Source organism: Cupressus sempervirens, chromosome 7 (genome assembly GCF_028749045.1).
Source record: "Cupressus sempervirens isolate cs-2001-9-10 chromosome 7, ASM2874904v1, whole genome shotgun sequence".
Taxonomy (NCBI): Eukaryota; Viridiplantae; Streptophyta; class Pinopsida; order Cupressales; family Cupressaceae; genus Cupressus; species Cupressus sempervirens.
In genome coordinates, this window is record NC_143124.1 from 51,121,809 (window position 1) to 51,410,166 (window position 288,358).

Sequence of the window (288,358 nt, forward strand, 5' to 3'; positions counted from 1 at the left end):
CATCACTAGATCTTTAGATATATTAATTGCACTTGCATTGTCACAAAACATAACAAAAGGTTCTTTGATTTCCCCCTTCATGCCTTCCAATAATTGTTTCAACCAAACAATATTAGAAAAATTTACTACTGCTACAATATACTCCACTTCTGCTATGGACTGGGATGTATAATTTTGCTTTTTACTTGTCCAAGAAACCAACCTCTTTCCAAGAAAGAATGATCCTCCACTTGTACACTTTCTATCATCAATGTTTCCTGCCTAATTTGCATCAGTAAACACTTTCAAATCTAGATTACCTCCACATTTGTACCAAAATCCATAATCCTCAGTGCCTTTCAAATATCTCATGATCCTTTTGATTGCCATCATGTGATTTTCTCTTGGTTTTGCTGAAAATCTTGCTACAATACCAATTGCAAGAGCAATATCTAGCCTTGTATGAACTACATACTACAACATTCCAATCATAGATCTGTACAACATTTGATCTACCTCCTTTGATTCATCATCCTTGGTAAGCTTCAGTCCAGTACACATAGGAGTTCCAACTAGTTTATAGTCTTCCATACCAAAAAAATTTAGTATCTCCTCAATGTATTTAGACTGAGTGATGTAGATACCATTCCTACTCTACTAAATTTGAAGACCAACAAAGAATTTGATCTCACCAAACATTGACATCTCAAATTCCTTGTTCATTTTCTCTAAAACTTCTTTGCAAAGATCATCATTTCCTGTGAACAAAGAATCATCCACAAATATTTTTACCAAAATAGTCTCATTATCTGGTCCTTCCTTGATATATAAGCTATTGTTATCATTAGTTCTCAGAAAACCAATCTGAATAAGATAGTTATAAGGGTTTGTTTCAGACCATACAATGCATTGTGTAATTTGCAGACCATATCCTTCGTATCTAGATCAAAAAAACCTTCATGTTGCTCAATGTCGACTTCACATCCATCTGATAAACCTTAAATCCTTTGTATCCAACATATGCAAGTAGGGTCCTAACACCTTCCAATCTTGCAATAGGAGCAAAAGTCTCTCCATAATCTATTCCTTCTTCTTGATAGTATCCTTTGCATACTAGTCTAGCTTTATTCCTTAACACCTTACCATCTTCATTCAACTTATTTTTGAATACCCACTTACTTCCAATCACATTTTTATCTTTAGGCCTAGGTACAAGAGTACATGTTTTATTTTTCTTTATCAGCTCTATCTCTTAATTCATAGCCTCAATCCAACTTTCATTTTCTAACGCATCTTTGACACTTCTAGGTTCAAAACTAGCAAGTAAACATGATGGGAACACAACCCACGCATAGAATGGACACAACAGGAAAAGAGAAATTGTATTAATTGTGAAAATAAGCTATTACATTCAGTACAGAGAAAATAGACTTCAAAACATGCCCTAAGGGCTTACAATAATATAAATCTGGAGATAATCTCTCCTTTTAGTACCTCCTCTCAAACTCCACTCTGAACTACCTTTTATAATGCCAGAAATGTCCTTAAATAGACCCCAGAGGGTTAAGGACTAGGAATACATTCTAGAAAGTGCTAATAGGCATCCACTAACCAAGTAAAAGGCTCCAGAAGCTGCATTAGAAGTTGGTGCAAATCTAGAAGAATCAAAAAATGGTAACCGAACTTTCGGGAGGCATAACTTTTGAACCGTAGCTCTGATTGACGAATCATTTACATTTTTGGAAAGCTCTCGAAGTGATCTATAGCCCTATGGATGAGCTTTGCTCATCCCCCATTTTTTGGCCCTTTTCAAGGTCATTTAATTCCCCTAACCTAACTTTGAAGCATTCTTAGGAGGTCTCCAAAACTTGAAAAACTGCGATAACTTTCAAACCATGGGGCCTTTTGACCTGATTCTTCTTTTGGAATGCTCTAAATTACAATTATATTCATCTAGCCAATTTACACCTCCTAGTTCACCAAAATGATGGCTCAATTACATACTCCTTTTTTTTGGCATTTACATGAATCCCAAGGTGTTCAAATACTCTATCCTAGAACACTGATAGTGGAACTGTGAGAGTTGGAACCTTTATTTGACCCAAATGGGTACCCAAAAATGAAAACACATGAAACAGAAACTAAGTCTTAGTACATTTTTTTGGGTGACACAGGATTGCCCTTATACCTCTAGATGCTCCTGCATCAGACACCTAGGGTAGATTGAAAAGTGACCCTATTACTTTATGAATGGTAGAGGAAATCCCAAATGGGAAACCTTAGCTACTAAAATCCAGGTTGAGTCCTCTATCATTCGTCCTTTCCACTTGACCAAATACTCTTCATACTACCTATTTCTGGTGCTCCTACCCACATGATGATCTAGAATGTCTTCTATCTCCTCCTTCTTAGAAGCAGGAATTGGAAATGGCTCTAACATCAGTTCCTCATCTGCACTATCATCATGATACTCTGTTAAGTCTGCAATATTGAAAATAGGAGAAATGTGAATACCATCTGGCAACTCCACCTCATATGCATTTTCTGAGTCATGTTTCTTTATAATTTTGCAGAGGCCAAATTTCTTCATTTTCAGCTTGTTGTAAGTACCGACTGCAAATCTTTCTTTTTGTAAGTATACCATGACTAGATCCCCTACTTGAAATTCAGCCCTATCTTTATACTCTTGATTCATCTTGGTAATGTGTTCCTGAACCTCCTCATGTAGACGCTTGATATATTTAGCAAATTCTTCAGCTTCAGCACTTGTCCTTTCCCCTTGCTCTATCTTCCTCAATTCTGGCGCAATCCTTGGGCTACTTCCATATATAATGTGGAGTGGTGATCTACCAGTACTCCTATTCATAGATTTATTGTAAGCAAACTCATCTTGTGGTAGAATCAAATCCCACCCCTTGGGCTTATCCCCAACTAAACATCTCAGCAAATTGTCCAGACTTCTGTTTACCACTTCTGTTTGGCCGTTAGTTTGTGGGTGATGTGTGGAACTAAATTTCAAGTCTCTTCTGAACTTTTTCCACAATGTTCTCCAAAAATACCCCAAAGATTTAGTGTCTCTATCAGAAACTATACTTCTTGGAAGACCATGTAGTCTTACCACTTCTCTGAAAAACAAGTCTGCAATATGGGCAGCATCATGAGTTTTGTGGCATGGAATGAAATGTGCCATTTTGGAGAAACTATCAACCACCACAAATATTGATTCATTACCCCTTGGTGTCCTCAGCAATCCAAGAACAAAATCCATACTTATGTCCTCCCATGGCTTTGATGGAATGGGCAATGGCTGATATAATATAGTATTGTGGCTAAATCCCTTGGCAACTTGACAAACCTGGCAACTCTGTACAAACTTCTTCACATCTTGTGAAATCTAAGGCCAAAAATAATGTTCTCTAAGAATGGAAATGGTCTTATCTCGACCAAAATGTCCTACCATCCCTCCACTATGTTTCTCTTTAATCAGATTTTCCCTCATGGAACTCCGTGGAATGCACAATTGGTTGCCCTTGAATAACATACCATCCTGAATCAGATAGTCTAACCACCTAGTTCTATCTATAGCAACAGGCTCTTTACAAGCTTTCCACACTTCAAAAAAATCAGGATCTTCAGGGTATAGATTCTTGAGTTCATCAAACCTAACTACTTCAACCTGCATTACTGTAAGCAACAACTGCCTCCTGCTTAGTGCATCTGCAACCTTGTTAGATTTTCCACTTCTATGTTTCAACACAAATATATAGCTCTGCAAGAACTATACCCACTTCATATGCCTCTGATTCAATTTACCTTAGCTATTTAGGTATTTTAATGCTAGGTAATTAGTATACAAAACAAATTCCTTTGGCAATAAATAATGCCTCCATTTATTTAAGGCTTGAACTATTGCATAGAACTCTTGATCATAAACAAAATACTTCTTCTTTGCATCATTCAATTTTTCACTAAAATATGCAATAGGCTTACCTTCTTGGCTCAATATAGCCCCAATAGCACTGCCACTAGCATCACAATCCACCTGGAACACATTTCTAAAATCTAGAAGTGCCAACACAGGTTGGTCTGTCACCTTCTTTTTCAACAATTCAAAACTTCTCGAAGCTGTTGTAGTCCATTTGAACTCTTTTCTATCCCCTCTTATTGTGTCAGTTAGGGGTGCACATATGCCACTAAAATTCTTAATAAACTTCATGTAAAAACTAACCAGACCATGAAATGATCTTACCTCAGTAGCAGACCTTGGAATAGGTCATTCCAAGATGGCTTTTACCTTCTCTGGATCTATTTTGAGACCTTCAGGTGATATAACAAACCCCAAATAGACTAACTCCCTTTTTGCAAAGATACACTTCTTCAAATTAATTAACAGTTTCTCTTCCCTTAACCTTTCAAGGACACTACGAATATGAAATAAATGTTCTTCCAAAGTCTTACTGAAAATTAAAATATCATCCAAATAGACAATAACAAATTTTCCCAAGAACTTCTTAAGTACCTCATTCATAAGCTGCATGAAGGTGCTTAGGGCATTTGTCAATCCAAAGGGCATGCCTAACCACTCATAAAGATCCTCTTTGGTCTTGAAGGCCATTTTCTACTCATCTCCTTCTCGAATCCATATAGGGTGATAACCACTCTTGAGATCTATCTTTGTGAAGTACTAAGCTCCACTCAAGTAGTCCATAAGATCATCCATTCTTGGCAAAGGAAACTGATATTTGATGGTTATCCTATTTATAGCTCGAGAGTCTGTACGCATCCTCCACTCTCCATCCTTCTTTGGTGCTAATACTGCAGGTACTACACATGGACTCAGGCTCTCCCAAATCAAGCCCTTCCTCAATAGCTCCTGAACCTGTCTATTTAGCTCCTCTATTTTAGTAGGAGTCATCTTGTGAGCAGCCTTATTAGGCAAACTAGCTCCTGGAATTAGATCTATCTGATGACTGATTTGCCTTACTGGTGGCAATCCTTCTGAAACATTATCAAAGATAATATCTCCAAATTCACCTAGTAAATCTGCGACTTCAAGTAGTATTTCACTACTACCTTCTTTTTCTTTCCTAGGAATCAAAGCATAGCACATATGCTGATGTTTCATTCCATCTAAAAACTTTCTTCCATCAACAAGACAAATCCTAGCACTGCTACATACCTTTTCACCTTCCTTTTTCATGGGCTTCAATTTGTGGTGAACTCCATCCTTTGTTAGAGAGTATGTGTTTGCATGACCATCATGTACTACATGTCTATCAAACTACCATGGTCTACCCAACAATAGATGGCAAACATCCATTGGAATAACATCACAGAAAACTTCATCATGGTAACTCCCAATTTTGAATTTCACAAGACATTGTTCACTTACCAAGACCTTATGATCATCTTTCACCCAAGCAATTCGATAGGGCTAGAGATGTTTCTCCCTCTTGAGCTTCAGCTTAGAGACCATCTCCACTGACACCAAGTTGTCAGTGCTACCACCATCAATGATCACATCACAAAATTTTTCCTCACATTTGCACTTGGTACGAAACAAACTCCTCCTTTGTCCTGGTTACATCTCACCACTTAATAGAACCCTTTCATTTACCAAGGTCTCTCCTTTTTTTGCATCCTCTAAATGTGATGACTATGCATCCTCATCCACATGAGCAACCCTAGCTTGACCCTCAGCTCTCCTATCTATCCTTCCTTATCGTTGAGGGCATTCAAAGGCACGATGACCTTCTTCATTGCAATAGAAATAGGTACCATGAAATCCTCCTCTTCCTTGTCCATGTCCTCTACCTCTTCCTCTCTAATTTCCAAAGTCTTGATCACGTGAGCGGTTGAAACCCTCATTCTTCTAGTTCCTACTAGTACCCACATCTTCATTTTTCTTTTAGGTTTCATTTCGACCTCCAGATGACCTACCGCTTCCCCTTCCTCCTTGAACATGCCCTCTTTGTCTCCCTTCAAACCTCTTATTCAGATTCTCTTCAACTCATAGGGCAAACTGGTATGCCTCTTCAATGCTAGTCATTCTTACCAAACTTAATTTCTCTTGGATGTTAGGTTGCAACCCACTGATATAACGAGAAACCTTCTCCTTATTTGCTTTTGCATGCCCTACTCTAATTTAAAGTCGATAAAACTCCTCTATATATTATTGGACTGATCTTCCTGCTTGCTTTAGCCCATGCATCTTCTTAAACAAATCAAGCTCATAGTCCACAGGAATGAACTGCTTCTTCAATTTGTCCACCATGCAATCCCACCTTGTGATCTTCTCCTTTCCTCTTCTATTTCTTTCCAATTGAACCTCTTGCCACTAGATTTTGGCATGGCCTTTCAGTTTGGCCTTTGCAAACTTAACCCTATCTGGTCCCTAATATCCTCATACTCAAAGTATTCTTCCAGTTCATTGATCCAGTCGATCAACTCATCTAGTTTTAGATTTCTTGAAAATACACCCACATCAATTGTAGGTCTTTTCCCAAATTTAGTAATGGCCCTAAAAAGCCTTTCCTCTACCTGATTTAGAACTTCCCCTTCAAATTCCCCTTATGGTCCAATTTCTTCTTCTTCATTGTCATCCTCATTGTCATCACCTGTGGCAACATTTGTTCCTCTATAGAGCTCCTCCTGCAATGCTTGTACCTGCCTTTGGAGGGCTCTAACCTCCTTGGGATTAATAGCTCTAGCCCTTCCACCATGCTCTCTTCATGGAGGAATCTTCTTAACTCAAACCCACAACCACACAGGCCTGGTGCAAACTGCCTCACAGTCGGCGCTCTGTCTACACACTCAGGAAAACCAGCTCTAATACCACTTGATGGGAACACAACCCATGCACAAAATGGACACAACAAGAAAAGGAAAATTGTATTAACTATGAAAATAATCTATTACATTTAGTATAGAGAAAATAGACTTCAAAACATGCCCTAAGGGCTTACAATAATATAAATCTGGAGATAATCTCTCCTTTCAGTACCTCCTCTCAAACTCCACTTTGAATTACCTTTTACAATGTCAAAAATATCCTTAAATAGACCTCAAAGGGTTAAGGACTACGAATACATTCTAGAAAGTGCTAGTAGGCATCCACCAACCAAGTAGAAGGCTCCAGAAGCCATGTTAGAAGTTGGTACAAATCTAGAAGAATCCAAAAATGGTAACCGAACTTCTGGGAGGCATAAGGTTTGAACCGTAGCTCCGATTGACGAACTGTTTACATTTTTGAAAAGCTCTCAAAGCGCTCTATAGCCCTATTCATTTTTTGGCCCTTATCAAGGTCATTTAATTCCCCTAACCTAACTTTGAAGCATTCTTAGGAGGTCTCCAAAACTCGAAAAATTGTGATAACTTTCAAACTGTGGGGCCTTTTGACCTGATTCTTTTTTTGGAATGCTCTAAATTAAAATTACATTCATCTAGCCAATTTACACCTCCTAGTTCACCAAAATGATGGCTCAATTACATACTCCTATTTTTTTGGCATTTATACGTATCCCAAGGTGTTCAAATACTCTATCCTAGAACACTGATAGTAGAACTGTAAGAGTTGGAACCTTTATTTGACCCAAATGGGTATCCAAAAATGAAAACACATGAAATAGAAACTAAGTCTAAGTACATTCTTTTGGGTGACACAGGATTGCCCTTATACCTCTAGATGCTCCTGCATCAAAACAAGTACCTTTCAACTTACTTCTTGTCATAGTTCCTTCAAATTTGTCTCTAATAATCTAATCTGGTGCATGATGTCTCCTAACATACTTGGCTAATATAGGTTCCTTGACTTTTGAATGCATTGCATTCTCTTCCTCTTGCACTTCAACTTTAGGTTCTGGCTACTCTGTCTACTGCTCAGGTTCTTTAGACTCAGTAGGCATTGGCTTGGTAGCATCTGAATGTGACTCAATTTCCTTCAACTCAGTTTGAACTTCCTACAACTTGGTTACTGAAGACTCAGGAGTAGAAGATTCCTAATTGATAGGTGTATTTGGCACTATATCAGGTTCAATGAAAACAAATCTCATGTATTCTTCTAGTTCTTTTTTGCTTTCTTCTTCAGTCCTTTCTTGAAAACTCATCGACTTTCACATGTGCACTTTCTATGACTTTGTGAGTAGACAAATTCAAACATCTATATGGTTTACTCTTGCAAGAATATCCCAAAAATATTCCTTCATCACCCTTCACATCAAATTTACCTTTTCTAAATTCTTTCAAAATGTAACATTTTCTTCTAAATACTTTTACGTAACTTACATTGGGTTTATAGCCATACCATAACTCATAGGGGGTTTTGAATGAGTCCTTCTTCAATTGTACTCAATTTAAGGTATGAACTATAGTGCTGATAGCTTCCTTCCAGTATTTGATAGCAATGTTCTTTTCAATCATTAAGGTTCTTGCACAGTCCATGATAGATCTATTCCTTCTTTTAGCTAGTCCATTTTTCTCAGGATTTCCAGGGGCTAATGCTTGTCTTCTGGTCCCTCTTTCAATGCAAAATTTATTGAACTCATGGGAGATGAATTAATCACCTTTGTCTAACCTCAAACATTTTAGTTTTGTGCCTACTTCCTTTTCTACTCTAGCCAAATACCATTTGAACTTCTCAAAAGCTTCTAATTTCTCTCTTAGGTACATGATAGTCATCATTCTTGTAGTGCCTACCCTCATTCACATCTTTCTAGACATGTTGTTGCTATTATTATCAGACTATGTTAGACTAGTTTTATGTTGATGGATTAGTAGCATTGTTTCAAGACTATCAGACATTATGTTATGGATTCAGTTGATATATGATGAGATTAATTAGACTTTACATTTCATGTATGCATGATGATCATTACATTGCTTTTAGTTATTGTTGATGATTAGTTAGATGGTTTATTATCACATGTGTTTTATTATGGATACTTACCTCATACTTGAATGTGTATGGTGTGCATGTTTGTTCTTATTGTATGGCATATCTTATGTGGTTAAGGAAGGGAGTTGTAGTCACCTACTAGTCGGGATCTACATGATGCACCACGTCTTGCCATTGCCTATTTAGCTTAGCATTATATATATTGTATGTACATGCATAGTTTTTATGCAAGTTGTAGGTATCGAGTATCGACTTCCTTGAATTGTCAGGATGAGCGTACCCTATTACACTATCTCAACGATAAGAGAAGGGGGATAAATTCTCAAGTCCAAATCCCAAACCCTTAAAACCATTGTCCTAGAGAGATAGGACAAGTATCTAGATATTTTAACCATCGAATGTGTCAGATGACATAATTCCTGATTTTTAACCCTTTAGACTGATTTTGTATGGATTGTTCTATGATGGGTTTTTGTATTTTATCTTGGAGGTCTATGGTGAATTTTTCTATTAATTAAATCTTAATAAATAGATTTAATTAATAAATTAATTAATTGGATAAAATTAATATTATATCATGGTCCTTGATATTTTGACTATAATTAATTAAATGAGAATTAATTGAGAAAAGAATTAAATAAAAATAATTAATTAATAATTAATAATAATAATAAAGTAATAAATAAATAATAATAATAAAAGTTATAATAAATTTAAAATAAAAGTTATTAAAATTAAAATAAGAGTTATAAGCTTGCCTAGGAGTTAACGCACCTTTTTATTTCTCATATGTCAACAACACGGGGGTTAGCGCACAAATTAAGCACATGGTGTCTACAACCTTATGACTTATCTAGAAGGTTGGAAAAAGCGTGTGCTTTGTTGGCAACACCTTTTGGTTGTTTCTAGAGACATTCTAGGTGCTTCCTGAGAGTCTTTTATATTCAGGCACTCCTAGAGGCTTAGAGAGAGCGTTTGGAGCGTGTTGGAGGACTCAAGAATGTTGGAGAAGGGAAGAGCTTGTTCTACAAAATTTTGAGGAGAAAAATTTTAGCATCAGTGTCCAAGTAGACACTTGTGACATTGCTTATGTTATTTCCATATCTTGCACTTCCTGTCTTCTTCATGTCTTCCACATGCTTTCTGAGGGTTTTTCCAATTTTGGTTGTATGCATTCTTGATATGGGTAGTTAAAATCTATTTGAGAAACCTTATATGTGTAGATCTGAGGAGATTACTGAGCTAGGGTTTAAATTTATAGCCAAATCCATTAGAGGAATTATTGGGTAAATTTGGAGAACAAATATTTTATGAAAATTCTTAAAATTGAAAGCCTTTATTTTAAAATTGTGTAGATAAAGACATGTTTATTCAGATCTGCATACATACATACATACATATATATATATATATATAGACATATATACATTTAAATATAAATATACATATATATATACACATTTAAATATAAATATACATATATATATATATATATATATACATATATGTATATATATATATACATATATATATATATATATACATATATATATATATATATATATATATATATATATATACATATATATATATATATATATATATATATATATACATATATATATACATACATATATATATAATAAACTGCATGTTAAAGTCACTGCAGAAAGTATACATTTGAAAATCTGAATCGCAGTGGATAACAAACATTTTTTGTAAAATGTTATAATATATATATATATATATATATATATATATATATATATATATATATATATATATATATATATATATATATCATATTGCATAGTTTTGGGGGGGAACGAAACCCATACCCCCATACTCGCTGTCCTCGTGGGTACCTGTTGTCGCAGGCACTGTGATGACAAAGGGTACAAAGTACCTACTGTCGCCACAGGCCCTATGACCGTAGGGTACCACATGCCGACGACAGTACTTCATTTATATGTGTTATGTGTTATGCAATTTGATGGGGTTGAAATCAAATTTCTCCATTCAAATTTCTTAAAACATTTTAAAATATTTATCATTGAATATTAATAATTATATATATATATATATATTTATGTATGTATGTATATATATATTTATATATAAATATATATATATGTATATATGTTATTAGTAATTAATAATTATCATAATTTGGTAAATGATTTGAAATAAAGGATCATCCTTTATAATAATAAATTATTTTGTAATATTACAGTCTAACTATATAGATTTAATTAATTGATTTGGATTATGAAGAAAAGATGTTTATGAAATTAATTGGTAAATTCTCATGTCAAAATTTACTAGAGGACGTTTTCAAATAACATTTATATAAACAAAATATCATTTTAATAATTGGAAGATTGATTTTTTTAGAGTTATAAGGGGAAACCTTTATTTACCAAACATATACATGGGTTAGAGAAAACGTACAAAACATTCCTCCATTCAATATCTAAAATTGGAAATGGAAACTGAGACCTCCTCACTTGATTCAATTATGTAATTTAAGAAAAACCAAAACATATGCTTGCATTGTGTATTCTCTATGCTTCTATTTTGGGTTTTGGGTTGACTATTGTTGACTAGTTATAGGATGTCTACCAGAGGCTTGAGTTTATGATTGTGATGTCATAATGATGTATTTTGATTCTGATCTTTATAAACCAAACCATGGTCATGTGATGGAATGATCTATGAAATGTTTGTATATATTGATTGTTACTATGTTCCAATCTTCTTGTGTGAAGCTGAGATTCTTATTTATGAGACACTTGACTTAACCATTTTGAGTCATCGATCAATTATACTTGGATTATTTTCTGGTCATTTGATGGAATTGTAATTGTTATCTGATCTTGATGATGTCATGTTGTGATATGTTATGACTCAACCACTTTGGAGTCTTCGATCAATATTATTTTGAGATGCTTTTTGGTTGCTTGTTGAGAACCAATGATTATTGTAATTATTAGGGATACCTTTAGTTGCCAATAGAGAACTGTTGTGGTCATGATTATCTATGGATGCTTTTCTTTTGCTCATGGAGATATGATGATTATATTATGGATTATCTTTTGGTATTTCAAATGTGATTTATGATTCCATGAGCTTAGGGTAGGTTATCTGCTTGTAGTATCAGTAAGTGGCTTGCAATGGGGGCCAGGGCCCTAAGAGGCTACCAAGGTAACTCATTGTAAGTTGTTTTAATAAGTGAAAACATTCTCACCTAATACTGACTTAATGAACCTAAAAATATAATTGTTTGTTCTTGCCCATGCCTCGAGTGCTAGTACAGACTAGGATGAGAGTAGAGAGAATGCTTGGTTGCGACCTTTCATTCCATAGTATGCCTTGTCAGTATGAGAGGATACTAGTGGCCGCATAAGGATCAATAGGGACCCTAGAGTCCTAAGCTAACTGCTAGGGTAACTTCTACATGATTTGTGCGATGCCACTTTCCCATTTGCATAGTAGGTATCCTACATGTCATTATGTGCCTCTGGGATTAGATGACAATTTTGTGATTGGAACCTTTGAGTTAGTATACTTTTAGGATTCCTATACTCAGAGAGTATTTATACTTTGTGATTGTTAACCTATTTGGGACTTGAGATTATCTCCTCAGCACGGTGGGAGTGGACCACTTAGGTTCCACATGGTCGGGTGGTAGTTTTTTTCTACTCTTATCATTTGAGATCTGTTTGAGACACTGTGGCTGATGTGTCCTTTATGATGGTGGATATGTATCATTTCATTGATGATTAGCATATGTTAGATGATGTTATCTTATGCTTATATTTACATGTTATATTACTTTCTATATATGATGTAGTATGTATAGTTGTGACATTCCTACTATGTTAATACCGATGATCTCTTCGATAATTTGGAATGTTACGCACGGAGGGATGGCTAGGACCCACAATGGTCTAATGATGCTATTTACAATTGGGAGGAACCATGCACTTAGTTTATTATGTTTGATCTTTTATGATGGATGTCTATTTCTTCTATGATGGTGTATCATGTGTGACATGTGATTATCTTTACTTTGTTGCATCATGGATTATAATAGGATGATGTACCTTATTTTCACATATGTATATTCTTTTAAGATTTTCATACTCTGTGACATGTATAGTGGATGATTGAGCATTTAGAGATGTAATGTATAAATAATGGACTTATCATTGTTATTTCATGTGGATGTTGTATTAGATGAATGTAAATATGTTAGTTGATTTAGATGTAATTTCAATGTTAAGGGATCCTTAAAGAATATAACTTGTTATGTTTACTTTTAGATGGACATTTCTATTGCTTCCGTTATTTATGTATAAGTTGTAAATGGTTTTACTTTCATGTTTTAAAAAAAAATGCTACCAAACTTAGTGAAATTTTAGGTTAATTATTTGGATCCCTTCGTGGGGCATTACAATTCTTGAGCAATCATCAACAAAAAGAATGAAAAACTTTTCCCCAATCTAGCTTTCAATTCCAATAGGTCCACACAAATTAGTATGCACAATTTCTAAAACTTCTTTAGATTGATAGTTCTTACTTTTAAAGCTAGTCTTTCCCATCTTAACTATCTGACAATTCTTGCATAGACCAACTTTAGGTTTCTTTATATAGGAATGCCTCTTACTTTTTTGAATTTTCTTATTTTCACCAAGTTATCAAAGTTCACATGACACAACCTTCTAAGCTATAAACAACTTTCTTCAACTTGAGCAATAAAACATGAACATTCACCAAGTTCAAGATAGAACAAGTTACCTTTTGTCTATATGTCTAATCCAATTAGCTTTCTTTTGTTATCTAGAAATCTTTATTTTCCATGCATGAATTTCACTTTGAATCCATTATTAAGTAGTTGTGCCACACTCAACAGATTGTGTTTTAGTCCTTCTACCCAATATGCATTATCACATACAAGCTCTTTGGTTAGTGAGATTCTTCCTCTTCCTTTTATGCAACAAGGTTCATTATTACCAAACCCCACACTACCACCATCATAATCTTCAAAATGTTTAAACTTAGTTTTATCACCAATCATATGATGAGAGCAACTACTATCTATAATCCATGTATCATTTTTTCTCATATAAGAGATAAGTGTCATTTTCTCATTATTATCATATTCATCTTTCATAGCAATGTAAACAATCTCATCAAAATCATTAGAATCATTAGAGTCCTTAGCCATGAAACATGTTTTCTTACCTTTGTCCTTGAATGACTTGAAATCTTTCTTGCTATTGCACTTGTGACCTTTCTTCTCATCCTTCTTTTTCTTATTTAGGCACCTAGCATCAATATGACCAATTTAATCACATGAAAAACAAATTAGAGGAACCTTACCTTTGCATTTTCCTCTACTGTAATGTCCTTGTTTTGGAGGAGTTAATTATTTATAAAGTTATCAATAAAAATATATATTACAACGTAACTTTATATTTAATTAAGTGATATACCTTATAAAGTCATTAAATAAAATAATGTTCTAGAGGTTGCTGGAAGGAGCAAAGAAATAATTTTAAAAAAGAGACTAACCTATTGAGGATAAAATAATAAATAGGCATTGAGGGCTCATTTCCTATCATCAAAATTTATTATTAATTTTTTCTTATGTGTGTTGTGGAGCCTAGGGTTTCTGCAAGTAGCCACAATTGGCCATTGAGAATGAAAACTCTCAATTTGTACGTAGTTTTGAGGGTGTGAAAGATCACCTAAATTATTGCAGCTATGGGAAGGATATTTCAGTCCTTTCACTTGTGCTTAATTGCTGATTTGGAATTTCAAGTGGAGTTGCACTTTCACCATATCATCTTCAGCAATTAGTCTCTAGTATCGGATAAATCCAAGTTCTTCATTTAAATTTGTAGTTGTAACAAGTTCTCAATTGTATACAACCAGTTAGGGTTTGTCTATAATGTGTCATGTCATAATGTTTAAATGCTGAAAATTGCCACATCATTTGTAATAACATTTGGTTTTCATTGAATAAATACATTGGCACTATTATTTTCTTATTTCAGCAATATACTTTAGTAGTGTATTAAATTTAGGGTTTTGCTTAGTGGCCCATTGGAAAGGGTCATTACATCTGCCTCTAGAATATTTCCTAGCTAGTAGAACTTCAACCACCTCAAGATCACTATCAGAACTCTATTCTAATTCTTCTTCACTTTCTGACTGAGAATCTTTTATCTTCTTGCCTTTTTCTTTGAGTGAAAGCTTGGCTTTAAATGTTGATTCAATTTTCTTGTAAGCTGGAACATAGTTATCATAGTTATCTAGCTCAAATGTAGTTAATCTTCCTACTATGGCTTCTAAATTTATCTTATGATTTGCTTCACATCTTCTTTCTTGAATTGGAGAAACTCTAATTGCATAAATGGGAAGTAATGTTCTAAGAACTTTACTTACAACTATTTCCTCCTCAATGTCTCCTCTAGAAGCCTTGATTGCACTGACAACTACTTTGACTCTTTCAACATATTTGGCAATGTTTTCATCCTCATCTCATCAAATTTTCCTCTTAGACTTTTTCTTTTGGCTCTTCTCACATTATCATCACCTCCATAGATATCTTTTAGCTTGTTCCACATTTCAAAGGTAGTTTTGCAGTCCTTGACATCATCAAATTCTTCATTGTTTAGGGTAGATGCAATGTCTATCATCATGGTGTTATGAGTCTTTTTCTCATAAATGTCATTTATAGATAATGTGCCAAAAGGAGTTCCATATGCTTCATCAAGATATTTCAATCCTATGTCTCCAATGGAACCTAGATGGAGTCTCATGAGACCTTGTCATGCTAAAAAGTTATCCCTATAAAGCCTTGGAATTTTCCTCTTGTAAGACATCCTGATCTTTGGCTTAGATCTTTGAAATCCTTCCTACAAACACCAAAAGCTCTGATACCAATTGTTGGAAATATAGATGGAGTAACTGAGAGAGGGGGTGAATCAGTTACCGCAAAAACAAATCCACAGATCCCTTAGATGTCTTAAATAACTAGTTAGTGTTTTCATTTGGTAGCCACATAGAAAAATACTATAACTTGGTAGATGAACTATGTATTAACTTGTTACTAATCTTTAAGCATTCACAATTAACATGCACACAAAAGGAAATAACATGAACACAACAGACACCAGATTTAATGTCAAAATCCAATATGAGAAAAATCACCAAGTAACTAGCTACCAATTTTCACTCTTCTGAAGTGAGCCCTATTAGGAGCCAACCCTATTAAAGGTTACAAAACACATTATTAAGTGTGACCTTGTTAGAGGATTTAATCACCCTGCTAGGAGTGGCATTTCTAGGGGACTTTAGAACAATTCGGTAGAACTATCCACCTTGTTAGAGGATTTACAAATGGCTATTAGACCAACTCTGTTAAGAGATTTAGGAATTACTGCTACAATGGTGAGAAAGTAACAATAAGTGACCTAAATGAGATGAAACTAAACTTTGTTGGTACAAATCTCTGTTCTGCTTCACTAGATCCTCTCTAATCAAATACAACTTTGCAACTCCTCAAGGACATCTAATCCTTCTTCAAAATTTGCTTCACACAATTAACTCACTTGCATGCTCACTCATTCATTCATACATTTGAATTCACAACTTGACCTTTTATATATACATTACAAATTGTCAAGTCGGCTCATCTAGACATTACATTTACCAATAAATAATACATCAGTCAGCTACAAACATTATATGAAACAATTAACCTTTATATCCCAAAATAATGGAATCCTTCATTGGCCAACCCTACTCGGTAAACACTACTCCAGAAATGATTACCAGTGTTAACCAAGTGAAGCTCAATAAACACTGCAAACTCTACAAAATCCTTTGGAGATTGAGTGAATTCGGTAAGAACTAACTTTTCTTTGCTAACCTTGCAAGCTTGGTAGAAATTGATTTCGGCCATAGAAGTCTTTAGTGCCCAAGTGAGCTTGATAGAAACTGTCTTCATAGTGTAATATTTAGGAACACTTGGTGGACTCTGTAGTTCAATTTGTTTACTATTTGAGCTCAATAGACTCTGTCTTTTTCTTTGTTAAGATTGGTAGACTCTATCTAATAACTGATATGACATTTGTGTAACATCAAAGATAACACACAATTAAACAATTACATCCAACTATATATATATACACATGTTTTAAATTAAATTTAACTTTTAGTTTTATATGCACTTACATATATCTTAACTCTAAATTTATAGATAGAGATCTTCTTTACATATGATTATGGCATTTGGTACTAGTGGTGCACCTAAATCCTCAAGGGAGGCTAGTGTTCAAGGAGGGGATCATAGTGCTAGGTTAGGCACAACATGTAGACTGATATCATCCTCTAAGGAGAGACAACATTTATTTAGAGATACAGTTGCTAGGTTATCTCATGCTATAGAGTATCTTGATTCTACACTTTTGGCTTCTACCACTCTCCCTAATAGGGGGAATATTATTTCTATGAAAGATGAGTTATGCCATATGATCGAGATGATAGAGAAGTACAACCCATTTGATGATATCAGTATTGAGACTTTTTACTCTTCCCTTTCTCATAGTGTCACTGACATTGTGAAGTATACAAAGATTGATAGAGAGGTCTCCACCGCTATGGTGAAAAATATGTTTTCCTTTTATATAGATAGGCCTAGGGTTAGAGGTTATTCCACTATGAAGTGTACAGATCAGCTTGTTGCATAATTATATATCCTCATAGGCTAGTTGTGCATCAGAGGTGGCCATAGAAGGATGAGTTTCCTCTTTATTTCCACAAACAATTATTTGTAGAATTTTATTTACATCATGATGTAGATTATACAGATTTTCTAAGTCATGTTGGACAGGGCCTAAATAGATTTTCAAAGAGATTTAGACCTATTGACACCCCTGCGACCATTAATAAATGGGAAATGGTGGGTCCAAACCTTTTGGTCGGCTCCACAAATGGTTTTTGTGGGTATGACTATTTTAGATGATACAATCAAGACTTGGATATATTCTAGCATTACCATAGTTGCTATGTAGTTACAGGAGATGTCTTCAGATCAATGTGGTAGTTATATGTTACGATCTCATGGTACAATTTCGACAATTGCATCCTCTAGCATAGGAGTTGATGATGTGTATGAGATAGTAGATATACCATCTCCACTAGAGGTTTCTACTATATTAGATGTGGATGCATTGTGTCATATGACATCCTATTTAGCATCTGATCTTCTTGGTTCATATCAAGCATTATTGATCATCACAGTGATTCCTCTTCATGACATTGGTGGACACATCAACCGTATTCTCTCATGCATAGTAGGATCACAGCCCTCATAACATTGGCATTTAGTCCAACAATTCCCCCTCAGTGTTATCTAAGGAGATTCAAACCTATGACCAAGCTCTAATACTACTTGCTACAAGCTAGGTTTTTTATTGCACCAAAAGATCAACTTGTTGATGCTTGATACAACCACTAGACTTATAGAACACATGAGGTGGTTAACCCATGTCATGAATCTCGAAGGGGAACATTGGTGGTTAGTTCAACATAAGATGCAAAGTTAGAGATTTAGTATTAAGATATGAAGAGTGTTTAGTTCATTCATGGCATGGTAAGAAAATTGAGAAAAAGTTCAAGTTACTATTCATTCCATTATCTTGCAAGGAATTTTACAAAGACTAGTTGGATAGCAAGTTTGATGGTCTTGTCCTAAAGTTGTTTGGGTAGTGGGTCCTTCTACCTTTTACTACTCTTAATTGGGTTGGAATCTCCTTACATGGAGTCAAAGTCTCCTAATAGGGAGTGTACAGTGAATGGATTTCATAGACTCCTAACAACGTCCATCCTCCTGCAAGCAACTTTTATATTAGTACATCATTTTGTGGGTATCATCTTGATCGGGGTTTTCCATCTAATCAAGGATTTCCCTTGTTAACATATATTTTGTTATTGTGTATGTGTATCTTCTTTTGGTTTTTGGTTATATTGTTCATATGGTTAAGGATTAATAGGTTTGATAAATATTCTATTAGTTGGATAATTGATTCAACCTCCCCCCTCTCAGTTATCTTGGTGGACTTTACTTTCTAACAACTTTGGTCTCTAAGCATCAGGTCCTTGAGGAAAAAAACTTAACAACTTGAGGAAATCAATAGTGGGTCATTTTAGAAAAGATAGCTTGAAATTTGATAGAGTATATTATGGTAGATGAAAGGAGAAACTTGAAGTGTTTACTAAAGTTGAAAGAGACTTGTTCATGTGTAACATGCTTGCCAAAGAAGAAATTTTTTCAGCTTTTCCTAAAAATGAATTTAGTTAAGTAAAATCCTTAAATATTGTTGGAATTATGATATATTTGTCATTAGTTACAACACTTATTTGATTTTGAATGCTTACCGAGCTCATCACTCAGTCTACAGTTTATAACGAGCATTCCCTTGGAAACTGAGCATATGGGAAGTTCAACAGTATCTACCAAGTTCTCAATGTTTATCGAGTGATCAAGGTAAACAAAGGACTTAGTGTTTACCGAGTGATCAAGGTAAACGAAAAACTTAGTGTTTACCGAGTGATCAAGGTAAATGAAGGACTTAGTGTTTACCAAGTGATCAACATAAATGAAGAACTTAGTGTCTACCAAGTAAACAAGGTAAATGAAGGAATTAGTGTTTACCAAGTGAAGAAGGTTATTAATGGATTCATTTTTTACTGAGTGATACAATATTCACTAAGTCACCAATAGTTATCCAGTTCCAAGCTACTTAGAATGATTAGTATGGACCATGCCTCTACTCTTACCAAGTGCATGATGATGCAATGTATTATAGTGGATGCCGAGTATCAGAAGGTCACCAAGTCAGTTTGAGGAACCTGAGTTTTCTACCATCTGGCCAACTCAGTAATGTTTTGATCACTTGTGTTTGGCCGACCTTGCCAATGTAACTATTGGAATGATATATATCACTTGAAAAGAAGTGATGTTGTATGTTGTTGTTGTTGGTGTTGTATGGCAATTTTTGAGAAGAGGGAATCACTAGTAGAACAAAGGAATACAGCAAGGTCAACATTGGTGCAGAAAAGTCATATCTATCACATCAAATGATCGGCACATAAAGGATCTTATCAACAATCAGTTGTAACCAGATCCACTGCTTCATTCTAACAAGTGAATCAGTTTGTAAATCCTTTAACAGGGTAGACAGTCTTTTGTAAATCTCCTAACAGAGTGCATACTTCATTGTATGTTTGTAAATCCTCTAACAAGGTGGATCTAGCAATCCTACTTGCTCCTAATAGGGCAAATCATCAGAAGTGATCATTGTAAGCCTTAACAGGCCAACTTTATACTGCAGTATTGAAGTTTTGTGGGCATCATCCCCACCCCAATTTTACTTTCTAATTGGAAGGTTTCTAGGTCACCAAATCAGTGTGTTCATGTGTTATAAATGTTTATCTTTTCATGCATACAGTAGATTAGATGGATGAATGGTGAATATGTTATTATTCAGAATTAATTTAAAGTTTTAGAGTTACTGATTCACCCCTCCCCTCTCAGTAACCTTGTTAGTCTTGATTATTTCCAACAATTGGTATCATAGCATTGTGGTTCTTAGGATAAAGTTTGATAGCTTGAGCAAAGATCAAGGACAATGGAGATATTCAGACTTGACAAAGCTATTAAGAATGAAAAGCTAGATCTAGAAATGGCCATGGCTCAACTCAAAGAAGCAAAGGAGCATCTTTCTCAATCTCTAAAAAGAAGGAAGGAACTTGCAAGAAAAATGAATGATCATTAGTATATTGAAGAAAAGATTGAAGACCTTTTACCATCAAGCACTTCAAATGAAGATAATGAAGCAATCAAGGAACTCCTAGCAAAGAATGGTTCTTTGCAGGAAGAAGTAAGAAAGCTCAAAAGAGAACAAGAAATCCAATCCATTAGGCTATGTGAAGTTTTGGAACAAAAAAAAAAGGCAAATGAAGACTTAGAGGTAAGAAATAATCAATCCCTTCAACATGAAGATCTTGTAAGTTAACTATCTAAATCAAATGAAGAAATTATGAATCTAAGATCTGAGAATGAAAGTTTGAGAAATGATTTAATCACTAAAAGACAAATCAATGCAAGCTTACAAAGTGATCTGAGATCTGAAAGAAAAATCAATGAAAGTTTGGAAAATGACTTAAATGTTGAAAAGAAAGTCAATGAAAGGATGATAAAATCTCAAGAAAATATGGATCAATTGAATCAGCAAAATGAGCAGAATTTTCATAGAAAAAAAGGTAAAACTAGCCTTGGATACAAGGAAGAAGGTGAAACCTCCAAACAAGGTGCTCAAAGGAATCAAAGACCCACTTGCAATCACTATGGAAAGATAGGACATACATCAAACAAATGTTGGAGCAATGGTAAAGGAAAATTCAATGGTAAATGCTACAACTGCAATCAGCATGGTCACAAAGAAAATGAATGCACAGAGAAACCAAAATTTGAAGGCAAATGTCACAAATGCAAGAAACAAGGTCAAAAGGCATCTGAGTGCAGATCTAAATCATTCAATCCAGTAGAACAAATTTTCAATGCATTATTTGGTTGGGACTACAATACTTCGTGCAGATATCATTATTGTGGAGAATATGGACATATTGGAATTAACTGTGCAAGGCATCACCTAAGGAAGAAAGATACTACTATAAGATGTTATACATGTACCAAACTTTGTCATATATCCAAGAATTGCATGAACATAGGAAGAATTGAAGATGAAAATAAAGCCAGAGCTGAAAACATTCGAAAACAGATGAGACAACAGTGGATTCCTAAATCTACCAAGCCAGAAAGTTCAAATAATGGCAATGTCACTCAAGAAGTGGGTGACTCCACCATTTCTAATTAGACTCATCAAGAAAGATCAAGGACTGCATCTTCAAGCAACATCCTAAGCAGTTCTAGAATGAAGGAGTGCAAATGGCAAGTCAGTATATCAGATATAAGACATAGTTCACTGTGGTGCATCTACCAAGCAAGGTTGGTTTTAGACTTAACCGAGCTAGGTCAAAAATATAAAAAGTTTTGTTTGTTCACTGAGTTGCAAGGTTTATCGAGTAAGTCGGTGACTATCTAAAAAACCCTAGATCATCTCAGCTACCTTTGTACCCGAGCATTAATGGTAAATTTTTCATCAAAAAGGCAAAATTTGATCTCATTTTTTACCTCAAATTTAGAATATACAGAGCGAAGAGATCTCCACGAGCACGAAAATGAGTTCAAGTGATTTGAAGTAATTTTCTAGCAAAGAATTTGTTTTACGAAATCAATCACTCACCAAGCAGCAATGGCATCCACAAGCACCAGCAGCAGCAAGGCAAAGAGAGGCTCTAAAATTCTTGTGAAGGGAGTGGAATGGAAAGCACCTAGCTTCAAGCTCATTCCCGCCATAGTTGAATCGCTCAACCTGCATGAAGCCAAATCACAGATTCCACCAAAGGTACTACTTATAAATGACATTTGTACTCATTTCAAATACATTGTTCAAGAGATAGGGAAACTAGATATGGATAATGCCCTAGCCAAGTTATGTGTGGATGGAACCCTCAAACCTAAGCACAAGCATCTAGAAACCAAAGGTTTGACCCATATCCCGCACTTGCCAAGGAACTTTCAAATGAGATGGATAAGATACATTTTAAGTTGTGTGCATAATGGTCAGTTGTGGTTAGAACAAACCATCCTAATAACAAAGAAGATGATTCATAAGATCATGAGTTTACCTATGTTGAGCAAATCCAAAACCACTAAAACTCTAAGTCGGGATGAACTTCGGAAGTTAACCCTAGCTAAATGGTATGGCAAAGGATTGAAACTTAACAATGTATCTGATGCAAAGCTAAGATTTGGAATTCATTTAATTGCATATAAGATGTATAGTTCTAGTAGATTGAATAGTGTGCCCTATGAGGCTATGGACTTAGCCTATAAGATTGTGAAGAAGAATATGGAGTTTGACCTAGCAGATGTGCTGTTGAAACAACTAAATAAGAACATGGACAGTATAAGGACCTCAAAAACCAACTCTTGTAAATTTGGTTCTTTATTAGTTTGTTTATTTTTCTATGTACAAAATTTTTTCCCTTCTAAAGGTATAGTTGTATGGAGAAAAGATATTCCAGTTTTGTATCAGATAAATGAGTTTATTGTAGAAATGGGTATAAATTTTGATAAGGTAATGGATAACTATTTTGAAGACTTCAAAGAAAGGATGAATAACAGATTCAAAATTCCTCCCAAGCTTGTTGAAGATTATAAGGATGATGTATGCTTCATGGTTGACTGTGACAAGGTATACATTCAGGCAATCAAACCTCGAGTTGCATGGGTGAAACCTCTTCCCTATGAGGTAAATATTGATGAAGCCAGAGATATTATAGAAGCATGGGTAAATGAGCCAGTAGACCCAAGGCAAAAAAATTTTAGAACTTATGATGAAGCTAAGGCCAGAATTGAGCTTGAAATCAAGCTACCACAAGCCATAAGCAAGGGCAAGAGGAAAATAGCCAAATTGAAAACTTCAACTGGTCCTCTTATGCTCACCGAGGGAAAAGGTGAAGATGAAGTAGGTGAAGAAGAAGAAGGAGGAGAAGAAGAAGGAGAAGAAGAATTTGCAGAAGAACAGCCAAATAAGAAAGGTAAGGTAATCATTACCAAACCTAAGAAAAAGCCTACTGCAGTATTTACTCGAAGAACCAGAAAAGGTAAGCAAGAACCTATACTAGTCAGGCCTGCACCCACATTCGAGAAAAGGCTCAAACAATTGGAAGAAGGAGCTGGCATCACAAATTTCAAGGTATTGAAATTTGAAGTTAGAATAGATGTTGAGAAAATGCAGATTGAGGAACTGGTACTCAATAAGATGGGTAAATGGAAATACTCCCCAAACCAGATTGCCCCTCAAATCTGAAAAGAACTACTGGAGAGATTGCATCCGAGATGGGAGTCAACCACCCAAATGGTAAAAGATATTTATGAGTAATCCCTAAAGAATCTTCAACCAAGTCTCACTGGAGCAGAAGTAAAAACTGAAATGAAAAGCCATGAAGGTAAAATGATGATCAGATTCCACACCTGTTTGATTTTGATTAAAGACATTGAACATGTTGTAAATGATGCTACAAACATGTGGAAAAACATCTATCATCTACATAAGCCCAGTGAAGACCCAGTAGAAATCAAAGATGATGATAGAAGCAACGATGATGAGATTGAGAGCACTCCATCCATCACAGTCTCACCAGGAGAGCTACATGCATTAATGGAAGATAAAGAGGAAGAAGACAAGGATGAAGAAGCTGAAGAGGAAGATAAGGAGGAAGATGATCCGGTAAAAATTACAGCAGCAGTGATTGCATCCCTTCCTCACTCTCCACCTAAAATTGTGACATCATCAAGGTTGGAGTCAGCTTCAGCAGGTTTGATAACATCTACATCAGATTTATCATCTGCACCTACCACATCTCAACTCTAGGTATCAACAATGGAAGTGTCTACCACTTCATCTACCGAGTTGCATCCCTCTTCTTCAACTACCAAGCTAGCCTCCTTAGCTCCATCATCATTAGTGGATATAGCAGTAAGTTCCACAATTTTGTCAATTCCAATTTGTTCTACAATTTTGTCAGAATTATCTACATCTACTTCAGACCCAGTTAGTTCAGATACTGCATTATCGAGTGTATCACCATTTTTGGCAAGTACTCTAGTTTTTCATCTGATATATACTCCTATTGGCACTCAACCCTCAAGCATCCCAATTTTCACTGCTAGTCCTTCCATCTCTACTATTGTGTCTATTCCTAAGGTCAAACCAGTCATCACAGAAGTCAAAAAAAAGCAACCATTAAGACTTATGATCACTGGAAAGGAAATTCTTGAAGATATTGACTTAGACACAGAGATAGTAATCCCAAAGATTAACTATGAAAATGCTGCCATTGAAGAAATGAGGTATGCTAGTCAACTAATTGAGATGAAGGTTACAAAGAAGCAACGAAGGTCTGAAAGGGATAAGGAATATAGAATAATTGAGAATGCCAGAAATATAATTATAGAAGCTATAGATGTTGAAGTAGATTCTACTCAACACATTTTGATTTAGTAAGAAGAGGCTGTAAATAAATTCAATAAGGACACCTCTAGTCAAGAAAAGTTGATGGAGAAGGCAGAAAAGAAGTTTGATAATAAGGTGCTTGAGCACATTGCTCAGCATATAGAAATAAAACAGCTTGAATTAACCATAGTTTTAGCCAACAATAAAAATTCTTTTAATAATGTAACATCTATTTTTACTAAGTTTTTTGATGTTACCGAGTATACTAAGGAGATAAGAGAGAAATTGAATAAGATAGATGAGGATCTAAAGGCAAGCGCACAAAACGTGAAGCTTGACCCCAGTTCAAGCTCATCTCATCACCTCAGGATCAAATTTTTGTTAGAGAAGCAAGTAGAATTGTTGAGGGAAGAGGCAAGGATCCAATCTACATTGTTAGATATTCAGAATATGATCCTTCCCATCATGGACACAATGCAGAAGCACATTGCACATTCAAAAACATTGATCCATGACAACAATTTCTCTGTTGCAGAACATGTGATTGAACTCTTCGTAGAAGTTCAAGTAGCTCTATCCACATGCAAAATCTTGCAAAAGAATTGGGATAAAACTCTGCAACTCATTCTCCAGGTACATTCTGAGTTTATCTCACATTTTGGTGTCTCTATGTAAATACATTATTTTACTCTTTGGCATTATTGTCAAAAAAGGGGAGAAAGAGATACTCAAGAAGAAATATTGGTGAGATAAATGTACAAAAGGGACAAAGAGATACTGTAAATAAAAGTCATATAACTCATGTAAATACCTTGTGTATATTGTATGGGGGAGTTATATGTAAGGAAGCCATGTATATTTAGCTAAATTAGTCGTCAGTATGTCAGATATTGTATATAAGTTTTGGCTCATAAGTGTTTTTGGTCACTAATGCCAAAGGGGGAGATTGTTGGAATTATGATATATTTGTCATTAGTTACAACACTTATTCAATTCTAGATGCTTACCAAGCACATCACTTAGTCTATAGTTTATAACAAGCATTCCCTTAGAAATTGAGCATATGGGCAGTTTAGCAGTATCTACCAAGTTCTCAATGTTTACCGAGTGATCAAGGTAAATGAAGAAACTTAGTGTTTACCAAGTGATCAAGGTAAATGAAGGACTTAGTGTTTACCGAGTGATCAAGGTAAATCAAGAACTTAGTGTTTACCGAGTGATCAAGGTAAATGAAAGAATTAGTGTTTACCAAGTGATCAAGGTAAATGAAGAACTTAGTGTCTATCGAGTAAACAAGGTAAATGAAGGAATCAGTGTTTACCAAGTGAAGAAGGTTATTAATGGATTCAATTTTTACCGAGTGACACAATATTCACCAAGTCACCAATGGTTATCGAGTTCCAAGCTACTTAGAATGATTAGTATGGACCGTGCCTCTATTCTCACCAAGTGCATGATGATGCAGTGTATTGTAGTGGATGCGGAGTATCAGACGATCACCAAGTCAGTTTGAGGAACCCGAATTTTCTACCATCTGGCCAACTCAGTAATGTTTTGATCACTTGTGTTTGGCCGACCTTTCCAATGTAAATATTGGAATGATATATATCACTTGAAAAGAAGCGATGTTGTATGTTTTTGTTGTTGGTATTGTATGGAAATTTTTGAGAAGAGGGAAAGTGAATCACTAGTAGAACAAAGGAATACAGCAAGGTCAACATTGGTGCAGAAAAGTCATATCTATCACATCAGATGATCAGCGCATAAAGGATCTTATCAACAATTAGTTGTAACTAGATCCACTGCTTCATTCTAACAGGTGAATCAGTTTGTAAATCCTTTAACAGGGTGGACTTAACAGTCTTTTGTAAATCTCCTAACAGAGTGCTTACTTTATTGTATGTTTGTAAATCCTCTAACAAGGTGGATCTAGCAATCCTACTTGCTCCTAATAGGGCAGATCATTAGAAGTGATCATTGTAAGCCTTAATAGGCCAACTTTATACTGCAGTATTGAAGTTTTGTGGGCATCATCCCCACCCCAATTTTACTTTCTAATTGGAAGGTTTCTGGGTCACCAAATCAGTGTGTTCATGTGTTATAAATGTTTATCTTTTCATGCATACAGTAGATTAGATGGATGAATGGTGAATATGTTATTATTCAAAATTAATTTAAAGTTTTAGAGTTACTGATTCACCCCTCCCCTCTCAATAACCTTGTTAGTCTTGATTATTTCCAACAAAATACATCTCATGAAGTTTGGAAACCTTTAGCATCTACTTTTGAAGGTGATAAACATTCAAAGAGAATTAGATTATAGAATTGGATATGTTTTTTTTAAGAAGTTAAAATGATGGAAGATGAATATGTGAGAAGCTATATTAGAAGAATTTCAGAAATTATTGTAGGTATTAAGGCTTGTGATAGATCCAAAGATGAGGATGAGATCTTATGGAAAATCTTGGAAAACTTTGACATCACCATTCAACAAGAAAACATTGATGATTGAGCAAGTAGTACCATTTATTGAGTAGTTTTCTAGAGAGACTCTTACTAGAGGATTGGAAGCAACAAAAGTAAGTCTGAAATAAAGTGGAGATCTACCTAAAATTGAGGTAAACTTTAGTGCATTAAGTGTTAAACCTAATCTAACTAGGAGTACAAGCACAAGTGGAGACTTTGCTAGCAACAATGTATCTAAATAAGAAGAAAGAAACAAGATGAAGGAAGGAATTTCCTTCCTTATGAAGAGAGAACTAGATGGTAAGAAAATATTTAAATGTTGGACTTGTAATGAATTTGGTCATTATGCCTCTAAATGTCTAAAAGAGTTAAGAATTATAGAAGTAATTTTCAGTCTAGAAGACCTAAAGAGTGTTTTTATACAAATGATTATGATTAATCAAAGAAAAAAAATTCAGATTCAAAGTGATGATGAACTAGGATTTGTTTCTATAAAAGAAGAAATCCCAAATAAAGAAGTTACAGAAGAAAGATCCCTAGTGTCACATGTGTAGAAGAAATCTTATTGGAACATAGATACTGGTTGTTCACATCATATGACTTGTAACACAAATAAATTTGTTAAGTTTAATAGTTATGATGGAGGAACTATGAGAGTTAGAAATAATGCAACTTTCCATATTAAGGGAATGGGATCTATTACTCTTGATAATAAAACTAATATTGATGATGTTTTTTTTTTTATGGATTAGTGTTGGAGAGTTGATTGATAAGTGATATCAATTGTAGTTCACAGAGAAGACATGCACTATCAAAGATAAGGATAGTAAGACAATTAGTTATGGTACAAGATAAAGAGGTAATGCATTTCAATTGAATTCTACTAAAATAACATTGTGTTTGGTTTCTAGAGTTGATAACACTTGGCTATGGCATAAAAGGTTTTGTCACATAAACTTTGATAACATTGTGAAAGAAAGTACTACATTTGTAGTAAGAGATTTTCCTAAGATTGTGAAGCCTACTAATTTTGTACGATTGAAATGTGTGATGCCTAAGCATAAGAAAGGTTCTTTTCCTAGCAAGATGTTCACTGCAACAATAAAGTTGGAGACTATTCATACAGATTTGAGTGGTCCTACAAAGGAAAGATGATTCTATGGTGAAAGGTAATATATGATTCTTGTTGATGACTTTACTAGAATGATGTGGGCAACATTTCTTGGAGAAAAGTCTAACGAATTTGAGAAGTTTAAAGTATTCAAAAATAGAATTGAGAATGAATATAGATTAAAGATTAAGTGTTTGGGATTTTATAGAGGTAGATAATTTACTTCAAAGGAGGATAATTTACTTCAAATGAATTAAAAAAATCTATAAGGAAAATAGTATTAAGAGACAACTTATAGTCCCTAAAACACCTTAGAAAAATGGTGTATCTAAGAGAATAAATAGGATAGTAACAGAAGCAACAAACCTATGATGTTTGAGAATAATGTATCGAAGACATTTTTGAGAGAAGCAATAATACAACTATATATACAATTAACAGAGTATGGATTAGAAAATGTACAAACAAGACTCCCATACAATTATCATTAGTTATTTCAAATCCTATTTGCACTAGATACTTGTGAAGTCTCTCATACCATGCTCTAGGTGCTTATTTCAGACCATAGAGTGCTTTATGTAGTTTACAAACCATATCCCTGTTGTTCTCATCAACAAATCCCTTTGGTTGTTCAATGTAGACTTCTTCTTTCAGTATACCATTTAAAAAAGAAGACTTTACATCCATCTGATAAACTTTGAAATCTTTATATGCAGCATATGCAAGTAAAGTTCTTACTCCTTCCATTCTAGCAACAGGGGATAATGTTTCCCCATAGTCTATTCCTTCTTCTTGAGCATAACCCTGGCATACTAGTCTAGCTTTGTTTCTAGTAATATCCCCATTCTCATCTAGCTTGTTTCTGAATATCCACTTGGTGCCAATCACATTCTTGTCAACTGGTCTAGGAACCAAACTCCAGATTTTGTTCTTCTTTATTTGATCAATTTCTTTTTCCATAGCTATATACCAGTCATCATCTTTTAATGCATCATATACTATTTTAGGTTCAGATCTGCTAATCAAACATGATTCATGTCTTAGTTTGTTCCTTATCATTGGTCTTGCATCTTTGTCACCAATAATCTGTTTAGTAGGGTGATGTCTTTTTACATATTTGGATAATCTTGGTTTTTTCCTTGTTTCCATGTTTGATCTTTCTGATTCAGGGTCACTATGTACTGAGTTGTCAAGTTGTTCTTCATTTATTTCATGTGTACTGAATTCAGTATCAGATTGTGCATTTCCTTCAATATCAAAGTTTACATTTGTACTTTCCACAATTTTGTTAGTGTTAGTATTCAAACACTTATATCCTTTACCTCTAGTGGAGTAACCAAGAAATATGCCTTCATCACCCTTTGCATCAAATTTTCCATTTCTAGCATCTTTAAGGATAAAGAATTTGCAACAAAATACTTTGAAATGTTTTACATTGGGTGAATGACTATACCATAATTCAAAAGGTGTTGTATTTGTACCTTTCTTGACTTGTATTTGGTTCAGTGTATGAAAAACTACACTTACAGTTTCTCTCCAATATATTAGAGCAACAATCTTTTCCATCATTAATGTTCTAGCACAGTCAATCATAGATCTATTTCTTCTTTTAGCAATTCCATTCTGTGGGAGAGTTCTAGGAGCTAACGTTTGTCTTTTGATTCCTTTGTCATTACAAAATATCTCGAATTCTTTTGATGTGAATTCACCACCTCTATCTGATCTCAATCATTGCAAGCTTTTTCCTATTTCCTTTTCAACTCTAGCCACATACCACTTAAACATTTGAAAGGCATCAGATTTTTGTCTTAAGAACATAATAGTCATCATCTTGGAATAATCATCAACAAACAACATTATGTACTTATCTCCTCTATAGCTTTGTACTTCCATTGGACCACATAAGTCAGTATGAACTAACTCAAGTACTTCTTTAGATGTATAGTTTTTGCTTTTGAAACATGACTTTGTCATCTTTTCTAGCTGACATTGTTTGCACATGATATTATCAGGCTTCTTCAATTTTGGTAAACCTCTGACTTTCTTCATTTTACTAATATTGACCAAATTGTCAAAGTTGACATGACATAGCCTTTTGTGCCATAACCATTCATCATCAAATTTTGCAACAAAACAAGAGACATCATCCATATCAAGGTAAAATAGATTACTCCTTGTTTGATCTCCTTTTCCTATCAGTTTACCATCAGTATCATAGATTTTTGCAGTTTTGTTTCCAAATTCTACTTTGCATCCTATATTGCCTAACTGTGAGACACTCAGCAAATTGTAGTTTAATCCTTCAACATAGTATGCATTATTACATGAAATTTTCTCTATGAGCTTAATGTAAACTTTTCCTTTGATTTGACATGGAGCATCATTACCAAATCTAACACTATTTCCATCATACTGAGTAAAGTTAACAAACTTACTTTTGTCTCATGTCATGTCATGTGAGCATCCACTGTCTATGATACATCTGTCATTCTTGTTCATACATGTTACCATTTTTGTAGGATCTTCTTCATCAAATTGGTCCTTCATGGCTACATAAACAACTTCATCATCATTATCATTAGAATTCTCTTCAGCAATATGACACTTCTTGCCTTTTTCTTTGTAATCTCTCTTATCATCTTCTCTTCTATATTTGTATTTCTTGCCATCCTTTTAATCCTTTTTCTGTGTACACCTTGCAGCAATATGTCCTACTTCATTACAATTGAAACAAATGATAGGCATCTTACCTTTGAATTTTCCTTTACCTCTATGAAATCTTCTAGCTAGTAGTGCTTCCAATTGTTCCACATCTTCCTCATCAATGCTACTATCACTGGATACATATTTCATCTTTCTTCCCTTTTTTTATTTTACCTATTCAGCATCTTTCAGTGATAGCTTGGCCTTGAAATAAGATTCAACATTCTCAAGTCTATAGTTGTCAAAGTTAGATAACTCAAATGCAATGAGTCTACCCACTATACCTTGAAAACTTAGATTGTTTCTTGGTACACATCTTAGTTCTTGTATTGCTGGTACTCTAATAGCATAGATAGGGAGCAAGGTTCTTAAGAACTTACTATTAATAGTACCTTCATCCAATTGACCACTCAAACATCTTATTGCACTTACCACTTCCTTTATTCTTGGGCCATACTGAGCAGCATTCTCATTTTCCTCCATTTTTATATCATCAAACTTTCCTCTAAGGCTTTCTCTTTTTGCTCTTTAGACATTATGATCTCCTCCATAGATGTCTGATAAGGATTTCCACATTTTGAATACAGTGTCACATCCTTTGATATCATCAAATTCAGCATAGTTGAGTGCAGAGGCAATTTCCAGCATTGTCTGATTGTGTTCCTGTTTAGTTTTCAAATCTTTTGTAGTAAGAGTACCAGTTGGATCAACATGTTTAGTAGCAATTGAATTTTGGGCATAATCTCCTATGGATACAATATTTAGCTTCATCAAACTTTGTCATGCAACAAAGTTGTCTTTGTTGAGCTTGGAGACTTCTCTCTTAGGCATTTTGATCTTTCCTGCTTATAGTTCCTTTAAACTGAATCAATAGTTTGGCTCTGATACCAATTGTTAGAATTCTTTAGAATAACTGAGAGGGGGAGGGGGTGAATCAGTTATTCAAGGTCCAAATGCCCTAATAATACTTTTTCTCTACTTATGATGAATCCATACACTTTCCATCCATCCAAACTTAAATCAACCATCTTAACAAGTTATAGAAAATCAACATGCAAGAATAAAATATGCAAGATCAACACATGACACAATGATTTACATGGAATTTCAATTTGAAAAAAACCACTAGTAACATGCTACTTGATTTTCACTCTTATAAAGTGATGCCCTGTTAAAAGCTTGCCCTGTTAAAGGCTTACAACACACTATTAAATGTGACCTTGTTAGAGGATTTCACCATACTGTTAGGAATGAATGGGCCTGATCAAAGGACTTTAGAACATTCACTTGGAATGTCATCCTGTTAAAGGATTTACAACATGGCTATTAAACCAAACTAAGTCCATAGGATTTAAACTATCTATTACAATTTCTAGAGAGTAACAATAATGGATTTTTGATCTGATACAACTTCCAACATACTTTGCAGATTTTAGATCACTCTTCAGTTTAGTCCTTTTGCTTGTCTTTTAATCACTTCAATTCTTACAGCTTGTCATCTCAAGCTTCGTCTCCTTGAGTCTTCTTACTCATCATACCAATGCATCCATATCTTTGATCATCTATTAAAGCAGAGTAATTGTGCTTTCTTCCTCCTTAGCACCTCCTTCAGAACTTTATGCTTTCATGCTTGACCTCTTCTCTTTTTCTTCATGACCTTATGATTCCTTAAATAGAAATCTGGTTTGCTTTTGCCGCTCGATTCTCCCTTTCCAACTTTAGGGTTTCAAATGGATTAGGTAGGATATAATGTATCTACTTTATATCTTTCTTTTAACTAGAAAACTTTTTCTATAGTCTAGTTGTATTCTCCAAAAATGTTCTACATGGTGTTCTGTGCCACTAGCTCATCATTCTTATCTTCCATTTAATTCACATATTTCTAGATAACAACCTTGTCAACTTAGATCTGGAAAATCTTTGATTTTTGAAATAATGTAGCAACTCTGCACTATTGGTTTACTGATGCTCGGCATCTCTATGTTACTCAGCACTTGTATCTACTCAGCACTTGATTCTGCTCGGCACTCAGCACTTGATTCTGATTGGCACTTGATTTTGCTCGGCACTTGATTCTGTTCGGCACTCGGTTCTATTTAACACTTGGCACTTGATTCTACTTGACATCTGAAGTTCACTCGGCACTTGCTCAACTTCAACTAGGAATCTGTTCAGCTCCTTAATGATCTCAATTAGTCTTTACAAATGACTTAGCTAAAACCTTACATCTTTGATATGTTTCAATATGCCTATTCTCTATGTCTTAGAGTATGTCATCAATACACTTTTTCATCAATGACTTAGCTGATCCTTGGACTTCATTACAACATCATAACTTCAACCTTTCTCTAGGTGTTCTAGTTACATCTTATTGATTGCCTCCTCCTTGTCAATCAACCAATTGATAGTATTTGGATCACTAAAGCAATTGTCATTCCTACAAGTAGCAAGTTTGACATCAATGACAAAATAATGGTTGAGAACATTCTTTACCAGTTCCATATAATCATTCCAACAATTTTCCTCATGATCTTTTCAATCATTTCCAACAATCTCCCTCTTTGGCATTGATGGAAAAACCAAACTGATCAATTGATCAACTTAGTTACCATCAAGATTGTATACATTGTCTGCTACTTTTCCTAGTTGCTTGCATCCTTACTACTGATCTCATATATCTCCCTCTTTCATATATATCTCCCTCTTACTTTGTATTGATTAGGTTTCTGCATATTTGTCCCTCTTTGACATAAATGCCAAAGATGTAACATCTTTAACATGTGAAGTATAAGCTTTGGTTTCTTGATGTCTTCTCCCTCTGTCACCATGCTTGTGACTAATTTGGAGTTTTTGCTCTTGCTGTCATCCTCTGCATCATTCTTTTGATATTTCAATGATTTGTTCCTATTGATGTAGGGCAATATCCTTGTTGCTTTAAACTGCTTGAGTTAGGGGTATTACCCCCAACTTGCCTCTAAGATATTCATAAGCATCCCTGGGCAATGGTTTGGTGAAGATATCTGTAATTTGTTCCTTTGTGTGAATGTATTCCAACTTCACTTGTTTGTCTTCTACCAATTATCTGACATAATGATACTTGATTGCAATATGCTTCATTTTTGCATGCATTATTGGATTTTTGGATATGTTTATAGCACTTGTATTATCACAATACAATATCACAGGTTTTGTTACCTCTTCTTTCATTCCTTTCAATAGATGTGTGAACCATACAATGTTTGTGCAATTGACTGTAACCGCCACATACTCTTATTTTATAGTGGACTGGGATGTGCATGTTTTTTTCTTGCTAGTCCAAGTAACTAGCCTTTTACCTAAAAATAATGCACCTCCACTTGTGTTTTTTCTGTCATCAATGTTGCCTCCCCAATCTGCATTTGTATATGCATTGAGTTCAAACTTTCCATTCTTTTTGTAGTATAGACCAAAGTTATTAGTTCCTTTAGATACCTCATTATTCTTTTTATTGCTATGAGATGATTTTCTTTGAGATTAGCAGAGAATCTAGCCACTATTCCAACTACTAATGCTATGTCTAGTCTACTATGTTCAACATATTGTAGTTTTTCAATCATGGATTTGTACATTGTTTGATTGACTTCAGCTGATTCATCATTCTTGGATAGCTTATTTCCCATTGCCATTGGTGTGCTGACTGATTTGGACTCCTCCAATCCAAACATTTTAAGTATCTCTTTGATGTACTTTGATTGTATCACAAATATACCATTTTTTAGTTGATGTACTTGCAATCCAATAAAAAATTTGATCTCTCCAAACATAGACATTTCAAACTCATGTTTTATTTTGTCAGCAAAGCCTTTGCAAAGCACTTCCTTTCCTCCAAACACTATGTCATCCACAAAGATTTCAGATACAATAATATCCTTACCTTCATCTGATTTGATGTACATGTTGTTGTTATCATCAGTTCTTTCAAATCCTATTTGCACTAGATACTTGTGAAGTCTCTCATACCATGCTCTAGGTGCTTGTTTCAGACCATAGAGTGTTTTATGTAGTTTACAAACCATATCCCTATTATTCTCATCAACAAATCTTTCTAGTTGTTCAATGTAGACTTCTTCTTCTAGTATACAATTTTAAAAAGCAGACTTTACATCCATCTGATAAACTTTGAAATCTTTATATGCAGCATATGCAAGTAAAGTTCTTACTCCTTCCATTCAAGCAATAGGGGCGAATGTTTCCCCATAGTCTAGTCCTTCTTCTTGAGCATAACCTTGGCATACTAGTCTAGCTTTATTTCTAGTAATCTCACCATTCTCATCTAGCTTGTTTCTGAATACCCACTTGGTGCCATACACATTCTTGTCAATTGGTCTAGGAATCAAACTCCAAGTTTTGTTCTTCTTTATTTGATCAATTTCTTCTTCCATAGCTTTGTACCAGTCATCATCTTGTAATGCACCATATATTGTTTTAGGTTCAGATTTGCTAATGAGACATGATTCATGTCTTAGTCTATTCCTTTTCATTGGTCTTACATCTTTGTCAGCAACAATCTATTCAGCAGGGTGATGTCTTTTTACATATTTGGATAATCTTGGTTCTGTCCTTGTTTCCATGTTTGATCTTTCTGATTTAGGGTCACTATGTACTGAGTTGTCAGGTTGTTCTTCATTTATTTCATGTGTACTAACTTCAGTATTAGATTGTGCATTTCCTTCAGTATCAAAGTTTACATTTGTACTTTCCACAATTTTATTAGTCTAAGTATTCAAACACTTATATGTTTTACTTCTAGTGGAGTAACCAAGGAATATGCCTTCATCACTCTTTGCATCAAATTTTTCATTTCTAGCATCTTTAAGGATAAAGCACTTGGAACCAAATACTTCAAATTTTTTTACATTGGGTGAATGATGATACCATAATTCAAAAGGTGTTGTATTTGTACCTTTCTTGACTTGTACTCGGTTCAGTGTATGAATAGCTACACTTACAGCTTCTTTCTAGTATTTTAGAGCAACAGTCTTTTCCATCATTAATTTTTTGGCACAGTCAATCATAGATCTATTTCTTCTTTCAGCAATTCCATTCTGTGGGAGAGTTCTAGAAGCTAACATTTGTCTTTTGATTCCTTTGTCATTACAAAATATCTTGAATTCTTTTGATGTGAATTCACCACCTCTATCTGATCTCAAGCATTTCAAGATTTTTCCTATTTCCTTTTCAACTCTAGCCACATACCACTTAAACATTTGAAAGGCATCAGATTTTTGTCTTAAGAACATAACAGTCATCATCTTGGAATAGTCATCAACAAACAACATTATGTACTTATCTCCTCTATAGCTTTGTACTTCCATTGGACCACATAAGTCAGTATGAACTAACTCAAGTACTTCTTTAGATGTATAGTTTTTGCTTTTGAAACTTGACTTTGTCATCTTTACTAGCTAACATTGTTTGCACATGATATTATCAGGCTTCTTCAATTTTAGTAAACCTCTGACTTTCTTCATTTTACTAATATTGACCAGACTGTCAAAGTTGACATGACATAGCCTTTTGTGCCATAACCATTCATCATCAAATTTTGCAACAAAACAAAATACATCATCCATATCAAGGTAAAATAGATTACTCCTTGTTTGGTCTCCTTTTCCTATCAGTTTACCATCAGTATCATAGATTTTTGCAGTTTTGTTTCCAAATTCTACTTTGCATCCTATATTGCCTAACTGTGAGACACTCAACAAATTGTAGTTTAATCCTTCAACATAGTATGCATTATTACATGAAATTTTCTCTGTGAGCTTAATGGAAACTTTTCCTTTGATTTGACATGGAGCATCATTACCAAATCTAACACTATTTCCATCGTACTGAGTAAAGTTAACAAACTTACTTTTGTCTCATGTCATGTAATGTGAGCATCCACTGTCTATGATACATCTGTCATTCTTGTTCATACATGTTACCATTGTTGTAGGCTCTTCTTCATCAGATTGGTCCTTCATGGCTACATAAACAACTTCATCATCATTATCATTAGAATTCTCTTCAGCAATATGACACTTCTTGCCTTTGTCTTTGTAATCTCTCTTATCATCTTCTCTTCTATATTTGTATTTGTTGCCATCCTTGTAATCCTTTTTCTGTGTACACCTTGCAGCAATATGTCCTACTTCATTACAATTGAAACAAATGATAGGCATCTTACCTTTGAATTTTTTTTTGCCTCTATGAAATCTTCTAGCTATTAGTGCTTCCAATTGTTCCACATCTTCCTCATCAGTGCTACTATCACTGGATACATATTTCATCTTTCTTCCCTTTTTTTATTTTACCTATTCAGCATCTTTCAGTGATAGCTTGGCCTTGAAAGTAGATTCAACATTCTCGGGTCTGTAGTTGTCAAAGTTAGATAACTCAAATGCAGTGAGTCTACCCACTAAACCTTCAAAACATAGATTGTTTCTTGGTACACATCTTAGATCTTGTATTGCTGATACTCTAATAGCATAGATAGGGAGCAAGGTTCTTAAGAACTTACTATTAATAGTATCTTCATCCAATTGACCACTCAAACATCTTATTGCACTTACTACTTCCTCTATTCTTGTGCTATACTCAGCAACATTCTCATTTTCCTCCATTTTCATATCATCAAACTTTCCTCTGAGGCTTTCTCTTTTTTCTCTTTGGACATTCTGATCTCCTCCATAGATGTCTGATAGGGCTTTCCATATTTTGAATGCAGTGTCACATCCTTTGATATCATCAAATTTAGCATAGTTGAGTGTAGAGGCAATTTTCAGCATTTTCTGATTGTGTTCCTGTTTATTTTTCAAATCTTCTGCAGTAAGAGTACCAGTTGGATCAACATGTTTAGTAAGAATTGAATTTTGGGCATAATCTCTTATGGATCCAAGATGTAGCTTCATCAAACTTTTCCATGCAAAAAAGTTGTCTTTGTTGAGCTTGGGGACTTCTCTCTTAGGCATTTTGATCTTTCCTGCTTATAGTCCCTTTAAACTGAATCAACAATTTGGCTCTGATACCGATTGTTAGAATTCTTTAGAATAACTGAGAGGGGGAGGGGGTGAATCAGTTATTCAAGGTCAAAATGCCCTAATTATACTTTTTCTCTACTTATGATGAATCCATACACTTTTCATCCATCCAAACTTAAATCAACAATCTTAGCAAGTTACAGCAAATCAACATGCAGGAATAAAATATGCAAGATCAACACATGACACAATTATTTACGTGGAAACCCAATTTGGAAAAAACCACTAGTGACATGCTACTTGATTTTCACTCTTCTAAATTGATGCCCTATTAAAAGCTTTCCCTGTTAAAGGCGTACAACACACTGTTAAATGTGACCTTGTTAGAGGAGTTCACCATACTATTAGGAATGGGCCTGATCAAAGGACTTTATAACATTCACTTGGAATGTAACCCTATTAAAGGATTTACAACATGGCTATTAAACCAACCTAAGTCCATAGTATTTAAACTATCTGTTACAATTGCTAGAGAGTAACAATAATGGATTGTTGATCTGATACAACTTACAACGTACTTTGTAGATTTCAGATCACTCTTTAATTCAGTCCTTTTGCTTGGCTTTTAATCACTTCAATTCTTATAGCTTGTCATCTCAAGCTATGTCTCCTTGAGTCTTCTTACTCATCATACCAATGCATCCATATTTGTGGTCATCTGTTGAAGCAGAGTAACTGTGCTTTCTTCCTCCTTAGCACCTCCTTTAGCACTTTATGCTTTCATGGTTGACCTATTCTCTTTTTCTTCATGACCTTATGATTCCTTAAATAGAAATCTAGTTTGCTTTTTCCACTCGATTCTCCCTTCCAACTTTAAGGTTTCAAATGGATTAGGTAGGATACAATGTATCTACCCCATATCTTGGTTTTATCTAGAAAACTTTGTCTAGAGTCCAGTTGTATTCTCCAAAAATGTTCTACATGGTGTTCTATGCCACCAGCTCATCATTCTTATCTTCCATTTAATTCACAAATTTCTAGATAACAACCTTGTCGGCTTAGATCTGGCGAATCTTCAATTTTTGAAATAATGCAGCAACTTGGTACTATTGGTTTACTGATGCTCGACATCTCTGTGTTACTCGGCACTTGTATCTACTCGGCACTTGGCATTTGATTCTACTTGGCACTTGATTCTGTTTGGCACTCAGTTTTGTTCGGCACTCGGTTTTGTTCGGCACTCAATTCTATTTGACACTCGACACTTGATTCTGCTCGGCATCTGAAGTTCACTTGGCACTTGCTCGGCTTCAACTAGGAATCTATTCGGCTCCTTAATGATCTCAGTTAGTCTTTACAAATGACTTAGCTAAAACCTTACATCTTTGATATGTTTCAATGTGCCTATTCTCTGTGTCTTAGAGTATGTTATCAATACACTTTTTCATCAATGACTTAGCTGATCCTTGGACTTTATTACAACATCATAACTTCAACCTTTCTCTAGGTGTTCTAGTTACATCTTATTGATTGCCTCCTCCTTGTCAATCAACCAATTGATAGTATTTGGATCACTAAAGCAATTGTCATTCCTGCAAGTAGCAAGTTTGACATCAATGACAAAACAATGATTAAGAACATTCTTTACCAGTTCCATATGATCATTCCAAAAAAAAATTTCATGATCTTTTCAATCATTTCCAACAAAAAGTACAATGAGTATCCCTAAGAATCATGTGTTACATTGCAAGACTAAGAATATATCTATTAAGTATCATGTTTCAAGAGAGAAAGTTGTAGAGAAATAAATCAAATTGGAGTATATTAGTACAAAGTAGAAAATTGTATATATTTTTACTAAGTCATTTCCTAAGGGGTACATTTGAGTATTTGCATGGTATGCTTAGGGTTATGCCCTTATGTACCTTTGAGTAGATGATGTAGAGAATGCATCATTCTAGTGGTACTAAGAACTTCTTTTCTTCTTGACTGAATGTTGATGCTACTTTTATGGAGGCATATTTGTGATGAGAAGAGTCATCAAGGACTCTTGGTAGATGGTATGAAATAGTGTCCTTGGATACTATAGTTTGTTGAAGACATTAAGTTGTAGACGGATATAATAATGCCTTTATCATTGATGTCAATGGGGGAAAGAGAGTGCATGAAAAACATCTTCTAATAGCATGGGGGAGAGAGCTTGTATTATTAATATTAATGGGGGAAGATGAGTATGGCTTGTGGTATGACAAGATAGGGGAGAGATGTACTCAAGATGAGTACATTAAGTTATATAAATGGTGGAGAAGTGTGAAAAAATGATGCTCATCTATATAAGAATAATGAAGCACTAATGGACAGTTGTTCCAGTGAGTTTTATATTTGATTGATGAAGAGGATTGAAAAGAAGATGACTACAATTACAGTGATACATTTGGTATCCATGGCACTTAGATTTCTGTCTATGTTCTCATCAATGCCAAAGCGGGAGATCGCTACCATGAATGTTTATGGTATTCCTTTGGGGGAGTATCCTTAGCATTGTTGGAGAAGATGAGAGATTGACATGTTTCATTCATGACTATGTTTGTCATTGATGTCAACATAGTATTGTTTCTATAAATAATAGCAGAGTAACATTAAATGAGTGACGTAATATGGTTTGTGTTTGATAGATGAGGATATGCATAATTTAAGAGATTTTATACAATGTGTCTTAGTCATGCAACTAAGTGCGTGTATGGGAAGTCAAAGATTGGTAATGTATATGCAAGATTTGGTATAGACAATTTGAAGACAAAGTTTTCAAGAAAATATTTCTAGTAATTGGGTTTGTAATACCCCAAAATTGGCACATTGCCATGCTAAACCAATTCTTGTCTATTAATTAATCATAAGTCCTATTTTACTAGGCAATCTTGATTCTAATAATCGCTACTTGACCTGAGTGTCAACTACTGAAAATCCCTAATTTGTCTTAATTAAATTCTTTATTTAATTCCTAAGTATTGACTCAAATTAGCAAAGGTAAACCTATTAATTAATTTAATTTAATTGAGTCCTAGCACTTTAATTAAATTAAAGCTACCCCTTTGGCTAAAATACACATTAAGGAATTAAATGTATTTGATTTAATTAAATATATCCTCATTTTAATTATTGAATTTAATTATTCAATTAATTAATATTATACATTTATGAGGTCATATTTAACTTTATTAAATTAAATACACTTCCAAAATTCTCTCTTCAGTTCAGAAAAGGAAACTCTAAGTGAACTGGAATTGGAAATGGAATTAACTATGTTACCTCTATCTCACATTCAGAAGAGAATCAATTAACTCTATCTCTATTGGAATATTCAAATATGGAAAGAGTACTTATGAGAGGGGGGGGTGAATGTCATGTCCCCTTTTCAAATAATTAAAAAATAATAATCTTTGCTAAGACAGGCAGGCCCAAGAAAGTGAAGTTTTGGAAAAAGGGAGTTAATCTTTGGAAACCGTTGGACTAATAAATGATAATTATTATTAAAATATGTTTCATTAACCTCTCTTGGATGTGAGTTACAGTTATGCCCTTTTTAAAGAGGTTTGGAGGCATTTTGGGGGGGATTCCAGAACTTGATTTTTGCTGATTCTTTGTTATTCTTCAGAGGCTGCCAAACCTGTGGAGAAGGAGACCCAAGAATGGGAGTTTGCAGGTTTCTAGGGAGACCCAAGAATGGGAGTTTGCAGGTTTCTAGGAAGGCTAAGGATGGGAATTTGAAGCCATTCCATGTACATGCTCATACAGAGTATGCCTTTGTGCCAAACAGTGCAGATTTGTGAGTTTCCGGGGGTGTTTTTGTATGAGTTTGGTGTTTACAGTTGAGTATTTCATATCAGTTTGGGTTGTTGCTGTATATCAGACTTTTAAATGTTAAAATAGAGCTGAATATATATATTGGGATGTGATTAAACTTCTAAGATAGATTATTAGTGTTTTTGTGGTGTTTTCGGGCATATTTTGTGCTATTTCGGGAGCCCGATGAGCATAGTTTTGGTCCTACATTTTCGAGCTGTTGTGTAAAGGATATACGGATCTGGAAATGTCAATTTGTAGGCTGTTATGCTGCTGAAATTTTTGTAAAAATTTCCATTTTCAGATTCATTAATAATTTGTGAAGTTGTGAAGCTTTTAGCACTATTTTCAGCATACCCGATTTGGGGTTTCTTGAGGAATTGGGTGGATCTTTGGGATATTAGCTATTTGATTTTAAAGATCTGATTAGAGGTTGGAAATATCATGTAAAATCAGAAAAGGGACATTTCAGTGAATCATAAGTATCAAACTTTAGCCAATAAAATTTTAACTGAAAGTAAATTGTATGCATATCAAAGAAACATGTAACAAAACACATGCATCAATAACTCACAACACAAAAATTTTGGTAACCCAGAAACCCTCCAAGAATAAGAAGGTAAAACTAGGGTGGGGATGATACCCATAAAAATTACTACAACAATATTGTTCAACCACTTATGATGGTTTGCCCTATTAAAGGCTTTACACTATGTTAATAGTGACCTAGTTAGAGGATTTACAAACACTTAACATGAAGTGTCACCTAGTTAAAGAATTTTAATCACCTAATCAAAAGGTTCTTACAAAATAGCTGTAAAGCTAACCTATCACCATAGGATTTTTATTCTAATACAATTGCTAGAGAGTATTAGATGCAATAAACCTGATAGATTACAATCCTTGATTGCTGAATGCAGGCTCCTTTTCCGCCTTCTCCTGATCTTGATCCTTTGTGATTTGATAACTCTTGCTTCTAAAAATAGATTTGCGCCCTTGTATGTCCTTCAATATGTCTCATCTCTCCCTATTACAATGAAATTTTGTCTTCCTTATAAAGACTCCAAAGACTTAGGGTCTATTTTGGATCTACGATTCATATTGAATCTCAATTTCTGGCTCAATACTTAACTTTTGCTGATTGGTTGCATGTCTTTTGCATTTTCTTAATTGGTCGCATGAAAATTGCATTAAAAGATTTGATCTTATCATTCAATCCTTTGAGATTTACCTTCTATCGACTGCAAAAACCGTTTGTATCATAATTTTTGCAATTCCAAACTTTTATGCTATTATACTGAGTTACTTGGCTCCTGAAGTATTTCTGACACTCGGCACATACTTTTTTCTGGATAGCTCGGCACTTGAACAAAAACTGTATCACTCAGCACATGTTGTGCTCGGCACTTATTATCACTTGGCACCTGTTGTCACTTGGCACTTGTTATATCACTCAACACTTGTTCTTGATCTTGGTTAAGTGTATTGATACTCAGTTGTCAAATTTATTCTTTAAGCTAACAATCTCCCCCTTTGACATGAGTGGCAAAAACACTTAATTAAGATCTATGTGACTCAGTAATTTATCCTTTATTCAAACTTTTCTCCCAAAATTTTCTATCTCCCCCAAAATTTCACAAAATTTTCTATCTCAACTATCTCCCCCTATTATTATACTTATCATTTCATTCCTATACTCAATGCTATCTCCCCCTTTTTGACACTTATGTCAATGGTCTTTACGGTGAAATGCCATACTTGGCCAAAAATGAGCTGTTTACTTCAAGGAGTACCTTCAAAGCTGCATCCCAATTTGCTAATGCAACATCCAATGTCTTATGCTGGATGGCAATCTCTATTGCTAGGTGTACAAGTCCATCAGATGAAGAAAGGTTGGGATCTTTCCTGAGGACTGTCTCTGCATTTATCTGCTCCTTGTGAAGTAACTCCAAATGAGGAGTAATTGATGATTGAATTTGTATCAATTTGGCTTTTGTGGTTGCCTCCTCTGCTGCTAAAATAGTTAGCTCTCTTTGTGTGTGAAGCGATTGGACAAAATGCTTCAAACTCTGAGCTGGATCTGTGGGGAGTTGCATGCTAGAAGTTTTCAGATTGTTTTCCAATCTCAGTATTTTATGGCTAGTGTCTTGTGTGAATGTGGAAAAATCACACTTGTTGTATAGGGAAAAAATGTTTCCTAGTACAATTTTAACTGTTATAACTTTCTTTGCCAGTTCTTCTTGTGATAGTGCTATATCACCGGATATTTTACTATTTACTTTACCTTGGAACTTCTCTTCAGACCATTCAAGCAATTTGGCATTTGTTTCCTAGTCTTCATTAGTCACCTAGTCAACTATATCAAATAGTTGTTCCATGATTGGTCTTGACTCATCTGGAGATTGTAAGCAAAAAGCTTCTGTGAATGTCTTTAATTTCATTTAATGTAAGCTTATGCTTGTATTCCTTTCTTAGTGCTTCTTGTCTCCTTCTTTTGTCTAATGCACTCTGAATTTCATTAATCTTTTCTTCAATAAGAGTGCTAGATTCATAATATGGGATCTTTATTTCTTCATCAAGCTTAGGAACTCCATAGTGAAGTCTCCTGACTGCCTTTGATGAGCTCGAGCCTGGTGTCCTGATTTGCAACTGTAGTCCATCTGTGCTCGGCTGCTGAAGAGTTTGTGTAGGAGTACCAGATTTTGGTAATGCAACCAATGTTTCTATTGCAGTCTCCTCCTTTTTCTATGTCTCTTTTCCTTCAGCTTGAATATCTCTTTTATGAATGCTAGGTGGGGTTGAACTTGTTGATTGTTCAAATGTTTCTTTTATTTCCCCTGCTACTGTACTCAGCACTTGGACTGTATTAGTGATTATACTTGGTGGAGGTGGTGGTGGAAGGAATAGAATACCAGTAGTTTGTGTGGTCAAAGGTGGCACTTGTGCTTTTACCTTGACTTTTGGTTTCTGTAATTCATCAACACTAACCAATACATGATTTGAACTTAATTTTGCTACAAATGATGATTGGTCAAGGATTTCCAAATCTTCTGCAGTTAAAGGATTGATGTTTAGATTTGAAGTATCTGTAAAATCCTTTATTTTGATGATATCTGTAGGTGTGATAGTGGCATGAGGAGGACTAGGAGGAGATGCTTGTATGTCTTGCATACTTTTATCTTGTGGCTCAACTGTATCTTTATCTTCCTCTTTCTCCTCATTGTGTGCCTCTTCTTCATTTTCTTCTTTACTCTCCTTCTCCACTAGTTTTTTCTCTTTTGTTTCTGATGCTTTCTTTTCCTTTGTCTTGGCAATTGCTTCTGCCTTATATTCTTCATTATATACATCTTCAATTTTCTTGTAAACTATTTTCCACAATCTTGTGGATTTGGTAACTACCTCTTCAATTTTATTCTGCAATATACTAAATGCTCTATACTTGGGAGTGAATCTATTATTATGCCTTTTTACGGCATTTATTATTTGATCTTTGGTCAGATTAGGAAACAATCTTGCTAATGTAGACTCCCTTATTTCTTTTTCCATTTGTAAACAAAAAAGCCATTTATCCTCTACAATTTTATACAATTCTCTCGGCATAGATTCATCTAATTCTAGAGGTGTATGCTTATACTTGTAGACACCTAAATTTGATTACACTGCTTTGGTAATCTAATTTAGTCATCTCTAAAGGCATCATTAATTAAATTCTCATTTAATTAATCCTTTGCCATCCCTAGTTGATTAATTTAATTAATCATCTATAGTCCTAATTGATAAATCAAATAATCTATTATTTATCAATTAAATCCTATTCTTCTATCTAATTCCAAAATTCCCCATTTATTAAATAAATCTATTTGATAAATGAAATCCTCAAATTCAAAAACCCCTAACCTATCTCTAATCCTCCATTTAGCCTAATCCACCCCATCCACCCATACTAACCAAGCTTAGCCACTAACTCACCCACCCTCATTAATGCCATCCACTTGCACATCTCTAACATCCCTAATCTAATCCTAAACCCAAGCCTAATCCACCCCCTAATGTTGTCACATTCCTTAAACAAGTTTAAGACTTTCCTAATCCAAACCAAAGTCTCCCCTCAAAAAAACCCAACCACTAAGTCATGAGTGCTCTTACAAAACATAAAGACTCTTACAAGCCCACTCATGACTCTTACACCCATCTTCCACACTCCTCCCTCTTCCACACTCATTTCTCTTACATCCCTCTTACATACTCAACCCCACTCATCATGCCTTTAACCAACCCTTTACCCTACCCTCTCACACTCATCCTCCTTATGACAAGTGTCACCTTCCCATTGGTGCTAAACAAGCACAATCCATGTGCTCTCCTTTGAGTGCATCCTAGCCCTCCTTAAGCCTTCATCCATCCTTGCATCTAAGCCCTCCATCCCTCTACCCCTTAGCCTATAAATTGAATCCCATCCCAAGCCATTTCATCAACAATCTTTGAGCTAAAGTTACCATGCTATTTTGAGAACCAAAGCCATCAATATTACCCTTATAATGCCAAATTGAGAGCTCACAAAGCTACCAATTTGCCATTACCCATCTCCATTTAAGCAACTTTTGAGCATCTTGAGCATACATCCACAGCAAAAGGACACATCTACATAATCAAGAAAGCATGGATTGTTTTCTCTTGTGAGGTTTGCACTTCTTGTTTGCTTTCTTTGTCTAAGCATATATGTGAATTTAGTTTTTGGTTTGTGAATGTTTACTTTATTTGTTAATGTTCTTTGCACACTGATTCTGGTTCTACAATACTCAGCCATCATAGCATACACATATTCCTCTAGTTTATTTTGCTCTTCTTTGGTGAGCTTAGAAAAATTCAGGTTCTTTAGACCTTTTAAATCATTATTTCTAATTTTTGAACATAATTTATCAACAGCAGTCTGAGGTTTGTGTCTTACCACTTGAAATTGATTGTTGTCCTCTGACTCTATTTTCTCCTCATCTATTTTAGGTTGGGGAATAAACTTCCTTTTCTTTGTCTCAGCAGCAGTCTTCTTTGAGTCTTTCTTCCTTCCTTTTGCCTCTTCTTGGGCTTTTTGCACTATAGCCCTTGTGGTAGGTCTCTTTGATGCAGGGGCAGCCACTTTCCTTCCTTTGGATTTAGGAGCAGAGGGAGTTGTGGTCTTTCTCTTAACTAGTGCTTCCTTGGCTTCTTCTACCTCAACACTTTCCTCTTTGTCTTCTCCTGACCCTTGAGTCTGACTTTGAAGTTTATCTCCTTCTTCTTCAATGTCTTCTCCTTCTTCTTCTGTTGTTCCTTCTTCTTCTTCCATGCCAAACTTTCTTTTGATTTGTCTCACCATTTTCTCTTTCTTCTTTACTACTGAAGCAGTCTTCAAATCTGTTATTACCTTTGATTTGACAACATCATAGGTTCCAAAAATTTGTGCATTTTTATCATCTTCTTTTGCAAGTAGATCTTTTATTGCTACAGAGGCTTGATCAACATCAAGTTCATAACCTAGTGGCCTAAGCCATCTTATTCTAGGTATAACTGCTTGTATGTAAGTATAATCTATCTACAAGAAAACACATTTCTTTTTCATAATTTTCAATCAGTGAGACTAGAATTCTCATTCTTTGTTTCATGGACTTTTTGAAGTCCTCAAAATAACCTGTCATTTGGGCATCAAAATTTTCACCCATTTGTTCAATGTATCCTTTAATTTTTTCAACAATTGTTTTATCTGGATTCCATTTTACTTTCCCTATAGAAATAAATTCTTTTATCAGATAGAAGAACATACACATCAAAACTTATCCAAATTTGCATTGAGCTCCCTTGCTTTTCCTTATAGCTCCTAGATTTTCATTAATCTGTTGAAACATGAGCTCTGCTAGATCATAAGTGTGATCTCTTTTGATTATCTTTAATGCAACATCAACTGCTATACAAGGTACACTGTTCAACCTGCTTGATTGATAGAATTTGTGTGAAATAATTCTCACAGCAAAATCTAGTAGGGGATCTATGACTGTGTTGATAGTCATTCCTCTATTGTTCCATTTGGTATCTGTATTTTTCTCTATTGTTTCCCTTTTGTCACTTCATAGGGTCTTTGGCCGATCTAGGGTTGGAATACCAGTAACCCTATGAACAGTTTTCTTGGTAAATTTTACTGGCCCTGACTCTAACCAAAAAGCTTCGTCATTTATTCGGCTCAAAATTATCCATACCCATTCTGTTTTGAAAACAGTCAGAAATGCTAGGGTTTTGGTCAATCCTTTTCTTTCTACTATTGAAAACTCATTTTTCAGTACTTTGTTTTCACACAATTTATCATATGCATTATGAATTTCTAAGTCTCCTATGGCACCAATTTTGCAATTGTAACATCTGCGAACATCTTGTACCATAACAACCTTATCCAAAATAACTAATAATGCTCCTGCAGGATCATTCTTGTATGCTACTTCTGGAATGGGCTTAAATTCAAGTTGTTTTACTTCGTTACTGACCAACTAAACTTCATGACTCTCTAAACCCTTGGTGGTTCCTGACCCAGATGCCATTGTTTGCCAAACTAGGGTTTATAATTCAAACAAGTTTATAAGTCCTATGTAGCTCAACACTTAAGTAAAATACCTTAAATCGACGAAATTTGTCTTGAATCGTTGTTGAAATCTTTTACGAATGGCTTCTGAGCTATTCTTGATCTTCTCCACTCCTTTTTCGGCTTTGCTTCTTGTTCAAATGGTGAGAAAATGATCAAAAATTAGATTTATGTACCCCACAAAATAGAGTAATAAATACTTAGTATGCTGCCAACTGTCTACTCGACTCTTGAAAGGTTTCGTCATAACTCGGCTCCCATTATGTTTTACTTTACTCGGCTCCTATTGATATTTCATAGCTCAGCATCAACTATTAACTCGGTCATTAGCAACTCGACTCCTGAAGACAATTTTGACATATTTTCACAAAGTTCTCAATTTTGACTTAGCATCTTTATTTATGCTGATTTCATTTTTGCAGCTCTTATATGTCTTGGGACTGATTTATGATGTAACTCGGTTTATTGATGAAGTGTGATCACTTGACCTATTTGGTGAAGTGATCTCTATATTTGATGTGCTAGACTCATCTTTATGAAGGATTTGATCAATACAAATCCACAAAGCCTTCGAATACCTGCATGCAAAAACCTATCACAGAAGAAAAAGACAAGAGAAGGCAAAGGGTTTTGCTCTGAAAAAAGTGCTAATGAATTTTCAGCAATGAAAGAGATAATAAAATACAAAGGAGATCAATCCTTATAAAAGGAGATCAAAACCCTAAAAAGGGTAACCTAAAAGGAAAAGCTATTTAATAATTAATAATTAATTATTAAATAGAGATGCAAAAGGTGCATAAAGTAAAATCTTAAGAAGGGAGTAAAGCAAATTTAATAAATTAAATTAAATCAACGCTTTACTCTAACAACCCCCCTTAAGATGAGCAACAATGCAGCTACAAACAATGCAAAAAAAGCAAGGAAACTACAATACAAAGCCTAAAGCAAACTTGGGTCCCGGCAACAAGGCCTGATGAGGTACCCAATAACAACTAAATCTCTATGAAATGGAGAAATAGAGAAAACCCAATGGGAAAAACTCTACTCCAAAAAAAGATAGCAGTCAAAAGAAGGAAGGAAGGACTCATCACTGAGACCCCCCAAGGACAACTTCTTTCACCCCAAGCATAGAACGCAGCTTAAGATACCACGGGGATGCAAAAGGTTTAGTGAAGATGTTTGCAACCTGCTCAGCAGTAGGAATGTACTCCAAGCTCAAATCACCATCCTGAATGAGATGCTTGATGAAGTGCATGTGAAGCTCAATGTGCTTGGTCCACTGATGCTCAATAGGGTTGCGTGAAATGTGTATAGCACTCTGACTATCACACCATAGAAAGGTGGGACTATCAGGAGGAGATCCAAACTCTGTCATCAACTGTCGAAGCCACAAAACCTCCTGACTAGCTAATACAGCTGCCCTGTATTTTGCCTCTGTAGATGATAATGCGTGAGCATGTTGCTTTTTGCAAGACCATGTGATAGGACCAGAACCAAGACAAAAAACAAAACCAGAAGTAGACTTGCGATCATCAATGTCACCAACCCAGTCTGAATCTGTGAAACCAACAATGTGAGGATCCCCTAATGTGTAGTGAATGCCATAACATGTTGTACCGCTAATATACCTTAAGATACATTTGGATGCTTGCCAATGACTCTCATGAAGATTATGAGAGAATCGAGAGACAAGTCCAACCGCAAAGGAAATATCAGGACGTGTGTGTGTCAAGTACAACAAACTACCCACAAGCTATCTATATAGAGTGGAATCCACTGTAGGAGTAGAGCAAGTGGTAGATAAAACAACACCTGACTGAAAAGGTGTGGGGGCAGGCTTGCAATCAAGCATGCCGAATCTCTGAAGCATATCATGAGCATACTTCTGCTGGAGTATGGCTATCCCATCTGAAGACTGAACAACCTGTAGGCCCAAAAAATAGTGCAGAAGGCCAAGATCTGTCATCTCAAACTGCTCTCTCAATGCTTGTTGAACACCCTATATCATGGAGAGTGAGCTTCCTGTGATGATGAGGTTATCAACATAAAGCACAAGTATCAATAAGTCAGTCCCATGACACTGAATATAAACTGTAGGATCAGAATGACATTGTGTGAAGTGGGAAGCAAACAAGAAGGAATCCATCTTCTCATACCAAGCCCTAGGGGCTTGTTTGAGACCATATAAAGACCTCTGAAGCCGACATACCAATGAAGAGTCCTGCACAAAACCATGAGGCTGCTCCATATAGATCTCCTCATGTAGGTCTCCATGCAAAAAGGAACTCTTCACATCCATCTGAAAAATTGTCCATTTCTGTGAAGTTGCTAGAGAGAGTACAAGGTGAATAGAGTTCATCTTGGCAACAGGGGCAAAGGTTTCAGAGTAATCAATACCCTCAACCTATGTGAAACCCTTTGCAAAAAGACGTGCCTTGTACCTATCAATAGAACCATCTGCAGCATACTTGGTACGGTACACCCAACGGCACCGAACCAACTTTCTTCCTTTCGGAAGAGGACACAGATCCCATGTGTGGTTCTTCATCAAAGAAGAATACTCCTCAGCCATTGCCCTATCCCACTCTGAGTGTCTTGTCGCCTGTGAAAAATTCTAAGGATCATCAGAAATGGCATGACTCAAAAGGCCACTACCTGCAGTCTGAGAACGAGTACGACAAACATCTGTAGGATCACCTGCCAGAGGTCCTGCTGCATCAACAATATCACGAGCCCACTTGGGCACTCGCGGAACATCTGGTGGAGGAGGGAAAGGGGGATCAATCTCAAGATCTTCCTCAAAGGAGGCATAATCCTGTAGAAGAGTAGATGAAGTATTGGGTAGTGAAGAAGTAGCTAAAGATGGAGGATCCATAGAAGGATAACGCTCATCAAATTGAACATCTCGTCGAAACAAGACATCTCTGGAATCAGGATCAAACAACCTGTACGCTTTCACATCCTCACAGTAGCCAACAAAAATGAGTGGTCAACTCTTCTTCTTCATGGCTTTTTGTTGAGCATCTGGAATAAATGCCCAAGCCTCACTACCAAAAATGCGGAAAGTAGAAACATCAGGCTTGACATGAATCCAAGCCTCTTCAGGAGTCATGTGTCACAATGCCTTATGAGGCATTCGATTCTGAATATAGTTGGCACAATTGATAGCCTCAGCCCAAAATGAAGAACTCATAGCACGAGACTGTATCATACAATTGGCCATCTCCCGTAATGTCCTGTTTTTTCTCTCAGCAACCCCATTCTGCTGAGGTGTATGGGGAACAGAGAACTGATGTTGTAAACCATGCTCAGTGCAAAAATCTCTAAAAAACTGATTCACATATTCCCCCCCATTGTCAGTGTGGATACGCCTGATGAGAAGACCAGACTGCTTCTCCACAAAGGTCTTAAAGATTTGAAATGAATCAAAGACATCAGACTTGTACTTCAAAAAGTACACCCATGTGCGTCTAGAGAAGTCATCAACGAAGGTGAGCACATATCGAGCACCTGAAAAAGATGGAGTGGGAAATGACATAAGATCACTATGTATCAACTCCAATGGTGCCTTAGCACGTGTGGATCAACCTACTGGAAAAGGATCTCTATGATGTTTGCCAAGTGCACAACCGTGACACACACCGTCAGTAGAAGAGATTTGAGGTAATCCAATCACTAGCTCCTTTGTACTCATCTGCTGTAAGTATCTGTAGTTGACATGGCCAAAATGCTCATGCCAAAGTTTGCTCACTGTGTCTGGATGAGCAATGAGAGAAACACCTATAGAATCAAAGCTCTCAAAGCCATCAAACTAATATAAGTGAGACTGAAGATCAACACTCCCTGTAGCAATAACAAAATCAGGATCATGGAGGTCTCAAATAACCACATCATGTGGTGAGAACTCAACTGTCTTTCCAGAGCCTGAATGACAAATCTGAAAGATAGACAAGAGGTTCGTAGAAATGGCTGGAACCAAGAGAACATCTTGTAGTGAACCACCCTCTAAAGAGATAGTTCCTGAACCTGTGACTGAAAGCTGAGAAGAATCACCAACTGCAATCTGTGTAGTAACACTCTAAGCAAGTGAGGTAACCAAATCAGGTGAGTGTATCATGTGATGGGAAGCTCCAGAATCAAGAATCCAAGGAGCTGGAGAAGACAATGCACGTGCAGAAAGAGCATGTCCTTTCCCTGTAGGTGGAGGTGGAGGCTTTGGAGAAGCAATACTAGACTATTGCATAGCCTCTTCTAATGCCTCAAGATGTTTCCAACACCTGGAAACTGGATGTCCATCCTTGCCACAAAAATTGCAAGGTTCACCTATATACTTCTTAGTCTTGGAGGAAGACTCACCAGAATTAGAAGTATTACCCTTTTGAGAGGGTTTTCGAGCATCTGATTTGGGAGGAGGCTTGGAGGAACTCTCGCTGCCTATTGAATTTGTCTTATGCTTCAGTTTCGGCTTTGGCTTTCCTGTAGATGTCTGAGCTACCAATGCCTTTGTCTTAGAACTAGTCATAGTATCCAACTGTGTGAGTTTTGACTACTCTCTAGTCAAGCGATCACAAAAGACCTGAAAAGAAGGCATAACAAATCGATTCCCCAAAGCATCTTTGGTGGAATAGAATGTGGAAGCAAATATCTAAAAATTCCCTTGAAGCTTTGAGAGAATCAAATAGATGCACTCAGTATCAGTCTTCATCTTTCCACAACTCTATAACAAGGATCTCTATTGAGTAAACTTCATCAAGAAGTCATCAATAGTAGGAAAGGAATTCGGTGCAAGTGTTGTAAGCTCCGTCTCTATCTGAAGTGCTCTGAACTCATTCACTGTACCAAACAAGCCTTCAAGCTTGGTCCACATAGCCAAAGGAGTATTACACCCATCCAAATGAAACTGTAAACTATCTGATACCTGTAATGCAATCAATCTGATTGCCTCATCCATTTTGTTTCGATGCTGCATGATCTCAAAAGGCCTTTGAAGAATAGGCTGAACAACATCTAAACATGACCACAACCCTTTTGACCGGAGAAGCTGAGTCATTGAGGTCTTCCAGGTGTGATAATTATGAGGGGTCAGAAGTTCTAGAGAAGAAGAGGTCTCGGCCATTGTTTTAGAAAGGGTTTTTTTGCGTTTTTTGATATATTAAAATAATAACAGAAAATAATATAAAAATGCCCCCCACAATGCAATAAACCGAACCCCTTACTTACAAATAGATTGCGTAAATGAGATAAGAGCAAAAAAACTTCAAATAAAAATCAAAAATACCTGGTACCAAATACTGGTCAAAAGACTGAGAATCTGGAAAGGGCTCAAAAAAATCTTTCCGGTGCTTTTTTCGGATCGAAAAATGGAGCTATAACGAAGAAGTTATGCCCCCCGGAAGATAGAAGTCATCAATGGACTTCAAACGCCAAAATAGATATCAATCTAGAAAAAAAATCCAAAAATTCCTTCTCCATCATCTCCATCTCAGAATCAGCTTTCCGACACTTTTTTCAAAATTGAAAAAGACCCCCGTATGCGAGAGTTATCACAAAAAAACTAACAGGGCCCCCATAAGCTTGAAAAAATTTTATTTTTTTAAAAAAATAATTTAAAAAATCACCGAGCGGCATGCTGGCTGAGCCGCCGGCGGTGGTGGCTGTCCGGAGCGGAGGAGGGTGGTGAAGGAGAAGCGCCACCTGATCGGAGGTGGGGTGGCGCTCTGGTTGAGCCGCCGGTGTTGGTGGCGACCGGAGCGCAGGCGGTGGTGGCCGTCAGAAGTAAAAAATCAGCGCCTGAAAAAAATACCGCCGGTATCGTCGCCCTGCCGGTAAACAGTTGCCCCCGCTGGCAAATGGGTCCAATGTCAGAAAATGGCCTGCGGCCATTTTTTTATTTTTATTTTTTAAAAAATCGATCTGCGTGCAGAAGGCCGTACGACCCTGCTGGGCAAAAAAATTTTGCCTCCCGGAGCAACGTTGTCCAAATTGGACAAACTTTATATGGAAACAGGGGTTTTGACACCTTCTGGATCCATCTGTGATGTCCGTTTGGCCTCAACCTGCTTCAAAAATCAGTGACCCCCCTGTTTTCTCAAAAAATACCCAAAAAATTCCAGATCTATTTTGTCAAACCCTCATTCTCCTTTTTCTCCAAATAATGAACAAGCTGCAGCAGATCTGGCTCTGATACCATGAAGGATTTGATCAATACAAATCCACAAAGCCTTCGAATACTTGCATGCAAAAACCTATCATAGAAGAAAAAGACAAGAGAAGGCAAAGGGTTTTGCTCTGAAAAAAGTGCTAATGTATTTTCAGCAATGAAAGAGATAATAAAATACAAAGGAGATCAATCCTTATAAAAGGAGATCAAAACCCTAAAAAGGGTAACCTAAAAGGAAAAGCTATTTAATAATTAATAATTAATTATTAAATAGAGATGCAAAAGGTGCATAAAGTAAAATCTTAAGAAGGGAGTAAAGCAAATTTAATAAATGAAATTAAATCAACGCTTTACTCTAACACTTTCTTCCTCCATATCTTATTCATTTCACTTCTGATATGTCCAACATCTATCTTTGCCTTTCCATTGTTGAACTCAGAACTTGATGCATTTGACCTTGTTGGGCAATTCATGCTGACATGGCCAGTTTTTAAGCAACTCAAACATGTGGTTTGACTCAACCATCTTTTCTAGTTCCCTCTAAAATGTGTTCTTATGCAATTCTGTGGGATATGTCCATATTCTTGACAATAGTGACAGCTGTTCCTAGTGTTGTAATCCCAAAATTCATGGTTTGATGTCTTTGCTGGTTGATTTATTGTCCACATAGGTTTTGATCTGCATTGAAATGCCCTATGTCCATTTTTTTGCAATTATAACAATGTCCATCAAATCTTTGAGTCCTTGTAACATTGGATTTGTAATTTTGAGTCATATGTCCTTGCATGTTGCACTTGTGACAAAAACTTTTGGGTATTTTTGATTGATTGAATCTTCTACTCCTGCACACATTAGTTGTATGTCCCTTCTTATTATAGAAATGACAAGTGGGTTTTGAATTCTTACCTTTATCACTTCTTTTTTCAGCACTCTTTGATGATTCTCCAACTTCAGTGCTATTGTATCCTAGTCCTGATGTATCATGGGTAGATTTTGGTGATTTCAGCAACTGTTCAAAATATTTGATTGCTTCACTTGATTTGTTGAGATTCTCTGCTACCTCTTTTTCCCTGTTCAATTCATTCTGCATTTGTTCATTTTGCATCTTCAATGTAGAGATCTCAATATCCTTTACATTAAGTTCATGATGAAGGTTCATCATTTGCGCAAGTGTATCCATCTGCATGTTGAGATCCTTGTCAGTTCAGTACATTTTTCTTCAAGTCTGTTTGCAAGATTCCTTTTTTCATTTTCCATCATGACCTTATCATCAACTGCTCTTTTCTTTTGTTCAGTAATTTCACATATCATTATAGCCTGTGATTCATGTTCCATCTTGAGAGTTCTTATTTCTTCTGCTTGAATTTTATTTTTCTCCATTAGTTCTGCTATTTATGCATCAAACTCTTTAGTGTCTCCACTAGAAAATACGTTGGTGGTGTCAATCTCCTTGTAGTGTATATCATTTTCAGATATGGCTAGATCCTTCCTCTTTTTTAATGAGTTTCTCAATTTTTTTCTGAATTCCTCCAAGCTATGTAGAGCAAGTTGCACATCTATCACCTGATTTTCAATGATCTTTCCAAGTTTGAAAGCTTTCATCTTTAGATCTTTACCCTCCAAGCTGTTAGGCTATTTCTTGTGAGAACCTGACAGGCTCTGATACCAATTGTTGGAATATTCAAATATGGAAAGAGTACTTATGAGAGGGGGGTGAATCATAAGTATCAAACTTTAGCCAATAAAATTTTAACTGAAAGTAAATTGTATGCATATCAAATAAACATGTAACAAAACACATGCATCAATAACTCACAACACAGGAATTTTGGTAACCCAGAAACCCTCCAGGAATAAGAAGGTAAAACTAGGGTGGGGATGATACCCACAAAAATTACTGCAGCAATATTGTTCAACCACTTCTGATGGTTTTCCCTATTAAAGGCTTTACACTATGTTAATAGTTACCTGGTTAGAGGATTTGCAAACACTTAACATGAAGTGTCACCTGGTTAAAGGATTTTAATCACCTAATCAAAAGGTTCTTAAAAAATAGCTATAAAGCTAACCTATCACCATAGGATTTTTATTCTAATACAATTGCTAGAGAGTATTAGATGCAATAAACATGATAGATTACAATCCTTGATTGTTGAATGCAGGCTCCTTTTTCGCCTTCTCCTGATCTTGATCCTTTGTGATCTGATAACTCTTGCTTCTGAAAATAGATTTGCGCCCTTGTATGTCCTTCAATATGTCTCATCTCTCTCTATTACAGTGAAATTTTGTCTTCCTTATAAAGACTCCAAAGACTTAGGGTTTGTTTTGGATCTACGATTCATATTGAATCTCAATTTCTCACTCAATACTTATCTTTTGTTGATTGGTTGCATGCCTTTTGCATTTTCTTAATTGGCCGCATGCAAATTGCATTAAAAGATTTGATCTTATCATTCAATCCTTTGAGATTTACCTTCTGTCGTCTGCAAAAACCGTTTGTATCATAATTTGTGCAATTCCAAACTTTTATGTTGTTCTACTGAGTTACTCGGCTCCTAAAGTATTTCTGACACTCGGCACATACTGTTTTCTGGATAGCTTGACACTTGAACAAAAACTGTATCACTCGACACATGTTGCGCTTGGCACTTATTATCACTCGGCACCTGTTGTCACTCGACACTTGTTATATCACTCGGCACTTGTTCTTGATCTTGGTTAAGTGTATTGACACTCAATTGTCAAATTTATTCTTTAAGCTAACAATCTCACACTAAAAAATTAATTAGTTAACTTCATTTGCACAAGGAAGCTTCCATTCTAACTGAATCTCATTTCTAATCTTGACCATCCATCCGAATTGATCTTGATCATTGATCAATTCAGGAATTCTATTTAAGAGACTCTCAATTCCTCATTTTGGGGGATGCACATGAATTATATCAAACCTATGTTGAAATAATTGCTCATTTTCTTATATTCATAGCTTTGATTTTATTACATTTTAATCTCAATTTATCTTTAAAATGTATTCATGTAGATTAAAATGCTCTCTTTACTTGAAGATTAATATTACATCTCATATAGATTAATCTCGCATCTCATTTAACTATAAAATCCTCCATTCTAGATGTTTGGTTGCTAGCTTCTTGATCTAAGAGAAATATGCAAAATCATTCTAGTTAGGAGGTAACAAATTGACCTATTGGTCATCTTGGATGGATAATTCCATGTATATTCTTGGACAATTCTTTAGATAAATATCATGTTGAAGTGTATGTAAATCACAGAGGCCCACATTTCCCACTCACATTTCTAGGATGATTACATCATTACATCCTTCAAAAATGGCTTCAACTCAATCAAAATATTATGTCGTCATCACTCAAGGCATCTTTTCCCCTCTATCTTCCATCATACATCATCTATCTCATCTTTTAATCAACTGATCACATTTGTAATAGTCCATATTAGATTTCAATGGATAGGTATCGATATAGTCCAACCCTAACTCCTAAGGATGAAGCCTCATTCTAGGGATGATTCTATGACTCATTATTGGATCTTGTTATCTTTTATAGACTAGTATTCAAGTGTTCTATTTGTACTTTAGGGGATTAAGCTTCGTTCTAGAGATGATTCCAAATTCTTGCTAAGGATTAAGCTTCATTCTAGAGATAATCCTAACTCTTGCTGAGAACTAAGCTCTGTTCTAGAGATAATTCTAAGCTCTTACTTTCAATCACTATTCAATGGATAACTATCAGGATAGTCTAACACTAACTCCTAAGTATTAAGCCTTGTTTTGGGGATAATTCTATGATTAATGATTAATCTTGTTAGCTTCTAATATACAAGTATCAGGATAGTCTAACCCTGACTCCTAAGAATTGAGTCTCATTATCTGAATGATTCTATGAAGTGTGATAATATTTGGTCTATCAATTTTTCTATCAAGGTGTTCTATCTAGATCCCCTAAGGTTAAGCTTCATTCTAGAGATAATCTTAAAAAGCTTATTGACATCGGTATCTAGGTGTTCTATCTAGATTCCCTAGGCTTAATCTTTATTCTAGAAATAACCTTAAAAAGCTTATCAATTGGTCTACATATCATCAATTTTAGAACCAATCTCATTTCTTGATCTATGCATCATACTTCTGATTTCTTTGAATCAAATGTATTACTCGCACATTCATTCAAAGAGGGGCAAGTGTAATATGCCAAAATTGGTACATTGCCATGTTCAACCAATTTTGGTCTATTAATCAATCCTAAGTCCTATCTTACTAGGTAATCCTAATTTTGATAATCGGTACTTGACCTAAGTGTCAAATGCAAAAAATCCCTAATCAGAATTAATTACATTCTTTATTTAATTCCTAAGTATTGACTCAAATTAGCAAAGGTAAACCTATTAATTAATTTAATTTAATTATGAGTCCTAGCACTTTAATAAAATTAAAGTTACCCCTTTGGCTAAAATACACATTAAGGAATTAAATGTATTTAATTTAATTTAATATATCTTTATTTTAATTATTGAATTTAATTATTTGATTAATTGAGATTATGCATTTATGAGGTCATATTTAACTTTATTAAATTAAATATACTTTCCAAATTCTCTCTTCAGTTTAGAAATGAAAACTCTAAGTGAACTGGAATTGGAAATGGATTAACTCAATTAAATCTATCTCACATTCAAAAGAGAATCAGTTAACTTTGTCTCACACTCAAAAGTGAATTAGTTAACTTTGTTTGCAAAAGGAAGCTTCCATTGTAACTAAATCTCATTTCTAATCTTGACTATCCATCCAAATTGATCTTGACCATTGATCAATTCTAGAATTCTATTTAAGAGACTCTCAATTCCTCATTTCAAGGGATGCACATGAATTATATCAAACTTATGCTGAAATAATCACTCATTTTCTTATATTCATAGCTTTGATTTTCTTTCATTTTAATCTCATTTTAGCTTCAAAATGCATTCATTCAGATTTAAATGCTCTCCTTATTTTAGATTACTATTGCATCTCATATAGATTAATCTTGCATCTCATTTAGCTATGAAATCCTTCATTCTAGATGTCTGCTTGTTGGCTTCTTGATCTGAGAGCAATTAGAAAAGTCATTCTAGTTAGGAGGCAATATATTGGCCTATTGGTTATCTTGAATGGATAATCCCATGTTCATTTCAAGATGATTCCTCAGATAAGGATCATGTTGAAGTGTATGTGAATCACAGGGCCCCACATTTCCCACTCACAGAGCTATATCTTCTAACAAAGATAGAATCCAATTTAGTAAAGTTAGATAGATGAACAATACATCTTGATGATGATGTCAGTGAGTGCACAAAGTATGAGGTTGGATGTATTGAAGATTTGAGAAGACTATGAGCTGATAGTGGTGTATAATTATGAAAAAGAGTTTATCTTAATAAAGTCCTATTATAATTAATTGGGAAAGCCTCAAGGATGAATCATGAATTTTTTTTTAAGGAATTGGTATAAAGGAAGGTTATTTTTCTTAATTGATAATGTGTATTGAGAAATTTATTGTGTGATATAAAAATAAGATTGGTAATGGAAATAAGTGATCTAAGGGATTATTAGATGCAAAGTTAGAGATCTGTTATTAAGATCTAAAGAGTGGTTGGTGTGGTCATTGAATAGTAAGAGGATATAGATGGAGTTCAAGTTACTATTCATTCTATTATTCTACAAGAAATAATACATAGGCTAGCTGGACATTGTGCTCTATGGTCTTTCCCTAAAGCTATGTGGATAGTGTGTCCTTCTACCTTCTACAACTCCTAATAGGGTTGGAATCTCCTCACTACACTTAAAACTCTCCTAATAGGGAGTGATATATACTAAATGTAATTCATAGACTTCTAACAAGGTCCATCCTCTTGCAAGGAAATTTTATATTAGTACATCATTTTGTAGGTACCATCCCCATTGGGATTTTCCCTCTGATCAAGGGCTTTCCTAGTTAACTTATCTAGTGTTGTTGTGTATGTGTATCTTCTTATGGTTTTTGATTATAATATTTACATGGTCAAGGATTAATAAGGTTGATAAATATTTTATTAGTTGGATAAATGGTTCATCCCCCCCCCCTCTTAATTATCTTGATGGACTTTACTTTCTAACATCTTGTTGCTTGGATGCTTAAAAAATGCTTGAATGCAAAAGACTTAAATCTTCACTAATGAGCGAGAGCTTGAAAATGAGACGTTTGAAGTTCATGAGATATGAGATTTCTTGATGATAAAATGAGGCCTCCAATTCTCCTTATAAATGATTTTTAAGTGGGAAATAATACAGGTCGACTGAATAATGACCAAAAACTAATTAAACCCCTGAGGACTTTTGGGCCTCGAGATTGAGAACTACCAGGGACTAGGTCAACCTCAATCGACCTAGTCTAGGGCTATGTTGACCTAGGAGGACTAGGTCAACTTGGGTCAACCTAGTCTCAGAGGACAAGTCTTGGGTGCCAAAAAGATCCAAGGTGGATATGAGAGAGATAAGGTGACAAGATGGAAGAGAGAAGAGGAAAAGGAGACAAAAAAAGAGAGAGCACAGTTATATCCATGGTCCAGAGAAAGAACCATGAAGAGGAGGGAGCTAAAAGGTCTTAAAAGGAAAGTGCATCCATTTTAAGGTGATACATTTAGTGCCCAATTTAGTAGGAGTATGAGTTTCCTTAACTCACAATAAAGTAGATCAAGAGAAAAAGAGAAGATCTTATTATGATTAAACATGAAAGAAATCATCAAGCCCCCAACAGACTTGAGTCTTAATGCATCTAGAGTCAAAATAAGAGAAATAAGTGCTATAAAAAAAGGGGTGTAGTTTATTTCCCAATAAGATTCAAGTGTCTTATTGTGAACAACATAAGGAAAAGGAACAAGGATAGAACCAGGGAGAAAGGTCTCTACAAAAAAAGGATGGCATTGAATAGTCTAGAAAGTGTGTGTGGCATGCTAGTCAACTCATTAGAGATGAGCCAAATGGTCTGGCAAGTGTGTCTGACATGTTAGTCAGTCCATCAAAGGATTCAAATTCAAGGGAATTCCATATCCCAAAAAGAAGAATCAAAAGGTAATTTGAGCACAAGGATGTCTGTGTCCTTACAAGATCAAGATTGAGCTTCCTAGACTATTAGTAGTCAAAAGAAGGATTAAAAACAATGATCAAGCCTCCCAAACTGTTAAAGTTCAAAGAGTGATGCAAAAAGAGACCAAGCCCCCAAGAACTATCCAAAGTTCCTAGAAACTAAACTTTTTTTTTTTTTTTAAAAAGAGAGGATAAAAGGCATGAAATAAAAATGCATGCATTTGGGTATACTTAGAAATCATACCAAGCAGTAAGGCTGAAGTACTCCAAGCTATACACATAATCCATATTTTTATTCCAATGAAAAAGGATGAGCAAAGTGTATGCCCCCATGTTAAAGGGATTGGAAATTCCATAATGAAAGCAATATCTTCAAATGAAGCATACATGCATCCACAAATTAAAATTTCCATTATGAGATGCCCCCAAGAGGAGAAACATGTCAAGGGAAATGAGCACAACAAGAAGATAGAGCACAAAAGGGATCTACTAATAAAGGGGCCAATAAGATCATATAACAATATCTAATATTATGTTAAGTATGATAATATCCTCATTCTCGAAAAGAAATAGAACTACAACACAATGGAGGAAAAGACACAAACGAGATATGAAGAAGACTCTTTTTGTGCCAATAATGTGGAGACAAAAAAGAATTAGTTCTACCATATCATAAGTGACCAAGAATACTAAAAAAGCACACTAATACAAACAATAGCATATGCACAACATAACATAGAATTAAATATAGAAGAAAACAGATACAAATAGACAAATGACAAAAAAAAACCCAACATGGGAGAAACACAATACAAAATAGCAAAAAAACTATTATGGATGGAGTTCATGTAAAGCACTCTATGTGCCCCCATGACCCCCCTACACTATCTCAATTAGAAATTCTAGGGGAAGGATGGAGAATCGTGAGAGGAACCATATCCATAATAGTAGGAATCACAATGAGTTCGAAGAAAGGACTTTGAGAGACACTATGCTCATTACTAGAAGTAATTGTAAGCTACATAGAACATGTTAGGTAAATCATTAGCTACAATACCTAAATTTTCATTAATACTATCATCTAAAGTATCTTCCATATCTAGATTAAAAGAATCTTAAAAAATAACAAAATTATCATGTTTATCCAAATGTATAGTGTTACCTTGTCAAACATCCTCCAAAGATGTTTGTAGGGTGTGATCAAAGGAAGCTAAAGGTTGAGATGAATATTTATTATGAGCAATAAGAGAACAAGCTTGAGTGTTAGCTTTAGCTTGACATATCTTGCTATATTGACAAGCATGTTGATTATGAATAGTTTTATGAGGAAAAGTAGAAGGATTCAAATCAACTACCATACATTTCAAAGAACGAACATCAATGGTTTGATATGAAAAAATAGAAGGAAAAACAAGTGTAAAAGTAGAAGGTGTAGATGAAGTAGGCAAGACAAGTGGAGGTAAATAACCCTTAAGAAGACTAAGCTCCAAAATCTTAGCTACTTTATGTTGTTGATAATTTATATAAATATGATCAAGGAAAATAGGTGGGTTTTCAGGGCAAGATGGCCAATAAAAATCAATCATAGCACAATCTCTAGGATGTTATGGTTTATAAAGTGAATGATTAATAGTAAAAATGACTTTTTCATGAGGAAAACTAAGACACTTATGAATAGGAGAAGCAACAACTTGCATGGAAGAAAGTCATGAAATTAAATACCAAGCTTAACTTGAAATTGATTAGAAGTAGAACTAACCATAGAGGTATTAAAAATAGTTTTCTTAAAAATATTAATAGATAAAGTGATAAAACCTTGAGGTTGGTAAAGAACACCATTACAAGTTTGAATCCATATAGGAGTTAAATCATAAGTATCTCCATGTAACCCTTTATTAAAAAGATGTTCTTCAGTGATAACATTCACAACAGAGGAAGGATCAACCAAAGTGCCATGAGAAGGAATTATGAGCCACTCTAGTAGTGATGTAAAGAGGACCATTAGGTACCTCAAACATATTAGAATGACTAAAGCTAATAATAGATGGTGTGGGATGAGGATCAGGTGGAGAAGAAATTAGAGGTTGAGACACTAACTCAAAAAGATTAACCACACAATTCACTTCTTCTATCTTCTCATCATAATAAATATGAAAATTACAAGAAGATGGTTGATTAATGGCATTTAATGAATGTGAAGGCAAAGGATTAGTGTAAATATGAAAATTCTAATTCAATGATGCAAAAAACTTATTTGTATGATTAACTTGAGCATTAACATAAATAACCTTAGAATCAACAAGGTATTGAATGGCATTCTTCAAACCATAACACTTTTGATTATTATAACTTGGTTGACATTGGTATTGGTAGACAACATTAGAATCAAAAGACTTAGGAGAAGGTCTACTAGGATCAATCAGACAAATAGGAGGAAGATTAAGAACATGAGAATGAGTCAACTTAGTCATCACCTTAGACAAAGGCTTGAATAAGTTAGTATATTGACAATTAAGATGAAATAAAAAGGAAAACATAGCCATACCTCAAGATGTAGTAGCCACTTGATAACCATATGTATGGGAATATTTGATTTTGATAAAGTTTTTAGATTTAGAGAAATTATTTTAATGTTTGGCAGCATCAGTCTTATCACTAGAAATAGGAGCCACCAGAGTAGAGCTCTCAAGTTGACTCATTTACAACTAGTAATGGTGAAGCATTGCACATAGGTGTGAAAAGGAAGTATACTCTGAAAAGAGAGGTATACTCAAAAAGGAGCACAATATATAGTATGTTTCAAGCACCAGTATGTACCAAGTAGACAGTTAGTGCTGAGTCACTCCAATGATGAGCATGTTAATGCATGCCAAATGATTTAGATGTCAAGTGAACAATGGATGCTAAGTCATTCAGAGGTCATGTTATAGCATTGAATAACTAGTGGATGCTAAGCATGAGAGGCTTCAAGTGCCAAGTAAATAGTTCTGGATATAGTTGTTTGTAGTGGCAGAAACTCCTATGTAAACTATTTTTGGTTCAACTTGAGGATTGCTTTGCAATTCTCAAAGATATATATGAAGGTATATTATGAATCCCTATGCAGTACATTTAACCAATTAGATTGAGGGATGTTCTAAGTGGAGAAATAGGTGAATCATAGCCATTGATTCGTACCTAACCTTAGGTCACCTATGTCTTCTTAAGGAGGGAAAACCCTAAAGAGTTTATGTGCAAAGAGAAAAGTTTGCATGTGCAAACAGAGAATCCATGGTGACTAAGGAGTTGTGAGAAGTATATGAATTGTAGAATTAGTTAGAGAGAATAGAGGAAAGTAGAGAGAGGACATAAGTGATACATAATATTAGGAGGATAAAGTATACATTAGGAAAGAGGTGATCTAATATCTAGCACAAAGGTTCTAATCGAAGGATCAAGGCTGAAACATTCTAATAGGCAAATCAGTAAAATATCTTAACCAAGTAGTCCTAGCAGGCTTTTGTAAATCATTTAACATGGTGCTTAATTCATTATAAGTTTAATTCCTTTAACCAAACACACTTCTAATAGGGTGTTGAAATCCTTTAATAGGGTAAGACCTAACAGTCTTTGTAATCTTTTAACAGGGCATACCTTTACAAGGTAGATCATAGTTTATGATCAAATAATTGTAAGCTTCATTGGATAAACTTTACATAATACTAAATATTTGTTGGTTTCATTCTCACTCCAATTTTATCTTCTCCTTCGAAGGTTTTTGGGTAACCAAATATCTTGTGTCATATATGTTGAATGTTTTTTTCTTTCATGCTATGGATGAATATGTTTAGTTTGGTATTTCAATTACATACAAATTGTGAGATGGATGTGTGGTGAATGTTGTAAGGACTATATTTTTGAAGTACTAATTCACCCCCCCTCTCAAAGTTTAATTTCCTTATTGTTAATTCCAAAATTTTGTATCAAATCCTTGTTTTTTAGAAAGGAAAACTTTGCAACTTTGAGGGAAGATCTTGAAGATGGAAGTCTACAAGTTCGGAAAAGTTATTGATAACTAGAAGATTAAAATATAGCTTTCCCTACATTAGTTGAATGATGCAAGAGATGAGTCGAAGCACTTATTAAAGAGAAGGAAGGAGATAGCTATTGAGGAGAATGGCACACACTACCAAGAAGAAGATACTACTGAATTTTTTGTAGATGGAAACTCAAGTGAGTTTGATGCAGTAGTTTCAAGTTTAATGGAAAAGAATGGTACCCTAACCAAAGAGGTCAAAAATCTTAAGATAAAACAAGAATTCCAATCAGCATTTTTATGTGAGGTGACTGAGTAGAAAAATAAAGTCAAGGAAGAAAAAGTCATCATTGAAGATGACAAAAGGAAAGTAAAAAATAGACTAGAAGAGAAGACAACAGAGGTATAAAGGATTGCTAACATGCAACCAAAAATAATGAATCAAGTGATGATTGAAAATCATGAATTGAATGGTAAGGACATTGAAATCACAACCTTGAAATTATAGAATAAATGACTAAGAAATGATCTAAGAAGAGAGAAAGAATTTGCTAAAAGTTTCAAAAAACCAAGTGAAGCCATCTAGTACTTTTGAAAAATTGATGAGATCTCCTACATCTAACAATGATATTACTGGATTGGGATACACTAGTACTAAGGAATGAGAATAATCTAAAAGTGGTGAATAAAGAAACAAAAAAAGGTAAGAACTACAAACCCACTTGTCATAATTGTGGAAACTTACGTCATATAGAAAATGTTTGTAGGAGCAACAATGCAAATAAAAACCCTAAGAAGAAATTCATGGGTTGCTATCATAAGTGCAACAAGAAAGGACATCGAGAAACTAAATACAAGACCAAGACTTCAAGCACATAAAGATTTGATGGTTACTGCTACAACTGTGAGAAGTGTGGACATAGAGCATATGAGTGTAGATCCAAGCCTAACTAGTCATCAAACAAGCAAGCAAAGGTAAACCATACTGACAACTCTTATAATTGGGATTACATTACAAGGTGAAATGTCACTATTGTTAAGAATATGGACATGTTTCTAAGAATTGTATTATAACACATTTTAGAAGTTATTATGGTAGGTAGTTGAGTCAAACTACATGTTTTAGTTATTTGAAGACCAATCACATTAGCAGAAACTGTCCAACTAGGTCAAAGGCACTGGCATTGAATTCAATGAAGGAAAAGGGAAGGTTGATGTTGGGAAATTCAAAGTGTAGATGAACAAGACATGGAAGAAAAGGGAAGATTGAAGCACACCAAATTTAGGGAGGTCACTTCATCCAATGGATCAGGTGATCACATCACCTCCAACTAGGCAATCAAAAGGTATGTGGGATTGATATTTTAATTGATATAATCTACATTAGTTCCAAGAATCTAAGCTCTAAAAAGATTATATACGCATGAATTAAGATGCAATTTATTGGTTAGAACCTAGAAGGAATCTATAAGTTTTGTTAGTTTTCATGTTGTTGCCAAGCATGAAAAGTCACAGTTGTTGACAAGTGAAAATGAAATTTTAGTTGATGTCGAGCCTGTTTTGGTTTTTGAGTGTAGTTGAAATCATGTGTAAGCTAAGTGATTTGAAATTTATATGATAACTAAGCTTACATTTGTGTAAGCACTAAGCATTTATTGTTGAGTTTTAAGGGTTATATGGTCAATTTTTTACTCATTTGTATTCATTCAAGATCAAAGAGAGCATGAAGAGCATAAGGATAAATGAGAAAAAGGATTAAAACATTTGTGAAATGGATTCAATTGCTACTCATCACCAATCATCAAATTAATAAGGTATCTATCATGTGGTGAGCTACATTATCTAAATTATCACAAACCCTAGTTATTTTAAATGGTGTCTAGTTCTTCTACTACTATTAGAAAGGAAATAAATGAGGTTTTGAAAGTTTAATTAATAAGTAATGAGATTAAACAACCACCCTTCTAAGCTATTCATGAAATAATGTACAAGGGAGATCCTACTGGTGCATTATCGATGATACAACCACAAGTTTTGATGATACAAGATGTAAGATGTTTCTATACTTGTAAGTTTGGTAGTATTGAAGGCATGAAAATTAGGGACTAAACTGTGTAGATGAAGTGTTGGAGGAAAATAAAATTGTAGAGAGAAAAGGGTTAACGTGTGCCCTAGATTTTCCAAATGTATTCAAAATAGAATGGATTAATATAATACTAAGTAGAATACATGATAACTCTATATGGTTGGGAAATAGCCCTACCAAGATCAAAAAAAGGATCATTCGAAAAGTAATAGGGTATCCTACCCTTGGAAAACCCAAGACCATGTGATGTCATGCTAAGGAGGTAATTGAGAAGAATATGAGGGTTGTATGGAACAAAAGAGGAATGAAAATAGACACAATTTCAAATCCCCTAATTGCATTTTTAGTGAGAATAATTGCTTACAAGTTCTTTTAATCTAGTATATTGAATAATGTGTCTTATATGGCTATGGATTTAGGCTACATGATAGTGAAGAAGGATCGCTCTTATGACCTTGCCGAGTTAAAACTCTAGCAGTTATCAAAAAACTTGGGAGCCACAAGAAAGATAAAGAGTGCACAGTGCAAATTTGGTTCACTATTGGTTTTCATACTCTTTTATGTGAAGAACACATTTCCTTCATTTTTAAAAGTTTCTTTTAAGACCAACAAATCTATTGCAGTTCAAATTGGAGATTTCATAGAGCAACTTGGGGACAACTTTGAGTCAATAATGAAAAGTTACTTTGAAGACTTTAAGAAGTCAATGAAATGGAGACTGAGGAGACTAGTGTCACTAGTGGAAAAATATTATGATAATGTTTGTTTTCTTGTTGATGTTGATCATACATATGTACAAGTAGTTGTTTCTAGGGTTAGATGGCTCAGGCCATTGTTCTATGAAATCAATGTGGATGAGGCATCAACAACCATCAAAATATTATTAGAAGAAGAAGTAGACAAAAGTGCAACCTCATTTGGCAATTATGAGGAAGCCAAATCAATAATTACTATTGACTTGAAGACAACTTTTGTGCTGAAAAAGAAAAAAAAAATTGTGAAGAAGTTAAAGGAAAGATTTGGTGGAGGAGAGGAAGAAGAAGAAGAAGAAGAAGAAAATGATGAGGATGCAAAAGAAGATCAGCCAGCTCAATGCCCACTTGCACTAGTACAATGTCAAGGAGAGGACCAAGAAGATGAAGTAGAACATGATGAAGGGGTCTAGGAAGAAGAAGCCAATGAAGCACCTAAGCCAATAGAAAAGACAAAGAGGAAAGAAAAGAAGCAAGAAGATAGTAAACCAAAGAAATTTATGAGATCTACACAACAAAAGCTAGTAGTACCTATTACCAGGGCTAGTACAAGAGCTACTACAAAGAAGGGTCAAGAAGCTAAGAAGCCTAAAGGAAAAAGAGCTATTGAAGCTACAAAGGAGGTGTTGGTGTTTTAAAACATGATGCCTCAAATTATCCCAATTAGAACAAAATACATCTAGGGGTCACTACTTCCCATCTATAACATATCCTTTTAGACACTAGGCCAACTATAAGGCTAGACCCTTCTTCTACTTTAAGCTCTACAAAACCTAGGCTAGTATACCTCAGATTCATTCATATGGTACCAGTTGTTCAAAAGCATACACTGAATCTAAACAAAGTAGAAAGAACCTTTATATCTTATGTACTTATGCAAAGATCATAGACATGAAATAGCTAATAACATGACCTAAGAAATTGATAAGCTATGTAAGGGAATCCTTTCAACTCTTAAATGGAATGGGAAATGGATGGTTATAAGTTTGATTTCAGAAAATCACCAAATATGCAACAGTAAGAACAAGTTGATCCTAGAGGTGATCAGTGCCTTATCTATAGGGGAGTTCCACAAATTATACACATACATCTATGATACCAGTGACATATTCCATTCATCAAGGTATTTGATCTATCCTATCACTTTGTGAATAAAACATCAATGTTCATAAAGACCTCATTCTCATGATGTATCCTTCTCAAATAACCAACAACCTTGTCAAAAAAATCAAGCATTTACTTGGCTCTTTGTTCCAATAGCAAAACATACTAGACATAAAACCTTAAGGGGATGCAAAAGGGTCTAAATTCTTTGTCCCTAAACCACAAAACATTACAAATTATAAAGGAGAGAAGAATTTGAATGAAACTAAGAAGATTGTTGCTCATTGTATTTATTTATTTGAAACTATATATTTAAGATGCATGTCAATAACTCCTAAAATCACTAAATAGATCAAAAATATCTATGTTAGCTTTATTTATTGTTCTTCATGCAAGAGAGAAAGCTAAAGAGAATGGTGGAAATACAGTTTTGGATCCAACCTTGTGGCATCACAGACTAACTACAACCAACATGGTATCACAACAATGAAAAATAAATAAAAAACTAGAACCTCCTTCAAACAAGAGAGAAGGAGAAAGAGATATGAAAAGAATGAAATCCTAGATCTGATCTAGAAATGACATGTGTCCAATTAAATCTTTATTCCTTGCTATTGCAAAACATCTCTCCTCTCTCTACAACCAAAATCTGAAAGGAATCTCATCATTATCTGTAACAAACTTTGAAATATCTCTTCTTAATGATGGAAAACCCTTATCCTCACAAAAACATCAAATATACATCTAAAATGCTGATAAAATCCTCACTAAAATAACATAGAGGTGAGAAAACCTATCCCTAACTACATTCCTACTGCCTCTAGCATTACCCAGTTCACTATTTCATCATAAATCAAATTTGAACTGTCATAATTGAATGTGGTTAAAAAATGAGCATCTAGTACAAAACCTTGTATAGCTCCAACATATGGAATCCTATACAAAAACAAACTTCACAAATGGAAATTTCATTCTCTCTTGGTTCTGATGGTATATGATAGTGCTATGTCGGCATACTAGAAATGTCGAAGAGATCATTTTGAAAATCAAGCCCCTAGACTAGTTCACAAGTCTGCATATCATGTGAATGCTTTATGCAAAAATTTAATCCCCCTTTAAAGTTTAAGTTTTAGGATATCACTTTCTTAAATTTAAAATGTGTGTGTATGTGCCATTTTAGAAAAATAACAAAATAATAAAATATTGCATTTTGAAATTTCCCCCTTCATTTTCCATTTGAGTCAAACTCAAGTTTGACCACTTGACACATGGCAACATGTCATTGGTTGGACCTCTACATCGTCACCTACCTCTAGGTGCCACATGGCATCCTTTGATTGGAACCACCTATTACCTAACATGCTACCATGTGGCAACTTTTAATTGGCTCTCTAGCTACTCGGTCACCACCACATCATCATCTATCTAGCGCCTGCCATGTCATTGTCATGTAGCACCTTGTTATTGGCTTGACCTCTCCCCCTACAATGTCATCACCAAATGAGGCCCACTTCCATGTGGTGGCTAGGTGCTTCCTTGCATTGCCTAATAGTTGAGAAACTTCACAATGAGGGGAAGCACCGACCGTCAAATTTTGCCACGTGGCAAAATATAGAGCATTGAATTTTGGATCTACCACTTCATCTCTTCTCAAAGTATAGGCCACATGTGGTCTTATGATTCACTCTCATTGGTTGCCACTTGTTAATTTTCAGTTCTTCTAGTGGGTCCATGTCATCATACCTCTTCACTGCATCCATTCAAAAGTTTTCTTAAGGTCACCAAAATGGCTAGTCGTGGGCCCACATGAACTTGCATTAATTTGCCAAAAGATTTGTATCTTTAAGACACTTAATAGTAGAGCACTTGGATATAAAAATTCTTGAAATACCCTTCACACAATGCATGTGGGATAATGAGAATGGAAGAAAAACTTCAAAAGGCTGCCTTATAGGCATGTTCATGCATATTATCCATCTTTTCTATGCACACAAGCTTCCCATATTTCACCATTCAATATGTGCAACAAGAAAAATCTTCCAAAATTAGGCTACTCCCTGTACATTACCTTCTACTGAGGAAAATGGAAAGTGAGTGGTAGGAATCCTATTCATAGGTAGGTAAGATGTGGTTCTTCTCCCATCACAAAATTCTGCCAACAAGGCCTCCACACGGGCTTCTACTTTAAACGCATGAGGTCTTCAAGGTATTTTTGGATATTTGAAAGAGTTTCTTTTGTTTCATGATGACAAGATAGAGGGGTTCTCAAGGAATACAGAAAACTACAAAGATCTTATTTATGTGTTGATAATCTTGTAACCTCATGAGAATTGAAGCTGTATATGTTTTGGTTCCTAAAATGTTGTGCATATTTTTTGCATATTTGAAAGAGTTTCTTTTGTTTTATGATGATAGGAAAGAGGCACTCTCAAAGAATACTAAAAAATGAAAAGATCTTCTTCATGTGTTGAAAATGTTGTGACCTTACCAAAATTGAAGCTATATATGCCAGATATGTTTTGGTTCCTAAAATGTTGTGCATAGATGAATTACGAGATCATTTGTGTTGACCCTGGAATTGAGAGGAGAAAAAAGCTTAGCTGGAAATGGTTTTTTTTAATCTCTAGGATTATACCACTGCCACGAGTCATCTGCATAGATTAGTGTTTTGTATTGTAGTATGTGAGAGGAAATTCTTGAAAAACCTGTTGATATGCTTATGAGTCATGCATTTGTTGCAATTTGATAAAGTTTGTGATAAATATATTTATAGATTTTTGTTGTTGCAATCTTCATGTAGGTTGCTTCTCTTTTCTCTCTTGCTCCCTTCTTTCTACAAATGAGGTCAGGTATGGACTTGCTTGGGCATTTCCCTCCTGTGTTTCTAATAGAACTACTCAGGGAGGTGTAGGGCCAAGTGAACCTCCAAAACATGGGATATTTTGCTACATTTTAGACATCTTCACATGCATGGGAACCTCATTCCTTTATCTGCACTTATTCCAAAATATTGGAAGGAAAAGAAGTGAGAAACCCTACATCCATGTGTTCTAAGAAACTTACATGACATCCCTTCCCAAAGTACTACAAATTGATCTTTGGTATGTCTACTTCCTCTTATATCAAAATGACATGTTTAGTTATTTCACCTAGCCAAAGCTTCATGAAGAGGGCCAATTGCTAGTCACTATTTTCTACCAAGTTAATCAACACAATGTGGAAGTGCATTTTATCTAACAATTCATGAAACGCCACCATATGTGCAAACATTTGACAAGAAAAGTGTGGAATCCTTGAATTCTTTCTCTATGTGTTTTGCCAATTCTTACATGGATGCTAGAACTAAGATTCTAAGAAGTTTCCTTGTTCTTCTACATTGATTGTTTTGTTCATTGTCTTTAGCTAGTGCACATTTTGTCATCCAACCCTCTTCATCTATTTGAAAAAGAAAAAGGATGATATATGCATACTATAACATGTTAGTGATTGAAAACATTATAATCCCTATTTTGAAACACCCTCCTCATACTTTAATGATCAAAATGAAAACAAATTTCTTAATGTAGATTCTATAACATCTTGAATCTCCATAGTTTAAAAGATTTCTTGAAGTTAGTTAGACCCCAAGGCAAGTCCGACTAAAAAACTTTCAAACTAAAATGCTTGACTTCTAGAATCCACTAATTTTTTGTCTAGAACTGATTAGATTGAAATTGGATCAAAATCAACCATCTATTAATCATTTACAACTTATTTTAACACTTTCCACAAACTATGAATTTCATGTCAAGAGGTCCTCTAACTAACCTTAAAAACTGACTAAAACCAACAACTGGGCCCTAAGATCTGATATACTACTCTTTTTTTCTACATTCTCACACCCTGTTAGATCTTGTGCCATGATGACACCTAGGTCAAAATATATTGACCATCAAATTTTCCTTCTCAAAACTGCCTACAAGCAAACATGTCAAAAAACCATAAAATGCATTCAATTTTGGCTTCAAAAATAGGTCAGACTAACACTTGGGGGCACAAAAATTGGGGCATTGGTTCACTATCATGAGGAGAGTATAAATCTATTATTTGGGTTCATGAAGAACAATGGGGTGCAATTGGGAAGAGTTCAAAGTTAGCTACTCAAATTTGCAGGACTAGGAACAGTGGCAGAAAAGTGATTTTCACAAACAAAATGGACCTAGGAAAGTATGTAGATGGATTCATCAAGACTTTCAAACTAGCACACTTGAAGAATTTTTAGAGTATAACACAATGGTACAATAAATTTGGTTTAGGTAATCATGGATTCAGAGCTATGACATCCCAAATAGAGGTACTAATCAATTTGCACTTTTGGACACCAGTAAAACTTTAGAAATCGTATTTGGAATCGCATTTGAAAATTGATCAAACAAATTTTTCATAAGCTCAAATCTGAAACATAATAATTCTCTAACCTCTAGAATGCAATTCAAAAGGAATATTCTCATTTCACTCAACTAGGTCAAGTTATAACTGATCAACTAGGGCCTCCTAGAATTCTGAACAATTTACATCAGCATGACAACAATAAACAACTGACTTTGAGGGATTCAAAACCTAGTCAAAACATGTCAAAACAACTTGAAATCTAAAACATAGGCTCTTTTCTATGTGCACTAAACATTACCATAGCAGAGAGTCATGAAACATTACTAGGTGCAAGATATTCAAATGTAACCTAAGCTACCTATCATTGTTTGACACTTAGGCAAAAATGTCAAATTGAACATTGCTCAAAACAAAACTTCATAGAATGACTCAAAATGATAATTTATCTTCATGGGACACATGGACATACTAAATGTAAGGTTTTAGAAACATTAAAACCTCTTAGGCCTCAAATGGACATCCAAGTACACATGTATTAAAGTGCGCTTATAAGGCTTAAAAGTTTGAAATGGTAGTCAAATTGGGATGGTGATTTTGAGTTCCAACAATGGCTCTATCTGAGGATGCATGTTCCTTGCAGGAATTTCAAGGATTCAAAATCACTAGAAGAAGAAAACCACATACATGACAACAAAAACTTCTCTCAAATAGCTTATTGAAAGCAAGGAAATCTACTTCTAAACTGTACAAACAATGGCCCTGAGCCACCACACTTTAACAAAAACTTTTACCTTTATCATAGATATGGTTTTCATCTTAACTTCATGATGTAAGATAAAAACATCTCTTCTACTAGTTTCACTATTTAGATTAACATTTTGATTCATCTCACTTGGCAAAACAAAATCTACATTTTCACTTTCATAATGCGTATAAAAACTAGAATCATGGTCTACAACTTGCTCATTATGAAAGTATCAATCAACATGCTCAAAAAAATTAGAATCAAAATAAAACTCCTCTTCATCAAATGAATTATGCATGCTATTAATCTTGAGTATGGTGATTTCATATTTAACTTGGGGAAGAATATCACTAATAACTTGAAGTTGTGTTTCTTCATGTATAGTTGAATGGTACTCGAATGAGAGATCGGTTTTATATTCACAAATGTCATCCATGTCAATTTCTAAAACTAATCTGAAGTCCTCTAATGACTCTTTGCAATCAAAAAATGGATTAGCCACCATATTAGAGTATTCACCACAAAACTCATTGCAAAGTGCATGTTGATTTTCAATCATAACTTCATCTAAAACCTTGTTATTAACATCATAAGATGCAATATCATTATCACTTTCACTATCACACATAGAAGAAGAACAATCAAATCTCTTACAATAGTAAGAAAATGTATCATCATCAAGATCATCCTCAACTAAATATGAAAATTCCATGTGCTCTTCAAAAAGAAAGTTAATGACTCCATGCAAAGCTCCCTTGTAGATGTTATAACAAGTGATGTGTTGATCAACATCAAATTCTTCATTGTACATCAGATTAATGAAAACCTTGAAAGCATTTCTAACATCACTATCATGAACACTTTCAGCATATGGAGAAGAAAATATAGAATCACTATCTTTACATAAAGACACACCATCCACTCCATCAATGAAGCATGTGGAATATAAATCAATGTTATTTGCATTGTCTTCAATATGATGATTCATATGTCTTGAAAACCAATCATCTTTTAGCTTATAAATAGGTGTTGATGCATTAACCTTAGAATCACTTGCATGTTGCTTCTTATTACTGCATGCAACCTCATGACATTCACCTACACAACTAAGTAATTCATCCTTGTAGATAATCTCTTTATCTTCATATTGTGTAGAAAAATCTTCTCTAAAAGTTTCAACCTCAAGATAATTCGTATGATTTTGAGACGGAATTTCATTTTTAGATTTAGAAAAACAACTCATATCTTTACTTGCATAAGAGTAATCACTATTCTCATTGGTTTCTTCTTCCCAATTTGTATCAAATTCATATGAAGATGTACATGTGTTATCACTATCCTCCTCTTGATTCGAGTAACCACTCTCATCATCCTCTTCATATGATGCTTCTTCATGGTATACCAAATCAATGACTCTTCCTTCATCACTTGAAACATAACTTTAAGCCTCTTCATTCTCATACTGTGATACATGTCCTTAAACTTCATGATTAATAAAATTCTTAGCATAAGGCAAACCATCAATAGGAATAGGAGTGACTGAAAGTTCTTCTTGCACATATAATTGATCAAGTGAATTAACTCCGTCATCTATTGCTATAACACTACAAATGTATGCATTCTTTTCAACAAGACTAGGATCATCTTTCCTTTGCAAAAAAAGAAATTCATCTTCACATGTTTTTACTTCTGAGTTTTCAACAAGATTTTTTACAACAACATAGCTACCTACATGTTGATCTGAAATCAAACACTCTACATGACATTGATTTCTTCTTTTGGCTTCACCTTGCTGCCAAACATTTGTAGAGAAATGACTCTTAGTTAAGCCATATTTTATATTGTTTTCAATCTTGATCTCTTTCATAAATGTATGATGCAAAGTCTCGAGCTCTTTATCCCTCAAAAGATAGCTCATCTTTTAACCAAATGCATCAAGATAAACCAGTAGACATAATTGATCATCTAGTCTACATTTCTCAAGAATCTCATTAAAGATCTTTTCAAATCTAATATTGAATGCAAGAATAAGTTCACCATTCCTAATTTGGATCTTCAAGAACTTCACAAAAGAATCAAATATTCTTATTCTTTCCCTAAACTACTTCATGAAGGCTAAATGTAATTCATCACAAGATGAAATAGAACATACTAGCAAAAAGGAAAACCAATCTCTAGCATCACCTTCTAAACTTTGAACAAAAAAATTCATATGTATGTCTTCATGAGCAATCTCAAAATCACCAATCAAATCACTGAACATTTGAACACAATGATTGGTTGAATCCAAATGGTTCCTCCTAAACTTAGGAAAATTCTTTATAAGATTATACAAAATAGGTTTTGGGAAACCATGAATGGCATCAAAAAGTAATGGCATGTACCTCTTGGAAAAAATAGATCTACAAATTCTATCGATAAACCACATACTAGGTCAAAAGAAATTTGTCATTTCTAACAAACTTATAACTCATTCACCACAAATAACTTTCAGAATTCATTACTTGCAATAGATTTGAAAACTCTTCTACCAATTCAATCTCCAAACATACTTCAAAATGTAAATACATTTTTTGAATCTATCCTTTGAAAAGTATGCTGAGACATCTCATAGAACTCTCCTATTTAGTGCTGAAAATACCACTTGATAGAGAAAATTTTGTAGAATTTACTTTCATGAAACATAAATCTAATGAAAGTGGAAAATACCTTTTAGTGTTGATGTCTACAAACCAATTCAATGCTGAAAACAATAGTAGATTCAAATCTTATCTTGATTTAGTAACTTTTGCACCACACACATAATCCTTTCAACCATTACCAAGAACTTGATATCATCTCTTCAAATTTGCATTCCAATTGTTGTATCCTTCATAATACCTTCAACTTCACAATACATTGTTATAGAGATATAACTTTGAATCGCCACTTACTTAGTGAGTAGAGATTTTCCTAACTTGCAAGACATAACAAGCTAGTTCAAAAATTATAGCAGGTATCTAAAAAACTTTATACAACAACCTTGGAATTCACACTCTTGACAAAGTGAAGGACTTATATTCTTGACTCTTAAAATTATAGTAGCACTTTCATGGTCACTTGGATTTAAACATGAGAACTCACAAGTGGTCTTACAAACATTATTCATCACTAATCTTCAAAGTTATTGCTATCAAGAATAAGGCATAATTGGGAAACTAAATATTCAGCAAGGGTATGAAAAGAACTCAACAATTCCTCACTATTGTATTACTTTCCTTATGTCTATCCCTAGTACAGTTATCATTTTGTTGGTGTTTTAGAACATGACACTTCAAATTATCCTAATAAGAACATAATACATCTAGGGGCAGCTACTTCCCATCTACAACATATCCTTTCAAATACCAGGCCAACTATAAGGCTAGACCCTTCTTCTACTTCAGGCTCTACAAAACCTAGGTGAGTGTACCTCAGATTCATTCATATGGTACCAATTGTTCAAAAGAATACATTGAATCTAAATAAAGAAGTTAGAACCCTTATATCTTTGGTACTTATACAATGATCATAGACATCAAATAGCTAATAACATAACCTAAGAAATTAATAAGCTAACTAAGGGCATCCTTTTAGTTCTTAAATAGAAAGGGAAATGGATGATTATAAGTTTGATTTCAGCAAATCCCAAAATATGCAATAGTAAGAACAAGTTGATCTTGTAGCTGATTAGTACCTTATCTATTGGGTAGTTCCCCAAATCACACACATAAATCTATGATACCAGTGACATATTCCATACATCAAGATATCAAATTTATCCTATCACTTTGTGAGTCAGGCATTGATGTTCATAAAGACCTCATTCTCATGAAGTATCCTTCTCAAATAACCAGCAACCCTATCAAATACATCAAGCATTTACTTTGCTCTTCATTCCAACAACAAAACATACTAGATATATAACCTTAAGGGGATGCAAAAGGGTCTAAGTTCTTTGTGCCTAAACCATAAAACATTATATAATATAGAGAAAGGAGATGAGAATCAAAATGAAACTAAGAAGATCGTTGCTCATTGTATTTATTTCTTTGAAACTATACATTTAAGGTGCATGTCAATAACTCCTAAAACCACTAAATAGATAAGAATTATCTATGTTAGCTTTATTTACTAGTGTTCATTGATGTAGGGGCATTCGAGGGTCAAGGCTATTAACTCATATGTGGTTTTTGGTCAAGATTTACTTATGGGGGTCATAACTTTTGACTCAGCTGTGGGTTTTGGCTGAAATTTTACATGTTGTTGCACTAGATGGAGTTATTTGGATTTTTGATGGAGCTTAGCTAGATAGGTGGCTATTTCAACATTTTTTCGGCAACCTAAAATCTCATCTTGACCTCCAAAATTGGTTTTTTGTGTTTTTCCCATTTTTTTAGAAATTTGTTTTTGTAATAAATTTGAAATCATATTTTTGATTTCATTGATTAGTTGGCAATTCATCTTGCCTAAGTTAGATGCTTTTCCTGGGAAAAATTAGGATTTGTTGGATGACTTTTAAAAATTACCAAAAATGGAAAAATCTATTTTTCCAAAAAATCTACCAAATATGGTGATTTATGGAATTGTAGTAAGTAGGTGTTGGTTTTCATTGTAGAGGTAGAGTAGAGTTACAAAAGTTTTCGTGAAGAGTTATGGTATTCTAAAACATTTATCTTGTGTCAATTTTTAAATTATGCTTTGACAAGATTGGGTTACATCATTTGGTATCAGAATAGTAAGATGGTTGAGAGAGGAAGAGGAAGAGGAAGAGGAGGCATCATGCTAATGCAAAGATTGGTACTAGATATGCAAAGGGAGATTGAATGAATCAATAAGCAACTAGATAATCAAGGAATACAAAGAGGAAATGAATCTAATGAAGAGGGAGAAAATGTAGGTGAAAGACTGGGAGAAATGAGTTAAAAAGATAGAATTCTCAAGGCTTTAGAAGGAAGGAGTAAAAGAATAAAGATTGATGTTTCAGACGATGCTAGTAGTCTTAAGCCAGAAGAACTACTAGACTAGCTAAATGAGATGGGAAATTGTTTTGAATAGAAGCCTATGACAGAAAAAAAGAAGATGAAGTTTGCATGCACAAAACTAAAAGGACATGCAATGATATGGTGGGATCACCTCCAAAAGGAACAAGTTAGAAATTACAAGGAGAAGATTAAGACATGGATCAAAATGGAGAAAAAGCTGAGAGAAAAATTCTTACCCATGGATTATTCACAAACCCTCTCTTGTAGATTCTAGAATTCGAAGCAAAACTTGTCTTTAGTATAAGACTAAAAAAATAAGTTCTACAAGCTATCCATGCACATAGAGCATCAAGAAAATAATGAGTAGATGGCTACTAGATATGTGAATGGCTTGAAATTCTCTATTCACGATGAAATGAGAATGCATCATGTTAACAATATGGAGGAAGCTGACCAATTAGCTCTGAAGGCTAAAGAAAAGTAGAATAGGCAATATAACTAGAGGAATAGAGATGGTCAAAGGGGTACCTCAACTCCATTTTGGGGAGGTTCTAATAATGGCCAAGGAGAGAGTTTTCAAGGTTCTGAAAAAAATATAGATGCTAGGCAGGATCCTCCAAATCAAGAAAGAGGAAGGGGGTTTTAGTGAGGTCGAGGCTACAGAAGTGGAAGAGGTTGGGAAAACCAAAGAAGGTCTTTCACTTGTTTTAGGTGTGGAGAAGATGGCCATAGGGCTTTTGAGTATTCCAATTATAACATGCAAGGTAGAAATCAAGGAGGGCCATCTAGAGTGAACCTAGCCTAGGCTAACAATGAATCTGAACAAGTAGTATGTCCAGATATGGGAGAAAGTCTCATGATGAGAAGGACAATGGTCATTCCAGCCAGGGAGGATGTAGAGGAGAAAGGCATTCATGATTCATGGCTCAAGACCAACATATTGTAGACAAGGTGTACCTTAGGGGCAAAGGTATGTCAAGTAATTATTGATGGAGGTAGTTGTCAGAATATGGTTTCTAAAGAAATGGTAGATAAACTAAATTTGTAGTGTGAAAAGCATCCTCATCCTTATCAGATTACATGATTTGAAATGGGAAGTGAAGTCACAATAGATAAGAGATGCCTTGTTAAATTTTCCATAGGGAAGGTCTAAAAGGATGAGCTATGGTGTGATGTGATTCTAATGGACACATGCCATGTCCTCTTGGATCATCCCTGGCAGTATGATAGAAAGGTTATTTGTAATGGGGAAAAGAATACTTACACCTTCTGGAAGGATGGATCTAAGGTAGTCTTATTACCTCTCAAGGGTGATGGAAAAATTGAAAGTATGATGTTTGAAAAGGAACTTTTCAAGGAGATGAAAGTGGTTGGGTGTTGTTATGTATTGGTAGTACAAAACGGAAAAGAGGAAGAATTGACTATATCACTGGATGCAACCACAGTGTTGGAAGAATATTTAGATGTCATTCTAGAGGAGCTACCTAATGGACTTCCCCTAAAATGAGATATCCAAATTCATATTGGTATTATTCCAGGAGAAAGTCTCCCCAATCAAGCAACATATAGAATGAGTCTGACACAACATGTAGAACTGGATAAACAAGTGATTGAGCTCATACAAAATGGCTTAGTACAAGAAAGCATGAACCCCTATGTTGTCCCAGCATTATTAACTCCAAATAAATATGGAACGTGGAGGATGTGCATAAATCATTGAGCCATCAATAGGATAACCATCTGGTATCATTTTCCTATCCCACGTTTGGATGACATGTTGGATGTTCTTGCTAGAGCAAAGTATTTCTCTAAGATTGATCTACAAAGTGGGTACCATCAGATCTACATCTGAGAGGGGGATGAGTGGAAAATAACTTTCAAAGCTAGGGATGGTTTGTATGAATGGAAGGTTATGCCTTATGGTTTATCCAATGCACTTAGTACTTTTATGAGACTCATGAACACTATGTTGCATCCCTACATTGGTAAGTTTGTAGAAGTTTGTTTTGATGATATATTGATTTTTAGTAAGGGAAGGGAAGAACATCTGCAACACTTGAGGATCATATTGGGTGTATTGAGAAGGGAAAAGCTTTATGCTAACTTGAAGAAGTGTAGGTTCATGCAAGAAAGCTTGGTTTTTCTAGGATTTTTCATTTCTGGAAATGGTGTCAAGATGGATCCAGAGAAATTTTGAGCCATTCATGAATGGCATAGTCCACATAGTATCATTGACATGAGAATTTTTCATGGCTTGGCTACTTTTAATAGAAAGTTCATTCATAATTTCAGCAGTATTGTAGCACTTGTAATAGATTGCACTAAGGATCGCAAGTTTTCATGGGCCAAAGAGGTTGAAGAGAGTTTCTAATACCTAAAGAAGAAGGTCATTGAAGCTCCAATACTAGCACAACCAAATTTTGACAAAGTGTTTGAAGTGGACTATGATGCCTCACATGTGGACATTGGTGCTATTATTAGCCAAGAAGTTAAGCCCATTGCCTTTTTTAGTGAAAAATTGAATGATGTGTGAAAGAAATATTCTACATATGATATAGAATTCTATGCAATTGTGCAAGCTTTGTGGCATTGGAAGCATTATCTAGTAGCCAAAGAATTTGTGTTTTTTACAAACCATATTGCTCTAAGATACTTGAACACAGAAAAGAAATTGAACACTAGGCATGCAAAGTGGGTCTCTTTCCTACAAGGGTTTACCTTTGTTCTAAAGCATAAATCAGGGAAATAGAATCAAGTTGTAGATACCTTGAGTAGGCGAGTTGTTCTTCTAATCATCATGGAAATAGAGGTGGTTGGCTTCAATGCAATCAATGGCTTGTATGAATCTGATAGTGACTTTTAAGAAGTTGTTAATTAGTTGAAGAATCCAATACCTAGACATGCAGACACTATTCAAGGTGATTATCTAATGTAAGATGGTTACTTATTCAAGGGAAAGTAGCTATGTGTTCTTATAGGCTCAATGCAAGAAAATATTATTCAAGAATTTCACAGTAGTGGTATAGCTAGGCATTTTTGGAAAGATAAAACAATAGCTTTGGTGGCAGATAAGTACTATTGGCCAAAGATGAAGTGAGATATCACCAGGTTTGTGGAGAGGTGTCAAGTTTTTCAAGTAGCCAAAAGGAACTCCTAGAACACTATATTGTACATGCCATTACCAGTACTAGTTAGACTGTGGACAAACTTGAGTATGAATTTTGTATTGAGATTGCCACATACATAGTGAGGTAATGCATCTATCTTTTTAGTTGTGGATAGATTCTCAAAAATGGGTCATTTCATTACTTGTAAGAAAACTAGTGATGCTACTAGGGTGGTTGAGTTATTCTTTTCTAAAATAGTCAGATTGCATAGGGTTCCAAAAATGATCACTTCTGACTGAGATACAAAGTTCTTGAGTCATTTTTGGAGGATATTATGGAAGAAAATAGGAACCAAATTATAGTTCAATATTGCCTACCATCCACAAATAGATGGATAAATAGAAGTTGTCAATCATAGTTTGGGTAATCTATTGTGATGTATTGTTGGAGAGAAGCCCAAACAATGGGATTTGGCATTGCCTCAAGCAAAATTTTCTTATAACAGCTCAATGAATAGGTCAACTAGTAAGTCACCATTTCAAGTTGTTTATGGACATAACCCTTAGGGTGTTCTTGATTTGGTGCAGCTTCCTTTGGGTGACAAAGTCAATGATGATGGAGAAGCCTTTGTAGAGTAGCTCTACCAGTTGCAAAAAGATGTAAGACAAAAGTTGTAGGACAGCAATGAGTGGTACAAAGCTTCTACAAATGCTACTCAAAGGTATCAGGTTTTTTGTGTAGGGGAACTAGTGATGGTTTATCTTAGAAAGGAGAGGTTTCCTACTAGGACTTATCATAAATTGAAATATAAGAAAATTGCTCCCTGCAAGATTTTGAAGAAGACTAATGATAATGCTTATGAGGTAGAGATGCCAAGTGGTCTTGATATATATCCTGTGTTTAATATTTTTGATTTGTATACTTTCCATGGTGATGATAACTTTATTGAAAAGGAGGATGAGGTAGACTGGACACACACCATACCCATCAAAAAGAGAGAAAAGGTTGCATAGATTCTAGACAAGAAAACTATTCAGACTTGCTAGGGTGACTACAACAGATATCTCGTGCAGTGGGAAGGGTTGGCACCGACAGATAGCACTTGGATTATGAAATGGGAGTTGTAGAAGCTAGATGAGCCTAAATGGAAGCAGTTTGAGTACCAAAACTCATAGGAGCTTTGTTCTTTTCAAACATAGGAGAATGATGCAGGGGAATCTGAGGGTCAAGGTTGTTGACTCAGATGTGAGTTTTGGTTGAGATTTACTTCAGAGGGTCATAACTTTTGATTTAGATCTGTGTTTTGGCTGAAATTTTATAGGTAGTTGCAATAGAAGGAGTTATTTGGATTGTTGATAGAGCTTAGCTTGATAGGTGGCCATTTTGACATTTTTTTGGTAGCTTGAAATCTCATCTTGACCTCTGAAATTGGTTTTTTGTATTTTTTTCATTTTTTTAGAAATTTGTTTTTGTAATAAATCCAAAATCATATTTTTAATTTCATTGATTAGTTGAAAATTTTTCTTGCCTTAGTTGGGGGCTTCTCTTGGCAAAAATTAGGATTCACACGATGACTTTTAAAAATTACTAAAAATGGGAAAATCTATTTTTCCTGAAAATCTGTCAAAGATGGTAATTTTTGGAATTTTAATAAGTAGGTGTTGGTTTTCATTGTAGAGGTGGAGTAGAGTTGTAGAAGTTTTAATGAAGAGTTATGGTATTCTGAAACATCTATCTTGTGTCAATTTCTGAATTATTCTTTGACGAGATTGGGTTACATCATTCATACAAGCAAGAAAGATAAAGAGAATGGTGGAAATACAGTTCTAGATCCAAGCTTGTGGCATCATAAACTAACTGAAATCAAGATGGTATCACAATGATGAAAAAATATAAAAAAAGGAACCCTCTTCTAACAAGAGAGAAAGAGAAAGATATATGAAAGAAATAAAACCATAGATTTGATATGGAAATGACATGTGTCCACTTGAATCTTCATTCCCTGTTGTTGTGAGACAGATCTCTCCTCTCTCTAGTATCAAAATCTAAAAGGACTCTCATCATTATCTATAATAAACTTTGAAATATCTATTTTTAATTATGGAAAACCCTTATCTCACAAAAACATTAGATATACATCTAAAATGTTTATAAAACCCTTACTAAATTGACTTGGAGGTGAGAAAATATGTCCCTAACTGCATTCCTACTACCTTTGGCATTCACCTAGTTCACCATTTCATCATAAATCAATTCTAAACTGCCACAATTGAACATGGGTGAAAAATGAGCATCTAGTACAAAACCCTAAATAGCTCCAACATATGGCATCCTGTGCAAAAATCAACTTTAGAAATGGAAAGTTTGTTCTCTCCTAGTTCTGATGGTATATGATAGTGCTATGTCATCTTACCAAAAATGCCCAGTGGATTAGTATGAACATTAGGCCCCCAAACTAGTTCACAAGTCTACATATCATGCAAATGATTTATGCAAAAATTTAATCCCTTTTTAAAGTTTAAAGTTTAGGATATCATATTTTAAAATTTGAAATGTCTGTGTAAGTGCCTTTTTAGGAAAATAATAAAATATTGAAATCTTGCATTTTGAGATTCCCCCTTCATTTTCTATCCAAGTCAAACTCAAGTTTGACCGCCTGAGATGTAGCCACATGCCATTGGTCAAACCTCTAGATTGTCACCTACCACTCGGTGCTACATGGCATCCTCTGATTGGACCTACTTGTTACCTAACATGCCATCATGTAGCAACTTTTCATTGGGTCTCTTGCTGCTCGGTCTCCATCGCATCATCATCTATTAGGCACCTGTCATGTCATCACCACATGGCACCTTGTTATTGGCTTGATCTATGCCCCTACAACATCATCACCAACTGGGACCCACTACCACGTAGCAGCTAGGTGCTTCCCTATATCGTCTATCGGTCAAGCAACTTCACAATGCAAGGAAGTGTCGACCATTAGATTTTGCCACATGGAAAAATCTAGAGCATTGAATTTTGGATCTACCACTTAATCTCTTCTTAAACAATGTCCCAAGTGTTGTCTTACAATTCTCTCTTGCTAGTTGTTGCTTGTCAATTTTTGGCTCATCAAGTGGGTCCATGTCATCATTGTAGTGCCTCTCCCATTTGACTTTTGTAAGTCATCCTGATGGATGCAACCTTGTTGATCTTTTGTTGTGATGGATCATGATTGTGACCTTGAGTGGTCTACACCGTCGAGGTGTTTGGATTTATGTTTCTGTTTCAGTTGCTTTGTTTATGCTTTTGACTGATCTATGAGATTATGATGTGATTTTTTGGTTCACTAAGGTTTGTGCCAGTGGTTACCAGGATCAATGTGGTATCATGAGGTTGTTTTGTGATTATCTTGAGATGTGTGCAGAGATTGCACTATGTACTATTACCATGCTACACTGGACTAGGTTCCTATAGCAGTGATTTGTCACATTTATGACTATGTTTTCTTTTGCATTTTAAGTGCCTTTTTAATGTTTTTTAAACAATCATTATTAAATGCTTAAGTAATTAAATGGATTGTTCATGTTGGATTCTTTGGTTCTACACTATAGACATTTACCTTGTTATATTTTGATCTAAGAGATATCTGTTACTTATGTGATGTTTTACTTTTGAGGCGACCCAAGGGTTAGATGTTATAACTTGATTTTAGTATCATAGATATTAGACTACTATGCTATTCAATTATTCATATTGCATGTTGATGCCATTTTGAGATGACAGTGTGTTTTTATGATGATATTTGGTTATCTAGTATTTGGACATACCTTTGATTATGTTAGGTGATGGATTTAATGCTATGGTTATTTACTTCATTCTTGCATTGTTATGCTTTATGCGAATGTGAGTGATGTAAATATATTATTTTAATATAATTAAATAAATTGTTAAATTAGGTGATTTACTGCATTTATTGTTTTGGCTATGTTATTATATGCAATTGCACTTGATTGTGTTGTTTAGTGTGCAAGATTTATATCCCTGGCAGTGGCACGTAGAGTTAGTGATTCAGCCTTTCATATTTTACCAATTTCGTCCTTGTATGGTTGACATATCCTTAATTAAATGTTTAATTTAAACCTTTCGGTGATTATTAAATCCAAACTCATTTGCATTATGTGATTTAACCAGTGAGCATGTCTATGCATTTAGAGTTTTGCATTATCACGAAAGTTGTTAAGGAGATTTTTGTGTTTTTGGATTTTTGGGCTTTTAAATTATTTTATTTTAATTTCTGGCAGCTTTACCATAGATGAATTCCTATTTATAGGAATAGCCTATTTTCGTTTGGGTGGATTTGGGGTTTAACTAGGTTGGCTGGTTATTTGCCCTAATCATTTATTCACTCGAAAAGTGAATAAATATCCAAAGAGGAATTTAATTCCTCACTTCTCACTTTTGAATTAGAAAATCTGAGAGAAAAACCCAAAATTCTCTTCATGAGGATTTACTGTTTTGTTCGTTGTGGGAGCTACAGGCGTGGGATCGTCATGAGGTTGAGCTCTTTGGATCTAGCTCATGGAAACCTTGGATTGCCACAATTTTCAGCCACTTCTATAGGCATTTTATTTTCTAGTTTAGATTCTCATTTTGCCCTTTTGGCTGTGAGGTAGGGCTTTCCTGTTTTATTATTTCTGCTCCATTTCTACTTCTATTTTTGGTATCCATTTGTTTGGAGGTTGAGAACTAGTGTTCCCCTCCGTTTCTGTATGTTAGTTCTACCCGGTTGGGAAGGTATGCACATTTCCTTATTTTTCTGGATGAGGGTTTGGGATTTTACGCCATTATGCTGGCCATTTTTGCATACGGTGTTCGATTCCATTTATTTTTGAATTTTTGGGATGTTTGTGCCCAAAGGCCAAATGGTTTTTAATTTTGGAATTTTTCTAAAATTTGAAGTTTTTACCTCATTTTGCGCACCGCCCTATTTTCTCAAGTTTTCTTGGCACAATGTGGGTCGTGGACTTGGATGATCCATTTGGATATCAATGAGACCACTTCTGCACTTTTATGTTCCATTGGGATGCATGTTGCATCCGTACTCCCGATGTTGTGTTCGGTTGAGTGATTTTATACCTGTGTTGTAGTTTCTTTTGGACCTTTTCTTTGTTTCATGGATGTTGGGATTCATGTAGAATCCATACTCTTGAATTGAGGCCGATTGAGTAAGTTCATGACTTTTGGTCTTGTTACATCATTGGGATTCGTGTAGAATCCATACTCTCAGATTGAAGCCGATGGAGTGATTTTATGATGTATGGTTTTATTAGCTTTGGGATTCGTGTAGACTCCATCCTCTTGAGTTGCTTTTGGTTGGGTGTTTTTTTTTGCATTATGTTCTCATCCTGTCCTTGTGTTATGATCTTCGTGATGGTGGTGCGCCACACATGAGTACGTGTATGTACGTTTGTTGGAGGACTTGTGAGTCTCGACCTTCCATGTCTTTTCTAGAAGTTTTGATCATTGGGGTTGGGATGGGAGTATGCATGCCCACGGGCACTTGTTGTAGGATGAGCATGGGTAGGGTAGGGTAGCATATGGAGGGGGCTTCTATCTCGCAACTCAGCATTTATGGCGTTGGAGGTTGACAAAGGATATGAAGTTTTAAGTAAGAGATAACTAAATTTAAATGTGTGAGTGTTAATAAAATTTAAGATAATGAAAAGATCCTCATTCGTGTGATGGTTCCAAGGGAGTCCCTTGAGATTGTTGCCACATGTGATTCGAGCTTGGGCTTTTGGATTCCAAGTGACTCTCCATGATGTCAACCCCTACTTAGTAGCCTTTTGAGTGTTTGACTAGGACCTTTACTCCGTGCATTGTCTTAGGTTCTTGGATCAGCCATCATACTGTCTGGTGTGAGTGTTAGCCATGGATGTTGTTTTGTGTATTTTTGGTTGGATCTTTATCTCCATCAGCATGGTGGGTGTCTACCTATGGGTACCACATGGTTGGGAGGCATAGCTACCTTCACTAGTGCTAGGGATCAGTGTACAGAGATGATCTTTTGTCCTAGTGCGACCATTGCTAGATGCTTTTACTTGGTACTTTGGGTTCTGGAGTATGCTTTCTTGTGATTTATGCTTTCATTGGGATGCTTGGATATTATGTTTAGATGATGTTAGTTTATTTGATGCATTCTCATATTATGATGTTTAGCATATGATTAGATGATGTGAATTGTTGTATTAGCATATCTATTGCTTATTGTTGTTTAGAATGTATTAGGAGATGTTATCTACTTGTAGGATTATCTGATGCTTTACTACTAGCATGTTAGATTTTCTTATGCTTTTTTTGGTAGCATGTTTAGTAGTGATGTCCCTATTACGACAGTACTAACAATTTGGTCGGTGGCTTGGGATGTTACGCGTGGGGGATGGCTAGGACCCATGATGGTCTTATGATGCTATTGACGATTGGGAGGAACCACATACTTAATTTGGTTGTTTTTTTATTGCGATGTTGCTTATATTTACTGTAATTTTGCTTTCAGTACATTCTTTTCTACTGTAGTTTTAGATGGATTGATATATCTCCTTCTGGATCTTGGTATCTTGTTGATTATGCACTCAAGTGTTCACTCCTCAATCTACGTGGATCCGGTACTCCCCGGTGTGGAGGTTTTTATCTATGTTTTAGCTTGTTGTTTGTCCTTAGAGTTTTTTTGCTTTTTCTTAGGTGACATTTGTTCAGCATGGTGTGACATTAAAAAAGTATCGCACGCCTTCTTGGGAAATGTCATACGATACTGTAATGTATCGCACGCTTTCTTGAGAAATGGTGTATGATACTGTAAAGTATCACGCGCCTTCTTGAGAAATGTCATACGACACTGGAAGAGTGTCACACACCTTCTTGAGAGATGTCGTATGACATTGGAAGAGTGTCACATGCCTTATGGAGAAGTGTCGCCCTCCCTTAGTAAGAAGTGTCGCACGATTTTTTGTAAAAACCTACACAGGCCTGCAACGGGCACTTTTCATCGTGTTCCAAACCTTTTGAGGGTTGATTTGGCTACCCTTTTGGGTGTTCTTCAACCCTATGTTGTTGCATTTTGAATTCTGTCGATTTCTCTTGAAATCCTTTTTTCATGTTTATGTTTTAGTCTATTGGGGTTTAAAATATATCTTATAGTTAAGATATATTTTAATATATGTGACAAATCTTTTGAGATAGGTTTCAGACCTCTCTGAGTTAAGATATAGATTCTAGGAGTTTTCAAGGCTTTAGAAATCTAGACTTAGCCAATTTTTAGGGCTTTAGGATTTCAGGCTTAACCAGATTTCAGGATTCTGCATTTTACCCTAGCTTGGTGTGTGTTGATGAGTGGTCATTTCTTGTGCCCTCATCATGTGCATTTGTCATTGTTTGCTTTGTTTGGGTGTGTTAGTTTGGTAGTGGTGTTTGGAGATTCGTTGGTTGCCGAGATTGTGGTGAAGTCTTTCATTGCGATCTTTGTGATCCCTGTATGATTTTGTCATGTGCATTAATACTTGTAAAAAAAAAAATCTTGCCTTGTATTTCATCCTTGTTTCCAAGGATCTCCAGGCAGGGCATTACAATCATACCACGTCACTACATCCATTTAAAATTTTGCTTAAGGTTGCTAAACTAGTCGGTTGTGGGCCCATGTGAACGTGCCTGAACTTGCCAAAAGATACATGTCTTTAAGACACTTAATAGTAGAGTGCTTGGATATAAAAATGCTTGAAATTCCCTCCACACAACGAATGTGGGATAATGGGAATGGAAAAAAAACTTCAAAAGGGTATCTCACAAGCTTGCTCATGCATGTTATCTATCTTCTTTATGCACACAAGCTTCCCATATTTTTCCATTTAATATGCACAACAAGAAAAAGCTTCCAAAATTAGACTATTCCCCATATGTTCCCTTCCACTAAGGAAAATGGCAAGGCAGTGGCAGGAATCCATTTCATAAGTAGATAAGATGCAGTTCTTCTCTCCTCACAAAGTTCTGGTAGCAAGGTCTCCACCAGGCTTCTCCTTTAAATGCATAAGGTCTTTGATGTATTTTTTCATATTTGAAAGAGTTTCTCTTGTTTCATGATGACAGGAAAAAGGCACTCTCAAAGAATATGAAAAACTACAAAGATCTTCTTCATGTACTAAAAATGTTGTGATTTCACCAGAATTGAAGCTATATATGCTAGATATGTCTTGGTTCCTAAAATATTATGCATAGATGAATTACCAGATCATTGTTGACCCTAGAATTCAAAGAGAATAAAGCTTAGCTAGGAATAGTTTTTCTTTATCTCTCAGAATATAGCACTACCCTGAGTCATCTACATAGATCAGTGTTTTGTATTACAGTATGTGGGAGGAAATTATTGACAAACCTATCGATATGCTTATAAGTCATGCATTCTATTGTATTTTGATAAAGTTTGTGATAAATTTGTTTATATATTTTTTCTATCATGTAGGCTACTTCTCTTTTCTCTATTGCTCCCTTCTTTATGCAAATGAGGTCTAGTATGGACCCGCTTGGGCACTTCCCTCCCACATTTCTGATAGAATTGCCCAAGGAACTATAAGGCCATGTGAACCTCCAAAATTTTGGATATTTTGCTCCATGTTAGATGCCTTCACATGCATGGGAACCTCATGCCTTCATATGAACTTCATCCCACAATATGGGAAAGAAAAGAAGTGAAAAACCTTACATCCATGTGGTTGGAGAAACTTGCATGACATCCCGTTCCAAAGTGTTGCAAATTGATCTTTGGTTTTTCTTCTTCCTCTTATGTCAAAATGGCATGTTTAGTTACTTTTCCCAGCCAAAGCTTCATGAAGAGAGCTAATTGCTAATCACTGTCTTATGCCAAGTTAATCAATGCAATGGGAAAGTGCATTTTATTTAGCAATATAGGAAATGCCACTATATGTGGAAATAGTTGAGAGGAAAAGTGTGAAATCCTTGAATTATTTTTCTATATATTTTGCCAATTCTTATATAGATTCTAGAACTAAGATTCTAGGAATTTTCCTTGTTCTCCTACATTGATTATTTTCTTCATTGTCTTTAGCTAGTGCAAATTTTGTCATCCAACCCTCTTCATCCATTTGAAAAAGAAAAAGGATGATATATGTGTACTATAACATGTTATTGATTGATACCATTATAATTCCTCTTTTGAAACACCCTCCTTATACTTGAATGATAAAAATGAAAACAAATTGCCCAATTTAGATTCTATAACATCTTGAATTCCCATAGTTTAAAAGATGTCCTAAAGTCAGTCGGACCCCAAGGCAGGTCTAGCTAAAAAAAATTCAAATTGAAATACCTAACTTTTGTAATCCACTAATATACCCTCCTAAACTAATTAGATTCAAATTGGATATAAATTTGCCATCCACTAATCATTTAAAACTTATTTTAACACTTTCTACAAACTGTGAGTTTTGCATCAAGAGGTCCTCTGACTGGCCTTAAAAACTAACTAAAATTGATAACTAGGCCCTAAGATTTGACATACTGCTTCTTTGTTCTACATTCTCACACATTGTTAGATCTCATGTCATGAAAACACCTAGGTCAAAAGATATTGATCATCAAATTTTCCTTCGAACTGCCTACAAGCAAACATGTCAAAAAACCATAAAATGCATTTGGTTTTGGCTTCCAAAATAGGTTAGACTAACACTTGGGGGCATGAACACTGGGGCATTGGTCACTGTCATGAGGAGAGTATAAATATTAGATTTTGGCTCATGAACAATAATGTGGCACACTAGGCAAGTGGTCAAAGTGGGCTACTCAAATTTGCAGGACTGGGAATAGTGGTAGAAAAGTGATTTTCACAAATGGAATGGACCTAGGAAAGTTTGCAAATAGATTCATCAAGACTTGCAAACTAGCATAGTTGAAGAATTTTTAGAGTAGAAAACAATGGTACATTTTTTTTGGTTTAGGTAATCAAGGATTCGGAGCTATTACATCCCTAATAGGGGTACTAATCAATCTGCACTTCTGGACACTAGTTAAACATTAGAAATTGTATTTGGAATTGCATTCAAAAACTAATCAAACATATTATTCATAAGCTCAAATATTTAACATAATAATTCTTTGACCTTTATAATACAATGCAAAAGGAATTTTCTCATTTTATTCAACTGGGTCAAAGTTATAACTGGTCAAACAAAGCCTCCTAGAATTATGAACAATTTACATCAGCATGACAACAATAAACAACCCACTTTGAGGGATTCAAAATGTAGTCAAAACATGTCAAGAAAACTTGAAATCTAAAACACAGGTTCTCTAATATTTGCACTAAATATTCCCAAAGTGGAGATTCATGAAAAAATATTGGATGCAAGATATTCAAATACAAACTAGGCTACTCGTCATTGTTTGACACCTGACAAAAATGCAGAATTGAACGTTGCTCAAAGAAAAACTTCACAAAATGACTCAGAATGAAAATTTATCTTCATGAGACACATGGAAATACTTAAGGCAAGGTGTTAGAAACATTAAACACCTCTTAGGCCTCAAACAAACTTTTGGGTACACATGCGCTAAAGTGTGCTTATAGGGCTTAAAAGTTTGAAATGGTACTCAAATTGGGATGTAAATTTCGATAGGAGGATGAGATTGAAAAGAGAAAGAGGGGAAAGTTTTTAGGTCAAGCTGAATCAAATGAGGAGAGGATAGAATCAGATGACAATAGCCAATTCCAAGTGGTAAGACACAATCCCTCTTTTGATTTAGACAACTTGTGTGACAATATTAAGAATAATGCAGATTTATCTAAGTTTAGACATGTTGAGTTTGATAAACTTGGAAAGGTAGAAATGAATAAGGTTGAGGAATATGTATATAAAATGATGGCCACATTTAAGAACATACCTATTGAGCTTTCCAACTCATTACCCAAAAGTCTATATGATAGTGTTGAGCAAAGACGGTAATAAATGAACTTAAATACTGAAAGAAATATAAGGGAGACTACTCTAGCCAAAGTAATGCCAAATTTGGATAATTCATAAATGACTAAGGCCATAAATAAATACAATGGGATATTTTCTCCCAAATATAGAGCCTTTAAATATAAGATGATGGCCACATTTAAGAACACACCTATTGAGCTTCACAACTCAGTACCCAAAAGTCCATATGACAGAGTTGAGCAAAGATGGTAATACAGTTCAACTAATGAAAGAAATATAAGGAAGACTATTCTAGCCAAAGTAATTCTACGTTTGGATAAATCATCAAATACTAAGGCCATAAATAAGTACAAAGGGAGATTTTCTCTTAAATACAAAACCTTTAACATTTTGCAGAATAATATTGAAAAGGTTGTTCAACAAAGCACCCAGATATGGAAAGTTATCTATGGGTTGACAACAAAAAAAGTAATTGAACAAGCACTAGAGTAGGTAGGTGGAGAAAAAGCTGAACAAGAGGTAGTAGAGATTACCAAGGATGGATCTTTCAAAGATGGACACAAGGGAGGCACAAAGAAGGGGAGCAATGAGATCAAAATGTACCCAAGGTACTTATGCCAAGTGCCATTCACCATCATGTGGACCTAGTAAGTCAACATGACACAATTAAGATAAAGGATGTTTCTGATAACACAGTGTAGAAAATCAATCCTTTAATAGAGGATGATTTGAAAACGATATTAGAGGATTCTACTTTAGCTACTAAACTATTCACTAATCTTGTATTAGTCAGCATAGATGAGTTTGACAAAGCATCAATAGGGGAGAAATAGAACACTGACACATCTAGTGTACCCCCTACATCTACATAGACAAGAGGTCCAGAAGCATAATAGGTTGTCATCACTGACACACATTTTTCAATGTTTTTCGTGATATATCAAACAAAGGACACAGTGACATAAAATGTCAACACATTAGTGCCAAATGCTTCATTGCAAGCAAAATTGAAAGTTGAGTAGGGTGGGACACAAGTCCATATAGGTTAGGAAGTCAGTCCTAAACCTATCTCACATATACAAGGTGAAGAATACAAAAAGGAGAAGGATAGGAAAGAAGAGTCAGCTTGGACTAGAAAACCAAAGGAATAAATAGCAACTCAGACATTGGTTACCCTACCAATCTCTGTGTCTCCTATTCCTAGTAAAAATATTCATAGGCCGAGTGTAGATGCTACATCATTGCAATCATCAAGGCCTAGTCCTAATACATCTAAGGTTGGAGAAGGAACATCTTATGGAGATGTCAACTTAGATGAGGTGGTTGAACTTCCAAAGTTTGATCATACAACAATCACCATAGAAGAGATGAACATATTGTGGGAAGCTCTAGCAAGGAAGAAGAATTAAGAGTTACTCAGAAGGGAGCACAAGAAAAGAAAAGTTCTACATGGCATCAAAGACATATTTCTTGATGCATTTAGCCTCCAAGAACCTAATTAAGATAAACCTATTATTGAGCAACCAGTGCATATAGTTGACAAGATAAGTGATACAAAGCTAGACACAAATACCAAATTACTAGAATGGTCTAAGAAGAAGTTCCAAACAAAGGTCAATGAAAAGATTTCTAGTGTCATTACACTAAGATAGGTTGAGCTTGCAACCAAAATGGAAGATGTGAATAAGGTGTTAGAGAATATATTTTCTCAATACAAAAATTTTTGTGATGTGAATCTTTTCACATAAGAAGTATGTTAACCAAGTGGAGGGAGATCTGAAGATTTTAGGTAAAAACTTAAAATTATCTCCTACTTAAAGTCATTCACATTTTTTTGATACTGCTATCTACTCAAGGTTAGCTAGCCACATTAAAAATGCAAGATGCTAACATTCACACTACCTTGATCAACATCTAATCCATGTTGACTTGACACATGGAAGTGTTACACAAGGAACTAACCTTTACAGAAACTTTGATGAAGAAAGATTCTCATCTTTCTACTCATGAAGGCTTAGTAGACCTTGCTACCAAGATAGATGTTCAGTTTCACTCTCTAGAGGTAGTGTGCAATAATTGGGATGCAACACTCAAGATAATAATGGAGGTCCACAAAACATTTTTAGACAAACACACTATTCATGTACCACTGATGACATAAGTGTCAAAAAGGGGGAAATTGAAGAAAAGGGGAATTGAGATAGAAATAGAGAGAATACCCAAAGGGGGAGTATATGCAAAAATAGAGGATGAAAATAATTAAACATATTTACTCATTAGGAGTATCAAATTTAGATAGATCATTAAAAAATCAACTTAGGGGGAGTTATGAAATTTTTGACGTATGACTGATAAGTCATAAGTTTTGCAAAATTTTGACAATTTTTTGAAATTTTGTATGTGAGCTAAGTAAAGCATATAGAGTATTTGAGTTATGCTCATCAATTATGATTATATATGCATGAAAAAGTTTATTTTCCACTCATCTCAAAGGGGGAGATTGTTAATCTTAGATTTTTTTGACATATGAGTGACTACACACTTATTCATATTCATAAAGTGAATGTCAAGTAAGGAGTGCATGTCAAGCACAAGTTTTTAGATAATGCATGTTGAGCGTATACAGTATGTGCCGAGCAAAAAAATATTGTCAAATCACTCCAGTGATGAGAAAGTTAATATTTCATTCTATGGATGAATATTTTTAGTTTTTAATTTCAATTGCATGCAAATTGTGAGATGGATGTGTGGTGAATGTTCTAAGGGTTAGAGTTTTGAAGTACTAATTCACCCTCCCCCCCAACCCCCACCCTCCCTCTTAGAGTTTACTTTCCCTATTGTTACTTCTAAAAAAAAATGTTTAAATCTACCAATAAAATTAGTTACTTTCTCTTTAATATTCTACTTAGAATGTATTAAATCAATTAAAGAAATTGTTGAATAAAAGCATTACCAAGAGTTTGAAAATAATCAATAGAATATGAAGGTAGAGAGTAATACCATTGCAAGGCTCTATCCTAAAAGGTGCATGGAAATAATTTATCCATAAGCCTATAGCCGTGAAAAAAATCACTACATATAGTTTGAAAAGTTTTAACATTAATCACAGGATCCCCCTTATCTTTATAATTCTCAAGATGGGGTACCCCAACATGTTGCAGAATAAAAACACGAAGCATATCTAAGAAAAGGGGATTAGGAGCATCACATGAAGGAATATTGTATTTAGATTGGGTTAAATGAGAAATTTATTGTTGTAAAGAAGAGATAGTTTGAACCAAGGTAATAATAGTAGGATCATAAACAATACTTGTAACCATGGGTATGCTAGATGGATTATGAAAGGTATTAGAAGTAGAAGGAATATGCAAGGATGTTTGTGGAAAATTAGAAGGAATAGGTAAAGGGTTCAAATAAGTAAAAGGAATCACATTATACAAAGGAAATGAAGAAGGAATGGATGTATGAGGAACACTCATAAGAAGTGAAAGACTAGGAAGACTAACACTTAAAGGAGTGGAAACTTGTGTAGAATTAGTCATAAGAGGTGGAGCATATGTAGGTATGTTATAAAGAGTGGTAGAAATCAAGATAGAAGGTTCAACAGTGATGGAAGATGGAGGAGGGCATCCTAACTCTTGAGCACATCCTGTCAAAGGCTTAGGATGAATATTAATAAGGTGAGATATACCATGCAAGATAGAAATATTGTTATGATCATTATTAACAAGTTTCTTAAGAGTTTCAACAACAACAACACTATTAGGATTCTAATTTTCTTGAGTAAGCTAAGTTTCCAATTTATCAAATCACTAGAAATCTTATCAACTTGTGAAGGAGAAACTCTTAAGGCATTATCCTCATCATGAGATGAGTTAGAGGAGTTATGCTCCATGATAGGATTAAGATCATGAGAAAAGATGTGAATATCATCAAATGAACCCATGAGTCTACAACTTCACCTAAAAATTATGCTATAGGTAGGACTTCATATAATTAAGCTCATAAAAAGGGATACCAACCCTAATGAGATCTTTTAAAAAAATGAAAATCCAATAAACGAGGGAAAGATATGAAAGATAATCCAACACTAAAAAGGCAAGGGGTTCGCATCGGCTTCACCAAAATGTTTAATAGTAAAATAGAAGCACTTTAATAGGATGTAGGTCTCTACTTTAGAAAAATTGAGCCATTTAAATATGTGTATGAGAGGGAAAGAGGGTGATTTCTACATATGATTCCACCTATGATCTAAATTAGATTAGCTAGGACCCAAAGAAAGAAAGGTGATAATACTAAATTCAAGTTGTAAAGAGGAATGCAATATGAAGAAATACACTCTTTTAGGCCCTTAATAAGAAAATTTAAATGTGGAATTGGACTAATTGGTTAGGAAATGTAAATCTGGACACTATGTGAAGACAATCAACTCAATTTAGATGCAAATCTAGGGTAAAGATATTAAATGAAATGAAATATAAAAGACTCACCTTGAAAAGTATAGATTAAGTTGTATTTATTCTTAACAAATTTCAAATTCAATTTTTTTCTAAACTTTTGTCTATGAATCTTGGAATAAAATGGCAAAAGCAAAGAAACCCAAAAATCTTCCCAAAATCTGAAACTAAAGGACTAGGTTGCCATGGAAGGACATCTTACAACTAGGTTGATGTAATCTGTGGCTCCAAAATTGACGTCTTTAGAAAGCTTGTGAAATGTAGGTTCTAGATCTATAATTCCTTTTGCTCTCAACTTGTAAACAAACATAGAGAAGAAAGGTTTGGGGTTGGGGTTGGGGTTTGATGATGATTTTCCTTGGTCAAGCTCTAGGTTAAGGAATTTACCATAAATGAGAAATATAAATATAAATGACTATAAAGAATAAGATAAATGTTAGGATTCAACTTACCCATGTGTATGTAATGTAGATCTTAAATTAGGGGTGTAGGATATCTCCACACCTTATAATGGATCTATTTGATGTAGTTCAAGGTGGGAGGATCCCCAAAGAAGATGTCTAAGTCCCCAACCGATAACCAAACTACAAAAATACAACAACAATGCAAGATTTGATACCAATTCATAATGCTTTATTCATAAAATAATAGTTTATATGAAATGTACCCAATTGTAAGGCCTTCTAAGTTACGATAAATTACAATAGGAATTACATTAATAGTTCTACAATATCCCTCATGATCCAACCCCAAACCCCTTAGCTAGTTTAGAACCACACTTTTGCAAAAACCTCCAAGGAAGATCCAAACTTGTGCTTTCAAGCCCACCAAGCAATCTCCTTGTTTCGCAGGTTGCAAATGCTAGCTTTTTAGAGTTCACCCCTCTACCATATCCCCTTCTTCAACCTAGATGATTATGACCTAAGAATCCACAAGACCCCTAACTCATACCCAACTAAGCCACAAGTTGGTCTAGCAAATTAAAAATTAAATTAACCCTTACATTAAATACATGTTGAACCACAAGTTAGCCTCCAACAAATTTTAAATACCAAATACCTTAAAAGGCTCACAGCAGTCATTAAATACACATAGAACAAATAACCAAGATGCAAATAGGTCCACACAAACTCCAAATATTGATTCACATCATGACCTCAATCCTCACATAATAAATTCACCATGATAGCTAAGAAAATCCATGAGAACTCCATCCCACAAACCATAGTGTCGAGTGTCAATAAAAAATCAAAAGCATTGTCGTGTTCCATAGTACATTTTCAAAAATAATATATGATGAGTCCACCAGAAACTTGTCCCCTTCATTAATTGAGCTACTTAACTAACACTGCAACCAATCATTGTTGAGCTCCCAGTGTATGCCAAGTACTCATAAGCATTACTGAGTACCTTAGCGACTGAGCTCCAAATCCAAAATCCCTCATACATACAAGATTGCTAACAACCCTATGATGCTCCTACATAAAAAACCCCAAGTGTGGAAAGATGCTCTCACTAGATGGAAGAACATCTTCTAGGATTCAGCACATAAATCCCAAACTAGTTCTTTGTATACATATCCTCCAAGTCCTAAGCTTGCACTCTCTATCCTTTTTTTCACTTGTTCTTCTTTATATCCATCCTCGGTGACTACAAGTTTTCTTTCCATGTTGATATCTAACCCTCTTAGAATCCTTCAAACTAAATTAGTTGCCAATACTCAGGTTCCTCCTACTGAGTTCTTCATTCTGCAAAGGAATCAAGGAATGATTACTGCCACATTTCTAAAGAGTAATCACATTCTTGACAGAATCATGCACAATCCTACAATCATACTACCAAGGTCTACCAAGTAATATGTGATAACTACTTATGTCCACAATATCACAAGCACTTTATTCTTATACTGGAAAATCTGAAAAATCAACAAGACATTGCTCCCTAACTTCCAAAATATGTTCATTTTGCAGCCAGCCAACCCTATAAGGACAAGGATGTCCCATTCTCTTTAGAACAATTTTATGACCCATCTCCTCAGCAACAAGGTTATCTATACTACCACCATCCACAATCACATTATAGATCTTACTTCCAGACTTACAATGAGTCCTAAGAAAATTCCCTCTCTAACAAGATTCTAGCATCCTTTCACCAAACAATACTCGCCAACCCAACAAACTCTCTCCCTACTCATGTTCACTGATATGATCTTGAACTTCATTCACCATAGTAGTTCTCCTATCACCAACTTTATATGAACTTTCATAAGCTTTGTGTCATGCTTCACTGCATCTATAGCAAGTACCATTAAATGCACCTTTTTAATAGGTTTTGGTTCATCTTTAGCAATCTATTTATTCTTCACCTAGTGATCATGCTTCTCCTTCCCTCGAGGATTACCTTGATGTATCCTTTTGTAAGAATTCCCCTTAGGGAAAAATTCACCCAAGATCAAGGAACTCAAACACAAGCACAACAGTAGACCAAAAAGAGTATGATTAGAATAACAATATGCACAATTGATTTATTCTCATTCAATTCAATGTGAAAGTACACTGGGAGTGCCTATATATAAAGGCCTCTGGAATGCTTCTAGAATGCCTAAGAATCAACAACATGATAAGTCATACAACTAGGCACATATCCATTAAGCATAGGAGTAAGTGTGATGATAAGAGGATAAGCCTACAAAGGTGTAGCATGCAAAATAATGTTGTAGACACCATGTGCTAAAATAGGAGTGTGAATAATTGTGTTGTCTATATGACAACTCAGTTAATTATGCAAACTCCACTATTGTAAACACCATGTGCTAAATTAGAGTTGCTTACTTATGTGTTGTCAACATGACAACTCATAAGACTACGCAAACTCCTAAGTGTCTCACCTAAGAAATAATAAAATAATGCATAGACCTAAGTAAACTTGTAAAGTTTAATAAGTAAATACTTATTTACACCAACAGCTCCCGTTAAGTGCAACTTAAGGGAATTCATTTAAGCTTATGAAAGCTCGGATGAAATGCAAGATGGGTCACAGCTACTAGGCCATGTTAGGTACCCATGTACAAAAATAATGAAATCTCTCATAAAGTGGAGAAAGAGGGAAAACCTCATGGGAAAAACCCTCCCCCAAAAACAAAGATGAAGAAACAAGATGCATGGATGGATGAAGTAATCAAGACCCCCCCCCCCCCCGCATTACGACATACATCAAGTATATACAAAAGAGAAGTAGAAGGACAAAACTACATAAGAGGAAAAAGTTCCCCCCATAAAAGAGAAGAAGGAGACAAGGTAGTCCCCCCCCCCCCCAAATGTAGAGTACCGCACAGTGGTAGCTGCTCCAATGTAGAAGTTGATCCATGATTGTTGAATAATGTTCCTCCCCTTTAGAAGAAACAATGGCAAAGGTAAAAGTGAGATGCTTTCCCTATGTGTAGAAAGAATCTTGATGATGAAAGGTGTCTCTAAAACCTACTCAACTGTCTCTGTATTGATACTGATGGTTACTCCTTCCAATGTTGCTAAAAGGAATAAGTGAAAATCTAGCAAGGATGGGTGTAGAACCTGCTCCAAAGAACAAAGTGTCTTCTCAAATGATAAAGAGACCTCCTACAACTATTGTACATAAGGATCCACAACCACATCAATCTGTGAAGATTGATCATCTATAGAATGGACATGAGGGTCAGAGTGAGCCCTCACAACAACTAGAGAAGGATCTTCTTCATCAAAGAGAAGGTGTAGATCATCAAGAATGTCTCCCAAATTTTCTATGTGTGATTCCATGAAGAAACCTTAAATATATTTCAAGAAGTCATCTACTAATGCTAGAACTAGAAGACAAGGTGTACCCTATTGTGCTAAAGTACATGAATCAATCACTGTGGCAATGGATGAAGTATTCACCTCAACAAAAGAAGACAAATATCATCGATAATGTCTCCCACATCTTCAATTTGAGACTCCATAAATAGCTCTACAATGTTTGAAAGGAAGTCATCCCATGGAGCTAAAGTAGGAAGACATAGTTTTTCTTGTTGCACTAAATCTAAAGCATCTATGGCTAGAACTAGATTAGGAGTAGCAACAGGAGCATCTAGAGGTGCGATCTCATCTAGAGAGGATACAGCTGCAACTGGAGGTAAAAGAACATTTGGGAATGGAGGAATGTGTGGATCTCCATACAACTCCCAAAGATAGATCCAATAATCATATAAATCAGATGACTTCATGTCATCAAGTGAATCCATAACTTCTATATCCATATAGAGAAAAGAGTGTATGACAAATGAGGAAACTAATGTCACTATCGTATGAAAGTCCTTTTTCATATGGTAATGCATTATGCTAACTAAGATAAGTGATAACTAATTGACTCCATTGTTGATAGTTTTATGGTGTCAATTTAATTAAATCTTCCTCTTCCATGATGAACAAATCAATGTACCCCCCAAAATGAAAAAGAAAAATCAAACCACACCCCCCCCCCCCCCCCCTTCCAAATGTATGATTTAGTGCTTTATAGGTAGTGCATGTACAAGAGGCCACTTGTCAAAATGTATAAGGTGGACTTCTAACTTTTTTGGTTACAACTACCTTTTGAGGCCTAAATCTAGCACTAAACATTGTAGCTTAGATGTACAATAACTTTTGAAAAGTAATCAAAATAATATAATGTAGAAAAGGCCCTAAGTCTAAAAGTGATATTTTTGTCCACACAACCCTATAATCTGATGGCAAATCTGGAAAATAAAAAAAATTAAGCACTTTCAAAAGAATGGAATTAAAAATGTGTCCAAACGAGCCCGTAAGGAGTGTTTTAAGTTGCAAAATATAGGATTGGATAGGTACAATTGCCAAAAGACAATTTTTGACAAATTTGTGCACCAAAACTATAAAAGAATAGCACCACTAAAGAGTTCAAGAAATTCTACCCAAAATTTTAAAAAATCACACCAGATTTGGAGTCTGGATGACTGATTTATGGCCTCCCAAAGTCAGACTGCCAAATCAAAACTAAATCTGGAGAGGGGTTTGGGTAGCAAACTTCTTGGTTAAATTTGACAGTCAAATAGCCATCACAACAATTCAAAAATGCCTTTAAATGATGGTCAAATGACCATCAAATTTAATGTCATGAAATGTTGACATTAACCAAAACTTAGCCCTTGGATGACATTAGCAATGATGTGTCCTATATGAAAAATGATGTCAACATGTATGGAATCATACAAAATAGTACGGAAAAAAATAATGTATTCTATGACATGTTATCCTACATGGCATTTGCTAACATGTACCTATCCAAGTTGGCACCACGTGGCAGTTTGGGTTAGGTCTGAGCTAGGCTAAGGTGTATGCTTGCTTGCATGTTAGATTCTCCATGTGGTGGGGGCTGAATTGCTTTCATGGCAAAAGGAGTTGTGCCATGGATCCAAGTCAGTGTCAATGCATTAGAAAAACTCCACGAGTTGGAAGGAGTAGCAGTGGATAGAATTATACCAAAAGGTGGAAAGCAACACTAGGGGTCTTATTTTCACTGTGCTAGAGGATGCTTTGCTGATGGTTGGAGAAGTCTTCAACTGTAGCCAAGAACATGAAGGAAGGTGGTAGGTGCCCAAAAATTGGAGAGTGGTGGGTTAGAAGTCTTCACGGGGTTGTAGTAATAAATGTCATGGTAGAGAAGTAAACACCCACTGAAAAGTGGAAGCATGATAGTTAGGAGTCAAGTTAAGCATGCTAGAAAATCCAAAATGTGGCCAAAATGTGGGGTTTAGTCCCACATTGAGTGTGGTAACACCCTTGGGGTGTATAAAAGGACTTTACCATAGACCGTTTAACAAAGGTAGGCTAGTGATGGAGTATTGTGCCCACTGGTTATTGCAAGGTGCTAACCAAAATTGTGAAGCCACTCTGAATTTGGCCACAATTTTTTGGAAATGTAATGTTAGTTAATGTGATGATCACATGCCAGAAGTTGCAAGAAAAGAGGAGGAATTTGGTATAGCTATGATACCAAATAAGAAATTGCCTTAATTTTGACTATAGCCTAGGGCAGGCATATTTATAGTCAAATTTCACAAAATTGACGTGTTGGATGAAATGGTGAGGTCTGCTTTGGCTCTAGACACTCCCAATTATTGTGATACTCCAAATCTAAGTCAAGGTCCTCCGAGAGGTGAAGCAAGAAGATGATCTCCAATGGCTATGTGAAGAGAAATTCCCTCAGCTCTGATACCATGTAAGAATTTGGTATTGCTCTGATACCATGTAAGAATTTTCCTTAGGGAAAAATTCACCCAAGATCAGAGAACTCAAACACAAGCACAATAGCAGACCAAAAAGAGTATGATCAAAATAACAATATACACAATTGATTTATTGTCATTCAATTCAATGTGAAAGTACACTAAGAGTGCCTATATATAAAGGCCTCTAGAATGCTTCTAGAATGCATAGGAATCAGCAACATGATAAGTCATACAACTAGGCATATTTCCACTAGAAGCGGATTATCCTCCATTAAGCACAAGAGTAAGTGTGATGATGAGAGGATAACCCTACAAAGGTGTAGCACAAAAAATAATGTTGTAGACAACATGTTCTAAAATAGGAGCATGAATAAATATGTTGTCTACATGAACTCAATTAATTATGCAAACTCCAATGTTGTAGACACCATGTGTTGAATTAGAGTTGCTTACTTCTGTGTTGTCAACATGGCAACTCATAAGAGTATGCAAACTCCTAAGTGTCTCACCTACAAAATAATAAAATAATGCATAGACCTAAGTAAAATTAAGTAAAGTGTAATAAGTAAATAGTTATTTACACCAACACCTTTTCAACTTCTCTTTTTCTCTTAAAGCGTACTGATAAGCATCATCAATTGAAGGAATACTAAGCATACCAACCTCATCGTGAATATTGAATCTCAAGCCATTAATATATCTAGCCACCTTCTCCTTAGACAATTCTTTATGCCTAGAGAAAATAGTCAACTTGTAAAACTCCCCTATATAATCTTTCATAGTCATATCCTTCTATTTTGGATTTTGCAACTTCTTAAACAACACAAGTTCATCATTTGTAGGAATGAACTTAGCCTTCGGTTTAGACACTATCAATTTCCATCTAGTGATCTTTATTTCACCTTCCTCTTCTTTATCTCTTTGCAATACATTCCACCAAAGAGAAGCATGTCCCTTCAGCTTATTCTATGCCAACCTCACTCTGAGTAGACCCCCAGTATCCTCTAACTCAAAGTAGTCTTCCAATTCATCAATACAATCAATCAAGTCTTTGGGATTCAATGTATATAAAAAATTAGAAACCTCCATCTTATGGTTCAGCTTCAACTGAGATCCAAATCTATCAAAATGACCAACCCTATTTCCCATAGGTCTCTCTAAATGATCAATTTTTTCCTCACCACTCAATCCAGCAACATCAAAGTCTTCAACAACTTCCTCATAACCATCTTTAGTACCTGCATGTCAAGGTACACCACCTATAGCACATACAATTTCAATAATCATATCACTCATTATCAATGTCATCTAACATCCTCCCATGACTTCTCTGGTATAGGCAATGGTTGATATAACCTTGAATTTTGATTCATTCATTTCTCCATCTAACATATTCTACCACTCTGTACAAACTTTGTCACATCTTGTTGTAACTGTACCTAGTAATAATTCTTAGCAACCAAAGCAATGGCATTTTCTCTTCCAAAATGTCCACCCAATCCTCCACTATGCTTCTTCTTATTTGAGATTCTCTCTCATAGAACTTTTGGGAATGCACAAATGACTTCCTTTAAATATCATTCCATCTTGAATTATGAAATTTAACCACTTTGTCCTATCAAGTGTAATAGGTTCTATACAAGTCTTCCAAGCTTCACCAAAATCAAGATCCTCTAAATACAAATTATTGAGCTCCTTGAACCCAACTAGCTCAATCTACATTTATTTCAGAAAAATTTGTCCTCTACTAAGAGCATTTGCAACTCAGCTAGACTTCTCACTCCTATTTTTCAAAACAAATGTATAACTCTGTAAAAACTCAACCCACTTCAAATGCCTTTGGCTTAATTTTTCTTGACTATCCAAACATTGCATAGCTTTATGACCAATATAAAAAACATACTCCTTAGGAAGAAGGTAGTGTCTTCACTCCTTCAATTCCTGGACTATAGCATAAAATTCTTGATCATAAACATAATTTTTTCTTTTGACATCATTCAACTTCTCACAGAAATAAGTAACATGTCTACCTTCTTGGCTCAAAATAGCTCCTATTGCATTACTGCTAGCATTACAACATACTTGAAATGCCTTGTTAAAATCTAGAAGTTCTAAAATAGGTTTCTCTATAACTTTCAGTTTCAATAGATTAAAACTCTTATCTACTCCTACAATCCACTTAAATTATTTCCTATCACTTCGATCACTATTTCAGTCAAGAGTCCAGAAATACTGCTAAAACCTCTTATGAATTTTATGTAAAAACTAGCCAATCCATGAAAAGATCTTACCTCTATAGCACTCTTCGGAGTAGACCATTTAATGATAACCTTCACTTTCTCCTAGTCTATTTTTAGACTTTTTGTTGAAACTACAAATCCTAGGTACACCAACTCCTTCTTCACAAAACTGCACTTATTCAAGTTTATCAATAAATTTTCTTCCCTTGACTTATCAAACACCTTTCGAATATGCATAAAATGCTCCTCCAACATCTTACTAAATAACAAAACATCATCTAGGTAAACAATGAAAAAAATTACCTAGAAATTCCTTCAGTACCTCATTCATGGGCCACATGAAAGTGCTCAATGTATTGGTTAGGCCAAAAGGCATGACAAACCACTCATGCAATCCTTCCCTTATCTTGAAGATAGTCTTCCACTCATCTCCTTCTTTGATGCAAATCTGATGGAATCTACTCTTTAGATCTATCTTTGTGAAATGCATAGCTCCAGTAAAACAATCCATAATATCATCCATCCTTGGCAATGGAAATCTATACTTGATTGTAATCTTGTTGATAGCACAAGAATATGTGCACATCATCCATTCTTCATTCTTCTTTGGTGCTAATATAGCTAATACAACACATGGACTCATACTCTCCCAAATAAACCCCTTTTGCAAAAACTCATGCACTTATATTTTCCACTCCTCACTTTCTACTGGTGTTATTCTATGCACTACCTTATTTGGAAAATTGGCTCCTAGAATCAAATCCATCTAGTTACTAATCTTCCTTAATGGTTGTAATCCATCGGGCACATTATCAGATATAATATTTGGAAATTCTTCCAACAAATCTATAACTTTTGTAGGTACTTCTTGTACTTCTTCTTTGTCATTTTTTGGAGTTATCACAAAATACACATGCTCACGCTTCATACCCTCTTAGAAATTATTTCCATCAACAAAACAAACTCTAGCAACACTACATACCTTTTCATTTGTATCCTTCAATGGCTTTAGCTTATGTTTTATTCCATCCTTTTTCAGGGTGTAGGTATTTGTATGTCCATCATGTATAACATGCCTATCAAACTCCCACAACCTACCTAGCAACATATGGCATATGTCCATAGGTATGATATTAGAAATCACCTCATCCTAGTAGCTTCAAATCTTGAACTTTACTAAGCATTACTCACTGACCATGACCTTGTGGTCATCTTGCACATAGGCAATATGATATGGACACAGGTGTTTCTACCTCTTCAACTTCAACTTTGTGACCATCTTTTTTGACACTAGGTTGTCAGTTCTTCAACCATTAATTATCACATCACAAAACTTACCTTCACATTTTCACCTTGCATGAAACAAGCTCCTTTGATCAGGTTCACTCTCCCCACTCAACATGACTCCTCTGTTAAGTAGGACTTCTCTTCTTTTAGCATCTTTGGAATGTGATGATCTAGTATCTTTATCAACATGCACAACTCTAACCTAGCCTTTGGTTCTTTAATCATGGGTGAAAGCACAAACCTATGTCACCCTTTTGTAACAAATTAGGCTAACAAAAGTATAACTATTCACCTTCAATGACATAAAAGTGGTATTATTATTTTGAATTTGAAAATAAAGTAAACTAATGAAATGTGTAGAGATGGATGAAGTTTAAGATTATAATTTTTAATAATTATTTGGAATAAGAATTGATATATTTTTCTAATTTTTAAAGACAATTTTTTAGCTACTGAAAAACACTGAATATTGGGGGTCTAGTTCCCACCACAAAACTATAGGGAAATAAATTTATTTCCTTTTGATCTTAGAGCAGGTTATAGATAACATATATAGCTAGAACAATCAAAAACAAAAATCAACTTTAAACCTATATTTTCTCTTTTATAATGATTCAAATTTCAACTCACCTAAAATCGATAATTTTCATCTCCCACCACATTTTTAAAAACAAATCTATTCTAACCAAGAGAAAAATTATACATTCTAGAAGAGGACTCTCTCCTCTAGAACATCATATAATTTTTAGATTTTTTTGATATAATTTAATTTTCTTTCTTTCTCAAAAGTGACATCTTTTCAAGTGTTAAAATACGTGCTTGTAGAATTTTTTAATTACAATATAATATATCTAATTAAAACACTATAAACTCTATATGAGAATATTCTTGACTCTGAGCTATATAAAATGGTGTTTATATGTTATTAAAAAATATCATAAAAAATAGTAAGAGTTATTGAAACACCATTTTTTTGAAATAATTTTATTTATTTAGTAATTGGATACAAACTAGTATAAAACATGCATTTATTAGTCATTTTCAATTGGAAAAATGTGAGACCATATATAACTTAGCTAGAATAAATTTATCTAGATTATATGTTTTAACAAAATTCATTTTTAGATAGAAATAGTCAAATTCAATCATTCTGATAAGTCAACCTGAAAGGTGACACAACTTTGTACTTTTACCCTCATTCCTTCCTTTTCATTGGGAGAATTCAAATGTTCTTTTCCCTTCTTCTCCATAGTGTAAACATTTTCCACAAAAACTTCTTTTTCCGTATCCTTGCCCTCTACCTCTTCCTCTTTGATCCCTATTATTCTAGTCATGGAAATGATTGGAATTATTTCCCCTTTGGTTTTGACTACTACTTCTACCCTCATCCTTGATCTTATTATCATTATTTCAGCCTCCATAAGATCGTTCACTTGATTGTTCGTTGTAACCTCTTCCACTATTCTTGTTATCATATTTTAGTTTCATCTTCTGCTCAAATCTTAGGGAGAACTAGTACGGCTATTAAATACTGGTCATTCAAACTAGACTCAAATCCTCCTGAATGCTTGGCCTTAACCCATTAAGATAGTGGTCTACTTTCTCCTTATCATCATCTTTATGACCAATTCTTATGAGAACTCAATAGAATTCCTTGATATACTCTTGAACAAATCTTCCTGCCTACTTTAACCCTTGCATTTTCTTTAGTAGATCAAGCTCATAATCCACAAGAATGAAATATAACTTCAATTTATCTAACATCTAATCCCATATGGTAATTTTTTCCTTTCTTCTTCTATTTCATTCCAATTGAATTTCCTTCTAGTAGATCTTCACATGTCTATTCAATTTCACCTTCACAAACTTGACCCTATCAAGTGTAAAAACTTGAGCCCAGAAAAATAAAGATCATAAAAAATGATAAGTGCGTGCCAAAACTGAAATAATAAATGCTAGTAATATGCTGGGAAAACCCTTCTAAAATGAAGAGAAAAACCCAGCCACATAACAAAAACATCATTTTATTGATGATAAAATTTCAAGTGTATAAAGCCTATTGCTTAATGCGATATATATAACTTAAGGAGAAACTCTTCACATTCCAACTAAAGGTCTCTCCAAATTCCCAAAATGAGAATCTTTATTACAAATACAATAACAACTCTTTGAGTTTCCATGCCTCAATGTATGTCGAATGACACATTTAATATTACAATTTAAACATAAGTGTCATTTTAAGCTAAACATAACAATAATAGTAATAAAGTTCATATTTCTAGAGATAAAGATCTCTATCATAGCTACCATCTTCAACACTCCCTCTTAGCTAGAGAGAGATCTTTAACTTAACAATCATATAAGACTACAACCAAAATGTCAATGATAATATCTTATCATATAGATCCTATAAATTTCATGAAATCACTCAACATGAAAACCTCTAATAATTAGTCATTGTTAATAATCATGGAATCACTCAATATGAAAAACCTATAACAATTACTCATAGTTAATAACCATGGAATCACTCAACATGAAAACTTGTAACAATTACTCATTCATGGAATTACTTGACATGAAAAGATTTGCAAGACTCATAGCTAAGCCTTTGTTCATGGACACTCTCAACGTGAACTATCATGGAATCTCTCAACATGACATCTAACTCCCATCATAGAATCTGTCAACATGATGACATCATGGGCTTTCTCAACATGATGTTCACTATCTCATAGTGAAAGAGTTATCATAGCTAATCTTACAACCTCATTTATTCACACAAGAATAGAAAATAGGTATAAAAAGACTTAGTTCCATTTAAGTCTCAAATTTTACAAATACCACAAGCATTACAAGCACATATGAAAATGAAAGATATTTCATAAGCACTCCCTCTTAATTATGAAGCCTCCCTTTGAAGCTAAAATCTCCTTATAAAGCTCAACATCTCCCTCTGGAGTTGCGATCCTTATCCTGTTGCATCTTGCAACCAAATCAACTATCAATGCTAAAAGTAATCTCTTTGTGGTCTAATCTCAATAAACACACATACACAAAGAGATTTAGAATAATGCCTCTACAACTATTTCCAGTTATATAATAAGAATTTGATAAAATAAAAAATACTTATCTCTAATTGGCTGAATGTATAAAATATAAAGAAAAATTGTACCAATTGTTATCTCTTAATATTCAAAAGAAAAATGCCCTTATATGAAATGTCTTAATCAGATGTAGAGATAGTTGTGTAGCATTGGTCTTCTTGACTCACATAGTGATGAAATCTCAAACTTGTAATTCACCAACAAAATAAAAATTCACCAATTACTCCCTCAAAGATGCCCATCTATAAGCTTTGCTTCATTAAAATTGATGTCTCAAGGGAATCGACATGAAAATAGATAGGAGAGAAAGATGGTGGAAAACTGTTGCCAACTTGAAAATCAAAACTAAAGAGGAGCTGGCAAGAGCCAAGAACAACAATATACATAACTAGTGAAGAAAACTCAACAATTTATCTTGATCATTTATGCAAAGGCACTCAACTAAAATAGAGAAGAAAATGTTCAAAAATAGGGAGACTTGAAACTGATACAAGGGCAAAATGGTATGCTCTAGCAGGTCATCTAAAACTTCACCACATAAATCACATTTGATATTAGATGTCTCGCTTCTATATCAACAGTTACAGGAGCACAACAAACTTTAACATGACCTTACAAAACCAAAAGAAAGAATGTTATATAGCCATAGAGTATATGAAAGAAAAAAATCTATTGTTACATGACCCTTTTGATGTCTCTTACAAACAATGTTGGAGACCCATTAAAGAGAGAAAAGTTTGACAATAAAAAAGAAATAGAAATCAAACCATACAAGGGCATAGATAATATCATGAAACATCAACTGACAACAGTGAATAAAAAATAGTGTTGAGATGGAAACATCTCTAATATCATATGATCCACTTATAGATCAAGAAGTATAACCAAGATCAAGACAATTCCAACAAATTTAGTAACATAATTTCAAAGCTGCATAAGACCATGGTAGAATGAACTTGGGACTCTATGATTCTACACATAATATCTAAAGATTATATGTATGGGATGAAAAGATAATGATGATCCCTTGAGCTAAACTTTGCCAATAAATTTAAACAACCAAAGAAACCTCTAAAGAATAAATTGAAAGATTTAAAGCATCTTCGTATGCATAAAATTGAGACATGATAAATTTGACTCTCCTCTAAGCTTTACAAATACAGAGGAAATATATAACCAAAACCAAGATAGGAACAACTTCTCTATAATAAAATTACAAAAAATAGCCAAATAAAATTGAGATAGAAGCATCCAGAAACAACACATATCGAAGATATATCTTTATTGTTGTATTAAATTAGCTCTAATATCATGTTAAAACTTGAGCCCAAAAAAATAAAAATCATAAACAATGATAAGAAAGAACCACAATTGAAATAATAAATACCAGTAATATCCTAGGAAAAACCTAGCCACAAAACAAAAACATCATTTTGTTGATCATAAAAGTTAAAGTGTACAATGCCTATCACTTAATGCACTATATGGTTAAGTGCACCAAGTTGTGGTGCCAAAAGTGGGGTATAAGTGGCCACTTCCTTTCTAAAATCAACAATTTCCAAACTTCAACAAGAATTTGAAGATAGTTACGCTCAAAATTTTAAAATATGACAAAAACAAAAGTAGTAGTCTTTTGAATCTAGTTTCTAAACTACTAATTTTTTCCAAAATGGTTTAGTTTTAGATCCTCAAAAAAGGGGGCCATGGAAAGTGGTACTATTTTTCAAAAAAAACATAACATAGTGCAAAGTGTGGCCCCCCTAAAGTTTCAACTTTTTTTCTGAAATTCTTTAATCGCTCTAGTCAAAAGTTACCTAACACCATGTAATTTATTCTAGATTTTTTGAGGAATTTTATAGTGTGTATTTTTTATTATGATTTTAATTAGACACATCCCAAAAATTTGAAATATTTGTGTGCTCCCCTTAGAAATGATTAAAAACTAATTTAGAATCAAAACTTCTATTTTTCAAAGTGTGTAGGATGGAGTATAGTTTCTAAGAAACTAAGTTTTGAAATTTGATGTAGAGCTAAAATCTACACCCCAATTAGTACATAGTGGTTTTTGATAGAAAATGGGCATACATTCAAAAGAAATTATAGTTGAAAAGCTCAAAATAGTTTAAATTCTAAATAAATTATATGGTTATATAGATAACATGAAGATCTACAATGTTATGTAACCTAATTTTATCGATGCTCAACTATTGGAATTACAAATGGGAAATATACTTCTGAGAGGGGGGGATGAATGAGAAGTTTTAAAATTTAACCAATAAAAACTTTTAACATAAATCAATACATGAATGAAACATATTAAGATAACATAGAAAGTAAAAGTATGCATGTAAACACTTGACACCAGATTTGATCACCTAGAAACCCTCTAATGAGAAGGTAAAACTGGGGTGGGGATGACACCACAACTTCACTACTACAACAATGTGTAACTTGTCAAGGTGACAAAGTTTGACCATGAGCCATGGTTTGCCTTTTGACAGGCGTGCCCTATTAAAGGCTTACAAAGGATGGTTAGATCCTACCTTGTTAAAGGATTTTACATCCTACTAGAAGTGTACCTATTTAAAGGATTTATAGAAATTCACTTGGAATGTCACCTTATTAAAGGATTTCTCAGTAGTTGTTAAGCCAACCTAAGTCCATAGGATTTCATCTTGTTGATACAATTGTTAGAGAGCGTAGTAGAATGTTTTGATCTGCTTATATATAATCTAATATTTCTAAATTCAGATCCTTGTTCTATCTAATCTGATCCTCATTGATCTAACATATAACTTTTGCAATGTTGATCCTTTGTTCTGTCAACTAGTTCTGCAATTATGTGTTGAAATCTAATTGAAAATATCATTATTGAAGAAGGGAGATTGTTGAGAAGGAAGATTTTTGATAAAGAATGTTTTCAATCATTGTTTTGTCATTAATTTCAAACCTATTATTTGTTGCAATGACAATTGATTATAAGATCCAAGTACTATCACTTAGTTGATTGATGAAGAGGATTTAATCAATAAGATGTAACAAAAGCACTTAAGGGAAAGGTTGAGTTATGGTTTTGTAATGAAGTACAAAGATCAGTTAAAACAATGGTAAAATGATGTATTGATAATAAACTTGAAGATATAGAGGTTGGCACCACTTAGAAACTTTAGAAGAACAAGTTGTAATAAAGCGGTCCACAAAGCTTGACTAAATTCATCAGTGGGTGCAAAGCAAGCTAGTTCATGTCAAGCAGATTTTTAGTAAGAGTTGAGAAAATGCAAAATCTAGTGTGTGCCAAGTGAAACAAAAGGAGCCGAGCAAGTTCAGGTGTCAAGCAAGTAATAGGTGTCAAGCATAAAAAAAAATTAGTTGATGCTGAGTGAATCCATAGTAAGTGTCGAGCATCAGTAAAAATTAGTTGATGTTGAGTAACACAATATGTGCTGAGCATCAAAAATTCAATAGTATCAAACTGTTACATTATTTGAAAAGTCAAAGATTCACCAGATATGAGCCAACAAGTTTGTTACCTTGAAGTTTGCAAACCAAATGGAAGATAAGGATGATGAGTTGGTGGCACAAAATTTTAGGTTAACCATTTTTAGGCAAATACAAGAGGATTCTTCATGATGTTTCTAGAAGAAATAAGATAAGAAGTAGATTCATTGAATCTTACCTAATCCATTCGAACCAAAATTAAGAGTGGGAAGATTAGAGTGAAAAAGTATTCTAGACTTCTATTTAAGGAGTTACAGGTCAAGAAGCAAGAGTTGCCAAGTGGTTGGTTGGAGATAATATGTGGTGTTAAGAAGAAGACATCAAGAGGGAGGAATAGAGTGTAGAGAATCTACTTTGATAGGTGACCATAAAGGTGATTGCATTGGCACAATAAGCATGGAGACTCAAGGAGATGAAGCTTGAAAGGAAGACAAATAGTCAGAGCTGCAGAGATTGAAAGCCAAGAAAATTTTTGAGCTGAATTGAGATCTAAAACTACAAGTTATGTTACAAGTTGTATCAAATTAAAGCCTTTATTGTTACTCTCTAGCAATTATATTAGTTAGGGTAAAATCCTATGGACTTAGGTTGGTTTAATAGTCATTTGTAAATCCTTTAATAGGGTGACATTCCAAGTGAATGTTCTAAAGTCCTTTGACTAGGCCCACTTCTAATAGGGTGATTGAAATCCTTTAACCAAGTCACATTTAATAGCATGTTGTAGCCTTTAACAGGACAGGCTTTTCACAGGGCATCACTTCAGAAGAGTGAGAATTGAGTAGCATGTTACTAGTGGTTTTACCCAGATTGGGTTTCCAAGTAAATCATTGTGTTATATGTTGATCTTTCATGTTTTATTCTTGCATGTTGATTTATCAGTAACTTGCTAAGAAGATTGTTTAGCTTGGATGCACAATTAGTTTAATGGGCTCACTGTAATTAGTGAAAGAGTTTTATCAAGACATTTGGACCTTGGATAACTAATTCACCCCCCCCCTCTCAATTATTCTAAAACATTTCTAACAATTGGTGTTAGAACCATTTTCCGATTTGGTTTACAGGTACTAGAAGCAAGAAGATCAAGATGTCCAAGAGAGAAGCTCCCAAGCTCAAAAAAGATAACTTCACTACATGGAAAATTTTAATGAAGTTGCACCTCAGATTAATAGGTGATCATGCAAAAAACCTCAATTGAGGTGGAATATGTTGATCCAGCTAGTGCCCCTACTGTAGAAGATTTGAATAAAAAGGAGCACAACTAGGCAATGTTGGAGATTGCCTCTGCCCTCAACTATGATGAATTTGATGACATCAAGGGATGTGACTCTTCATTAAAGATGTGGAAGGCCTTGATAGATATTTATGGAGGAGATCAGAATGTCCAAAGAGAAAAAAGAGAAAGCCTTAGAGGAAAGTTTGATGACATGAGAATGGAGGAAGGTGAGAACAGTGCTCAATATGCCTCTAGAATAAAGGAAGTAGTAAATGTAATAAGAAGTTTGGGTGTTCATTTAGATGATGATACTATCAATTGCAAATTTTTAAGAACTTTTCTCCCCATCTATGCTATTAGAGTTTCAGCCACCCAAGGGTTAAGATGTGTACCAGGAAACACACTAACTCTTGAAGGTATAGTGGGAATACTTACTTCATTTGAGTTATCCAACTTTGATAACTATAGACCTGAGAATCTTGAATCTACTTTCAAGGCCAAGCTATCATTGGAAGACACTAAGGAGGTGAAATCAAACAAGAAGAAAAGAAAGACAAAATATGCATCTAGTGACAGCAGCACAGATGAAGAAGATATAGAACAATTGGAAGCATTGTAGGCTAGAAGATTTCATAGAGGCAAAGGCAAATTCAAATTGTTGGAATAATCAAATGTGGAAAGAGTACTTATGAGAGGGGGGGAGTGAATCAGAAGTATTAAAATTTGTCATATAAAACTTTTATGTGGAAATAAATTGCATGCATGTAAATACATTAAGTAGACATGAAACTAACACATGCATCAATAACACATAACACCTCAAATTGGTAACCCAGAAACCCTCCAGGAATAAGAAGGTAAAACTGGGGTGGGGATGATACCCACAAAAATTACTGCAGCAATATTGTTTAACCACTTCTGATGGTTTGCCCTGTTAAAGGCCTGCCCTGTTAAAGGCTTTACACTGTGTCAATAGTGACTTGGTTAGAGGATTTACAAACACTTAACATGAAGTGTCACCCTGTTAAAGGATTTAATCACCTATCTATAGGATCAATGAAATAGCTGTTAAGCTAACCTATCACCATAGGATTTCCATGCTAATACAATGGCTAGAAAGTATTAGGTAAAATGAACCTAATAGTTTACAATCCTTAATTGCTGAATGCTGGCTCTGTTTTGCTTCGTCTGATCTTGATCCTTTGTGATATGATATCTTTCGCTTCTAAAAATAGTATATCAACCACTCTATATCTTCTCCTCTATATCATCATCTTCATCATCTCCTTCTCTATCATGTCTTCTCTATGAGATATCGTCTTCCTTACAAAGACATTTGAGGATTTAGGGTTAGGTTTGGATCTACAATCCATATTCAATCTTCATTTCCACTTAATACTTATCTTTTGCTGATTGGTTGCATGCCTTTATCATTTTTCTTATTGGCTGCATGCAAATTACATAGAAAATATAAAAGATTCAATTTGATCATTAAATCCTTCGAGATTTCCTTATGTCGGCTGTAAAGACTGTTTTCATCATAGTTTGTGCGATTCCAAACTCTTATGCTAATATCCTGGATTAGTCGGCTCCTGAAATATTTCTGTTGCTCGGCACATGTTGTTCTACTAAGTTACTCGACACTTACACAAAACTGTGTTACTCAGCATCTAAACTTTACTCGGCACCTGATCTTCACTCGGCATTTACACTTTACTCGGCACCTACACTTTACTCGGCACCTGAAGATTACTCAACATCTATTGCACTCGACACCTATTCTTGATCTTGGTTAAGTGTATTACCACTCAGTTGTCAAATTTATTCTTTAAGCTAACAATCTCCCCCTTTGACATGAGTGGCAAAAACACTTAACCCATGTGACTCAGTAATTAATCCTTCATTCAAACTTTGCTTCCCAAAATTTGCTTTCTCCGCCAAAATTCCAAAATTTGCTTATCTCTGCTATCTCCCTCTCAAAATTTCAAAATTGGCTATCTCTGCTATCTCCCCCTTTTATTATACTTACTCCCCCTTTTATTATACTTATCATTTCATTCCTGTACTCAACTTCTTTCTTTAATTACTTATTCTCCCCCTTTTTTGACACTTATGTCAAGGGTCTTTACAATGAAATGCCATATTTGGCCAAAAATGTGCTATTTACTTCAAGGAGTATCTTCAGAGCTGCATCCCAATTTGCTAATGCGACATCTAATGTCTTATGTTGGATGGCAATCTCTGCTGCTAGGTGTACAAGTCCATCAAATGAAGAAAGATTGGGGTCTTTCCTGAGGACTGTCTCTGCATTTATTTGTTCCTTATGAAGTAATCCCAAATGAGGAGTAATTGATGGTTGCATTTGTATCAATTTGGCTTTTGTAGTCACCTCCTCTACTGCCAAAATGGCTAGCTCTCTTTGTGTGTGAAGCGATTGGACAAAATGCTTCTCACTCTGAGCTGGATCTGTAGGGAGTTGCATACTAGAAGTTTTCAGATTGCTTTCCAAACTCAGTATTTTCTGGCTAGTTTCTTGTGTGAATGTTGAAAAATCACACAACTTTTTGTACAGGGAAAAGATGTTTCCTAGTACAATTTTAACTGTTGTAACTTTCTTTGCCAGTTTTTCTTGTGCTAGTCCTATATCACTGGATATTTTACTGTTTACTTTTCCTTGGAACTTCTTTTCTGACCATTCAAGTAATTTTACATTTGTTTCCTAGTCTTCATTAGTCACCTGGTCAACTATATCAGAAAGTTGTTCCATGATTGGTCTTGACTCATCTGGAGATTGTAAGCAAAAAGCTTCCGTGAATATGTCCTTAATTTCATTCAATGTACGCTTATGCTTGTATTCCTTTCTTAGTGCTTCTTGTCTCCTTCTTTTGTCTAGTGCACTCTAAATTTCATTAATCTTTTCTTCTATAAGAGTGCTAGATTCATAATATGGGATTTTAATTTCTTCATCAAGCTCAGGAACTCCATAGTGAAGTCTCCTGACTGCTTTTGATGAACTCGAGCCTGGTGTTCTGATTTTTAGCTGTAATCCATCTATGCTCGGCTACTGAAGAGTTTGTGTTGGAGTCCCAGATTTGGGTAATGCAACCAGTGTTTGTATTGCAGTCTCCTCCTTTTTTTGTGTCTCTTTTTCTTCAGCTTGAGTATCCCCTTTTTGAATGCTAGATGGGGTTGAACTTGGTGGCTGTTCAGATTTTTCTTTTGTTTCCCTTGCTGCTGTACTTGGCACTTGGAGTGTATCAGTACTTATACTTGGTGAAGGTGGTGGTGGAAGGAATAGAATACCAGGAGTTTGTGTGATCAAAGGTGGCATTTTTGCTTTTACCCTTGCTTTTGCTTTGACTTCTGGATTCTGTAATTCATCAACACTGACCAATATAGTATTTGAGCTTAATTTTGCTACTAAAAATGATTGGTCAAGGATTTCCAAATCCTCTGCAGTTAATGGATTGATGTTTTGAACTAAAATTTCTGTAACATCCTTTATTTTTATGAAATCTGCAGGTGTGATGGTGGCATGAGAAGGACTAGGAGGAGATACCTGTATGTCTTGCATACTTTGATCTTGTGGCTTAGCTGTATCTTTCTCTTCCTCTTTCTCCTCATTGAGTGCCTCTCCTTCCTTTTCTCCTTTACTCTCCTTCTCCACTAGTTTCTTCTCCTTTATTTCTGATGCTCCCTTTTCTTTTATCTTGGCAATTGCTTCTGCCTTATATTCCTCATTATATACATCTTCAATCTTCTTGTAAACTATTTTCCACAATCTTGTGGATTTGGTAACTACCTCTTCAATTTTATTCTGTAGAATACTGAATGCTCTATACTTGGGAGTGAATCTGTTATTATGCCTTTTCATGGCATTTATTATTTGATCTCTAGTCAAATCAGGCAACAATCTTGCCAATGTTGACTCCCTTATTTATTTTTCCATTTGTAAACAAAAATGCCAGTTATCCTCTATGATTGTATACAGTTCTCTCAGTATAGAGTCATCTAATTCTAGAGGTGTGTGCTTATATTCAGCCATCATAGCATACACAGACTCCTCTAATTTATTTTGCTCGTTTTTGGTGAGCTTAGAAAAATTCAGATTCTTTAATCCTTTCAAATCATTATTTCTAATTTCTATACATAATTTATCAACCTCAATCTAGGGTATTTGTCTTACCTCTTGAGATTGACTGTTGTCTTCTGACTTTTCTTCCTCCTCATCTGTTTCAGGCTGGGGAATGAAATTCCTCTTCTTTGACTCAGCAGCAGTCTTCTTTGAGTCTTTCTTCTTCCCTTTAGCCTCTTCTTTTTCTTTTTGAGTTGTGGCCCTTGTGGTTGGTCTTTTTGGTGCTGGGGCAGCTACTTTCCTCCCCTTGGATTTAGGAGCAGATGGAGTTGTGGTCTTTTTCTTGACTGGTGCTTCCTTGGCTACTTCAACCTCAACACTTTCCTCTTTGTCTCCTTTTGACCCTTGAGTCTGATCCTAAAGTTTTTCTTCTTCTTCTTTTTTAACGTCATCTCCTTCTTCTTCTGTTGTCCCTTCTTCTTCTACACCAAACTTTCTTTTGATTTGTCTTACCATTTTCTCTTTATTCTTTACTGCTAAAGCAGTCTTCAACTCTGTTATTATCTTTGATTTGACAACATCATAAGTTCCAAAGATTTTTGCATTTTTGTCTACCTCTTCTGCAAGTAAGGTTGTTATTGCTGCAGAGGCTTGATCGGCATCAAGTTCATATCCTAGTGGCCTAAGCCATCTTATTCTAGGTATAACTACTTGCACATAAGTATAATCTATATCTACAAGAAAGAAAATATCTTTTTCATATTTCTCAGTCATTGAAACTAGAATTCTCATTCTTTGTTTCATGGACTTTTTGAAGTCCTCAAAATAACTAGTCATTTGGGCATCAAAATTTTCACCCATCTGTTCAATGTATCCATTAATTTGTTCAACAATTGTTTTGTCTGGATTCCATTTAACTTTCCCTATAGAAGGAAATTCTTTCATCAGATAGAAAAACATACATATCAAAACTGATCCAAATTTACATTGAGCTCCTTTGCTCTTCCTTATAGCTCCCAGATTTTCACTAATCTGTTGAAGCATGAGCTCTGCCAGATCATAAGTGTGATCCCTTTTTATTATCTTGTATGCAACATCAACTGCTATACAAGGTACACTATTTAATCTGCTTGATTGATAGAATTTGTGTGAAATAATTCTTACAGCAAAGTCTAGTAGAGGATCAGTGACTGTGTCGATAGTCATCCCTCTATTGTTCCATTTTGCACCTGTATTTCTCTCAATTACTTCCCTTTTGTCACTTCACAGGGTCTTTGGCCGATCTAGGGTTAGAATACCAGTAACCCTATGAATGATTTTCTTGGTGAATTTTACTGGCCCTGACTCTAACCAAAAAGCTCCGTTAATTTTACAGTCAGAAATGCTAGGGTTTTGGTTAATCCTTTTCTTTCTACAATGGAAAACTCATTTTTTAGTACTTTGTTTTCACATAATTTATCATATGCATTATGAATTTCTAAGTCTCCTATGGCATCAATTTTACAATTGTAGCATCTGCGAACATCTTCTACCATAACAACTTTATCCGAAATAACTGATAATGCACCTGCAGGATCATTCTTGTATGCTACTTTAGGTATGGGCTTAAATTCAGGTTGTTTTACTTCGTTTCTGACCAACTGAACTTCATGGCTTTCTAAACCCTTGGTGGTTCCTGACCCGAATGCCATTGTTTTCCAAACTAGGGTTTTATAATTCAAACAATTTTTTGAGACCTACGTAGCTCGGCACTTAAGAGAAATACCTTGAATCGACGAGATCGTTGTTGGAATCTTTCATGAATTGCTTCTAAACTTTTCTTGATCTTCTCTGCTCCTTTTTCAGCTTTGCTTCTTGATCGCGATGCGAAAAACTGATTGAAATCGCGATAATATACCCTGATTTCATCGCATTAAATGCTCAATTGCCAACTCGGCTTCTGAAGAAATTTCAACCTAACTCGACGTCTACTAAATTTCCTTTCTACTCGGCTTCCATTGAAGCTTTTTTAACTTGGCATCAGTTATCAGCTCGATCGCTGTTGGGAGCTCGGCATTTGTTTTGAGTTTTGAATTGATATCCAAAGGTAGCTCGGCATCAACATTTAGTTTTCATCTTGACATCTTGTTTCATGTAGATTTATACTTTGAATTGCTTCTTTGTCTTGGGACTGATGTCTGATATAACTTTGTATATCAGTCCCATACACTTCTTATGCTTAGTTTGATGAAGTGTGATCACTTGACCCATTGGGTGAAGTGATCCCTTCACTTGATGTATTGCACTCATCTCTCTTTTTCCAAGTCTTGTTCATTTGCCCCCTTATCTTTTCAATATCAATCTTTTCTTTTCCTTTATTCTCTTCCGACTTGGGTGCCTTTGATCTTGTAGGACAGTTTTTGCTGATATGACTAGTTTTCAGACAACTGAAACATGTGGTTTGGTTCAACCATCTTTTGTAGTTCCCTCTAAAATGTGTTCTTATGCAGTTCTGTGGTGTATGTCCATATTCTTGACAATAATGACAACTGTACCTGGTATTGTAATCCCAATGATGATGACTTTCTTTTCCTTCTGTTTTTGCTGGTTGATTTGATGTCCACATAGGTTTTGATCTGCATTGAAATGCCCTATGTCCATACTTATTGCAATTATAACAATGTCCATCAAATCTCTGAGTTCTTGTGAAATTGGATCTGTAATCTTGTGTCATATGTCCTTGCATGTTGCACTTGTGACAGAAACTCTTACTCTTGGGTGTGTTTGGTTGATTGAATCTTCTGCTCCTGCACACATTAGCAGCATGTCCCTTCTTATTACAATAATGACAAATGGGTTTAGTATTCTTACCTTTGTCACTTCTTTGTTCAGCACTTTTTGATGATTCTCCAACTTCAGTGCTATTGTAACCAAGTCCTGATGTATCATGGGCAGATCTTGGAGTTTTCAGCAACTGTTCAAAATACTTGATGGCTTCACTTGACTTGTTGAGATTTTCTGCTACCTCTTTTTCTCTGTTCAATTCATTCTGCATTTGTTCATTCTGCATCTTCAGAGTAGAGATCTCAATGTCCTTCACATTGAGTTCATGATGAAGGTTCATCATTTGAGCAAGTGTATCCATCTGCATGTTTGAGATCCTTATCAGTTTAGTACATTTTTCTTCAAGTCTGTTTGCAAGATTCCTTTTGTCATTTTCCATCATGACCTTATCATCAACTACTCTTTTCTTTTGTTCTGTAATTTCACATATCATTATGGCCTGTGATTCATGTTCCATCTTGAGAGATCTAATCTCTTCTGCTTGAATTTTGTTTTTCTCCATCAGTTCTGCTATTGCTGCATCAAACTCTTTGGTATCTCCATTGGAAAATATGTTGGTGGTATCAATTTCCTTGTAGTGTATATCATTCTCAGCTATGGCCAGATCTTTCCTTTTTTTTAATGAGTTTCTCAAATTGATTCTAAATTCCTCCAAGCTATGCAGAGCAAGTTGCACATCTATCACCTGATTTTCAATGATCTTTCCAAGTTTGAAAGCTTCCATCTCTAGATCTTTTCCTCCAAGTTGTTAAACTTTTCCTTATGAGAACCTGGTAACGCTTTGATACCAATTGTTGGAATATTCAAATGTGGAAAGAGTACTTATGAGAGGGGGGGGTGAATCAGAAGTACTAAAATTTGTCCTAGAAAACTTTTATGTGGAAATAAATTGCATGCATGTAAATACATTAAGTAAACATGAAACTAACACATGCATCAATAACACATAACACTTGAAATTGGTAACCCAGAAACCCTCTAGGAATAAGAAGGTAAAATTGGGGTGGGGATGATACCCACAAAAATTACTACAGCAATATTGTTTAACCACTTCTGATGGTTTGCCCTATTAAAGGCCTGCCCTGTTAAAGGCTTTACACTGTGTCAATAGTGACTTGGTTAGAGGATTTACAAACACTTAACATGAAGTGTCACCCTGTTAAAGGATTTAATCACCTATCTCTAGGATCAATGAAATAGTTGTTAAGCTAACCTATCACCATAGGATTTCCATGCTAATACAATGGCTAGAAAGTATTAGGTAAAATGAACCTGATAGTTTATAATCCTTGATTGTTGAATGCTGGCTTTGTTCTGCTTCGTCTGATCTTGATCCTTTGTGATCTGATATCTTTCACTTCTGAAAATAGTATATCAACCACTCTATATCTTCTCCTCTATATCATCATCTTCATCATCTCCTTCTCTATCATGTCTTCTCTATGAGATATCGTCTTCCTTATAAAGACATTCGAGGATTTAGGGTTAGGTCTAGATCTACGATCCATATTCAATCTTCATTTCCGCTTAATACTTATCTTTTTTTGATTGGTTGCATGCCTTTATCATTTTTCTTATTGGCTGCATGCAAATTACATAGAAAATATAAAAGATTCGATCTGATCATTAAATCCTTTGAGATTTCCTTATGTCGGTGGTAAAGACTGTTTTCATCATAGTTTGTGCGATTCCAAACTCTTATGCTGATATCCTGGATTAGTCGGCTCTTGAAATATTTCTGTTGCTCAACACATGCTGTTCTACTGAGTTACTCGGCACTTACACAAAACTATGTTACTCGGCATCTAAACTTTACTCGGCACCTGATCTTCACTCGGCATTTACACTTTACTCGGCACCTACACTTTACTCGGCATTTACACTTTACTCGGCACCTACACTTTACTCGGCACCTACACTTTACTCGGCACCTGAAGATTACTCGGCATCTATTGCACTCGACACCTATTCTTGATCTTGGTTAAGTGTATTGACACTCAGTTGTCAAATTTATTCTTTAAGCTAACACAAAACTAAGTTGCATTTCATTTTTTCTAAATGCAATGAAGTAGGAGAAATTGCTACAAGGTGCACATAGAAAAAGAACTATAGAGAAGACAAAAAGTACAAGAACAAAAGAGATGATGATGGCAGAGATTACAGAGACAAAGGAAAAAAGTGCTACATTGTTGAAGAAGAGGATTCTAATGAAAATGGTGATGAGCTAGTCTATGTAGCCATGAAGGATGAGTCACATGAAGATGAGACAACAACACTGGTAACCCGTGTAAAAAAATATGATAGGTGGATCATTTGGTGCTCACATCACATGACAAGAGACAAAAGTAAGTTTATTACCTTACCTCAATATGATGGAAATAGTGATAGATTTGGAAATGATGCTCCATGTCTAATCAAAGGAAAAGGTTCCATTAAGCTTACAGAGAAAATTTCATGTGTTAATGCATATTATGTTGAAGAATTGAACTACAATCTACTGAGTGTGTCATAGTTAGGCAATGTAGGATGCAAAGTAGAATTTGAAAACAAAATTGCCAAAATCTATGAAACTGATGGAAATCTGATAGGAAAAGGAGACCAAACTAGAAATAACCTATTTTACCTAGATATGGAAGATGCAACCTATCTTATTGTTAGATTTGATGATGTGTGGCTATGGCATAAAAGGCTATGTCATGTTAACTCTGATAGTCTGATTAGCATCAAAAAAATGAAGAAAATTAGAGGTTTGCCTAAACTGAGGAAGCTTGACAATATAATGTACAAATAGTGTTAGCTAGGAAAGATGGCCAAGTCAAGTTTCAAAAGAAAAACCTACACTTCCAAAGAAGTATTAGAGTCAGTCCATACAGATTTATGTGGCCCAATAGAAGTGTAAAGCTACAAAGGAAGACATATATATAATGTTGTTTGTGGATGACTATCATATTCTTAAAGAAAATAGGGAAGAGTTTAAAATATCTAAGATTAGATAGAGGAGGAGAGTTCACATCAAAAGAATTTGAGACATTTTGCAATGATAAAGGAATCAAGAGACAAACATTAGCACCTAAAACTCCCCCATAGAATGGAATTGCAGAGAGGAGGAATAGATCAGTGATAGATTGTGCTAGAACATTAATGATGGAGAAGAATATTGCTCTAAAGTACTGGAGAGAAGTTGTAAGTACTATTATCTATACCCTAAATCGAGTAAAAGTCAAGAAAGGTAAAAATGCAACACCTTTTGAATTATGGTATGGTCACTCACCCAATGTAAAACATTTTAAAGTGTTTGGTTGTAGATATTATGTTCTTAAAGATTCTAGAAATGGAAAGTTTGATGCAAAGAGTGATGAAGGCATATTCCTTGGATACTCCACTAGAAGTAAAGCATATAAGTATTTTAATGCTAACACTAACAAAATTGTGGAGAGTGAAAATGTAAATTTTGATGAGAATGCAGAAGTTCAAGTTGATGAAACCAAGAAACTAGAAGAGTATAGATCCTTTGTATACTTCTATGAAGGAATGACTTCTAAAGAAGGAGCTGCCAATCAAGTTGGGAATCAACAACGATTTTTAGTATCATCTGAGTCACAACCTGTAAATGTTGAGTTGCATTTAGAAGCTGAGTTGTAGAATGAAGAAAATGCACATTCTGATTCTAAAATTAGTACACATGAAAGAGATGATGAAATACTGAAAAGAGATGTGCAGAGTGACTCTGAAGCTGAAAGACCAAACATGGAAAGGATAGAACTAAGATTATTCAAGTATGTGAGAAGACATCACCCTATTGAACAAATTATTGGTGACAAGGAAGCCAGACTAATGACAAGGAATAGACTAAGAAATGAATCATGTTTGCTAAGCAAGATTGAACCCAAAATAGTGAGAGATTCACTACAAGATGATAATTGGTGTAAAGCTATGGAAGAAGAGATTGTGTAGATAGAAAAGAACAAAACTTGGAGTTTAGTTTTAAGACCAGCTGATAAGAATGTGATTGGTACCAATTGAGTTTTTAGGTACAAGCTAGATGAAAATGGTGAGATCACAAGAAATAAGGCTAGACTAGTTTGCAAAGGTTATGCACAAGAAGAAGGACTAGACTATGGGGAAACATTTTTCCCTATTGCAAGGATGGAAGGAGTAAGAACTCTACTTGCATATGCTATTTACAAAAAAAATTAAGTCTACCAAATGGATGTAAAATCTACTTTTCTAAATGGTATACTAGAAGAGGAAGTCTACATAGAACAACCAGAGGGATTTGTTGCTGAAAACAACAAGAATATGGTTTGCAAACAGCATAAAGCACTCTATGGTTTGAAACAAGCACCTAGAGCATGGTATGAGAGACTTCACAAATATCTAGTGAAGATAGGATTTGAGAGAACAGATAACAACAACAACTTGTATCTCAAGGTAGAAAAAGGTAAAGACATTTTCATATCTGAAATCTTTGTTGATGATATAATATTTGGAGGGAAAGATGCACTATGCAAGGAGTTTGTTGATCAGATGAAATATGAGTTTGAGATGTCAATATTTGGGGAAATCAAATTCTTTGTTAGATTGCAAGTACATCAACTAAAACATGGCATATTTGTGACTCAATCAAAATACATCAAGGAGATACTCAAAAAATTTGTCTTAGAGGATTCAAAACTAGTCAGTACACCAATGATAACAGGACATAAGTTATCCAAGAATGATGAGTCAGCTGAAGTAAATCAGACAATATATAGATCAATGATTGGAAAGTTGCAGTATATTGTATACACTAGGCTAGACATTGCATTATCTATTGGAACTTGGCAAGATTTTTTGCAAACCCAAGACAAAATCACCTTATGGCAATAAAAATGATAATGAGGTATCTAAAAGTAACAAATGACTTTGGCTTATACTACAAGAGGACTGAAAAGTTTGAGTTGAATGCCCACAATGATGCAGATTGGGGAGGTAATATTGATGATAGAAAAAGAACCAGTGGAGGAGCACTCTTCTTAGGTAAAAGATTAGTGACTTGGACTAGCAAAAAACAAAGTTGTGCCTCACAGTCCACAGCTGAAGCTGAGTATATTGTTGCTACTATCAACTGCACCAATATTGTATGGATCAAACATTTGTTGCAAGGTATGAAGGAACAAATAACTAAACTTGTGATACTCTATTGTGATAATACAAGTGCCATCAACATATTAAAGAATCATGTGATGCATGCCAAAACAAAGCACATTGCAATTAAGTATCACCATGTAAGAGAACTGGTGGAAGACAAACAAGTGAAAATGGAATATGTCAACACAAAGGAACAAATTACTAACATCTTCACAAAACCATTACCTAAAGATGCATTTGAATATCTTAGAGGTAAGTTAGGGGTGATACCCCTATCCAAGGTTGTTTGAGTAACACCAAGGCTACCTTGCATCAAAAGAGTTGATTGTTGAAATGTTACAAATTGATGCAAAGGATACTTTAGGTTCTTACCTAAAGTAATTAAAGTACTAAAATTCCAAACAAGTCACAGGCAAGGTGACAGAGAGAGAAACTAGAGTTCCTATAAATGTTACACTTGCATAATAAGATGCTGAAGTAATATGTCTTTGGCATTGTTATCAAAGAGGGAGAAATAGAAAAACCGATCAAGGTGGTAAGCTACAAAAAAGAGGAAGAAATAGAAAATCTATAGGATCAAATGTGTAGAGGGAGAAAAGAAAAAAAAATAGTAGAAAGAAAGGAGAAAGGAAATGGCAACTAAGCAGGAGAAAATAGCACAAACAAGAATCAATTAGGTAGACAAGATCAAAGAGGGAGCAGAACAAAAATAAATAAAAAATAGTGTATCAACAAAAGAGATATCCCTAATACTCTGAAAGAGGGAGTTACTCACAAAATCTAGAGAGAGTCATAAGAAGATCAAAGATGTTAATAGAATGAATAGTTTTGGATACAAAGTTTTATTTTTTGCATTTGACTTACTATTTTAACCTAGTTAGTATTTTTGATAACTTGGTTGATCAATTTGGTCTACCATCAATGCCAAAGAGGAAGATTGTTGAAATCTAATTGAAAAGATCATTATTGAAGAAGGGAGATTGTTGAGAAGAAGGAACATTTTTTATAAAGAATATTTTCAATCATTGTTTTGACACTGATGTCAAGCCTTCTATTTGTTGGAATGACAATTGCTTATAAGATCCAAGTACTATCATTTAGTTGATTGATGAAGAGGATTTAATCAATATGATGTAACAAAAGTACATAAGGGAAAGGTTGAGTTATGGTTTTGTAATGAAGTACAAGGATTAGTTAAAACAATGGTAAAATGATGTATTGATAATACACTTGAAGATACAGAGGTTGGCCACACTTTGAAACTTTAGAAGAACAAATTTTAACAAAGTTGTCCGCAAAGCTTGACTAAATTCATCAGTGGGTGTCGAGCAAGCTAGTTCATGTCGAGAAATTTTTTAATAAGAGCCAAGAAAATGCAAAATCTAGTGTGTGTTGAGTCAAACAGAAGGAGCCGAGCAAGTAATAGGTGTCGAGCATCAGAAAAACTTAGTTGATGTTGAGTGAATTCATAGTAAGTGTTGAGCATCAGTATAAATTAGTTAATGCCAAGTAACACAGTATGTGTTGAGCATTAGAAATTCAATAGTGTTGAACTACTACATTATTTGAAAAGTCAAAGATTCGCCAAATCTGAGCTGATAAGTTTTTTACCTTGAAGTTTGTGAACTAGATGGAAGATAAGGATGATGAGCTAGTGGCACAAAATTTTAGATTAACCATTTTTAGGTGAATATAGGAGGATTCTTCATGATGTTTCTAGAAGAAACAAGATAAGGGGTAGATTCATTGAATCTTACCTAATCCATTTGAGCCAGAATTAAGAGTGGGAAGATTAGAGCATAAAAGTATTCCATACTTCTATTTAAGGAGTTACAAGTTAAGAAGCAAGAGTTGCCAAGTGGTTGTTTGAAGATAATATGTTGTGTTAAGAAGAAGAAATTGAGAGGGAGGAAAAAAATATAGAGACTCTACTTCTATAAGTGACCATAGAGGTTATTGCATTGGCACAATGAACATGGAGACTCAAGGAGACGAAGCTTGAAAGAAGGACAAGCAGTCAGAGCTGCAGAGACTAAAAGCCAAGAAAATTTGTGAGCTAAATTGAGATCTAAAATCTACAAATTATGTTGTGAGTTGTATCAAATCAAAGCCCTTATTTTTACTCTCTAGAAATTTTATCAATTAGGGTAAAATCCTATGGGTTTAGGTTGGGTTAACAACCATTTGTAAATCCTTTAATAGGGTGACATTCCAAGTGAATATTCTAAAGTCCTTTGACTAGGCTCACTTCTAATAGGGTGGTTGAAATCCTTTAACTAGGTCACATTTAACAATGTCTTGTAGCCTTTAATAGGGTAGGCCTTTCACAGGGCATCACTTCAGAAGAGTGAAAATTGAGTAGCATGTTACTGGTGGTTTTTCTCAAATTAGGTTTCCTTGTAAATCATTGTGTTATGTGTTCATATTTCATGTTTTATTCTTGCATGTTGATTTATTAGTAACTTGCTAAGAATATTGTTTAGCTTGGATGCATGATTAGCTTAATGGGCTCACTATAATTAGTGAAAAAGTTTTATCAGGACATTTGGACCTTGGATAACTAGTTAACCCCCCATTTTAGTTATTCTAAAGCATTTCTAACATTATGTGCTTCTTCTAAGTCAACTTTAGTATCTTGTATTCAATTCACCCCTTTTCTCCTTCTATCCTTCACTCATATTCTCTCTGAACTCTTTCTTCTACTTATGAATTATGGGGTTTCGATCTCCTTAAAAAGATTTCATTACTTAGGATTAGGTATGAATCTATGACTAAGATTCATCCTTTTTGCCTCTTTAGCATTCCATTTTTCTGATTGGTTGCATGTTGATTGCATTAGGCAACCAAATAGATTTGATCTTACCCTTTGAGCTTTAAGATCTATCAATTAGTTGGCATGCAAATGGTTTACATATTTATTAGTACCTCCACAAACTCTTATGTCAATTTTGTGTTGCTCAACACTTGTTAAATACTATTGCTCAGCACTAACTAAAATTTTGTCTAACTCGACACCTAAACTTGCTCGGCATCTATTGTTCACTCGCCACTTAAACTTGCTCAGCACTATCTGTTTTCTTGGCACTTACTATATTTCTTACTCGACACCTATTGCAACTCGGCACTTGTATATATTATACTTGGCATATATTGCTAACTCGTCATGAACTTAGCAAATAGCTTAAGTGTGTTGACACTCAATTGTCAAAACTATTCTGAGATCAACAATCTCCCCCTTTGACATGAGGGTCAAAAACACTTAACTATACATGATGAGTCTATCTCCCTTAAGTATAATACAATTACAGATTGGTATATACACAAAACTTCAAAAAATTTCAAAATTTTGTGAAGGACTATATACCTCAAAATTTTGTGTCTCCCCTTGTGCCTTTTTCTATGTCTCCCCTTGTGCCTTTTTCTGTATCCAAATTTTTACTCCTTTGAGTGGATTTGCCTTATGCTGATACTCTTTGTCTGATATGCTCTATTTTCTACTTTTCTAATGTTTACTCCCCCTTTGTTTGCTCTTCTCTTTCACATGTCTCCCCTTGCAGATTGTCTCCCCCTTTCTTTTATCTTCCCTTTTATTTATCTCCCCCTTTTTGACACTTATGTCAAGGGGTCTATACGTTGTATTTAGCTAGAAAGTTCTTATTAACTTCCATGAAAATCTTCAAAGTAGCATCCTAGTTTTGTATAGCAACTTCTAGGGATTTAATTTATATTATTGTCTCTAATGTAAGGTGAACTAAGCCAACTAATGTTGAAAGATTAGGATCTTTCTTTAACATTGTCTTAACATAGTAGTACTAGTTCCTTCTATAGTATCTCCATGTGAGGGGTAAGGACAACTTTTGTTTGTACTAGCTTGGCTCTAGTATTAGCCTCTTCTACTATGAGTACAACTATTTCCTTATATGTGTGTAGCACAGTATTGAAGTGCTTTTCACTCTGAGCTAGGTCTTGTGATAATTGCATGCCTGCTACTTTTAGATTTCTCTCCAGGCTCAGGAAACTCTGGTTGTTCTCTTGTGTAAAGGTGGATGGGTCACACAATTTTGTGTACAGTGAGAATATATTCTCAAGTACCTTCTTCACTTTTTCAATTTTATTTGCAACCTCTACTTGAGATAGTGCTATCTCACTAGATATCTTCTCATTGACCTTTACTTGAAATTTATTTTCTGATCATTCCATAAGTTTGACATTAGTATCCTGGTCCTCATTTGTCACTTGTTCAACAATATCTAACAATTGTTCTAATATGTTCTTTTCTTCATCAAGTGGTTGCAAGTTGAATGTGTCTAAGAAGATTTCTTTAATTTCATGAAGTGCTTGCTTTTTTTTATACTCATTTCTGAGTATCTCTTGTTTCTTTTTCCTTTCCAATCCCTCCTACATTAGATTTATCTGTTTAAGTGTAATAGTTTCATTGTCATATTTTGGGATGACTATTTCCTCATCTAATGTGGGGTCTCCATAATGAAGTACCCTTGCAACTATTTTGGAGCTCAAGCCTGGTGCACAAATTTGTAGTGGCATAACATTAGTGTTGGGCTTTTGAACCATTCTTGTAGAAGTCACAGTAGTTGGTAGATTTACCAATGTTTGAATTGCTTATTGCTCCTTTTCCTTTGGATTGTCCTTGTCCTCTTTTGATTTGTCTTTATCAATAGCAATTATTTATGGGGGTGCACCTTGTACTTATGCAATAGGTACAGAAGTATCCATCTATCCTATTTGTTCTTTTGTATGCTCTCTTTCCTCTACAGTCTGAGTTTGTTGTTCAATCATCATGACTTTGAGTGTGTTATCAACCTTGGTAGATGTATCTATTGATCTTTTCATTGTAGGTTGTCCACTTGTAGCTATAGGGATGACAAAAGGTGGTTCTTGTGGATTCACCTTGTCCCTTGTTAAATTAGCTACAACTTTCTGTAACTCATCTACACTAACCAATACAGGGTTATTACACAATTGTGCTTGTAATGTAGATTGGTTTAGGATCTTCTTAAGATCCTCTGTATTCAATGGTTTGATGTTCTGACTAAAGTTATTAGGAACAACCTTTATTTTTATTGTATCTACAAGTGTAGAGGTGTCATGTGGAGGGCTCAAAGGTGGTAGTTGTGTGTCTGGCACATTTTGTTCTATTTGTTGCTCCTCAACTATTGCCACTTCATCTTTTCTTTGTTGTGTCTCCTCTACTATGTTAATTATCATTCTTCTCCTCTTCCTCATCATTCTTTACCTCAAAGGGATCTATCTCTCCTAGTTTAACAGTAGTCAATCCTTATATTAACTTCCACATCTTGGTGGATTTATTAACAACATCTTCAATGTTTTTTTGGAGACTGTTGAGGCTCTATATTTGGGAGAAAATTTGTTCCCATGCTTCTTATTAGCCTTAGTGATTTGACCTCTTGTCAGTTCTAGCATTACTTGAGCCAATGTAGACTCTCTTATTTCCTTCTTTATATTAAGGAAGTAATGCCATTTATTTTCAACAATAGAATAAAAATATTTAGGCATTGAATTATAAAGTTCAAGTGGGGTGTTCTTGAACTTTTCCATCATGGCATACACTAATTCCTCAATCATATTCTGCTCATCTCTACTTAACTTACCAAAATCAATGTTCTTCAAGCTAGTTAAGTCTGCATTATCCTTAACATTATCATAATTTTTTTCTAAATTGGATTTGGATGCATGACTTACCACTCTAAATTGGCTTGTGTCTTCTGACTCGGTCCTTTCTTCATCAAAGTCAAGCTGTGCAACATACTTTCTCCTTAATTTCTTCTTCATTGGACCTTGTTTCTTGGTAGCCTTCTTCTTTTCTTTGATTTTCTCCTTAGCCTTTTTTTAAGTTTCTCTAGTGGTGGCTCTTGTTGTTGGAGCTATGAGCTTTACAGGGCTTGGCTAGACTATTTTCTTACCCTTTGGCTTGGCTAGAGGCTATGTGCTAGCCTTCCTCTTCTTGGGCTCTAGTTTAGTTGGTGCTTCCTTGGCTTGTTCCTCCTCAACACCTTATTCTTCTTCAACATCTTCTCCCATGCCTTGTGTCAAGACAAGTGGCTCCTAGCCCTGTTCTTCTTCTTCTTCATTTTCATTATTATCTCCAACAGTTCCTTCTCCAAATCTGACCTTGAGTTTCTTTACCAGTTTTTCTTTCTTCTTTAGTGTTGATGTTGTTTTCAACTCCATTTCTACTTTTGATTTCACAAGATCATAAGTGCCAAAAGGTTTTGCACTTTTATCAATTTCTTCTACAAGTAATGTAGTGATGGTAGTTGATGCTTCATCAATACTTATTTCATATTCTAGTAGCCTTAGCCATCTAACTCTTGGTACTGCTACTTGAATATAGGTATAATCAATATCAACTAGAAAGAGAATATCATTGATGTGTTTCTCTACTAGAGAAACTAGAATTATTAGCCTTTGTTTCATAGACTTCTTAAAATCCTCAATGTAGCTAGTCATAATTGTCTCAAAATTGTCTCTCATCTACTCTTTATACTCATTTATATGTACAGTAGCTGACCTATTTGTCTTCCATCCTATCTTACCAAATGAGGGACATTCATTCTAAACATAAAAGAATGTACATATCAAAATTGAACCAAACTTACACTAATCACTTTTGGATCTTCTTATTGCTCCCAAATTCTCCATTATTTGTTGTAGTTGCAGTTCGGCTAGATCATATGTATGATCTTTCTTTACAATTTTTTACCCTGCATCTACTGTAATGCATGGCACACTATTTAATCAACTTGACTGGTAGAATTTATTTGATATGACCCTCACTTCAAATTCTATGACTGGATCTTTGATAGTTTCAATAGTCATCCCTCTTTTGTTCCATTGTGCCCTTGTGTTCTTCTCAATAACTTCCTTGGAGTCACTTCGTAGGTTCTTTGGCAGATCTAGGGTTGGATATCATGTGACCTTATGTATGATTTTCTTTGTTTATTTAATAGGCCCTCCTTCCAACCATAAGCATCCATCATGGATTTTGCTCAAAACTATTCTAATCCACTCCATTTTGAAGACCGTAGGAAAATTTAGGGCACGTGTTAGTCCCTTTTTCTCAACAATGTTGAATTCTTCCTTCAGTACTCCATTTTCACACAATTTTTCATATGCATGACGAATCTCCATGTCACCAATCCCTCAAACCTTACAATTGTAACATTTCATAACATCTTGTACCATCACAACCTTTGGTGGAATAACAAATAAAGCTCTTGCTGGATTGTTCTTGTATGCAACCTCTAGTATGGCCCTAAAATATGGTTGCTTAACTTCATTGCTAACTAGTTGAACCTCAAACGGTTTCATATCCTTAGGGTTTTTATAAATAGAGGCTATTTTTGTAATCTAGGGTTTTAGCAACTTCGAAACTACATAACTTGGCACTTGAAAAATACCTTGAATCTATGAAATCATGCTCGATTGCCGCTGGAATCTGCTCAAATGTTTTTTTCTTTGCTTGAAATTTGCTTCTTCACTCTACTTTCCCTTGCTCTTTGTTTTTAATAATGAGAAATGATCAAAAATTTGACCTTATACCCTTTAATACATAGCATTTAATGCTTAGTGCATACATAGCTGTAAACTTGGCTTCTATGCATTTATGTTTCACTCGACATCCATTGATCTTCCTTCACTTGGCAACTATTAAAGTTACCCTTACTTGGCTCCAATAGAAATTCTCTTTACTCGACAACAACTAATATTAATTTTGCTTGGTAACAACTACTCACTTGGCTCCAACTAGCTTTTGCTGGCAACTCGAGACACATTATCATTCCCTCGGCATCTAAAGGAAACTTTCCTTACTTGGCAACAATGTGAAAACTTAAAGATTTAACTTTGGATTTTTCTCATAAACTTGCATATTTATTCATGTTAATTTTTATCCTTTATAGTACTAACTTATCTTGGAACTGATGTATAATGAAGCATTTAAATATTAGTCTGCATACCTTCTTTTACTTAGTTTGATGAGGTGTGATCACTTGACCTATTAGGTGAGGTGATCCCTTCATTTGATTAGCTACTTCCATGTCTTTTTCATTTCTCCTTTGATGTGTTCAACATCTACTTTGCCTTTGCCTTTGTTGAACTCTGAGTTAGGTGCCTTTGACTTTGTTGGACAATATCTACTAATATGACTAATCTTTAAACAGCTAAAGCATGTGGTTTAACTCAACCATTTATTGTAGTTGCCACTGAAATGTGTTCTTATGCAGTTCTCAGGGATGTGTCCATACTCTTGACAATAGTGATAGCACTGCCTAGTATTGTAGTCCCAATTGTAGTGATGTCCATGACTTCTTGTCTCTGCTGATTTGTTTGGTGACTATTTAGGCTTAGATCTGCACTCAAATGCTCTATGTCCATACTTTTGACAATTGTAGCAGTAACCTTCAAATCTTGGTGCATAAATGGTTTTGGTCTTGTATTCATGTGCTTGATGTCCTTACTTTTTGCATGTGTGACAGTGACCCATATTTTTAGGTTTGCCATGCTAAATGGCATTCTTGCTCCTACATACATTAGAGGTGTGTCTTTTCTTACCACAAAAAGGACAAGTGGATTTTGAATTCTTACCTTTGTCATTCCTTTCTTCAGCAGTTCTGGATGTTTCTCCTTCTTCAGTACTGGTATAGCCTAGTCCTACTGTGTCATTGTTGGATCTGGGAGATTTCAGCAATTTCTCAAAGTACTTAATAGCTTCATTGGGCTTATTGAAACTTTTTGCAATCTCTCTCTCTCTCTTCTCAGATCATTTTACAGTCGTTCATTCTATGATTTTAGTGTGGTAACTTCAATATCTTTGACATTTAACTCATGATGAGCATTAATCATTTGGTTGAGGGTATCCAATTGCATGTTGGATATTCTTGCAAGCTCAGTTGACTTGTCTTCCAATCTGTTGGCTAGGTTTCTCTTGTCATCTTCCATTATTACCTTTTCCTCCAAGGCTATCTTCTTTTGTTCAATCACTTCATATAGCATCATGGCTTGTGATTCTTGTTCCAGCTTGAGTATTTTGATCTCTTCAGCTTGTGTTCTATTCTTCTCCATCAAATCTACTATTGTTGCATCAAACTCATTTGAGTCTCCATTTGCAAAGAACTTAGTGGTGTTAATCTCCTTGTATTGTGTGTCATTTTCTGCAATGGAAATATCCTTCCTTCTCTTTAAGGATTTTCTCAATTCCTCTCTTGCTTCATCCAATGAATTTAGAATGAGTTGGATCTCAATTCCTTGGTTCTCTATAGTCTTTCCTAGTTTGTAGACCTCCATCTCAAGATCTTTTCTCTAAGCTGAAATGCTTCACCTGATAAGAACTAAGCTCTGATACCAATTGTTGGAATTACAAATGGGAAATATACTTCTGAGAGGGGGGGGGGGGGGGCAGGGGGTGGGGGGTGAATTAGAAGTTTTAAATTTTAACCAATAAAAACTTTTAGCATAAATCAATACATGCATGAAACATATTAAGATAACATAGAAAGTAAAAGCATGCATGTAAACACTTGACACCAAATTTGATCACTTAGAAACCCTCTAATGAGAAGGTAAAACTGGGGTGGGGATGACACCCATAACTTCACTACTGCAGCAATGTGTAACTTGTCAAGGTTACAAAGTTTGGCCATGAGCCATGGTCTACCTTATGAAAGGTCTGCCCTATTAAAGACTTACAAAGGATGGTCAGATCCTACCTTGTTAAAGGATTTTACACCTTGTTAGAAGTGCACCTGTTTAAAGGATTTACAGAACATTCACTTGGAATGTCACCCTATTAAAGGATTTCTCAATAGTTGTTAAGCCAACCTAAGTCCATATGATTTCATCCTATTGATACAATTGCTAGAGAGTATAGTATAATGTTTTGATCTGCTTACTTACATTCTAATATTGCTGAATTTAGATCCTTGTTCTATCTAATTTGATTCTCACTAATCTAATATATAACTTCTGCAATGCTAATCCTTTGTTTTGTCAACTAGTTCTACAATTTTGTGCTTCTTCTAAGTCACCTTGAATATCTTGTATTCAATTCACCCCTTTTCTCCTTCTATCCTTCACTTATATTCTCTCTAAACTCTTTCTTCCACTTATGAATTATGGGGTTTTGATCTCCTAAAAAATATTTCGTGACTTAGGGTTAGGTATGAATCTACGATTGAGATTCCTCCATTTTGCCTCTTTAGCATTCCATTTTTCTAATTGGTTGCATGTTGATTGCATTGGGCAACCAAATAGATTTGATCTTATCCTTTAAGCTTTGAGATCTATCCATGAGTTGGCATGCAAATGGTTTACATATTTGTTTGTGCCTTCACAAACGCTTATGTCAATTCTATGTTGCTCAACACTTGTTAAATATTGATGCTCGACACTAACTAAAATTATGTCAAGCTCGACACCTAAACTTTCTTGGCATCTATTGTTCAGTTTGCACTTAAACTTCCTCATTACTATTTGTTTTCTTGGCACTTGAGTGACTTGGCATATATATTATATATGCTAGCACTATATGCTATATGCTAGCACTAGTACTATTTGTTTGCTCGGCACTTGAGTGACTCGGCATCTATATGCTAGCACTTGAGTGACTTCTATATATTATACTTGGCATATATGCTAGCTCGACATGAACTTAGCAAATAGCTAGAGTGTGTTGACATTTAATTTTCAAAACCATTCTGAGATCAACATCAACCACGAGGAAACTTGAAGGAAAGCACACAAGAAAAATCAATCATTTTGTGTCTATTTTTTGCAAAACACGTCTTAGACCATCTTAAAGACTCCAAGCCTTTGGGTTAGATCCCCAAGGAAAAAATAAGCCTAGAATCCAAAGCTTTAAATAGCGTGTGTGCACCATAGCAAGCATGTGCTATTTAAAACATCTTTAAATTTAGGCTTACATAGTGTGTATGCACTATAGTGCACATGCACTCTGTAAGCCTTAATTTCAATAGAGAGGGAAGGAGAGAGGGAAGAATATAGGGAAGGAGAGAGGGAGAGAGGGTAGAGAATGAGAGACTAGAGGATGGGGAGAGAGTAGGAGATGGGGAAGGGTAGGATAGGGAGAGAGGGAGGGATAAATAGAGAGAGTAGGGGATGGGAGAAAGTAGATAGGGATAGAGGGACAAAGAAATGGGGGGAGAGAGAGAGAGAGAGAGAGAGAGAGAGAGAGAGAGAGAGAGAGAGAGAGAGAGAGAGAGAGAGATGGGGATGGGAGAGGGAGAGAGTGTGAGAGAGGGAGAGTAGGGGATGGGAGAGGAAGAGATTGAGAGAGAGGGAGAGTAGGGATGGGAGAGGCAGAGAGTGAGAGAGAGGGAAAATAGGGGATGGGAGAAGTAAAGTGTGAGAGTGAGGGAAAATAATGGATGGGAGTAGGCATAACAAAGGGAGAGAGAGAGATGTGTGTGATAAATATAGAGATGAAGATCAAGATAGATACATGAATATATATATATATATATATATATATATAGAGAGAGAGAGAGAGGGTGGGAGAGGGTGGGATAGGAGGATGGGAGAGGGTGAGAGATGTAGGGCCCATTTGCCGTTGCACCAAAAGCCATGACTGTTAGTGAACATGGAACACCACGTAATTAACCACCTGTGGGCAGGGGAGCGCATTGCATCACCCAACAATCTCCCCCTCGACATGCATACCAGGTGCTTACGCAGGTCGAGAAGGCACTGGGGAGATTTGAACCCATGACCAGGCCAAAACCAAGCTCTGATACCAATTGTAGGGCCCATTTTCCGTTGCACCAAAAGCCATGACTGTTAGTGAACATGGAACACCACATAATTAACCACCTGTGGGTAGGGGAGCGCGTTGCATCACCCAACAATCTCCCCCTCGACGCGCATACCAGGTGCTTATGCAGGTCGAAAAGGCACCGGGGAGATTTGAACCAATGACCAAGCCAAAACTAGGCTCTGATACCAATTGTGGGGCCCATTTTCCATTGCACCAAAAGCCATGACTGTTAGCGAACATGGAACACCACGTAATTAACCACCTATGGGCAAGGGAGCGCATTGCATCACCCAATAAGAGAGAGAGAGAGAGAGAGAGAGAGAGAGAGAGAGAGAGAGAGAGAGAGAGAGAGAGAGAGGGAGAGAGAGAGAGAGAGAGTTAGGGATGGGAGAGGGTGGGAGAGAGTAGAGGATGAAAGACTAGGGGATTGGAGAGGGTGGGGGTGGGGGGGAGGGAGAGAGAGAGAGAGAGAGAGAGAGAGAGAGAGAGAGAGAGAGAGAGAGAGTATGGGATGGGAGAGGGTAGGATAGGGGAGAGAGAGAGTTGGGGATGGGAGAGGGTGGGAGGAGGAGAGATAGATTTTTCACATAGTGCATATGCACTATTGTGTGTGTGCACTTTATAGTGTGTACATGCTATAGTATGTATACACTATATGAAAACACCAAAAAATGGTTACAACAAAAGTTTGGGTACCTATTGACCCATATTCTATTTTTTGTCTATTGTCTATTATGTTGTTGGAAGTTAGCAAACACCAAATTCAACCATTGGATACACTATTTGAAAGCTTTTTGAATATTTTTTGATTCTATTGAAAGCTATCAAACACCAAATTCAATCATTGGATACACTATTTGAAGGCTTTTTAAACATTCTTTCATGCTATTGGAAGCTAGAAAACACCAAATTCAATCATTGGATACACTATTTGAAGGCATTTTGAACATTCTTTCTATAGAAAAGGTTAGTGTGGTCCTTTTTAAATATTCTTTGTTACTATAGAGACAAATTTCATTGTAATTTGACAAGTTGTTTAATATATATTGTGTATTCATTGAAATAATTATAATTTGTATATGTATTTGAATGATTTGTAATTTACAAATTGTAATAATTGAGATGTTTGAATAATTTGACATATAGAAATCATCATCATGCCAAGGAAGAAACCAAAAACTCAAACAATGGAAGAGAGGGAGAGAGATTTGGCAATTAAAAGAGAGAAAATGAAACTACTACATGAACAAAGAAAATTGCAATGCAATAATGAAAAATTGCATTTTGAAGAGGAACAAGAACCACCAATACAAAGAAACAAAGAGGAAGAATTGGAAAGACAAAAAGAATGAATGAGAATCTTACACTCAAGAAGAAAATTGAGTTGTGAAGCTACATCATCTTCCAATGTTGGAGTCATATCATCATCTCATGTTGAAAAGACACTAATTTCTACATCTTACAGTGTACACACTCCATCATCTCATGTTGAAGGTGCAAAATCAACATATCAAGTAGGTGATATTCCATATTTTGCATCTTATTGCCAAGACATAATATCTTTGGTTTAAGGTACACAAAATACTCAACCTTATGTTGATATTCAAAATTTTGCAAGAATGGAAGAGATTATAACACCTTCTAAAATTTTTTTAAAAGACCAAAATATTTGATTTATATTGATACTAACATTTTGAAATGAATGCTTGACAAGATTAACAAGCGTACTTGTCAAAGAAAAGTTAATTGTATGTGGAGATTATTCTTTGAAGAATTAAATATTACAAGGCAATGCCAATTATTTGTTGAAATGATAAGAAATTTGAAATTTAGGCCCATCATGAAGATTCTTGGGCTAAGAATGATGGACGACTCAAATGAAAAAAATATTGTAAAGAATCTAATGAGTGCATATGACAAAGTGGGTTCTAAATCACACACCAAAGCTAGTAATGTCACAAGATACGTACATACATCAACAATAGTAAGTACTCAAATGAAGAAATCTTGAGTCATGAGAAATACAAGAAAAATATTGAAAATTAGTAGAGGTACTCTAAGGAGAGCCATGATAAGGCGTGAGAGATTGGAAGATCCAACAAAAAATAGGTTATGGATATTTAGCGATAGACTACCGCCAAAGGATAAAGAAATTAGTGAAGCTTTAAAATCATTGATTGAATATTTTTGGACAAATAACATGTGTGTTTCCCCTAATCAAAGAGATGTTGTAAGAAGGAATATTGGTAGCCAAAATTGTGACTCACATTTGAAACATTTTTTGGACTCAACTCAAATACAATTTTTTGCAAAATTTATTGGTATGTATCCTCAAATTTGAATAAGTCAAATATTTTTTGAGATGGGTAAAACTTTTTATGTGAAGATAAATACCACATGCACAACTTGTTGTTGTAGGATACATATTGAATTTTCTAACCATTTTAAAGTTTTTAGGCATATATATGTGTTTTTGCATTCTAAGCTTGTTTTGCAAGATTGTGACATTGACGAGCCACCTAGATCTTCAAGGGAATTCATATCCAAAATTTTATGTGAAATAGGGGATGGTCAAAAAATTTACAAGACATCATGCTTGGATGGTGCATGCTTATTTTGTGGTTCTTTGCATCTTTTATTAACTTGTGAACATATAGATAGTACACATGCAATTGGAAATGAAATAGTAGTTTATGAAAAACATAAGATAGTGACATATGCTCTAAAAGATGGGAAATAGGGTAAAAGATGTTATTTAGTCATTGAAAATATTCCAGTGTATGAGCTCATGAAGATTTTTTATGAAAATATTATTTACAAGTATACAAGGCATACATATAAAGCTTGATGGCTAGATTTGCAACTCAAGTTGTGCAAGGATACTTTTCCACTAGATACCATTGTTTTGGTTGTAGACTTCATAGAGAACTACACACTACAACCACAAAATGAAGTGCAAGAAAAGTATTATACTTCTCAATAGGTTTACATATTTGTTCACATAGCATCCATGCATTCACCTACAAGTACAGAGGATGACATGAAGATATTGAGGGAGTACCATTTTTACATCAACAATGATCGATCACATTCTATGGAGTTTGAACATGGTTGTTTTCAACTATTTTATGGATATTTGGCTAATAGGGGAATATCATATTGCTAACACGTTATTTGGTTAGACAACTGTGCATCTCAATTCAAGAATGCATGGATGTTCTATTGGTTGAGTAGGATGCACAGGTTGTCTAGAATTCAATATATATGGAATTTCACAGAGGCTGGTCATGGAAAGGGAGAACACAATGGTGTAGGTGCATGCACTGAAAGAGCCTTAGATCATGAAGAACTAAAGTACAAGATGGAGCAACATTGACAGATGCAAAATCTATCATCCAGTGGTGTAATCCTACAATGGATCCAGGTAAGGAAGGTGAATCTACAATTCGTAAATTTTTTTGGTTGATAGATAGTACTAACATTGCACCATATGAGAATTATTGCACACTAACGTGATCAAGTGAGTTGCACTCTTTTACAAGCTCTAATGCAAATTCATGGGGTATCCACACACGAAAAATTGCATGCTATTGTCCATCATGTGCAGAGAAAAATTGGGATGAGTGTGAGTGACTGAATGGGTGGACAAATGGGATATACAGATTTTGGACACTCAATTGACACAAGTATTGTCCCTCTCAAGCACTGGAAATGGTAGAGATGGATTCATCCATTAACTTTGACCAATTGTCTAATCTAGTGCAACTTGGTAATATATATATATATATATATATATCTTTGTAAATTCAATATGTAACTTTGTAACTTTTACTTAAGTATTTGTTGAATTAATGACCACATTTTGTACATTTATCACTGTTGAACATGTTTTTGTTGTTATTGCACCTAAACACAATGAAGAAGGGAAAAATTATTATTTGTGTCATTATGTCTAGGCCAAAAAAATTGGATTATTCTGTTATAGATGGTGAAGGTTTAGAGTACCATACAGGTGTGGTGGTTGTAATCAATACATGGCTTAGACGCTATTCTATGAAGAACCATAACTTGTGGTTATTCAAGAATTGGCAAACAGAGAGGAATATTCTTCAATATTTGAACCTTGTTGTTACATCAAATTTCCACTTGATAAAATATGGTGGAAAACCACATAATAAGACTCTTTGGAAGGTTTGTGATTCAAACCATGAGGAAATACTTGAGACATTATAATGTAGAGCAGATCCATTCAGTTCAATAGATTGAATATAATTAAAAAAACATGGAATCATAAGGTACTAAGGTATTTGGTTACCTAATAGGTCCTAGGAATCCTAAAATGGTCCTAGATGTCCCCATTTGATCAAAAGATGTAAAGAGCAAAAATTGTTCAAAAGTTGCAAAGTTGTTCAAAAAGTTGCTTGAGAAACTTTTGCAATCTTTGCAAAAAGTTGCAAATGATAGTTTGGGAAGTTCTAACTACCCATGGTCAAGTATTTGAGCATGGGGAAGCATATTTTGGAAGGTTTGAAGGTTTTCAACATGGGGAAGCACTCAAATTCTTAAGTTGGTCAAAAGTTGCTCAATAGGTTAAAAGTTGTTAAGTATGGGAAATTAAGGTATTTGGTTACCTTATAGGTCCTAGGAATCTTAAGTAGGGTCCTAGAATAGTCCTAGATGAACCCATTTGACCAAAAGATGTAAAGAGAAAAAATTGCTCAAAAGTTGCAAAGTTGCTTGAGCAACTTTTGCAATTTTTGTAAAAAGTTGCAAATGGAGGTTTAGAAAGTTGTAACTTCCCATGCTTGGGTATATGAGAATGGGAAACATATTTTAGAAGGTTATAAGGTTCCCATTCATATTTCACACTCCTTTCCAACCAAGTTGCATTTTTGAGCAACTTTTACAACTTTTGCAATTTTGCACAAAAAGTGCAACTTTTTTAAAGGTCACTAGATTTCACTTCTAGGACTTGGAAAAGGTTCCAAATTATTAAAAAAACAACTAAAAACACCTAATCCTAGCCTATCTTAACCAAAAACTCTAAAAGACCCAATTTTGCCTATTTAGCAACTTTTGCTCATAGCTTGCACAAAGTGGCCTAGGCATACATATCTTGCTCTTATTTCTCTCATCGTTCGTCGTGGGATCAAACTGTCTACTCTATTAGCTCCAGGTGGCTAGGTAAACCCCAGTCCTAAGCTCATCCCATCCCATTAACTACTTGAACATTCTTGGGCACGCTAAACCGAATTGATCCTAAGAGTCATTAAATGCCGTAAGGCAACAATCTTTAACGAGGCATATCTCATAGCTCATACAAGCTATGGATGTAATTATGGGTGCTATAAGATCATGTTTCTGGTAGCTATAATAACCTCTCTCTCTTTTTGTATATTGGATTCTTTTTTGATTTTGTGGCCCAATCTTAGGTGATGCTGAAACTTGTAGTGTTGGTCAGTACAACGTTACTAATTATTGAATCTCTCTAACCATTCATCGTAGGATCAAACTATCTATTCAGTTAGCTCTAGGTGGCTGAGTAAGCCCTAGTTACAAGCTCTTCCCATCATGTTAACTACTCAAAAGTTCTCAAGCATGCCAAACCAAATTGACCCTAAGAGTTATTAAATGCCATAAGGTAGTGATCTGTGATAGGGCATATCTTAGAGCTCATGTACAATATGGATGCAATTGCAAGTGTTCCAGGATCATGTTTTTGACACCTATAGTAAATTATCTCTCTTTTTGGAGATTAGATTCCATTTTTATTTTGCGGCCCCATCTTGGGTGATGCTGAAACTTGTAGTGTTGACCACTACAAAGTTGCCAATTATTGAATCTCTCTAACCGTTTGTCATGGGATTAAACTATCTATTATGTTAGCTCTAAGTGGTTAAATAAACTCTAGTTCTAAGCTTGTCCCATCCTATTGACCACCTGAACATTCTTGGGTAGACTGAATCGAATTGACCCTAAGAGTCGCTAAATGCCATAGGTTAGTGATTTTTGATAAGGCATATCTCGAAGCTCTTGTGAGGTATGGATATGATTTTGGGTGCTATAGGATTATTTTTTGTACACCTATAATAACCTCTATCTTTTTGGAGATTCGATTCTATTTTGATTTTGTAGCCCCATCTCAGGTGATCTTGAAAGTTGTAGCAAGGTGAAAGCACAAACATTTATCACCCTTTTGTAAAGGAAAAGGTTAACAAAAGTATAATTGTTCACCTTCAATGACATAAAATTGGTATTATTATTTTGAATTTGAAAATGAAGTAAACTAATTAAATTTGTAGAAATGGATGAAGTTTAGGATTATAATTTTTAATAATTATTTGGAATAAGAATTAATATATTTTCCTAATTTTAGAGACAATTTTTTAGCTACTGAAAAATGCTAGAATTTGGAGGTCTCGTTCCCACCACAAAATTATAGGGAAATAAATTTATTTCCTTTTGATCTTAGACCATATTATAGATAACATATATAGCTAGAGAAATCAAAAATAAAACTTAGCTTTAGACCTATATTTTCTCTTTTATAATGATTCAAATTTTAATTCACCTGAAATTGATATTTTGCATCTCCCACCACATTTTTCAAAAAAAAATTATTCTAACCAAGAGAAAATTTATAAATTCTAAAAGAGGACTCTCTCCTATAGAACGTCATAATTTTTAGAATTTTTTGATATGATTTAATATTTTTTCTTTCTCAAAACTAACATCTTTTCAAGTGTTAAAATATGTGCTTGTAGAATTTTTTAATTACAATATACTATATCTAATTAAAACTCTATAAACTCTACATGAGAATATCCTTGACTATAAGCTCTATAAAATTGTGTTTATATGTTATTAAAAAATATCATAAAAAATAGTAATAGTTATTGAAATGCCACTTTTCTAAAATAATTTTATTTCTTTAGTAATTGGATACAAACTAGGATAGAACATCCATTTAATAGCCATTTCTAATTGGAAAAGTGTGAGACTATATATAACTTAGCTAGAATAAATTTATCTAGATCATATGTTTTAACAAAATTGATTTTTAGATAGAAATACTCAAACCCAGTCATTCTAATAAATCAACCTAAAAGGTGACATAGCTTTGTACTTTTACCTAGTGTTGACCAGTACAAAGTCACCAATTATTGAATCTCTCTAACAGTTCGTCATGGGATCAAACTATCTCTTTCGCTAGCTCTAGGTGACTAGGTAAACCCTAGTTCCAAGCTTGTCCCATCCTATTGACCACTGGAACGTTCTCAAGTATGCCAAACTAAATTGACCCTAAGAGTCACTAAATGCCAAAGGGTAGTGATCTTTGATGGGGCATATCTTGAAGCTTGTACGAGGTATGGATACAATTCTAGGTTCTTCAAGTGTTGGTTTGGTGGTCAGTACCTCCTTTGGGGTTCATGACATGGCTTAACAACCTCTCATGGATCTAGGTAAGTCTGGTGTTTGTGATGTTCATTAATAGCTCAAGTTTTTGGTGCAATGGCAAACATACCAACAATTGGTATCAGAGCCTTGGATCACGAGTTTAAATCTTGGGAGGTCTCCTTCATTCTTTTAGTACAGAATTCTCCAGTTGGTGTTGAGGGGGAGATTGTTGACTTGGTGGTTAGCACCTCCTTTGGGGTTCACGACATGGCTTAATTGCCTCTTGTGGATCTGGGTAAGTCTAGTGTTTGTGACGTTCATTGATAGCTCAAATTTTTGGTGCAACAAAAAACATACCAACAAAAAGATCATGTTTCTAAAACCTACAATAACCTATTTCTCTTTTTGGTGATTGAATTCCATTTTGATTTTGCGGCCGTTGAAACTTGTGGTGCAAGGCACCTAGGTGGCAACTAGATATTTCATCTCATCTAATGATGGAGACTCATGATAGAAGGTAAAGGGGTGATCATAAAACTCATATTAAACATGTTTTTTTTATGGTAATGAGGAAATCCATTTTTGTAAGGTCAAGGAACTTGAGGTCACCTATAAACCCAAGTTGCCTTAGTCCTAAGGATTATTTATTTTTTGTTGTTTTATTAATAAGTTGAGTCAAGAAGTGTTTTGAGATTCATTAATCCTTACATAGGTCCTATTTGTTACCAAAAAGCACTTGGTTAAGTTCTGGGAAGAGTTAGTGCAAAATTTGCATTTTGTAATAAAAGTTGTTGAAAACTTTTTTGGCAATTTTAGCTTTTTTTGGAAAATGTTGAAATTAACCTTGTAACCAATCAAATCAACTAGTAATCAGTTGAGATGGATTTCAAATGATGAAAATACACTCTATGAAGTTAGAGGAGGCATAAGGTGTATGTTCAACAAATTTTTAATACCAAATATACAGATTTTCTAAGAAATTCCTAAGGTTAGGGTAAGTAGATTAAGATTCCTAAGTTTCATAATTTTCTCAGATGATCTAAGGGGCTAATGAATATTCTCTATAATGAAAATATGGTGTCTTTTGTCCTTAAATTTTTGATTTTGGTGACAAGGCTTGGAGTTGGTGGTGTAAGTAGGAGGTGTTAATCTTGTTCTTCTTACCAAACTCTATAACTAGGCTTCTTCCAAGCCTTCCAAATATATTGCTTTTAGTCCCTCAATACTCTTCCAAGGCTAGAGACTAGGTGGTTGGCCTATTCTTAATGCCACCCTCACCTATTCCAAATATCTCTACCTAAACCTTCATGAACTCAACCATCTCACACAACACACAACACCTCCACTACCTTACACCTTTACGGATATTTCACAACATCATACTCCAAATTACTTCCAAAGGCTTAACTCACTACCAATAAAGTGAATTTCAAACATTCATAAGGTTCTATACACATTAGTAGGCTCCAAACACCACTACAAGTAAACTGGCCTAATGAGGGCATTTCCTTGTAGCCCTAGCTTGGAATTTACGTAAGAAATCAAAATCTTCCAATCACCTATGAATACTAAACTTTAAACTATAAAATCTCAAAAATCTCAAATATCTTGAATAAACAAACTTCAATACTCCATTATCTTATCAAAACCTTTCCAACTACTGACTTTCTGACTCCTAGTCATTGAGTAGAAGGTAGATTCTTCAAACCCTTGTCTCCATGAGGGTTTCATTGCCACTTCACATTTTCAATTATCAATCCTCTATATTTTCCATGCAATTAGTAGGTATTAACTAATTCTTGGCCATATCCATAATAAGAAACAAAGGTATGGTGTCAAATTATAAGATGGTGATCTAAAACAACCAAGGGAACTTTTAAATCTTCCTCCACTTTATATAAAGATAACATGTAGGTACTGTGATCATATAACTCCCCTTATCTTCTACATGACATTACATTATTTATACCATAACATGAACTTTCACCTCCTCTAAGAGTTTGTCTAAGATGGATGACCTTCCATCTTTCACAATTTGTCATTTTTGTTAAAAAGTGTTGATAGCAACTTTTTTTTGATAATTTTACATTTTTTGCACATTTTTCATTGTATACTTTCACATGCTTTCTTGGTAATCAAAGAACTAAAATTGTGAAAATAGTAAGGATAAAGTTGTTGATGAAGCCATCATTTTTGGAAAATAACATGATGAGTAATCAATATATTGTGTTTTTGTCATCAAAGTAAGGTAAACCTCGGGTGAAGATGAAATTGATTGGTTCATGTGGAGCTAAGGTACCTTAGATAAGGAAGCCCCCAAAGATTGACACAATGTTGATAATTCCTTTAGTCCAAGACAGAGTTGAAGAATTTAAGATCAAAATTAGGCCTCCAAGAAAGATAGCAAAGATCAAAATCATTTGGAACAAGATGAAGGTGATGAAGGACAATGGTTGGATAAGGTGGCAAGCAAGTGAACAAGGAGGCAACATCAACACCAGATAAAGTCCCAGCAACAAACACAAGGGACTTGAGTTTTTTTCAACAAGGGGAGTATGGTGCAGGAGAACCTTGACCATCTCCTTGGATTTTAGATTCATAATTAGTAGGTTTTTGTGTCATGATAGGTTAGGGAATTAGTTTTACAATTCATATATTTAGTATTCAATTAAGGTCATGTTGACCAAGTTCGTGTGTTAAGCAATGTGGGTCAAAGTAAATCAAAAGTGGAAAATTTCTATACAAGGACATAAATGGAGTGTTAAAATGTCATGTTGAGATGTTGGAACTATATAGGGTGTCTAGAAAGAATGAGAAATCATAAAATGCAAAAATGTGAAAAAAATGTAAAATTACCTAAAAGTTATGGTCAACAATGTTTTGCAAAAAAATGGCAAGTTTTGGAAGGTGAATAGTCATCCATCTTGGTCAACCCCTTAGAGGAAGTGAAAGGTCATGTGTGTAGACACCTAAAAACCTTTAGAAAATAAAGTATTTTTATTTTCTAAAAAATTCCTGATGACATCATCATTTATTAATTAATTAATTAATTAATTTATTTATTTATTTTTATGCCATTAAATCCCTTTATCTTAATTTAAAATATTTAATTAAGGAATCCCTCTCAAAAATGTTTAAATCTTATTTAAACATTATTTCCTTATTTATTAATTATTTAATTAATAAATTGACCAAAAAACCCAAAATAAATAAAAAATTTATTTTTTGCCCAAAACTTGGCCAATTTCCTGAAGACCACTAACCTCTTCCAAAATCTTCTAATCCTTCTTTAATTTTAATTAAAGGCTAATCCCATCATTTCCTACTCCTAATCCCAACTCAAAATATTTAATTAAGATTAAATATTAATCCTCATGTTTATTAAAAAAGTTTTAATAAATATCTCCTCAACCCAAACCCTTGAAATAAATAAAACTTTATTTATTTCCTAAAAATCTAATTTATCCTCATCCTAAGAAGTTCTAGTCTCTTCTAGAAAGTCTTCATCCTCATCCTAGGAAATTCTAGACTATTCTAGAAAGTCTTTATCCTCATCCAAAGTCTAGACTCTTCTAGAAGATTTCTTTAAACCTAATCCTAATCCCCTCCTAACCTTGCAACATTCCTTAAAAATGAGTTAAGACTTACTAACCCAAGCCAAAGTTAACAAATATCTCCTCCTTCACCCACCCTCATTAAATGCCATCCACTTGCCTACCCCTAAGCTAATCGTAAACCATCCTAATCCATCCTCTAATCATTTTCACAATCCTAAGCAAGCTTAAAACCCTCCTAGTCAAGCCCAAGTCGAAATTGCTCTCATCTCCCTCAAAATATCTCAACCATAAAACTTTATGAAGCCCACTAGGCCATAAATGACTCTTCCAAGCCCTTTTATTGCTCTTACAAGTCATTATGAGGGTCTTTATGAAGATTTTATCCCTTGAGCCTCCTTTGTTGACTCATCCTTCCCCTTTCCTCCATCCTCTCACCCTATGACATGTGTCACTCCCTGATTGGCTATAAGGAAGCACAATCCATGTGCTCTCCTCTCATGCAATTTGAGCCCTCCATGAGCTTTTTCCCATCCTTGCATCTTAGCCCTTAATCCCTCAAGTCTCTTGCCTATAAATTGGATCCTTCCCCTTTGCAAAACAACACAATCCATGAAGTAAAGTCATAATGCCATTTTAAGAAGCCATTTTACATCAAAACTATACACTCACACCCAAATTCCAACTCCATTTGAAGCCCTTTTTGAAGCATAAGCTTGAGCATACATCCTATCTATTTAGACAAAGCTACTCAACAAGAGAGCTTCTCATTGAGAGAGCCCATTAATGGCTCATATTCTCAATTGAGAGCTCATCTTAGTCTGTCTTGAAGTTTATGAATTTTGTTTAGTTTGTAGAAGCTTTATTTAAATTTGGTTTCTATTAGCATACTAACATTGCTTATATACATTTTGGTACGCCCGGTGGGACCCCACATGGGTCATCTTCATTAGCTTTTTTAGTCAAGTTTTGTATGTCATTTGCTAATTTTGGCTAATTTTTCTTGTTTTTGTGATTGGTAGGATTGTATAAATTGGTTTTGTAGGTCCACATGAGCATGAAGAAGACAAAGGAACTCATAGTCAATCTCATAGTGTTTGCAAATTTTTCAAGCTTATAGGTGGACAAAGCACTTGGAATTCTTCTTCCTCTTCTTGTCTATATTCTTCTTATTCCATCTACTTCTTCTTCTTCTTCTTGTGGGAGATCTTGGCCATTTTTTTTTAAGGAAGCAAAATCATACACACTTCTTTTTAGTGCTTAAAATGAACCCCTAAATCATACTTAAATCCATTAAAAACTAAAAATTTGCAAAAAAAAAAAGAAAGCATTTTAACAAGTGAAACTAAACCAATTCAATCATTTGCATCCTTGCAACATCAAGGTTTTAGATGCATTCATGCAAAGTTAGGAACACTTCATTTTTGGAAATTTAAAAAGAACTTCAAGTTTCCATTTCAAAAGGTTCAAAATCAACACTAAGTGCACACTAAAATCTAAATCAAACTCAAAGCATCAATCAAGGATAAAATGAACCTCATTTGCAAATAGTTTAAAGTTCTTTTAAAAATCTCATGAAAACTAAGAGTCCTAAATGGTTGCCAAAAATTGTCCTAAAAGCTTTGTTATTTGTTCCAAACAAATGTCTTGTTGCAAAATCTTGAATGTTTCTTAGGTTTTTCATGCATCAAAAAAATCTAGGAATATCATTTTTGGGCTTAAAATATGCAAACTAGAACACAAAATCTTGAATGAAAACCAAAGTCCAAAGAGTCATTTTCACTTTTGAGTCCAAAAAAATCTTGAATGATCTAAGGTTAAAACAAAACACTTCAAAGTTCTTAAAACAACACACAAAATCTCAATCTTGAATGCTCAAAGGAAAAAACTTGAATGTTTAATCACTTGTCTTTGAATGCATGTTGCTAAACACACTCTTGAATTCCATGGATTAAAATCAAATTTTCCTTGAATGCATGATTAAAATAACAAATCCAATCTTGAATGCCAAGGATCAATTAACCATTGCAATATCAAACACTTCATTTGGAGCTTCTAAAATTGAACAAAACAAATCTCTTTTCCACATGCAATTTAGGTAATGTTTGATTTTTGGACATTTAAGAAACTTTGTTAAGTTATATACAAATTTGCAAAAATCAATTTGAGTAGTTCCTTGGACTCACCTCTTTTCTAATCACCCATCAATTCAACCATTGGTTGCAATCTCAGCGCCATTTATGGGGATGGGTCTACTTGAAAAAGGTGTTAAATGTTCCACAATCTAACTCACTCACTTGGTCTTTGAACGTTTGCTTTAACTTTATCAAAAATTTTAAATGACCAAAACTCTAGATTAAATCGATCACACTTCAAGTTTGGGCACTAAAATTGAACAACTATTGACGTGGAGGGGCTCCGGGCGCGCGCTTGACAAATTGAGTCTCACACATCTTTGCTTTGGGCTTAAAACAAAATCACACCAACTCTTGAATGCCTTAAAGAAAATTAATCGATACTTGACATGGAGGGCCTCCGGGCATGCAGGTTTACTTTTTTGTTGACCCTAACTCTTCTTCTTGTATTCATTCTTCGCTCAATTATGCTTTTTTGGTGCCTTTCAAAGTTGGAATTGAACAGTCTCTTAAACATGAGCGCTTGCAAAGTCTAGATCAACACACATAAGAGTCAGTTGGTAAAAAGAACAACTGTGTTTTTTAGCCCAAGGTCATCCAAGTCTTCTCTCCCCTTGTCATCTTTCGAGGTCATCTTGGGTGCATAAGATTAGGATCCAAAACCTTATTTCTTTTTAGGAGGCCTGCTTGGGGATTTCATCACCCCTTGGACGACCTCAACTCTAGCATTTCGGCAGAGTATAAAAATTGGGAGGTGAATCCAAAGACACCTCTCTTGGAATCCAGATTTTTGTCACTCGGGCTAAGCCTCAAGGAACTTTATACCCTTGAGAAGTGAAAGAGGAGAATTGGGTTACCGCTCCTCTCGGCTGTGTGACATCTTGTTGGTTTCATCTACGGATTTGGGCCTCACGTACCTTTGGGTATATCAAGGACTCCCTAGCTAAACCAACTGTCAGCCTTGTAGACAACCATCTAGAGTGTTAATGTGTTTGAAGTGACTGATCAAAACATTTGTAAAACATACACACTCCTCAACGTATCACATTCTGAGAATCAAAAACTTCTATTTGGTTGTTCCTATCTATTGCTTGCTTTTTTATTTGTTGAATGAATGTTTTCCAAACTTGGTCAATCCTAGCTTAGGGTATACTTAGCGTAGTCACTGCCTATTCAAGAAGTTGAACAAGTTGAAGCAAAATAACCGAGGTCTCTCAAAGCCAAGCAGATTCAAGAATTGATGTCAGAGCAACCCAAACCCAAACAGAAGTTCCACAAAGTTAAACTCAAACCATCTCAGGCATACCAAGAACTTTCAGCCAAGAGAAAAGAACTAACACCAAGTCCTCGAATTTCCAAACTCCACAAAGTAGAAGATAAAGCTGTCGACGAAGCACTTCAAGAGGCCTGGTTAGAGTGCACCATCAAATTTAGCCAACATCCAGGAGTTAATCTTGCTTATGCCTTACCAACTAGGCATGATTTCTATGATTAGACACCATTGTTTCTCCACACCTTCTTGGATAAGCTTCACCTTAGAGTCATCTTTGTAGAAAATTCAGCCATCTTAGGTTATCCCCTTGAGCATTATTAGCTCATCCATCTCATTTAGGACCAAACCATCTATCCAGCAATCCAAAATCTTCACATCCAAGCCTTCAAAAATTGTTATCACCTTGCTAAAAGTTTGCCATTCCTAAAATCTTTCAAAACCACCAATCTCACCAAGGTTATCCCTTTGACAAAGCTTTGTCTAGGGTAATCTAACTTTTCCACTTGTTATCCCTCATCACCTTGAGCTAAAGGTTGGGATCCACAAGTGGTCAATCTCATCTTCTTCCTAAAGGATCATCAGTCTATCCTTAAGTTGACACAATCACCACCAAGCTTGCACATAGGAAAGCAGACCTTTTGTGCTTTGGCAACATATCTTTAAAGTTAGAATCCCCAACCCAATCCTCCTTAGGTTTTGTCTTTGCCTCAACCTAGGAAATCATTTGCATAGAAAAGCCTTCCTCCCTTTTGCATCCACCAGCATTTGTTGCATCTCATCCCTAGGAGCATTTTTCATGCCACTCGTCACTCGCCTAGCTAAGAAGAAAGAAACAATGGAGCCATATCATTTGGATCGAACAGCCTCACCCCCCTTGAGCACTCAGCCATCCTTTAGCCCAGAGAAAGCTATGCCATCATCTACTGACATTGAAGCTTTCATGAACCAACTAGGAAATGCAGTATTGGTAAACGCCATTATAGACAAGAACAAAGAGACAATCATGGCTAATTTTCAAAGGGACAATGTAGGAACCTTTGACTTTGGAAGACCCCCTCCATTATCAGATCCATCTCACCCATTTTTTGGGTAGCTGCCACCACCCATAGGCTCTTATGATCCAAATTATCCTCAATATATGCCAAAAGAAGAGCCTCCAACCAATCCATATGATCCAACAGACCCAAACATACCATCATCCACCCAAGTTGAAATCTCCATGTTGCAAGCCAACCCAGCCACCACCACTCCATCCTTGGTTCATACCTCTTCACTCCAAACCCCCTTTACCCAAAACACCTCACCATTCATGCCCTTCACTATTGCTGCTGCTGCTCCCCAACCCAGCCTTCCAAATCCACCCATCTCCGAAATCAGTGCTAGCATCTTTGGCCAACCTCAGCAATATAAAATAGGGATTCCGCCCATGGGGCCAAGCAATCAACCTTTCATCACCCCCAGCATGTTCACCACAGCCCAAAGCACAATCCCATCATTTCCATTAGGTCTTGGGAGCTCAGTGCCATCAGCCACAAATCTACAAGCTACCACCAATGTTTTTCCCAGCTCTCAAGTGACCCAAGCTCCCGCCACCACTCTACCAAGCTTCCAAATCCAGCCACCAAGCTATCAAACCCCATCAATTCCATTTCCTAGCTTTCAATTCCCACCACCTCCACCACCAACTAATCCATTACCTCCTATTACCAACTACTTTTCAATGCCACTTCTAGGAGGTAACCCACCAATCTAGCCAACCACCAATTATTTGCAGGTACCATCCCAAATGGGGGCGTAGCCCACATACCTTGGTCAAACCCCACAAGCCCCCCAATCCTTTCTCCAAGCTTCAAAACCATCTTATACCTTACCTCCACAAAGCAATTCATTTATCCCACAGCCAGCTTATGTTCCTCAATCCCAACCTCAAATCCCATATCAACAGCAAGCCTCGCAGCACATGCAGCACTATGCGCCACCTCCCCCTCAGCAAACCATCATCCACCATGCAGCTGCCCAAACAATGTACAATCCCTATCAGCAAATCCCTTACAACCATCCATATTCAGTGGCCCCATCTAGTGCATACCTACCTCAAGGCACTCCTACATTGGGGGCACCCCATCCATCACCCATTAATTCAGAATGGGAAGCCATGAAAATAGCTTTGAAGAACATCCAAGAGGGAAATGATCCAAAAACTTTCAAGTTTGAGAATGTGTGCCCTTACCATTTGACAGAGCCATTACCATGACACCATTCCCCAAGCATTTTGAAACACCCAAATTTGACAAATTTAGAGGAAAAGGAGACCCTGTCACACATATCAAAGAATTTTACATGCACTGCCAAGAAGTGGCATGTGATGACGTCTTCCTCTTGCATCTCTTTCCCAAAAGCTTCACCGGACCAGCTCTTGAATGGTTTTATAGAATCCCCTATGGCACAATTAAAATTTTTGCTGAATTATCTGAGGCATTTGTAGCCCAATATGCCCATCTTGTTGAAACAGAGCTATCAGTAGTTGATCTTGTCCACACCAAGCAAAAAGGTGGAGAAAGCCTTCCCAAATATCTACAAAGATGGGAAACCCTTACCACCCGCATATCTTGCACCTTGCCAGAGCGCCATTTGGTGAAAATGTTTATTGATAATGCCCATCCTAGCTTGGCTCACCACATGACCATGAACTATTTGTAGACCTACAAAGATATCAAAGAGAAAGGAATGATCCTTGATCAAGGACTCATTAAAGATGGCGTGGTCAAGATTTACAAGGAAGCCAACCAAAATCAATCACATTCCAATGACAAGTCTAGATATTGGAACAAAAACAAGCATGTTGCAACAGATGGTGTCACTGACACCAGACATGTCAATATTGTTGGTCCTTGTCACAACCAGTCCAACCCACCCTATCAACCAAACAATCAGCAAGCTATCAACTACCAACAACAGAATAACCACAGCTATCAAAACCATAATCCAAGACCAAACTTTCAAGGGTCTAGCAATCAAGCTAATGCCATCAATGTAGCTGCAGGACAAAAGCCCAGATTCCAACCTACACCTAGAAACTATACATCCCTTGGTGAGCCATTGGATGTCATTTTTGAGAAATTAGTCAAGGAAAACCTCATCAAATTTTCTCCTACCTAGCAAATTGACCCAAGCCAATCCAAAGCTGCATGGTACAAAGACAATGAGTACTGCAAATTTCATAAGGTAAAAGGTCACACTACCCTCAGATGCATGAAACTGAAAGACTATGTGTAGGACCTCATTGATCGGAAGGAAATCACTGTTGGTGCCCAAACCTCTCCCAATGCAGGCTTATAGATCTATCAAAATGCTTTTCCTCCTCACAACAATCAAAATCCTGGAAAAGCACCTATCCAAACCAAAAACAACAACACCAACAACCGTCAGCCAAACCAACAGCATGGGAAGAACAATGACCACACTTCATCCTATATAGACTATGGTAGCCTTATAGGTTGTATATCCGAGAAAGAGCCCTCTGTCAATGTTATCAATATCCAAGGACCAAACAATGAGTGTGTAGTCACCACTCGAAGAGCCCGATTTAACATCACAGGCCCACCTGTTTCACCAGCACCATTAGCTCCATCAAAAAGCCAGTACAATATCTTGGAACACCTTGGGAACATGCCAGCCCAAATCTCCATTTTAGACCTTCTTTGCACTAGTCTTGTGTACAAGAACATCCTTGACAGTGCTCTCATAGAATCTCGTGTCCCTTCTGATATCAATGCTACTGATTTTCACAATCTTGTTGGACACCTTTCATCCTCATGTGCCCTATTGTTCAAACCCATCGACATACCCGTGGTCGAGCCAGATCACACCCTTCCGCTTCGCATAGCCATCATGGTATCCAATTTTTTCATGAAAAGAGTAATGATAGATAATGGATCAGCCTTGAATATTTGTACCCTAAAATTCATAAAGCAAGCTGGGTATACTGAGGCAGATATCATCAGTGAGGTTATCACCATCAAAGCTTATGACAACTTGGAAAGAACCATAGAAGGAACTATTTTGCTGCCAATCAAGGTTGGGCCAGTCATCCAAGAAACACTCTACCATGTTATTGATCTAAACCTACCATTCAACATCCTCCTCGGTCGCCCATGGATTCATGCCATGAAAGTCATTCCATCCACTTACCATCAGTGCATCAAATTTTTGCATCAAGGCACTGAGGTAACCATCCATGCCGATCCAGAACCCTTTGCTTACTGCAATGCAGTTGAAGCTTCATATACAAACCATTGCCCTGGAATTGATATCGGCACATCCATCGCCAGCTCATCCCACACTTGTAATGACCCAAAAACCATCCTCGCCTCTACCCTGTCTACCGTGAAGATCAATAACAAGGGTTGTGGAGAGTATAGTCTATCGGATGCATTTTCTGTCGGGGCACTCCCACTTGATCCACATGCCCATGGACGACCAACATATCACAAAGCTAAGGAGATTCCACCTCCTCGATACAAACAGTTTGGCCCAACAACCTTTGTATCCTCGAAAATACCTCTTCATGAGGAGCTCACTCCAGATATCAACAATTGGTTACATAAGGATGCACCTCAAAGGAATCAGGCACACCTTGATCACTTCAACTAGAAGTATCCCCAAGAACATAAGCTCATCACTGACAAATGGAACTATCAAGGTGGTGGTCTAGGACTAGAAGAAAGAGGCATGCAGTGCCCCATCGATGCACAAAAGTGGGAATCGAAGTCAGGTCTTGGCTTTGGCATACCCACAACTGAGGGCACCAATACGAACGGTCACGCTTTTTTTAACATTCACCGTGACCTTGTCAAAATCGAAGACATTCGTAAGGAAGTTGAAAAGATAGCCTATGACAATATCCTAGACCAAACCTCCCTCGGAGACTCTGTTCTCCAAGAACTATCCATCCACCTCATTGACCTACCACTCGCCCATCCACAACTCATAGATTGGGACCAACCAAGTGTCATACACATTGATGAGTTCACATCAGAGGAAGCGCTTCTGAGATTCATGGGAGCTGAAACACCTCACAAGAAAACAAAGCTAGATTTTGCCTATATCTACAAGCTAGATCCCAAGGGGTATTTTGGAGAAAATCCCCAACCTAGTTTCAATACACCCAAAACTGGAACTAAGGTGAATCTGAGACTAGCTAAGGCAACGAAGAGAACCCCTCAGCAAGAACATCTAGAGCCACAAGCAGAACATGAGGATTTAGCATTACCTCCTCAAGATAATCGACCAGAGACATCTTCTATTCTAATTGAGGATACTAGGGAAGTCAACATCAGTTCTTCAGAGATCCCTAGGCTTGTTCACATTGCTGCATCCCTATCACAAGACCAAGCTGATCTCCTCTTTGAGGTCTTAAGAGAGAACATTGGCCAATTTGCATGGTCATATCAGGACATGCCAGGGCTTGATCCAAAGCTTGTAGTTCATCATCTTGTAGTTAATCCATAGATCAAGCCCATCAGACAAAAGCTTAGAAAAATGCACCCCAAGGTGGCATTACTGGTCAAAGCTAAGTTAGAAAGAATGTTAGCTGATAAGGTTATCCGACCTATCAACTATTCAGAGTGGATCTCCAACATGGTCCCCGTCACTAAGCCTTCTGGTGACATCAGAATCTGCACTGATTTCAAAGATCTTAACAAAGCTTGTCCAAAAGATGATTTTCCCTTGCCCAACATAGATATGATTGTAGATCTTACAGTTGGACATGAAATTTTGTCCCTCATGGATGGATTTTTTGGGTATAATCAAATCAAGATTGCAGAAGAGGATCAGCATAAGACAACATTCACTACCCCTTGGGGAACCTTTTGCTACAACATGATGCCTTTTGACCTAAAGAATGTTGGGGCTACCTATCAAAGAGCTATGACATCCATTTTTCATGATCTCATCCATAGCATTTTGGAGGATTATGTGGATGATATCTTGGTCAAGTCTCATACCTTCATGGATCATCTTACTGACCTGGAGAAAGTCTTTGATAGGTTAGCCAAATATCATCTCATGTTGAATCCCAAGAAATGTGTCTTTGGGGTCACATCTGGCAAGCTTCTAGGCTTTATAGTTTCTAAACGAGGTATAGAGATCGACCCCAAGAAGGTCAAGGCTATCTTAGACATGCCTCCTCCCCAGACACTGCGACAGCTTCATTCTCTTCAGGGAAAGCTTCAATCTGTTCGACGCTTCATCTCCCAGCTTGCAGATAAGTGTACACCATTTTCACATTTACTGAAGAAGGATGAGAACTTCAAGTGGGATCCTTTATGTCAACGCAGCTTCGACCATCTCAAGCAGTATCTCATCAATCCCCCTATCTTGGTTCCACTAGTTCCTGGTCATCCCCTAATTTTGTACATATCAGCAACACCTACTACTCTAGGGGCACTTCTAACATAGCTCGATGACTACAGCAGAGAAAGAGCCATCTACTACATCAGTAGAACCCTAGTTGGTTATGAACTCAATTACACTCCTATGGAAAAAGCTTGTTTGGCAGTTGTTTTCTCAACTCAAAAGCTTCACCATTACATGCTAAGTCATACCATCCAACTAGTCTCCAGGATTGACCCTCTCAAGTATATGCTCTCCAGAACAACACTTACAGGTCGTTTGGCCAAATGGGTTATGCTCCTTAGCGAATTTGACATCCAGTATGTGGATAGAAAGGCAATCAAAGGGCAAGCTATAGTAGATCACCTAGCTGATGCACCTCTAATAGATGCTTATCCGTTGATCACAAAATTTCCAGATGAGCATATCTGTCTAATTGAAGAACAACCCCCATGGAAACTTTATTTTGATGGCTCATACACATCTCATGGATCAAGGATAGGAATATTATTGGTCACACCTCAAGGAGATTACATTCCAAAAGTCTTCAAGCTACAATTCCCTAGCACCAACAATATAGCTGAATATGAGGCCCTCATAACAGGATTAAAGATAGCTGCAGAATGGAACATTGTTGAGCTACAAATCTTTGGCGATTCTCAACTCATCATCAAGCAAGCCCTAAATGAATATCAAACCAAAGATGAAAAGTTATTTCCCTACAAAGATCTAGTTGATCAGCTAACCCAACATTTTACAAGGCTTCAGTTTACACAAGTACCTCGAATACAGAACAAAGCAGCAGATGCTATGGCTACTATAGGCTCGCTCTTGGAAATTCCCCAAGCAGCTACACAGTATGAGTTTTTAGTGGAGCAGCTCCTCACACCCGCCTATGCGAATGAGGATTCAAACTGTGTTTGTATCTTGGTTGGTCCCCAATCCCCTTGGTACCATGAGATTTACGCTTACCTTAACAATGGTATCATATCCCCTCACCTCACACGTACCCAACGCTAGAACCTCATTCAAAAATCATCCCACTATGTTATCATAGCCAATACCCTATATCGTCGGGGTTATCACGATACTCTCTCTTGATGTTTAGACCAAAACGAGGCCACGATGGTGTTAAAGGAAGTAAACTCTGGACTTTACGGTGCCCACACGAGTGGTATTGTCCTAGCGTGACAAACCCTTAGAGCAGGCTACTATTGGCCTACCATTGAAGAAGACTCCTATGACTTTATTAGAAAGTGTCTCCCATGTCAGTAGCATGCAAATCTTGTGGACGCTCCAGCACAGGATCTACAGGCTATTGCACCACCTTGGCCTTTTGCTTGTTGGGGCCTTGATCTAGTTGGAACTATCACACCCCTCTCATCTGATGGACATAAATGGATAATAACAGCTACAGACTATTTCACTAAATGGGTGGAAGCAGTCCCCCTAGTCTCAGCTACAGGAGTTTAGGTCTCCAAGTTCATCTTGTACCACATTGTTTGCCGCTTCGGCATCCCATCCACCATCTTCACCGACTACGGAGGTAACTTTGAAAATCTCAACATGGAAGAATTATGCACTTCCCTCCGCATCCATCACCACTTTTCTAGCCCATATTTCCCATAAGGTAATGGCCAAACAGAGGCAACTAACAAAACCCTCCTCAAAATCCTAAAGAAAGTTGTCAATGATTTTGGCCGTGATTGGCACCTACAAATAAATCCAGCCCTATGGGCCTATCAAACTTCCTTTCGTACATCCATAGGAACAACTCCATACTCCCTAGTCTATGGTGCCAAAGTGGTACTACCTATAGAGGTTGAACTTCCCTCCTTGCGCATATCTTTGCAAGGGCAAATATCAGATGAAGAATACAGAGTAGCTCGGCTCACCTAGCTAGATCTCTTAGACGAGAAGCAACAACAAGCTTATGATCATCTCACAATCTATCAAACTTGTCTCAAAAGGAATTTCAACAAGAAGGTGCTTCCACGACACTTTCAGCTAGGTGACATGGTCCTCAAAGAAAACATGAAAGTCCAAGAAAATCGAGAAAAGAAAGGCAAGTTTGAACCTACATGGCTTGGTCCTTATGTTGTCACTGCTTCCTTTGGCTCCGGAGCCTATCAGCTATCTACACTGAAAGGAGAACTCTTGAATGATCCTACTAACATCATTCATCTCAAGAAGTTCTATGCTTGAAGATCCTTGGTATACCCAGCTTTTGAAAAATACAAAAAAAAATAGTAAAGAGAAATAAGCGTCCAATGGTGAAAACTTGGCAATTCAAGCGCCTTGGATAGGTACCTTGGTGAAAACCTGGTAATTCAGGCACCTTCTATACTAAGACTAATCCATTATCTATCACTATCCTATCCCTCATCCATTCACCCACCATCTCATAAAATACCTGCTTGTTCCCTTGGTGTTCCAACCAAATATCCAAAATCTAATGGAGCTTGTAAATACCTCCTGTACAGCTTGTAAAATCTTGTACCTCAACTTGTAAAATCTTGTACCAAAGCTTGTATTATACCTTATAAATCTTGTACCATACCTTGTATATCCGAATCTTTTCCAAAGTTTGTACTGTATTCCAGCCTGTAAATAATCTTGTATCTTAGCTTGTATACTATCACATGCACACACAAAACCCCATTTTCACTTAAGCTTTTTACAAACCATCTACCTATCCACCTATCACCTATTATAGACATCCCATCCTTCACAAACATTTCCATCTCAGAAAAACCAAAACATGAACAAACTTGTACATTTGTAACATATCTTGGTCCATCAGCTTGTACATCCTCTTTAGGTTAGTACCATTGTATCTATCCAGCATTCATGTTAGTTTTTCCTTGATCAACATCTTGCACCCATCGCACATCTTGGTTAGCTATTCCAATGCATCATTTAGCTAGATTTCCTATCACCAAAGTGTTATCTTTCTTAGTTCAGCTTGCCAGACGCATCACTCATCCAAATCCACCAGCTTAGGTGCTCTCCGATAGGTCCTTGCAGGATATAGCTTTCCTCCTGTCTGATCTTGGTCCGTTAGTACCTCGTCCTACCCATCTCATTGGCAAACGGTTCTCTTTTGGATTTTTGCTTTCTTTTGATTTGGACTCTTTCCTATTGGGTCTTGAAATATCTTTTCCAAGCAATCTCCTTGTTCCCTCCTCAAGGTTGCCACAATCTTTCATATCATGGTATACTGCGAATGGGGCAATCAGAGCGTAAGGTCTTGATCATGTCTTTTGCTTGTTTTCTTTTCTACTTGTGGGTTACCCAGTGTCATTTCCACACTGCTTCCTCTAGGATTCATGTGTGATACTAGGGCAATCCTTGCGTGTTTGTTTTGAGTTAGTTCGTCAGTCCTCTGGACAGTTGGTGAAAAGGCCTTGATGTTCTTGGTAACCTTAGCAATTAACCAACAGTCCTATAGCAAATCTAGTGCTCAACTAAATGGCGGTACTTCTCTTTGAAGTATCCCCCCGCTCAAAAAGCTTCAATGGTTTTCCTTCATCTCCATTATCCCCCATCCATATCCAGCATTCCTCTCTCCTACCCCATCTTATGCATCAGTATCTCTTTGAATCACTCCTCACCTTTAGCTTTAGGGATCCACAATCCTAGTCTTAGGGATCCACCAATCCAAATCAATCCACCAAGCCTCATCTTTCGAGATCCACAATCCTAGTCCTAGGGATCTTCGAAACCCATCTTCCACCAATCTGACTCTTTGAAATCCTGTTGCATCAGCTTTTTAAATCCCCTCATCCATCTCCCCATCCTAGATTCCTTTTATAGTGCTCCGCTCCTTCATCCTCTACAATCCCTGAGATCTTAAGCTTGCTTCCTCTTGTGCCTCTGATTCTCCCTTTATCATTCTTCCATAGTGAGAGTTTGAGCTAACTAAACCTCTTCTCTTAAGCCAATTTGAGTCTTCTTCCTCATCTTGGATTCTTGTACTTTTCAAGAAGTCATCGAGCCTCGCTTTCTCTCCCCATCGCCTTCTTGAGGGGGCATCTTGCAGTCCATTCTCTCCTCTTCTGCTCTACCCTTGGGCATCTTATTTTCTTATCTTTGATGCCATGCCACTTGTGGCATCACATCAAAGAGGGGCAAAATGTAGACACCTAAAAACCTTTAGAAAATAAAGTATTTTTATTTTTTGAAAAATTCCTGATGACATCATCATTTATTAATTAATTTATTTATTTTTATGCCATTAAATCCCTTTATCTTAATTTTAAATATTTAATTAAGGAATCCCTCCAAAAAATGTTTAAATCTTATTTAAACATTATTTTCTTATTTATTAATTATTTAATTAATAAATTGACCAAAAAATCCAAAATAAATTTAAAAAATTATTTTTTGCCCAAAACTTGGCCAATTTTCTTAAGACCACTAACCTCTTCCAAAATCTTCTAATCCTTCTTTAAATTTAATTAAAGGCTAATCCCATCATTTCCTACCCCTAATCCCAACTCAAAATATTTAATTAAGATTAAATATTAATCCTCATGTTTATTAAAAAAGTTTTAATAAATATCTCCTCAACCCAAACTTTTGAAATAAATAAAACTTTATTTATTTCCTAAAAATCTAAGTTATCCTCATCCTAAGAAGTTCTAGACTCTTCTAGAAAGTCTTCATCCTCATCCTAGAAAATTCTAGACTATTCTAGAAAGTCTTTATCCTCATCCAAAGTCTAGACTCTTCTAGAAGATGTCTTTAAACCTAATCCTAATCCCCTCCTAACTTTGTCACATTCCTTAAAAATGGGTTAAGACTTACTAACCCAAGCCAAAGTTAACAAATATCTCCTCCTTCACCCACCCTCATTAAATGCCATCCACTTTCCTATCCCTAAGATAATCCTAAACCATCCTAATTCATCCTCTAATCATTTGCACAATCCTAAGCAAGCTTAAAACCCTCCTAATCAATCCCAAGTCAAAATTGCTCTCATCTCCCTCAAAATATCTCAACCATAAAACTTTATGAAGCCCACTAGGCCATAAATGACTCTTCCAAGCCCTTTTATTGCTCTTACAAGTCATTATGAGGGTCTTTATGAAGATTTTATCCCTTGAGCCTCCTTTGTTGGCTCATCCTTCCCCTTTCCTCCATCCTCTCACCCTATGACATGTGTTCACTCCCTGATTGGCTGTAAGGAAGCACAATCCATGTGCTCTCCTCTCATGCAATCTAAGCCCTCCATGAGCTTTTTCCCATCCTTGCATCTTAGCCCTTAATCCCTCAAGCCTCTTGCCTATAAATTGGATCCTTGTAAAGTCATAATGCCATTTTAAGAAGCCATTTCACATCAAAACCATACACTCACACCCAAATTCCAACTCCATTTGAAGCCCTTTTTGAAGCATAAGCTTGAGCATACATCCTATCTATTTAGACAAAGCTACTCAACAAGAGAGCTTCTCATTGAGAGAGCCCATTAATGGCTCATATTCTCAATTGAGAGCTCATCTTAGTCTATCTTGAAGTTTATGAATTTTGTTTAGTTTGTAGAAGCTTTATTTAAATTTGGTTTCTATTAGCATACTAACATTGCTCATATACAATGTGTTTGTATAATAACAATACATTTTCATGTAGAAGACATTGAAAAAGAGAGGTGGAGTAGAAAAGTGCAGATTATGATGTATAACTTTGTATATTAATACAAGTCTATTTTGTTTTTTGTGAAAATCAACATATACTGGTATTTGATTTATAGTCTTAGTATCTTCTCCTTTGTCTCAAGGTGTTGGTGATTATTAATTTTTTTTTGTATGGCAAGGAATCACTACTGATGTTAAACTTGTATATAGGATCATTAAATTATTCTCAAATATCATTACTCCCTATTTTAGAACAACAAACCCATACTTTGTCAAAATGAAACACCACTTTAGTTGTATGTTATCATTGAATAGAGTTACTACAAGATGTTAAGGTTCTTCTTGGTTGTCTTAATATCCATCTCATGGGTTTGAAACATAATCACTTCCCTTTGTGAGAAGTGGGCCAAAAATCAACAAATTACATGTTGTTACAAAGAAAATATAGTGAATTAGCAAATGAGGATGTGGCATAGGTTGGTGTATGATCTGCATGAATGTTGGAAGATTGTTTTCACTCATAGGATGTTTAAGAATCTCTTGGAATGATGGAATAGATGAGAGATTGAAGTTTGTGAGATGGTTATCTTATTTAATAAGGAAACCCTCATTATAACAAGAGTTTGGAGGTTTGTGTATCTCCTCAATATTTAAGACTTCAAAAGCCAAAAGCTTGTAAGATCTTGGTAAGGTAACACTATAAAAAGTTCATTTGTAATTTTTATTTCAAATTTTAATGAGTTGGGAGTTAGAATGTGTGTTTTAGGCCTATTTGTCTAGACTCGGACCTGCAAGTTATATGCTTTATTAAATAGTTGGGAGTCTATGTTTTTGGAATTTAGTCAAGCTTAGTATTGGGTATCATAATCCCTCATTGATTTTGGTAGTTATTTGGAGAGATTTTGATTTCCTACCATAAAACCCTAAAGGTAGGGCTATAAGAAAGAGCCTCTTTGGGTTGTTTGTGAGAATTGATGTTTTGAAGCCCACTAAGGTGTATAACACCTTATGAATGTTGAAACCACTTAAATGGCAATGAGTTAAGCCTTTTGGAAGCTTATTGGGGTATGGTGTTGTGAAAGATCTTGGAGGGTGTAAGGTAGTGGAAGTGTGGGGTATTGTGAGAGGTAGTTGGTTGAGTTTGTGAAGGGTTAGGTAGAGACATTTGGAATAAGTGAGGGTGGCATAAGAAATAGGACAACCACTTGGTCTCTAGCCTTGGAAGAGTCCTCAAGGATTGATGGTAATATGTTTGGTAGGCTTGAAAGAAGCCTAGTGATGAAAGTTTGGTAATAAGAATCTAGTATCACCACCTCCTTCTTGCATCAGTATCCAAATACCTAGTTTGTTTGTCAAGTTTGGTGGAGAAAAACAAAGTTGTTGTCTGAAAACCACAAAAGGGCTAAAAGGGCAATTAGGCCTATTGAGAGTAATTTTGCAAAATAGATGTTAGGAGAGTAAACTAGTCATGGAAACCTCATCATTAGGTGTTCCTTAAACTATCTAAGGTCTTAGTTTGGAGCAAGAAGTTGATTAGGATCCATTTCTCAAATTTGCTCATTTTCCCCTTATTGCTTCCCAAGTCTTGAATAGGGAAAGTGATCAAGTAGTTTTGTGAAGTTGGGTAGAAGTTTGTTTAGTGCTATAACCAAGTTGGAAAGAGTCTTTGAAGACACTTAGGAAGGTGGGAAAGGTAGTTTTCCTTAAAAGTGTTCTTGTTGGGAATTTACTAGCTTTCGTTGTAAGCACTTTGCATCATTTTGGGATGAAAATTACATTAAAATGAAATACATGAAATGTACTTAAAACATAAACAAGAAAAACAAGATATATATTATGATAGCCAATAATGTCATACATGAACAAAAATATAATATATGATGATAACTAATTATGTCATACATGAACAAACATATCATATGTTATGATAACCAATAATATCACAAGTCTAATAATGTCATGCATCAAATATAAAATGTCATATATACATCAAATGTATGTTGAATATGTCCACTAACATAAAATTCAAGATATATGTCCACTAATGCCTATACATGTGTGCCTATCCCTATATCTTCTCCTTCCCATGAGGAGAAGGAAACAAATCCCTAGAGGTCTTCGATCGTTGCATGGAGGGAGATGATGGGGTCTTCTTCACATACTTGCTCGTTCTCTTATTTAGGCTCCTCTCTAACTATAGTTGATACAAACAAAGTAGATATAAATCAATAATTATTATACATTGAAATAAAATATATGTACACACAAAATTAAATATTTTCTTATTGTCATCAAATAGTCACTCTATACATCCACCTCAAAGGCTCGCAGATGATCAGGAGTAACAAGGCCCTCCAAAAATTCAATCAATATAATCACTTGATCATACTTATAAATACCATTTAAAATTTCAATACTAACTATTATAAATAACAACTAAAACTATAAGAACTCTTTCATACATCGGTCAATGGCTCTGAACTAGCCATCACAACAACAACTCCATGATTGATGGACTAGCGAAGATGAGGAGGAGTCTCAGATGTCAACAACTACAAATCATATAATACAATTTATCTATAATATGAAGCATGATTTAAATATAATCAAATGAATTAAATTAACATGAAACAAATGCACCTCTATGAATCTCATATCATGCCTAGGCTCAAAGTCCCTTATGAATGTTAATGGTCCAGTATAGAACTAATACACATGCATAATTTTTTTCTATCAATCCTTCATATGATTTCTTAATAAATAGATGTATTAATTTAAATAATTAAATTGATACATACATCTTGACTCATGGACGAGACATAAAATGGGGCCAGGAAATCTGTACTAGGGCCATCAACACTTTTACCCTAAATTTTGAATAATTTCAAGACATGCTAATTAATTAGTCATTCACTGTACATACAAAAATGTGATCAAATTAATTTATTAAAATTTTAATTTAACTATGTGTTAATGTCAAATGTGTCACTCAAAAACTCATCAGTGACTATCCCATTATCCATAGTGTCTCTAACATGAGTGTCAAACATACATAAGGATCCACATGATGTGCACATGTGACCATGATGCAAAGAAGGCTCCTCCTCAACTAATGGACTAGTTCAATGAATGAGGGTTTGTGTCAAAGCATTGATAGTCGCTAGAGTACTAGTTTCCACATGTTCATTCACAACTAAATGAATAATCACATGCTCACCTTTTGGCTTGACATCATGCCCCTAACTACATTAGGGTCACGATGCCCCCCACCTCTACCCTGAGAATCTAACATATCAAAATAATTGCAGATCTCCCCAAGGAGAAATTCACAATACAATTTTTTAAAGAAATACATTGGAACCTTGTGATTATTGTAGGGAGGGGCATCAAAGAACATCCACCATCTATCCCAAAATTTATTTCTAATATCATCATGTATGCACCAATGGATGGAGAATCTTTTAGTTGTATGTTTAATGATGTCTTATTCTCTAGGATTTTTAAAAAATGAACATATGCTACCTTTTTCTATGTCTTTTTCTCTTACATCTTTATAGGATAATTTATTTGCATAGTATCTTCTTTGATCTTCTCTCTTAACATGCCAAATATCCAATTGACCACTAGCAGAAGCTACATGGCTCATAATGGACTCAAGGGAGCATGCCAACTGTGCTCTCATAAGACTAGTTTTCCCGCAAGCTTTCAACCTACCAATGATTGTTTCTAATTCATTTTTTCCTCTTTCTATTTCATTCATTATATTATCTTGAGTGCCAGAGGTCTTTCAATCAGTGAAGGTTGTAGAATTTCTTGCTCTCCTTGTGGAGGGTTTTCATTTTGATTTTATTGATCAGGTTGGGGATTTGGTGGTTGATTATTCACATTTCCTAATAAGAAACCAATTGCATTTTAAATAAATAAACAAATTTAAAGAAAAACTACAAAAAACATACAAAACAATGCAAAAACATATAAAACAATGCAAAAACATACAAAACAATGGAAAAAGAAGAGTAGGAAACATACTTGATGATATCGATCTTGATCTCCAACGATGAGGAGCCATTTTGAGAAGGAGAATGTGCAAATTCTTCAAATTCCACAAACTGCATGCACACTGTTGAGGGGAAAGAAGAAACCAACACAAAGAAATAAGGAAAAATGGAATGGGTCGTGGGTTTGTAGCCCATTTATAGAGTTCTTAAAAAGTGGCATGCACTTTGGCTTGGGCTCCACAAGCCTAGGGCTTGTGGAGCCCAAGACAAAGCACATGCATGCTTTTAGAAATTTAAAAATTTGAGTTGTGTGTCATCTTTTTAGCACCACAACTTGGTGCATTCACCCATATATAGCTTAAGGAGAGACTCTTCACATTCCAATGGAAGGTATCTCCAAATTCCCAAAACAAGACTCTTTATTATAAATACAATAACAACTCTTTGAATTTCCATGCCTTAATGCATGTTGAATGACATATGTCATTACATTTAATATTACAATTTAAACATAAGTGTCCTTTTCAACTGAACATAACAATAATGGTAATAACGTTCATATTTCCAGAGCTAAAGATCTCTATAGTAGATACCATCTTCAACATCAAAATACTCAATATTTTCATGCTCAAAGTATTCCTTCAAATTATTGATCTAGTTGATCAACTCCTCTAGGTTAAGATTTCCCAAAAATGTGGGAACCTCAAACTTAGGTCTTTTTCCAATCTTGGAGATGGCCTTGAAACATCTTTCTTCTTTTGGGATTAGAACTTTCTTCTTCTTCACCTTCATCCTCACTTTCATCTCTTATGAAAAGATTTATTCCCTTATGCATTTGTTCTTCCAATGCTTGTATCTGTCTCTAGAGGATTCTAAAACCCTTAGTTGTAATACCTACAACTCTTCCACCATGCTCTCTTCATGGAGACATTTTCTTGCTTCTGCTAAAAACCTAGTGCAAACTACCTCACAATCGTCAATCAGTTTACATGCTTAGCCCAAATCACAGCCCTATTGTGAACTACCTAACAATTAGCAATATGTCCACACAATCAAGAACTCCATCTTTGATACCACTTGATGAAGGTTGCTTCACTTAATACCATAATCATGTAATAGAAGCAAAGAAAGAACAAAAACTTGCAAGAACAAAATATAAGCTTCTTATTATTGCCGCAAATGTAGATTTCTAGAATTTGGGATTATAATATGCTAACCCACTTGGGCACCTTCATTATAGTAATCTACAAGACAAAGCTATGAACTATCATCCAGAGCTGTCCTAGACAATCTATGAGCATTTCTTTAATAGGCAATTTTTTGGAAGGTTTTAAACACTCAAACATAATACCTAGGATCTGCAAACCCTAACAATACATTTAGAGTCAACCAAATGCATTTTTGATATTTATTTTGGAAGTTTTGGTATGCCCAACTTTGGAAGGCCATAACTTTCGAACCATTGCTTTGATTGGCTATTATAACCACTTTTTAGAATCCGTAGCTCCTAATCTATAAGCTTGAATCCATGCAAGCGCCCATCTCTTGAGTTTTTGGGCCTCATCTAGGCAAGTTTAGGCCTCCAACAGTGAGCCTGGAGTTTTATGCCAAAATTGCACACCAAAAAATTGCAATAAATCTATGAATACTCATGATATGACACTGAGCCTCAACTGGTAGGTTGATATATCCAAGATGAATATTCACCTTTGAAATTAGGACATTTCGAGATCATATGACTGACTTACTAAGTAGCAAGCTTCCATAATAACAACTCTACATTAAGACAACCCTTATTCAAGAAACAAAAAGAAAATATTTTTGGGTGATGCAAGATTTCTCTTACACCCAAGATGCTCTAACATCAATGATCTAGGTTGATCATGTACCTCCTTAGATTCCTAATCAATAGAAGCTTATTAAACATGGAAAAATTACACTTTATCTTGGTATTCCCTTTGGTTTGGGGGTTATTCTTCGTGACATGTGGAATTGGTTTCTTGCTAAATTTAAGAAAAAAAAATTTATTTGGGGTAGCAAATATCTTTCCTTAGTTGGGAAAACATGAGTGATTAATCAAATCTTATAAGCGTCACATGTGTATTATTTTTCTTGCTAGGTGTCATCTATCAAATGTTATGAGGATCTTACCAAGCTTATCTACCAATTTTTGTGGGCTTGTTGATGGCAAGGCTAGCTTTAGGCCTTTCTCATGGCTTCATTGCATTTAACCAAAACTTAGAGGAGGGTTGTGACTATTGGATCCTAAGATGTAGGGGGTTTATTTATTTGCCAATTGGATAGTTAAAGGTATTTTATGTGATGAATCGTGAAAGATCCTGGTGTGTAAAAAAATTGCACTTGTTGATATGAATTAGAGGCCACTCCATTGGCTAGCTAGATAAATTCTACTTGCCACTTTTTTTCATATTAGAGATTCTCTACCTTTGCAATCCATTTGGCAGGCTTGGCAGTTGTTTGGAAAGGAGAAAAAAATCTTTACAACATTGTTTTAACGTTTCTAGTTCTTCAATTTGGTGAAATAGACTTGTACACTACCATGGACAACCCTTAGCTATATGTTTTTCTAGATAGGCACACTATCTTTTCAACAAAATGCATTAAACATTTTAGTGACATTTGGGATGTTAATACTCTTTCCTAGGTTGCTTGGCTAGATATCAAGGACTACATTAGTCTACATAATAAGATTGAAAGATTTTTTTATTTTTGTCAAGTCACTAGTGCCTTAGGATCTCCAAATGAAGATGTGTACTCCCTTGCAATGTAACATATTCAAAGATTGGTGGTAGATTAAGATTCTTGTCCTTGAGAGCCAATTCATGCCCATTTTGTCATCAATCTGAAAATTTGAAACATACCTTTTGGAGTTGTCCTTGAGTTAGAAAGAAATGGAATGCCATATTTCAGCATTTTCCTACTATTTTTTTTATCATACTTTGAGATAGAAGGAGGCAATCTTCGAGATTGGTCTTCATAAGAACATAGTTTTTGATTCTATGTGTCAATGCATTTTGTTATGTATTTGGAAAAGTAGATATTGATCACATTTTACTAATCATTGTTTACATCAAGAAATAGATATACTAGTGCTTTACTCAGACATGTTGTTTGAATTAGTTTTTTGTATGTTCATAGTTGAAGATTAAGCATAAAGATGGAGTGAGATATCAAAGACAATTGGATGAGATCAAGTATCAATTTTTGTAGCTAGAGGGAGGTGAAATAAAATGCTCCAAGCAACTTCAACAACTTCTTACTTTTTGAGTCCGGTTGATCTTTTTGTAAAATCTATTACTTGCTATATGAGATAGCTTGTCAACTACATCTAGTTATTAGGCCTTTTAGCTGATTACAACATGGTTTTGTTTAGATTTGATAAGAGTTGTAAGTTCACATTTCTTCAATTTTAAATTAAAAAGTGAGGTTGAAAACATTCTGTACATAAAAATGTAAAAAAATATCTAATAGCATTTGTTGCTTTAATTCAAGCTAGATGAAGATAAAAAGAAATTCTTTTAATAGATCACTACTTGAAATTAAAAGAGACATTATGGTATGAAGTGACACTTAGTATCACATATTGACCTAGTTCTATGCAACTCAGCATCAGGTACAATTAATTCTTTGCATTCATGTAATTATAGGTGGCCTATGTCTCTAGCTAGGTTATGTTAAATTTGAATGTAATGGGATGATCCTCTTCGAGCTCTCTTTGATCTACCAAAAGATAATTTGTACTATCTAATTAAACAACTTCAATAAGAGAGTCATTAGGCAAATATCTTGGAACTTGCCTTTACAGTCTTAAAAATTACTTCTAGAAAAACTTCATTATTCACAAAATTATTGTAGAGAAGAAAATAGATCAAAATATTATTATAAATATTGAATCTTAAAAGAGATGTATGTTCTTAACAAAAAATTGTACTCTCATACACAAAGGAATACAGAAAAGCAATTCACTTACTATGAATAGAACTAATGCCTTATATATGTAAACTAAGTCGTAGCACTCAAAATTCAACAATGAATTTCCGCAATTTCCTAGGTTGAAAATTCTATAGTTAAATCCTTTTGAAACAAAAAATTAATTTAACATCAACATTATAAATCCCCAACAAATTTTGAAGGAAAACAAATTATATCAAACCTTACAACACCAAACAAATGAAGAGATGTAGATTGGATGTTTCATAGCCACTCATACTTGTATTCGAAGGAGTTAGGTTTTAATGGAAATTAGTGCAATTCGATAATCTAATCTTTTTCTTGAAGGCATATGCCACACCATTATTATTATTAATAATTTGCTAAAAATAAATATCTAGTTAATGATTCAAAATTGCAATACTAGTCTGTTACTGGCACATAGTTTGCAAACAAAATGTTGTGTCTATAGTCTTTTAATGTACCTCACAGTGACACATCTTACTAGTCATATTCACAAGATTATCATAGCATATCGTATATGCAATTTTTTTAAAAATCTAATATTACAAGACAGTCAAATGTATCGAAAAGGAATAGTAAACTCTCTATACATGATTAAAAGTCCAGTTCAAAAGACCAAGCAATCGTAACTATTAAACCATACAAGTGATATACAAAAATGCTCAATACACCTTACTAAAACTGATAGAAACACCTTCAATAGTATTTTGCAATAATAGTTGCCTTAATAGGCAAACAAAGCTAAATATGCATTTGGGAATGATGTAATGAGCAATGAATGGGTAAGTCACATAACTCACCATTTTTTTAAAAGTGTAGACAAGCATGCCACCTAGGGATCCATTTATTAATAATATCCCTGTAATGCACTGACAGAGGTAGTGATTCTTGTGTGTAATCTTACATGACTCTTTGGAAAGTCTATCTGCAATGCCACTAAGGGGTTGGAAAAATATTTTGGATCCATATTTTGCATCAGAAATATGTAGCTTGTATAAAATATATTTTCTAAAACAAAATTATGCTAAAAAATCTAGCGTTGTCATTTACCAAAACATTGCTGATTGATTTACAATATTGCCCAAATAAAATAGAAACCTAAATGAAATAGCATAACCAAAACATTGCTAGGTTTTTATACATCACTAATGCCAAACTTAAACATTCCTACATTTCCACAATGCACTATTTTTTAGCTGAAATGCAGGACTAAAACATTGCCACATTTCCACAATGTCCTATTTTTTTTTCTCCTAAAATCTAAGACTTAATTCAAATAATAGACAAAATGTGCTTCTCTCTAGAAAGCCCTAAGCCCGTTTGGTTGTGGGCATAAGAATGGAGAATAGGGATGCAATATTGGGAATAGGAATGGCTATTCCAATAACAACTATTTTTTGGAATGGGTATAAGCTCATTTTAAAGGCAAAATAAGAATATGTATTTCCAAATAGAGAATTGAAAACATATTCCAAATTTTCTATTCCTATTCTAACAACCAAACGGTCCCTAAAAAATTCTTAGAGTAACCCATAAACTATATCAAAGAGGAGAACACAAGTGTCCCCAACTCACCACTGAAACATCATTTCTGTAGCTGCCCATGAAATCTGAAAGCTTCTATTTGATGAACATACACAAGTGGGTTGCACAATTGCTAAAAAATTATATGGAAAATGTCCTCCCTTTCGGGGGATCAAGACAAAGACCTCTATTATTTCCCTCCCCCAAAATTTGAAAAATGTAGCAACAACAAACTTGAAAAGCCCTCACTTGGCATAATGAATTGAATCTGTCAAATTTGGCCTTAAAACTAAATATGGAGAAATTTGGGTAGTGAATTAATTTTTTTCTATAAGTATCCTCATAAAATTACTTGCATCATAGCTCTAGAAAATTGCACATGACCTATTTGCATGCAAAACAAAAAAAACCCCTAAATGCTAGTTGTTTGATCTTGTAATGTGCAGACTCCTGCAAAATCGGTGTTACTGAAACCTTTTGATTTTTCAATCCTGCAAAGCTAGAGAAGTGCATCGAGGAATATAGATTCTCTCGTATCTGGAGGATAAATATATTTCTGACATCCTGCAATTTGCATAGGAACCAATCATAGTGTGCCAAAATAATTTGATTTAATATTTTGCTTAACATTATGCAACTTTACTTCATAAATTAGGGAATGTGAAATAAATTTAAGAGAAAGCTGCATTTTGGTTTGTTAAATGGAGAAAGTTTAATAATTGTTTAAACAAGGAGCCTACGCTATAGTTCATGGTAGGAACCAGGCTTGAAATTTGATGGTCGCCTCTGTCTGTCATATGATTTTTTAATGACGGTTAAATTTTTTTTCTTGCCTTTCATTTTACATTTTAGGAAAAAATCAATTGTCAATTTTTAAAGATAATTTAAAAGAACATTTTAAATTTAAACACTTTATAAATGAGAATAATAAATATTAATCAATAATATGTGCAAAATTCTTAATGAATAACTTAAAATTAATAATTAGTAATATATACAAAAATCTCAAATAAAAGAAGAAGTTTCTAAATTAGTAATATAAAAATACATAAAAATAAGTTTTTAAAATTCATTATATTCTTATTTCAACAAAGATTCTGAATTAATATAAATATACAATCATCAAAACAGAAACAAACAAAAAATAGAAACATATATAAAATAAAATAATACATATTTATCATGCATATATATATTATACATATTATAAAATCATATTTTTGTATATTATTAAATAAAATACTAAGCTGCTTATAACAAATATTGACACTTTACTAATAAATTTATTTGTCATATTGATGGTTCTCTAAAATTTTAGCCTATCAAATTCCAGACCTGGCACGAACAAATAAAAAATAAATAAAAACAACAAAGCACAAGTAAACGATTCTTTAGCACATATTAATTATCCTCTACAATGCAAATTATGCACAACTTTTTGATTAAACAAGCACAAATTAAATACACGAGGAAATACATGTTCTTACAATTAAGAAATCTATTTACCGAAAACAATTTTTATTTTCGGAGAAAATGATGTTCATGGTAGTCTGTGCTTTAGTCGGAAATTAACATGGCTGAGGTTATCTAGATGTAGTGCCTCAAAAAAGTCTAATACAGCCATGAATTTTGTGGGAAGAGTTCAATGTAAAGCAACAACACACAAAATAAGTCGGCTCAAATTGAGATGGGAGATGCCCAAGTGAAGACCGCAACCGCTCAACAGCATTATGGAATTACCTTATAAGAACATCTCAAATTGATCCTGCCCCCATAATTCTCTTGTCTTCCCCTCCTACGAGAGATCGTATTTATGATCCCAATGAGAAACTTGACAGAGTAAATGGGCCAGAAGCCTTCGCTCTTGACAGAGAAAAGAAGTCCTTTTTCACAGGATGTGAGGACGGGTGGATTAAAAGGGTCTGGTTTGATTATGGAAGGTTGGCGAATTGGACATCTGTTGGGGGGCGGCCTTTGGGTGTGGCGCTTGGAACTAATGGGGAGCACATTGTCTGTGAACTTCGTAAGGTAAGCTATTTATCTGTTATGCTTTCACATGTTGCTCACTATGTCTTGAAGTAACATCCTGTAAATTATACCAGTAGTTCATTGTTTGAACTACGACACATGCATACACTCCCAAAAGGTGATAATGCACCTGTTATCTGCTACCTTTTAAAGGCATTTTGATGCAAAGCATTGTGATTAATAAGTAGGTGCTTTTTTCTAAAGTTGTCCTATTAAAAGGAGATTGCACGTGTTACATACCCATGCGTTGCCATCTTCAAAGCTTTTCTTTCTGTTTGTGTTTTACCTAGCAGGTCTTCGATTTAAAGTTAGGATTCCTGTGTTTTACAAAGAAATTGATGGATGATTCATCACGTGCTTGTAAATTTTTTGTTAGGGCATGCTAAATGTCACAAAAGATAATGTGGAGGTCTTGTGCAATGAAACTGTAGGATCAAAATTCAAGTATGTGATATGATTTATATTCCCCTGCTTCTATTTGATCAATTTTGCTTCTTGAAACACCATGTATTAGTAAACTAACAAGAGAATTTTAATAATGTGAATGAAGGCTCTTTTCAAAAGTACATCTGGGAAACTCGGTGTTCAGTTCATTCTGATTTAACTCTTATATATGTTCATGTTTATAGATCTACTAATCCATTACATGGTTAAAACAAGCCAGCCGAGAGTCAAGTGTCAATTTGGGAAAAAAATGTTTACAAGTTTATCAAAATCGCTGGTTGGTCAGATTTATAGTTAAAACATGAAAGCAGATGACATTGTTCATTCCCTTGTACATATAAAGGAGCAAACCCACAGTTCAGACCGTCAACCAGAATAACCTTCGATTGAAAGTTTGTAACAACACCCCAATAGAATAATAATGAAATCCAGAGTCTTCAACAAAATTTTCACTATTGATATTTATATTTTATGATTGTTTAGTCCTTCACTATTTTATATTAAAAAATTTAGGTAAATGATAGGAAGATATGCAGATGGTATTCCATAAATAGAATCAGGACCATTGGTCTGAATAAATTCCCAAATCATTGAATCTTTATTTCCAAACATGGTAACCAACTGATGCAGGAGTATCCAGAGGTATAAGGACAATCCTGTGTCACCCAAAAAAAAAAAAAAAGTACTTAGACTTAGTTTCTATTTCATGTGTTCTCATTTCTGGATATCCATTTGGGTCAAATAAAGGTTTCAACTCTCACAGTTCCACTATCAGTGTTCTATGTTAGAGTATTTGAGCACCTTGGGATACGTGAAAATGCCTAAAAAACAGGGGTATGTAATTGAGCCATCATTTTGGTGAACTAGAGGGTGTAAATTGGTTAGATGATTGTAATTGTAATTTAGAACATTCCAGAAAAAGAATCAGGCCAAAAGTCTCCACGGTTTGAAAGTTATTGCAGTTTTTCGATTTTTAGAGACTTAAAAATGCTTCAAAGTCAGATTCAAGGCATTAAATGACCTCGAATAGGGCCAAAAAATGGGGGACGAGCAAAGCTGGTCCATAGGGCTACAGAGCGCTTCGAGATCTTTTTGGAAATGTAAACGGTTCATCAATCGGAGCTACGGTTCAAAAGATATGCCTCTCGGAAGTTCGGTTACCGTTTCTGGATACTTCTAATTTTTTGCCGACTTCTAATGCGGCTTCTGAAGCCTTCTATTTGGTTGGTGGATGCCAACTAGCACTTTTTGGAATGTATTCCTAATCTTTAACCCTTTGGGGTCTATTTAAGGACTTTTTTGGCATTGTAAAAGGCAATTCAGAGTGGAGTTTGAGAGAAGGAACTGGGAGAAGAAATTATCTCCTGAGTTATACTATTGTAAGCCCATAGGGCATGTTTTGAAGTCCATTTTCTCTGTATTGCATGTAATAACATATTTACATCCGTAAATAAAATGCTTCCTTTCTTGTTGTGTCCATTCTGTGCTTGGGTCATGTCCCCATCTAGTGGTATCAGAGTGGGTTTTCTAGAGTGTGTAGACAGAGTGCTGACTGTGAGGCAGTTTGCACTAGGACTGTGTGGTTGTGGGTTTGAAGATGCCTCCACGAAGAGAGTGTGGTGGAAGAGCCAGAGCTATTAATCCTGAGGAGGTTAGAGCCCTCCAAAGGAAAGTCCAAGCATTGCAGGAGGAGCTCTGTAGGGGAGCAAATGTTGCTGCAGGTGACGAAAGTGAGGACGACAATGAAGAAGAATTTGGACCAGAAGAGGAAGTTGACAGGGAAGTTTTGCATCAGGAAGAGGAAAGACTTTTTAGGGCCATTGCTAAGTTTAGGAAAAGACCTACAATTGATGTGGGTGTATTTTCAGGAAATCTGAAACCAGATGAGTTGATCAACTGGATCAATGAACTGGAAGAGTACTTTGAATATGAGGATATCAGGGATTCGGATAGGGTTAAGTTTGCAAAGGCCAAACTGAAAGGCCATGCCAAGATCTCGTGGCAAAATGTTCAATTGGAAAGAAACAGAAGAGGAAAGGATAAGATCTCAAAGTGGATCGTATGGTGGACAAATTGAAGAAGCAGTTCATTCTTGTTGACTATGAGCTTGATCTGTTTAAGAAGATGCATGGGTTGAAGCAAGAAGGAAGATCAGTCCAGGAATATACGGATGATTTCTACCGACTTCTAATTAGAGCCGCGCATGCAGAAGCAAATAAGGAGAAGGTTGCTCATTATATCAGTGGGTTGCGACCTAGCATCCAGGAGGAATTAAGTGTGGTAAGAATAACCAGTGTTGAAGAAGCATACCAGTTTGCACTACGAGTTGAAGAAAAGCTAAATAAAAGGTTTGAAGGGAGACAAAGAGGGTGCGGTTAAGGAGGAAGGGGCAATGGTAAGTCATCTGGAGGTCGAAATGAGACCCAAAAGAAAAATGAAGATGTGGGTACTAGTAGGAACCAGAGGAATGAGGGTTTCAATCGCTCCCATGATCAAGACTTTGAAAATTAGAGAGGAAGAGGTAGAGGACGTGGACAAGGAAGATGAGGCTTCCGCGGTACCTGTTTCCATTGCAATGAAGAAGGTCATCGTGCCTTTGAATGCCCTCAACGTCAAGAAAGGATAGATAGGAGAACTGAAGGCCAAGCTAGGATTGCTCATGTCGATGAGGATTCACAATCATCACATTCAGAGGATGCAGAAAGAGGAGAGACTTTAGTAAATGAAAGGGTCCTACTAAGTGGTGAGATTGAACCAGGACAAAGGAGGAGTTTATTTCGTACCAAGTGCAAGTGTGAGGATAAATGTTGTGATGTAATCATTGATGGTGGTAGCACTAATAACTTGGTATCAGAGGAGATGGTCTCTAAGTTGAAGCTCAAGAGGGAGAAACACCACCAGCCCTATCAGATTGCTTGGGTGAAGGATGATCATAAGGTCCTAGTAAGTGAACAATGTTTAGTGAAGTTCAAAATTGGGACTTACCATGATGAAGTTCTCTATGATATTATTCCAATGGATATTTGTCGTCTATTGTTGGGTAGACTGTGGCAGTTTGATAGGCATGCAGTACATGATGGTCATGCAAACACATACTCTCTAACAAAGGATGGAGTTCGCCACAAATTGAAGTCCATGAAGAAGGAAGGCGAAAAGGTATGTAGCAGTGCTAGGATTTGTTTTTTTGATGGAAGGAAGTGTTTAGATAGCATGAAAGATTAGCATATGTGTTATGCTTTGATTCCTAGAAAAGATAAGGAAGGTAGTAGTGAAATACCATTTGAAGTTTCAGTTTTATTAGGTGAGTTTGGAGATGTCATCTCTGATAATGTTCCAAAAGGATTGTCACCGGTAAGGCAAATCAGTCATCAGATAGATTTAATCCCAAGAGCTAGTTTACCTAACAAGGCTTCTCACAGGATGACTCCTACTCAAACAGAGGAGCTAAATAGATAGGTTAAGGAGCTATTGAGGAAGGGATTAATTCGGGAGAGCTTGAGTCCATGTGCAGTACTTGCAGTACTGGCACCAAAGAAGGATGGAGAGTGGAGGATGTGTACAGACTCTCGAGCTATAAACAGGATAACCATCAAGTATCGATTTCCTTTGCCAAGAATGGATGATCTTATGGATTGCTTGAGTGGAGCTCAGTACTTCAAAAAGATAGATCTCAAAAGTGGCTATCATCAAATACGGATACAAGAAGGAGATGAGTGGAAAACTGCCTTCAAGACCAAGGAGGGTCTTTATGAGTGGTTAGTCATGCCCTTTGGATTGATGAATGCCCCAAGCACCTTCATGTGGCTTATGACAGAGGTACTTAAGAAGTTTTTGGGAAATTTGTTATTTTCTATTTAGATAATATTTTAATTTTCAGAAAGACTTTGGAAGAACAGTTATTGCATATTCGTAGTGTCCTTGAAAGGTTAAGGGAAGAGAAACTGTTAATTAATCTGAAGAAGTGTATCTTTGGAAAAAGGGAGTTAGTCTACTTGGAGTTTGTTATATCACCTGATGGTCTTAAAATGGATCCAGAAAAGGTAAAAGCCATCTGGAATGGCCTATTCCAAGATCCGCTACTGAGGTAAGATCATTTCATGGTCTGGTTAGTTTTTATAGAAAGTTCATTAAGAATTTCAGTGGCATATCTACACCCCTGATTGACACAATAAGAGGGGATAGAAAAGAGTTCAAGTGGATTGCAGCAGCTGCGAGAAGTTTTGAATTGCTGAAGACGAAGGTGACGAAACAACCTATGTTGGTACTTCCAGATTTTAGAAAGGTGTTCCAAGTGGATTGTGATGCTAGTGGCAATGCTATTGGAGCTGTATTGAGCCAAGAAGGTAAGCCTATTGCATATTTTAGTGAAAAATTGAATGATGCAAAGAAGAAGTATTTTGTTTATGATCAAGAGTTCTATGCAATAGTTCAGGCTTTAATGAAATGGAGACATTATTTATTGCCAAAGGAATTTGTTTTATATACTAATCACCAGGCATTACAATACCTAAATAGCCAAGGTAAATTGAACTAGAGGCATATGAAGTGGGTAGAGTTTTTGCAGAGCTATACATTTGTGTTGAAGCATAGAAGTGGAAAATCTAACAGGGTTGCAGATGCATTAAGCAGGAGGCAATTGTTGTTTATAGTAATGCAGGTTGAAGTAGTTAGATTTGATGAACTCAAGAATTTGTACCCTGAGGATCCTGATTTTGCTAAAGCATGGAAAGCTTGTAAAGAGCCTGTTGCTGTAGACAGAACCAAGTGGCTAGACTATTTGATTCAGGATGGTATGTTGTTCAAGGGTAGTCAATTATGCATTCCAAGGAGTTCCATGAGGGTAAATCTGATTAAGGAGAAGCATAGTGGAGGGATGGCAGGACATTTTGGTCAAGACAAGACCATTGCCATTCTTAGAGAACATTATTTTTGGCCTCAGATATCACAGGATGTGAAGAAGTTTGTACAAAGTTGTCAGGTTTGTCAAGTGGCTAAGGGATTTAGTCACAATACTGGACTATATCAGCCATTGCCTGTTCCATCAAAGCCATGGGAGGACATAAGTATGGATTTTGTTCTTGGATTGCCGAGGACACAAAGGGATAATGACTCAGTATTTGTGGTGGTTGATAGGTTCTCCAAAATGACACATTTTATTCCTTGCCACAAAACTCATGATGCTGTCCATATTGCAGACTTGTTTTTCAGAGAGGTAGTGAGACTACATGGTATCCCAAGGAGTATAGTTTCTGACAGGGATACTAAATTTGTAGGGTATTTCTAGAGGACATTGTGGAAGAAGTTGAGAACGGACTTGAAATTCAGTTCTACACATCACCCGCAGACTGACGGTCAAACAGAAGTGGTAAACAGAAGTTTGGGCAATTTACTGAGATGTTTAGTTGGGGATAAGCCCAAGGGATGGCATTTGATTCTATCACAAGCGGAATTTTCTTACAATAACTTTGTAAATAGGAGTACTGGAAAATTACCATTCCAAATTGTATATGGAAATAGCCCAAGGACTGCACCAGAATTAAGGAAGATAGAGCAAGGGGAGAGGACAAGTGCTTTAGCAAAAGAGTTTGCTGAACATATCAAGCGCCTACATGAGGAGGTCCAGGCACACATTACCAAGATGAATCAAGAGTATAAAGCTAGGGCTGATCAAAGGAGAAGACATAAGGAGTTCCAAGTAGGGGATCTAGTCATGGTACACTTAAGAAAGGAGAGATTTCCAATAGGTACTTACAACAAGCTAAAGATGAAGAAATTTGGCCCTTGCAAAATTCAGAAGAAACATGACTCAGGAAATGCATATGAGGTGGAGTTACCAGATGGAATTCACATTTCTCCTATCTTCAACATTGCAGACTTAACAGAGTATCATGATGATGGTGTAGATGAGGGTTTGATGTTAGAGTCATGTCCAATTTCTACTTCTAAGAAGGAGGAGATAGAAGACATTCTAGATCATCATGTGGGTAGGAGTACCAGAAATAGGCAGTATGAAGAGTATTTGGTTAAGTGGAAAGGCCGACTGATTGAGGACTCAACTTGGATATCAGCAGCTGAGGTTTCCCATTTGAGATTTCCTCTACCATCTATAAAGTGATAGGGTCACTTTTCAATCTACCTTGGGTGTCTGATGCAAGAGCATCCAGAGGTATAAGGGAAATCTTGTGTCACCCAAAAAAAAAAAATGTACTTAAACTTAGTTTTGATTTCATGTGTTTTCATTTTTGGATACCCATTTGGGTCAAATAAAGGTTCCAACTCTCACAATTCTACTATCAGTGTTCTAGGTTAGAGTATTTGAGCACCTTGGGATACGTGAAAATGCCTAAAAAATAGGAGTATGTAATTGAGCCATCATTTTGGTGAACTAGAAAGTTTAAATTGGTTAGATGATTGTAATTGTAATTTAGAACATTCCAGAAAAAGAATCAGGTCAAAAGTCTCTGTGGTTTGAAAGTTATTGCAGTTTTTCAGTTTTTGGAGACCTCCTAAGAATGCTTCAAAGTTAGATTTAGTGCATTAAATGACCTCGAATAGGGCCAAAAATGGGGGATGAGAAAAGCCTGTTCATAGGGCTATAGAGCACTTCGAGAGCTTTCCAGAAATGTAAACGGTTTGTCAATCGGAGCTACGGTTCAAAAGTTATGCCTCCTGAAAGTTCGGTTACCGTTTCTAGATTCTTCTAGTTTTTTTCCAACTTCTAATGCGGCTTCTGGAGCCTTCTATTTGGTCGGTAGATGCCAACTAGCACTTTCTAGAATGTATTCCTAATCCTTAACCCTTTGGGGTCTATTTAAGGACTTTTTTTGGCATTGTAAAAGGTAGTTCGGAGTGGAGTTTGAGAGAAGGAATTGGGAGAAGAAATTATCTCCTGAGTTATACTATTGTAAGCCCATAGGGCATTTTTTGAAGTCCATTTTCTCTGTATTGCATGTAATAGCATATTTACATCTGTAAATAAAATTTTCCCTTTCTTGTTGTGTCCATTTTGTGCTTGGGTCATGTGCCCATCACCAACCCTAAATAGGCTTGTAAATTTATTCCTTTTGGGCTCTTTCCAAGGTTTGCTTTTTGTTCAAATTCAAAATAACAGAGCGTCATGCAGTTGTGGGTGCAGACTCAAAGTTTAGAAAAGCATTTAGATTTTCTGTTGGTGATTTATAATATTGATGCAGGAGCATCCTGAGCTTTCTTACAATTCACATGTTGGGGAAGTTTGGCTTTGGAGTTGTGGATTCGGTCACCAAAGAAGTGGCTCGGTCACTATTGGGTATAGTTTATGCCTATGAGCTTGGCATGCTTTGTGAGCTCGACATACACTATGGAGCTCGACAATGCTTGGGAGCTCGACATGGTCTGTGGTGCTCGATTTTCACTGCGAGCTCAGCGATGCTTGAGAATTTACTAGTGCTTGGCTTTGTTTTGCTGACACTCGGCTTGGTCTAGGTTTTTGTTGGTGTCGAGTTGTTTGTGAGCCAACTTCTAGCATTTAGTTTCTGTATGGGTATTTAAGTGAGTGTTGTAGTTGACTTGTGGCTTGACCTATAATTAATGTAAGGGATTTAATTTAGTTTGTAATGAGCTGGGTCCACTTGTGGCTTAGTTGAGTATAAGTAAGGGGTTTTTTAGAGTCTTTAGGTAGTTATTATCATCTAGCTTGGAGAAGGGATGAAGTGTGAATGTGAATTTTGAAGAGCTAGGGTTGTGACCAGAGAACCAGAGGATTGCTTGATGGACCTGAGGGTACAATTGTGGATTCTTCTTGGTGTTCTTATCCAGTTTTGGATTTGGACTAGCTGAGATTGGGATTGAGTTTGTAAGTTGGATCTTGTGAGATCTTGCAGAACTATTATTTGTAATTGTTGTTTGTATTTGGCCCTAACCCAGAAGGCCTTACATCTGGGTATATTGCAGGGCATATGCACCGAGTTGTGGTGCCAAAAAGGTGACAACAAATTTTTTTTTTTCCTATTTTAAACAGCGCGTACGCGCTATAGCGCGCACGCGATTTTAAAAAAAAAAAAAGTATGTATGATGGGCTGCAAACCCGCAGCCCATCATTTTCATTACCATTTTCTTTTACTCCTACAGTGAGCAGCGCGTACGCGAGTTGAAGACTCAACATTTCACCACCATTTGCCAAAATGCCTCCTCGTCAATGAAATCCAAGACCACAAGCGCACCCACGACAACGCCGTAAGTGATATAAACCTAACTTTGCATTGTTTGATATATTTTTCATATTGTTTTGTAAGTTTTTTATATTCTTTTATAGGGTTTTTACAAATTTCATTTAGATTTGTTTATTTATTTGAATTTCAATTGATTTTTTATCAGGAAATGTTCATAATCAACCAGAAAATCCACAAGAACATCAAAACCCTCAAAAACCCCAAAACCAAAACCTTCCTCAAGAAGAACAAATTCCACAACCTGAACTAATTGCAAGACCTCCACCAGGCACACAAGAAAATCTAAGAAATGAAATAGAGAGAGGCAAAACTGAATTAGAAGGAATCATTGCTCGGTTGAAAGAATCCGGACAAACCAATCCAATGAGGGCTCAATTGGCATCATCCCTCGAATCCATTAACACTCAGATAGCCTCAGTTAGTGGTCAGTTAGATATTTGGTGGGCTAAGAGGGATGAACAAAAAAGATTTTATGCAAATAAATTTTCATATGAGGATGTTAAAAAAAAGGAAATACCAAAAAGTAGTATATGTGCATTATTTAGAAAACTCGGTGAGCAAAATACTGTTAGAGAGGGTACTAAACGATTCCCCATCCATTGGTGCATACATGATGCTATTAGAAATAATTTTTGGGATAGATGGTGGATGGTTTTTGATGCCCCTCGCAACAATCATGAGGTCCCCATGTATTCTTTGAAAAAATTATATTGTGAGTTTGTCCTTGGGGAGATCCCCAATTATTTTGATATGTTAGACTCCCAGGGTAGAGGTGGGGGGTCATCATTTGAGAGACCCGGAGCACGTCGTGACCCTAATGTAGTTAGGGCACCCATGGTCCATCCACAGCGTGAGCATGTGATTATTCCTTCAGTTGTGAAGGAACATGTAGAGGCCAGCACTCTAGGGACCATTAATGCTTTGACACAGACCCTCATCCATTCCATGAGCCCATTAGTTGAGGGGGAGCCTTCTATATGTCGTGGTCACATGTGCACTTCATGTGGATCCCTATGCACATTTGGCACTCATGTCGGAGATGGTGCAGATGATGGGCTTGTCACCGATCAGTTCCTGAATGAGACATTTGGCATTGACACACAGGTAAATTACTAATTTGATCACATTTCATACGTATAGTGAATGATTAATTAATTAGGATTTATTGACATTGTTCAAAATTTAGGGTCAAAGTGTTCCTGGGCCTCGCAGTGATCCTCCAGGCCCATTTTTTGTCCCTTCGACGAGTCCTGAGGTATGTATCAATTTAATCATTTTAATTAATACATATATTTATTACATAATCATATTAAGGATTGACCAAAAAAAATATGCATGTGCATCAGTTCTCCACAGGACCCTCAACCTTTACCACAGATGCAAAGCAGAGACATCATACGAGCTTCACACAGGTACAGTTGTTTCATGTTAATTTAATTCATTTGATTATATATATTCCATGTTTCATGTTATATATAACGTGTATTGTATGACATGCAGCTCATGATGTCGGACACACCTCCTCATCTGCGACAGTCTATTAATAGTGGAGTGGCCGTAGCTGTGGCTAGCTCACAGCCACTGACGGAGGTATGAAAGAATTTTCTTCGTTTTAGTTTTTTTTTATAATAGTTAATCTCAAAATTTCTAATGTTATTTATAAGTGATTATATTTATTGAATTGTTGTAGAGTCTTGTCATGCCTGATTGTCCACGAGCATTTGAGGTGGACTTACAGAGTGACTATTTGTTGGTGGTAAGAAAATAATTGATTTTATGAGTACATATATTTGATTTCAACGTATAATAAATATTGATTCATATCTACTTTCTTTGTATTAGTTGGACCTGGAGAAGAGCCTCAACAAGAGGTCAAGTGAGCGTGTCAAGAAGGCCCCATCATCTCCACTGTCTCCCTCCACACGACGGCAGAGCATGTCGAGAGACTTGTTTCCTTCCCCTCGTGGGAAGGAAAAGATGTAGTTGAGATATTTGATACATATATATAGAGACTTGTTTCCTTCTCCATGTATATATATAAGCATCTGAGAGACATATTCGATACACATTTGATGTACATATGACATTCTATATTTGATGTATGACATATTTGATGTATGACATTATTGGTTAATATATGATATGTTTGTTCATATATGAAATTTACTGTTATCATAATATATTATGTGTTTGTTAATGTATATGACATTATTGGTTATCATTTTATATTATATGTTTGTTCATGTATGACGTTAAATTAGATATGTTCGTGTATGACATTAAATTAGATATGTGCATGTATGAAATTAAATTCAATTGCTAGAGAGTTGCCATTATGTCTACCAACTAGTAGATGTTCTTTTTTGCTTTATTAGTATTTCTCAAAAACTACAAAGAAGCTGTTTCTGGTAGTATCTACTATAGTCCTACTCAAATATGTTTTCAAAAATACTTAATATGGCAAAGAAATGTCTATGGAAAGCTTGTCAAATAGGATATTAAAGAACTAAATGTGGATAGTCATTAGTACCCACCAATAAGAACACAAACATCTTTCTCAAGCAAGCCATATGACATTAGCAAGTAATTTATAAATTTCCTTTGCAAATAACTAGAAGATGCTATGAATCTTAATACAGAGTTAATCATGAACTCATTATTCCATCCAAGAAGCATATATCACCCTAAGCCAATTAACCGACAAGAATAAAATTAATTCAATTTCAACAAAATTTTGAGTATAACAAGCATCTTAGGGATTCTTACAAGAATTAACACGATGTTCACAAGAGCATTACAAGTTCTTGTAATGCTATTTCACATATTGTAATCATATTCAGTTTTGAATGGCCATTTGTGTTACAAGCATATATGTTCTTTAAGGTCTTTTAATTCTAGACATGAATTTTAATATGAAGCTTTTTTATGACAACCCACTCAATGCATATATCGTTGTTCCACATTATGCTAATTTGACTTTCATTGGTTGATTTGGGTCTAGACATGACGTTATTAACTACCTTTTTTATATATTATTTTTTTGTAGTGAGGTTCTGGCCTGAATGAATGTATTAATCATCAAAGTTGTGAACCTTGGTCAAGATCCTTACAAATATATTTTCAAATTGGACCTCAAATAGTTTTCTCAGTCACCCCCTATACACAGATACTGAAATTGTAGTTAATTACAAAATTAATACTGAATTAACACAAGTTTAATTAAGAAGTATTATGTACCTCTATAGGCTAGATTATTATTGACTGGGAAGCTTTATCTTAGAGCAGTTGGTTTCGTAAATCTTTAGCGCAATGACAGTCTTATGGAATGTGGAATTAGGTCTGCTAGCTAAGGAACGTTCTTTAAAAGGTAGAGGAAACTCAAGACTCACATGTTTCCAATCAATATAAATGTTTAAATCGCTTCTCTAATTTTTCTATTTATGATCTTCTTCAAACTTAACTTTCTAAATGCATTGATGGGGAAATAAAGATCTTCTAGGAACTAAAGGCTAATCATGTTTAATACTTACAATTCTCTATTTTTATCTAATAATTTAAAAAAGATTGTACAAGTGTTTTCAAAGAGCAACACTTGTCACTAACATCATAAGAAGGAATATCCAAGGAGTCTTACCACTGATCCCCCACCACCAAATTCAAGAGAAAACAAAATTCCACTACTAAAGAGATAGTAACAATGATCATCCCTAGTCTCTCCCTTATCACAAAATGATTACCATCAAAATTTGCATTTCCAATTGTGTCATGTGCGTTTAAGTGATAGTAACATTTTCACTCTCTTACCTAATGTCTCCCATTTTTGAAACTCCTGGGGAAGGGCAAGGCCATCTTCTCAGTACTTCAAAATACAACGAGTTCCATTTTTTCACATATTGATAATCGTTGACTTAAAGTATAGTTGAAGTATTGACAGCCCATAGATATGCCCCGTCAAAGATCACAGCCCTGTGGCATTTAGTGACCCATAGGGACATTCTGGTTCAGCATGCCTGAGAACGTTTGAGCATTGAAGGGGATAGGAAGAGGTTGGGGATAGGGTTTACCCGGCCACCCAGAGCTAATGGAGCAGACAGTTTGATCCCATGATGAAAGATGAGAGAGATTTGGCAGTTGGCAACTTTGTACTGGCCAACACTACAAGTTTCAGCATCACCCGAGATGGCATTGTAGAATGAAAATGGAATGTGATCTCCAAAAAGTGAGAGAGGTTATTGTAGGTCTCTACAACAAAGCTCTGTAGGAACTAGAATCCCATCCATACCTCGCACGAGCTCCAAGATATGCCCCGTCAAAGATCGCAGCCCTATGGCATTTAGTGACCCTTGGGGACATTTCGGATTGGTGTGCCTGAGAACGTTCGAGCACTGAAGAGGATAGGATGAGGTTGGGGATAGGGTTTACCTGGCCACCTGGAGCTAATGGAGCAGACAGTTCGATCCCACAACGAAAGGTGAGAGAGATTTGGCAGTTGGAAACTTTGAACTGGCCCACACTGCAAGTTTCAGCATCACCCGAGATGGCGTTCTAAAATGAAAATAAAATGTGATCTCCAAAAAGTGAGAGAGGTTATTGTAGGTCTCCACAACACGGTCATGTAGGAACTAGAATCGCATCCATACCTTGCACAAGCTCCGAGATATGCCCCGTCAAAGATCGCAGCCCTATGGCATTTAGTGACCCTTGGGGACATTTTGGATTGGCGTGCCTGAGAACGTTCGAGCACTGAAGGAGATAGGACGAGGTTGGGGATAGGGTTTACCCATCCACCTGGAGCTAACGAAGCAGACAGTTCGATCCCACGACGAAAGGTGAGAGAGATTTGGCAGTTGGCAACTTTGTACTGGCCCACACTACAAGTTTCAGCATCACCCGAGATGGCATTGTAAAAAAAAAATGAAGTGTGATCTCCAAAAAGTGAGAGAGGTTATTGTAGGTCTCCGCAACACAGTCCTGTAGGAACTAGAATTGCATCCATACCTCACACAAGCTCCAAGATATTCCCCGTCAAAGATCGCAGCCCTGTGGCATTTAGTGACCCTTAGGGACATTTTGGTTCAGCGTGCCTGAGAACGTTCGAGCACTGAAGGGGATAGGAAGAGGTTGGAGATAAGGTTTACTCAGCCACTCGGAGTTAATGGAGCAGATAGTTTGATCCCACGACGAAAGATGAGAGAGATTTGGTAGTACAAGTTTCAGCATCACCCGAGATGGCATTGTAGAATGAAAATGGAATGTGATCTCCAAAAAGTGAGAGAGGTTATTGTATGGCTCTGCAACATAGTCCTATAGGAATTGGAATCTCATCCATATCTGGCACGAGCTCCGAGATATGCCTAGTCAAAGATCACAGCCCTGTGGCATTTAGTGACCCTTAGGGACATTCTGGTTTGGCGTGCCTAAGAACATTCAAGCATTGAAGGGAACAAGACAAGGTTGGGGATAGGTTTTACCCGGCCACCCAGAGCTAATGGAGCAGACAGTTTGATCCCACGACGAAAGATGAGAGAGATTTGGCAGTTGGCAACTTTGTACTGGCCAACACTACAAGTTTTAGCATCACTCGAGATGGTGTTTTAAAATGAAAATAGAATGTGATCTCCAAAAAGTGAGAGAGGTTATTGTAGGTCTCCGCAACACAGTCTTGTAGGAACTAGAATTGCATCCATACCTTCAACGAGCTCCGAGATATGTCTCGTCAAAGATCGCAGCCCTGTGGCATTTAGTGACCCTTGGGGACATTCTAGATTGGCGTGCCTGAGAATGTTCGAGCACTAAAGGAGATTGGACGAGGTTGGGGATAGGGTTTACTCGGCCACCCAGAGCTAACAGAGCAAACAGTTCGCTCCCACGACGAAAGGTGAGAGAGATTTGGCAGTTGGCAACTTTGAACTGGCCAACACTACAAGTTTCAGCATCACTCGAGATGGTATTGTAAAATGAAAATAGAATGTGATCTCAAAAAAGTGAGAGAGGTTATTGTAGGTCTCTGCAACACGGTCCTGTAGGAACTAGAATCGCATCCATACCTCACACAAGCTCCGAGATATGCCCCATCAAAGATCACAGCCCTATGGCATTTAGTGACGCTTGGGGACATTTCGGATTGGCGTGCCTGAGAACGTTCGAGCACTGAAGGGGATAGGAAAAGGTTGGGGATAGGGTTTACCCAGCCACCTAGAGCTAACAGAGCAAACAGTTCGATCCCACGACGAAAGATGAGAGAGATTTGGCAGTTGGCAAATTTGAACTGGCCCACACTGCAAGTTTCAGCATCATCGAAGATGGCGTTGTAAAAAAAAAATGGAGTGTGATCTCCAAAAAGTGAGAGAGTTTATTTTAGGTCTTTGCAATACAGTCCTGTAGGAACTAGAATCGCATCCATACCTCACACGAGCTCCGAGATATGCCCCATCAAAGATCGCAGCCCTATGGCATTTAGTGACCCTTGGGGACATTCTGGATTGGCGTGCCTGAGAATGTTTGAGCACTGAAGGGGATGGGACGAGGTTGGGGATAGGGTTTACCCGACCACACGGAGCTAACGGAGTAGATAGTTCGATCCCACGAGGAAAGGTGAGAGAGATTTGGCAGTTGGCAACTTTGTACTAGCCAACATTGCAAGTTTCAGCATCACCCAAGATGGCATCGTAAATGAAAACGGAGTGTGATCTCCAAAAAGTGAGAGAGGTTGTTGTAGGTATCCAAAAAGAGTGTTTAAAAATGCAAAAACAGCGGGGGGTCCTTTGTATGGTTTGGGAGTTTGACCATTAAAACTAGAAATTGTCCTAGTAGTAAGTGCTAGTAATAGTTTTGAAATTTGATTGTTGAGTGTTGAGAAACTTCAAGTTTTGGATTTTTCTTGTTGGTTTGAGTCTATAATAACCATTTCCATTTGAAAAGTTGAGTGTTGAAACCATTTCAGAAGTATTTGCATAGTTTTCACTAAAATTTGAGTGCATAAAAAGGGGTATGTGATTGCTCCCAAGGTGGATTTAGTGTTTTCTCCAAACAAGAGTTGCATTTTATGTTTGAAGTCATCTAATATAACCAAAGTGAAGGTGGTTGAACAATTTTGAGGTTCTAGAGACGTTGCAAAGTAAGAGTTCTAGAAAGCCCTAGGGTAAAGGGGCTAGAAAGGAGGGTTTTGTAAAAACCATTGTAAAGTTGATCATGAGACCAAAAAAATAAAATAATCCTTTCATTTGAGTCATTTCTTAAGACTTTTTTGGGTCATGGGAGTTCAAAAAGTCAAGGGATTGTGAGTTGCTTTGTAAATGGCCTCAAACTAGGCCTAGTTGGCAGACTGAAATAGCCAGTTTTGAGTGATATTTTACAAAACAAGTGTAGTTGGTTTTGGAGTATATTTTAGAGTGAGGAAAAGGGTATTTTAATCACCCAATAGTTTAGGACTGGCAAGGGCTAGTTGGGACAAGCCTAGAAGAGGCAAAATTGAGAATGTGTAAGAGATGAGTTGCAAGAAACAACTACTATAGATGATGCAAATATTGACAAGTTTTAAAGCGAGGGGGAGGAAATCACTATTGAATCCTTCCTAAAAATCAATGTCTTATTAGATGAACCAATTAACACTTTGTTGAGGAGTTATGGACAAAATATGAAGGGACTAGGTACAATTGCACCTAAAAATACCCAACCAAAAAACTTGAACTAGCCAGTGGACTATTATAGGAGATAAAACCTTGAGCATACAAAAAACATTGATATTAGATTAAGCTTGCTAATGCAAGATTCACAACCAGATTGGTTGTAGGAGGTTGTCACAAACCTTGGGTAACCAAATACTTGTGGGGATGAAAATGTTTCCCTTTTAATTCCATCCCCACCACATGTTGACCCCAAGGACGTCATCTAATGCTTTGAAAATGGTGGCAACCATGATGAAATAAATAGTTAATAATTTTTTGATACCCAGGCCCAAAATGACTATGATGGAGATGATGATTTTATATGTTACATGCCACTAGACAGAAAACAACATAGTGGTTTACCCAGTAGATTCCTATAGCTACCAAAGAAAAGGATACAAACTTCTAAGGAACAAGAGAGACTAAGAAGTTATTTGAGGCTAATTCACTTTACATGAAGGAGAAGATCAAGGATAGGAAAGATGGGAGAGAGGAAAATATTGCAAGAAATGAGATCTTATATGCTATAGAGAGGGGAAAATGAGTTGTGGAGAAGGTTGCACTAAAGGAATAGAAGAGGAAAGAAAGAGAGGATAATATAAATGTTTGAAAGAGATATAGACCAAATATTGGAGGTGCACCTTCAACAAAATGTTTATCATAAAAAATAGAAACTAAAAAATCCAAAATTCAAACATAGGAAGGTCCAACTAGAATAATGACTTTAAATAACCAAATACCAAAGCCAAACAAAGGAAATGGGACATTTACCTTAAATGAATAAATTACATGAAGAAGGGTGGCTGGCTGTTTGGAAATCTACTTATTTTTCTTCTCTCCCTCCTGTCATCCAAGAGAACATGCAATGAAAGAAAAATATTGTCACAATAAGAAAATATGAAAAATATTGTTCTAGCTTTAAAAAAATTGGAGACATCAAAACATAAAATCTATGATTTAAACTAAATCTCATCACTTATGCATCATAACAATACGGTCCACCTTATTCATGTGGACAGTCTTGGGGAAGAGGTTGCAACAATGTATTTGAATCCAGTTGATCACTTTTTCTCTCTCTCCCTCTCTCTGTATTCAATCTAATGAGCCAACTGGATCTGCTCGACATTTTAATGTCTCAAGTATTGCCTCGTGGTCTGACTCGCGAACTCTCCAAAGATTCTTATTATGTGGTTTTCCACCATATTTTATCAAGTGGACATTTGATGCGACAACAAGATTTGAATACTGAAGAATCTTCCTCTCTGTTTGCCAATCCTCGAATAACCACAAGTTAGGGTTCTTCATAGAATATCGTCTAAGCCATGTGCCGGTTACAACCACCGCACCGACATGGTACTCTAAACCTTCACCATCTATATCCAAGTGATCCAATTTTTGTTTGGCTTGAACACAACGACACAAATAATAATCTATCCCTTCTTCATTGTCTTCAGGTGCAATAACAGCAAAAACATGGCCTACAGTGACAAATGTACAAAATGTGGTCATTAATTTAGAAAATACTTGCGTAAAAGTTATAAAGTTACATATTGAAATTACAAAGATATATAAATATATATATTACCAGGTTGCACTAGATCAGACAAGCGGTTAAAGTCAATAGACGATTCCATCTGTACCATTTCTAGTGCTTGTGGGGGATGATAGGTGTCAATTGGGTCCAAAACTCGTATATCCCATTTGTCCACCCATTCATTCAACTCACAGTCATCCCAATTTTCCTCTGCACATGATGGACAATAGCATGCCATTTTTCGTGTGTGGATACTCCATGAATCTGCATCAGAGCTTCTAAAAGAGTGCAACTCACTAGATCCTGTTAGTGTGCAACAATCCTGATATGGTGCAATGTTAGTATTATCTATCAACCAAAAAAATCTATGAACCGTAGACTCACCTTCCTTACCTGGACCCATTGTAGTGTTACACCACTGGATTTTGCATCTGTCGATATTGCTCCATCTTTGTACTTTAGTTCTTCACGAGCTAAGGCTCTTTTGATGCATGCGCCTGCACCATCGTGCTCTCCCTTTCCATGACCAGCCTCTGTGAAATTCCACATGTATTGAATTCTACACAACTTGTGCATCCTGCTCAACCAATAGAACATCTGTGCATTCTTGAATTGAGATGCACAATTGTCTGACCAAATAATGTGTTGATGATATGTGATGCCTCTGTTAGCCAAATCTCCATAAAATAGTTGAAAACAACCATGTACGAACTCTGTAGAATGTGATCGATCATCGCTGATGTAAAAATGGTACTCCCTCAAAATCTTCCTATCATCCTCTGTACTTGTAGGTGAATGCATGAATGTTATGTGAACAAATATGGAAACCTATTGAGAAGTATAATAATTTTCTTGCACCTCATTTTGTGGTTGTACTGTGTAGTTCTCTGCAAAATCTACAACTGAAACAATGGTATCCAGTGGAAACGTATCCTTGCACAACTTGAATTGCAAATCCAGCCATCGAGCTCTATGGGTATGCCTTGCATACTCGTAAATAATGTTTTCACGAAAAATCTTTATGAACTCATACACTGGAATCTTTTCAATGACTAAATTACATCTTTTACCATGTTTCCCATCTTTTAGAGCATATGTCACTGTCTTAAATTTTCCATAATCTACTATTTCATTTCCAATTGCATGTGTACTATCCATATGTTGACAAGTTGATAAAAGTTGCAAAGAAGCACAAAATAAGCACGTACCATCCAAGCATGATGTCTTGTAAAATTGTTGGCCATCCCTTATTTCACATAAAATGTTGAATATGAATTCCCTTGAAGATCTTGGTGGTTCATTTATGTCACAATCCTGCAAAACAAACTGAGAATACAAAATTATGCATATATGCCTAAAAACATCAAAATGGTTAGAAAATTCAATATGTATCCTACAACAACAAGTTGTGCATGTGTCATTTATCTTCACATAAAAAGGTTTACCCATCTCAAAAAATCTTTGACTTATTCGAATTTGAGGATACATACCAATAAATTTTGCAAAAAATTGTGTCTGAGTTGTGTCCAAAAAATGTTTTGCATGTGGCTTGCGATTTTGGCTACCAATCCTCCTTCTTACAACATCTCTTTGATTAGGGGAAACACGTGTGTTATTTTTCCAAAAATCTTCGATCAATGATTTCAAGGATTCACTAATTTCTTTATCCTTTCGCGGTAGTCTACTGCTAAATGTCCATAACTCCTTTTTTGTTGGATCTTCCAATCTCTCACGCCTTAGCATGGCTCTCCTTAGAGTACCTCTACCAATTTTTAATGTTTTGCTTTTCTTTCTCATGAGTTAAGCTTTCTTCATTTGGCTACTTACTATTTTCGATGTAAGTACTCGTCTTGCGATATTACTATCTTTGGTGCATGATTTAGAACCCACTTTTTCATAAGCATTCATTAGATTCTTTACAATGTTTTTTTCATTTGAATCATCCATCGTTCTTAGCCCAATAATCTTCATGATAGACCTAAATTTTAAATTCCTCATCATTTCAAAAAATAATTGGCATTGACCTGTAATATTTAATTCATCAAAAAATAATCTCCACATACGATTAACTTTTCTTTGACAAGTACGCTTGCTAATCTTGTCAGGCATTGATTTCAAAATGTTACTATCAATATCAATCAAATATTTTGGTCTTCTAAAATGAATTCTAGAAGGTGTTATAATCTCTTCAATTCTCTCAACATTTTGAACATCAACATAAGGTTGAGTGTATTGCATACCTTGAACCGAAGATGATGTGCCTTGGCAATAAGATGCAAAAGATGGAATATCACCTACTTGATGTGTTGATGTTGTGCCTTCAACATGACATGATAGAGTGTGTATATCGTCGCATCTACAAATTGGTGTCTCTTCAACATGAGAGGACGATATGACTTCAACATTGGAAGATGGTGTAGTGGACGATATGACTCCAACATTAGAAGATGGTGTAGCTTCACAATTCAATTGTCTTCTTGAGTGTAATAGTCTCATTCATTCTCTTTGTCTTTCCAATTCTTCCTCTTTGTTTCTTGGTACTGGTGGTTCTTGATCCTCTTCGAAAGTCAATTCTTCATTATTGCTTTGCAATTTTCTTTTCTCACGTAGTAATTTCATTTTATCTCTTTTAATTGCCAAATCTCTCTCCCTATCTTCATTTGTTTGATTTTTTGGTTTCTTCCTTGGCATGATGATGATTTCTACATGTCAAATTATTCAAACATTTGAATTACTTAAAATGAGTAAATTAAAAATTATTCAAATACATATAAAAATTATAATTGTTTGAATGAATACACAATATATATATAAAATGACTTGTCAAATTTTTAACCATTTCGAAATAACATTTCATTGAAACATACAAATTTCAATGAATTCACTATATATTAAACAACATGTCAAATTATAATCAAATTTGTATCTATATATCAACAAACAATATTTAAAATAGATTGCACTAACCTTTTCTATACAAGGAATATTCAAAAAGTCTTCAAATCGTGTATCCAATGATTGAATTTGGTGTTTGTTAGCTTCCAAAACTGTTTTCCACCTTGAAATAGTGTTTGTTAGCTTGAAATAGTGTTTGCCACTTTGAAAGAATGTTTGTTGTGTTGAAACCCACAATTTCTATCGGGATAACAGAGTGCAGAACAGAAAAAAAGCAGAGAATGAATGAAACAGGCCCCAAAGTTGCTTTTTGACCATTTTTAGGTGTTTCACATAGCGCATACGCGCTATAGTGCGTACGCACTATAGCGCGTATGCACTATAGCACGTACGCACTATATTAGAACACATCACTCTCCACCCTCCCTACACTCTCTCTCCCTACTCTCTCTCTCTTCCTACTCTCTCTCCCCTCTCCCATCCTTTACTCTTTAGATCTCTCACACACACTCCCATCCTCCCTCTCCCACTTCTTACTCTCTCTCTCTCTGCCACCTCCTACTCTCTCTCACACTCTCTCCCATCCCCTACTCTCTCTCCCATCTCCCATCCCCTAAACTCTCTCTTTTGCAGATACACACTCCCATCCCCCTCTCTCTCTCCCCTCTCCCATCCCTTACTCTCTAGATCGCTCACACGCACTCCCATCCCTCTCTCTCCTCCTCTCCCACTCCCTCTCCCACCACCTACTATCTCTCTCTCTCAAGTTCTCTCTCTCCCTCTCTACTCTCTCTCTCTCCCATCCCCTACTCTTACTCTCTCTCTCTCTCCAATCCCCAACTCTCTCTCACACTCTCTCCCATCCCCTACTCTCTCTGACACTCTCTCTCATCCTTTCACTCTGTCTCTCTCATCTCGTACTCTCTCTCTCTCTCTGTCACCTCCTACTCTCTCTCACACTCTTTCCCATCCTTTCACTCTGTCTCTCCCATCTCGTACTCTCTCTTTGCCACCCCCTACTCTCTCTCACACTCTCACACTCTCTCCTATCCCCTACTCTCTCTCTTTCACAGACACACACACACACACACACTCACACTCCCATCCCCCCTCTCTCTTCTCTCCTATCCCCTACTCTCTATATTTGTCACAGGCACTCCCATACCTCTCTCTCCTCCTCTCCCACTCCCTCTCCTAGGTCACCTACTATTTCTCTCTCTCAAGTTCTCTCTCCCTCTCTACTCTCTCTCTCTCCCATCCCCTACTCTTACTCTCTCTCTCCCATTCCCAACTCTCTCACACTTTCTCCCATCCCCTACTCTCTCTCACACTCTCTCCCATCCTTTCACTCTGTCTCTCCCATCTCATACTCTCTCTTTGCCACCCCCTACTCTCTCTCACACTCTCACACTCTCTCCTATCCCCTACTCTCTCTCTTTCACAGACACACACACACTCACACTCCCATCCCCCTCTCTCTTCTCTCCCATCCCCTACTCTCTAGATTTGTCACAAGCACTCCTATCCCTCTCTCTTCTCCTCTCCCACTCCCTCTCCTAGGTCACCTACTATTTCTCTCTCTCAAGTTCTCTCTCTCCCTCTCTACTCTCTCTCTCCCATCCCCTACTCTTACTCTCTCTCTCTCCCATTTCCAACTCTCTCTCACACTCTCTCCCATCCCCTACTCTCTCTCACACTCTCTCCCATCCTTTCACTCTGTCTCTCCCATCCCATACTCTCTCTCTCTCTCTGTTGCCCCCTGCTCTCTCTCTCACTCTCTCCCATCCTTTCACTCTATCTCTCCCATCCTTTCACTCTATCTCTCCCATCTCGTACTCTCTCTTTGCCACCCCCTACTCCCTCTCACACTCTCACACTCTCTGCCATCCCCTACTCTCTCTCTTTCACAGACACACACACTCTTATCCCCCCACTCTCTTCTCTCCCATCCCCTACTCTCTACATCTGTCACGCACACTCCCATCCCCCCTATCTCTCTCCCTTTCCCTCTCATACCGCCTACTAGATCTCTCTCTCTCTCAAGTTCTCTCTCTCCCTCTCTACTCTCTCTCTCTCCCATCCCATCCCTTACTCTCACTCTCTCTCTCTCTCTCTCATCCCCTACTCTCTCTCACACTACCATCCCCTAATCTCACTCTCTCTCTCCCATCCCATACGAGCTCTTTCTGCCACCACCTACTCTCTCTCACACTCTCTCCCATCCCCTACTCTATCTCTCTTACACACATTCTCATTCCCCCCCTCTCTCTCTCCCTCTCCCACTCCCTCTCCCCCATCCCCTACTCTCTCTCTCCCCTCTCCCATCCCCTACTCTCTCTCTTTCATAGACACACACTCCCACCCCCCCTCTCTCTCTCCTCTCCCATCCCCTACTCTCTAGATTTGTCACACACACTCCCATCCCCCCTCTCTCTCCCTCTCCCACTCCCTCTTGCACCACCTACTATCTCTCTCTCTCTCAAGTACTCTCTTTCCCTCTTTACTTTCTCTCTCCCATCCCCTACTCTCACTCTCTCTCTTCCATCCCATACTCTCTCTCATACTCTCTCTCTCTCTCTCTCACCCCCATCCTGTACAAGCTCTCTCTACCACCCCCTACTCTCTCTCAAACTCTCACACTCTCTCCCATCCCCTACTCTATCTCTTTTATACGCATTCTCATTCCCCCCCTCTCTCTCTCTCACTCCCTCTCCCATTGCCTACTCTCTCCCATCCCCAACTCTATCTCTCTTACACACTTCCATTCCCCCTCTCCCTCTCCCTCCCACTCCCTCTCCCATCACCTACTATCTCTCTCTCTCTCCCTCTCTCTCCCATCCCCTACTCTCACTCTCTCTCTTTGCCACCCCTACTCTCTCTCACACTCTCTCCCATCCCCTACTTTCTCTCTTACACACACTTCCATCCCCCCTCTCTCTCCCTCTCCCACTCCCTCTACCATTGCCTAATCTCTTTCTCCTCCATCCACCCTCTCTCTCCCTCTCCCACTCCCTCTGCCATTGCCAACTCTCTTTCTATCCCATCCCCTACTCTCTCTATCTCTCTCTCCCCTCTCTCATTCCCTACTCTCTCTCTTTCGTACACACCCATCCCCCCTCTCTCCTCTCCCATCCTCTACTTTTTCTTTCACTCGCTCTCCCTCTCCCACTTCCTACTCTCACTCTCTCTCTCTCTCTCTCTCTCTCTCTCTCTCTCTCTCTCTCTACTCTCTCTCTGCTACTCCCTACCCTCTCTCACATTTTTACACTCTCTCTCTTTCTCTCTTACACACATTTCCATCCCCCCTCTCTCTCTCCCTCTCCCACTCCCTCTCCCATCGCCTACTCTCTCTTCCATCCCCTACTCTCTCTCAAGCTACTCTATCTTCCCCCTCTCCCATTCCCTACTCTCTCTCTTTCACACACATGCACTCCCATCCTCCTCTCTCTCGCTCTTCCTCTCCCACTCCGTCTCCCACCACCTACTCTCTCTCTCCCCCATCCCCTACTCTCAATCTCTCTCTCCCAACTTGTACTCTCTCTCACACTTCCTCTCTCTCCCATCCCCTACTTTCAATCTCTCTCCCCCATCCCATACTCTCTCTTTGCCACCTCTACTCTCTCTCTCACAGTTCCTCTCTCTTGCATCTTGTACTCTCTTTGCCACCCCTACTCTCTCACATTTCCTCTATCTCCTATCCTATACTCTCTCTGCCACCCCTACTCTTTCTCACTTCCTCTCTCCCTTCTCCCATCCCCTACTTTCTCTCTATCTCTCTCTCACACACACAAATAGCCATTCCATCGCCCCACCCCCTAGCTCTCTCTTGGTTTTGATTTGCAATTTAGGTCTCAATAGTGTGTGCGCACTATAGCGCATGCACACTATAGCGCTTGCGCACTACCTCGAATTCAATAGTGTTTTAATAGGGCGTGCACGCTATAGGGCACACGTGCTATTCAAAGCTTTGCATTAAAACCAAGCCTAAGGCTTGGTTTTGCCTTGGAGATCCAACCGAAAGGTTTGCAGTTTATAAACAGGTCTGAGACGTGTTTTCCAGCAAACATACAAAAAATGATTAATTTTTCTTGTGTGCTCCCCTTCAAGATTCTTCATGGTTGGGTATCGATAAGATCAGGTTACATAACATTATAGGTCTCTATGTTAGCTATCTAACCATATAATTTATTTTTAATTTGAACTATTTTAAGTCTTTCATCTATAATTTCTTTTGAATGTATGTTCATTTTTTGTCAAAAACCACCATGTACTAATTGGGCTATACATTTTAGCTCATTCATCGAATTTTGTAACAACTTAGTTTTTTAGAAACTAGACTCCATTCTACACACTTTGAAAAAAAGAAGTTTTGATTTTAGATTAGTTTTCAATAATTTCTAGGGGGAGCACACAGATATTTCACATTTTTGGGATGGGTCTAATTTAAAAATTCATTAAAAAAAAATACACATTATAAAATTACCCGAAAAATCTGGGATAAACTACATAGTGTTAGGCAACTTTTGACCAGAGTGATTAAAGAATTTCAAAAAAAAAGTTCAAATTTTAGGGGGGCCACACTTTGTACTATGTTATGTTTTTTTGGAATAAACAGTACCAATTTCTGTGGCCCCCTTTTTTGAGGACCTAAAACTAAACCATTTTGAAAAAAAATTAGTAGTTTAGAAACTAGATTCAAAGGACTACGACTTTTGTTTTTGTCATATCTTAAAATTTTGAGTGTAACTATCTTCAAATTCTTGTTGAAGTCTAGAATTTTCTGATTTCAGGAAAAAGGTGTCCACTTATACCCCCCTTGTGGCACCACAACTTTGTGCACTTACCCTGCATGCAATCAGTTATCTTATGAACAAAGAGTTGTGATTTGATATTAGATCTTTCATTGTGGTTGCTTTGTTGTTGTGTTTCCGATGTGTGGTTATTTGCTGGGGGTTTGGACATCTTCTTTGGGGATTCGTCTGCCTTGTGCTACATCAAGTGGTATCAAAGTGAAGGTTTTCCTGAGTGAGTAGATAGATCACCGAAGCTGAGGCAGTTTGCACTTGGATTTAGAGAGAAGGTTGATCTTGTGGAGCTGATTGATCTTTTGGATTGGTGGATCTATTGCTGAGGGTTTGCTAAAATATTGGAAAATGACTCCAAGAAAATTGGACCCTAGGGGAATTGATGATCTTAGTAATGTTGTGAAAGAAAGGATCTTAGAGAAGGTTAAAGCAGATTTTAGATCTGAAATTGAGGAGGTTAAAGTTTGTTTTAGATCTGAGATAGTATTGATAAAGAGTGACATGATTGTTGAAATTGTGAATGTGTTAGGTGGTGTACCTAGGCATTTGGGTACTGAAGGTATTTATTGTAAGAATTTTCCTTAGGGAAAAATTCACCCAAGACCAAGAAGCACAATAACTAGCACAAAATAGACCAATAGAGTATGATCAGAATAACAATATGATATTCAATTCATTGTTTAGTAAACTAGAGGTGCCTGTATATAAAGGCCTTTATCATGCATCTAGAATTTCTACGAGTTAGCAATATGATAAGTCTCACCACTAAGCACATGTCCACCAAGAATGAGTTATCCTCCATTAAGCACAGGAGTTAGTGCAATGATGAGAGGATAAGCCTACAAAGGTGTGTCATGTAAAATGATGTTGTAGACATCATGTGCTTAATTAAGAGTGCGAACAGCTGTGTTGTCAACATGACAACTCAATTGATTATGCATACTACAGTGTTTTAGACACCATGTGCTAAAATTAGAGTTGCTTAACCCTGTGTTGTCAATAAGACAATTCATATGAGTATGCAAACTCCTAGGTGTCTAACTTAAGAAATAATAAAATAATTCATTTATCCTAAGTAAACTTAAGTAAAGTGTAAATAATAATTATTTACACTAACACCCCCCCTTAAGTGCAACTTAGGGGAATGCACTTAAGCTCACAAAAGCTATGATGCACTGCATAATGGGTCTTGGCTACTAGGCCATGTTAGGTACCCATGTACAAATGCAATGCTGAAATACAATGAAATCTCTCTGAAATGGGGAAAGAGGGAAAACCTCATGGGAAAAACCCTCCCCCAAAAAGAGAGAAAAGTACAAATAAAGGAAGATGCATGAATGGATGGAGTAATCAAGACCCCCCCATTATGACATACATCATGCATATACAATACAGAATCCCTCCATGAAATCCCCCCCTTAGTGAAGGATCTCCAAATGACAAGTGCTTGAAAACAAAAGAGAATCTAATGCTGACAAACAACATTCCTCCCTTTAGGAAGAAGATACACCAAGTTTAGGTGCAAATATGCTTCCCATTGTGGATAGGAAGATGGAAGAGGGATCCAGATATAGTATGCAGTGGATGCTGCCTCTGAAGTTTGCTCAAATGTCGATAAGTCCTTGATGAATAAAGATGCCATGAACCAATCTGGTGGATGCCCAAAATATGGTGGCAAACAAGGTAACATGTCCATGCATGAAGCTGAATCATCCTCAAAGACAATGAAGTCTCTTGATAGGAAGATGTAGGAAGAGAAGCAATGTTGCATCCCCTCAATAATGTAGGCACACCTATGAAAGAAGCTTCTTGATGACTAAAGAAGCTAGAGCATGAAAGCTAAATGATGGTCCTCCTTGTAGGAAGAAATGATGTCATAGGTGTGGTAGAGAATTCTCCCCAACTGGTAGGAAGAATCCTCAAAAAATTTGATGTTTGAGGAAACTATAATGCAATCTCCATAGACTAATATGACTCCTCATAAGTGAAAGAGTCCTCCATCTACTGTAAAGAATCCACAATCATGTCAGAACAATCAAGTGGTTGAGGGTTAGAGTGTGCCCTCGTAACGAGTGAAGAAGTCTCCTCAATAAAGAGAAGTTTGATGTCATCGATGATGTCTCCCACATCTTCAATGTGAGACTCCACAAACAACCCTACAATGTCTAGAAGGAAGTCATCCCAAGAAGCTGAAGAAGGAAGACATGGTTTATCCTACTGTACTGAATCAGGAGCATCTGTGGCTAGAATTGGATCAGTAGAATCAATAGGAATTTCAAAAGGTGTGATCTCATTTGGAGTTGGAGGTACCATAACTGAAGTGACTAAAGATATAATGTCCTCTGAAAAGGGAGAAATATTTGGATCTCCATATGCTTCCTAAAGAGCCATCCAAATGTCATGAGGAAAACTTGCCATACTAAGAGGAGTAAAAGTTTCCTCACTCATGATGTTATACAGAAAGTGAAGAAGTTTAGAAAGATATTTCTAAGTAAGATTAGGTGGCAATATCTTCGAACATAGATAACAAAACACTTATGTTCTCTTCTTAGATGATCAAGCATCAAAAAACTCCATTTGTGATAGTTCCTCGTTGTCAACTTTGGCCTTAAACCAGAGTGACATATGTGACAAGACTCCATAAGATAATGAACCCCCCAAAATGCAAAAACAATAAATCACCCCCCCCCCCCCCACCCCCAATGCATGATTTGGCACTTTATAGGTAGTGCGATTACAATGGGCCACTTGCCAATTTTGGCCTTAGTGGTCTTTTGATTTTCTGTTTACAATCTCCTTTTGGAGTCCAAATTTGAAACTAAGCAATGTACAACAATTTTGAAGCAATACAATGCAAAGAAAGGACCTAATTTTGAAAGTGGTATTTTTGTCCACACAAGCCTATAATCTAACTACAGATCTGGAAAGTAGACGAAAAAATATACACTCTCAAAAAAAACAGAACCTGATTTGGAGTCCAAATGAGCCCGTACGAAGCAATTGAAGTTGCAAAATGTAGGATTTGACAGGGAGAGTCACCAAAAACTGCAATTTCTGACAAATTTGTGCACCGAAAATAGCACCACTGAAAAGTTTGGAAAATTTTATCCAAAATCAAATAAAATTGCACTTGATTTGGAGCTCGGATGATCAAGATACAACCTCCCAAAGTAGGATTGTCAAATCAAAACTGAATTTAGAGAAGGGTATGATCATCAAAACAAAAGGTTAAATTTGACGTCCAAACGACCGTCACAGTAGTTCTATATGGCCTCTAGATGATGGTCATATGACCGTCAATTTTAAGATAGCAATTTGATAATGTCAGCAATAAAAATCTCCTTGCTGACGTGGTGGATGACTTGTACGAACTGTACGGATTGGCCATGTGGTAGTATGGTTAGGCTAAGGTGACAGGGCCACATGGCTGCTGACTAGGTCCTATGTGGTGCTTATGTGTCAATTCACTGAGATGACATGAAGGCTCTATAGTTGCTGATGTGGCAAGCACTAAGTCACCAGGTGGCCTGGCGTTAAGTCAGAGAGGTGGCTTGCTGTCATGTCTGCTCAGGCCATGTGGCGCCTGCAGATGTGCACTATGTGGTGGTGCCAAATTGATTGGCGTAGGTGTCTACGTGGCTGGGTAGGAAGGAAGATGTCACTAAGTTGGCACTACATGAGGTGTCAGTTTTTGTGCTGATGGTGTGAAAGAAAACGGCGACTGCGAAGGCTACCTGGAGTTTAAATTAGCACTAGGGAGTCCGTGGAAACGACCAGAAAAAAACATGAACGGTGCCAATGATGTGGGTTTATCCCACATGCACTGTGGGAAGAGACTCAAAGGAGTTTAAAAACAAATGCCACCGACTATTAAAATGAAGTTGAGACTGCCATGGTTTAATGTGGTCACTAGGTTTGGAAAGTGGTCGGCCAGTTGTAGGGAAACACCACAATGGGTATGTTGAGAAAATTGCCGCTGGAATTAATGAACAATATGCCACGATTAAATGGAATAGTCCACCTACAGGGGTCAGGATTTCACCACTTGGTTCTTGCAAAAAAATTTCTCTGCAGGCCCAGTAGGCTTGAAGAAAATACTCCGAAAATGGTAGAGGAAAAAAATGCAGAGAATAGATCTGAAAAAATTAATTAAATAGATCTAAATATGACCATATCGAATTTGTAAATTGGGCCTTTGGGTGCCGGTTTGGGAAATTTTTTTCCTCAATTTTGACTATAGCCCAATATAGGCAAATTTATAATCAATTTTCATTGAATCGATGCACTGGATGCAATGGTGAGGTCGGCTTTGGCTGTAGATGCTCTCGATATTTGTGAATATTCTCAATTTGGGTCAAGGTGTCCTCATAAAGGTGAAGCAAGATTGGTCTCCAACAGCTATGAAATGACGCCTCTATGGCTCTGATACTATGTAAGAATCTTCCTTAGGGAAAAATTCACCCAAGACCAAGAAGCACAATAGCTAGTACAAAATAGACCAACAGAGTATGATCAGAATAACAATATGATATTCAATTCAATGTATAGTACACTAGAGGTGCTTGTATATAAAGGCCTCTATCATGCATCTAGAATGTCTAGGAGTTAGCAATATAATAAGCTTCACAACTAAGCACATGTCCACCAAGAATGGGTTATCCTCCATTAAGCATAGGAGTTAGTGCGATGATGAGAGGATAAGCCTACAAAGGTGTGTCACATAAAATGATGATGTAGACATCATGTGCTTAACTAAGAGTGCAAACAATAGTGTTGTCAACATGACAACTCAGTTGATTATGCATACTCTAGTGTTGTAGACACCATGTGCTAAAATTAGATTTGCTTACTGTTGTGTTGTCAAAAAGACAACTCATATTATTATGCAAACTCCTAGGTGTCTAACCTAAGAAATAATAAAATAATGCATTTATCTTTAGTAAACTTAAGTATAAATAATAATTATTTACACTAATAGTTATGAGGAAGTTGTTGAAGACTTTGAAGTTGCTGGATCTAGTGGTGAAGATAGAACTGATTGTGTGGAGAGACCTATTGGAACTAGGGCTAGTTAGTTTGCTAGGCATGGATCTCAGTTGAAGCTGAAGCATAAGATGGAGGGTTCTAATTTCTCAGGCACTTTGACTCCTGAAGACCTGATTGATTGGACTGGTGAATTGGAAGACTACTTTGAGCTTGAGGATATTGAAGATCCACTTAGAATGAGGTTGGCACAAACTAAGTTGAAAGGACATGCTTCTCTTTGGTGAAAAGAATTAAAAAGAGATAGAGAAGAGGAAGGTGAAATGAAGATCTCTAGATTGAGATTGATGGTAACTAAGTTGAAGGCTAAGTATATCCCTGCAGATTATGAACTTGAGTTGTTTAAGAGGTTGTAGAATCTGAAGTAGAAAGATATGTTTGTTAAAGAATACACCAAGCAGTTCTACAAGTTGACTATTCGGTCTGGTCATAGAGAATTGTTAAAGGAAAAGGTAGTTTGGTACATTAATGGTTTGAGATTCAATATTCAGGATGAGGTTGGTATACTAAATATTTCTTCAGTTGAGGATGCTTATCCGTATGCCCTGAAGGCAGAATATAAGTTGAAGAGGAAAGGTCAAGGTAATGCTAGAGGGAAGGAGAAGCAAGATAGCTCGGCACAAGCTAAACCGAGTGCTAATGCTGAGCTTAAATCTGTTAGGAGGATAGGTGGAGGTGTGTTCAGAGGTAATGTTTCAAATGTGGCAAAGAAGGGCATAGAGCTTTTGAATGCCCACTTGGTAGGACAATTGCTGTTGTGAATGAGGAGGTAGTTCAAGATAGTCAACCTGAGCAAAGAGAAAGTTTATTGGCTTGGCGAGTACTGGTTGGTGAGAGGACATTCAATTCTTGTGAGAGGACTAGTTTGTTCATGACTTGTTGTAAGTCTGATGGTAAAGTCTGCAAGGTGATCATGGATGGTGGTAGCATTGATAACCTTGTTGTTAAGGAGATGGTTTAGAAACTTGGTTTGAAAAGAGTAAGGCATCCTTATCCTTATAGGATTGGCTAGTTGCAAGGTAAACATGCTTTGGAAGTGAGGGAGCAATGCCTTATTGATTTCTAGAGTGGGCAGTATAAGGATCAAGTGTTGTGTGATATTGTGGACATGAACAGTTGTCATGTGTTACTTGGTAGACCTTGGTAGTATGATTGTAGGGTTGTGCATGATTGTGTCAAAAATGTGTTTACTGTTGAGAAAGGTGGCAGGAAGTTTTCCCTAATTTCTTTGCAAGATGAAGAGCTCAATAGGAGGAACCTAAGTATTGCCAGTCGAGTTGAGTTGGCAGATTCTGAGAAGGTTGGGAAAGAGTGTACAAGTTGAAGACTTGGAGGATATGTATGTGAAGAACCAATTTGGGATTTATGTGCTGAATCCCAGAAGATATTCTTCTATCTTTTAGAACATCTATTCAAACCTAGGGTGTCTAATGCAGGAGCATTCCAGGCTTTCTTGCAATCCTGCATGTTGGGGGAGTTTGGCTTTGGAGTTGTGACCTCGGTCACCAAAGAAGTGGTGCTCAGTCGCTAATGGGTATAGTTTATGCCTAGGAGCTCGGCATACAATATAGAGCTCGGCATGTTCTTGAGAGCTCAACATGGTCTTGGGGCTTGACATGGTCTTGGAGCTTGACATGGTCTGTGGAGCTCAGTTTGCACTACGAGCTTGGTGATGGTTGGGAATTTATTGGTGCTCGGCTTTTTTTTGCTGACACTCTGCTTGGTTTGGGTTTTTGTTGGTGTCGAGTTGTATGTGAGCCAACTTTTGGCATTTAATTTTTGTATGGGTATTTAATAGAGTGTTGTAGCCGACTTGTGGCTCGACCTATATTTAGTGTAAGGGATTTAATTTAGTTTGTAATGAGTTGGGCCCACTTGTGGCTTAGTTGAGTATAAGTAAGGGGTTTTGTAGAGTCTTTAGGAAGTTGTTATCATCTAGCTTGGAGAAGGGATGAAGTGTGAATGCGATTTTTGAAGAGCTAATGATGCGGCTTGAGAACTAGAGGATTGCTTGGTGGACCTGAGGGTACAAGTGTGAATTCTTCTTGGTGTTCTTATCTAGTTCTGGATCTGGACTAACTGAGATTGGGATTGAGTTTGTAAGTTGGATCTTATGAGATACTGCAAAATTGTTATTTGTAATTGATGTTTGTAATTGGCCCTAACCCGAAGACCTTACAGCCAGGCATATTGCATGTAATCAGTTATCTTATGAATAAAGAGTTGTGATTTGGTATTAGATCTTGCATTGTGGTTTGTTTGTTGTTGTGTTTCCACTATGTGGTTATTTGTTGGGGGTTTGGACATCTCCTTTGGGAATTCTCCTGCCTTGTGCCGCATCAAATATATGCAATTAGCTTTGGGTCTATGGCTATGCATTGTGCAATAGGCTAGCCAAATTACAAAAATTAAAATTTCACTTTACAGTACAGTGGTGCACAAGGCATTCAAATAAATCAAACTGATGCCATTGTACTTCAAATTCTACACCCATACGAAAAATTGAATTTGGAGGTGTTCGCTTATGTGACTCTATAATGTCTCTCATGTAAAGGTTTAGCTTGTCTTCCGCACTGTGCTTTTGTTTTTCCTTGAAATCCTTTCCCTAAGTACAGGTAACATTTTTTGATCTACATAAATTGGGAAGGTTTGGTTCAGTCTCAAGCTTGGTAATGAGGTGAACAACTATGTATTTTGTGTGAAGACTTCAATCGAAAGCAACAACACAAACAAATTTGGTTCAAATTGATATGGGAGAAGCTGAAAATGGAGATTGCAGCCTTATTGGTTGTTCTTTGTCTGTCCTTAGTAGCATCATGGAATTACTTTGTAAGGACGTCAAATTGATACTACCTGCATAAGTTTTTTTTCCTTTTCTCCAATGAGAGATGGTATTTATGCTCCCATTGAGAAGCTTGTAAAGGCAGAAAAGTTAGATTTAAGGCTATTACATGGGCTAGAAGATTTAGGTCTTGACAAATAAAAGTTCATTTTCACAGGATGTGAGCATGTGTGGATCACCTAATTTGTATCAAAGTAACGAGAATCAAAATTAGATCAGAATTGGCAAGGTCGAATCAAATCATGAATCAGCGATGAATCGGAATTGAATCGGCGATGAATCAGAATTGAATCGGCTATGAATTGACAAATTTAAAAAACCCTTTAAATTTAGAGATTTTAACAATTTAAAACTTATTTCATGCACCCTTTATTAAATGTAACTTAAATACACTATAAAATCATCAAATAGAAGTTAACATACATAAACATGTGTCACATCCCAATTTTTGACCTAGCTTGAAATATAGCAGTTGAGGTTCACATAAGGTCAGTTGGCAGGTTAATTTGATATAATTTGGCAAAATGGTATGATAGTTAGTTGTTATGATTTCAAGTGAAGATGACATGTTAGTTGATCATTAATCGCAAATTCATGGAATTAAGATGAAAGGTTAAGTGTTATAATTATTTATGAATAAGTAATTTAATTATTGAGAAATTCCTTGCAGAAAGCATGTCGAAGGGGTGGAAGCATTGTCAGAAAAGAATTAGGCAGGGCATCACCATCACTGGGCAGACAGGCAGAGGACTTAGCGATTTGAAACAGGATACATTTGTGGAATTGTATGAGTATTTAATCAAATAATTAAAATTAAAATTATTGAGTTAAAATATTAAATGTATCTTAAAAGGATTTTAATATATCTTTCATCATAAACATGCACATAATAGATAAATTATTTAACACCATTATAATTTAATAATATGATGTTTATATGAACCTATAAGATTATATTAATGTTCATAATTTAATAACATTTGGATTATAACTATATTTTATTATTCCTCGCTTTAAGCCAATTAGCAGTTGGTTTGGAATCAATTTAATATTTGGCATTTGGAGCTATTTTATAATTTTTTCCTTTTTAATTGTTTCCTCTAAGTCAAATTTATTGGAATTCATAAGGTTTATTGTAACGACTGGAAGCCATAGAGTTGGGCTCTTATTATTTATTAATTAAGTGATGTTGCTTATTAGTTTATAATAATAAAAATAACTTAAAAAAAACCTTTTATCTTCTTTCTTTCTTTCATTTTCTTTAGCCGACTAATTAAAGATTCAAGTGATCTTTGTAACTATTGGGTGGCCGTAAGGTCGGCTCAGCATTATTTATGCAAACCTTTAAACATTCTCGGTATCCATCTTTGCGTGCTAATCAACAATATTCAAAATGTAACCGAGCACCTTGATCTTAGTTTTTGGCATCCAATATTGCTCACGGCTTCTAAGCCATTTAATATTCGAGCCTTTCAGTTAGAGGGCTAAATAAATTGAAGAAGTAATAGCAATTCATACTGTGCATACGGCTGAGTGTTTTGCTGTGGGCTGGAGAACACCTTCATACCTGAGCTACATAATCACAGGGCAGATTCACATAAGAACATTTGATGCATTTAATTGAAGCATTTTTCATTCTTTCTTGTTTGGTATATGAAATCATTCTTGTAGCAGGCGTGTATGATTTCTCACCATTCTTGACAATTATTTAGTTCCTTTGAGACATCGATCTGAGATAGAGCCAAGCGATTTCTATTTTCAGTCTGCCTCTAAATTAATTGTAAAGCAGGACAATGATTGAAGTCAACTAAAGTGTTTTATATTCAATATGACCTTCTTAAGATTAGTTGGCTGCCTTTGCAATATTTCTTATTTCAATTCTGCTATCTTATGATATCCAGATATGCAATTATCTGAATCTATCTTGAAAATCTATCATTTCTATTTGGAAAACATATTACAAATAATAAATTTGGTGCCTCCCATGTTCTGATTTTAAGTTGCCGTAATTTCTTTATAGAGAAAAGATAATATCTCTAAGTTCATTTATGGTTCAAGACAAGAAGATAACATTCCAGTATTTAGTCATTACAGCTTGATTGGCATCTATAAATATCTCATTTAGTGTGCACCAAGGAATTCATCAGGCGAAGATGCTAGTATGTGGTGAAGAAGTTGTAAAATATTTGTGATCTTTAATCTGATTATACCTGGGAATCACCGCCTTGGAGGCCTGAATAGAGTGAGGAGGTCAAGAGGTTGACATCAATATTCATATAGTGATACATAAAACATTTCTATAGCTTATGCATGATTCACTCAGTAAGAATGTTGTCAATTTTGAGATCTTTAAAGAATATAATCACAGAATATGAAATAACGATCATATATAATCTTCTTGAATAATTGTTAGAGCCGTCTGCTCCGAGAATTCTGAATACTTGGGACTCACCTAGCTGTGTAGCTGAGTAGATGGGTGATGAGGTGTGAGAAAGGAATCATCAATAATATGAACCAATATCAGTTATGACATTTCAATATTTATCATTTATTATGAATTAATTAATAGTTCATTGCATATTCCTGCTATGGTGATCTCCTACTGCCAAGTCGTATGGTGTGTTATATATCATGATGCCTAGTGGATGGAACAATGTTCCTTGTCAATTCTAGGTAGGGAGGGCCTTTCTTGTCAGAGATTGTGTGGGGATATATTATGGTTCGAGGTTGGGTGGTTAAGCCCCCGACAATGTTTCACCTCTCTCAAGATGTCGAATATGCATCAAATAGAGATAAGCCATGCATTCAATTGTTTATCGCAAACAGGTATTATCATTTTTATTTATGAGGAGGTAAGATTAAATTGAAGTATATCATTGTTATCATCATTTTACTATCATATATATATGAATAAAAAATATAGGTATAATTTTCTAATCATGAGACACTATCATAGTTAAGTAATCAGAGGAAAAGGAATCTGAAGCCCTAATTGATTTGAGAGATGATTGGAACCCTAAATGATATAGTGGTATCAGAACTCTAATTGAATCCGTGGTATCGGAAGCCCTAATTGAATCAGTGGTATTAGAAGCCCTAGTTGAATCCATCGTATCGAAAGCCCTAGATGAATCCGTGGTAGTGGAAGCCCTAAGTGAGATAGCGGTATCAGAAGCCTTAAATGAACCGAAGGTAAATGATGCCCTAATTTAAAATATAGTGGTATTTATTTAAAATTATCATTTGATTTTAAGATAGCGGTTTGTAGATGATAGTCATCATATGAAATTGTTATAGTGTATTTGTGGACTAACCCGGGTGGTTGCAGAAGCATCTCTAGTCTGATTCGAACTCAGTTTTCTAAGGTATGTGGTTTTCAATTTTCTGTAGTAATTTCATTTGATGGTAACTCAATTTTTTTGTTATGAAATTTTATATAATTGTTTTTAACGGTAAATCTTATTCACATGAACATGAATGATATAACTGCCTTCCTATGGATTTGAAGATATAACTGTATTCATTGAGTATGTTGAATGATAAATTAGACTCGGGAAAACTAGATGTTACAACATGGAACATAAATGATAAATCCATCACATGCATAACACATCCATCACATAGTAAGTTATGAGAAATCATATGATCATAAAGATTCAAATCATAGAATGTATGTAAGATGAAGATCCATAAGACATCAAATTATAAATGTCTGTAAGAATCTAATATGAAGATGCATGAAACGTATGTCTATCAATATCTGTAAACAAAATGGAAAAAGAAGGCTCCAGCTCAAGCCTTATCACCATCCTAATCATCATCCTCAAGCTCGGTAATAGCCTTAACCTCTAAGTATCTAGTCTACCTTCTAGAAAGGCATTTAAGGTAGGTCCCTTGAGCTATAGCCCCTGCATGTGAGATGGGCTCATGAACAACATCACTGGCCTATGTCTATGCGTGCGTGTGTACATCTACCAGTGCCTGAACATGCTCTAGCTACCTCATCTACCCTGGCCATAGCCTTAGCCTCTCTATCCACCAGGTCAACCCACTCATGGTCTTCCTTAGTGAAGACTCAATCCACATTCTCAGTGAGCCACTTTGATTTTGGATCAATCTCCTCCATAATGATCGGAGAGGAATCAACGCCCAAAATCTATTTGATCCTAAGATGAAGGTTGTAATGAATAAAGACAAGATCATTCAACCTCTGCACAATCAACCTATTTCTTCTTTTTGAGTGGACGTACTCGAACATGGACCAACTACACTCACATCTAGAAGTGTTTCTTGTCTGACTCAAAATATAGATGGCAATTTTTTGAAGTTTTAGGGTTGTGGGCCCAAACATTTGCCACCATCTATCTAATATAAGGGAAAACAAAAACAATTAGTCTCATTTACAAATTTAAAATTACATAATAAACAATTAAATAACACAACTTATAAGTCATAAACTTAAGATTCATGAATATATTATTTAATTTTTACCTGGTTGTATTGTTGTTCGAGCATCTATGGCCATCCTGCTAGAGAAAAGTGGTCCTTCTTTACTATTGAACTTGTCGATCTCAATGGTTGCAGTTGCGTTATCCTTATCACTACTCAACCTTTGGATCACTGTATATAAGCTAGTGAGAACCTCCTCATCCTTCTTGAAGTTAGGATGTAAACAAAATGCCGGATTCAAATAGTAAGCTACTACATAGATGGGTTGGTGGAGCTGATTCTGCCATCTCCTATCAATGATCTCCCAAATAGGGGCACACTTCTCTTGTACTCCTGCATATTGGGCTCTAATGGTCTCCTTGGCCCTATCCATGCCCTCATATATGTAGCTCATAGAGGGCTTCTCCCCATCAACAACTCATACCTGAGAGATACAAGGCACTCAATGACATGCATATAATGTAAAAAAAACATTTGAGTCAAAACTTAAATATAAAATAATATAACTAAAAGTAAAACTAAATCATTAACCAATTAAATACTAAATAGTAAAATACTAAATCATAAATGTTAAATTGCAATAAATTTACCTCAAGGATTTCTTCGTCAGGTTTCCAAAAACCATCATCATCAAAGATGTAATTCACCACATCTACCCTTGTAGTAGTTGTAGCATAGGAAGATGTAATCCACTCCCGCCCCACAAGCATGATCCTTAAATCATCCCTTGATGTCAACAAGGACTACTATGTGATAAAATTCAAGGCAAACCTTGTGATACCTAGACAAGCTAACTCCTTGCCTCCTATGTAGTCCCTCATTGTGCTAAGGATGGATGAATGATTGTAGATAAATTTGCATATAGTTTTTTTCCCTTTCAACACATGATTTGACCCACTCAAGCTTGTCAATTTCCTCCAACATGAGGTCAAGGAAATGTGCCACACAAGGAGACCAAAATATGGTGGGTTGCTTCTCGATCAAAATTTTATCTACAACAATTTTAAGTTAATTAGAAATTCAAACATGTTAGGAAACTTATAATTATAAAAAGTTCAAAATTCAAATAAATTTATTTTTAAAATTTTAAAAGTTAAAAGTTTACTTACAGCAACATAACTTGCTGCATTATCCATCACCATTTGTACCACATGTTGTTCCTTCACCTCTGCTATGACTACCTCAATAACCTTACATAAGTATGTGGCATTTTTTATATGAGTGGAAGCATCAATGGATTTGAGGAACATGGTATATCATACAAAAAAATGAATTGTCATGGATCATTAACAAAATAGCAATCAACAAATCAAAATTCAGAAATATTCAATCATAGTTCACAATTCACAATGTATGTAGGAAAGTAGAATGATCAATCACCTCCACAAGAAATAAGAAAATTGAGTGTTATATTCCTCCTATCTGTCCAACCATCAATCATGATGGTGCAACCCTTTTCAATAAACTCCTTTTGGTGGTCTTTAACCTCAACATTCATATCCTCTACCATTTCATCCAAGAGGTATCCACTCAACTCAGCCTTAGTTGGGGATTTAAACCCCAAACTACAAATAGGAACTACATCTATCATGTTTTTGCAATAAGGAGCCCTATCAAAAATAGATTATCATTAGAAATTTAGACGAAAAATCATTATGTAAGCTTGTAAAGTGAATTTCTGATTAATCAATAAATCATAAAACAAGTAGATATAATTAAAATTTTACTTTAACCTTAAAGAAAACAAAGAAAAAATAATCAATTACCTAACTGCAACAAATGGAATGTTGCAAAAGTACCAAAATTTGCAAATTTCTTTTCTAGTAGCATCATGAATCTCCTTGTTCAAACCCTTGCCCCCAAGCACGAGTTGTGAGCCAGAAGTAGTGCAGGGCACAAAGTAACTATCCAATCTATTTTTCTACACTCTAGGCTGCAATAGGTTGGATTCAATCTAAGTATAAGACTGACTAGCACTAGCACTAGTACTAGAACTAGGACGAAAAGGAGGCCTAGAATAACCCTCTCCAACACAACCTACAGATGTGGATGTTGATGTGACTACTGGAGCAATGGAGCCAATACCCCTTAACCCTTCAAGTTGTCTTTTCTTATTCAATTTATCTTGTTCATATTTTTCTAATGCCACTAAACAAGCATGTTTTGCCTCAGCACTTTGTTGAGTGCAAATTGTAATATCATGTCTAGGTATAGCAGCAATGTGATATTTGAATCTATAAATACCACTAGAATTTATTTCTTTACAAAGCATACATTTTGTTTAAAATTTGTTTCTTCCAGGAAAGTATTTGATATATTTCCAACATTCATTTTTTTTATCCATTGTGGAGAATGAAAGTTAAGATTGCTGCAATAAGAAAATTCAAGTAAAACCTCAAAGTTTAAAACTAATAAACAAAAGTTACAAAACAATAAAGCCTACTTTGCAATTTAGTAAAACTAAAAAACATTCAAGATTTGCAAATGAAACTAAAAGAAAATTAACAAAAAAAGCGTAATACACTAAAATGCAAAAACAAATCAACACTTACCTCTTGCAAATGAGTTGAAGAGTATTTCTATTGACTTCTTAATGCTCCCAATGCAATCTTATGGCCTCCCCAAATGGACTTTTGATCTCTTTGGCGCTCTTCCTTATTGCTGGTTGGAAACCTATGGTTTTTCTTTTCTCTTCTTCTCTCTCACTTTTCCTCTCTTTTACTCATGCTTACCAATTAGAAGGACCTTTAGGGCTATAAAACAAAGAAGAAAAGATAAAAAATAAAATAAAATAAAGTTGTTTTAATTAAAAAACAAGTTCACCTTTTTCTTTTCCGCGCGGCTGATTCAGATGATTTTTTCCATGAATTGGCAATTCATGCGATTCATGGCAAAAAATTGGCTGAACCGATTCACGACTCAAAAAAAATTGTCAAGCTTGAATTGAATCGCCTAACTGACGTTTCTGGCAATTCTTGGAATCATGTTTGTATTAATCATTGATTAATATGATATCCAATCAGTTGTGTCCAAAGTGGAATAATACCAGTTACTACTAAGTTACCCGAATCACAATCAAATGTGAATTTCTTTTTTGTTCATGGTGATAGCCCTCATTTTTACTACACTAAAATTTTGATCTTCATTATGAAAATGATCTGAATTTGTTTTGCATTATTAGGGTTTTGTGTCTCATGAATTTTAACTTTCATAAGAACCCTAGCCAAATTATTTTTCCCAAGTTTCAAATAGTGAAAATCTTGCCCTAGAATTTTATTTAGGTATCTTAAGGTTGTATTCTTATCTTGCCATTTAAATTTTCAATCAAAACTGCAATCTTTTTACCCTTATCCTAAGTTTTTCAGGTGGGAGATTTTATATCTTTCAAACCCTAGAGCTTCGATCTTATGATAATGGCCTTGGTGTCTAATCACAAGCTCACATTTTCCTACCCTCAATGTTATGACACAAGGTTTAATGGAGCATTGTAGAGTGATCTTTTAGGTTCCTTGATGTTAAGATATGCTATAGTCGTAGTATCGTAGATTTTTGATGGAAGTTTTAACTCATGGTGTGCAATGTTATGATAAATTGGTAGTCAGGGTATCGTAAAAGCAGAATGGATGAATTACGACCATGCGATAAGTGGCTTGTCATAGGATCATAGAAGCATGAGAATATAATGAGGAAGATAGAAGGCATGATGTTATGATGAAGAGATGATCATGGCGTTGTGATGGTTTTTATAAGGTATTCCAATATTATGTTAAATACCCTAGTCATGAGATCGAGGAAGAGGATCTTAAGGATCACAACGCTACGGGAATGGTGATCGTAAGATCGTAAAGCCACAAATGATAGAGCAAGCTAGTAGTGCACTGTTAAAAATATGATGAATGTCATATCCTGATTGGTCAGATAATGCAAAGTATACAAGGTGGATGCCATGTCAAGCCTGTAGGGACAAAGGTGTCTTTACATAAGCCTGCAATTTGGTGGATCCTATTATTCGATGCTATGAAAAATAATGTCCCGTAAGATTTTAAGGGTAGTGAAAGGATGCTATGATTCTACGAAAATTAGTGCATTAGGGAATCGTAGAGGTAAAGGTTGATTTTGGCGATGTTACGATAAAGGAAGGAAACGATCTCTCATAGCATCATAGGGGCAAAATAAATGATCGCCGAAGTCACGAAGTAGTCAGCTGAGCTATGATTGTAGGATCGTAAGTCAAAGAGAAATGAGATGAGATGCTACAATGTGTAATATAAATCGCTTGTCGTGAGATCGTAAAGACTTTAAAGGAAAGCTTTGATGCCTTCGTAGTCAATGTATTGGGAGATCGTAGAGACTTTTTCCAAGCCTTGCGATAGTGCAACAAGGGTTTTGATTTCATGAGATCATAAGATCGAAGGGCATTTCTTCCCCACCTAAGATATTACGAGAGTTTTGACTTTCTAGGTTGATCATAGGATCGTAAACCCTAAGTTGACATTGAAAATATGTTTTCCTTTTTTGAGCTAGAAACGACAATTGACTTCTAGACCAATGAGATTTAAGTATGGTACAAAAAAGTGCATAGCTGGATAATAATGGTGATGCTCCCTTGAGGTGATAGAATGCACTGATTTTATGGCTCGAGCATGCAAAGAATTAATGCAAAAATAAACATTGATAATATACATTGAGCTATAAAGACATTCTGTTGATTAGTTACCACTTACCATTCACAAAGAGAAGAAAATTTAGGTAGTTGCAGAGTTTTCAATACATGCAGATAGTTGTTTTCAGTGCCTAAAAATAGAGTTTATACAATGTTTTCCAGCATACATTTAGAATGTTTGATAAGGAGGTTAAAGAGATTCAAGCAACGGACATGGAAGTTGCAGAAACCTCCACTTCCAAGGGAAGAAAACCAAGACAGAAGAAACCAAACTGGTTTTTTGAAGAATGGTTAAAATTATTCCCAAGATCCTCAAATGCAAATGCAATGGATGATCATGCCTTTGTTGACTCGTACACATTATGCAGAGATGCTACATGCCTTGGGTTTCTGGTTTTGAGCTTTTCAAGTATTTCTACCATGACAAAGACAAGAAGATCCTTGTTTGCAACCCTTGGAAGAAGAACTTGGCAAAATCGATTTTTCCAGCAGTCTTCGTTGATGTGGATTTGGTGAAAGCCATAATCAAGTCATACAACCCAGCCACCAAATCATCCCATAGGAAAGATGGAAATATTCTATGCACTCTGGACCGTGCCTCATTTATTGAAACATTTGGATTGGACAGTGCTATGAGCGAGCCAGTGGACTTGGAGGATCTACAGAGAAAACTTGATAGAAATACCAAGGCACACACAGAAAAATCAATGTTACAGCATATCCCCATGGACCTAAAAAGTGCGGGTGATTACCCAAGAAAGTGGAAAAGATGACGCCTTTGGATAAATTCAAGAATTATTTTGCGAAAACAGTGTATGGTGTCCACAAGGTGGTTGGCAAAGATGGATCAGACGAGTTGAATTTATTGTTACTAGAGATGTACAAGACTCCTACCATGGTAGAGAATATGATTATGTCAAGTTCATTTTGGCAAAAATGAAGGAAAATATTAAGCTGGCCCAGAGTGGAGAAATGAAGAATTTTTTTCCTTCATTACTCATTGTTGATACATTTGATCCTATACAAGAATGTGGGATATTTTAGTTCAGATTTCATTGATCACACCTTTGATGCTAATGGAGAGTTGCCAATTCAATTATGGACATGGGTATGGGACACTTCTTTTCACTATTTTGATTCTGTCTCATTTTTCAATAATTTTAGTGTTGTTGTAATGAAAATGCTAGATCCAAGTTACTTTAGGACACCTAATATCCTGAAGAGTCTTTTGAGACCAACCCTGCTCCCTGAGGGTAAGAGATTAGATCATAATTGGGGAGATATTTTCTTATTCCCAACATTTTCCTTGATTAGAGTATATGGTTGTCCGCAACCACCCCACATATTGCCAAAATTTATTCCTCCTAAGTTGGGTATTATTGAATTCATGTGGCAACTACTTATGGTAAATAGAGAATACTTAGGGCCTAAGGTGCATAGGGGCAGTTTTCTGTGTAGATGTTTTAAGGTGGGAGACTTTTCAATTGGAAAAGAATCCCTTAACCAAATTCATTCTTTCCTCCATTAGAATTTGTCAACATCACCATATAGAATCAATGACCTTGATATTTTGATGAGGGCTGCCCTAAAAGAAATTAGAAACTAGGTGTTGCCAAGTGCCAAGGAGTTACCCCATGAGGATGTTATTCCTAATATTGTTGTAGAAGGGGAGGCAACAGATAAATTGGCCAAACTTGATGATGCTTTGAAGGTAGAAAGGGAATTGAAGAGAGTGGATCCTAATTTTAAGGGATTTTCTATGGATATCCCCTATCCTCATAGGATAAGGAATATGGTCATTGACCATGCTGAAATCATGGCCAAATGCCAGAGGGACCCCTAGGAGAAGAAGACATGGTATGCTCTGACAACCCTGAGCTTGATGTGGTTCTAGAAATAGAGGAAGATGAGCCTGCTGAGGCATCATGGGTCAATAGAAACAAGAGGCAAAAGATTTTACATATCCCTGTAGAAGTAAAACAAAGAACATTGCAAATTCTACCTGGTAAGAATCAATACTTTACTGACTTAAGGAAAAGTTATATACAAGACAAGGTCAAGGCAGTTGAGAACACACTCATAGACCTAGAGCTAGTAGCAAGAAGGTTGGATGACAGGATCATCCAAGCCCAACAATTTATGGAAGATGATGATTTCATCAAATCAGCTTAGTTCAAGAACTTTTTGTATAAAATAAAATAGAGTGAGTTGATATTGAAGATGAAACCAAGAGAGTCAAATGAGTAGAAATTAGAACTGGTTGAGAAGTTGCAAGCCTATGATCCTAAGAGTGAGGTTATTACTTTGGAAGAGGCATGGGACCTTGTACAAAGAAGTGGGATTTTGTTGGTACCTAGTTGGGATTTGGAGCAAGCATTTATGTTTGATCAGATTAGGAGACAAGAAAATGTCATCTCATATGAGGCATATAGTGTCGATGGATTGCAAAGAGGAACAAGTTTCAACATTGACACCAAGTCTTTGCTAGTTTGGACTATAGCCCCTGCATCAAATAAGCCTAAATTGATGGATGTGCATAGCATAGAATAGGACAACATGGTTGTGCGGACTTTACATGGCACTTGAGGCACAAAAATCTCAAAGGCCATGAAACATTTTTCCTTCATGAATGAGGCCAAGGTAGAAGAGATAGAGACAAGGCTTGCCAAATCTGTGCATGATTATATAGATGTGAGGAAGTTCTATGAGGATGAGCTTAGGAAAAGCCATGTTTGCAAGGAAAATATTGAAGAGCATGAGGCTAAGGCCAAGCACTAGAGGCTGAGGTTGCATCTCTCAGAGAGCAACTTGTAAATGCCAAGCAAGTGGTTAGAGCAAAGTAGAGCCAAGAATATGATAATCAAGAGCATCCAGCCAAGGACACAATTGCGGCCCCAACCCAAATAGATGAGCTGGAGGAAGAGGGTACAATAGAACCAAGGAGAATGAGCACTGATGCTCCACCTACTCAGCAAGGAGATGAAGTAAAGATAGCTGGCCTTAAGAGTTTGAGGAGTCATAGGGTTGAAACTCTGAGGAGTATATCACAATAGGCTCATAGTTTTTATGTTGCTCTACAAAGTGCTAAGCAATTCTACAATGAGGCACTTTCATGGCCATCACCCACATTCAATCTATGGGGGCCATATACATAGTTCTTAGAGAGGCTTATTTGTATTGATGGCTAAAAAGCTAGATTTTCCTAATAAGATAATCTCAGTGAACGAGGGCTTAGAGGCAGTCAAAGAACTAATTGGCTTCTTTACTAGTGAATTGCAATTTATATAGGGGAAGATAAAAGCTTTATCTTAGGGAATTCAGCCTTGCATATGACCAATTTTGGATGTCACTAATACAGTGACGGATTGGCAAGAATGGTTTAATTCCTTTGGTGCCATTTTGACTCAGGAGGCCACTGTGGAAATTATTGAAGATAGCTCTGATACCCCTTATAATAAGTTAATTGACTCCCTGTTTAGAGCTTAAATAGACTTGAACAAATTTTATGGTGAGTCAAAAGTCATTATAGATGCCAGGTGGACTAAAACCACTAAGGACCTAGAAGAGGTCAAAAGTACAAAATGGCCCACCAAGCGAGAGATCTATGTGTGGGAGGCAGTGGGAGAAAGAAAGGCCTTACTGGCAAGAAGTAGCTGAAACATCATTAAGGTTAAGACAAATGAGAGATTAAAAGATAAGATCAGAAGGATAAAGCTCTCATAAGTATCCATATCAAATTTTGAAGCTTTGGAGGATGTGGCTGGCAGAAGAAGACAAAGGGGAGTAAAGTCAAAGTGAATGACATAAATTTTCAGCTGCTGACTTTTCAACTACTTCCTGTTTTTGATTGAACACTATGAAATGTCTTGTATAACTTTTTGGGCATGTCTTGCCAACCTTTGTATCCATTCAATTTTTGACATGTGTCCTCTTTCCATCTGTAGTTTGTTGTAATCCTATATAAGGATTTCCAAGATAGGGAGTTGAGGTTGGAAGTCTGTACATTTTTCAGTCTATGTTATTTTTATAGTCTTTCCAATCTTTTGTGATTATATGAATATGTTCAAACTTGTGAATTTGAGAGAACAATTAATATGAATGATCAAATGGCCAAGTTCTGAGTTATATTGTGAGTCTATATCTAGTGTTGTATGTATCTTCAAAGAGAATTAATACAAAAGGGATTTTTTGCATATCTGTGTATCTTAATTTTGTCTCCTTCCTTGAATATCTATGATTTTGAGATTGAAATGAACAATGCTCTTTTAGTTTAGTACATTCAAATAGATTGTATATCTTTTGTTGATTGCATTTAGTTCAAAGAATTAAGTAACTGCTTTCAATAAGATGTAGTGTTTTGGGTATATGCGAGGGATATGATAAGAATGAAGTTCAGAGTTCACTGTTGACAAATTTAATTGCAAGTCAGTTAAATAGGTCTAAAACTGCCGGTATTGACTCTATATAACAATGGATAAGGCACTGATCACTTGATTTCAGTTGCAAGTTGATGGTTTATATAATTGCAAAATATATACATCAATCATAACCAATTTTCCATTCCAAGTAATCAAGAACTAAAGTTGCTCGTCAGCCCTTATTTGTAATTGCTTTCCTATTGATTATAAATAGCCATTGTACTGAAGAAGTTTATTACAAATCTAAGACAAAGATTATGACCATTTTCTGCTATATGGGACAATCTTGAAGAGAAGAATATCATGAAATTCTTCAGATAAATCCCTAAAGTTTGGCCACCTTGGCCCTACAGAGCCTAAACAGAAGGGAGTATTCGTATACTCTGTTGAAGTTGGTCCAGAAGCTAAGACTGATCATACTAAATATAGGATTTGGCTCATCCTTGGGTTTGTTTTTGTCTTATGTTTCTTGGTATTGGGTTTTAAGGTACCTAGTAGTCTAAAAATCAACCAACACATGGTTCGTTGGCCCAAATTTTGGCCAAAGGTAAATTCATATAACCACTTATCAGAGAAATTAGGTAGAAAACACCTCTCTAAAGATTGTACAAGACTTACACTAGACTTACTCAGTGGTTGCAACTAGTTTCTACTAGTGTGGTTGTTGTCCTGTAGCATTCTCTACTATTGCAATATGACCTAGCCATATTGATCCGAACTGCAAAGGACAAAAAATGAAGGTTGTCTATGGTTGTGTAATGCGCTAGCAAAACTACAAAATTTCAAATTTCATCACACACGACAATCAACTGATACCAGTATACTTCGAAGTATAGATCAACATGAAGAAAACAAAGCTGGGGTATTCACTGATGTGACTAGCATCACTTAAGCAACAATTTAATTTTTTTCCAGCACCATACTTATGCTTTTCCTTGGAGCCCTCTCCTAACAAGAGCTCTAACATTTTCGGATCCACACAGATTGGTAAGGTTTGATTGATTCCCAAACGTGGTAATGAGTTGAACTTATTTGAACAAAATTTGAAATAAAGACATACATAAATATAAGATAACTAGAAAGAAATTCCCTTGTAGGGTTTTACTAGGAAGGGAATTCACTTGGGGCTTTCCGATGTCAAATTGTCAGCTGGCCTGCCTATGCCCTAAAAAATAACCATTACCACTTATTAAAGTGCAATATAAATTTTTATACTCAAAAACATGTATAAATTCTTTTCATTGAATTCCCTGCATGGTCTAGAACTATAAACAATTTTGAAAATTTTCATAATCAAATAAGTTACCAATTTTAAAAGTGACTTATTTTGTTTTCACAAGATGCCTGATGGAGTTGATGTTTCAAGAGACGGTGTGATTTACTTCACAGATACTAGCTATAAATACAACCCTGTGAAATTTGAGTTAGAAGTATCTGAATATCTTTCTCATGGAAGGCTGATCAAATTCGATCCCATCACAAAAACTTAGACTGTTCTGGTCAAGGACCTTTACTTCTCCAATGGAGTGGCTCTTGTTAATGTTTAGCGTCAGAAGAAGCAAAACATGAATTACTTGATATACTGAATTTACTGCTGTTTCCATAAATCACAGAGATATAAGCATAGATATATGTATATATATCAATATACGTATACACATACATATGCCTACATCCCTGTAATGCTTCATAGATCATCGGCAGTAGTGAGAGCATATTTATCAGCAGATTTCATAATGATCGGGCTCCCTATCATCGGCAGACTTCATAATGATTGGGCTCCCTATTATTGGCAGACTTCATAATGATCGGGCTCCCTATTATCGGCAGACTTCATTATCGTGCCTTGTTAATATTATCGGGCACGTATATAAAGTGTTTGTTATTGACTAAACTAAACATGCCTCCGAAGAGGCATCTCTCTATGTGGCCCTTGGGCCATGTAGAGACATGACTCTTTGGAGTCATGCCCTTTACCCGCATATATAAGTGAGCATGCTGCCGTAGGGAAACAATCAATTACACGGCATTTAAGTACCTGCAGTCAGCATCAATATTGTAAACATTACTTTCTGCTATCACCACCAATTTGTTACACAAGCAATTCAGTGTTACTATTACTGCTGAAGGAGAAAGATAATCAAATGCATTACTGAGATCGCTGCCAAAGATAAGTAAACATATTCTGCATTATTCAAGTAAGATATTCTCTGCAAGCATTTATTTGTAATTGTTTTATCTATCAGAGATCCACAATATTTAACAGCTCTCTCCGCTCAAGAGGACTTGTTGGTTTTCTGTGAAACTTTCATTTTCAGGTGTAGGAAATACTGGCTTAAAGGAGTGAAATCAGGGAAGGTTGAAACATTCCTAGAAAATCTTCCTGGATTTCCTGATAATGTTAGAGTGGATTCAGAAGGCACATTCTGGATTGGGCTTCTTGGGGTAAATATATTTCTTCCATTTTCCTTTCTCTTGCTACAACAGATGGTTCGACACTATTTACTTTTGCATTAGTCTTGAAACATCAGTTATATTCTTTCCATTTCTATTCTAGTCTCATATGATGTGGCAGATTAATAAGATAGAGGCTGCAAGTTGTCTACAATGTTCCAAATCCAATTATTTAGCAATTGTATAGGGAGTTTGAGGAATATTAGGGATCATTATTTAATCTTTCTTAAATAAGCTGATTTCTTACCAGTTTAATATAAGCTTTTATTAGTATAATTATATTGATAAAAAGGAGACAATGTTTCAGCCTCCAGACGGTGGATAAAATCACATGCGGAAAATGTATCTATGTACTATTCTATTTCATTCTGAGAAATATATTTGCTGCAAGATTTGTGCTTGCTGTATGTGCCTGCAAGTTTTGTGATATTGGGTTTCATCATTTTGGTATCAGTAAGAGTGCTGCAAGTTCGTGGTTTTGATTCTCATCATTTTGGTATCAGAGCCCTTCAAGATCCTTAGTCTATATGAAACTCTCTCAGATCTTATACATTCTGGAGCAGCCGACCGCAATCATCTATTGCTAAACAGTGCCTTCGATCTCTCTTTAAACTGCTGTTGTAGCTGGAATTTTTCTGCAACTTGGGTTGTGACTTCTACTACATCCAGGAGGCAGCAATCTAGAATGTAACCTGAAGGACTGCACTGATGCTGCTTATATGATTTTGGAATGCTAGTGATATTATTTTTTCCATCCATAGTTTTGAAGAACGGAAAGAATTTAGTTTTCTCAACACTAATAAGAGTTCACAATTGAGGCTGCTGGAAGAAGACTTTTGTTTTGCAAAGCCAAGCTGTTCTTGCACCAAAACCTTATTCACTCTCCCTTATTTCTTCCAAAACAAAAAAGAAAAAGACTAAGTTGCCGGCATGGGTACGGGCACGGGTACAGATACGTGGGTATGGTACATGGGTACGGCAATTTTTTGGGAGGGGATTTGGGTACGTTTGGGTACGTCCGGACAAAAATATTTTAAAAATCATAAATATATATATATGTATAAATGCATACAGCCTGAAAAGTAAAATATTAGCCATTATGTTATCTACACCAGCCAACAAGTTGAAAAAACATATTAATATTAAATAAAAAATAAAAAATTATTAATAATATAATATTATATTATGATTTATCTATGCATAAAAAAACTTACAATTTAATTTTTAAATGTTTTAGAAACTTTTAAAACTTGATATTTTTATATAAATCTTCCGTTATAAATATATATAGTATTTTAAAGTTTAATACTATTATCATTTTAAATAAATTTAATACTATTTTAAAGTTTAATACTATTATCATCATAAATATAGGTAATATTTTAAAGTTTAATACTATTTTAAATTTTAACTATTATCCTAAATCATTCTAAGTATTCCCCTAACATCTTCTTTTCCTAATTATCCAAGTGTTTTTGAGTTATATATTTAAAATAGATTTTTAAAAATCTTAAATTATCCTAAAAATCCCATTACCTAAATCAATTTAAAACTTTAATAGACTAAGACTAAGAAATTTTAGAAAATTTCTTTGATAGCTGCCGCATAGAGGTTGCTCCATCGTCCCAGCTACGGCTGTCTGCAATGGATTTGAACAACTACTGTGCACAGGTTGCTCCGTCGTCCCAACTATGACCATCTGCAATGGATTTGAACAGCTACCGTCTGCAATCATTACTATTTGTGGTAGATAGAAAGGAAAGAGGAGGGGCTTTAGCTGCTAGATATTAGAGTTTTCAAATTTGACGAGGTTTTATATAACAGGGCACTATCAAATTCGTTAGCAAACAAATTCAAAACGCCACATAAACATTCAAATTCAAAGTCAAATCGCCACGTCAAGATAAAAACATCTAGATACAGGTTGCAAAAGTCACATATGATTCAAGCATTGAAAAATCGAACCCAATTCGATTCCAAAATGATTTTCCAATGTATTTGATTCTAATACGTACCATACCAACATTTGATGGAAATTTTTGAAGTACTGGTAACTTAGGAAAAAGAAAAAAAAGGGCAACCTGATTGCTGTGGAGTACTATTGTGAGGTTCTCACACCATCGCCCCAAAATTTTGGAGACCCCCTCTTTTTTTTTAATTGCCTTGGCAAATTTTCGGGCAGTCCAAAATTTTTTATTTTTTGAGAGTTTTGAGTCTTAGACACCTTTAGGCCAGATGGGGAGAGGACTAGGATTATTTTCACCTAGTTTCGCTTGATTTTCAAGAGCAACCAATTTCATCCTTAGGTCGGACAAAATTTAGGAGGTGATGCTTGGCAGGATAAAATTGTAAATTTATACTTAGACGTTTTCTTTTGAAAATTTGGATATAATTGTGTAAATTTGATTAATTTTCAAAAGAGAAATTTTGTTAGATTTGAGTTTTGGAAAATCTTAAATTTTTTCTTTGGTGAAAAAATTAATTTTGTGGAGATGAAGCCAAATGGAAAAATCAATATTAGACTCTAGAAGCGATTTTATTTTTGTCAATGTTTTTTTAATGGCATAGCAAAATCGATTTGGATAAAAATTGCAAAAATTGTCTTTAATGGAATAAAATTGCCTTGAAAACTTTTTAGCCTTTAATGAAATTGGTAATTTAATATTGAAAAATGGCTTTTGGTTAGCCAAAATCTGATTTTAATGATGTATTAATTACTAAATCCTCATTAAATGTGAGTATTTAACATCTCCAAGGCATTATTTAATTTCTTTTTGCAATTTGGATCTAATTGGCAATTTTAAAAAAAGCAATTTTCATTTTGGCAAAGTTAATATTTAGCAAAGTATTTAATTGTGGGCCATAATTATGCATTAATTATTTGTTTTTCTTCCTCACAAGGTCCCAGTCGGCCAGCTCGGGAGAGCAAACAAATTGGGTATAAGAGGAAACTCTTTCCCCTCTCTCCCTCATTCTTCATTCCTTCTCTTCCATGCTTGAGCGATTTTTTTGGAGAGTAGATTTGGTGTGTTTGGTGAATTGGTTGAGGGAAACCTTCTCCATTGTTGGGCGATTTTTATTGCAAGGGTCGATTTTGTTCATGCTTGGCAATTCTTCTTGGGGCAAAAGGCAGATTTCCATGTTTGGTGATTTCTTCTAGAAGGAGCAGTTTGTTTCCTTGGTGATTTTACTTGCAGACCTGAACTTTCTCATGCTTGGCAAACTATTACGAGGGCAAAATATTGTTCATTCTTGGTATTTTCAGAGGCTGATCTGCACTTTTCGATTTCCTTGCCCTAAATAATTATTGTTTGGGGTCTGATTTTCTCCATTAGAGTTGCACCGTTTTTACATCAGACCTATGCGATTTTAGTTTGGAGAGGAGATACATGATGAAAGTCTGATTTTCAAGGCCAAAGGTGGACGATTCCAAAGAAGTAAAATTTTGATTTTTCAAGGGATTTGAAATTCTCAAAGTCTGATCCTAGATTCACAAAGGAGATCCAATGATTGGTAGAGGTGACTTCTAATCATTTAGAGTTGAAAGGGGTCCTTAAGTTGACTTTCTTCTTTCATTATTGTCTAAGATATTGTCTCTCGTGGTTCTTGTTGCATTCATTGTCCACCACTTTACCATCCCGTAATAGGGTGACAAGATGGAGGATGGTAGTGCAAGCAAGAGTCCTAAGGGAACAAATACTAAGAAAGACAAAGAGGATATGATGCCCAAAACAACTATTTGAAAATGAAGCAAATAACCGATACCAACGTCGGTCCAGTAAACATGATACAAGTCAAGGACAGACTGAAAGGACAATCCCCCTTGGCAAAGAAGATATACAGAAGTGGGATTGTACATGTAGCGACTTTTCCTCCTACATTGTCCTGTTCGGAATTGGTTATGGAATGTGCATCCTGGTTTGATCTAATCAGTAAATCCATCATCTTTGGTGAAGGGAAGAGGATGTTGGCCAATATTGGTGGACAAGCAATCGAAGAAACATTTAACATTCCTTAGTACAAGAACATGATAGTAGTGATGATGGATTAGGTGGCTAGATCATTTCACGATAACTAGGAGGCCTATTTCACACATCTAAAGTAGAATTGGCTACACGAGGGAAAGAAACGTGTAACTAAGGCATCAAAGCTTATAGTAACGAACTTCACATCAGAATACGAGGATCTCATTGTAGTTCTTAGTTGGATCATGGGCCTAGCTCAAGGTACACAATATGAAAATTGGATGTACTTCATCGATAAAATTGAAAAAGGGAAAAAGAAGATTTGATTGGGCTAGGATCATAAGCGAGAACCTAGAGTTGCAACTTAGAACCGTACAAAACCAAAAGCAATTCTACATGGAATCCTATCTATTTTACCTAATTCCTAGATTGTATAAGAGTTCGGGACTTAAGGCTTTAGGAGACATTGGCAAGGGGTTGGGGCAATATTTGGTGCATGAATGTTATCCATGGCTTCATTTGCACAACAAGAAGGATTACAAGATATTCTGTAATGCCTTGGCCATGAAGACAATAAGGGTACGACAAGGGACACCTGCTAAGAGACTTTCATCAGAAGCAGAGGCAAAGATAAAGAAGTTTGGAAGTTGGTTCATCCAATTTACGCAATTCACCTACATTAGAGTAGTAGGGAGTACAATTTGTCCCAAGAGGCTTCCAAGATACCCACTCGACAAGGTAGTTTTGATGGAATTGGCTAGGCAACTTGAGCACTATGATAGAATAATGAGAAATGAAAGTAAAGCAGGGATTACCTTCTCAATTGGAATTGGCAATGATAGTTGCCCCAATTGGGCCGCCTTTGTAGCTACAGAGAAAGAATTGGAGTGGTATCATCTAGGGTGGTACAGAGCAAGGCAAGGATTCAATCCTAATGGTCTTATCAAGGTATCTCATGGAAATGCATCTAGGCATGTTCCCACTAAAGAGGACTTTTGGGCCAATGCCAAAGATGACTTGCATGTGAGGAAGTTTGCTTTCTCAAGATTGTTAGTGAACATGATGAGAGATATCAAATGGAGAGGCCTTGATATTACCGATCGACTAGAAGATGATGAAAATGTGCTCAGAGAAGATTATGATACAGTAGAAGGAATAGAATTGAATCCAATGGATTGGGATGACCATTAGGATCCTTCCTTGGAGGCAGTCACAAGGGCGGTTGATTTGCATACCGAGTCATGGTATAATGAAAGATTAAGGAGGCTACAAAGACAAAGGATTCCCCTTACCTATGAGAAGATGAAGCCAAAAGTAGGTCCAGCAAAAGGAGTCGGACAAAAGGGTGAAAGAAGTAGCTGAAAATAGGAGACAGCTAGAGACAAGAAGAGTCTTGGATGTAGAGAAGGGCAAAGAACATTCGGAACCTCCGGCCAAGAGACAACATATAGTTCCATCAAGGGAAAAGCATAGTTGAGGCTAGAAGCTAAGAGGTCAATTCAAGTGATAAAGGGGTCACGGTGGGAGTAAGCTCTGATTCAGAATCAAGTGGTTACAGTGAGAGAACCGAGTATTTTCCTCTCTCAGAAAACCAACAAGGAGATGATATGGCAGTAACTAGTGGAGAAGAAGATGGGCTGATTGACATCGAGGCAATAAGTCAGGAAATCGAGGCCATTGATGATACTTTGTTAGTTGAACCAAATCAAGATTTGGGGAGATTCACCACACCAGTATGATTAAGGCAAATGCTTTTGCCAAGAGGCAAGGTAGTAACTGCTCGAACAATGGAAGACATCTGAGGATTAATAGAAAAGGCTGATAGTGAGAACCAGAAACAAATGGAAAAGATAGTGGCGAAGGTAATTAGGAGCAGCAATGATGGTCACCGAAAGGTTCAGATTGCTATACCAATAGTTGATAAGGCAGTGGATGAAATTGCGGCCTAGGAATATGAGATAGTGGAACACAACTTGGGAAGAAACATGGATGATATGGAATGTGAGGAGATTCAGGAGGGTATAGCTTTGATCAGAGAAAGGTTGATGAAGGTAAATTAAAGGATCATAAATTTGGAGGCCGAAAACATATTGGAGAGATTGCCAACCCATCCAACAGTTGCACCAGGCAGCCCTTCCTCAAGATAGCAGGAGCAACCTTGAAGAGGTATCAATTTAGCTACATGAAGTTCGGGATTGGATCCATGATACAATCCAAGATGGGCAAAATTTTTTGCCTTCATCTCGACATTCCGGTCCTTAGTGACTATTAGAGACAAGTTTAGATTATTTGAAGAAGAGTGGAAAAATTTCCTTCCCATCAAAGATTTAGCTATGCCCAGGCTATAGGCGTTCATTGGGCTACTAGAGGCATATTTGCAAAGGGCCAAGTTGGTTGATGAAAGAGGATTGGGTACGGTCGAATCTTGGTTTGTCGCCCTGACTACCAGATTGAGAATACTCGAAGAGATACAGAAGGTAGTTGCACAACACAACCCAAGTGTTGACATTTCCATTTCAACCATGATGAGTGACGTTGGGATGGCACTTGATTTTGAAGACATCAGAGAAGAGGATATCAATGAGACAAGACCTGGATCGAGATTGGATGAGCTAGGAAAGGTTTCCATCAAGAGGAAACATGTTAACACCCTTTCCTCCCTAAATGCTTTCATTGGATTCACAAAGGAGTATGAGAAAGATTATGAGAAGACACTACAAGAAACAAACAACGTGATGAAATCGGCGGAGCTCAAGATAAAGCACACACCTTGTCTTATAGAGGAAGTCAACAAAAGGCTAGCTAGGTTCATTGCCTTAGCTAAAAGAATGAAAGCAAAGGGGAGAGTCATATTAGGAGATCATTTAATGTAAGCCCAAGTGACAATTTCTCTTTCTTCTAGAATAGGACAAGTTTCTATTTCTGATTGACCACCATTTTGGTGCCTTCTCATTAGTTGCCAATTTTTCACTTTTTTCATTGATCCATCGACGAGGTGGTGTCCTCTCATTGGCCGATGGGGTGGAAACCCTAATTAGGGTTTCTAGGATTCAATCTAGATTGTCAGTTTTGCCTTTGATCTCTACCTTCAGTTGTAATTTTGGCATCTATAAAAGGCCATTTTCTCTCATTTGTAAGGGTCAGAGAAAATTGTTGCATAAGATAATACCAAAATTCTCTATTTCTTTCTCATTGTTGTGACTTGCATGGTGATTAAGGGCATTTGGTATTATTGCATGGTTTCTACTTCCAAAAAGTTGAGTATATTTCTTTTCAAGTTGTTGAAGAAAATTTCATTTCAATTTGCTAAGAGTAAAGTAGATGGATAGTTGTATGGCAGCAGTAGTAGATGTTTGATAGGGATCAATACTAGACCACTAGCATCCTAGCGGCTTGTTGGGAAGCCTTGTGTGGCAAACTAGTTTACTTTTTCTTTGAATCATTGCACCTATGGAAGTGAGGCCGCTGGTTAACTTTCATTAGGTTCAATCCCAATCCATTTTCTAGTCTTCCATCCGTAGGAGGAGTAGGAGTAGGATAACAAGTAATTTAGGACTTAGAATTTAGGAGAAGAGAGTTAGAAAAACACCACTTGTAAGAGGCATTCACCCTCCACCACCATCACTTTCCCATCAACATCCTCTAGCATTCACACCGAACCACCATCTCCATCATCCTACCAAAGTCTAAGTCATCACCAACAAGTTGCGTAAGGCCGACTACGTGATTACTAGCGAATCACATTGATAAAACTGAGTGAGTATCCACAAGTGTAAGGAACATTTGAGTTATTCTCATATCCCATGAGCAATAACTTTTCAAGAGAGGGATTGTATGTTTAATACTCCGTATTAGATATTCAATTAATAATATGTTATGTAAGTGATACAAAACTCACATCAACAAGTATCTACTACTGTCAAAGCTAGTGGAAGATTTACTTGGCAATTGGGCTCACATTGCAAACAAATTGATGCTGGTGGCCACATGGTTGAAAGGATATAAATTTCAAAGGATAGCTGTTGTATGGACACTTAATGAAAAGTTGTAAGTTTATCCTTGTTTGCTTCAGATTGTTAAATCATTTGTTCCTTTTGTCACGGTAGTGCAATTTCAAGTTGGTTGGCTTTTGAATCTGCAGTAGCAATTTAGTCTTTATGATTAATCATTGGTGAAAATGTGATCTCGTGACCAACTCAATCTACAAAAATTGTGTTCTTATGATTGACTTTAGTTTCTATGATCTCATTTTTAATAGATTTCATTTGTGGAGACTTTTCATCATCTATTGCCTTCCTCAATTCATAGATTGTGAGGATCTTAGGGGCCTATCCATGAATTTATAGTTGAATTTTTGGTTGGTATATTTATGCTAAAGTGAAAGCGTGATGGGCATTCTATGAGTGACCTTCTGAGATTTTTGAGAGAAAATACAAAAAAGTGGAGTTGAAAGAAATGAGAGAAATATTTCAGTATGCTTGCTCAAGTGTGCCTAGCTACCACAAGAAGACACAAATATAATCTTCTACCAAGAAGAAGCAAAAGCATATTTTGAGAGCTAAGGAAGCCACTTGTTTGTAGGGAGTGATAAAGGTTGCAGAGTGAATATGAGGTTAGAGAAAGATGTCTCAGCAAGGAGTAACAATTAGTGAGTGGAGCCAAAGAAGCACCACATTTGGAGAAATTCTTTTCAGATGGATATCTGATGTCATCATGCAGAGAGTTGCCAATCAACATCATTAATATTGAATTAAAGAACCAAGACGATTGTCACATTGGAGTCCAAATTGCAGTTGACCTTGCAACATTAATTGTTAATGGAGAGTGGTTTTTAGTTTACACAAACATTGCAGTAGTATTTTTGCAATAGAAGCTATTGTAGATTGTAGTATTTTTTTTATTGTTGAAAGGAGTAGCCAAAGTAGTCAAAGTGTTTGTATGTGCTATCATATAGGAAATAACAGTGATTTAATAAATTAAATAAATCATTATTCAAAAGGGAATTACGAAGAATGAGCTCTACTAGGGTTTCTACAGCCTCCATCTAAATCCTTGCTGGTTTCCATTGTTTGTCATACCGCATTTATTGCGGGAATATTTTCTTTTATAATGAGTTCGGCCTTCTCTGACTGAGCTGTTGATGCTGGTGCTAGAGTTGCTACTGCTATTGGAGTTAATGGCTCTACCGACCAAAGGCCTACGCAAGTTTGTTCCCAAAGTGTTCCACGAGGTAATTCCTCTCTTGATATTATTTTGAATGCTAAGGAGTTTGATAGTGCATGCACCTAGTTAGAACAACAAACTCTTATTGGGTACTTTGTGGGTCGTACTCGTTTTGAAAGCATGCTACAAGAATGGGTTTCCAAGGTTTGGACACCTCAAGTTTTTTTCCTTGAAGGTGTTCAAAGCCTTACCAAAGGCTTTTTTCTTTTTTGCGTTGTCAATGTAGGCCAAGCCGAACATGTTTTCATGCAAGGCCCCTAGATCGTAATTTCCTCTCTCCTAGTTTTTCAGCATTAGTCACGAGATTTTGCTATTTTCGATGATCAAAAACTTAAGGTACCCGTTTGGGTGGAGTTCCCTGGGCTTCCCATCCCTTGCTAGTTTTTTTACTTGCTATTGCACAAATTATTGAAAAGGTTGTTTGCCTCGAACCAGACAAGTTTTTCAACGCTTGTCCCCAACGTAGGGTTTCTGTTGAGGTCGACCTATCTAGGGACCTCAAAGATACAATGGACATACAGATAGGTGGTACCACTTTCACTCATAAAGTGCTTTACCTTAACCTTCCTATTACCTACTACTGGTGCTAGTCAGTTGAGCATAAGATTAGGGATTGTCCCTTGTTGGACCATAACCATCCCTCTGCTTCGAAAACTAAGCCTTCTTCGATCATTAAGAAAGATGAATGGACGACGGTGGTGAAAAAAGGGAAAGGTTTGCCTGCGGCTATGGCAAGCTTTGTGCTTGTGGATCATGGTAAATCTAGTTGAAGCCAGATACCCCATGAATCCCTAGTTCCATTGCTCCCTCTACCTCTTGTTTCAAACCTTGGAGGCCATGGGACAGTGGTTATTCATACCCCGGATCCGCGTTCTCTTTGGACTTGAGCGCCACAAGCGGCATCGATGATTGCTCAGCAAATGCTTCGCCGGTCTCGCAGCCCAAATGGCCACAACTAGTTTTTTGACAATGGGGAGAAGCTTTGAAGGGTCACGGCTATTGATGGCCCTCTTTTGAACATCCTTTTTTGTACAACAGTTTCTCCTATCTTGGGGATGAGGATGACATGCAAGTTGGTTTACTATGAATTGCATGTCATGGAATGTGTGGGGTTAACGAGGGTTGACAGACCTCCCTAGAAAATATTCTATGCATGATACCAAGCATCGGTTTGAAGTGTTTTTCCTCTAGGAAGTTAAAGTTGATGGGTTTCTCCTTACCTCAGCCTATCATGTTATTTGGCCAGATAATGCCATTTTTGCTTCTTAGCATGAAGCTGGTCGAGGTTGTGTCGTTACTCCTCTCCCCTCATTTAATCTCCTCTATTGTTTTGCATGGTTTTGACCCTTTGCATAGGGTGGTTTGGATTTTGCTATTTTTTTGGAATCATTTTTTTGGTATTGTTAACATTTATGCTCCCAATGATGTTGAGTGCTCACAATTGTGGTGTTGGTTGGCGGATCATTTGTCACTTGTGATATGGGTTTTTTGTGAGAACTTCAATATGGTTGAGTTGGTCTCTGACAAGGATGACCTTCTGCCTTTTAGATGGATAGCTGGTGAATGGGAGGCTTGGTTTTACATGCAGAACAAGTTAGGTCTTTTTTATCCTAATGCTTCTTGCCACTGCCTTGATGGGATTTGGCACACTTGGTCCAATTTTCAAGTTGGATTTGATAGAGTTTTAAAAAGACTTGATAGGGCTATGATTTTTGTGCAGTCCTTTTTCTCTTTTTCTCAAAATCATGCCTTACCTGTCACTCCTCTGCTTGATGTGACATTCTCAGGCCATTCCCCCATCCTCTTTTCCATCACCTGGTAGACAACTCAGCCTCACCCGAATAAAACCCAATTTTACCTCAACACTTCTTTGTTGTCCCATCCGCCAACTATTGCTCACATCCTACGTGTTTGGAATCTTGAACCTTGACCCTACAATCACCTTGGTTGGATCAAATGGTGGAATGATGCCATCCTTTGTACTGCGAGATTTCTTTGCATTTACGACAGACAGCTAGCTATGTACTACAGGCAATCTTATGAAGCCACTGCGCTTGATTTGCGTACGGCCTCTGAGGCTCTTTCCATGAATCTGTTTGATATGGATCTCCAGGTTTAGCTCACCAACATTTGGCACTAGAAGTAGGTTGAAGATAGTTATGTTGCTAGGGGAGCTTAGATCAAAACTCGTTTCCATTGGTTGGAGGTTGGCGATCAGGCTTCCAAGAAATTCTTCAGTGCTTTTAGGGCTCATCACTCTGTTGTGGGTATTAAGCATATTCATGAAAATCAACAGGTTCTCACTGACATGCCTTATATTCTCTAGGCTTTTGTGTGTCACTATGAATAGGTTTATACGGCTTAGGGACTCTGTATTGCGTGCGATCAAGTGCTGCAAGCCTGCCTTGATGTTACTCCCAATAGACTTGCTCCTAAGCAATATGCCTTTTGTGAACAAAGGCTTACACTTGCAAACTTTAAGGAAGCTATCTTATCAATGGCTGATGACAAAGCCCTGGATGTAATGGCTTCCCTTGTGAATTCTACAAGACACTTTGGGATGGCATTGGCCTTGACTTGCTTTAATTTTATCTTGAAGCTTACAATTCTAAATCATTAGGAAACATTATCAACAAAGGTAATATTAAATTCATACCTAAAGCTGGAGATCCTGAAGAAATTTGGAATTGGAGGCTCATCACTTTGTTGAATGTCTCATACAAGATCATTGACAAAGCCCTCTCTTAAAATCCGGCATTTCCTCCCTTAGATTGTTTGACTTGAACAAATTGGTTTCATCAAGTCTCTTATATCTTGGACAACATCATTGATGTCTGGGAAGGAATGGAATGGGCCAAGAAATCCAAACAACGGGATCTTTTCCTGAAGATTGACTTCACCAAAGTATATGACCATATTGAATGGCTCTTTATTCTTGCTATGCTTCAAGCTTTGGGTTTTGGCCCAATATTTTGTCAATCGGTGCAGATGCTATTTGGGGATGCTTTTGCTTGCATCACCATTAATGGATGCTAGTCTGAAGGTTTTGGGCTCTTCAAATCTATCCGTCAAGGTTTTCCTTTCACACCTTTTCTTTATGTGTTGGCAACCAAGGGCTTTGGCTATTTGCTAGCCAATGCCATCTCTCGAGGGCTAGTGCGTGGCATTTCTTTACCAAAGTCTACCACATAGCTGGTTAATGGCCATTTTGTAGATGATTCTTTCCTCACGTTGATTAAGGATGAGGAGAATATTACCAATGCTTTGCAGTGTTTAGATACCTTTTGTCTTGCTTTAGGGTCGGACATCCAATGGCACAAAACCCTTTGCTACTGACAATCTTTTCTACCAAGCCCTCACTGGTTGCAGCAATATGGATGGAAATGGGTCCAACATGGTGAAAATTTTAAATTCTTGGGCATTTCCGTTGCTTTTCAAGCATCTCCTGTGGAGTTGTGGAATGATGTGCTTGCTCAAATTGAGAAGAAGCTGGAATATTGGATCACTAAGCCCCTTACACTTGCGGGGAAGTTTCAAATATGCTCCAAAGTGCTTGCTGCTACTAATGTTTATCATTCCTCCTGTTGGGCTCCCTCTAAAGCCTCATACCTGAAGCTTGAACATTTTCTGAGGGACTTTCTCTGGGCCTCTGATGCTATGCATCATGGCTTTCATAGAGAGGCCTGGGCCTTTTGTTCTTTACCCAAGGACTCTAGAGCTCTTGGCCTGCTTTCCACCCGCAAACAGGGGATAGCCCTTTGTGCCAAATGGGTTATACGGGTTCTCACTGGAGATGAGGCCTGGAAAATTCTGTTACATCACTACATTTCTTCAGGCTTTCTGGTTAATCGCTCAACCCAGAAAGGGATTGGTTTTCAAACCCTTGTGACTTGTGAACTAGTTCAGATTCAGGGCACCTTTGCTGCTAAAAGCATTTGGAAATCCTAGAAATCCATTAAGCCTTGGCTTCTCTGGGTTGGTAATGGATTCAGAGATGGACTCTCGATGAATCAAAAAAACCTATGGCCGTCATCCTTTTTTGCCACTCAAGGGTGCCTTTAGCTAAGTTTCAAGGGGCTAGTACTTTGTGTTTATTTCGCTAGGGTATCAAAACACCCAAAGATTTATTCTCCAAGGTCACAATGAGCCTTCGCTCATGGGAGGACTTACAAGTGCAGTATTGGCTTATCCATCCAGATCGACAGACAATTGATCTTCTAGTTTCTGCGGTTCCTCCCAATTTGTTACACAAGCTTGGAATTCACTCATCCCACCCTTGGTGGAAAGATTGGAAATGGTACCCTGCCACTCCAATGATGAATTACAAACCTAGGCTGGGGTATCGGTGGCTGGTGCCCCATCTTCCGATGGTTGATACACTCAATCAGCGTTGGCATTTGCATTTTTCACATAAGACTTGGAGTCTTAGATTTTCCATTGTTTGGCATGCTATCATTGAGCCAAAGATTGCTTGCTTCACCTAGTGTCTCCTCTTCCAAGGTTTTCCTTTGGGTCCTTGGCTTTGACATTTGGGGGTTCTTGATCCTAGATGCCCTTTTTGTGGCCAACCTGATAGCTTTCTGCATATTTTTTGGTTTTGCAAAAGAGCTCAAAATTATTGGCTCTAAATTTTTTATTTCTTCAGGCCTTTTCATCCAGAGGCCTTCACTTGGCATATGGTGGTTTTGGGTGATGCTCCCAAACTCCCTTTTAGATATGCCAAGATTTGGCATTCTTCCAGAATGGAGATATTGTTCACAATCTAGAAAGATTGCAATGATGCTTTATTCTCTCATAGCTTTCTTGATATTTATATTGCGATGTACTCTAAGACACGTAAATGTAATAATGTCATGATGTAGATCCAAGTACAAACCGACAAAGTCACACTGGAAGTGGCTCACTTGCATGAGCTACTTGCTCACTAGGAAAATGCCCCTTGTACGGTTGCCCAAGTACCTCTAGATGCTTTATCTGGTGATCGCACTTCTTGCGGTCACTAGAGAGGTCAGAGCAATTCTGCTTGTGACTTGTAGACCCCCAAGTCTCAGCCTCGTCGCCACTCTCCCAGTGGTGGCTTTGGTGGTCATCGATGGTTGGCCTCACCTCCTTGGAGGTTAGGCTCGAGTTGGTTGCTAGTGGTTCCCCTTGATGCCACTGATGCGGGTTGGCCAGTTGCTTATTGTGACCCTAAGTGGGCATTCCCTGGGCTAGATTTAGCCATTTCTCCTCCCAGGGCCGAGGAAGATAAAGATAAAGATAAATATGATGTTGTTGCCGATGGTTGGGCTCCCCCCGAGCCAACCAATGACCCCAAGGATTTTTGGGGTTTTGATGACAAAGACCCTCCTTCAGTTGGGATTTCTCTTGTAGCCTAAAGTTTTATATTTCTATTTTAATATGTTTTTTGATGAATAGTTGATCTCTGGCTGTTTGAACTCGCGGGGTGATCTTGTATCCCTCGATCCCTTTTTTGTGAATATGTATCTTTAAAGTTTTAAATTAATGGAAACGGTCTATTCATCAAAAAAAGGGAATTACATGTTAATTTCAAAGGAGGCAAGAAGGAAGTAAATGGAATAAAAATTGATTGTGGTAGGTCAAACAATCAAAGCAGAAAACTTAAAAGTTATTGAGGAAGAAAACATATAGAGGTCTAGCAGGTAATTTGATCTTTATGATTTGTAGTTCACAATTGAACAAAACATTAATTGAATGTGAGTAATAGCTAAAAAAGAAATGAAGTCATGATAACCCTTATGGTTGGGGTTGTATCATTGTGAGAAGAACAACTTCCAGCTGAGGTTGGGTAGAAGTTGTTAAGACAACTCCACAAGTTGTAGATGTGGGTAGAGTTGTCTCAGAAAAGAGCAGGTGAATCTCTTAAGAGTGACTAGAGTACAGAAGCCAAGTGGGTTAGAGGAAGCTCAAAGGTTCTAGGAGGAAGAATTAGCATTACCAAAAGGCCAAGTTTAGAAGAGAGAAGCTTGGTGAGGTAATTATAGCAGGGTAAAATAGACTTGCTATTGCAGAGGCTTAGTGCAATTCACAAGTGAACTAGGTGAAGTTCACAAAGGGAACATAAAAAGATGACTACTAATAGTCATGACAAGGGTATGAGTAAAAGCTATGACAAAATGAAGGAGAATGCCAAAGTGAATGGCATAAAGATGAAGAGAATGAGTCAAGAAGAACTTAACAGAGAAATTGTTGAGATGAAGGAGCAACTCAGTTTGATGATATGTTTCTACAAGGAAGTGAAAGAGACCAAAAGTATGGATGGAGAATTAAGAAGAAAGTTACATGGCCTATTAGGAAATTGGCTGCAAGAAAGATGAAGAAGAAGCTTAAACATGTGATGAATTTTCAGTTACAAGAACTCAGAGAAACCAAGCTTGAGGAAGAAGTTTACATATGTGAACCTGAGCGAGGGGAATTTATTGGGGATATTGATGCTAGACATGATGATAACCTCATTTATTATATTGAATGGTCAGATCAGTGCAATGAAATGATGCTAAAAGCATCAATAGAGGTCGATGAATCTCTATTTTTTCAAACTAATCATTTGAGTGTGATTGCAGGTGGTGATGATGGAGAATCCTTTGAAACTTTCATAAAGATAGAGGAAGGTGGAGGAAAAAATGTAAATTTTGTTCTAGGAAAAGATGAAGAGAAAATATTAGATGTCATTCTCATAAATATTGTTGAATTACATTTCTTGAGGAATTCACTGAAAGAAAAGGGAGAGATATTAATCAATGATGATGCAAAATGTCATGATGGACAACTTCCAAAAGTCATTCTGAACAAGGATGTAGTTTATCCAAATGTTGAAGAAATTACAGACACCATGAGGGTAGAGTTCAATCAGAAAATTGAAATAAGAGAAAGATTGTATGTACAAACTCTACAAACAAATGAAGACAAAAGTAAGTGTTAAGATTCTTTGGTTATCTTGCATCTAAATTTGATTGTTCTCATAGTTGGAAGAGTTCCATTTAAAGTGGTGAGTGAGAACATGATGATGAGTAGTAGCGACATATCAAAAAATATAAGAGATGAGAAGGATAGAAAGGAAAGTGCACAAGAACAACAGAAAGTTTGGGATCCAAGAAGAATATAAATTGTAGTAAATGCCCCTGCGACCCGAGAATGCCATGTAATGTACAATCAACAAAAGCAATTTGGAAACTCATGGATAGGAGCCCATGAAGAGTTTTTGTTCCTTGGGAGTCTGATGCAGGCACATTCTATCCATTTATATTCTAGTCTCATATGTTGTGGCAGATTGATAAGATAGAGGTTGCAAGTTATCTACAATCTTCCAAATCCAATTATTTGGCAAATTGTATTAGGTAGTTTGAGGAATATTAGGGATCATTATTTGATCTTTCGTAAATAAGCTGATTTCTTACCAGTTTATTATAAGCTTTTATCAGTATAATTATATTGATAAAAAGGAGACATTGTTTCAGCCTCCAGATGGTGGATGAAATCACATATGGAAAATATATCTATGTACTATTCTATTTCTTTCTGAGAAATTTAGTTGCTGTAGGCTTTGTGCTTTTTGTATGTGACTGCAAGTTTTGTGATATTGGGTTTCATCATTTTGGTATTGGTAAGAGTGCGGGAAGTTTGTCATTTTGATTCTCATCATGTTCCCTCCTATATCTTCTCGTGCTCAAATTCCTTCCTATATGTGCATAAGGCTAAACTACTGAAATAGCAGACAACTTTACATCAAATGGAAGGAACAGAGACATCCCTATCAACATTATTAGGACAAGATGAGGTCATAAGAATACAAATTTGAATTCTTATCTACCCGTGATTTAGCCTTTTTGTCTTGCATCCATGCCAAAAAACTTAACCATCAATTAAAACTTCACCATTAGATTAACAAAGAGAAGGAAGGTACACTTCTTATCATCAAATGCACATGAACACACCCTTTAAGCTTAGCCCCTCTGTCTTCCCTCCTCGACCATAAAAAAGCATTTGAACTTTAGATAGAGGGAGGAGAAACATTTCCCCTGATCTTGCACTCTTATTGTTATGTAGTTTGAAATCCATTTTTAAATCTTTTGTCAGTGTCCAATGCAATTATTTCTTTGTAGAGACGAACCTTGCTATGGGATTTGATTGTCAAATATCTAGCATTCAGGCATATTTTGGTGAGGATGTGGAGTACTATAAACTTTGGTGAGTATGTGGAGTACTATGTGAATGGTGAGAATGGCATGTTTTGGTGAGGATGTTTGGGCCATTCTGAACTTGAATGAGAATGGAGAACCCATTGCTTTCGTGAACTCCCTTAGTTTTTCCAGTTTGTGGATATGAATATTGTCAACAAAGAGAAGTTTTCCTTGCATGGTATTTTTATAATTCAATGGAAAGCATGATTCTCCATGGCCTGAATGAGTACATCTACAACGGTTGAAGATTTTTGCCTTAGATGGGTACAGAATACAAAAGTTTCTTCTGATGTCCATAAGAATGTTGCAATGCGTCATTCATTTTTGTTTATGCATATCATGTGTCTCTTCAATATCTTACATTTGTGTTTGAGTCTTTTAATACTAATCAATAATTCAATTTCTAAAGTCCAAAAGTTTTGGTGTCAAGAAAATTGCTATCGAACAATTTAAACACAAAACTAAAGAAAAACAAGTCCTATTTCCATAATATTTTATTACTATGCTTTCAACATTTCCAAATGATCCTGAGGAGAGTGTTCATATTTTTTATGCTAATACCGTATAGAAGATTGATGCAATTTCCTTGTACTTTCTTATACACTCATAATGTACAAATAAAACTTTTCATAGCTTAGCGAACCCATAAAGCATTTATCATCATGCATGCATCCATAAAATTATGCAATCACTTAAAACTTTTAGGTTACTATTAAATCAATTTTTAGAAATATAAACATAAAAAATAATAGATTCAATAACACACTTGACACAATAATTTACATAGAAACTCAATTTGGGAAAAAACACCAGTAACATGCTACTCTTTTTCACTCTTCTGAAGTGATGTCTTGTGCAAGGCCAACCATGTTAAAGGTTACAATGCACACTATCAAATGTGACCTGATTAAAGGATTTCAATCACCCTATTAGAAGTGAGCCTTGTTAGAGGACATTAGATCATTCACTTGGAATGTCACCTAGTTAAATGATTTATAAATGACTGTTAGGTCAACCTTGATCCAAAGGATTTACCCTAGAGTAATACAATTATTAGAGAGTAACAATAAGGCTTTATCTAATAACAACTTACAACTCCATTTGCATATTAAAAATCTCTATTTCAGTCCTCCATTCCCCTTGGCTTTCACACACTTCATCTTTAATAGCTTGTTCACCCTTTAAGCATTCATACCATTAAGCCTTCTTGCTTATCATGCCAATGCAAACTCTTCACTTAGGTCACTGAATGAAGCAATGCCCTAGACTCCTTGTCTTTCTTAGGTTCTCACACATGAAAACCCTTTCTTCAAAGTAGTCATCCCTATAAATAGAGAATTAAGATCTTTTGATGTTCATTCTCCATCATCCAATTTAGGGTTAGGATAGATTAGGTAGGAGTCAATGAATCTACCCCTCATTCCATTTCATTTCTAGACACTTCTCCTTGAATTCTCTTTGAATTCACCTTAAAATGGTTTACCATAAATTCTATGCAATGAGCTCATCTTGTTCACATAATCCAAAAAAAAAATTTGTTGGCTCAGATCCATTGAATTCACAATCTTTCTAATAATGTTGACAACTGACATTAACTTGCTTCTTATGCTTAGCACAAACTACATTGCTCGACATCCTCTATAAAATTACTTGGCATGAACTAAAGTTCATTGGTATTTGACATCAACTAAACTTTACTCAACATCCACCATTTTGCTCAGTATACACTAAAATAGACTTTTACTTGGCCCCAACTAATTTTTTTCTTAGCTTACACTAACTTAACTTGACACCTATTGTCCATTCGATCAAGCATGGAAAACAAACTTTTTTTAACTTGTCCTTCTAAATTTACTTAGTGTAACCAACCTTTGCAACCTTAAGTAGATTATCAATGCACTATGATATCACTGTCTTAGCTAATTCTTGTACTCCTTTATATATCATAACTTAACCTTTCCTTTAGGTGCTATTGTTACGTCTTTTGATCAAATCATCTTCGTCAAACAAATAATTGACAATAGTAAAATTATATAAGTAGTTGTCTTACCAACAAATAGTAGGTTTGAAATCAGTGACAAAACAATTATTGAAACACATTTATCATACTTGTATTATTTTGTTTTCAACAATCTCCTTCTTTCAGCAAAGGTCATTTGGCTTTAGTTCAAACTTTAGGTTCACAAGCTATAGGTCATCATATGAACAATAAATGCAATATAGAGCTTACAATGTTACCATGGACAATAGCTCATGTTATACAAAAATTGGTAATAGGACCAAAGGAAATCTCAACAATAGGCGAGCATTGCTAGAGCACGTAAAGGAATTATGTGATTTCTTCGAAAAGAAGGAAAGTAATCATTTATTTTTTCTTATTCTCCCAAACTTTCTAAATGATTGTAATAAATAGTTATGAATTGTATTCTTTGAATAGATTATCTATGTATTTTATTTTGTTGGTCAAATTAGTGTGGAGCAACATCTTTTTCCTTACATTGAGCATGCTTTAAACAATGTTGTGGAAGAAGTTATTGTGAATGCCTTGAAATGTTTGGCAACATTGTCAAAAAGTAAATTACTAGGAAAATGGTTAATGATTGGATTAGTTATACATTCTACTCCACTATTGTGTAATAGTAGGCAATGGGTTAGAAGGGAAACTACTAATTTTATTACTGTAGGTAGTGAGAGTTTACAACCACTTAACTCTAATGTTTACCTTTCACTAGTTCTTCTTCCTTTTCTTCATAGAGATCTAGCATCATTGACTTCAAAGATTGAGTTATTGTCATGTCTGAAATATTCAATGTCAAGATAGATTTTTCATGAAGTCTTGCAGAAAGCCAGTAATTCATAGTGCTTAGAGGTTTTAGAGAAAGGCAACCATCGGAGAAAATTTAAGCAACTTTTCGTTTCTTAGAATCTTTTTGAACCTAGTGTAAACTGAAATAATGATTCATTTTCTAATTAAAAAATACAAGAAAATATTTCATCTATTTTGTCTATAGTAGTTGATCTAGCTATGCCAAAGGTTGGTTAATTAATAAGTCATCTCTATATCCAAACATAGAATCCATTGGTTATAATATAAGTTTATCTATAGAAGATTGTGAAAGGATGAAAGAAATGGAAAGCTACATACTAAATCTCTCCAACACAATGTAACCTTGAGAAAATACTTCAGAGTTGTAAAATCATGAGAAGATTCAATCTTCTACTCTAGGAATGACTTTGAATTCAGTGATAGGTAATGGTTCCAACCATGTCCATCTTATAAAGATGTCCCAATTTATGTGTACCATCTTACTAAAAAGAAAAATGAGAGTAAAAAAAATCCAATATCTTTGATAGGGTCACCCTTTAATGAAGAGATAAGAAATGATGTTGTAGGTCCACAAGGTGAAATCCCTATTATGATGGCAATTTTTTATGGAGTACAAGTTGCTAGTTCTTTTGTGTCCTTGCAGTGGACTTTGGGTGCTAGTCACTCATCTATGCCCACAATAGAGATAATACAGAGATCTATTAGTATGGGAGATTCCTTTCCTCCCAAGTTGGTTAGTGGTTTTATTTTAAGTAGTAGATTTTCTTCGACTAGACAAGTGAACAAAGTCAAACTAGGAGGAATCTTAAAAGGATTCATGGCGAGATATAATAGGACACCAACAAGTATTTTTGTGTGGTTCCTTCCACTTGCATTTGTATTCTCCCTCATATGTTAATCCATTCTTTTTCAGATTAGATGGAATGACATTAGAGAAATGTGGCTTCGACTGTGAATATACTTTAAAATATATCTCTTAACCAAATGATTGGATAGTATTGCAATGTATTGACATCAGAAATGTAGTACCTTTGATGGAATTTGATGTATGGAAATAAATCCTTGTAGTGATGGTGATGAGAAATTTTTGCAGCTTATGCAAAGTTAAATGACCCCTCTAATTATGGTTGGGGATAAAATTTAAGAGGAAAATGCCAATAGTTTGTCTATGTATTTTATTATGGTCTACGTAGTGCTACTCATTCCAATACCTTACCAATTTGACTTAATTATCTTATAGCCAACTACACTTCAAACACATTACCAATTTTCCTTAAAATATCTTATAGCCAACCATATTTCCAATATATATGAACTTATCTTGAATGTGATTTCCTTGTTAATATTTGTATGCAATGCAAGATTGAAGAAGGACTAAGATGAGCCATTTGCATGACAAAGTATAGACTATTGAGGAACCTTTGTATTGAAAAGGTGTAACAAGTGGCTTGCTTTCACATATTTTTTTATATGTTTTCACTCTATTTTTTAATTGTGATAATATTGAAACCTATGAACAAATGCAATCGTTAGTTGTCTAGTTTTTGTAGGATAGTGTCCTTACAATCAATATAAAATTCAAACCAGTTTTACTTGGTGCTAGCTATGCCTAAGCCAATTCTTGGCATATATTTTCTGAGGTCTTCATCTATTATGCACATCCTATTGAGTGGGTGATTGAATTTTTGGATGTTGTTGAAATAGTCACCCCCTTAGCTCCAACACAAAGAGGCCAAGATAGAAACAAATGTCTGAATCTATGAGTCATTCACTGATCAGACAAAAGGGTAACCATTGCAATAGGAAATTACCTCACAAAGTTACCGTGTTAATTAAGGTGAATGTCTTAATTGATTTGAATATTGAGATTAAAATTTCTAAGTGATTAATGTGAGGGGTCAGTATATTATTTTATTATATTGTTAGGTTGAATAGTTGTGGTTGTGGAAATTGACAAAAAATTGTAGTCATTTCTACCCATTTATTAAAGGCCTATCTAAAACCCTTCTACATCTTGTACCATTTCCTATAAGTTTGTTTCTAGAAGTAATTTACTAATATTTCCTCTCACAAAATGTCATCTCATTCCTAAAGCCAATTTAAAGCATAACTAACACTGGTTTGGCATCAAGAATTGCAAGACAAAAAATCCTATCAGTTGTTTTGTAATTTTAAAATACAATAAAATTTATGTAAAGTTCATGTGTCTCACACTTCTTAATGTTATTTTCTCCTCTTCTGCATAGTATATTAATATGAAAACACCACACCCTCTATGGGTCCACTTACAGTTATAAGATTGTGTTATTTGAAAACTCTCTTATGAAAGAAAAGGAAACCATGAAGAATCAGAGCATATTTCAGTTAGTAACTAAATTGCTAGTTTGTTGGAAGTGACAACTTCTTAATTTTTTCTTGTGGGTGTAGGAAATGGATGTTCAAATGTTGGCACCTTTGATATTTGGTTCTTTTTTTACCTTCACAATTTACAACTCTTATTTCAAAACATGTTTCCTTGTTGCAAACATTTTGTTGATGTGAAATTTAGATTTGGTGCAATAAGAGCTCAGCTGTATTCCTATACAAATTAACAAGAGTAAGTGTGACTCAAGACCTAGTTGTAATAATGGTACTAATATTTTTCATGTTTCATTGCATAAGTATGTTGATGAAATTGATGTCTTTTTGTATTGTAATTGATTTCTTGTAATCAAGTTTTGAAGTCTACAACACTAATGTTGGTATCCCCATTTGTGATTTGTGAAAAGAAAAAGAATCTTTTTTATCTTGGTTTTGAAAATACTTTACTCTATAAATAATGTAGTAAAATCTATTCACTATTTTCTCTATTTTTACTTTTGAAACATGTTTCAGCTTAAATATTTTACATTCTAAACTAACAGTTGTTTAAGTAGGAAAATAAAGTTTTAACTAATTGTTAAAGACTAGCCCTTGTGCCTATCTCAACTTATTTTGATAGGGAACGATAGTTCTTTGTTGCCACAAACTATAAATAGGGTGATGATTACAATAACAACTTGCATCTTTAATAGTTTCAAAATACTTTTATCCTTCAATATATGTTTCAGTGTTTTATTGTTCTCCCTTTTTGCACAAGGTGGGATGAAAGATTTCTAAAGTTGTTGTTTAATTTCTAAAATTCTATGAACAAGTAACTTTTTTTTTTTGCTTCATTGTCTTTCCTTTTATTTTTAATGTGGTTTCTGGTGAGGAAAAAGTTGAGAATTTCCTATTCAATCCCAATTTTCAAATACTTTATCTTTAGAAAGGAGGGAAAAGTCTATTTTGAATTATACTTAATTTTTAGGGGGAAAAAATATGGGTAAGCATATGTCTCAACATTAGTAGCCTCATTTTGTATTTGAGAATTGTGTCCTTGGCCAAGGTTTCCCTAGCTAACAAAATATGGTGTTATGAGTTATCTTTGTGCATGGTTACTATTACTGTTGAACATTGCTTTATTAATTTCTTATGTATGGTTCAAAGTAATAAATAATATTTATTTGGCAACTAAATTTTGTAGATTATTGAATCACCCCCACCTCTCAGTAATTCCTATTTCTAACAATTGGTGTTAGAGCACAATTGCTCAGAAGAGGCTTAATAGCTTGAGTAAGACCCCTATGGATATGGAACACTTGATGAAGAACCTTGAAGAGACACTTGAACAAATTGATCTCCTTACTGAAGAGAGAGATAAGCTGGAGGATAGATATGAAGACTCCAAATTATATATTAAACAATTAGAGGAAAAGATTAAACATCTCAAATCCAAGCCTGAATCTACTGAATATTAAACTAGTAATGATGATTATTCAAAGCTAAAGATAGAGTACAAGATCTTGAAGCATGAATCGAAGATTACCAATCCAAAGTTGACTTTGAAAAATGATCCTAGAAAAGTTGAATCTAATTTGAAGACTAAGAATATAGATCTTAGAGAAAGTATGGCAAATAAGACATTTGAATTTGGAAAATTGAAAGAAGATCATGAAGAACTTCATAAGTACAACACTATTGTGAAAGGTGAACTAACTCAATGCAAGTAGCAACTTGAGAATTTTTATTCTAGCAGAGAAAATCTTGATGATTCAATGTCAATCTATAGAAACCTACCTATGATAAGATTGGCATTGGTTATCTATTTAACATGTCTTCAAAGAAACCTAAAAATAAATCAGATCTGAAAGAAAAAGATAAATCTGATGATAAGATTGAATCCAATCAATCTTATATTAAACCTAAAGAATTTGAACAATACAAGCAAGTTGAGGTATTGGATGAACCAAAGCAAGTGGAATCTCCTAAAGAAACTAGGTATGAATTTAGAGGTAAGTTTTTTTCATGTAATGAAATAGGTCATATGGAAAGAGATTGTACAAATAAGTCATTTAATCATGTTAAGGATTTTTTCTTGTCATAATTGTCATGTTATGGGTCATAAAGAAATTGATTTTAGGAAACTTAAATATGATGATGATAGAAGGAATAGTAGAATGTTTGGAAATACTAACCCTACATATAGAAGAAGATCTAATGAAAGGACATCAAGGGAAGGGAGACCTTATTAAGATAGAAGATAGATCGGGTGTCATAAGTGTAACAAATTTGGACACATAGCTCAAAATTTTCATGCACCTGATGATCAACATAATCCTAGAAGCAGAACTCCAGTATGTCAGTTATGCAACAACTTTGGATGTACAACAAAGCATTGTAGAATGGATAGAAACTTTTGAGATAAAATGAACAATGGAAGAAAGTTTGGAAATAGAAGGAATGATGGAAGAAACATCAGAAATAATAGAAGTAACCATGAAAGGAATTCTGAAACTAACAAACACAATGAGGAACAAAGAAATCTGGTCAGTGAACTTCAAGAAGAACTCAATGAGGCATTTGTAAAAGGATTAGACATCTCAGAAGATAAGTTAGAAGATGGTGAGACAAGAAGATCAAAGTCAATAATCAATTTTGATTCAACTAAGTTGAATTAAGCTTGTTTACAACACCCAAAATTTGAATCTTCATTTAGAGATTGAATTATGAGTAGCAAAGTTGGGAAAATATGTATGAAGATAAGTTTAGATGATATCTAAGCTCACTTGAAATTTAAAGCTTATTAGAACTTGTTATGAAGGAATTAAGAGTTACTGTTATATAGAGAAAGTTAATTCTATAGCAAAAGATGAAAAACATATTCTTATAGAGAATTTCATGGAGAAAAGTTTTGTGGAGCATTGCCATGATGGAAGGAAGCTATGGTAAACTTCAAGAAGCATCTAAAGATTGGATAGAATATCTTGACCAAATATTTGATTTCAGAATGTAATTGACAACTTTTTCATGTTTGCAAAATATGCAATTAATGCAAGCTCAAACTAAATGAATAAAATGGAGCAAAAATTTGATTACCACTTCATTTTTATTACATTAGAAGCATAGAGCACTTAGAAGTGACTTGATAAGGTGATTTCAAAGTAAACCCTATTTTCAAAAGAAAAGGTATTTTATTGTTTATTTGCAAAACTTGTTCAAAAAGTTTATATTTGATAAAATAATGGATATGTGTGTAGTTCATAACGTTGAGAATGAGGAGGGACCAAAATTGAAGGTTGTTTCTGTGAAACCTATAGAAGGAAACCCTAATTCCACATTATCCATTTATGACAAACAATGTAGTTTATTTGGAAGATGTAGGAAGCTATCTTAACAACAAGTTTGAATCTATTGGGAGGAATTATATGAATAAAGATATGGAAATAGTCTTTAATTATGATATGACTATAAATCCTAGAGTTGAACATTTGAGAGAACTAGACCTTTTGAAATATCATTTCTACTAAAAATTAGACATTGATTTATGGACTCAAATCATACTAAGTAGAATACATGATGGAAAAATATGAATGGAAGATAATGTAGTTGATATTTCAGCCAACCTTATTCATGAGGTAACTGGTCTTAGAAAACAAGGCAATGTACCTATAGGTGAGAAACTTGTTAAGAAGAAAGTTGAGAGCTACACAAAAGTAGTTTATAATTGGAAGGTCATGGTGATCAACACCATTAAACAAGACAATGTAAGATTCCTTAGTAGAATCATTGCCTACTCTATATGTGCAAGTTCTAAGATTGATGAATTGTCAATCGGATTCATCTATGCAACCTATAAGATTTGTGTCAAGAAGGAACAAATTAACCTTAGTGAGATTCTAAGAATGCAACTTCTTGAGAACATAGAGAAAATCAAGATAGATAAGATAAGATAAATTTATTAATATCCAAGATAAAGAGGACCAAGAATGGCATGTTTAGATTTTAGTCACTAATCAATCATATAATCTTTCATGTACTTAAGAGATTTCCATATTATGGAGAAGATCATAGATGTATGTAGAAGACATCCAATAGATAAAATCTTGAATATTGGGAATTTGTTAATGAGAATATTTCAAGATGAAATAAGACAAAGATTAAGAATTGCAACTACAATTGTAGAAAGATTTAAAAATGATGTATGTTCTTTGCTGTATTTTTTGGGCAAATTGTGTTATAATTTTTTTGCATCAATATTTTGGATCACACTCTATGATCCATGATCAATGTGATCCAAAACATTGATGCAAAAATATTGTAATACAATTTTCCCAGAAAATACAACAAAGAATTCTAATGGATTGTGGAAAACTACTATTTATGATGATACATGTGTTATGGTTGATATAGATTTTACTTATATTCAAGTAGTAGAACCTCAAGAAACATTCCTTGATCCCTTAAGTTATGAATTGAATGATGATATAGAAATTGGATATATTGATTTATTGTTGAACTCTAAGAAGGACCAAGTTGAGTATAGATTTGGGACTTATGAAGAAATTATCCAAGCAATTCATTAGGAATCCTTAGAGAAGATATCTCACAAGAATATAGAGACAATAATGAAGAAATATTTAACAAGGACTGGTATGACAAAAAGTTAGTCACAAGTAGTTAGAAAGACTATGAAATAAAGTATAATTAATGTGAAACCTTTATCAGTCTCTATTGCAGAGACATCTTCAAAATACAAAAAATTTTATGCAACAATGTCAAAAGTATAGCCAAGTGAGCCAAAGAAGAAATCAAAAGGATTAGTGGAAGCAATGACCACTAAGACTATAAAAAGAGTCAAGCAACAAGCCATTAGGCCAGGAAATCGACAAAAGACATTATTGAAAATTGTTGAATCTAGTGAAGAAGAACAAGAAGAACAAGAAGCTAAATAGACAGAGAAAGTTACTACTTCTAAACAGTTAGTAGGACTAGCTTGGAAACCCTAGAAGTTGAAGATAGAGAAGATTAATTCAGCCATTGCTAATGAAGGGAACTTTTTTTAGATGATTTTTTTTATGATTTTTATAATGATATTGAGAAAGATCATATTGATATCTCTACTATGACATATATAATAGCTAATAATCTAAAACTTAAGGATATTGAAGCCATGGTAAATCGGAAAGCCTATGATAGACTTATTGAGAAGAAGGCACCAAATTGGGAATAAGACATAAATATTCAAAATTTTATGATAATAACCATATCCAAGACTGATGATGAAGAAGAAGTCAAGAGATTGTTGAACAATCTATCACCTTACTTGAGAAATAAGGTGAGACCATTTGTATTTATAGTGGGTGAGCAAGTCAAACTAAGAAGTGAAACAATGGCAGCTATAAGTTAGATGATGATAGAATCTAAGGTAACATCTTCACCTACACCTAGAACCTCATAAGTGTCAGTAAGTGGTGACACGATGCAAATTGATTAGATAATTTTACTATTAACATTGATGATACTAACCCTTTTGAGAGTTCTAAATAGCCTAAATCTCATACCAAGGATATTCAAGAACAACTAAAACAAATTGAAGGGGAGAAGAGGCTATTAGAAGAAGAAAAGAGGAAAATAGAAGAAGCCTATAAAAAATTGCTTGAAGAAGAAATTAAGAAAAGAGTTGAGGAAGAAAATAAGAGGAAATTTGAGGAAGATAAGAATAAGAGAATAGAGGAGAAAGAAAAGAGAGAGAAAGAAGAGAGAAGAGTCAAAGAGGTAGCTAAGAAGAAGCAAAGGGAAGATGAATCTAAACATTCTAGTTCATCTACTCCACTTTTTCTTGCTATTCTAAAAAATGATAATGATGATAAAACTAACTTGATCTCATCTCTAACATAGCTTATTGAAAAGAATAGGAAAGTAAAGAGCCTCTAGAGAACCTTAATGGAGGTTACTGATAGATTGCATAGTACTCTAGTAGTACAACATACAAAGGAAGATTCTAAACAAAGGGTAAAAGAAGTATTAAAATCTTTTGATAAGGAATTTACAAATTTGTTGAATGTGGCAGAGTCAAAGGCCTAGATTTCACATGATAATTTTTTTAGCACTATGTGTCAAAATATCAAGAACGATTTGCCAAGTCTTGATACTTGTACCAGGGAACTTTGGAAACATCAATAGGATGGAAAGGTATTGTATATAGAGTGTACCCTATCCCATAAGTTGACCAAGGATCTTGATAGTAAGATTAAAGGTAAGCTTAGTGACCTAGAGGCTCTATCTAACCAAATACAACAACCTTTTAGCAAAGTTGATGACTTTGAAAGACAAGTGGCAAGTGTTCATAATGATATTAGGAAACTAGAAGTTTAGAGGGAATAAATTTTGAAGAGAGTATCAAAATTCAAAGAGTCTATTGCTAAAAATATCTATTGCTGAGAGACAGTTGGAGCATGTCAAAGTCAAGGATCCCTACTCAAACTTTTTGAGATTGCATCATATGCCCTATGTGCAATCCTCATCTCTACTAAAATAGCCAAGGATACATGGACAAAAGGTTTAAATAGTTTTGAGGAAAGTTTTGATGATTGTGTGAAGGTACTATCAGTTTAAGGAAAAAGAATAAAGTTTTTGACAATAGTTTTTGACATTTTGACCTTTTTCATTAATGTCAAAGGGGGAGAAGATGCATGAGAAAATTGTAAACCAAGTAAAGGGGAGAAGATAATATGAAATCATATTGTAAGGGGGAGCATATGTACTTGATGGATAAGTTGTAAAAGATGATTAATGTAATATTACTATATTGTTTTTGACAAGTTTTTGATACTGAACCAATTTTCCCTATTTTGTTTCCATCAATGCCAAAAAGGGAGATTGTTGAAAATTGGCTAATGAAGATATGTAATTGTTGTCATTTATGGCAACACATGATGCACTTGCTTACAAGAAACCTCAAAAATAAAGAAACTTAGCTTTTGGTAATAAGATAATTGTCTAAGTATGAATTTGGTTTACAACAATGTATTGTTTTGTATGGAACTTGTTACTAACATCATATTATGATTAGAAAAGTTAGATGGAGATAGTATACATGTTGATGATAATGTGTATAACCCTATACATCAGTAAAGACTATATGGAAAAGAGATATTCATGTTTTACTAGTAAAATAGGACAAAAAAATTAAAGGAAAATAATTATTTTGTTTACAAAATAATTACTTGACCAATTAGGGTCGACATCCTAGATGTTTACTCTAAGTTGGAAAAGTATATTATTTTCTTCGCTGACCTAGTAGAAATGCTAGAAATGCATTAGAATAACTTGGGGGGGGGAGATGTGGTGGTGAATCAGTTATTCAAGGTCCAAATGTCCAATTCAAACTTTTCATCAAGTAAAGTGAGCCTAATAAATTTTTTATTCATCCAAGCTTAAAGATTCCTATTTAGCAAGTTACTGTAAATCAACATGCAAGCATTACACATGAAGAGATCAACACTTGAGACAATGATTTACTTAGAAACACAATTTGGGAAAAACCACCAGTAACATGCTACTCAATTCTCACTCTTTTGAAGTGATGTCCTATGAAAGGCCTACCCTATTAAAGGCTACAACACACTATTAAATGTGACCTAGTTAAAATATTTAAACACCCTATTAGAAGTGGGCCTGGTTAGAGGATTTTAGAAAATTCACTTGGAATGCCACCCTATTAAAGGATTTACAAATGGCTATTAAACCAACCTAAGTCCATAAGATTTTTACCCTAACTAATACAATTACTAGAGAGCAACAATAATGGGTTTCAACTTGATTACAACTTTAGAACTTATCTTGTAGATTTCAAATCACTTCTTTAGCTCATAAAATTGCCTAGTTTTTAGTCTCTGCAACTCTTGACAGCTAGCCCTCTTTTCAAGCTTGGTCTCCTTGAGTCTTCATGCTCAATGTACTAGTGCGATCTTCCTTTCTTGATCGCTAATTGAAGTAGAGTCGCTATGCTCTATTCTTCGTTCTCCTAGATGTCTTCTCCTTAACACCCTTCAACCACTTCACAATTTGGCACACCAACAACTCTTACTTCTTGATCTGTGACTCCTTAAATAGAATTTTGGAATTTCTTTTCCTACTTGATTCTTTCCTCCTTTAATTTCTATTTGAATGGGTTAGGTAGGATTCATTGAATCTAACCCACATTTTGTTTCTTCTAGAAACATTATGAAGAATCCTCTTGAATTTTCTCAAAATTGGTTTACATATAATTTTGTGCCACCAACTCATCATCCTTATCTTCCATTTTGTTCACAAAATTTAAGGTAACAAACTTGTCAGCTCAAAGTTGGCAAATCTTTGACTTTTTAATAATACAACATCTTGGCACTATTGAATTTTGGTGCTCGACACATACTGTGTTACTTGGCATCAATTATGTTTTACTGATGCTAAACACCTACTATGGATTCACTCTGCATGCACTTAGTTTTTTTAATGCTCAACATCTATTACTTTGCTCAACATCTGAACATGCTTCGCTCATTCTATATCACTCAGCACACACTAGATTTTTTATTTGCTTGGCACTAATTTTAGATTTGCTTGGCTTGAACTAACTTGCTTGGCACTTACTAATAAGCTTAGTTTAAGCTTTGCAATCAATCTTGTTCCAACTTATGGCTTCATTATTTTTAAGTGTAGCCACCCTTTATATCTTCAAATATGTTATCAATACATCATTTAACCATTATCTTAACTGATCTTTGCACTTCATTACAAAACCATAACTCAACCTTTCCCTTAGGTGGTTTTGTTACATCTTTTTGATTAAATCCTCTTCATCAATCAACTAAATGATAGTACTTGAATCATATAAACAATTATCATTCTAGCAAGTAGTAGGTTTGACATCAATGAACAAATAATAATTGAAAGCATTCTTTTAACAACAATCTCCCTCTTTGATAGTAATTCTTTTCAATCAGTTTTCCAACAATCTCCTTTTTTGGCATTGATGGAAAACCAAACTCATCAACCAAGTTAACAAAATTCTAACTAGGTTAAAATAGTTAATCAAATTCCAAAAAGAAAACTTTATTCAAAATTATTCATTATCATTATATCAGTATCATAAGTTAACTTATGACTTCCTTTGAATTCTTTTACCAATAAGCTATCTTCCCTTGATTGATTCTCCACTGTACTAATTTTCCCCTTCTGAGCTACTATTTCCTTTTTCATAACTGATCATTCTTTTGCTTTAATTATTCCCTCTTACATTCTCTCCCTCTATATGCATTGCTCATCTTCTATTATTTTGGTATTTAACTACTTATTTCTTTGTCCATAAATCTGATCAATTTCTTCATTCTTCTCCCTCTTCGATAACAATGCCAAAGACATAATATTAACATGTAAGTGTAGCTTTTTACAAGTACTCCAATTTCTCCCTCTATCACCTTCCTTGTGACTAATTTGAAACTTTAGCAGTTTGATTACTTCAGGCATGATCCTAAAGTAAACATCCTTTGTATCAATGTGTAATATTTCAACAATCAATTTATTTGATTTAGGGTAGTCTTGTTTTATCTTAAGTTGCCTTGGCTAGGGGTATCACCCCTAACTTACCTCTAGGATACTCAAAAGCATCTTTAGGTAGTGCTTTTGTGAAGATGTTAGCAATTTGTTCCTTTGAGCTGACATATTCCATCCTTGCTTGTCTTCCACCAATTCTCTTACATAGTGATACTTGATTGCAATATGCTTTGTTTTGGCATGCATTACAATATTCTTTGATATATTGATAGCACTTGTATTATCACGATAAATTATCATAGGCTCATTTACCTCTTCTTTCATGCCTTGCAATAAATATTTGATTCATACAATATTAGTGCAATTGATAGTAGCTACAACATATTCAGCTTTTCCTATTGATTGTGAGGTACAACTTTTCTTTTTGGTGGTCCAAGTAATCAATCTTTTACCTAAGAAAAGTGCTCCTCCACTAGTACTTTTTTTGTCATCAATATTATCTCCCCAATCTACATCAGTGTAGGCTCTCAGCTCAAACTTTTCACTCTTCTTATAGTATAAGCCAAAGTCATCAATTCTTTTTAGATACCTTAGTATTCTCTTTACTATCATCAAATGATTTTCCCTTGGATTTCCAAAAAATCTTATTGCTATTCCAACAGCTAATGCAATGTTTAGTCTACTATGTACAACATACTCCAACTTTCCAATCATTGATCTGTACATTGTCTGATTTACTTTAGTTGATTCGTCATTCTTTGATAACTTATGTCCTATTACCATTGGTGTGCTAACTAGTTTTGAGTCTTCTAATCCAAATGTCTTGAGTATCTCCTAATGTATTTTGATTAGGTCACAAATATGCCATGTTTCAATTGATGTACTTACAATCCAATAAAGAATTTGATTTCTCTAAACATTGACATTTCAAACTCATGTTTCATTTGATCAAAAAAAAATTTATAGAGAATATCTTTTCCTCCAAATATTATACCATCAACAGAGATTTTAGATATCAAAATGTCTTTACCTTTTTCTACCTTGATATATAGGTTGCTATTGTCATCCATTCTCTCAAATCCTATCTTCACAAGATATTTATGTCTTCTCTCACACCATGCTCTAGGTGCTTGCTTTAGACCATAGAGTGCTTTATGTAGTTTGTAAACCATATCCTTGTTGTTTTCATCAACAAATCCCTTTGGTTATTCTATGTAGACTTCCTCTTCTATTATACCATTTAGAAAAGCAAAATTTATATCCATTTGTTAGATCTTGAAACCTTTGTAAGAAACATATGCAAGTAGTATTCTTACTCCTTCCATTCTTACAATAGGGGCAAATGTTTCCCCATAGTTCAGTCCTTCTTCTTGTGAATAACCTTTGTAGACTAGTCTAGCCTTGTTTCTTGTTATCTCACCATTCTCATCAAGTTTATTTGTAAAGAGCCATTTGGTACCAATTACATTCTTATCAACTAGTCTAGAAACTAGGGTCTAGGTTTTGTTCTTCTCAATCTTATTTATTTCTTCTTCCATAGATTTATACTAGTTATCATCTTGTAGTGCATCTTTCACTATTTTGGGCTCAACCTTGCTTAGCAGACATGATTCGTTCCTTAGTTTGTTCCTTGTCATTAGTCTTACATCCTTATCACCAATGATTTGTTTTGTAGGGTGATGTCTTCTCACATACTTAGCTAGTCTTGGTTATTTTCTTCTTTCCATATTTGGTCCTTTAGCTTAAGAGTCATTTTTCTCTTCTCCATCTTGTATTTCATCATCTTCTTCATGTGTACTATTTTTAGAGTCAGAATGTGCATTTTTTTCATTCTGTAACTTAGCCTTTGAATGCAACTCGACATTCACTGGTTCTGACTTGGCTAATACTAAAATTTGTTGCTGATTCCCAACTTGATTGGCAGCTTCATCTTTAATTGATATTCCTTCATAGAAGTATACAAAGGATCTATAATCCTTTGGTTGCTTAGATTCATCAACTTGGACTTTTGTATATTCATCAAAATTTACTTTTTCACTCTTCACAATCTTATTAGTGTTAGTATTCAAGCATTTATATTTTTTTCTTCTAGTGGAATATCCAAGGGATTTGCTTTCATCACTTTTTGCATCAAACTTTCCATTTCTGGTATCTTTAGGAATATATTATTTGCAACCAAATATTTTGAATTGATTTACATTAGGTGAGTGACCATATCATAGTTCAAAAGGTGTTGCATTTGTTCCTTTCTTAACTTGGACTCTATTTAGGGTATAAACAATAGTACTTACAGCTTCTCTCCAGTACTTTAGAGAAACATTTTTCTCCATCATCAAGGTTCTGGCATAGTCTATCACTGATATATTCCTTCTTTCTACAATCCCATTTTGTGGAGGAGTTCTTGGTACTGATGTTTGCCTTTTGATACCTTTATCATTTCAAAATATCTCAAATTCATTTGATATAAACTCTCCTCCTTTGTCTGATCTTAGGCACTTCAGACTTTTACCTATTTCCTTCTCAACCCTGGCCAAGTACCACTTAAAAATTTGAAATGTATCATATTTTTTCTTTAAGAATATAGCAATCATCATCTTGGAATAGTCATCTACAAATAGCATTATGCATCTATCTCCTAGGTAGCTCTGTACTTCTATTGGTCCACATAAGTTTGTATGAACTAACTCTAGTACTTCTTTTGAAGTGTAGATTCTGCTTTTGAAGCTTGATTTGGTCATATTTCCTAGTTGACATTGTTTGCACATTGTGTTTTTAGGCTTCTTCAGTTTGGGCAAACCTCTGACTTTTTTCTTTTTGCTGATGCTAATCAAATTGTCAAAGTTAACATGACACAACCTTTTGTGCCATAACCACACATCATCAAATTTAACAATAAGATAAGTTGCATCTTCCACATCTAGGTAAAATAGATTACTTTTGGTTTGTTCACCTTTTCCTATCAAATTTACATTAGAGTCATAGATTTTGACAGTTTTGTTTCCAAATTCTACTTTGCAACCTACATTTCCTAACTGTGATACACTCAACAAATTGTAGTTCAATGCTTCAACATATTATGCATTATCACAGGAAATTTTTTCTATAAGTTTAATTGAACCTTTTCCTTTGATTTCACATGGAGCATCATTTCCAAATCTAACACTATTTACATAATACCGAGTAAAGGTAATAAACTTACTTTTGTCTCTTGTCATGTGATGTGAGCATCCACTGTTTATGATCCACTTTGTCATTCTTGTTCACATGGGTTACTAGTGCTATTGCCTCATCTTTATTTGATTCTTCCTTTATAGCTACATAGACTACTTCATTATCATTCTCATCATAATCTGCTTCAACAACATAGCATATTTTTCCTTTGTCCTTGTAATCTCTGCCATCATCTTCTCTTTTGTTCTTGTACTTATTTCCTTCTTTGTAGTTCTTCTTCTATGTACACCTTGCAGAAATATGTCCTACTTCATTACAATTGAAGCAAATGATAAGCAACTTACCTTTGAATTTTTAATTTCCTTTATGGAATCTTTTTTCTAATAGTGCTTCCAATTGTTCCACCTCTTCTTCATTTGTGTTGCTATCACTAGATGCATGTTTCCCTTTTCTACTCTTTGTATTTGATCTCACCTCCTTAGTATCTTTCAATATGAACTTGGCATTGAAAGTAGATTCAAGATTCTCAGGTCTGTAGTTGTCAAAGTTGGACAACTCAAATGCAATAAGTCTTCCCACTATTCCTTCAAAGGTTAGTGTGTTTCTTGGTATATACCTTAGCTCTTGGATGGTTGAAACTCTAATAGCATAAATGGGAAGCAAAGTTCTTAAATATTTGCTATTAATAGTATCGTCATCCAAATGACCACCTACACTTCTTATTGCACTTACCAATTCTTTCATTCTAGAGGCATATTGAGCAGCATTGTCACCTTCCTCCATGTTCATGTCATCAAACTTTCCTCACAGGCTTTCTCTCTTTGCTCTCTAAACATTGTGATCTCCTCCACAGATATCTAAAAGGGCTTTCCACATCTTAAATGTAGTATCACAACCTTTGATGTCATCAAATTTAGTATAACTAAGGGCAGAGGCAATCTCCAACATTTCTTGATTGTGCTCCTTCCTTTTGTTCGAGTCATCTACAGAGAGGGGTCTAGTTGGATCTACATGTTCCACTCCAATTGAGGTTTTTGCATAATCACCTATTGATCCAAGGTGAAATTTCATTAGACTTTTCCATGCAATGAAGTTATCTTTGTTGAGCTTGGGAACTTCTAGTACCTTCAAACTAAATCACCAGATGGCTCTGATACCAATTGTTAGAAATGCTTCAGAATAACTAAGAGGAGGGGGGGGTGAATCAGTTATTCAAGGTCCAAATGTCCAATTCAAAATTTTCATCGAGTAAAGTGAGCCTAATAATTTGTTTATTCATCCAATCTTAAACATTCCTATTCAACAAGTTACTGTAAATCAGCATGCAAGCATAACACATAAAAAGATCAACACATGAGATAGTGATTTAGGTGAAATCCCAATTTGGGAAAAACTACCAGTAACATGCTACTCAATTCTCACTCTTCTGAAGTGATGCCCTATGAAAGGCCTACCTTGTTAAAGGCTATAACACACTGTTAAATGTGACTTGGTTAAAGGATATAACCACCTTGTTAGAAGTGGGCCTCGTTAGAGGACTTTAGAACATTCACTTGGAATGTCACCCTATTAAAGAATTTACAAATGGATGTTAAACCAACTTAAGTCCATAGGATTTGTACCCTAACTGATACAATTACTAAAGAGTAACAATAATGAGTTTTGACTTGATTACAACTTTACAACTTATCTTGTAGATTTCAAATCACTTCTTTAGCTCATAACATTGTTTGGCTTTCAGTCTTCGTAGCTCTTGATAGCTTGCTCTCTTTTCAAGCTTGGTCTCCTTGAGTCTTCATGCTCAATATACTAGTGTAATCTTCCTTTTTTAACCACTAATTGCAGTAGAGTCTCTGTGCTCTATTCTTCCTTCTCGTAGATGTCTTCTCTTTGAAACCCTTCAACCATTTCCCAGTTTGGCACACTAGCAACTCTTACTTCTTGATCCATGACTCCTTGAATAGAAGTCTGAAATTTATTTTCTTGCTTGATTCTTTCCTCCTTTAATTTCTATTCAAATGGGTTAGGTAGGATTCATTGAATCTAACCCATATTTTGTTCCTTCTCGAAACATCATGAAGAATACTCTTGAATTCACTCAAAAAAGGTTTACATAGAATTTTGTGCCACCAACTCATCATCCTTATCGTCCAACTAGTTCACAAAATTCAAGGTAACAAACTTGTCGGCTCAGATTTAGAAAATCTTTGACTTTTTAATAGTGCAGTAGCTCAGCACTATTGAAATTTTGGTGCTCAACACATACTATGTTAATCAACATCAACTACATTTTACTAATGCTTGACACCTACTATGGATTCACTCGGCATCCAGTAAGTTTTTCTAATGCTCAACACCTATTACTTTGCTCAGCATTTGAACATGCTCGGCTCCTTCTATATCACTCAGCACACACTAGATTTTTCATTTGCTTGGCACTAACTATAAATTTTCTTAGCTTGAACCAACTTGCTCAACACTTACTAATAAACTTAGTTTAAGGTTTGCAATCAATTTTGTTCCAACTTATTCCTTCAATGTTTCTAAGTGTGGCCACCATCTATATCTTCAAGTATGTTATCAACTCATCATTTAACCATTGTCTTAACTGATCCTTGCACTTTATTACAAAACCATAACTCAACCTTTCCCTTAGGTTCTTTTGTTACATCTTGTTGATTAAATCCTCTTCATCAATCAGCTAAGTGATAGTACTTGAATCATATAAGCAATTTTCATTCCAGCAAGTAGCAGGTTTGACATCAATGACAAAACAATAATTGAAAACATTCTTTTAACAATAATCTTTGTCTTTGATAGTAATTCTTTTCAATCAGTTTTCCAACAAGAAATTTGTGAAAATGCATGATATTTATGCAAAGGAAATCTTGCGAAGAGAAGTGAAAGTGATATTTAGTATTGTATCCTATTTTGGTATGCAAACTTTTTGTAAAGCGATATATGTGAAGTTTTTAGAAGCTATTTTTGTGATCTAAGATCAAGCTAAAGGTTTAAGATTAGTCAAGAAAGAAGTCACAACATCTATATTCTAGAGGACTAATTACTTATTTGGATAGTGAGCTCTTCTTGTAATTGGAAGTGCACGTTTGGGTAGAGAGCTCATCTTGCATCTAGTGTACCATAACTCCTAACAAGGATTCAATGTCTCCTATAAAGGACTTTATATAATGAATTTCTCATTGGCTCCTAGTAGGGTCCATCCTCTAACAAGGAACATATATATATTAGTATATTATCTAGTGGGTATCATCCCCACCAGAGTTTTCCCTTGGCCAGGGTTTTCCTAGTTAACAAAATATGGTGTTATGAGTTATCGTTTTGCATGGTTACTATTACACCATTCAACATTACTTTATTTCTTTCTTATTTATAGCTCAAAGTAAAAGTAATAAATAATATTCAGTTGGTGACTAAAGTTTATAAATTATTGACCACCCCCTCCCCCCCCGCCCGTTCCCACTCCTAGTAATTCCTATTTCTAATACACATTTGGTAGAAAAAGTTGATAACATTTGGTTGTGGTATAGAAGATTTTTTCATATAAACTTTGATAACATTATGAAGGTTAGTAGCACACTTGAAGTAAGAGATCTACCAGAGATCATTAAGCCTACTAACATTGTCTATAAGGAATGTATTTTGGTTAAGTGGAGGAAAATGTCTTTTCCTAGCAAGAAGTTCTCTACTATAGAGAAATTGGAGATTTTTCACACAGATCTTAGTGGTCTTGCAAGAACCAGAGGATTCTATGATGAAAGATATTTTATGATTTTTGTTGATGATTTCACTAGAATGATGTGGGTAACATTTCTTAAAGAGAAGTCTAAAGATTTTTAGAAGTTGAAGATATTTTAGAATAGAGTTGAAAATGAATCTAGTGTAAAGATAAAATTTTTGAGATCATCATAGAGGAGAAGAGTTCAGCTCGAGAGAGTTTAACATGTTCTATGAAGAAAATGGAATGAAAAGATAGTTATATTCACCTAGAACACCTGAACATAATGGGATTCCTAAGAGAAGGAATAAGTCAGTAGCAGAATTAGCAAGAGTGATGTTATTTGAGAATGATATTTCTAAGACATTTTGGAGAGAGCCAGTTAATACTGTAGTGTATACTCTAAATAGAGTACAGATCAGGAAAGATATGAACAAGACACCTTATGAACTATGGTTTGGTCATTCACCATCACTCAAGTAGTTTAAAATATTTGAAAGTAAGTATTACATAAAAATAGATGATGATATTGGTAAGTTTGATCCTAGAAGTGATGAAGGTATGTTTATTGGCTATTCATTGAAAAGTAAAGCATATAGATGTTTCAATTATAGAACCAAGGCTATAGTTGAGTGCACACATGTAATGATTGATGAAAATTTTGGAACTAAAGAAAATATGGTTGATTATAATTCAAATGATGAAGAGGATAGATTTGGAATTTTTAGATAGAATATTTAAGTTCTATTTAAGACTAACAATAATTTTCAGAATGATGCACAATTTTCTGAGCAAAGAGGAGAACATAATTTAGGTCCAAGAGAAGAGATAAGAGTTGAGATAGAAACTCCTATATCAAACAAGAACATGACATAGAATCATTCACTAGAACAATTCATTGGAAGAAAAGACATTGGTGTGATGACAATGAATAGAGTGAATGAGGAATTGTGTTTGATTTCTCAAGTTAATCCTAAGAGTACAGATGAAGCATGTAAGGATGATCATTGGATTCAAGAAATGAAAGAAGAATTAGATCATATTGTGAAGAATAATACATGGGAGTTAGTTCCTAGACCCAAAGAAAATAATGTGATAGGAATCAGATGGGTATTCAGAAATAAGATGAATGAGCAAGTCCAGAAGTTGTGAGAAATAAGACCAAACTTGTTTGATAAGGTTATTCATAGCAAGAAGGAATATATTATGAAGATACATATGCATCTATGGCAAGAGTGGAAGCAATAAGGATGTTCTTGGCATATGAAGCAAATAATAAGTTTGAAGTATATCAGGTGGATGTTAAGTCAACCTTCCTGAATGGAGAATTGGAAGAAGGAGGATACATAGAGCAGCCTAAAGGATTTCCTTTCATAGAAGAAAACGATATGGTATGTAGATTGAAGAAAGCCCTATATGGTCTGAAGCAAGCACCTAGAACCTGGAATGCGAGGTTGGATAAGAATTTGCCAAAACTTTGATTTGCTAAAGGTATGATAGACAGTAATTTATATTTGAAAGAAATAGAGAATGGTTTTTTATCATAGTAATATTTGTTGATGAAATCATATTTGGAGGAAATGATGAAGCTAGTGATAAGTTTTCTGATGAGATGAATAATGAGTTTGAAATGAGCATGATAGGAGAAATGAAATTTTTGCTAGGATTGTAAATTGTATAAAACAATGATGGTATTTACATTTGACAAGCTAATTACTTGAAACACTGTTAGAATATTAGGAAATAAATGACTATGTGACCAAAAATTTTAGTCATGAGACTAATTTTTTTAGTTATGTGACTAAAAGTGATTAAATTCTAGTACTATCTTTCAATTTATAAGTATAAGTGACTAAATAAATGAATAATTTGGTCATCAAATAAAATCACAATGTTAGATGAAGATAAGTGACTCAATAAATGAGTAAGAAATTGTTGACTAATAATTAGTCACCCAAACAAATCACGAAATCAATGATAACAATGTTCTTTTGTTACCCTAGAGTAACATCAATACATCTACCACTTAGGCACAAGAATAACCCTTAACCTAATGCATATGAGGTTGGGTCTGATACCATTCATGTCGCATTATTAGAGGGATACATTATACATTATCCAATGTACACTTAGCTAGTCCTAATGGTCATCGAAACACTATCTTTGGAGAGCACATGTTAAATCACTTTGATGCGTAAACACTCTAATTTCTTATTGATGATATTTAACTTATAGTTATTTTGTAATATTTTCCTCCATAGTCTCTCTTATGATACCTTTCTTGATTATCGATAATGAAGCATAACCTCAATGCAAATATACATAACTATAAGGAGTTAGAAAAATAGTTTAAACCATAACTATGAATCTATCTTTTCAAGTTATATGAAGACAAAATGAAGGCCATACAAGGAAGCAATATGTGTTTTTAAGGAAACATCAAGTTTGATCCAAAGGAAAAAATAAAATGGATAAATAATTAATATTAATTAATTTTGTTTAAAAAATTTCAAATGTCCAAGTGGTATGTGTATGGGTTAGGAACATTGTCCACCCTTCTAGAACTTTCTAGGAACATTTATGACCCCTAAAATATCCCATTTTCTCTTTTGTGTCAAAATGGATCATTGCCATGAAGTTACCCAAGTTTTCACTCTTTCTAAAAGGTTATCTTTGTGATAGGGGCAAGTGGGAAGACCATAGGAAGCTTAAAGTCAAGTTTTGAGTTATTGCTATTTTTAGTAGATAAGTTTGAAGGTTATTTAGAGTCTCTTTGAAGATTCATCCATTCTCTACATTTAGAGAAGCCAAGTTTGGAATTTCAAGGAGGAGAGGATTTAGCCCATCTCAAAATTCATTTCCATAACCTTTGTGAGGCTAGGTTCTCCATTGTCATGGTTATGCCCTTTTGTTCATTGCTTGTATGTATAAAATTCTTTTATATTGTAGTATGTATGTTTGTATCATGTAAGGGATGGGTATTGTGGAATATTAGTTGTTTTACCTCATATTTCTTCTCTTTTTTTTGTTGAGTAAATTGTGAAGGGTGTGTTGGCATTACTCATTTTTGGATAGGAAAAAAGTGGCCATGCATGGGGAAAGGCTTAGTTGGACTCTAGGTTAGTGCAGAGTCTCTTCTCATGATGGGAAGAGGGACGAAGAAAGGTGTTATGGCTCTTGAATCCCTTATAAATTAGAAATTCCCTAAAACTTATAAAGTAATCACAATTTTATAATTAAGTACTCAAAATTTCTATAGAAAATATATGAGTAGCAATGGATATGACTCTTTAAAGAAAAAACATAAAACTCACCAATCTTACAAGCACCTTACCTATAAACTTAACAAACACCAAACATCATCCTAACATTCTTTCTAACAACACCTTCTGAGTTCAAATAGAAGGGAATCTCTATGAGAAACCCATTACATTGAATTATGCACTATACCAAAAAATGAAGTGAATCTAGCACACTCAATCCTGTACAAACAAACTACTTTTATTTGACAAAGATTAAGAATATCATCCAAATAATAGATGAAAATCTTAAGACAAAAACTGATAAGGGAAAACATATGAACGAATTATAACAATGAACCAAATTAGTTAAAAATGCTCGATATAATAATTGAAAACTCATAAGCTATAGAGATAACCATCCAAGTAAAAAGATGTGTGTTAACTAGATATTTGAATGTGGTTAATAAGATAATATATCATGGATTTCTAACCTTGCTAAAGATTTAAATGAGAATGAACCTTATGACAACAAGTAGAAGGGGACAATGCTACACTAATTCACTCATGGAGTCTTGATGAACCCACCTTCCTTGCACCCACAAATTTCTTTGAATCAGGAAAATACGATTACATTTAGTTAATGATGAAATAGGTAGCTTGAAGAATCCAACAAGCTACTATATGATACAAAATATTGTATTCAAATTAATTTATATTGGGGTATGACCCTTTTAATTATGTAAAATTGTATAGGACAGAAGTCTTGGGCAAGATTGGAGGTTTTCTTCTCTATTCTTTTCTACCAGTGCCCATCTAAATAGAGATAGTCTACTGTTATTTTTTATCTTTTAATATAAAAGTACATGGCTTCAACCTTTTATCAATAAAGAAAAAAGATGTGTTTAAAAATAAAGTAAAAATATAGATGTTAATATAAATTGTAATGTTAATATACTTATTTAAAATAATAAGTATCTAAATGTCAAATCTTTTTGTGCATATAAAATATCATGCTATATTATCATGTTATTAATTTAAATAATATTAAATCATGAGTGATTTAATTAATAACATAAATGTATGTTATTAGATTAAATATTAATATCAATTTCATTTCTAAAATATTAATTTAACTTCTATTTAAGTCCAGTATTAATATATACTTTTCCTTTAATTCATAATGCAACTAGAGATAACTCTAACTTGAAATTTTGATTTTAATTAAGTTATCTACAATTTCTCTCATAATATTATATATTATAATTAGATTATTATATAGTGAGCTTCTCTTAATATATAACTAAATCACAATTATATATTTATTAATTTGTAACTCCACTTGCATTAATAAATATATAATAAGTTATATCCCACTAAGAGTTTTAAAAGTAATTAATATTAAAACCCGCTTATAAGAAAATAATTTTTTATTTAATTATTTAATTTTAAAAATAATTAAATAATAATTTTCAGATTACATTTTTTTTTCTAAAATTAATAATTAATCATATAAAAGTATTTTCTTTTTAAATCTAAAAATTAAATTATATTTTTATAAAATAAAAATAAACATACAATTTGTATTTTTGCATGCCTTTGATCTCTCAAATCATGCAACCATATTGTGCATAGTTTTCTATCTTTAGTATATTTATTTTCACATGCATGCATAAGTTTAGTTACAACATGCTTTCCTCTCAATTAATCTTTTGTTTTTCCAATAAACTTTGCAACCAAATTATTTTAGATATAAGAAGCATATTTATCTTTATTTAGAAAATTCATGAAAATCACATGATTCTAATGACAAATTTAAAGTTGAAACCTTAGCTATTCAATTTTTTTTTTTTTTCGAATTTTTTATAATCAATTTTTTCTTATATTTGAAAGGATTTTAAAATAATACAATCATAATAATTTTCTAGATTTTTCTACAATTTCTCAGTCAAGTATTCTTGATTAATGAGTTTTACTTTTTCAAAATCTAAAACATAATTCTTTATCTAAAAACTAATACAATAAATTGATAAGCATTATACAAGCACCTAAGAAGACATGAAGTAGATAGATCTTCCAGTAAAATTCTACAATGGGTTTTCAAACCCTACCTCAAAACACAACTAAAATCTGAGACAATCTATGGATGCATGCAAATCGAAACCCTTTAAAATTTTCCACAATAATTTTGATCCAATTCTAAATTTTGCTCCTCAAACCCTATGTGTGTAGAAATGAGCTCAAAACTCTTAATTAAAATTTTGTTTTTTTTTCTCCACTTTATGAATCAGTGCAAACACTATTTAAAGTGTAGTTTATTATTTAAATTAATAATAATTAAAGCTCATTATTTAAATGCAACTCTAATTTAATTACTATTAATTAAATATTTATAATAAAGTAATATTAAATCATTAATCTTTTAGTCTTTAAATTCTTTTCTTATCCCACTTCTTAAATTAGCCTTTTGAATTAAATATTTTAAATTGAAACATATATTTAATTAATTTCTAATTAATTAAATGTCATCATATTCTAATTTCTCTTTAGTAACCAAATTTCTAAATTAAACCTTTTAAATTAAAGCACATATTTAAATAGTTTTTAATTAATTAAATATTCTCATATTTTAATATTTTTTTTTTAATCAAATAATATTTAATAATTCTCAATATTATATGATTAACTCAAACATTATCATTTACCAAATAAATCACATAGTCAAATCCACATAAAAACAACATTACCAGAACTCAAAAGTAAAGAATACGGACAAAGATAAATGTATGGGTTTAAAAAGGGTGGAAAGTCAAATACGTGTCCTCCTTCTTAGGAAAAATAATTAAGTTATGGCTAGGATTGGTCCTAAACATTATCTCCCCATTCTTACCATTATGTTATTGCGACAAGGCATGCTCAGCTTGGCAATTCAGGGAAGTTGATGTCCAATACTTACAAATCTATATAAAATATGAGCATGTGCATGTGTATATATCTAAGATAAACAAACAATAGAAGGTAGTTGTACATCATGCAGATCCCGACTAGTAGGTGACTACGACTTCCTCCCTCAACCATATTAGACAAGTCAAACATAAATGTAAAACAGACACATGCACACCATACACATGCAAGTATGAGACCTGAGTATAATAGTAAATCCTAAATTAAACATATTCTAACATGATTCTCATTGTCACTTCACATCAATTTCTTTCTCATATGAGATACATTTTCACTAATTCCTATAGAACTTGAAGGCACGATAACTTTGAATAATATCTAAAAAAATAAATCAAATGATTCTTACTGTCATTTCACTTTGATTCCTTTATCATATGAAACAAATCATGCCACTTGGAATGCAAAATGTAGTCAAAGCAGCTTTAATAATTTCCTAAAATATATAATTAAATGATGCTCATGTTCATTTCAATTTGATTCCTTGTCATATGAAATAAAATTCCACTACTCAAAATAAGACCTTTAAGCAAAAACAACTTTGAATAATAGTTTAAGAAAAGAATTCAAACAATTTCCAATATCACTTCACTTTGACCCTTTTGTCGTATGAGGAAAAAAGTTCTGCATTAAAAATTCCCTCCCCTGAAAAATGAAACCGTCATTCTCAGAAGTGGTGATGTGTAGTGGACAATGGTAATGAAAAACGCGAAGCCCAATCTATGCCAGTTATATAAAAATCGGATAAGTAACATGCATCCAGAAATCTACGTGTATAGGGACTCGTTTTGAAATTATAGTATTAAGTCGGTGTTGAATGCGCATCATGACCAGCTATCTCTGTCTCGAATGTCGGCACCTTATTAGGTATGGAGCCAGCTAAGCTCGACCCTCTAGAACTTTGTTCGATCTTTGCATAGAATAAAAAATTGCAGGCGTTGAAACAAATTTTCGAACGATGGTATTCGTCACTGCACTAAAACTCGAAGACTGTGTAATATATATATATATATATAAGTGATAGTAACAAGCATCCAAGGACATTGAACCTCGATTTGAAATTATAATTTTCATTGTAATATTGCTACTCGATTTGAAATTATAATTTTCATTGTAATATTGCTACCATGATTTAAGTGTGTGATTTTGAGTCAAATTCATTGACCTATGTTTCACAAGTAGTGGTTCAACGTTTATCCATTTCTCATCAAAATAAATGGAACACTTAACACTCATTGGATCTAGGTGATGCTCACAGGGGTGAAGGGAATGGCTTAAACAGCACACACAGCTTAATTCCTAAACCAAAAGTGTTAAATAGTCAAAGTTGACTTTTTGTTCCAAGCTTAATTCTTCCCTTAGTGTGTGATGTTTAAGGGTGGATGGGGTGAAGCACCAAGACTCAGTACTACTCCAGCCTGAGCGCACTTAACTATGGAGTTTCCTCCATAGTTAAACCCAAAGCTTGCAACCCCATTTACAAAACCTTCACCAAGTGTTGTGCCTTATGAACCATTCATTAGAAAGCTCCTTAAGCTCATCAATTGATAAGTGTGAGATAATTTCTACAAGTCAAATTGTGATATTGCTATTAGGATTTAACTATGTAATTTTGAGTCAAACTCATTGACCCATGTTTCATGAGTAGTGATTCAACATGAATCCATCTCTTATATGAATAAATGGAACTCTTAGCACTCATTGGAGCACTCATTGGATCTAGGTGATGCTCACAGTGTCAGTCAACGTCAAATGCGCATCATAACCAACTCTTTCCATCGTCCGAGCTCATCTAGCCAGTTGACGTCTGATTTGTCATCCATTACTTCCTTGCATAATTGAAAAATGGCTTTTTCTTTACTCAAAATATCAATTTTATAAGCAAGAAATATGTATTTAAACAATTCAGTCCTTTTCATATCAGAAAAATGTCTTAGTAGTATTTATGAAATATCCTACATCAATAATCGTTCACTCAAAAAATACCAATACTCGTGGTTAAATGTCTCAATAGTCTTTATGAAATATCCTAGATCAATAATCATTCGCTTAGAAAACACCAATACTTGTAGTTAAATGTCTCAGTAGTCTTTATCAAATGTCCTAATAATGGTGCACAAATTGATCAATCACCAACCAAGAAAACTAAAAACTGATCGAATATTAGTACATGTATTTATATTATTTTGAAGCTCTTTTGAGAGCGATGATTAAGAATATCTATATAACAAAACTATCATAATTATTGAACCATTACTAAATCTCTTTTCCCATATGATATTGATTTAGATTTGTGTCTTAAATATCTTCCATTAACCATTTACTTTACATCAAATTGAAACATATTCATAATCAAAATATAGAAATAATTAAAATAGAAATCTTATCAAAACAATTTTCTTTTATTGAATCTTTTTCTATCATTCTTGGCTTGTGCTACTCCAAATTATCATTTCCTTCAAATCCTTCGGCTCCTTTGGTTGCTGGAATAGGAATAGAAAAGTTGGAATACAGTTTCCATTTTTTGTTTGTTCGTCACTTGGAATAGGGAATAGGAATACGTATTCCCATTTTGCCTCTAAAATGAGCTTATACCCATTCCAAAAAATATCTGCTATTGGAATAGCCATTCCTATTCCCAATATTACATGCCTATTCTCCATTCCTATGCCTGCAACCAAACAGACACTTTTAGATACAGAGATAGAAAAGCCGTAGAAAAGTGTCTACTAAAAATGTCTGTAGAGAAAGTTTAGACTCCAAATGTGTTGCCGTCGTAAATAATTAATTATTGTAAAGTTCAAGCGAAACGGTCACCGTGTAAAGCGCACAATGCAATGCCTAGCGTGCTATTTTGTTCCTCCAATTTGTGCTTTATTCTTTCCCTCCTTACTCTCCTCCATTCTCTTTCCACATTTTCTCCCTTCACTCCCATTTCATTTACATGATATTTGGGCGTGTCTTTGGCATCCTAAGCACGCATCTGGTTAAAGCCAAGCCCACTTCTGCTCATTCACTAGCTTTGTTTGTATCACCCCCTCTTCCATTTCTTTCCTTCATATTGTCATACTTTCACCCAACTATGCACATTCTCCATGGTGTTTAACCTTGCTATCATCTATGTTGAATACTTGTTGCGCTATAGTTCCTGTTTTCTACAATGTCGAAAAAAATATATATGCTGATGCATTTTCCCAATATGAAATAAATATCATAGATACCTCAGCCAGGCTAGAAGAGTGGAAAAGTGCGCTATACAACGTTTCACTTCTCCCCGGTGACACCGTTAAGAACGCGAAGTTAGTGTTAAAAACTCTCTCTTGTCAAAACTCTTAGCCCCACATAATTCTGATCACACTTTCGATTCTCTTACGCTAAAGGATGTCAAAAGATATGTTATAAATAAAATATTAATCTGGGTATGCTGGATGTTATCAGTTATGTACTTCCCTTTGTTTTGAATTACAAGTTGCGTTATGTGTTCAACTCTATTAAATTTGAGGAACTTCAGTACGTTCTACAGCAAAATAAGTTACAGAAAAATATAAATAACTATACAAAAATTGTTGGGCGATTGGAGTATGCAGAAATGAGTGAACTATAAAATAATCTTAAACTGTATCTGATTGTAAACCGTCGTGTGATTATCGTTAATAGAGTTTTTGTCAACGTTAATTAACATATAGAAATAAACCAATTATACTACTTTTCTTGTATTTATTATGTAGCAAATGAGTTGGGTATTACAAACCAAATTGATCTATTGTAGGAAAAATGTTGTAGGAAAATAATGAAGGGACGCTCTTACGATGAAGAGTTCTTGATAAAAAGAATGAATGGTTCGTATTAATAAATCTAATTAGAAGTATGCTTATCAAATAGACTTTTCAATTATTAAATTATTTTTGTTAATGTAAAATATGTTTGGATGGAATTTCAAAATTTCTTATAACAATTAGTTGTTGATACTAAAGGTAAAATAAATTAGAGCTAATAGAAAACTTGGAGGCACAATACTTGCTGGAGGATTTACAAATAGGGCTGCAAGTAAAGTGAGTTTAATCATGGAGGAAAATACATAATTAAGCATGTTTGAGCTAGAGTAGTAATAGGATGGATGACCTCTCAAGAAGTCTCAGTGTTTGACCTCTATGAGCGTTAACTAGATGCAATAAGTGTGATGTGTTCAATTCATTCTAATGAGAGATGGATTATTTGAACCACTACTCATGAAGCATATGTTAATGAGTTTGACTTAAAAAAACTATGGAGTTGAATCCTAATACCACTATCACAATTTTACTTGACCTATGAAAAATATCTCCTACTTATTAACATAAAACTACAAATAAAATGATAAATAAATTAACACAAGACAAAATAGGGTTATAGACTTGAACAAATGTACTCCAATTCTTTGAGGATATTTCCACCTTCCTAGTTTTTATCTATAGCTTGATCATTCATATTCATTACCTCGTGGATGATTTGAGACTAGTCACATGAACAACTGTAGAATATCTTCAATCCCTAGCTAAGGGACCTTGCAAATTAGAAGAAAATGTTTCCCTTGATTATACATGTATCTATTAGCAATCACATCCTCACTAGTAGCAATGGAACCTTCAAGCACATATTTACCATTTTTTCTCACAAACAACATCCATTTTGAAGGCTTGAGATTTCTTATTAACCATCCCAAAGCCCACAAACCTACTATGAACTATAAATATAATGACATAGTCCACTGCATTGAGATTATTATGAATTTTTCAAAAAGTGCCTTCCAACATTTTGATTTTCTTTTGTTGGTCCATTTTTGTAGATTTAAATCCTTTACCATTGCTATTAAAGCCAATATTTTGTTAGAACTATTCTTATCCAACCTCTTACTAGTGTTCTATAGTTCATCTAGCATGGTGGATAGGGAATGCATGTTATCCTCAATCAAAATAATCTCAAAAGCTAATGGAAGTATTTTCATTGATGTCAAAGGATTTCATGAGTATGAACAAAATGATAAGAATCATCAATGCCAAGGTGATGTGAACAAAAAGACATGTCTTGAAGACTCATGGCTCAATGAAGGATATCATTAAATAAGGGATATGCCAAGCCATAATTGATATACACTATGTATTAAACAACACAAAGTATAAAATATAGAATTATTATGAGAAGTTGTATTACATCAATGTTAAGTAGCATATAAAAATAAGAACACATACAGTGAGAAAGGTAACAAGATAATGAAATTGAGCAAGTTGGAATCTCTCAAGTTAAAGAACCATTAGAAGCAAGAATATAATGATCTAACAAATAGAAGAAAGAATATGTTAGTATTAATATTGATATAAGGATACCATATACAAAGACCTAAAGAATAAAAAAAGGCTACAAGAGAGAACACAAAGAAAACGACATCCAACAAACAAAAAAAATGTAAAAGATAGTAGAAACCTAGAAAAGAAGAGAAGATTAGCACTAGCTATGCCAAGTTCTTAATGGTATTTGTGACCTCTTCTTATAGCTAGTTTATATTCAAAGTCACTTTATTTGAGTTCCTACAAGACAAGAGAAGAATTATGGCTTTTCTCTTGACATTTTCCTTAGTTCTTTTTCTAGGTCTAGGCTCTACCAAGCATTTCTCATTATCAACATCTAGGGCCACATATTTCCTGTTCAGAGATAAACCCATATAAACACTTAAAGAGAAATTAGTTCCTAAATTCTACTAGTGTGGTTGGTGTCCTGTGGCATTCTCTATTAGTATTGCAATGTGACCTAGCCAAATTGATCCAAACTACCAAGGGCAAAAAAATAAGGTTGTCTATAGCTGGGTAATGGGCTTGCAAAACTACAAAATTTCAAGTTTCATATCACATGGCATACTGATAAAATGATAGCACAGAGGAAACCAAAGGAGAAATCTAGAAAATGGGCTATGATGATCACAGGCCCAATCCATTATATTTATAATACAATACATATTAAATGCTAGTGTTACTATTGCAAAGAGTTAGCTATAGAATTAATTATGGATAGGTGCAATAGTTTGAATGTGAATATTAGTGTGATCTATATTGGATAGCTAGCCGACAAGTTTCTACTGACCACGTTCATAATAATTAATTTACTTCAACATTCCCCCATAAATTAATTATCCAATTTTCTTTTTGGATATCTCCCCATAATCTAGAAACCACAAGTCCTAGTATAAAGCTTTGTTAGGTACCCATTTACAATTAGTTATCAAGTATCATCACTCACATTGTTTCCCTTATATCACAAGCACTTTTATTTTTTACAGATTACCCATAATTGATGCAATATCAAAATGGTTTCAAGTTTAGGTCACAAACTCCACATATATCAAACAAGTGGTTTTGGCTCATGAAAAACCTCACACACAATTGATTTTAAGAAAAACATAAAATTTTCACTCAAGTGGTTTTGGATTACCACAAACCAAACACATATTGTGCACAAACCATCATTATGGGGAAACCATCATGTCAGTATAGGCTTTTCTGCTTTTGTGCCTACATCAAACTGATTATTGAATCCATATAAAAAGAAATCCATCTACCAAGATACATGGTATCCAACCATTGTACTTAGTAGTTCTATAGGAACTCTTTTCACATACATGGTTCATCAATATGTCAAACAAAAAACTTTGGGGTGTTGGGCACAACTGATAATGCACCCCATACATTCACCTAGCCCATTAACAAAAAATCATTAATTTAATCTTCATCACTTGGTTGGGGAATATCAATCCAATAATCTTCTATTACATGAGCACATCTTGACAACATCATAGCCTTCACAATTAGATAGACTAGTTATCTCATCACCAACTCAAACATTTTGCACACCAAATTATAACACACACAGACCTTTGGACCATGATAGAAAATTCTCACATGCCATCTCATTTTGTAATGAATGCTAACTCCTACAACTGACTTATAATACTTGAAACATATTTCAAATAAAAATACATAATAAAACACCATTAATAGTACCAAAATAAGCTTTCACCTTCAACTTTAGCTTCCTTCTTTTCATGGATTCTCTCTTTCTCATAGTAGTCTCTTGATTTCTTCTTCTCACATTAGAAGTGTGTATGCAATCTCTAGCACTCTCGCTTGTAGAAAGTTGCTCCACAGACCATTCACAATTGATAACTGACAACTTCACATTCCCACATTAATAAAAATCCTATACTCTTGAGCTACTTCAAATCATAAATATCTTATTCATTTCATTCACCAATATTTTAATGCTTCAACAATGATCTCTTTTAAGATTTTCTCTTTCAAATTGGGCACTTTTCACAAGTATGTGTTTATTAGCTTCACCAAGCATTGCAAAACACATAAATAACTTGCAAACTACTCCAAACAATAAGTCATAGAAAGGCTCATATGTTTTAAATAGGAAACCAATGTCATGACCATGAAAAAAGAATCTTCAACATCATTGTCAAAATCACCCATGTCATAGTCATCTCCCATATTCTCATATTCTTCCATTTGAATGCGCCAAATTTGGTCTCTCAACTAGAAAAGCTCAAAATGGTAGTCAACAGTTCCATTCAACATGATTGTAAGTTGCCCAGTTGAAAAATTGACCAATTAAATCCACTACATCAGACCTTCCCAAAATTCAGACCATACAACATGGAGTACTAAGAGGAAAAACCTCCACGGGCATCTACACGCAACATAAATACAACAACATAGACACAATGTAAGCTGGAGGACACTAGAAACTAGAGAATACTCTATTTATCACCATTAGCTCTGATACCATGTAGTGCCCACCTATAGTTTGATTTTCTATTATATTTACCAAACTCTTTTATGCCTATTGCATTGATGTGTTTGTTTCAAGGATATTATTTCATAACTTGGACTAGAGATATATCAATGATGATTACTTATTTGACTATATTTCTTGTGTTGTTTAATGATTATGGTTAGTAGCACATTAATAATTCATAGTTAATAAATGTGATTCCTTTCATAACAATGTTAGATGATGCTTTAATGATGATTACTTCATATTCATAACAATGCATTATTTTATGTGAGCATTTGATGTTTGACTTATAATTATTATGGTACTTACCCCATACTTGCATGTGTATGGTGACTGTGTCTATTTTATCTTTCTATTTGTTGTGTTTGATGTGGTTAAGGGAGGAAGTCATAGTCACTTGCTAGTTGGGATCTACACAATGTACCACTCCATGTCATTGCTTTTTTAGTTTAAATATATTTATATACATGTACATCCTTGTCTTTTGTACAAAATGTAGGTACTAGGCATTGACTTTCCTGAATTGTCAGGATGAGTGTGCCCTATCACTGTAACTCGATAGTAAGAATGAGGAGATATTGTTTAGGTCCAATCAAAGCCATAACCTAATTACTTGTCTTTCAAGGAGGACTTGTAACTAACTTTTCACCCATTAAAAATCCATGAGTTTATCTTTGCCCGTGTTGTTTGATTTTGAGTTTCAATTTGTTTTGGTAATGTTGCTTTTATGTGGATTTTGCTATGTGATTTATTTGGTAAATGATTTAATTATAATATTTGGGTTAATCATATAATTAAATATTATTTGACTAAAAATAAAATATTAAAGCATGAGAATATTTAATTAATTAAATATGTGCTTTAATTTAGAAGTCTAAATTTAGAAAATTGGTTAAAGAGGAATTAGAATATGATAATATTTAATTCATTATTAATTAATTAAATATGTACTATTAGTTTAAAAGATTTAATTTAAAAGTCTAATTTAAGAAGTTGGACAAAAAGAGTTTAAATTATTAAAATATTTAATATTTAATATTGCTTTATTATAATTATTTATTTAACAATAATTACATTAGAGTTGCATTTAAATAATGAACTTTAACTATTATTATTAATTTAAATAATAAACTCAAGGAAAATAAAATATAAAAGAATGAAATTTAAAGATAAAGTTATAGCTCTAATTGTGACATAGTTATATTAATTTAATTTAATGATAATTGTTTAAGAGTTTTATTTTTAATCCACACCTTTCTTTGGTCAAATAATATGAATAGTCAAAAGAAAATACCACTAATTTTTATTCATACCATGTCAACCTATTATAGAATAGGAGGTGTCAGACTTCCCAACATTACCAATAGGAATAAGGCTTTTGGTGCTAAACTTGTTTGGCAAATGTATGAAAAACCTTCTGCCAAATTGTGTTGCCTTTTGCAAGAGAAATATTTAGATAACATGGAACCTTCCAGAGTTCTTATTGTGCTAGACCTGCCAAAGGGGTCTATCATTTGGGATTTCATGATGGCTTTTCAAGAAGTCTTTACTTCATTCATATCATGGCAAGTGAACAATGGGGATAGTGTCAATTTTGGTTTCATTCATGGAATGGGTTCCCCTCCGCCGCCCGCCGCCCCACCCCGCCCCCTTGCCACTTTTGATTCTCTAAAAGATTTTTCAAACATAGTGATTCAAGCTTGGGGGAAACCCTTTTCTACTAATGTCTCACTTATTCATAGGTTCACAGGGCTAGTCATTTGGCAAGACCCTTCTTATATCCCACAATCAGGCTGCTTCTTTCAAACAAGTACTAGCTAAAAGGAATGTCTTTATGTCTAATCATCCAGATTGCCTCTTTTTGGTTCCAGCTAAAGATGGTAAATATTCTATTAAACTAGGATACTTGACTCTCCAACACAACTAGCATAATCAGAGCACTTATCATGTTTTTGAATTCTGCTGGAATAGCTCAGCTCTATCAAAAGTAGGATGCTTTGAATGGCTTGCACAAAAGAACCAAATCTTAACTAGTAATCATCTTCATAGATTGAACATATTTGATCCCTTTAACTGTGTGCTTTGTCTGCAAGCTATAGAAACAACATACCAAGTCCTCTTAAACTGCCCTTTTGCTCAAGATCGTTGGCATTTTGTCCTTGATAAGCTTAATTTCCATATGTCATTACCTAATTCTCTATGGGATTTATTCCAAGCATGGCCAATCTTATACTCTAATTCAATGTTTTCATATCTTTAGAAGTGTATCCTTGCAACTGTAGTATGGGCAATTTGGTGGGAAAGAAACAAGAGAATTTTTAGACAGATGTCATCTCCAATACCTCAATTTTTGAAAGGATTAGAGAGATCAATTATTGAGCTTGTTAATGCTTCAGTAAGTAAATATAAGGGTGATCATATTTTTTCTCCTTGGGATGGCTATATTATTCAACGATGGAAGGGTTTACTTTTCCCTCATCTTGCTACTCCATTGTGTTCATCCAAGATTCCTCTTATCCATGCTCAAACCAAGTGGATTCCTCCAAGTGAGGGTTATTTCAAACTCAATTTTGATGGGGCTTCTAGAGAAAATCCAGGAAACTCTAGCTATGGCATAGTCATTAAAGATTTTAAAGGTCATGTGATTGCAGCAAAATCATAGATTCTCTCCCTTAGTGTGCTAATAACAAAGTTGAGGTCTTGGCCTTGCTTTTTGGGTTGGAACTTGCAAAATCACTTTCTATATCTAGGCTACATGTTGAAGGGGATTCATCAGTTATTATTAATGCATGTATTAAACATCATGTATGTAATTGGTCCATACAGTATATATTACATCAAGTACGGTCTCTTCTTGATTCAATCTCTTCATGTTACATCATATATACTTATAGAGAAGGTAATCTTGTAGCTAATTGTCTGGCTAATTTGGGTACTGATGAGGTTTATATTAACACTTTTCTTTCCCCACTTAACCTCCTTGATCTCCCCAACTTGGTTAATATTATGACAAAATAATATGTTTAGAATAACCCTGAGTCCTCATTTTTTATTTGATAGTAAACCATGACTTCTCTATGATTTTGCATGTTTTTACTTTTATGGATCTCACTTTTTCTTTGAGATATTATATATAGGTTAAGGTCTTGAGTTACACTTACATTAGATGACTTTCTAATATCATGGTCTTAATTGAAGTTTTTGATGTAACTTAGGGATGCCAATCTTTGTGACATTTTTTGCTAGGCTCTAAGTCTTGTCTGTAGCACCAATCAATGAATTGTATTCATATGAATTTTAAGCTCTTTGTAAGTACTATATTCTAGATCTAAGAATTTCTAGGACTAGATTCATTAGTGTTGATAGATACTCTCTTTTGATGCAATATTTCTTCTTCTACATTCCTTTTTTGTAGTAGGCAATGATCAGAGTTTTTCTTTTCTAGTTCTTTTCTCTAAGAGGTCTTTTAAACCAGTTATTATTAATATACATATAACGTTTCGCCAAAAAAAACTCTAAATAATGTTATTAATTAAATTAATAAATATATTGTTAAAAACCTTTTGAAAATTAATTAAAGAGAGAAAGCTAATTATTTAAATTAAGATATTTTGTAATTAAATATCCAAAAGAGTTGTGCATGAAAAGGTAAAAGGTAATAAAGTAATAATCAATAATTGATTAGTGAGTTCGCTCTCGTGATTGCATAATTAGAGCCCCAATTTAGGGGAGAACTCTTTATCAGATATCTAGAGCTCATTTTACAATTATACATAAGTTTTAGGGAGAAAAATTTGGGAATTGAATCAAAAGAATTGTTTGAAAGTTTCAATGTGTTTGAATTTGTATGCATTCATAGATTGTCTCAGATTTTTGCTGTGGTTTTGAGGTTTTGGAAGTGAAAATTTGGAAATTGGATCAAAAGAATTGTTGAAAGTTTCAAAGGGTTTGAATTTGCATGCATTCACAGATTGTCTCAAATTTTAGTTATGATTTTGAAGTAGCGTTTGAAAACCCATTGTAGAATTTTACTAAAAGATTTGTCTACTTCATGTCTTCCTAGATGTTTGCATATTTTTTATTTATTTACTATATTGATTGTTGAATAAAGAATTATGTTGTAGATTTTGAAAAAGGAAAACTTATCAATAAAGAAAAATTGAGTGAGGAAAGTTATAGAAAAATCGTAGAAAATTATTGTGATTGTATTCTTATAAACCCCTTTCTAATATAACAAAAAAATTGATTATTGGAAATTGGAAGAAAACAATAAATTTAATAGTCAGGGTTTCAAATTTAAATTTATCATTAGAACTATGTGATTATCACGAATTTTCTAAATATTAAAAAAAATATTCTTCTTACATCTAAAATAATTTATTTAAAATATTTATTTAGAAAGCATAAGATTAATTGAGAGGAAAGCACACTGTAACTAAATGTATACATGCATGTGAAAATAAATATACTAAAAATAGAAACTAAGTATAGTATGGTTACATGCATGTGAAAAAAAATATGCGAAAATAGAAAGCTAAGTATAGTATGTTACATGTATGTGAAAATAAATATGCTAAAAATAGAAAGATAAGTATAATATGGTTACATGCATGTGAAAAAAAATATGCTAAGAATAGAAAGCTAAATATAGTAAGGTTACATGCATCTGAAAACAAATATACTAAAAAAATAGAAAGCTAAGTATAGTAGGGTTGCATGTGAAAACAAATATGCTAAAAATAGAAAACTAAGTATAGTATGGTTGCATGATTTGAGAGATCAAAGACATGCGAAAATAGTAATTGCACGTGTATTTTTATTTTATATAATTTAATTTTTTAATTTAGTCATTTAAAAATAATTATTTAATTAATAAAAAATAAACAAATAAAAAATTTCTTAATTTCAAAAATCAAATAAATAGTATTCATTTAGTTTAAGGGGATGTTATCATTGTTGATTCTTTAAGTCTAATTAAACTCTTAGTTTCATATAAATGATTTTATATTTATTAATGCAAGAGGAAAGTCAATAAATAAATAAATATAATTTATTATATTGTAAGAGAAGTGGTGGAGTTCACTTTGTAATCATTTAGTTAATAACTATTTGACTTTATGAGAGAAATTATAAATAATTAAATTAACTTTATAATTTTATCTCTAGTTGCATTATGAGTTAAAGGAAAATTAAATGTTATTATTGGACTTAAATAGAAGTCAAATTAATATTTTAGAAATGAAATTGATATTAATTTTCAATCTAATAATATATATTTATGTTATTGATAAAATCATTTATTATTTAAGATTATTTAAATTAAAAACATAATAATATTGCATGATATTTTATATGTGAAGAGATTGAATATTTACATACTTATTGATTTAAATAAGTATATTAGCATAACAATTTATATTAACATGTATATTCTTACCTTATTTCTAAACACATTCTTATGATCTAAACTAAAAAAGAGAAATTGGCGGAATTAAATTGTGTGGCTAAAAACTATGTGTTTTCTAATATTCTATTTTAGTCTTGTGATATTTATTTTCATGATGATTTTTCTTTGTGGGTTGTTTAGTTGTCCAAGTTAGGATGTGAACTAGAGGCAGTTTTTGAGATTTCTTTTATAATTATTTGATTGAATGTCATAATGAACTTTCTTATTTGAATTGAGATTTGTGTTTTATGAGTATTATGCTATTGAGCAATTATGAGAACTTGGGTTTTGAGAACCAATGTTATTTTTTGGGTTGCCTATTAAGGAACCAAATTCGATCAATATTATTTTTTTGTGGTATGGGACACTATTGTGATTTGTAATTTTTAGCAAGGTAGTCTAGGTGCATGTCTATGGAGTGGCTTGTAATGGAGGTTGGGGCCCAAAGTGGCTGCTAGGGTAACTTATTGTAAGTTGTGTAACAAATGATAATAGAGTAATTAAAATATCTTTCCTAGCCCTTTTCCTTGAGACACATTAAAAAGATAAGTTAGAAATTTTTCCTCGTCCATGCCTTGAGTGCTTGTATAGATCAAGGATGAGATAGAGATGAGACCTTCAGAGGTATGACTAGTTTCCTCATGTTCACGAGAGGGTATTCTAGTTTCGCATAGAGTCACTAGGGGGCTAGGGTCCTGAGAGACTACCAAAGTATCCTTAGAGTTGGCTCATGTGATGACATTCCATAATATGTAGCCTGAGTCTCCTTCATGATTTTTTTAAATATTTGCCTCTAGTGGTGTACTTGTTGGATACTACTTTTGATGGTGTATTTATTGTGACTTGTTACTCATTGATTGGATTCCATTTATTGTTGACAATTGACTTTTATTAATGAATGATCAGTTATTCATTGGTGATGTGTTTATTGTTGGAATTAGTGATTGGTAGTTTACTTTTATTGATGACAGTTGTTATCTGTTGGTCATTGTGCTTGTAACACTTCACGTTGATTTTGAGGTGGTTTTATAATTTTGGTCTTAGTATTTGTATGTTGACTTGGTATGAGTGTCCTTTTGATTGTAATTATCTTTCTTCTTTAGTAGTTTGTGTACCCTTGAGGTAGTTTTGGCTATTAGGATTCCTTGCCTAGGATTATTTTATGATTTGATTATCTATGTGTGGATCATACATTATCTCTCCTACATGGTGGGAGTGGGAGCCTGATTAGGTGACCACGCGATCGAGAGGTAGTGTATTCTTACCATTTGGGTCCCCCTCAGATTGACAGATGTTGGTTTCTCCTTGATATAGTGGTACCATTATCATTATTCCCCTTATCTTGAAGACTTCTACTCATTTGACGTATCTATGTATCATGTGTTTGGAGATCTTACAAGATATTGTATTGTATATTAATGTACTTATATCTATTTTCACATCCCCTAAGACATGTGCAGTGGATGTTGTTCATTAGATGTGCTTTCATATTATTAGTTCTACTTATGCATTTGCTTATATGATTATGTATGTGTTTATTCATCTTATGATTATGGACATTGTAATTAAGACTTAAATTTATTAACAAAACTTTATTAAATGTGACTCAACATGAAGAAACCATTAAGGAATTCAAATTATATTTTTAATTGATTATGTTTTCTTGATGTGTATGTATATGTTGCTTCCACATTATTGTTACTTTGATGTTTAACTTTTTAAAAGAAAATAGTTCAATAAACTTTGTAACATATTAGGTTTTTTCTTTTGGTTTCTTGAGGGAGGCATTACATATCAAGTTAAAAACAACACTGAAGAGAACTAAGATGAAGAGAAGAAGCCATAAGAAAGGAGAAGCCATGGAGAAACCCAAAAATGGGTTCTATAGATCATAGGCCCAACTTATTCTATTTATAATCAAACTTGTTATAAATGTACACAATATTATAGTTCAAAGAGTAGATACAATATTAATGAGTATGGCTGGCAAAGATGGCTAGCTAGCTTCACATGTTTTTCATTGCTTTCTAGAGTCTTTTGGTTTGTGCTGACACTAGGAGGTAAAGATAATTAATTTGTTTCTAACACATACAATTGATTCCAGTACGCTTTAAACAATAGATTGACATAAGAAAAAGAAAGTTGGGGTATTTAGTATTCACTAATGTAATTGTACATTGTCTGTCAAGCAGATGTTTAACCTTTCTTCAACAATATGCTTTTGTTTTTCCTTTGAGCCCTCTCCAAAGTAGAGAATCCTAATCTTTTCTAATTGACATGGAGTGGTATGGTTTGGAGCATTCCCAAACTTGGTAACTAGGTGAATTTTATCTGAACAAAATTTGAGATAAATTCATACATAAATATTAGACTATTCGAAAGAAATCCCCTTGTAGGCTTTTTCTAGAAGGAAATTTACTAGGAACATTCCACTG

At 35.3% G+C, this 288,358-nt stretch overlaps 1 pseudogene across 1 annotated transcript; it reads left to right on the forward strand.

Moving 5' to 3' along the window:
* Positions 1-52,728: 52,728 nt before the first annotated feature.
* On the forward strand, positions 52,729-227,854 carry LOC149545432 (protein STRICTOSIDINE SYNTHASE-LIKE 6-like; annotated as a pseudogene). The gene is made up of 6 exons (XR_016354232.1): positions 52,729-52,753; positions 54,386-54,588; positions 177,682-178,023; positions 178,400-178,471; positions 226,334-226,541; positions 227,260-227,854. The product of XR_016354232.1 is annotated as a protein STRICTOSIDINE SYNTHASE-LIKE 6-like (transcript).
* The last annotated feature ends 60,504 nt before the right edge of the window (positions 227,855-288,358 follow it).